Raw genomic sequence first — 253,558 nt, 5'->3', positions numbered from 1 at the left:
GTGTTATTTACTTCACAGCACATGAAGGACTTCTGTAAATGTATTAATAAAACACAAGACAATGGTCACATGTAGCCGAGTCTCTTTCTCTGTCTAGATTCAAAAATTACTGTTGGCCAGTCAAATGTGCACTTTTTCATACAAAAAAAAGGAACACAGAAGCAACACACTGTTTATTACACATTACACTTTGCTCCATAATATATTTACTTGCTTTTTTTTTGTAAGTATTGAGTAAGTGACTTTCAAAAGTAATGTTCCCCAGCACCGACCTTATGCAAGTACAGTGTAAATAAAATTCAAAGTGATTCTACCATTCTTCCACGCTCTATCAGAACTCAAACCCAGGATTAAGCATTCCCTTAAACTTCACTCTTACTGTCATTTGAAATTTCAGCATTAAAAGTACAAACCTTCAGACCTTTCAGTTTTTTACTTTTTACTTCTATGACGTAAAAGCTGACCCAGGCCTTCATCTTACTTTATGCTTATGCATCTTCCCCTTGTCTACATTAAGGTGAATACCTAGCAAAAGACATGCCATTTTTAATAACTTTGCAATTATTGAATTATGACATAAATGTCAACAGTTACAAAGCAGTTAATTTATGTTAAATATAAAGTATGGTTAATGAAAACCTTGCTCTGCTGTACTAAATAATATAAAATGCACAACTGTAATTATGCTTGTCTAAAAGAACAATAAAACTTTTTTTTGGATAATAATTTACTAAAAATGAATATCTTTATCTTCTAAGCTAATTTATAGCTGTCAAAACTAATCTTAGCTACTTACATTTATTGGTGCAATTTTCTCAGTCAAAGCCACCCTGAAATGTTCACAGAGAAATCAGTTCAAAATTAAATACTACGTGTCAAACTCCAAAATACCATGGAGAGTGGAATGCTGGCACAGTGTCTCAAACTTTGAAACAGTTTTGATACTTCAGATAAACAAACAAAGAACCCATAACTAATATTTTAAAATATTTCTAATTTAAAAGCACACTTGTACAGTTTGAAATGGAATTACAGGTTAATACACTGCTGCCGGACTTCTCGGTTGGTGTCCAAATCGTGCTCACTGCTGCCTGAACAGGCACTGGTGACCCGCCACAGTGAAGTGGACAAGCAGGTTAGATGTTAATTGTAATAGTTACACTTAGGAAAAAGATCATGTAACATTTTCAATAACCATTTTGTTAATAGGAAGGTGTCTGCAAAAGTCAAGTTTTGTTAGAACTGCATCTTAATGCACTTGTATGACCGATTCAGGTTTTGCTCCAGGATTTTTTTCCCTTTATTTCGCTGCATTGATTTTTAAACTTGGTTTTGGTCCCATCAGACCACGGAACCTTCTTCTAGCCAACTTCAGCGTCTCCCATGGCCCCTTCTGGCAAACTCTAGCTAAGATGTTGTGTCTTTTTTTTTTAACAAAAAGCTACAACTGATGAGGTGTATGAGCATTTGTTGTGTCCACAGTCTCTACAATCATATCCGCAGATTTACAGCTGTGCCATGATCTTTCCATTTCTTAAGGGTTAATTTAACTGAACTGCAAGGGATACAGTGATCCCTTCTCGATCGCGGGGGTTGTGTTCCTGAACCCCCCACAAAAGGTGAAAATCCGCGAAGTAAAAACCATACATTTATATTGTCACTTTTATATGGTCACGCTTGGGTCACAGATTTGCACAGAAACACAGGAAGTTGTAGAGACAGGGACTTTAAAACACTGCAAACAAACATTTGTCCCTTTTTCAAAAGTTTAAACTGTGCTCCATTACAAGACACAGATGACAGTTCCGTCTCACAATTAAAAGAATGCAAACATATCTTCCTCTTCAAAGGAGTGCGCGTCAGGAGCAGAGAATGTCAGAGAGAGAGAAAGACAGAGAGAGAAAAGCAAACAATCAAAAATCAATAGGTGTTTTTAAGTATGCGAAGCACCGCCCGACAAAGCAGCCTCAAAAAAGGGAGTAATGTGAAGGTAGTCTTTCAGCATTTTTTAGAGGAGTGTCCGTATCCTCTAGGCCAGTGTGTGAACAGCCCCTCTGCTCACACCCCCTCTGTCAGGAGCAGAGAATGTCAGAGAGAGTTAGAGAGAAAAGCAAACAATCAAAAATCAATCGGTGCTTTTAAGTATGTGAAGCACCGCGTGCGAAGCATATCGTATATCACCGAGGAGTTTTATTTAATACATAATATGTGCTCTGATTATGTAGCTTCTCAGCCATCCGCCAATAGCGTCCCTTGTATGAAATCAACTGGTCAAACCAACTGAGGAAGCGTGTACCATAAATTAAAAGACCCCTTGTTCGCAGAAATCCACGAACCAGTGAAAAATCCATGATATATATTTAGACTAGCAAAATAAAGAAAAGGAAACATTTTAAAAATAACGTAACATGATTGTCAAAGTAATTGTTTTGTCACTGTTGTGAGTGATGAGGGTTGCTGTCATATATATATATATATATATATATATATATATATATATATATATATATATATATACTAGCAAAATACCCGCGCTTTGCAGTGGCGAAGTACTGCATTAAAATTTTTATTAAGAAGAAAATTAAACCTTTTTAAACTGAGGGAAAATATACCAATAATTATTTGCTAAGGATCTCTTTGTATACCACATTGTGAGTTCGGCCCTCCGGTTGTAATATGACCAAGCTGTGTGCTGAGCTTACTCTTGAGCATGCAACGTACAGTTGGCCATGTGAACAGTAATCTTGTCTCAAATCTCACAGCTTGGATTGCTGCTGTCATAATCGGTTTGAGTGTCATGGTTTGTTTCAATTACGACAGTATTTGTAGGACTTGTGTTGAAGTGACATTCAGCATCTGTCAAGCGTTGTAAGCACACGACCGGTTACATCGATAAAATCACATCCAGCTTTTGAGAGTTTAAACATGTCCACTACTGAAATCGTCACCTGTGAATCTAAGATGTTTAAGAGGCATTGGCGGATGTCAAAAGGTGTAAAATATTTGGCCATTTCGGTACACTTGAAAGCGACAACCGAACAATTCAGCGGCAGTCATCAACTCACATGCAGAACCATAGGTGAAGGGCTTAACCATTTCACTCTTATAGTGCTCCTGTGTAGTATAATTATCTCCTGTACCGTCATCAGTCCACACCTTGAACCTGTCCCAGTCATTCAATACATAAGACACAATGTTCCTCCGGATATCAAGAGTGAGCCTGATATGGCCGTGCAATATGTAACAAAGAGAATGGAAAAGGTAGGTGCCATCTCCGGGCATGGAAACAACTCGGTAAGTGACAGTTCTTTGTGTATAATGGCTCTCACTGTGGTTCGCTGGAGTCCCAAAGCTTTAGAAATGGCTTTATAACCTTTACCAGACTGATAGATCTCAATTACTTCTGTTCTCATTTGTTCCTGAATTTCTTTGGATCTTGGCATGATGTCTAGTTTTTGAGGTGCTTTTGGTCTACTTCTCTGTGTCAGGCAGCTCCTACTTAAGTAATTTCTTGATTGAAACAGGTGTGGCAGTAATCAGGCCTGGGAGTGGCTACGGAAATTGAACTCAGGTGTGATACACCACAGTTAGGTTATTTTTTAAAAAGGGGGCAATTACTTTTTCACACAGGGCCATGTAGGTTTGGATATTTTTTCTCCCTAAATAATAAAAACCATCATTTAAAAACTGCATTTTGTGTTTACTTGTGTTATATTTGACTAATGGTTAAATGTGTTTGATGATCAGAAACATTTTGTGTGACAAACATGCAAAAGAATAAGAAATCAGGAAGGGGGCAAATAGTTTTTCACACCACTGTATATAGGCAGGCAGCCAGCCAACAACGTGGGAGTCGTTGGGATGGGGGACACAACGCCACCTCACACGGTGACCGAGGTGCAGGCTATGGACGTATATATGTACGTAACTAGGATTCAGTTAGCGTTGGGAATCCGTGTACCAAATTTCTTGAAGATGGGCCCATAAGTAACAAAGACTGTTGGAAAGTTCAATATGGCGGCAGACAGTGGCATCATACCACCGAAATAAGTATGTACATTGGTTTTCGGTTAGTGCAGGGAAGCCGCCTACCAAATTTCGAGAAGATGGGGTCGTAAATAAGAAAGTTCAACATGGCGGACGTTGTTGACCATTATGACCGTTACGCGTAGAATTTCGAAATGAAACCTGCTTAACTGTTGTAAGTAAGCTGTAAGGAATGAGCCTGCCAAATTTCAGCCTTCTACCTACACGGGAAGTTGGAGAATTAGTACGCTTGGAAAGTTCAATATGGCGGCGACAGTGGTGTCATACTAACGAAATAAGTATGTACATTGGTTTTCGGTTAGTGCAGGAAGCCGTGGCCAAACCACGAAATACCAAATTTCAGAAGATGGGGTGCGTTGGAAAGTAAGAAAGTTCAACATGGCGGTTTCGTTGTTGACCATTATGACCGTTACGCGTAGAATTTGAAATGAAACCTGCTTAACTGTTGTAAGTAAGCTGTAAGGAATGAGCCTGCCAAATTTCAGCCTTCTACCTACACGGAAGTTGGAGAATTAGTGACGTTGGAAAGTTCAATATGGCGGCCGACAGTGGTGTCATACTAACGAAATAAGTGCGGACATCGGTTTCCGTTAAAAGTTCAATATGGAGGCCGACAGTGGCTTCAAACCACCTGATAAATACCAAATTTCCAGCCTTCTACCTACACGGGAAGTTGGAGAATTAGTGATGTTGGAAAGTTTAATATGGCGGACGTGGCATCATACTACCAAAATAAGTATGTACATCGGTTTGGTTAGCGCAGGGAAGCCGCCTACCAAATTTCGTGAAGATGGGGCAATGAATAAGAAAGTTCAATATGGCGGGCGTTGTTGACCGTTATGACGCGTGTAGAATTTCGAAATTAAACCTGCTTAACTTTTGTAAGTAAGCTGTAAGGAATGGGCCTGCCAAATTTCAGCCTTCTACCTGCGCGCGATGTTGGAGAATTAGTGATGAGTGAATGACTGAGAGACTGAGTGAGTGAGTGAGGGCTTTGCCTTTTACTATTATTGACTAGCAAAATACTTGCGCTTCGCAGCGGAGAAGTAGTGTGTTAAAGAAGCAATGAAAAAGAAAAGGAAACATTTTGAAAATAACGTAACATGATTGTTAATGTAATTGTTTTGTCACTGTTGTTAATGATGAGTGTTGCTGTCATATATATATATATATATATCTATACTAATAAAAGGCAAAGCCCTCACTCACTCACTCACTCACTCACTCACTCACTCTCATCACTAATTCTCCAACTTCCGTGTAGGTAGAAGGCTGAAATTTGGCAGGCTTATTCCTTACAGCTTACTTACAAAAGTTGGGCAGGTTTCATTTCGAAATTCTACGCATAAGGGTCATAACTGGAAGCTATTTTTCCCCATATAATGTAATGGAGTCTTGAGTTGGAGATGGCGTGGGGGAGTTTAGTGTGACATCATCACGCCTCCTACGTAAGTACGTAGAGAACAAGGAAGAACTCCAAACAGCGATCAGCACAAAACGCCATTTCACAATTGAGAAGGCAGAAAAACATTATGAAGCAAATGATGCATACAAGCATATTCATAAGTACAGCTACTGCGGAAACAAAGCACGGCGTGAACCGTAAGTTTATATTAAATTAATTTCATAGACAGGCTGCCACTAGCGTTTGTAATTTAGTGCCTGCCCATATAAGGCCGTCGATCAGCGGCAATCCAATACAAACACTGCGGTAAATATTCACGGGTGAAGGACTGTGCTTATGCAGAGGAAGATGAGATGGTCAGGGTGGTGTTTGGCACAAACTCATTGAAACTGCGAGAGAAAGTTTTAAGTGCCGGGTCTTTGCTGACATTACGAGATGGCACCAGTACAGCTGGGAACCTTGATGCAAGAACACCAAGCGGCTCCGTGAACTGGCGCAGTGCACAGACAAAAGCAACAGTTCCAAAGAGTGCTGAACAAAACCGAATTACACAATTGAGAAGGCAGCAAAAAATATGGCGTCTTATACATACAATCATATTCATAAGTGCAGCTACTGCGGAAACAAAGCACACGGTGGAAAAAGTGAATGTCCTGCTAAAGGAAGACAGTGTAAAAAAACCCGTGCATGCAGTTTGTCACATCACAGATAAAAGGAAGGCGAGCTGTTTATTGATGCAGTAAGGAACTAATCGATGAATGAAACCTCTTATCTTTACAGCGATTGACAAACACGGAATGTAACTTGAACACATCCTACAAATACGAGCCTGATTGAAAGAAATAATGATAATCAAATCCTTGATGACAGCAACATTCAATAACACTCACAAAACAATTACTGTATATTGACAATCATGTTACGTTATTTTTAAAATGTTCCCTTTTCTTTTCATAACTTCTACTTCTCCACTGCGATACGGGTATATATATATAAATGTATATATATACCCGATCTACAATACATACTTTAGCATAGACAAGCCACACGCTGTGGCTAATTGTAGAGTCTTAAGCCTCTAACGCCGACATTGAGGTTGATTCGAGAGGGATGTACTGACTATGTCAGCGCTACCGATTCATTTTACCTTAGCATCTCCTTGGTTTGGGGCGTATGAAAAATATTAGGTTAGCAGAATCATGTTACGTTATTTTTAAAATTTTCCCTTTCTTAGCACAAGCACAGCTGAGAAGCTTGATGCATGTACTCCATAGCGTTAAAAATAACGCATTTAATCACACTTTCAATTCCAAGCAAGCGGGAACTTTTGTCAATGCATGATTTCCTGGTACATCCATTACACTGATGCACACATCACAGCTACAAAAATGTTAGAGTCGGAATAAAGCGTTCCTCGACTGATCATTTCGACTACCAGCGAAGCCTTGATAAAAGCATGGTTTTGTGCACACTGAAAAGCAAGCAAAATTAGATGCATTACAGAAGCGGACTTTGTGGCTCTTACTGGGGATCATTGGACTTCCGTGACCGTTAGTAATTCTAAATACATCTAATTACAAAATGTTCAATGATCACACTGTTTTAGCCTAATGTACAAAATAATTTTGGCTAATGTTACTCAGAGTTTAAAGAGTAAGCTGGTCAAATTACCTTTTATGTTTCTGACTTATTTTTTAAGAAGAAAAACTGCACTTTATGTTGAAATTTTGGTTATTATTATTTAAAGACAATACTATTCTGAAAATGTACTTAAAGTACTTAAACTACCACTTTATTTTTAAGTCTGCCCAATTTTAACCAGGGATGATATTTTTGTTTCTGTTTTGAATTCAAATGCAGTTTAAAAGCTTTTTTCAGAAATTAAAACAGCTTCAGTTTACAATATTCATGTCCATGTCTATTATTTGATTCTGTAAGCCCACTAAAACCGTTTTAAATTAAAAAAAAACATTTGCGATTTGGGGCAAATTTACGTGTGCGATTACATACGATTAATCAAGATTAATTCTTACACAGCCTCTAATTAATTGGATTAATTTTTTAATCGAGTCCCACCTAATATATATATATATGTAGATATATATATGTAGATTTGTATATATATGTGTATATACAGTATATATGTAGATATGTATATGTTGTATATACAGTATGTATATATGTGTGTGTGTATATATATATATATAGTATGTGTATATATATATATATATGTATATATATATATATGTATATATATATATATATATATATATATATATATATATATATATATATATATATATATATATATAGCAACACTCATGACAATGACAAAACAATTACATTGTCAATCATGTTACGTTATTATTAAAATGTTTCCTTTTCTTTTTACTTCTCCGCTGCCAATCTTGGGTATTTTGCTATATATATATATATATATATATATATATATATATATATATATAAATATATATATATAAATAGATAGATATGACAACAACACTCATATCAATGACAAAACAATTACATTAACAATCATCTTACGTTATTTTTAAAATGTTTGCTTTTCTTTTCATAACTTCTTTAACACACTACTATATATATATATTTACACACACATAAACATATACTGTATATATAGATATCTATACATATACACACATACATACATACACACACACATATATAAACATATATATATACATATACATACATATCTACATATATACACACACAGCTATTTCAGATCAGTGCAATGCTGCTTGTTAAAACGGATAACTCCGCTCTTACGTGCAAGTCTGCGTGGATATTATGAACTATCGTATTTGTTCAAGTTCTATTTAAATTTTAAATAGAAGGAATTTTTATTTAGTCGACAGAAATATCTTTGGTAGGAATGGTAAAACAGACAGGAATATTATTCCTGAATAAATCAACTCAAACCTTAAACAACTTATAATATTTTGCTCTCCATAAAATATATCCTGTCTAAATTATACAAGTTAGAAATAAAGTAAACGTTAAAAGAACAAACATTCAAATTTCTTTACTCTTATGTAATTTTATATAAAAAATAAACTTAGATTTTAAATATCCCAAAAGATTTTGCTCTCCATAAAAATATATCCTGTCAAAATTATACAAATTCAAATATGAACATGCTGCATAACAAAACCTGGAAATATAAATAAAATGTGTTCCTTTCAGCAATAACAAATCAAATCATTCAGTTGTCTTTGCTCATATGTCATTTTAGAGCTGGACGCCTGGCATCTTTTTGGCAACAGGTTCGTTTCTGTTTGGTGTGAGGTTCTGTGTTGTGGAGATTCTCAGGATGGATTGCAGGTGCTCATCAGTGAGGCGACTCCTGTGTGCTGTTTTGTTAGTCTTTATCACTGAGAAGAGCTTCTCACACAGATATGTGCTACCAAACATGCACAAGGTTGAGCCGCATGTAGACGGACTTTTTTTGTTCTTCAAAGTCACCAAAGCGCCGTGCAAACTCAGTGCGCTCAGTTTATCAGCAAAGTGCGTATTTGGGAACACCGTAGTGACGACTTGGTTTAACATTACTTGGCAACAGGGAAAGTGGGGCAAGGTGCACTGGTGCATTTGTGTCTCCCATAAAAGCAGCTTCACTTGAAATCACTTTGTGATTGTGCACGGTTTTAAAACGTCCGCTGAAGTGTCAGATTCTTATTTAATTCTTCTGCTTTCTGTATCTTCTGCATTGCATTCAGGTTACCCTGATGTTTTGTCTCATAGTGCCGTCTTAGATTAAATTCTGTAATTACAGCCACATTAGCTCCACAAATGAGACACACGGGTTCAGTAAACATATACTCAGCCTCCCATCGGTTTTAAAGGCTCTATTTTCAGAATCAACTTTTCTCTTCAGCATCGTGTGAGCTAGCTTCGCAATAACTTGCAGCATCATAAGGTAGACTTGATTAACGCGGTAAGTGTTACAAGGCAGCTGAAGCGCTGCATTATGGGATCTGTAGTTTATTGTGTTACCAGCGCTTCATATACCGGGCCATTAATAACAATAATACAGTATATAAAATGATCTCGGGCGGATATAATTACACGCCGGGCGGATGTGGCCCGCGCCCTTGAGTTTGACACATATGGACTAAATAGAACTTGAAAAGATATATTTTTCAAATGTGATCGCAATTCAGATAGAGTTGGCGCACTACAGCCTGCATGCCTCAATAAGTCATCCTCCCTCGCTCTTACTTTTTACCGTTCATCTAATGAATACACTGAGTATGGCTTTACCAAAACAATCATTGATGGCGAATAAAGTATCCATTATTCGAGTATGTAGATCGGGATATATATATATACATATATATATACCAGCGTATCGCAGCGGAGAAGTAGTGTGTTAAAAAGCTAGAAAAGAAAAGGGAACATTTTAAAAATAACGTAACATGACTGTCAATATACAGTATTTGTTTTGTGAGTGTTACTGAGTGTTGCTGTCATCAAGGATTTGATTATCATTATTTCTTTCAATCAGGTTCGTATTTGTAGGATGTGTTGTGTTCAAGTTACATTCCGTGTTTGTCAATCGTTGTAAAGATGACAGGTTTCATTCATCGATTCGTTTCTTACTGCATCAATAAACAGCTCGTCTTCTTCTTTATCTGAGACCTGACACACTGCATGCACGGTTTTTTACACTGTCTTCCTTTAGCGGGACATTGACTTTTTCCACGTGTGCTTTGTTTCCGCAGTAGCTGGATTTATGAATATGCTTATCAGACGCTTCATATTTTTGCTGCCTTTTCAATTGTGTAATTCGGTTTTGTTCAGCTCTTTGGAACTGTTGCTTTTTATCTGTGCACTGCGTCAGTTCACGTGAGCCACTCGGTGTACATGCATGAAGGTTCCCAGCTGTGCTGGTGCCATCTCGCTATGTCCATGGCTGTATTTAATGTTACCTTAGTCCTGGCACTTAAAACTTTCTCTCGCAGTTTAGCTGAGTTTGTGTCAAACACCACCCTGACCATCTCATCTTCCTCTCCATAAGCACAGTCCTTCACCCGTGAATATTTACCCGTGGCAGTTTGCTATTGGATTGCCGCTGACGGACGGCCTTATATGGGCAGGCACTAAATTACAAACGCCAGCGCAGCCTGTCTATGAACTTAATTTAAAGTGTAGGTTTACATCGTGCTTTGTTTCAAGTAGCAGAACTCATGAATATGGTTGTATATGTCACTTTCGCCGCTTCTTATTGTTTCGCTGCCTTCTCAATTATATAATGCATGTTTTCTTCAGCGCTTTTTTGAGGTCTTCCTGGTTTTCTATGTACTGCGTGATTATGTGGGAGGCGTGATGATGTCACACGAAACTCCGCCCCCACGGCGTTGAAGCTCATCTCCATTACAGTAAATGGAAAAACAGCTTCCAGTTATGACCATTACGTAGAATTTCGATATAAAACCTGCCCAACTTTTGTAAGGAAGCTGTAAGGAATGAACCTGCCAAATTTCAGCCTTCCACCCACACGGGAAGTTGGAGAATTAGTGATGAGTCAGTGAGTTAGTGAGTGAGTGAGGGCTTTGCCTTTTATTAGTATAGATATATGGTGGTGATTATTCTTCTCCAAATAATACAGCACAAAACAAAACAAAGTTTTGGGGACCGTCCCCATATATTGTCGTCCAGATAAATAAAGAATTAAATGATTCAATGTCTTAAATCAAAACAGTGAACAGTTTTCTTAAGTCAAAATGGCGGTTTTATAGAGAAAAGGATTATGGGACAGGAAATGGTTGGCAAAAAGTGACGTTGGAAACAGGAACCGGAAACAACGTCATCATTATGAGACAGTAGTGAGGTGGATTGATGGAGCCGGAAGTGGCGTCATCATGGTTGACGGAAGTGGCGATCATGCCCATTTGGAACCGGAAGTGGAGGAATTATTTTTCTTCAGGTTTTCTGTTGACCAGAGATCTAGGTAAGTACCACGTGACAACCCTCTATCTTGCGATGTTTCACTCACCTTTAGGCTCTTTGACTGCCTCCTAATGCATATGTGTGTATATATATATATATATATATATATATATATATATATATATATATATATATATATATATATATATATATATATATATACACACATACACATATATACAGTCTGGGGTGCGAGCAACTGTTGCTGGGGGTGGCAGAATCCATGAAGGAAGAAAAATGAAAAACATTATTTGTACAAAATCTTAATTTATTTATCCATTCCTAAATAATTAAATGAGCAGGCTATTTTGTATCAGTGCAATATGCTGCTTGTTAAAACGGATAACTCCCGCTCTTACGTGCAAGTCTGCGTGGATATTATGAACTATCGTTTCTGTTCAAGTTCTATTTAAATTTTAAATAGAAGGAAATTTTATTTAGTCGACAGAATATTATTCCGGAATAAATCAACTCAAACCTTAAATAACTTATAATGGTTCAATATTACTTGGCAACAGGGAAAGTGGGGCAAGTTGCACTGGTGCATTTGTGTCTCCCATAAAAGTAGCTTCACTTGAAATCACTTTGTGATTTTGCGGGTAAAAACGTCTGCTGAAGTGTCAGATTCTTCTTTAACTCTTCTGCTTTCTGTATCTTCTGCATTGCATTCAGGTCTTTCAGGTTATCTTGATGTTTTGTCTCATAGTGCCGTTTTAGATTAAATTCTTTAATTACAGCCACATTAGCTGCACAAATGAGACACTGCGGGTTTACCGGCAATGTCAGTAAACATATACTCAGCCTCCCATCGGTTTTTAAAGGCTCTATTTTCAGAATCACCTTTTCTCTTCGGCATCGTGTGAGCTAGCTTTGCAATAACTTGCAGCATCATAAGCTAGACTTGATTAACGCAGTAAGTGTTTGGCAAGGCAGGTGTAGCGCTGCATTATGGGATCTGTAGTTTATTGTGTTACCAGCGTTTCATATCCCCGGGCCATTAATAATAATAATACAGTATATAAAATGATCTCGCGGGCCAGATTTAATTACACTCCGGGCTGGATGTGGCCCGTGGGCCTTGAGTTTGACACATATGGACTAAATAGAACTTGAAAAGAAATAAGTTACCCTCCCCTCGCTATTACTTTTTTACCGTTCATCTAATGAATACACTGAGTATGGCTTTACCAAAACAATCATTGATCGCGAATAAAGTATCCATTATTCATAAAGCTTCAATTGGTGATCTGTCTTTCTGCGTTAACCGCATATTTTTTCATACGTCTCAAACCAAGGGGATGCGAGGCTAAAATGAATCGGGAAGCGCGCGTACATACTCAGTGCATCCCTCTCGGGAATCGAACCTTGGATGTCGGCGCTAGAGGCGAAGCCTCTATTATTAGCCACGCGTGTGGTTTGTCTATTTGAAGCGTAGCAGTGTAATTCGGTTTTTGTTCAGCACTCTTTGGAACTGTTGCTTTTTGTATGCGCACTGCGTCAGTTCACGTGAGCCGCTGAATATGGTTTTATATGTCACTCGCTCGCTTCTAATTGTTTCGCTGCCTTCTTAATTATATAATGCATGTTTTCTTCAGCGGTTTTTGGAGCTCTTCCTGGTTTTCTACGTACTGCGTGATTACGTGGGAGGTGTGATGATGTCACATGAAATTCCGCCCCCCACGGCTTTCGAGCTCAACTCCATTACAGTAAATGGAGAAAAATAGCTTCTAGTTATGACCATTATGCGTAGAATTTCGAAATGAAACCTGCCCAACTTTTGCAAAGAAGCTGTAAGGAATGAGCCTGCCAAATTTCAGCCTTCTACCTACACGGCAAGTTGGAGAATTAGTGATGAGTCAGTGAGTCAGTCAGTCAGTGAGGGCTTTGCCTTTTATTAGTATAGATATGCTTACATATAAAATCCGCAATGGAGTGAAGCTGCGAAAGTTGAAGCGCGATATAGCGAGGGATCACTCTATTCCATAACTTGGATATTCTAGTCTCCCTCCCTGACCCGTACTTTATAATCACCATTTCACAAAGTTTGTCTTCAACGTGTATGTGAGGCACCGATACCAATTCACCACAAGAAGAAGATGCAAGCACAGTTATACTAAATCAATTGATGTGTCTCGACTATAGACTGGTGATCTCCAGTTTAGTAATTCTGCGACTTCTAAAGCAAATGGCTGCCCTACTGATGATTTAAATGGGGTGAATGCCTATATTATGTAATCAATCATTTTTTAAAAAAATATGTTTTCACAGAGTCTTTTTCTGCTGATCGGTGTCAAAAAATACATTAAATCCAATGTGATTCAAAGTGTTATAACAATAAAATGTGAAAACTCCCAAGGGGTGAATATGTTTAACAGCAGGGTTAGTCAACATCGGTCCTGGAGGGCCGCAGTGGCTTCAGGTTTTCATTATAAAACAATTGCCTAATTAGAAAGTAAACCTTGCCTTATTGAACTTTACAGCTTGTTAGTCTGCAATGTTAGGTTCTTAACTCATAGATTTTTTTTCCTTTCCAGGGATATCATCTGAATGATTTGAAGATTTTTCATCTGTCACATTTTTTTGTTTTATTTAACCAAAGAGTGCTTGATGAAGCCACTGAGGTGTAAATGGAAAGAAGTTCGATGGAGAACTGCTGGCTCCTTTGTCATTTGCATCTGATTGCTAATAAGGAGCTATTAAAACAGTGAATGCAGCTCTTTAAGACTGACATAAGCAATTAAGAACCTTAACAAGCGAGACCACTAAAATGAGGCATCAATAAAGTCACTTGAGCAATAATTGACCTCTCATTAAGAAACTGTGTTGGAATAAAAACCCACAGCCCACGAGGGCCGACATTGCCTACCCCTGCTTTATAGGCATTGATTGTATTTAGTGTTTTTAAACCAATTAGTGACTATTTTACATTTCCAAAGTAATGTTTACTTTAGGCTTTTAAAACAAATCACTTCATCAAAACTCTGTTGTGAACAAAATATTTATTAATATTTGGGAAAGATACATAACTTAAAAGCTGTGGCTGCGCGGTCCCGGTGTTTTCTACATCTACTCCCGTTCAGCTGTGATTATTCAACTTGGCCTGCTGCTGTTCAGTTCATGTGCAGGCTTACTCTGCCAGGCTAATCTTTCTGACAGCCTGCTGGTAGCCAGAATAAACAGGAATGTCCAGCTCGGCTGTCGTCACACAGCAGGTGCTGTGACTTTGCTGGGCATACGTTAGGTCGCTGATATAAGAAGAGCTGGATTTTGGCCAAACATCTGAGGACCGTTTCATTCTTCACATGTCTGTACACTTTCAGAAGCTACAGAGTTTTTCTCTTCCTGCACTTCTGGCACCTTCTCTTCTGTGTTAGATGTTTCAGTTGATTCTTGAGTCACTGTGCCACATACTGAGACTTCCTCTGTAAATGAAAGAGTAAACAATGTCGAATTGCTCTGCAGTGGCTCTGTTTGTTTATGAAATTGAACATAATAAGAGGCAAAGCACTCGTCAAGTCATTTACAGAGTTGTCACAATGCTTTTGTACTGTACAGAAAACATTTCTGGGCACATTCTCTAACTTTACAACCATATTAATGAACACTGACCTTTTTTTAGAATATGTTTCTCCTCTTTTTCCTTTAGATTAGCTCCTTCCCTTTCCTGCTTTTCTATTTGTTCTTTTAGTTGTTTGCAAATTTTTTTATGTGTAAACCAGTGCTGCTTCTGACATGATTGGTCACAATAGATAACCTACAAATAAAAAATATGCACATTTAGGAGTCTTTTCCAATTTTTAAAAATATGTATACGGGTAAAATTCCATTACAATGAACACCCAGGGACCTAAAAAATATTTTGTTATAACGAAAATTTTGTTGTAATGAGATTCTGCATTTGTTACTATAGTGCTTTCTTTAACTTGCGCCCAGGCGTTTGCAATCATTTCAATAGCTTATTTTGTGTTAATTTTAATCTCCTCCTGCCTACAAGTTATGCTGACTAGAATTTTTCTCAGCATTTCCTTGCGATAATACACTTTCCCGAAGCGCGACTGCAGCGTCTGTGGAAGATTGCTTGTCTGTTGCCGGGTCAGGGCAAAAACAGGCTCATAGCGCTGCAGTGAAGTGACACAGAAGCAAATCATAAAAAAATCGGGGTTGCGCTATAAGTCCCCAAAACATGAGGCGGAGTCTCAGTACTTTAGGAAAACCAACTTTATTCAGCTTAAAACAGGAACGGCACACTTACTTATTGTAGCGTGATCTGCCACTCTGCTATACACAGACACAGCAGTCAGGCTGCATCACCCATCGGTATCTTTTCTATTTGCTTTGGCGGAGACACGCAGAGTATCTTTGAGCCAGCTGTTGCCCCAGCAACAGATAAACAAGTCTTCCACAGATGCGGTGATTGCACTTCGGGACGCTCTTCGGCGTGTTGTCCAGTTACGGGAGGTCCCAAGAGTTTACAAACCTCACATTTTCTTGTATGAGTGCCGCATTAATAGGAATATTTCTTGAACGAGCATCACTGAACCACATAAAAACTGCTTTTTGATGTCTTCAAATGCAGCAGTTCACATACGTTTGCAACCCGAGATTTTTCTACTTTTTTGGTCTGTCTTTCAAGAAAGTTAACAGTGTCGATGGTGAAATTCTGAATTCACTGGCAACGTCTTTTTTTTTGCTGCAATTGACAGCTTCAAAAATGTAAAGTTTTTTTTCTAATATGAACTGTTATCGTTTTTTCGTGTCTGCCGTTTCTATAGGAGAGTGACAATGAGTTAAATTCCAATGGATGTTTTTTAAATGTTGACGAGCAATAAGCAAAATGTATCACTGAAAACCGCAGGAAACAAAAAGGGGCAAAACAAAAAAAAAAAAACAGTACGCGGAAAGTTCAGATAAAGAAAAAAAAAATTACAATGTTTCTGTTTGGGGATTGTTGTGCACAACTGAGCTGCGGCCACAGAACTAGCTGCTCTGCGGATAATTCATTCAGGCATTTCAAGGCCTTTTGGGCACTTCGTTATAATGAAAGTATCTGCTGAATGTACTTCGTAGTAACAAGGTTTCTATAGACTCGTGTCATATGGGGAAACTGTCGGGACCATAAAAATACTTCGTTGTAATGAAAATTTATTGTAAAGATATTCGTTATAACAGAATTTTACCTGTATTAATGAATTTACTCAACTGAGGAGTCTATGTATAAAATAAATGACTGAAAACAATTTTCTAGTAAAGGAAAATAGAAACATCATTCATGCCTTCAACATCAAATTACAATATCGCACAATATTTCTCTTTAATTATATCATAAATGTATTTTTGATCCTACCGCTTTACAAGATGAACATCGTTTGTCCGCTCCCTTTTCGCCGCAAGTGGTACAGAACTCTGCATCAATGAAGCCAACCTGGCCAGTGATGGCTTGAGTGAGCACAGACAAAGCAGTTGGGTCACTGCCCTGAGGAAGAAACACAATGGGAAGCCATCTTAAAGCACAGGATTTTACATGAAATAGACATTTTCCTTATTATTGGCATACTTCTCTAATTTCTCCTCTGATTATCATGGTGAGAGTTGAGTGATTATGGCCTTATCTGGGCCTTAACTATTCAGGAACAGAAACTCCATTTTAAGGTCCTCTCAGATTGTTGCCCTCTACACCCTTCATGAGTTTTGCAACACTTCATTGGAATCCCTTTTGACTGCTCACTTTCATAATCTTATCACCAACCAAAAGTCACAACCATATGTAAAGAGGCCAAGAATGAAAACTTCACTTGAGAACTTTGATTCTCCTTCAGCATCACTATGCACTGTAGCCAACACTCATCTACAGCTGCTGCATTATGTGGGGCAACAACTCTCCAATCAGGTGCAGAAAGCAAGCTACTGTGTTCTGAGAGGTGATTATGATCGGACATTTAGAAACGTTTAGAGTCATACTGAATGAGTGCAATGGAGAGCTCTATGATTCAACCTGTTCAACATCTGCCAGATCAGGCCATACCTGACGGAGTTGAGTTTAGTTTAGTTATCGGTCTTGTCATGATTTGAATACTGCAACGCCTTACTGGCATGAGTGCCTACAGTACACGTGCTAGCAAGCTACTGCAGATGGTTCAATATCCTGCAGCATGTCTTGTATCCAACCGGCGCATGTCACTTCCCCTTTCAGGTCAATCCACTGACTCCCTCTAGCAACATACATTAAGTAGTCAATGGATCAGCGTATACACACACACATACATATATGCAGACACTCGTGAGGCTCTGTGCTCCTTTTTTGCCCACTCAGGACTGCTAGTGATCTAGTGTCTAATGATACCACCTCTGTGTGGCATCAAATCTCAACCCAGACTCTTCATGTTTAGCTCTGAGCTGCTGTAACAAACCGCCCACCTTTATACAAATTGCTGACTCACTCAATGTGTCCAATATCTTCCTGTCCATGAAAGTCACCAGAAAAAATTGAAACAAGATAGAGCATGGGTGGCATCCTTCATACTCTTGAACACCAAGAATATAAATACATCATTCAGACTGCAAATGCAAGGAACAAATGATAGAACAGTAGCTTACATCTTATTCTGTTGTTGCCTGGGTATTTAAAGAAATAAAAATGCATATGCAAGATTAGCAAGCACCTAAAAACCTTTAAATACCCTGACAAGAACAAAGAGTTGTCTCACAGCCCCATGGTTACAGTATTGTTTCTGTTGAACTTAGGGTCCTTCTGGTGGTCCGTGTGCCTTTCGCAGCACACCAGAATGGGCTTGCCATGGGAGGCCAAGACGTGTGATTTCTTGGTTTAATGGAACAACTCTGGGCCTCCTTCTTGTAGACACAAAGGTACTCTCCACACATCACCAAAAAGTCGTGTCCCTCCCACAACACTGCAAATGGTGACCTTGACTGTGTAAATGGCCTACCGTTGTGTTTTCTGATGCAGGAGAGATCCTTCAAGATTTTTGCCTCCTTGTTTAAGTTGCTGGTGAGTATTAATATGGTCCTAGGGCTTCTGCTACGTCAGGTTGAATCAGCATCATTTAAAACTTTCTAGATTGTATGGTGTGACATTAAAGAGTCTTTTTTGTTGATCAATTAAATTTACTGTGATTCAATGCTTAGTAAAACTATAATGTGAAAACTTCAAAGTCAGTGAATATTTTTTATAGGTATTATATAAGATTGTTCACTAACACATACTCACCGTCTGAAGCCAAGCATTTTTCTTTTGCTGAAACTACTGGACTATACACTTTGATAAAGCATCGGCTAAACAAATACATGTAAAAGCCAATGAGTCTGCACACAGCGGGAGAAGTGGAACACTACCATTAGAAGCAAATTTCACTCATTCCAACAAGGAGGACATTGCTGTTAACAATGTCAAAAGCACCAGTGAGGTTAAAGAGAAAAAGCACATAGTCATCCAGAGTCAGCACATGTGGAGGTTATAAGAATGTAAAGGCGAATCCATTCAAAGCTTTGATAGGGTCAGAAACTAAAAAGAAAAGACTCCCACAGTGACATTACTAATTAATTCTACTCACCGAGCAACACTGCAATGCCTTTCTTTTGTGCAGCAATTTCAAAAGTTCTAAAATTATTCTAATGGATTTTTAATTTGCTTTCTATATTAGCAACTTTAATATGAGAACTCTCTTACAGCTTATTGGATTTCATTAACAAATTTTTCATTTCCATTGTTGAAATCCAAATCTTAGGCGTGCAAAAACTAGAAACCGTCTCTCTTGTTCTTTGAAGATGTTTCTAATTGTAATGGTTTTGACGCTAGCTTCTTAGTAGCTATGAAACGAGTAACTAGTCTTGGGTCATTCTGTGAGATTTAGAGATCTTCACTGGCTTCAAAACAGTCCCCAGACTAGTGTTTCCTCAATTATGCTGATCTCTTTTCTAAGCCGTTTTATATAATAAGCGCTACCTTAGTGTTGCTGTCTTTTATGTTAGAACCACAAGTGGGAAATTCTCTCAGGTGGTGCACCTCTTGGTTGTGAGTCCTTATGTGAGCTTCTGGATTTAGCATCCAGCCAACTTTATGGAGAACATCTCCCTCTCTTGTGACCAATTAACTTTTGACTGCATGGGGGGTCTTTTTGTTCACTGCAGCATAGGAGAAATTGTACATTTGCCTATTCTGCTATACTTTCTAATGGAACAGAAGAGCTATTAAAAGGCAGATTTTTAAAAGGGGGTGCAGAAATCCAGCTTTACTTTCCCCCAACCTCATTCCAAAATAAATGACTGAACCTCAGTTCTTACAACATCAGGACCAGACTGTACTTCATCAGATAGTAAAAGTGTAAATCAGAGTTAAACGGGCATCTCTGAAGAGATCTCTTTAAGACCAGAAGGAGTCAAATGGACACCCAAGTCCAAACAAAGATCTATAATTCAAAGAGTGACAAGGACAAAATAACCTGTCTACGAGCAGGCACTGGTTCTGTAACTGGAAGCTATACTTTCCTTCAAAAAAAACTAACTGCACTCATCTCTCCTGCCTTTCTGAAAGCTGAGGACTTTTCTCTGAAAGAAAAAGGCTGACAAGCCATTCACTTTTCAGGGAATGAGAAGCAGACAATCACTTCTCTTTGTGGACTGAGATCCACTGTGCTAAGCTAAGCCCTGTACCACTAACTGAAGTCATTCTAGAAGCAGCTATTACTTCAAGAAAGGCACTTCCGCATCTAAACTTTTCTGCCAGAAAGTGTAATGCTTTTCCCTATGAAGTTGCAGAGGACACAGGGAAAAGTTTAACTGACAGCATACCATGGAACAAAGGATCACATAACAAACAGAAAGAGTGCACTCCAATGCAAGAAGAATCCTTCACTTGAACCTGAAGCAACAACAACAAACAACTCCACACAACATCAGACTTATTCTTAAAGACCTGATATGGTAAAACTGTTTATCTGTGCCAAGATAAACTAGAACTCTAAATGGACACTAAACAGCCAGCCTCTTCTATGTCACATGTTTGTCTGTCTTGTATGTCAACCAAAATATGTAGTTATCATTATTTCTTTAACCCATGTGTTTATCAATAAATTGTATTCGGTTTCTTAAAATGAGTGTGTTTCAGTCACCATGGTATATAGTAAGTCTAACAGCCGGAGAACGCCTCCTATAGAGAAAGGTAAGGAAAAAAAAGTAGACTTAAATTATTTAATTCATTATTGGCATAGCTGAAAGCAAAACTGATAAATCCTAATCCCATTCATACAGCAGCTGATTCTTTCCATTTCTGACTCACTGCAACTACTGTCACTCTCACTCCCATAACTTTACTCTCCATAAACCCACAGCTTCGACTCCATGCAGCCCATTTCCCACACAATCTGGACAGTCCTGTGCCATCTCATTTGTCACAGAAGTTAAGTCGACTCCTACTGTGTAATATTGAAAATGTTCACCAAAAAAGTCTGTTTCTAGGTATTGACCACACTGTTCACATTGATAACAAATATGACAACTGCCAGGGCCAACTAAGCAAATTCTTTTTTTAATTGCAGCAGATCCCTGTCTCGCAGACCGTGTGACAAAGAGCACCCAATACAATGTGGCAAGGTGCTATAGAAAAATTGCACAGTATTTAAAGAAAAAGCCCAAACCACACATTTAGGGAAGACTACACTATTATTAACATCAATAGCTCTTCACAAACATCCAATTGTTGATAAAGCATTCAATACAAAAAATAAACAGTCTTTGCGTGTAGAAAAGCTATTTGTTTTAGAGTCAGAGAATGCTTTACATTTGTGCAATCTTCTTTCTGCCATTGAGATGCGATATGGTTTTATTCTCAGTAAACATATGGTTGTGATTTAGACTCTGAGGTCTTTCAATAAGCCACAATGCAATTGTGGGTTTAAAGCAGAACACTCTAAAAAGAATGGAAATTAGAACAGAACAGGCTGATTAAGTGTTTCCATGTACAGAGACAAACTCTCTGAGGACATTTCCCTCACAAATTTGTGCAAATAATCTTGGATATTTTTAGGAACGTGTTTAATAATACTTGCTTCCCAAGTTAAACCTGAATTTAAAATCAGATTGGTAATGAACAACCTTTCTAATGGGATTCATTACATGGCACTGCACTACCATTTTAAGGGACGGGGGGATCACACACAGTCAGAAACCATGGCCAAAATCATGAATATGCTGTACATTGACAATTTCACCACTTCAACTTACCTGCATCTGTTAAGGAGTGGCAGAAAACCAGACTTCATAGAGGAAAGAAAAAAGACAGTCATATGATGAATGTACAAAGTTCAGCTGGTAACCCATTATTGTCAGATGCCATGCTTATATATTTATACATTTCTCTTATGAAATTAATTCTCTGCATTGTGAATCATCATGAATGATAATGAAAATATCCTAAATACATATCTTCACAGAGTTCTGGAGATTTCTGCTCACACTCTCTAGAAACCTCCTAAAATGCTACCTTACACACCACAAAGTAAAGGATAAAAAAAGATTGATGTTCAGTATCTAATAAACGTTATCTATTAAAAAGAACTGCTGGCCAAAGAAAGATCATTAATTTTAACACTAGTAGACGTGGCTGTGAAGTTCACAGGAAGCCCATTCCACAGCTTGAAAGTGAGAACTGAGAAGCACCAACTAGCATTAGCACATTTAGTGAGGAGTCACGAGGAGACTTGAAAGGACAGATACCAGAGGAAAGAGGTTCCCAGAAGCAGATGAATGCTGGAGCCTTTATGTAAAGGCAATCATTGCAAGTGAAAGTGTGTGGAAAGAGAGAATCAAAGAACTGTAGTAAAGCAGGGGACACTTACCTTGGCAGCGACATTCATGTCTCAGGTGACTCCTCCTTGATTAATTGGGAGAGTATGAGGGGGTCATGAGGTCACGTTAAACGGGGATGTGGTGCTCCCAATATCTTTACCAAATGACCTGTTGTTTCCTGTTTTGCTATATAGTTGTGAGACATGGATGCAATCCAGTGACCCGAGATGAAGACTGGACTCTTTCGGTACTGTGTCTCTTCAGAGAATCCTTGGGTACCGCTGGTTTGACTTTGTGTCAAATGAGCGGATGGTCACAGATTCCCAAATGAGGCACATTACCTGCATTGTGAGCGAGCGTCAGTTACAGCACTAGAGCCATGTGGCACGATTCTCAGAGGGTGACCCGGTTCACAGGATCCTTATTGTTGAAGACCCAAGCAGCTGGACCAGGCCAAGAGGACGCCCACGTAACACCTGGCTGCAGAAGATAGATGGTCATTTCTGTGGGGTGGGACTAGACCAGGTATCTGCCTGGGGGTTTTTATCAACCAGAATCCCAAGCTGTTTTGTTGTGTGGTGGGTGCAACAATGCTCTATACCAGTGCCATGCTGCCTAAACTGACCTGAACTGAGGGGACAGGAGTATAGGATGTGCAGAAATCAGACAGCATCTTTTGGGTCACCTACCCAGAGACCTGCAGTAGTGCCACCCAGTGGAAAAACAGCTTGTAGAATAGGTTGAGTGGCACAGGTGGTGAGGAATGGTCAAATTTTGTAAATGTTGTGCAAGAAGAAACTATGGGATTAAGTCACTGAGGAAATGAATTAACTGAATGAAAGGAAATCATCTAGGGTCATATTAATATTCCTGATGGTATCATGAGGTGAGAATGCTTTTCATTAAATTGTGAAATCAACTGGTGACTTAACTTAAAGGACATATATGAAAATGCCTTGGGTAAAGGTGCCTGCTAAATAAAGAAGAATGATAAGACCTAATGAACCTTGAAACTACAGAGTGTATGCCAGGAAGGAATCAAGCCAGAATCCAGGAGAATGAAATGGCAATGCTACCTTCTGTACTAGTAAGTTCCCCAAATCTTCCATTTCAGATTCAAAACATGAACCCATGTACATATTTATGTAATACAGTATGTTTCAGTTAGCAGGATAATTCACATTGCCTAGCAGAAAAATGAAATGCTCACCCAGTTACAGACAAAAAGACCAAGGAATTCACTGTACGATGGCCTTTTTGTAAAATACATTGTTAGCTTAATTTTAATTTACTATGTAAAAGTAATGTAATTTACTATTATGTGGATATTTGCTTTGTTTATCCACACAGCTTCCAAACTCCAGTATGCTTTAAATGTGGTGCACCCGAGTGCTATTTGCTGGAAGAGGCAGGTGTTGCCTTTAGTTTTCCTGCCACTTTGATCACAAGTTTCCCATTTCTGAAAGTCAACATAAATAATATCATATGCACTTCTCAGATCATGTACTTCAGGTTGTTTCCACAGTGAAATCATATATATACAGTATATATGGCGGCACAGTGGGTAGCGCTGCTACCTCGCAGTTAGGAGACCCGGGTTTACTTCCTGGGTCATCCCTGCGTGGAGTTTGCATGTTCTCCCCATGTCTGAGTGGGTTTCCTCCGGGTACTCCCGTTTCCTTCCACAGTCCAAATACATGCAGGTTGAGTGCATTGGAGATTCTAAATTGACCCTAGTGTGGTGGGTGTGTGTGTGTGCCCTGCGCCCTGTGTTGGCTGGGATTGGCTCCAGCAGACCCCGTGATCCTGTACTTAGGATATAGCGGGTTGGATAATGGATGGATATATATATATATATATATACTGCTCAAAAGAATTAAAGGAACACTTTTTAATCAGAGTATAGCATAAAGTCAGTGAAACTTATGGGATATGAATCTGGTCAGTTAAGTAGCAGAGGGGGTTGTTAATCAGTTTCAGCTGCTGTGGTGTTAATGAAATTAACAACAGATGCACTAGAGGGGCAACAATGAGATGACCCCTAAAATAGGAATGGTTTAACAGGCACTGACATTTTTCCCTCCTCATCTTTTCTGACTGTTTCTTCACTAGTTTTGCATTTGGCTACAGTCAGTGTCACTACTGGTAGCATGAGGTGATACCTGGACCCTACAGAGGTTGCACAGGTAGTCCAACTTCTCCAGGATGGCACATCAATACGTGTCATTGCCAGAAGGTTTGCTGTGTCTCCCTGCACAGTCTCAAGGGCATGGAGGAGATTCTAGGAGACAAGCAGTTACTCTAGGAGAGCTGGAGAGGGCCATAGAAGGTCCATAACCCATCAGCAGGACCAGTATCTGCTCCTTTGGGCAAGGAGGAACAGGATGAGCACTGCCAGAGCCCTACAAAATGACCTCCAGCAGGCCACTGGTGTGAATGTCTCTGACCAAACAACCAGAAAGACTTCATGAGGGTGACCCAAGGGCCCCATGTCCTCTAATGGGCCCTGAGCTCACTGCCCAGCAGCATGCAGCTCGATTGGCATTCGCCATAGAATACCAGAATTGGCAGATGCACCACTGGTGCCCTGTGCTTTTACAGATGAGAGCAGGTTCACCCTGAGCACGTGACAGAAGTGAAAGGGTCTGGAGAAGCCATGGAGAACATTATGCTGCCTGTAACATCATTCAGCATGAGCAGTTTGGTGGTGGGTTAATGATTGTCTGGGGAGGCATATCCATGGAGGGTCACACAGACCAATACAGGCTTGACAAAGGCACCTTGGCTGCCATTAGGTATCAGGATGAAATCCTTGGACCCATTGTCAGACCCTATGCTGGTACAGTGGCTCCTGGTGCACGACAATTCCTGGCCTCATGTGGTGAGAGTATGCAGGCAGTTCCTGGAGGATGAAGGAATTGATACCATTGACTGGCCACCACACTTTCCTGACCTAAATCCAATAGAACACCTCTGGGACATTATGTTTTGGTCCATCCAATGCCACCAGGTTGCACCTCAGACTGTCCAGGAGCTCAGTGATGCCCTGGTCCAGATCTGGGAGGAGATCCCCACAACACCATCTGTCATCTCATTAGAAGCATGCACCGATGTTGTCAGGCATGTATACAAGAACACAGGGGCCATACAAAGTGCTGCATACAATTTTGAGTTGCTGCAATTAAATTTTGACAAAATGGACTAGCCTGCCACATAATTTTTCACTCTAATTTTGGGCGTCATTGAATTCAGGGCTCTGTAGGTTGATCATTTTCATTTCCATCAAGCGGCGTGGCATCCTTATATATATATATATATATATATATATATATATATATATATATATATATATATATATATTAGTGAAACATGAAGGAGAGTATAAGAAAAACTGGCAGTACAGCTTATCACATTTGTTCATTTAGAGTGAAAATATGAAGTGGGTTAAGAAACCCCAGTGGTGAAAGTTAAGTGAAGCACTGCATTTATCGATATCTGAAAATATGATGAACAGTACAGCAGGCAGCCACAGGAGTATAACTTTTAAATGAAACACATTAAGAAAGTAAGGACACATTAGTTAATCTGAATAAAACTATTAAAGCAAACATAACAATAAAGAATTCAGTCACAAAAATGCACAACATTCTGAAACACGCTTAACTAAATTCAAGGTAACGAGAAGCAGGTTCTTGGTTTGGTCTGTGAGGCAACTGTACTACCCACGATTCCAGAGTACTTCCCCTTTTGAAAATACAGTGACATGCAAAAGTATTTTAATCCCTTCGAAAGTCATCATGATTTTCTGCATGGCAAAAGGTTTGCACACATATTTATCCATTCAGTATTTTTAATTTGAGCTCATGATGTAACAATACATTTCCAAAGTCAAAATAAACCTGTAGATATTTAACTGAAGAAGAAAGCCGTACACATTAATACTTTGATGAGAATCCTTTTGAAATTGTGGATCCATGTAACTTCACTCCTGTTTCAGCTGAAGAGCATTGCAGACTTCCGAGACTGACAACGCCTTTCTTTAACGTTTAGTTTTGAGAAATGGCCTTTTAAGTAAGGGTCAGGGTGCTATCATGAACCTTTCACTTTCTGATGATGGATCGAACAGTGCTTAACAGGACATTCAACTCAACTCAACTTTTATTGCCATTTATCCACATACACAGTATATGGTTGAACACAATTTTGTTCATCACAGTCCTTGGTGCACAGGCGAAACAACCTACATTTAACATGCAACATAAAATTACCAAAACCAGTGCAACAGTACAATGTAACAAAACAAATGATGTAGGACTATACAGCTCGAGTAAAGCTCAATATCCATAGTAAAGTGCCAAGTGTAAAGTGACAGTACATAATTGGGAGAATGTTATAGGGATATAGTACTAGTTGACATGTAACAGTTCAGAAGTCTGCCAGGTTGGGGAAAGAAGATGTTACAGGACCCGGCTGTGCTGGTTCTAATTCTGTGGTATCTTCTACTTTTTTATGAAAAAATAAAATCTGTTTTAGCTATGTGTTCAACAATTCCTGCCTCACAAATCCTGTCATCCTACATGTACACAGATCGTTGTAGACACAGAACACACATGAAATGTATTTCAAATAATGATATATTATTTTTCTACACAATTCCAGACACTTCATTCTCAGATAAACAGACTTCAGCTGTCTCGGTGGGGGATAGGTGAGCAGACCGTCTGCTGCCAATGCTGACTGACACACTTGCAAAACAAAGGCTCCGATGTGGAGGTGCGAGGGAATTTAAGGTGGCCTGGCATTACGAATATTTTCACAGGCTTCACAGATTCTAGTGTTAATAACAGCTAACGGGCAATGTTTCAAAGGAAGATGGTGTAATATTAGCAAAGTAAGGATATAAAATAGCAAGCATCTCAGCCACTCATTGAAGACTTGCCTATGGATGGGTGGAATAAATCCCCTGCTGTCTGTGCCTAGGGCCATGCCTCCAACTCTGCAAAACTGGCACCTGATTGTCCAAGACCCCACTGAAATATTATAAAACAAGTGTGCTGTCCTATAGGCTTCCTCAGTTGTTTGTTTATAGGTCTAAATGCAGCATTTAAAAGCAAGGTAAACACATTCTTCCTTTTGCATCATAATTAACTGGTCTTAATACTTTCATCAGGATTACTGGGAGGGATATACTGTCTCAAGTATGACTACAATTTGAAAAGAATGCATTCCCAGGGAGCATGAGCCCCTTGCTGGACACAATGTTTTCTTCATTTTTTCTTCAGGTTCTCCCATTTCCTCTTACATCATAAAAACACAATGTGTTAAGAGTGGTCTCTAAACTACCCCTATATGAGGAAGTTTTACTACAGAAAGAAAAATTAAATACGGTTACGTCCACTTGCTTGACAGGAGATAAAAGATCTCTCACATAATCTATAGTGGTGACTTTTTTGTAAAATAAAATTCCCCTCACTCTTTTGTATGGATAGCTGCTCTCAACTCCTCTCTTTTCTCTGACGATTTCTTACAGTCCCTATATAATTATTTTAACAACAGTTGTTTTTCTTCTGCTCATATAATTTTATTCTATGAGATAATGATTAGTTATACTAGTCGAAAGTTCACTATTTTTAATGACTATGCTGTACTTTTGATCCTCTACTGTAAATTAAAAGTTTGTGACTTTTAAGCATTTCACAAACACCATTAATTTAAGATACTTTGATATATTTTTAAAAACTTTTTTTCCCTTCTGCTTTCTTCATATTTCTTGAGTGATGTTATTACGCTATCATCGAGTATATTTGCTACAAACAGCACTACTTAGTGTTATATCATTTAGATTTTTTTCTGGTATATAATAAGATTCTGCCCTTAAGAAGACACACTGAATCCCCCAAAACATAATGGCCATGATTTAATTTTTCATTGCTTTATTTCCGTGAGATTAATCTCTTCCCTGGAATTGGTTTTCCTGGAGACTGTGACTGGTTTCATTGTCTGTTTGGATCTGTTCAGTATTTTCATTTATGCAAGGATTTAGGTATCTGCACCTAATATGTTTATGTTTACTGTTTTTAATTTAAATGTATCTGGGTTGCAAAAAAAATGTAACCTTGTTGTTTCATTTATTTTTGAAACACATCGACCTCCCATTTCTGTGTTCTTAGTCCTAAAACCTGTGATGATATTGATTGTTTGTGACAAACATAAGTCACAATCAGACTGCAGCTGCAGCCTCTAGCCGAACTATGGTTTTACGCCAAGCCTCTCATATTATACAGATGGTGAGGTTAATGATTACAGAATAATTTCTCTAGTGTTTCCTTTAGAAAAGATATTTATCCATGTATGCATGACAACACCACATGCTCAGGATTATGGAGTAACTGAGAAGGACAATGACCCTTGGGGAGTGACACACTATATTACATTTAATGAAATGTTCCCCTTTCTCTGTATGTTGAGAAATTTCTTCTGCATTACCAAATAATTAAAAGTCTCTTAACAAGAACAATAAATTAGTCAACCATGGCAGTTGCGAAGTACAATTTATGTCACAATTCACATACTAAAACTGTCACTGTAAAAAAAAAAAAAAAGTATGATGGCTAATCCACATGTAGTGAATGTGCTGAATGTTTAGCAGAAGTGTTGGCACTGTGTCATGCTGAAGCTTTCAAGTAAATCAAATAAATATATTAAGCAGACTGTCTAAACTCACCGCAAATGGATGCTAAAAGCAGGTAGCTATTGTCTTCAAAAGAATGAGTAAAAGTAAAATCATGAGCATACTGCATACATAAAAGTCATTGTTGTAATATTAATACTTTCAGAATAATTGGTACCAAGTAAAAAGAACGGTGGTTCACATTTATGGCCCATAGTTTTCGAAAATACCCTGGATGAGCATTTGCTGTATTCATCTATACTGTGGAATAGTACCCAAGACTTTTAGTACCCAAGAGTTATTAGATTACCATGAAAAGAAAAGTACATGGTGATACTTACTATCTCTACAGGAGCAATAGTTCGCACTAACTGCTGCAGGAGAGTGGCATCACAATATGGAAATTTCTTGATACATTCACGAATGAATTTTTCCTGGTATGCCATAAAGCCATCTGGGTCTCTTCCTTTTAATAAGCTTTTGAAAATACAAAAAAAGTATTTAAATTAATATATCAAGTAAGTACATAAACTAGTATTAAAGCATTCAACAGTGAGGTACGTATACCAGTCCATCCATTAATCTATACCAATTGAACCCCACTCACCAAGTTAAGAAGACTTAAGGATACTTGTCTGTTCATGGGATTTGCCTTGTGGCAGCTGCAAACATTTTCATATTTCATTATTTAATATTTTCAGTGAATACAGAAAAAGCAAACAACTTAAGTTTAAAAACATATACTAAAATGCTATATCAGCTGATGCGCACTCTCAATGTGTCCATTTATACATATTTAAGTTTAACAAATACCTGTCAGGTTGTCCTGCTTTTTCGATAAACAGCTCTCATCTTCTCCTCCTACTTTTGAAACAAGCATAGTGCCTGTATAATGTCTCACTGTGAATGGGACTGCTATGTTAGGCGTTTTGTTTCTTCTTAATTTTCTTTCTTTTCAGTCATTCTGATGTGTAGTCAGACCATTGTGTGTGTGTGTGTTGAATTAAAAAAAAAAACTACTATAAAAGTCCTCAATTCCCACCAGGGGAAAATAGTGTTCTATCTAGCCATGTGGCAGTTACAACAGGACAGCTGGCAGACATTGAGGCAGATCAGCAGCCATTTCAACATGATTGTCATGATAACTACTTGCAAACTTTCCCTGGATAAGCAGGTACAAAAATGGATGAATGGATGGATGATGAGCACAATAGCTGATTATGATGCTTATATATTATTGACATCAGGTACCAGTTTTTCTCCTTTTAAGTTAAGAATATTATAAAATGTTTAAATAAGGGGAGCACATTCCACATGTCCTTTATATTAATGTGACTTGGGCATCTGAAAACAATATGTGACTCTCTAGCTCAAAGCAGAATTAAGCTGTTGATTTGGAGGGGGCACAGATTTTAATAAAATAAAAATGCAAATTTTGCCACTAAAGTCATTCAATATCAGTACATTCCTTAATGGTGATTGCGGACAAAGTGAGTAATATGCAGTGTAATGTAAAGAGATGGGCTGGCAATTTCTTAATTGACATTGATTGCAAAAGATTTTGATCACACGATACACCTTTACACTGGGCATAAGGTAAAGACTGGTAGTATGTATATAGAAAAATAAGGATGCAGCTAAAGATTGACAGACAAGCAAACAAAACAAAAAATAAAATTTGTCAAGCAATGGTTTGTAATGGTTTAAAGGTTGCAAATATTAGTTGTATTACTCAGTTTTGTACCCATTACAAGGAGCATGCCGAGCAAAAAAATAACTACAAAACTTATTTTAGCATATGCTGATATCTTTTCTGATAGCCCCTGCCATGTGCAAATAAATAGGTATTTTGTGAAAAGTCATTTGTATTTTGATTAACCGAAAGTTAATTTTTTAACAAACATCACAATTCTTCATTTCAGATATAAAGTAATAGAACAATGTTTCACCTTTTTATAAGACCATCGAGTTTATCTTCACGTTCCTTGAGGAAAGCAATGCACTTTTGTAGAATGCAACTAATGTAATGCATTTTGACAGCCAGCACCTCATTCATGTCTTTTTGTTTCATGCTCTTCTCGCAAATCAAATCCAAGATTCTGTAGCACTTTTCTAGTGATTCCACATCAGCCAACAAAAGGTTCTCCTTTACCTTCATTACAATCTGTATAAATCAACAGAATTACTGTAAAAGGCAAATCATACACAGATCAAGTTAATCCATCCTCGGAAGTTTACATTTGTATTTGCTCATGTATTTCATATACATATTCCTTGAGTCTGTTAAGTTTCACATTCCAGTGCAGTCACTTATACGCAAAGTGTTTATGTTGTCTGCTTTCTTTCGCATCACAGATCCCACCTACAGTATGTCGAGCCACATACAGTGAAAGGTTCATTACCATTGTAGCTAAGGTTCAGCGCATTTCAATGGTATATAGTTGTTTATGATTGGTCATTCATATTACAGCTGTGCGTAAAAGACACAAAATATATTACATGTACGGCAGGTCATCTTTATGCACCGTTACGCACAAGTTTCTGTCAGAGTGCATATGGATTGCTTGGTTGATTAGCAATGACTTGAAGTTTGCACTCAGGAAACTACTTTTTCTTCAAAAAATAAATACAGTAAATAAATAAACATACCGTTGAGGAAGTCTTAGAAAAGTTACAGAATGGTACTGATGAGAATCTGACTCAGGGTTTTGGCTGGAGGGCTCAATGATGTACTTGATTTGTAAGCACCACTCATACTATAACACTGAAGTGTCTAAGTGTGCAGTTTTACAGTTAAAGCGTCATGGGTTCAATTACCATACTCAGAGGTTGTCAGGTGCCCCTTCCCTCTATGTTAGTTTTTTGTGCAGTGTTCATCCTGTTTCAACTTAAGAGTACCGGCAACGTACCTGCTTATAGTGTGACTTGGGAATAACTCCTACCCCTCACCCAAATTGTTCTCCAATCGATCAAATGTTATTGTTCTACTCGGCTGTTTTGAGTATGCCAGTTTTCGACTTGTTATTAAGTTTAACTGGAAAATGTCTATTGGCCTCAGTTTAAATGGTTTAAGTGTTTGTCTGTCTGTGTGTGAATATCTCCTGGGTCCTGTTCAGGGGTGTTTCCTGCCTTGCACTTAGGGTTGCCCAGGACTGGAAGAAGATAGTATACAAATGTATGTATGCACATAGTTTATTCCTGATGTGAAATGCAAGAAAAAAAAAATCAAAAAAGAAATAATAATAATAATAAATAAAAACACACAAAAATCTGTGAGACAACTGCAACAGAGGACAGGAGAAAATGTGTGAATTGCAGCACAAAAACCTCAATCTATTGTACAAAATGTAAGGTTTCTCTTGGTCTAATGGTAAGCAGAAATTGTTTCAAGGACTGTCTTGAAAAATAATTTTAAAAGTAAAAGATTGGAATAGTACATAGTTATACATGCATAGTTGCAAATTGTTTATTTGTTGTTTAAAAGTGATAAATAGAGTGTGCGTATATATTTATATATACACATACATACAATTTTGTTTTTATTTTTTTTTTGTATTTTATAAATCCCGATGTTTGCCGGGGAAGTTCTTTTTTATTCTTTTTCTAATTTTATATTTTATGTAATCATTCCATACAGATAGATCAATTTTAAATAGGACTGAAAACAAATCAACCCAACCCAACCCCCCCACCCCCGAGAAAGAGCACATGGTCAAAGGAATAAAACTTAAAGCTGGTCAAAATACATAAATTGACGAGTTTAATAGGCAGATAAAAAAAATTTAAAAAAGAAATGCAAAAAGAATTATTTCCTCAGTGCTTTAAGAGCTTATTCTAAAATATTATTGATTAGATCCTGCCAGGTTTTGAAAAAGTTCTGCACAGATCCTCTGAGAATTTAATATTTTCCAATTTCAAATAATATAAAACATCAGTTACCCACTGACTTAAAAGAGGAGAGTTAGGATTCTTCCAGTTTAGCAAAATAAGTCTGCCTGCCAAAAGTGTAGTGAAGGCAATCACAGTTTGTTTGTTGTCTTCCGCTTTAAGCCCATCTGGAAGAACACCAAACACAGCTGTTAATGGGTTAGGAGGGATTGTGACACCAAGGCTGTCTGAAAGGCACTTAAAAGATTTTGGTCCAGAATGATGTTATTTTGGTGCAGGCCCAAAACGTGACACAGTGAGGCTGGGACTTGATTGCAGCGTTTGCAGGTTGGATATTGCCCTGGAAACATTTCGGACAGTTTTAAGTGAGACAGATGTGCTCGATATATAATTTTGAGTTGAATAATTGTATGCTTTGCACATATGGAGCTTGAGTGAATTCTCTGCATTGCTACCTTCCACTCCTTTTCTGATATGTTGAGTGCTAGATCTTTTTCCCATTGTCCTCTTGGATCGTTGAAAGGGAGGGACTGTAAAATAATTTTATATATTACAGAAATACTGTCCGAGTCCTCCAAACTGAACAATATTTTTTCCAGCATAGAGGAAGGTGCCAGATGAGGGAAATCGGGCAGGTTCTGTTTGACAAAGTTTCTAATTTGAAGATAGTGAAAGAAATGTGTTGCTGGAAAGTTAAATTTGGAATGTAATTGTTCATTGGATGCAAAGATGTTGTCTATATAAAGACCTCCAAGTAATTTAATCCCAAATGTTTTCCAGATATTAAAAACTGCATATGTTTGCGAGGGTTGAAAAAGGTGGTTCTCATGTAGAGGTGCCACAGATAAAAAGATTCTCCATCTTAAAATTCTTTCTACATTCGTTCCATATTCTGAGCGAGTGAAGCACAATTGGGTTATTAGTATATTGGCGATAACTTGCATTTATTGGGGCACAAAGCAAGGAATATAAAGAAGTACTGCAGGTTTTTATTTCTATTGCGGACCAAGCCTGTGTAAGTTCATCTATTTGTGTCCAGGTTTTTATAGCTTACTAGCAGAATACCTGCGCTTCGCAGAGGAGAAGTAGTGTGTTAAAGAAGTTATGAAAAAGAAAAGGAAATATTTTAAAAATAACGTAACATGATTGTTAATGTAATTGTTTTGGCCTTGATATGAGTGTTGTTCTCATATATATATATATATCTATATCTCTTTCTATATCTATATATCTATCTATATCTATATATATATATATATATATATATATATATATATATATATATATATATATATATATATATATATATATCTATATATATATATCTATATATATATATATCTATATATATATATCTATATCTATATATATATATATCTATATATATATATATATATATATATATATAAAAATACCAGCAGAGAGTAAAAGGAAAAGGAAACATTTTAATAATAGCGTAACATGACTGACAATGTAATTGTTTTGTCATTGTCATGAGTGTTGCTGGCATATATATTATATATATATACACATATATATATATATATATATATATATATATATATATATATATATATATATATATATATATATATATATATATACACACACACACATATACATACATACATGTGTACATATATACACACACACATATACTATGGGGTGCCAAACAGGCAAATACATTGATTTTGTGAATATATAAAGTCAAAACTTGAATATATAAAGTCAGCGTCGGTATACATAAAGTCAAAACTTTTTTCAGAATATATAAAGTCAAAACTTGAATATATAAAGTCAGCGCTGGAATATATAAAGTGAAAACTTGAATATATAAAGTCATTCCTGAATAAACTATATAAAAGTCAGCGTCGGTATATATAAAGTCAAAAGTTGAATATATAAAGTCATCGCTGGAATATATAAAGTCAAAACCTGAATATATAAAGTCAGCGTCGGAATTTATAAAGTCATTCCTGATTATATAAAGTCAACATCGGAGTATATAAACTCACTCCTGAATATATAAAGTGAAAGTCAAAATCTATTGATTGAAACGACTCTGAACTGAACTAAGTTAACAAAAACGTATTCAGAAAAATAAATAAAAAAAACACTGTTTGGTTAATGTTTTGAAAATGATGCATGTGCCCTGCCCAGGATTGGTTCCTGCCTTGCGCCCAGTGTTGGCTGGGATTGGCTCCAGCAGACCCCCGTGATCCTGTGGTCGGATTCAATGGGTTGGGAAATGGATGGATATTCCAGCGCTAACTTTGTATATTCCGACGCTGACTTTATATATTGAAGTTTTGACTTTATATATTCCAGCGCTGACTTTATATATTCAAGTTTTGACTTTATTCAGAAACAAGTTTTGACTTTATATATACCGACGCTGACTTTATATAATCAAGGTTTGACTTTATATATTCGGGAATGACTTTATATATAAAAGTTTGAACTTTATTTAGTTAAATTTAGTCATCATTACATAACTTTTTCTTTACCATAAAAATTTAAAGACTAAATTCAACTTCCATTCCTAACAAAGATATTTCTGGCGACTAAATAGAAGCTACTTATATCCAAATTCAAGCTATTGAGCTGTCGCCTGCCTGCCTGAATAAGTCACCCTCGCTTCACTCTTAATTTTTTACCGTTCATTTAATCATGGCAATGGCGGAAAAATTATAAAATGGAAGGAGGATTACACTGAGTATGGCTTTACCAAAACAATTATTGATGGCGAATCGATTATTCATAAAGCTTCAATTGGTGATCTGTTTTTCTTTGTTAACCTCATATTTTTTTATACTTCTTCTCAAACCAAGGGGGTGCGAGGGTAAAATGATTCGGGAAGCGCTGATCAATGTAATCGGTGTACCAGGAAATCATGCATTGACAGAAGTTCTCCTTTGCTTGTATTGCAAAGTGTGATTAAATGCGTGATTTTTTAATGCGTTATGGAGCACATGCATCGAAGCTTCTCAGCTGTGCTTGTGCCAAGAAAAGGAAACATTTTAAAAATAACGTAACACGATTGTCAATGTAACCTTTTGTAAGTAGTGCCTGGAGGATTCTGTGTGGAGAAACTGTAGAGACAGCGTGTGTATTAACTTGTGGATTTTTCTGTGAGTATTTGGTGGCAGCATCACAAAGTCGCTTCCATAACACTGCGTTATAGTGATGGGTCGTTCTTGAACGAATCTTTAATGTGACTCGGGAAGAACGATTCGTCTCTTGGGAGTGATTTGTTCAGTCGCGCATGTGCATTTGCACAACTTCCTATAGTTTCTGTATTGGAATTGATTAACCTGTTTCGAGTCTTCGGGTTTTTCGAGTCATTCGTTCATCACGTGACAACCCCATAAGCTTAACCAACTCAGTCTGAGCCGGAAACAGAATTGATTAGTTCATCGCTCGAGTCTTCGGGTTTGAGTCATTCGATCATTACGTGACAGCCCCATAAGCTTAACATATGCAGTCTGAGCCGGAAAGAGAATTGAACTAATTGACTCGAAAAAAGATTTGTTCATTTTGCTGAGCGAGACTCAAAGGTCCGAGTCGGTAAAATGATCTGAACTTCCCATCCCTACTGCGTTAGCTGCGAAGCTCAGCTCAGAGCGAAATGAGGTGAATGGGAGGGGAGATGATGACGTGACTCCCCCACCCGCCTTAACTGTCAATCCCCACAAACACAGTCTCTCGAATTTGCATAAGCACAGCCCTTCACCTGCAATTTTAACTTAGTTACACAGTGATCAAAACTCGTTTATATCCTGCGTCCTCTCATTAAACTTGTATCCCGCATTACCCATGACAAACGCCAGCGGCAGCCTGCCTATGAACTTAATTTAAACTTTAGGTTTACACCGTGCTTTGTTTCCGAAGTAGCAGCACTCATGAATATGGTTGTCGCTCGCTTGTTATTGTTTCGCTGCCTTCTCAATTATATAATACATGTTTTCTTCAGTGCTTTTTGGAGCTCTTCCTGGTTTTCTACGCACTGCATTGACAGTCAGTTCACGTAATTACGTGGGAGGCGTGATGATGTCACACGAAACTCCGCCCCCCACAGCTTTCGAGCTCAACTCCATTACAGTAAATGGAGAAAAATAGCTTCCAGTTATGACCATTATGCGTAGAATTTCAAAATGAAACCTGCCCAACATTTGTAAGGAAGCTGTAAGGAATGAGCCTTTCAGCCTTCTACCCACACGGGAACTTGGCGAATTAGTGATGAGTCAGTGAGTGAGTGAGTCAGTCAGTCAGTGAGGGCTTTGCCTTTTATTAGTATAGATATGTTTGCTGCCCAGTAATAAAACTGAAAGTTGGGTAGACCCCTGCCACCTTCTGCATTTGGTCTTTGTAGGGTCCCTCTTTGGATACATGGATATTTTGAGTTCCAAATAAATGAGGTTATGGTTGAATCTAATTGCTTAAAAAATGATTTATTGATGCATATCGGAATGTTTTGAAATAAAAGGAGAAGCTTAGGAAGGATATTCATCTTAACGTTAATTCTTCCAGTTAGAGTGAGATGAAGGGTTGACCATCTATGCAAGTCTTGCTTAATATTTTCCATACAGACTGCGAAATTTTGTTGATAAAGAGTTTTATGTTTACTTGTGATGTTAACCCCTACGTATTTAAACTGATATGCAATAATAAAAGGGAAGGTGTCCAATCTGATATTGTATTCTTGAGAATTCACTGGAAAGCACACTTTTATTTAAATTAATTCTTAGACCAGAGATCTTCTTTAAGTGTGGTTAAGACTGCAGGCACAGTATTTTGTGGGTCTGATATATATAGTACCATATCATCTGCATATATAGAAATTTTCTGTTCCAGTCCTTCTCTGATAATCCCCTTTATCTGATATGCATTTTGACATTGAACTGCCAGTGGTTCAATGGCGACTGCAAATAGCAGTGGTAACAAGGGGCATCCTTGTCTGGTACCACGTTCTAGTTTAAAGTAGTCTTTACAAATGTTGTTAATACAAACTGAAGCTTCTGGATTGGTATACCGTAGTCTGATACATGCACAAATATTCGGGCCAAACCCAAATTTCTCAAATGTAGTAAAAAGGTAGTTCCATTCAATCATGTCGAATGCTTTTTCTGCATCCAACGATAATAATATCTCTGGGGTGTTTGACTTTGCTGGTGAATATATTACACTAGCAAAATACCCGCGCTTCGCAGCGGAGAAGTAGTGTGTTAAAGAAGTAAAGAAAAAGAAAAGGAAACATTTTAAAAATAACGTAACATGATTGTCAATGTAATTGTTTTGTGTATTTGGCGGCAGCATCACGAAGTTCTTTTTGTCTAGCTGCATCAGAAAATGTACCACAACGTCTGACACGCCTCCTTTTTACTGTTTCTCACAGCTTGGATTGCTGCTGTCGTAATGGGTTTGAGTCTACACACATATATATATATACTAGCAAAATACCCGCGCTTCGCAGCGGAGAAGTAGTGTGTTAAAGAAGCAATGAAAAGAAAAGGAAACATTTTGAAAATAACGTAACCTGATTGTCAATGTAATTGTTTTGTCACTGTTGTGAGTGATGAGTGTTGTTGTCATATATATATATATATATATATATATATATATATATTTACACACACACACATAAACATATATATATATATACATATCTATACATATACACATATATACATACATATATATCTACATATATACACACACATATATACACACATATACATACATACACACACATATATACACACAAATACATATATATATATATATATATACACATACATACACACACACATATATAAACATATATATACATATACATACATATCTACATATATACACACACAGCTATTTCAGTATCAGTGCAATACGCTGTTTGTTAAAACGGTTGACTCCCGCTCTTACGTGCAATAACAAATCAAATCATTCAGTTGTCTTTGCTCATATGTCATTTTAGAGCTGGACGCCTGGCATCTTTTTGGCCACAGGTTCGTTTCTGTTTGCTGTGAGGTTCTGTGTTGTGGAGATTCTCAGGATGGATTGCAGGTGCTCATCAGTGAGGCGACTCCTGTGTGCTGTTTTGTTAGTCTTTATCACTGAGAAGAGCTTCTCACACAGATATGTGCTACCAAACATGCACAAGGTTCGAGCCGCATGTAGACGGACTTTTTTTGTTCATCAAAGTCACCAAAGCGCCGTGCAAACTCAGTGCGCAGTGCGCTCAGTTTATCAGCAAAGTGCGATTTGGGAACACCGTAGTGACGACTTGGTTTAACAGTACTTGGCAACAGGGAAAGTGGGGCAAGGTGAACTGGTGCATTTGTGTCTCCCATAAAAGCAGCTTCACTTGAAATCACTTTGTGATTGTGCACGGGTTAAAACGTCCGCTGAAGTGTCAGATTCTTATTTAATTATGCTGTTTTCTGTATCTTCTGAATTGCATTCAGGTTACCCTGATGCAAGGCAGCTGAAGCGCTGCATTATGGGATCTGTAGTTTATTGTGTTACCAGCGCTTCATATACCGGGCTTTAATAACAATAATACAGTATATAAAATGATCTCGGGGCGGATATAATTACACGCGGGCGGATGTGGCCCATGCCCTTGAGTTTGACACATATGGACTAAATAGAACTTGAAAAGATATTTTTTCAAATGTGATCGCGCAATTCAGATAGAGTTGACGCATACTACAGCCTGCATGCCTCAATGAGTCATCCTCCTCGCTCTTACTTTTTACCGTTCATCTAATGAATACACTGAGTATGGCTTTACCAAAACAATCATTGATGGCGAATAAAGTATCCATTATTCGAGTATGTAGAGCGGGATATATATATATATATACATATATATATATACCTGCGTATCGCAGCGGAGAGTAGTGTGTTAAAAAAAGGTAGAAAAAGAAAAGGGAACATTTTAAAAATAACGTAACATGACTGTCAATATACAGTATTTGTTTTGTGAGTGTTACTGAGTGTTGCTGTCATCAAGGATTTGATTATCATTATTTCTTTCAATCAGGTTCGTATTTGTAGGATGTGTTGTGTTCAAGTTACATTCCGTGTTTGTCAATCGTTGTAAAGATGACAGGTTTCATTCATCGATTCGTTTCTTACTGCATCAATAAACAGCTCGTCTTCTTCTTTATCTGAGACCTGACACACTGCATGCACGGGTTTTTTACACTGTCTTCCTTTAGCGGGACATTGACTTTTTCCACGTGTGCTTTGTTTCCGCAGTAGCTGGATTTATGAATATGCTTATCAGGCGCTTCATATTTTTGCTGCCTTTTCAATTGTGTAATTGGTTTTGTTCAGCGCTCTTTGGAACTGTTGCTTTTATCTGTGCACTGCGTCAGTTCACGTGAGCCACTCGGTGTACATGCATCGAAGGTTCCCAGCTGTGCTGGTGCCATCTCGTGCTATGTCCATGGCTGTATTTAATGTTACCTTAGTCCTGGCACTTAAAACTTTCTCTCGCAGTTTCGCTGAGTTTGTGTCAAACACCACCCTGACCATCTCATCTTCCTCTCCATAAGCACAGTCCTTCACCCGTGAATATTTACCCGTGGCAGTTTGCTATTGGATTGCCGCTGACGGACGGCATTATATGGGCAGGCACTAAATTACAAACGCCAGCGCAGCCTGTCTATGAACTTAATTTAAAGTGTAGGTTTACATCGTGCTTTGTTTCCGAAGTAGCAGAACTCATGAATATGGTTGTATATGTCACTTTCGCTTCGCTTCTTATTGTTTAGCTGCCTTCTCAATTATATAATGCATGTTTTCTTAAGCGCTTTTTTGAGGTCTTCCTGGTTTTCTATGTACTGCGTGATTACGTGGGAGGCGTGATGATGTCACACGAAACTCCGCCCCCACGGCGTTGAAGCTCATCTCCATTACAGTAAATGGAGAAAACTGCTTCCAGTTATGACCATTACGCGTAGAATTTCGATATAAAACCTGCCCAACTTTTGTAAGGAAGCTGTAAGGAATGAACCTGCCAAATTTCAGCCTTCCACCCACACGGGAAGTTGGAGAATTAGTGATGAGTCAGTGAGTGAGTCAGTGAGTGAGTGAGGGCTTTGCCTTTTATTAGTATAGATTAAACAGGCGTCGGAGATTGGAAGCTAAGTGTCAGCCTTTAATAAATCCAGTTTGATCTAGTGATATTACCAAAGGCAGCAATTTCTCCATCCTTCTAGCTAAGACTTTGGAGAATATCATAACATCATTATTCAGAAGTGAATACATTTTTTTTTCTAAAATGTAAAAATATAACTGCAGCTACAACACTTGTTTTGATAGATTCTTTAGGTGCAAGAAGTTAAATTTTCCCAAAAAGAGGAACACCTTGTGCCAAACAGTGTAACTTTGTAATACTATGGGATATGCAATCTAAAGTTAGTACAATGATAGCTGACAGATTGGGACAAAAAAGAATCTTGATTCCAGAGTTATGCTTCATAAATTGTCTTGATAATGTGCTATAAAATCCGATCTAATGTTTTTGTATTTCATTTAGTTGATATTGGTGTGAAACAAAGGTTTTTTTTATTTATATAAAGAATGCTGAAAATCTCCTAAGGGTATAAGGGGTTAAATCTTCTGATACTGTGTTTCCCAATTGAATATAATTGTGGAACCCTGTCACATTTAATAAAAAAGGCTGCAATTTTTAAATTTAAAATTAAAATAAAACTTGAAAAATAAAAGAATTCTAAATTGTCTAAATTATTCAGAAAATGAAAAAAGAAATCAACAAAAATGTTTTAATACATAAAACATCTTGCATAAAATAATTTAAAACATAAATTCAAAATGATACTGCATTTTCTCTCTCTTTCTTCTTTAAGAGTTCTTTTAAAATTTGGTTTACTGCCTGAAAACACAGTTTGCATATCAGGAGTAGCATTTAGTCAATTTCTGTATTTTGTTCTTGTTTATATATGCATGGAAAACCCACTTTTACATAAATATATGTTAGCAAAGGGCAATTAAGCATGAATTGCCATTTTGGATAAATCAGGATATTTATTACTTAAATCTCAAAATTTCTTTACAGAAACATCTGTACATTTTGCCTTATCTTATATTAAATCAATTAGTTGTTCGTATTCTAAAGTTGATAATTCCACTGTTTTTTATTCTTTTAAGCTGAATGTTTGTGAATCTTGCAGTTACTATTGTCCCTCTTTGAAGAAAATTTTTGATAATTGGTGTGTTTAAATTCTAAATGTAACCTGCACTTATTACCAACTTCTTTTTCAAGTACACATTTGGATTCTTGCAAAGATAGATAGCCACATTTCTAGCCCCTAACTGATGTGCATTGCACAGGCTGATCAGATCAATGATCAAAGATCAGCACTGACATTTGCTGACTGTCAACTATGATATATTCACTTCACAACAAAAGAAAGTGGTACAGACTGGCATGTCATGAAAACCTGTGACCACTGTCTGCACTTCAGTGGCGGAAATCGAGAACCCATAACACAACGAGACAATGCTCCACAGGCTAAAGCGAGAGGTAGGCCTGAATATAGAGTCACTGTGCATCGCTCTGGCACTCTGGCCCAAAGACATACCACACTCACCTCACGTTACAGGTTAAAATCATGATCATGAAGAAATGCCAGAATTTCAGGAATAATGTTAAAAACCTGTAGCAACCAATTATCTAGCGAATGAACGAACAAAAGAAAGAATTATATATGTAATAATCCAGCTTTCTCTTCACCATGTGGGTAGTATATAGTGGTGCATACCAAACAAAGTTCTCAGGCCAAAAATGCCTCCAGCTCCCAATTAAAGGTCCTAGTAGCTTCTTATTAAATTTTACTTTAACCTACTGTATTTATAAAACTTGATTAAATATATGTAATAAATCTAAATTACTCCAATGTTTTCAAATAAATGGCTTCATCAACTTCCAAATTATGAATGTATTTCTTGTTTCACTGAAAAAAATAATGTAAAAAAAATCTAACAATGAAAACACAGGACAAAAAATGAAGTGCATCATTAAGTGTGACCTGTTGTAGACTTATTGTGAAACAGAGTAAATGGTGAAGACTTAAAAACCGAACCATGCATTGGCTTTTTTGCTCCCCTTCTCCAGAAGCCCTGTTTTACAGTGGGTGACTTTTGATTAACTCTGATAAGACTGTAATTTCCAGAAAACATATTAACAGATTTAGCAGTATTTGATAGATTATACAATTAAACAAAAAATAATAAAAAAACTTCTATTCCAGCCAAGTCCATTAAAATACTTTCAATATTTTGCCAACACTTTCATCTTTACTGTATTAGTTTTATGGGAAATAATGTATGTGTAGAAGACTGACTCCTCATTGAAATTGCGCTAAGCAAGACATTTAAGAAGTGTGTGACTAATTTTTGCATAAGCAGTATAAGGCCACGCATGAATACTGCAACAATAAAAAATATAAACATCACCTAACAACCACGTGAACCAAGTGGTATTTACATTTTTTTGTCATTGAATAACTCTGCTAATGATACTAACTTAATATAGTCTACTTTCAATAAATGCTCTTTCAAAACTGCAATTTTATTTATGAATGATTAATATTAATTTTTTTCTTTAATGTAATGTAAGAAGGTACGATTATTTTTCATTTAAAATACTGTATAGAAAAAACAACATACCTTAACAGGATGCAAGTTAGTTGTCATCATGATTTTGTGCAAGGGGCCAGCAAGCTTAGTAGGAAGTTTTGGTTCTTTATCAAGTCCTTGTGGTTTTGTGTAATAATCCAGCTTATCTCGTGAAAAGAAGTTATTGATAATTGTTACACAGTCATGCTGGCCTATGCATGTAAAAAAAAAAAAAAAAAAGAGAGAAGCAAAAGAGATAAAGACTTCAGGAAAAAAAATATGTAATCTATTTCTCAGGAAATGAAGGCACAAGTTCAAGTAACTATCATAGAATGGTTTGGGCAAATAAAAAATCATCGCTGTTAGTCATTACAGAGTAAGAAAATCCCCAATGTGAGAAAAAGCAGTTCAGAGCAGCACTTCCAAATTTATGCAATTAATAAATATGTATGCACTTTTTGTGACAGACATATTTAAATTAAGAAAGCAATGACGCAAAAACTACACAGCTATGCTAGGTCCTATATAGATTTTAAACAAAATGAAAACACCACTGGCAAAGGTGATCTAACAAATGAGACATCACCAATTAGAACATAGTCTACCTTTGTGCCTCTTGATCAATGAGTAATTATCAATGAGTGATGATCAATGAGCAAGTCGTTTTTTTAAGGAGCTATTTGTAATAGCAACTCAAATTTAATTACAAAATACAATACTAGTCAAAAGTTTTACAGCATCTCAGTTTTTGTTCAAATTTAATCAGTTGAAATGCCCTAAAATGGTGGAAAGGTAAGCAGCAAACTGACAGAGGTTTAAATGTCAAGTATAGGTTAACAAAAACTGAAAAAGAGCAACTAATAGGTTACAACCTACAGATGGTCTGCAGCAATTAAAGTAAATTAAGCCTTTCAAGTTGAAAGCAAACAATTTGCAGACGTGTCCCAACTTCTGTTCATTACTTAAAAACCCTCTGTCTGTCTTAAAGAACAGTTGGAACCGACTGTGTTACTGCACCCTCTGAAGTACTACTTGGACAACACTCCGGTGATAACGGCAAGAAAAATGCAATTAACAAATGAAACGAGACAGAGCATTGTTACTCTTAGAAGTGTAGGATTTTCATTTAGTGTCAGTGTCCTACACAATCCAAGAGCAACTGGAAGAAACTCTGATAAGAAGAGATATGGCAGACCCAAACTCACAACAGAATCAGAAAACAAGTTCCTCAGGGTCACCAGTTTGTGTGACGGGCACATGACAGCACAACAGCTTCAAGCACAGCTTAACAGTGGTCGAAAAAAGCAAGTCCCAGTTTCATCTGTGAAAAGGTGACTTTGTGCTGCAGGTTTGACAAAGAGAGTGGCAGTAACAAAGACATTGCTTGAAATACCGGCTGTGAACTGCAGTCTGGACAAAGAGTTGATAGTGTTGTTTTGATCTTTGAAGAATTCCTGCCTGCAATTTGGACATTTGTTTTCTTCAAGTTTAGAGACAGTTCCAGTACCATTTCTCAGTAATATGTCATTAATAAAATGTAAACTACACTTTTCACATATGCAGTATACAGTACCTAGATGTTCTGAATAGGAGTCATGTGCTAATACATTCTTTATTCTGATCATTATGTCTGATTTAATTCTGATAAACCCTTTTTAATTTCCTACAGTTTATACAGTGGATGATGTAGTTGTTTAAAGGACAGGGCTAAAATCTCTTATAAATGAACAAAACAAGTGGAGCTCATTCCAACATACCAACAAAGGCAGCCATCTGTGCTGCTGTCCTTCCCACTGAATTTACTGCATCAGTATCTGCTCCAGCTTCCAGCATCATCAGTGTTATCTCCTTGTTACCTATTTTTATTAGAATAATATTACAGAATTATATTTAATGGCACAAGTCTTCATATTTACCAAAAATTGAAAAAGTTATCATTAGTGCATCTTAAAGACATACTTTGGTGTCCAACATTTCTCAGCTGAAGGCAGCATTTTTATATTCAGTATGTGTAGCATATTTAAACTGAAGTTATGAGTATCTCATACTCTTTAAAATCCACCAAATTACAGTAACTTGGATTTTCTGAGTAGAAATACATAACATCATACATTTTTTAATTTTTCAAGTGGGGGAAAAGGGTATGCTTTTATAAGTTGATTTACATAAAAACAAAGGTAACAGACAACAATATAAAATTAGATTTTAGTTTAGAACGCAAAAAAAAAAACATTTTTTTTTACCCATTGGATTTGTTTTCTGATTCAGGAAAAACAGTGACATGAAAACTCAATTTACAAATAAAACTAACATCCACTTTGAGCCATATGCTGAAATCACTGTGCAACTTATTATAAGACAACTCAAAACCATCCGTCCATTTGTGAACACATTGAAAAATATTTCACTGTAATACTTAACACACTTATGTGACTCTTGCTTTGTAACTTCCTAGCAGACAGAATCGGAATAAGAAGGATGACTGGCACCTTCTTGTTCTTACTTTTCCTGCTTCACATGGCCAGCCTTGTGCTTTCAGTATGGAAGCAGGCACAGACAAAACTACATTGAAAATTACATTTGCAACTCACAAATACAATATGATCTAAACATCTGTGAGCTTAGATTAGTGAATGAATTTACTTTATGACAATATTTACCTAAAACAGGCAACTCACTAGCTCATTTAAAATGTTCTAAACGTCTGCAACCTGTATCAGGAAAAATTCACACACACCAAAGAAAGAATTAAATTTGAACTTTACTGCCAAGCAAAGTAGTTGATGGGAGCTTCTCTTCATGTTACATCCATACACATAACAAACGTAAATACAATTAACTTCATAACATACAATATCTGACACATTCCCAACATAATATACAGCTACTGTATAAGCAACAATAATATTTTGCACAAAAAGGCAAACATATAAAACAATTGCATTATGCATAATTGCACTCATTCCCAGTGTATGCCTTTATTCAGTAAAATGTAATTTTGAGATCATGAAGAAATTTAAATGAATCAGACACTGTGTTTAACCAGAGAAACTATAGCAGAAAAAAAACACAAAACTTAGGAGTCTATTAGTTCTTGCTTTTAGAGACCAACAACATTTCAGTGATGGTAATAACCGAAGTAGATGAGCACCCCTGTGTGTGGTCTTTAATTTATATTCCCAGTGCATTTTGTAACCTGCACTGTGTACAGGTCCAGTTTCAAGTCATCAGTTTCAGACAGTTCTTGAGAAAGTAAGGATGGTTTTAATGATAGCTTAATAAAACGGAACTGATTTGGGATAGGTTACACTTTTAAATTTGGTGGTAAAAAACAAATACATTGAACTTTTTTGATAAGTGAACTCTTCATCTCATTTCAGACTGTGATTGATAGAGGTACCAAGAAATGAATTTGAAGAAAGCTCTGAAATAAATTACTAGTCAGAAGAAAGTTTTTTTAATTCATTTTATAGCATGGTATTAACTTTGACCTTATTTACATTTTCTGCCTCTCATTTTATTATAAAGACTGGGGATTTAACATTTAAAATGATAAAATGAATGAAACAACATTAATGTTGCTAGTGGCCTTTTTAATACTCCAATTTTGCTTTTTATTTTTTAAAGCAGAATTAGGTTTCATCTTTTTCTTTTATATGAAAGGTAGAGTGCCATTTTCTGTTTGAATAAATTAATGCTAACTTTTGTTGCCTAGTTTTAAAGGTTAAGCATTATGTTTTTGAAGCTTTTATGAAACTTGATACATTTGCTTTCTCTTGATGGTTCAAAATCTTTACCTTTGCTACAAATTCTTTTTTCAATTAGGCACTGCAGTGTGTTCATTTTTAAAGCTTTAGGTTTTAAACACTGAAAATACAGCAAACTGATGCTCAGTGTGAGGAGATGTGCAGATGTACCACTTCAGCACTTCTATATTGCCTTCATCTTTTATTTTTCTAAAACCACAATGACAACATGGGGTGAGGACACTTAGCTTATTGTAAATGGTACCAAATTTGTCATTGTATGAGTAAGTTTACTGCAGCAATACATTGACAATCTGGTCCAAGCTATGCAGTTTATGTTTATTATATACTTTACAATGTAAACGCACACACACACTCTACTGTTAAGTATCCAGCACTGCTCAGACTTATAACAACAGTGCAATTTACACCATATCGCTTTCTTCAAATTTAAAAGTCAAACTGCTATACTATATACTTATTGTTTATTTTTTATTTCACATAACTTTTAATCTACATAATTTATTACATTATTTCACTTTTCAACATGGTTCTTATTCAAATATCACATTTGTAGTTTTGCAATGAGGTGCAAAAATGAACAAATGGCTTATTGTGCCCATACTGAACCAAGCAGCACATAGCTTCCCTGTGAAAAGCATGGAGCTAGTTACAGTAGCTGAGTATGGAGTAAGTTAATGCCTTCTACTTCAAGTTTTAGCCTTGCTTACAGATACAAAATAAAATTTAAATCCAAATAGGACACTGCAGTCACTTGAAATCAAAATGCCTATTGGTAGGTATCAGAAGAATGTGTGGAAAAACACATATGCTCATCTGGCACAACTTACTAATATTATTACTTATATAATGCTAAGTATGGTGTTATTTATTATGTAGAAAAATTATCAGAGCTTAAATTTTTTAAATTAATTTGTGCAGCTGCATAAAGAGCTGAGAAACTCAAAAGGATAAAATACAGCCAGCTGGCATTAACCACAGTGTCAATGAGCTTGCATATTTCAGCATCTCCAGGCAGCTGATATGGAAATATCATTAATGTTTTTATTTTCAACTGACAGAATTATTCAGTCATAAAGCCATTCATCAGTTCTGATGTTGCTACAAATATTTGTCCTTTCTTTTTTAATTTTTCAAAGTGACTGTGCCACTATCCAAAAATCTAATGAAAGATCTATAGTTGTAAGATCGGATAAGAAACTTCGGTCCATAAAACTACCATACACACCATCTATACATAAAATTAAATCATAAAGAAAACAAACTAATATATGAGGCTTGACTACACACCTACCTTCTAATTTCAGCAAATGACAAATTGGTATGCATTACTGTGTGCTACGTACAAACCAAAGAGCGACATATCACTTTCTCCTGAAATGTAGGACCCGCTATACCATCATGTCTGTCAGCCCAGGATAGTTGCTCAGGTTCCTGGATTACTTATGCTACTCATCACAGGCAGTCACTCTTTAAGGCTTGGTTACTGTAGGCAGCCATGAAGTTCACCTAACTGTAAATGTGCTATTGTGGTTTGCTTTACACTAATAAAAGGTTGCTGCTGGCATCACTGTACTGTACTTTTTTGCCAGGTCTGATTTCGATATACAGTATAAGTAGCTCATGAGACTGTCACATATTTCTGTGGCAATTTAATTGCTCCATGATGTGACATGCCGCAGTGTTGCATAGCACTGTGAAACCCAAATGCAGTGGAGTGCAAAAGTATTAAATCCGATTAAAAGTCGACTCAAAAGTGGTACATATTTACCCCTAAAGAGTTAAAGCTGTTGCTGCCGCAAAAGGGTTCTCAACAAAGTATTAATGTTTGAATCCTTAATGGAAACACTAACGTTTAAGTTTTTCTTCTTCACTTAAATACCCACAGAAAATGGTTCATTTTGACTATCCTGTATTGTTACAGGATAAGAGTTAACATTAAAAATATGGACTGAATAAATATGCGTACAAATCTTTTGTCATGCAGAAAATTATGATGACTTTCAAGGAGATTAAATACTTTTCCATGCTCTGTATTATAAATGTACAGGGTAACTGTGGGGATTCTAATCATTATTCTTTTTTATAGTGTTCCCTGTTCACTGCACTATAGAATCTTATTCTCACTACTCATTTTTTAGTTACTTCTGAGTCATGATTGCATAATTTGGCAAATATATTACTTCATTGAGGCAGATAAGTAAAGTAGATCCAGCCATCATGACTTAGCTTGGCCATTACAGTAAAATAATCTGTACAGTTTCTTAGTAAATATTTTGATGCAGGATTGCAGCTTATCCACAGTGTTTGTGTTTGAGTGAGTTGATTACTATGACTGACTGTGAGTGTGTAGTTGAACTTTGTTTACAGTAACACCGATTACAAACTTTGGGTGCTGTGCCCTTTGGTTGGGAGTACTGTAGCACCCAAAGTACCTGCTTCCCATTTTTATAAATCAAATTCTGCTTACTGACCAGGTGAAATGAAAAGCTGCTATGAAGCATGCAGTATGATGCAAAATATTCTTGCAGAAATATAGTACACCGTAATAAGAAAAAGTAAAAATGTATTCTCAGTAGACACATTGCAAGTTGTCAGTTTAAATGTGTTACCATTCATTTCTGTAGTCTGGTTACAATTTCAGTTGTAATTCTGTTTAAGGTTGATACTGCAATCAAAGTAGGACAAGGGACAATACTTTAATAAAATAAAAATACAATTAATACTTAGATCTCTGGGAAATTCAAGGGGATTTATACTGTTCTCCTGGCAGATCAAGTAGTATATTATACTGGATGGTTAGATAAGTGCTTGTGGATCTACAGTGTCTCTTCCCTGTGCATCTCGAAAGGCCCTTGAGAGTCATGTATACTCTCTCATAAATGAAGGTCTTTCTGAATATACTAGGAACCAAATAGCTTTAATTAATCATGTAATGTGATTTAATCATTTTTGTTATACTGAGTGATTAGATGTACAATATATTTTATAATTATGACATACAGGAAGTTGCTGAATTAAAGTGTTTACAATGTTTACAAAAAACTGAGATTCATAATAGTGAAAGGAAAAAAATCTAAGTCTCCACTGTTGGACAAAAAAATAACAGTATGTGTAATTATTGTTAATGTTTTTTAGGAAAGCACATAAAATACTCACCGGAAAGTCCAGCGAACATAAGAGCCGTATATCCATGTTCATGTTCATTGCAATTTACATCAGCTCCATGCTGAAGTAGCAGTCGGCATATGTCAGCCTTTCCTTTGTATGCCGCATGCATTAGAGGTGTCATGCCATGCTGTACGAAAAGAATTAAAGAAACTGCATTATGAAATTATTCATTTTTACTTCCTCTAACAGCGTACACAAACTCTTTCCAGAGAATCAGTTATGTGAATGGATCCAGATTAAAAATTTCAAGGCAATTTTTTTTTATTGATTCAGCAGACTTCCACTTCACCATCATCGCTAACCATTTACTTTCTCTTTTTTCTGTCGGAGAAGCAACATACTGAGCTAAGCTAAGCCAATAAGGCCTCTCTATAACCTGTAGCTTTTTCTGCAATATGCTCTTGAAAACCCAGATGCCCACAGGACAAGAGAGGGATATAAGCCCTTCCTGCGTGTGCTTGGTCTCCTCCTTGCTCAATTCCTGGTGGTTTGTACCATGCAGACCTTCTATGACAGGCCAACTACACATCTAAATCTTCTCACCCATGGAACAGCACACTCTGAAGCTTTTCCCCAGAAAAAATTATAGAATACACCATCCCAAGCTGTTACCAGGCCTATAAAGCCCATCTAGGCATGACTGGCAAACTCCAATGACCTCTCAAATATTTGTGCAATGCTGGTTAATTTCTCTGCAGCTAAGATGGAACCTGCAGTTTTGCTCCTGTATTTAAGGTTCACCTCGAGCTTGGGTGGTATGGTCAAATATTTATATCCCTCCCTTTCAAAGATCCAAGAGGACACTGGGAAAAAGATCTCTCAATTAATATATCAGAAAAGGAGTGGAAAGTAGCAATGCAGAGAATTCACTCGAGCTCCATATGCGCAAAGCATACAATTATACAACTTAAAATTATATATCGAGCACATCTTTCTCGACTAAAACTCTCCAAAATGTTTCCAGGGCAGGATCAAACCTGCGAACGTTGCAACCAAGTCCCAGCCTCAACAGGTCACATGTTCTGGGCCTGCACCAAATTAACATTATTCAGGACAAAAATTTTTAATTACCTTTCAGATAGCCTTGGACTCACAATCCCTCCTAACCCATTAACAGCTGTGTTTGGGGTTCTTCCAGAGGGTCTTAAAGTGGAGAAAGACAAACAAACTGTGATTGCATTCACTACACTGTTGGCACGCAGACTCATTCTGATAAACTGGAAGAATCCAAACTCTCCTCTTTTAAGTCAGTGGGAAACCGATGTGTTATTTTATTTGAAATTGGAAAAAATTAAATACTCAGTTACAGGATCTGTACAGACTTTTTTCAAAACATGGCAGGATCTAATCAGTAATATTTTAAAATAAGTTCATAAAGCACAGAGAATTTTTTTTAAATTAAGTATGTTTACAAGCCTTAAATTTAACGTTATTTGGCTTGCTCTCTCTCTCATGGGTGGGGATCGATCTGTTCTTAACTCAATTTTTCTTTTTGTAAAATCTTGATTGCTTTGTATGGATTGTAATAAAATTAATAAAAATAAAAAATAAAAAAAATAAAAAAATAAATAATTTATATCATGATATAATAAAAAAAATTATTAAAATTACAGTATAACTGATAGCATAATTTACATCCATATACAGTACTGTTCAGACTAGGAGCAGCATGGTAGCATAATGGTAGGCCAAGGTTACGTCCCAGGGCATCCTGCATGGAATTTGCATTCTCTCCTTGTGTCTGTGTGGGTTTCCTATGGGTGCTCTGGTTTCCTCCCACTTTCCAAAGACATTAATGTTAGGTGAATTGGCAATGCTAAAATGGCCCTAGTATAAGTTTGGTCTGTGAATGTGTGTGTTCACCCTGCAATGGACTGGTGCACAGACCAGGGTTTGTTAATGCCTTGCACCTTGTGCTATCTAGTACAGGCTCCAGCCCCCCAAAAACCAAAAGCACAACCTTGGTTACAAAATGGCATGACATGACTTTTCAGACTAAATCCAGTTTAGTTGCTTCTGTTGGTGCAATTTCATAAGTGAACTGTGGGAAGTTCTATTTTCAGGTTTCTTCTTCTAAGGACCATTTTAGTCAAATGAAGTAACTCTAAAAAATTGTTAATCATGCAACCCTGCAGTGGGCTGGTGCCCTGCCCGGGGTTTGTTTCCTGCTTTGCGCCCTGTATTGGCTGGGATTGGCTCCAGCAGACCCCCGTGACCCTGTAGTTAGGATATAACAGGTTGGAAAATGGATGGATGGATGGATGAATCATGCAAAGTAATAAAATAAGAACTGAACAAGAAATAAATAAACATATCCCTTTTAAGAAACAATCTTTGAAAATGCGTACTGTATAAATTATATCCAAAAAAGGAACAAGATTGACAATAAAAAATAAGTATTTAATGAGCTATTCTTACCAATGCTTTTGATTCCCTATTAAACAAAAACAAGCAAGCCTAAATGAATTTTAATATTGCCTTTCATAGCATACTTGTGAACATGAAACATATATAAAAGACAAACCAAAGAAAATTTACATCTAAATTGACTGAAAACTGCCTCAGTACAGGTCATAAAAATATCCCTACAATCTAGCCTAGTAAAGAAAGCTTTTACACTCCAGAAAGTAAGTGATTTTGAAAGCATACTTTTAAATTTTCAAAATCCTCTTTCTACAGAATTTGATGTTGGTGGACAAATTTTTAAAAAGATATTCTAATGAAGACCCATCATTATTTGTATGAAACAAAAAAAACTTTCATTCCATTACTTCTAAACTTGAGGATATATAGCATTTCAACATACATAAATAAAAACAATGCTTACTCTTATACTTATAACTTTATTTATTCTTCAAGCTTTCTCTTACTTTTATAAACTCTGTTTTGCCCCCTTTTCATTTTCAGAGAGGCTCTTATTGTGACTGGCTACATCTCCAAATGCATAGAGGATGTTACTGTTACCAAGGATGTTACCGCAAGAGCCAACCAAAAGCCCTGGATGACAAGAGATGTGTACAAGCTGCTCAACACAAACCACATCATCAAGTCTGCGGATGCTATGACGGTGTTGGGACTGATAAGTAGGGATGATGAAAGAACATAGAGAGATGAGGTGGAACGGCTATCCACATGGTGTGAAGACAACAATCTATCTCTCGACATTTATCTATTTGTCGACAAGACAAAAGAGATAATTGTGGACTTCAGAAAATCACGTCCTGCCCACATCCCAATCAGCATCAACGGTTTAGATGTGGAGACTGTTAGGAGTACCAAGTTCCTCGGTGTGCACATAACTGAGGAACACGTGGGCACATAATACCTCATCACTAATCAAGAAAGCCCAGCAGAGACTACACTTCCTGAGGCGACTGAAGCGAGCAAGTCTTCCCCCTTTCATCCTCACCATGTTCTACAGAGGCACCATTGAGAGTGTTCTGACCAGCTGCATCACTGTCTGGTATGGCAACTGTAACATATCCGACCGCAAGTGCCTGCAAAGGATAGTGAAGACAACAGAGAACATTATTGGGGTGCCTCTCACTTCACTACAGGACACATTTTACAAACGCTGTGTCCGCAAGGCCTGCAGCATTGTGCAGGACCCCTTACACCTCTCACATGGACTTTTCACACTTCTGCCATCCAAGAGAAGACACTGCAGCATCAAAGCCAAATCTGCCTGGCTGCAGGGGAGTTTTTACCCCCAAGCTGTTAGACTCCTTAACACCAGGCTGCCCCCTGAGACCTTCCACACAGCCTCAACTACCGCTAAAAACAGAACTTTTATACATGAAAAACACTGTCCTGCAAAGATGAGTGTGCATGTAGAAAAGAACTGAAAATCTCATACTGACCTTTAAAGAGTTTGCCACTCTTTATCCTTCTGCTGTGAAACATTCTGACCTGTCATTGTTTACACACGTCTTAAACAACTATTATCATACACTGATAATTTCTGCATTATCTATATCTATTATTTATTATTTATTTATTATATTACATATCTTACACATCAATATTGCTGCTACTTCTTTGTCCTGTCTTTGCACAATGTCTTGTTTGTGTTTTATTTTAAAATTTTAATTCTATTTTTATTTATTATTTGCACGTCATGTTATTACACTGTGGACCCTGAGCTTCGCAATTTTGTCTATCTGTATACTTGTATATGGTTGAGATGACAATAAAGTTCACTTTGATTTTTCTCTTGGTGCCCTAAGCATGTGCTTATTATGCTTAATGTTTAATCCATGGCTACCCTATTAAAATTATTATAGACTGTGGACAATATCTGAATGCATACATTAAATCACATCACAAATATAATGCAGGTGAGTATTCAAGGAACCATGTATGAAGCAGCTTACACAATATACTGGTGAATGCAATTAAAATACAAAAATATTAACCACACTTTGACAAAATGCTTGCACATATAAATAAATTGAATATAAACATATATGCTCCCATTTCTATTTGTTTACTACATTAAAATAACTGGTTGCAGGAAGTAAAACAGGTAGACACTTGGTACCACCTTAACAATATTGTTGTAAGGTGGACAAAATATATATATATATATATATTGTGGCCCCGGCGGGCTGGAGCCTGGCGGGGCGCCAGGAGGGCGTGAGGAGGGCTTGTGCCTCCTCCAGACCCTTGAGGCGTCCGTCCTGGTTCTGTTGGGGCCACGGGTTGAGGGCATGGAAGCCCTTCCCTGTAGGGACCAGCGGTCACCGCCAGGCGGCGCCCGATGCCGGTTTATCCCGTCGCGTTGCGGTCGGGGCTGGAGCCCGCGGGGCGCTTGAGGACGGAGGAGGGCGAGTGCCTCCTCCAGACAGAGTGGGGGCGTCCGTCCTGGTTAGGCAGGGGCCTCGGTACAGGGCTTTGAAGCCCAGCCCTGTAGGGACCCGTGGCCACCGCCAGGCGGCGCCCCGGTGCCTAATTATCCCGGGAGCCCGGCACTTCCGCCACACCAGGAAGTGCCGGGGGGGAGACTTTGTGTGGCACCCGGAGAGCTGCCAGGAAGACAGCCGACACTTCCGCCACGCTTGAGCGTGGCTAAGGCGGAACACCTGGGGCTCATCCGGGAGCCTTATTTAAGGGCCTCCCTCCAGTCATTGGTGGAAGTCGGAGGAAGGAGACGGAACTGGAGAGTGAGGACGGGGAGGCGGCCAGGAAGGCACAAGAGACTGTGGGCCTGGACTTGGGAAATCGGTGCAAGAAGGCACTGGGGTTGTGAGTGCGTGTTTATAACTTTGTATATTTGTAAATAAACGTGTGTGGTTTAAAATATGCTGTCCGTCTGTCTGTGCCGGGGCCAGCGTTCACAGTGGCGTAGCCGGCAGGATGCTCCGCCTGATACAAGGCGGGGACCTGCTTCAAAATCAAAAATGTCTGTGAACGGCCCGGCGCAGCAGCGACCCTACGCTGGCCGCAGGAGCGGCCGCACGGCCGCCAGCTGGAGCGTTTACCCGGAAACCGCCGCCCGCCGAAGAGAGGCCATCCCCGGGTGCGGAGGAGGAGCGGACCTCGCTGGAGCGCAGCGGGCTCCGAGCCGCGTTGTTGAGACGGACAGCCAGGCCGGCGTTGCTTGATGAAGGCCACACCGAGGCAGGGGCCTCGCACGACGGGATTCGGGAGGTGAGTACCCTGCCCTGCGGGTTGGATGTACCTTGTTCTCCGCGAGGGAGGGACGAACGGATCCGCGTCTGTGGCAGGAGCACGGCGGGCCACGGGCTGTCGGCAGCGCGGCGACGGCCGCTGAGGAGGCAGCGAAATCGAAGCCGCAGCTGCGGTGCGGCGAAGAGGCACGCCTCCGCAGCCAGAACAGGGGAGACAAGATGGCAGCGGGCCGGAGGTCCCGCGCGCTGACAGGCACGGGATTGGCGGTGTGTCTTGCGTGCCCGCCGATGACTGGATAGAGGCGGGCCCAAGGAACGCCAGTCTCGTGCCAAACCGAGACCCGATTGGGCCAGAGGGAGTGGCCCAGAGGAGGCAGGCGTCGCGTGGAGCTGATGGACAGGTAAGCCCACCGGCGTCTGTCTCTCTCTCCACCAGCGGCTCGGCGAGTGTCGGAGGAGTCCTTCGCCCGCCAAGCCGTCTTTAGAGGAGCTGCTACGTGTTCTCGCCGCTCAGTGTGAGCAGCTGATGGAGGTGGCGGTCGCGTCGAGAAAGCCACCGAGTGAGACGGAGGATCGGCGCGCGGCGCTGGAACCGGAGGCAGGCAGAACACGGGGAGTGGTGAGTGTTGCCGTTCCGTAGAGCAAGTGGGGGTTCACGAACATGGCGTGACCGATGCGGGACGACCGGCTCCAGTAGGCGACCTCCCAACAGCGGATGGCGGGTGCAGACAGCTAGCAAGGCGAGGAGCTCGAACACGCAAGGGCTGGTAGGATCGGGGCTGCTGAGTGCCCTGGGTCCTAGCGCCCTGCGCTCAAACCTGCAGCTGTCTCCTGTCGCTCTGCCTGGGCGCAGACGGGCTGGATTTGAGCTTTGCTGTGCTCAGACCCAGACCGTCAGCGCGTCCAAGAAAGAAGGAGGAACCGGGGTGAATGCCGGTTCCTCCGATAGGAGAGGACGCGGCGTTGGGTGTGCGTCGGAGAAGGGCCGCCTCTGGATGGACAGAGGAGATCCCTGGGCGGCTGGGCGAGCTGCCTGCGAGCGGTGCCGAGGCGAGCGAACGGACGGGCATGGAACCTGCGGCGGAGGACTTCAGCAGGCAAGTTGGGGGCTGTCGGAGGGGGGCAGGAGCACGGTCGATACGGAGGCCGGCGGGCGCGGGGTGAGTGTCCTGGCTGTGCTTCTGGCCCTCTTTTCCTTTATTTTACAGGCCCGAAGCCCGGCGAGCGCTGAGGCCGGCGTCGACAGGGACCTGCCCTCCTGGAGCGGGCGGCTCAGCGGTGTTCCACGCCGGGAGGACTACGGTGACCCGCTGGGGAACAGCGGGGCGAGCGGCGCAGACCACAGGGGACGTTTGCGGGCGAGGGTGCCGAAGACAGATGTCCCAGGGTGCCGTGTTGGACCCTGGGGACATAGTAGGACCCTCGCTGGGGGCGTGCTGCCCTTTCGGGTTGTGCCGTTCGGACCCACGTGTCCTCGCTAGCGGTGGGGCACTGTGGCCCCCGGCCGGGGCTGGAGCCCGGCGGGGCCAGGAAGGGCGTGAGGAGGGCTTGTGCCTCCTCCAGACCGCGAGGGCGTCCGTCCTGGTTCTGTTGGGGCCACGGGTTGAGGGCATGGAAGCCCTTCCTGTAGGGACCCGCGGTCACCGCCAGGCGGCGCCCGATGCCGGTTTATCCCGTCGGGTTGCGGTCGGGCTGGAGCCCGGCGGGGCGCTTGAGGACGGAGGAGGGCGAGTGCCTCCTCCAGACAGAGTGGGGCGTCCGTCCTGGTTAGGCAGGGGCCTCGGGTACAGGGCTTTGAAGCCCAGCCCTGTAGGGACCCGTGGCCACCGCCAGGCGGCGCCCGGTGCCTAATATCCGGGAGCCCGCACTTCCGCCACACCAGGAAGTGCGGGGAAGACTTTGTGTGGCACCGGAGAGCTGCCAGGAAGACAGCCGACACTTCCGCCACGCTGGCGTGGCTAAGGCGGAACACCTGGGGCTCATCCGGGAGCCTTATTTAAGGGGCCGCCTCCCTCCAGTCATGGTGGAAGTCGGGAGGAAGGAGACGGAACTGGAGAGTGAGGACGGGAGGCGGCCAGGAAGGCACAAGAGACTGTGGGCCTGGACTTGGGGAAATCGGTGCAAGAAGGCACTGGGGTTGTGAGTGCACGTGTTTATAACTTTGTATATTTGTAAATAAGCGTGTGTGGTTTAAAATATGCTGTCCGTCTGTCTGTGCCGGGGCCAGCGTTCACAATATATATATATATATATATAAAAACCGGATTCCAAAAAGTTGGGACACTAAACAAATTGTGAATAAAAACTGAATGCAATGATGTGGAGATGGCAAATGTCAATATTTTATTTGTTATAGAACGTAGATGACAGATCAAACGTTTAATCCGAATAAATGTATCATTTTAAAGGAAAAATATTTTGATTCAAAATTTCATGGTGTCAACAAATCCCAAAAAAGTTGGGACAAGTAGCAATAAGAGGCTGGAAAAAGTAAATTTGAGCATAACGAAGAGCTGGAAGACCAATAAACACTAATTAGGTCAATTGGCAACATGATTGGGTATAAAAAGAGCTTCTCAGAGTGGCAGTGTCTCTCAGAAGCCAAGATGGGTAGAGGATCACCAATTCCCACAATGTTGCGCAGAAAGATAGTGGAGCAACTGTGCATAACATCATCTGAAGATTCAGAGAATCTGGAACAATCTCTGTGCATAAGGGTCAAGGCCGTAAAACCATACTGGATGCCCGTGATCTCCGGGCCCTTAAACGACACTGCACCACAAACAGGAATGCTACTGTAAAGGAAATCACAGAATGGGCTCAGGAATACTTCCAGAAGCCATTGTCAGTGCACACAATCCACCGTGACATCCGCCGTTGCCAGCTGAAACTCTACAGTGCAAAGAAGAAGCCATTTCTAAGCAAGATCCACAAGCTCAGGCGTTGTCACTGGGCCAGGGATCATTTAAAATGGAGTGTGGCAAAATGGAAGACTGTTCTGTGGTCAGATGAGTCAGAATTCGAAGTTCTTTTTGGAAATCTGGGGACGCCATGTCATCCGGACCAAAGAGGACAAGGACAACCCAAGTTGTTATCAACGCTCAGTTCAGAAGCCTGCATCTCTGATGGTATGGGGTTGCATGAGTGCGTGTGGCATGGGCAGATTGTATGTCTGGAAAGGCACCATCAATGCAGAAAAATATATTCAGGTTCTAGAACAACATATGCTCCCATCCAGACGTCATCTCTTTCAGGGAAGACCCTGCATTTTTCAACAAGATAATGCCAGACCACATTCTGCATCAATCACAACATCATGGCTGCGTAGGAGAAGGATCCGGGTACTGAAATGGCCAGTCTGCAGTCCAGATCTTTCACCTATAGAGAACATTTGGCGCATCATAAAGAGGAAGGTGCGACAAAGAAGGCCCAAGACGATTGAACAGTTAGAGGCCTGTATTAGACAAGAATGGGAGAGCATTCCTATTTCTAAACTTGAGAAACTGGTCTCCTCGGTCCCCAGACGTCTGTTGAGTGTTGTAAGAAGAAGGGGAGATGCCACACAGTGGTGATAATGGCCTTGTCCCAACTTTTTTGGGATTTGTTGACACCATGAAATTCTGAATCAACATATTTTTCCCTTAAAATGATACACTTTCTCAGGTTAAACTTTTGTTCCGTGATTTATGTTCTATTCTGAATAAAATATTAGAAGTTGGCACCTCCACATCATTGCATTCAGTTTTTATTCACGATTTGTATAGTGTCCCAACTTTCTTGGAATCCGGTTTGTATATATTAAAATAGCTTTAAGTACCACACTGATTACAGAGTTGAAAATCAAACACATGAAAAGTGATGAATAAGCAACCATTTTTCAAGTAATAAAAATATTAAATTTATTACCCTGAGGTGACACAAAATATATGAAATATCACAAGATCACTAATATCTTTATTTCATTACTTTTTCTAATTATGAAACACTGTTAACAATAGCGAGCAAGGTTTCAGAAGCATCAGTTCTGAATGGCAAGTAGGAAATAATGAAGAATGCCTTGCTGAAAAACAAAAGAACTCCACAATTGCAGAAAGCGTTGAATGCTGAGGTAGAGACAGCAATGAGAAGAAGATGTTACACATAGTAGCAGGAAACAAAGACTGAAGGTGAAATTGTAATCTATAAGGAAGTGAATTCAAATGCTAGAAAAGAAGCCAAGTAACAGAAGTTTGTAAGTAAGCATGAATAAGGAGGATAGAAAGAAATGAAAATGTATTCAGGATTAATGTTAATCGTCGAAATTCACTGTTGTTTTAACTGTTGTTTGTAGCAAATTCAGGATTGTGAAGAAGATGGCAAAATAAAAGCAACATGTAGCAGGTGTGAGTTGCATGAAAAATTCTGAAGGAGACATAATGATTTATAGTAATGAAATTAATGATAATGTACCTGGAAGTAGTACACAGAGAAGATGCTTAATAAGGAAAACAAATGGGATAATAAAGTTCATAGTGAGAAAGTAGAAGCACCGATCTGTAATTTTTTGAAAGACATAACAAAAACACTGAAAAAGATTTAGGATGCCATACATAAATCAATGGGAGGTCAGAAATGCTGAAGGTAGTGGGAGGTCCTGGAGCTGAACAGTTGACAGACTTACTGTATGAAGAGAAAATTCCTGAAGATTGTAAAGGAAAGGTAATGCATTGGAATTTGGCTCATATCAAGAAATCAAAAGAAATTAGCAAACACTAAATTGATGGTACTCATCAGACTTTGAAATTTTATAAAACCAATGAAGCACACACACCATATCTATATTATGTACGTCATTTTCCGTTTGCCTGGCAGTTACATTCTGTTAATCTTATTCAGCATTAATGTTTGCAAAATTATTTTTGCAGTTCAGTTTTCGTTCCAACAGATGGCACATAATGAACATTAGCACTGCAGCTGATAATTCTTAACCGAAATCTATATAACTGTAAGCAACAGACAAACTAATAATATAATGTAATAAAGAAAAATTTAAGCAGAAATAAAAGTCATAGATGCATACTAATGTAATTCAAGTCCATTAAACATTCTGGCAGTCCTCCTTCATTAATGTGGCAAAATGAGAGCAGGAATAGATCATATAAATAAATAAATTCCAATAGCAACTATAAGAGGAAATGCTGGCCTCCTAGGACCCAGGTTGGAGACCCCTGGAGTCATACTACCAGCTAGATCCCTCCATGTGATAATCAGTGGACTCTAATTGGATTAGTACTTACTTTATAACCCTTTTTTTAATTTCATGTAATTTTTTTCTTATTTTAAAACTTCCTTCATTAGGGTATAGAATGAGTTTATCCCATCTTCAGGAAAGAAAAATGCAATGCATTTTATTAGTCCACATGACTAACATCTTGGAATCTGTGTGTCAAGACTGACATCCCAACTTGAACTTGTGGAGAGTGAAGTCGTGAGTATTCTGAAATAATGCATGGATCTTCAGATAAGAAATTAGATTTTAAAATTGCAGAAATCTTAAAGTATGAGCAATTGTACAAACGAAAGGAGAGGTCTAGAAACCTAATTCATCAATACTATGTGATATTTTAAAATTGAATTAATTTGCCTTCACTATTAAATGTTTCTTTTTTAAGTCTTATTAATTAGTTAATGTTTTCAAAATTTGAAGATGCCAGAATTTCACAACAGTAAGTGTCAGAAAGCTAACAAAGTAAGTGTTTGATGTGATTTGTAAAGTTACTGTGCTGTAAGGAGTTTTATGATTTACTATTTCATGTGGAAACAATATTATACTGTTTTGATTCTGTTTATTTTATAGCAGTAAACAATGTTTATTTTGTAGATAATAAAAAAATGCCTGTGAAGTTTTGATTGTGTACATTGCAAGATAAATTGAGTATTACATGATAATCAAAAAGATATACACACTATTATGTTATGCTAAATTTGGCTTCTACCATGCTATTGTAATGCTGGACTGGTTTCATCTGATATGATCAAAAGGAGTGGAAAAGGCAGGAAGAGGCCTAGAGATTTGTGTGAATGAATAATGGTAAAATGTGATCACATGATAATTAAAACTAAAATGTGCTATGCACACTCTGAAATATTGACTGAATTTGTCCACATTACTTTCTAGGGAGATAATAAATATTAATCAGGATGATGTTACATAACTCTGCAAAAGAAATAATTCACTCTGTTACTAACATTCTACTAATGAATCATTCTGACTCTTAAATGTTGGCGACTTCATCTGGGGTAACAGTGCAACACACAAATTTCTATTAGCATGTCCCATCTGTTGACACAAGCTTGACCTACTCTATTCAAATGTGAATACCTTTAAAAGTAAACCTGTAGCACAATTGGGCAGGTCTGACCGACTCACTGCCACCTGCAAACCTGAAAATGACAGCAGCAGCTCTCTTATTATCAAAGCTAGACATTCTTATGTGTGTTTGTTTATAATATTTTGATTTTTCTTGAGCTTCTGTTAACTATGCAATTCACCATTCACTACAGTTTGCACTGTATGTCTAATTATTGGTGACAAAAAAAATTTGATTGATTGAACATTCGGATAAGTACTGGAAATTAAAATGATGTAGTTCTTTTATTTTAATTATTCCAAAGTACTGTATGGTGCTTTTTCTGTACATTATAATCATCTTCACCCAGAAGAAAATAAGAAAAATTATAAATATAAATAACATTAAGTACAATTTAAATGTATAATAAATTAATTAAAACCCAAATACATACATAAGTATTTATAAGTTAACATCTCTTTCCCAATACACTAAAATTTGTAAATGTTAAAATTAATTAAATTTAAAGTTATTTCAGTTTTTTTTTTATTGATTTACTAACTGAAGGCTTTTGTAATTACACTAAACTTATTTGTGTTAAACATTACTTCCTTGTTATAAACATAACTTCCTTCATTTGAAATACAGGCATCGAGTATACATAATGTAAAATAACTAGCTAACTACAATACATACAAAGAAAGAAAGGAGAAACACAATCTTCAGTTTATAATTTTAGCATCTGTCAAAAGCAGGTCAGAAAATAGCAGCAACTTTTTCATCTGGTCTTGACAGATGTAAGCAACTGCTGTTTCCAATATAAATCTTTTCCTGCATAAAGACACATATAATGACCACTTCACATACTCATTCAAGATTTAAGTACATGCACCTGTCATGAGCATATGGCTGCATGTAACTAAATTGTAAGCCTTTCTGAAATATTTTACATTAACTAGGAGTTTCATATGCATGCAAAAATCTCAAGAACAAGGAAGCTATAGTTTATTCTGTAAGCCCCTTTCTATTTCTTCAGAATATTCATTTATACAGCCAGGTTAGTTACATTTGACCTCAGTCCCTGTTCCATAAATGTAAAAATTAAAAAGAAAAATTGTTCTTTTAAGGTTTAGGTCGTGGGTATAATTATTTAATTTCAACATACTGCAAGTCAATAAATTGTATGTTTTGATAACAACATTTCTTCATTTGATTCTAATTTAGCCATTAAAAATTCATTTTTGCAAGATACACAATAATAGCTCTTGTCTAAGTGATTAATCTAGTTAACATACACTGACAGAGTAAAATTACTAATGTTTTTGTTACTCCTTATTTAAACCAAAACAAAACACCTATCCCTGCCCTTTCAAATTAGTAATAAGACAATTATGGTAGGCAGAATGTGTTCCTTTGTTATATCACTTATAAATACATTGTACATTTCTTCTTCTTTCTGCTACTCCCATTAGGGGTTGCCACAGCGGATCATCTGTCCTCTCCATCTTGTTCCGTTTCACCATCACCTGCATGTCCTCTCTCATCACATCCATAAACCTTCTCTTAGGCCTTCCTCTTTTTCTCTTCCCTAGCAGCTCTATCCTTAGCATCCTTCTCCCTACCGGTCAAATTTTAGAACACCTCCGTTTTTTCCAGTTTTTCTTCAAATTTAATGAGCTGAAATGCAATGAATGACCTAAAATGGTGAAAAGGTAACAAGTAAACTTTTATAGGTTTAAATTTTCATAATATAACATATTGACCCTTCTCCAGGGAACAACTAATACATTACAACCTACAGATGTTCTGCAGCAATTAAAGTAAATTATGCCTTATGTGATGTATGGCGGCCATTCATCCCGGCCAATACCACCACGCCGCCAGGTGGAGCCCTCCCTGCAGTATATATGCAGTGATATATATTTATATATGCTTACATTTAAAATCCGCGATAAATTTAAGCCGCGAAAGTTGAAGCGCGATATAGCGAGGGATCACTGTATTGGTTAATGAGTATTGTGGAGAGGAGGGTGCTTTGTGCACTGTTATTTATGAATAAAGTCAACTTTTGGACTTTTATCTGGTGTCTGGCGTCTTGTGTATCTGTCACACTTACAAGTTAAGGCAAACAGTTTGCACAAGTGTCCCAACTGTTGATTACTTAAAAACCCTCTGTCTGTCTTAAAGCAAACTTAGTTGCTGCAGAATAGGTGGTAACCTATTAGTTGTTCCCTGAAGAAGGCCCATTTTGTAATATTCCAAAATTTACTTTTTTTCAGTTTTTGCTAACCTAAACTCTAAGTTTAGGCCTCAATTTACTGCTTACCTTTACATCATGTTAGGTCATTCATTGCATTTTAGCTGATTAAAATTGAAGAAAAACTGAGATGTCCTAAAACGTTTGACCGTAAGTGTATGCATAACGATCACACTGCATTTAGTGTGGAACCCTGATTTAAGATTCTTAAGTTAAAGGGGGCGTAAAATGAAAAAGGCGCATTCGCATTCACTAGGTGCAAAGAACTACAAAGATTAAAAGTTTGCTTCACGAAAAAAACAAGTATAAACTCATGGAGCACCTCCTGTCATGAACTATAGCTTTTTAAATGTATATGCATAGAGTGTTACTTTGTATGTACTCTGCTCCAGAGCAAACAGATAAAAGGACATGGTGGGGGGGGTGGGCTTATTAGTCTAACTTGTGTGCCAAAGATTTGGCTCCTAAAGGATGTTAAACACAGTTAGCCATCTCTCATGGCTACAACAAAGGACACAAAGAAAAGGTGTATTAAAATAAAATATCAGCTATGGATATGCAAAGATATTCACAGTTTTCAAAACAAGACGACAGAACTAGCAACGGACATTTCAACTCATATAACTCACATGCTTGATGTTATCCAAGGAACCAATGTCTCTTTCTCTTCAAATTTTCCTGATTATACATAATGTTGTCAAAAACAAACTAAACTGCCTTTCCAAATTACAATTAAAGATACTATTTCATATTTTAAGGAAAGCATTTACAGTAATTATATTAGATTTCATTGTTTGTGTCTGAAAAGATAAATTTCAAATTTTCAAAAAAACAACACATACGCACACACTAGGATGTCTGCAGCCTCAAAATGAAAACAACAAAGTGTGAAAAACATGCCAACAGGAATCAGACGGCAAGGGCAGTAGCAAGCCTATTGGGACTTGTTCTTTACAAGTGTAAACAAGCAAAACGAAAAAACAGAACAGCAATTGAGCATTTGCTTTTCCTTGTGGATGAAACAATACAGCAAAGACCATCTATTATTAAACTCATGCTAGGTAATAGAACATTTTTAATGATATTGTGACATCCTTTTTATGTCTTAAACACAATCGACATGTTTTAAGCTAATGCAAATATGACTGTCCCAATCTAAATACAAGCTCTAGATGCCACAAAAACCAAGTATTACGTGGGACCTATGATTAACACTAAAAACTTTTGAGCCCCGATATCCCTTTAATATTTATTGTAGCAATTATGCTACACTTATTATACTACCATGAAAACGGGATAGTTCTGTGCCTCACACATCCTTTGTCTGGGTTTAAATAACGTACTCAGTTATTGTCTGTGAGGAATCTGCATTTTTTTTCCCCCAGGTATTCTTCTCACATGCTTACAGACATGCGATGCATCCCAGATACAGGTTACTATATGCACAGAAATAAATACATTTAACAAATGGGATGTAAGAAAAAACACCGTAATCATTATATAATACAAACAAAAATACACTATTAATCACTGAACCAATATAATATTTTTTAGTTGCAAGTTCTTGTTGATGCAATCTTCTTTATTCTACTCTCACTGTAGCTTCCAGTGTTGTAAGATGCCTATTTCTGCAACTAGTCCTGATAGGCAGATACTCTATGTGCATAAAATATCCTCCTTAATTGTTAATTTTGTTTGCCTCATTGTTGCATTTCTTTATATCCTTGGATTTACCACTCTTCTGACATCCACCAAAGATACATTTATTTCTTTGGCCGATATTAATGTAGCTTTATTTAAAAATATCTTCCTAGTGCAGCATAACTACTTGAGACTTAGTAGGTAGAACCCCCACAAATTTACAACAACTGATGATTAGGTGGATTCTTTTGCTATTAATGATTATACCTCATAAATGAGGCAAACAAAAATATAATTTGATGTTTTGCAAACATTTATTTTTGTGTCACATCTCTGGATAAACAAATATCTAAAATTTAGGTGTGACATTCAACCAAAATTACGATACAGTTTTCCCATACGGGTTTCCTTTATTACCAGTACTTGCAGAAATCAACAAGTTTAGAGTAAATATCTTTATAACAGATTATTTTCTTTTTTAACGGTAAGAAACTTCAAGAAAATATAGGTGCTTTGAACTTTTAGGACTTAAACTTCACAATGGGATTGTGAGCATTATATTTATTATTTAAAAATCTCACATGATTTAAAGGAATAAAGAGGGAAAACCCTACTGCCATTTCAGGTTTTTACTCATTTAAGTAAAGTCTCAAATTAATGTCTAAGCTGAATAAACTACAAAAAAAGTTCTACAAGCATATTTATTACACATTTTTGAAAAGTGTCAAGATGTATAAAACCTTAGTTCACATTCTTAGAACACTTGCCTCTTTCAAAGGAAATAAAATGGTTATAAACTGAAAATTAACAGTTAAACCACAATTTACATGAAAAGCATATTCCAGAGTTAAGACATTATCCTATTCATTTTTTGACTATTAGAGATTTACTGACAACCAATCTTAGCTCAAAAAAAAGTCTATACTAGGATTGTGGGGAGTGGCAATAGGAGAAAATTAATGACATCACAACTGACATATTAGGCAAATCACAATTTGTACCTTTTGCCTACTTACCTCATCTAAGCAGTTGACATTAACATTTTTGCAACCCAGCAACCTTGAGGCTTCTTGGACATTTCCTGTTCAACAACATACAAAAAATTACATTCACTAAAGATAACAAACACAATATTTTACTACCTCTACAAAAAGTAAAAAGTTAACACGCATTATCTGAGTTCATATTTGATATTCAGTTACCCATTAAATTACTTTAGTTTAATTATCATGTATAGAATCATCTAACTAACCATTTGAACCTTTTATTTTGTGCTTACTGAGCTGAAACAAACTTTCAAGGCTACAGTACGACTCCCAAAGTACCAAAAGGGGACAGGTGAAAATACATTAAGCCAAAAAATGATACTGGTCCTGTTTTAGGCAACAACGCTAAACCATTGTGGACATTATATTATAATGTGAAACATACTATATTGTCGCAGTAGGGGGCAGTAGTGCTCCCTTGAACCCTCAGGTACCACGCCAAACACCTGGTAAAAGTGCCACAATTATTTGTTTTATTATAATAATAACGTGCACCAAGCACCCTCCACTCCACACTATTCATAAATTAATCACAATACTACAATAACAATAACCAATCCTCTACTCCCAGACGCGCTGCCGTCTGGGAGCTCCCACAGTCCTTTTATAGTCCCTGACCCGGAAGTGTTTCTGCCCAACAGTCCACAAGTCCTTATTCCTTCCGGGTCAGGGTAAATAGTCCTTTTCTTCAACCCGGGAGCACGTCGTTTCTTCCTGTCACGTGACCGTGACATACTCCCGGGTCATAGGGCACATAAGAGCCTACGAGCCCCCCTACAGAGATGCCTGGTGGCCCCCAAGGTATCCAGCAGGGCTGTGTACAAACACTACATAGTCCATAATGCCCTGCTGGAACTCGGGGCATGTTCATGCTGTCGGGAGTGCTCTTCCTGGCGGCCTGGGGGTGAGGGCAGGAGTAAAATGCCGGCAATCCACCACAATATGTAAGTTTCAATATGCAAAAATCAGGCACAGTAATTAGAATAAATGCAAATTCTATGACTAATACAATATTTTTATCCTTGCATCTAAAGGTTTCGCTGGCAGCACAATTCATATATCAGCTTCACAATTCTCCAAAACCACTTCTAATAATTCAATCCTGCAAATTTTATATTCAAAGAATTTCTCATATACAGGTTCAGACATATACAACAATAAATATCCTACTCTGTAAACTTACTATAGAATGTTAAAACTTGAAATTTGGAGGCAACACAATTTATTTAAACCATTCCACTAAAAACAACAGATTTTGTGTCAAATGCTTTCTAAAGCAACAACCAATGGAAAAGCAAATCCTGCAATCATGTTAAAAATGCTGCATTTCTGTTTGAGTATTGAAGTGTCCGTATGAATATCCATAGGGTATCCAAATACTAAAGCAGTTGATATACCCCACAATAAAATGAAATAAAACAAAACCGGTACCATGTCATACTTTTTTTTTTTTATTAGTTGGGTGGGGTCAATTAACTTTTTTTCCAACAAAACCCATTTTTGACAAGTAGGCTGTCAGTGTAAGACACCATGAGCTTCTTGGATTGATTAGATTCACTACACTGTGAAGAGTGCAGATAAACTAATGATATGATACAATGACTGGGACAAAGACACACACACACATTACCTAATGCTTGCACAAACATCAGTTTAAGGACCAGCATCTCTCATTTGTAGTGTTAAAATGTTTTATGTATCAATCTTACAATTTCAGCATCTATGTTGCATTGTTTTCCCTTTAGATGTATTTTAAAAACAAAAACACAATAATTATAATTTTTAATTCTTTTGCATTTATATGGCACTTTTCTCACTACTCAAAGCGCTCTACAAAACCTGAAATGTCCCATGACAATGTTTACAATTGATATTAAACTAATTTAGTACTTCAACAAAATCTTAGCATTTTCCTCTCATTTCTCAAAAGCTAATGATGTCTAGCAACTTACCTACTTGCCTAATGAAGGCATAACAATTACCATATGCATTCTTTTTTGCATTCTGCATAAATACCCTTCTCATGAGATGGAGCTGTAGGGCCTAGAGATCAGTTCACAAGGATCCCTTTAACACTGTTACACATGTGCCTCTGCAACTCTAGCACTACAAAAACATGTGACTGTTGAAAAGGAAAAACAAGTCAAGTTTGGTTATTTTAACTTCAATGTCAAAGTGTATTTTCAACTTCTACAACTGGCTATGTGAAAATGCACAGCTCTGCCATCTAAATACCTACATTTTTGTAGCACTGATCAGTTAACATCTAGCTCATTTCATAATATGGCATATTGTGATTGGGCTTTGGGGTCAATATTGAATGGTCCATGCTACACTGATACATAGAAACATTGATTAAGTATTGCTATTGGTAAACCCAAAATGTAAACAAGAGGTTTGACATAAAACATGATGCTCATGAAATGTAGTATAGTCTAGTAGCACAGCTAACTACTAACAAATAACTTAGAAATACTGCATGACCAATAGGACATTTATTTTGACCAATTTAGGGAAATCTAATGTCTTATTTATGTGTAGATTCAAAAGAGAATAATTAAACTAGAAGTATTTATTCTGAATTTGTTAGCAAAGGTAATGTTAATCCTACTTAAGATTATTTCTGTTTTTCATAAATGTAAATTAAGTATTTTTTCCATATTACGTTAATATGTAGTTTGCAAAAGTCTCAAATCAACTAGCTCACCGGTTAGCATGAGGGTTTAAACCAGAATAATAATTAATAACCTACTCCCTAGTTACTAAGCCCTAGATTCACATCCAGTGTTTGGGACGGTCTGCTTTGAGGACTCACAGTAATTGAGCTGTTATCCCAGCACTCTGAGCCTTTTGTAGCCCTTAATACATTAGGTCTCCCAGGCTGCTTGTGGGCTCCCACCATTAAGTAGGCAATATGATTCCATTCCTTCCAATCAGGCTACATGCAATGCTAGTTTATGATGCCATGCCCTCTATCTGCTAGTAGATATTGTGCTGCTTTCTATAACACCAATGCCTCTCAGACACGCACTGATTCACTCAGACACATCCAAGTAAGTTCATTTGTGATTCACCCATTACAGTTACAGAGCTAACTATACTACTTGGACTCAAGTCTTCCAATGTGAAATGAGTGTGTTTTCTCAACACCATCCAACGATATTTTCATGGGATTCTCCTCTGCCATGTCCCATCGTAGTGTATCCATGCCTCTGGCAGCACTGTGCTAACTGGGCATTCCTTCACATCAATATGCTAGGATGTCTGCCAGTAAGGAGTGTTTTTATTTTGCTTTTAATTAATTATAGCCATTGTTTTGATTGGCCATTATTAAAGGTTTCACATTTTCATGCCTTCATGTGGAACATGGCTCTTCTTTAGGTTCATGTGATGTTACAAAAGATGGGCCTATTTTCAGAATTTTCATATTCAACTAAAGGTTTACTTGTTTGCCAGTGGGGCGATCTATTTCAGAATATAAATTTACCTAGAAGATTGGGGGACACCTTTACATTTTTTATTTAAAAAGGTATGAAATGGAAACACACTTAATAAGAATAAAATGAACCAAATTACTTTCCTAGGTAGTCCAAAGAATTTTTATTTTTTGCCTTTATTACCCCCAATCCATACCTGGAACCAATCTGTAACATTTTGACCTTTACTAGGTTGTTTCTCCATACATGAACTCACAACAATGTAAGCACCCTCAACAAGGAAGTGGTGACACAGTAGTTACTAAGTGGTGTGTGCCTTTGCCATTGATGAGCAGACTGTAGTTAAGTGTTTTTCCCTGTTGGCAGTATTCAAACATTTACTTAAATCTTTTGGATTAGGTTTGGTTTTACCCAGTCTTATGGAGAAATTTAGAACAAACTCTCAAGTTTAAGCTGCTGCTAGTTTCGTGAAGAAACCAGCACCTTAGCAGTGTAAAAATGTGCAGGGAGAAAAAATAATAACTACAACAAGAGTATAAAGAGGCAGCAAAAGTAACAAATACCAATATGTGATTTCCCCAAAATCTTCATGGTGCAAAAAAACTGAAACATCCTTCATTTACAGTTTGTTGAACATATCCAATTTACTGTACCAATGATGCCTCCTTCCTCATTCTGGAATATGACAAGAAAGATCTTAAAACTGGCCATTAATCAGGTTCAGATTCTGGTTCTGGTGCTTGCATAAATCAACATCGCTGTACTAGCTGAGAATGGTGTGTACATTTTTCCCCAGAGGAATTAAACTTACATAAAGAATATGGAAACATACTCATTGATGAGCATTTTAAAGCACACTGTGTAGCAAGACTCATCTTTGAGCTCTTTACTACACTCGCAGTGTCAGATGTAATTATTGTAGGTACTAAACAGGTAAAGAAAACAAATGGCACAACTTTTACCACAAATAATTCAAGCTTCTTTTTTATTTCCTTGTAAGGTTTGCCAACTTTATCACTGTTCGATGTACAGTATAATTTAATTCACAATAGATACATGACTGCTCGGCAGCAAGTAGCTGTTCTAATGAAATATTTGGTACATCTGTGCAACATTTTAACAAATAAAAATTATAAAATACATTCCTATAAATGAAACAAGCAAATCGTTACTTAATCTCTCCAGAAAAGTAGACAGATGCCACAAATGTGACATAATGTAGTAATTCCAGACATTGCCCTACAACACAGGTGAAAACAAGAAAATCACAGCAATTAAAAACCTTAGTCCCGATTAATAAAATGTTTGGAGCCAAAACTCATGACCATGGAGCTACCGTACAACAACCAGTACAACAAAATAGTAGTATAATAGAGGAAAAGCATTTAGTAACTTTAAACTGTGCTACAAGTAATGAGATAAGCACTCGATCTCCCCGAGTATTAAAACTGCTGCAAAACTGACATTAAACATCCAAACGATTGTACTATAAATATTTTCTTTTGGGCCGCAGGTGAATCATGCCTCCTCTTCAAATAGTTTCTAATGGGCATCTCTCGAGGACTGTGGGTTTCAAAATGTACGCCCAAATAATGCAGCCTGCATCCAGACACAAAACTGGCACGATGGATTTGAATGGACATCCCTTCCTATCTCCAACACTGCCCTTGCTTTTATTCCTACCTTCAGAAATAACGTTGAGCAGCTCCTTCTCTTCATCAGTCATTTCGCCTTTTTTGGAATAAGCCATTTTCCTTAAGGAAAGGATAAGAAGCTCCCTATAAAATCAAAAAGGACTGCAAATAAACTGAACTTTTTCTTCATAAAGTAATTCTTCGAAAAAAATCAAATCTCATTCGTTTCCAGTAAGCCTCCAACCACCATTACAATTAAAGCTACAGACGTGGGTCCTTCCTTTGGTTTGTACCATGAGGCAATATAATGTGGGGGGAGTTTATTTAATTTTGCAATATTTATTACATTCATTCAAGAGTGGTTTGAAAATATAATTCTTTTACAATGAGATGATAACTATTAAAATAATATTATTAGCTGATTATTTGTTGCATTTAGTGAATATTACTTAAAATCAGTTGTATATCTCCCCCTATTTCACAGAGACTTAATGAAGGGTCCTTGTATTTCAGTAGGCTGTGCGAAACGTCGCTTCTTCGACTCGCTGGCTGTCATTTGTTTATTTGGTACATTCTCTACGCAGTGTAACAGAAGTGCTCGTTGAGAGGTAAGGTTGTTTGAACATTTATGTGAGATCAGCCGACCATTCGTATCAGTTGTGAAAAAGGTATTTGTATTAATATATCTTTCCGCAGTTTGCATGCCTTTGCTTAGAATTTGGCTGTTTTTTGTACAATATTAGTGAATGGCAAACGTTCTCCTGTTACTTGCATAAAGGGAGAGAGTTTATCCCACCTATAAATTCTGAAGCTCATGAAGGGCATTGCTTGCCCGGGCATCTGTGACAATAAAGATGTTAAGGTGTTATTCATGCCTGTGGTTTTGTTTTATGAACGTTTTTCATTTATGCCTCTTAAGCTCTGAATGCTAAGCAAACATATCATGAGGCGCATTCTATTTGAAGAGCGGAGGTATTCATATACCGCGTACAAGCAGCTAAAGCTTTACTCTGTAATATTTCATTTTCAGTTATGAGCTGCTGTGTAAGTCGAGTGGGCGATGCATGTAAGTGCTGGCTGCAAGGGAAGAGAAAGGTTAATTGTTTACCTTTTCGATCAAACATTAAAGCTGTCACTTTCACACTTCACTGTACTTGGCGAATAGTGATCAGAGACCTTTGTGGCTAGAACTGCAAAACAACGCAGTCATTTTTTTAACCTTTTGTCTCATTTTAATCAGAGTTTTCATTGTCCTGCATTGTTTTCTATGTGTTTGAGTTTAAAGTTTACTCGGGTTGGTTGCCTTTAGTTTTTACTGCGTGTCATGTAAGCAGTCCTTTTCTACGGCTCCTCAATGCAGTGGATAGCTGAGCAATACTGTTCAAAGATTTCAGCTTTAGGGTTGCCTGTTAAAAGTGTGTTCGTGATGAGAGGTCATTATAAAGTTACATCTATCAAAAAGAATTGTATGTAATAAAACATAAGATACATTTTTATATGTTGCCTTGGTTGTAGCGGCATAATCTGTTTAGTTCCTAGATATTACAGCATTTTCCTGCATTCACATTTTAAAGAGTGCACCAGCTCTGCATTCTAACATGAAAGCTGCGTGTTATGTGTGGGTGCGTGCGTGTATTAAACAATTGATGTCTTTGTTTTTTGCATTGTGATTCTAATTAAAATGTGACAATCTGGAATACAGATATGCCGCCCACCTGTTATTTATTGTGGAAGTTCTTGACTACAGTGTTGCGTTTTTAACCATTAGTTTAAAACGTTTATGCCTTTTCCTTCTGCATCTCTCTTTGTGTGTGCTAGCTAAACCGTAATTTAACCGGCATCCTGGTTTCCAAATGGTTTTGCAGGAGACTGACTTGGGTCATAATTTTATGCAGGTTTGCTGAATTCACAAGCCTGCAAGTGCAGGCAGAGGAAAGCGACTCCCCTCTTATCTGATGCAGATACTGAACATAATGTACCATTGCCAGGACATCTGCTTTCACGAGAGTAACATTCTAAAAATAGTAATTGATTACTTCATATTAGTGTTAAAACAATTTATGTTGTAAAGCTTTTGCTCTAAGAGCAACAGATAAAATTAGTTGCAGGCACATGAAACTGAAAGTAATCTGGAGAGAGTTGCTTTTAAAACATTAATAACTATGATATTACCACACAGAGAAACCTTAATTGTCATTTGTGCTAGAGCCACATAGACAGCTACATTAAGTGTGCATTTATAACAATTTATAAAATAAATATTTTTTTATATATACAGTTTCAGAAAGAATTGTTAGAAACTTGTTTTGTTGCTCTTCATTTTGGTTTCTGTCCCTAACAAAGCTTTGAATGGACGGCCCACTCCAAACATGCCTTTAACCTCCATCCATATGCTGATTGTGGATGAATGTATTTTTCTCCTTGACCTCACTAATGCTTTTGATATTCTTCACATCAATATCCTCCAAGTTGGACTAAGTGAATTTTCTTTGTAATGAATTTGTTTCACTTTTCCAGCTGTGCACAGACTCCCACTCCTCTCCCTGTAGCTTTTATATGTTTAGCTGATGTTTTTATCAGAATGTAAAAATCCAGTAGTTTCAGTATTGGCAGAATAAGTGATAGTGTTCATGCAGTGAGTATGTGATTGGCTTTGAAATCTCACATATTATCTCTCTGCTAATGTTATACAATCATCTGTAGTTTAATTCTCAGCTTAATCCTCATCCACCTGCTTAGTTTTATATCCTATGCAGACAACTATAGAGTCTTTGCTAGGTTGCTGTAAATTGTTGGAATTGGTTCTTTAAATTACTGGATTAACAATAATCACATAGAAGTTATTAAAATTTGCCTGTTGATTGAGTTGGAAAGGTTATATCCATGTACTGCTTTAGAAATGATTTTTTTTATAAACATTTAGTACTTTTTAAGTTCCGCAATGGTTGGACAAGCATCCCGACCAGGAATGGGGATGGTTCATTGCCCGGACACGAGGCTTCAGGAGGTCAGTCAGGCATCCCAGTCAAAGAAGGGAAAGAGGCCATACCCAAATAGGATTTCCCAAGGGGAAGTTCCAGTATCTTCACTGAACAGGGGAAAAGAAAAGGACAGGGAGGAACTGTCTTCAAGGTCTTTTTATTTCCCCCAGGAGCTAGATGGCAGCAGCCCTCCATATAGGTGCCCATTGAAGAACCAGCAGGGAATGCTGGGAAATGTAGTCTGGCAGAGCAGCCCTGCTGTACTCCCTATTATATGGGGCTTCTTTGTGACCAGGAAGTACTTCCAAAAAGCAACAACCCTGGCACCGGCAGTACTCCCGGGTCCTCAATAAAGGGACAACACCTCCTTATCCTAGCAAGTCAGGGCTGGAGAAGCGCAGTGCAGTGCAGTGGTAAAGAGGTGAGGAATTGTGAGAGAAATTACTCGTGCTTGTGGTTTGTTACTTTTGGAGGTATTTTTAATTAAGAAACCATGCTTTTTTTAAACCCGGGACTGTGTTTGTGTATCTTCGTTTAGGTTTGGGGCTCACTGGTACCCTAGTTCCATCATAGCTTTTAAAATATGAAGTTAATAAAGCAGTAAAACCCTACTGCTCTTTCTATGTAAAGAAAAAGGTTGCCATTTTCAGATCACTGTGAAATAAATTCACAGGTAAATAGTGCCCTATGGAATCAGTTTTATTTTTTCAAAAATTTGTTGTTTTAATTTTTTATTTTCAGTTTTCACCATTTTATTTTTCCTTGAGTCAGATTTTTAGGGTGTGTATATATATATATATATATATATATATATATATATATATATATAAACTGACTCAATAGGAGACAGCAAAAAGGTTTGGGGTTTTCCGGCCCCTTATATTGTCGACACTCCAGACTCTTTAACACAAAAATTGCAGGGTCAAAACACAAGAAGAAAAAATAGATTCATGCGCGACGCCATACTAGGCGTCGGCGGCCATTTTATATGGGAGGAGCCGGAAGTGCAGGAATGCTGGGAAGGAGTCGTGATGGATGATGGGACTGCTGACGTCAGAGAAGATGGCGGAGGAAGGGCGGAAGTGAACGTACTGCGGGCAAGGTCTTATGGCGGAGCATCTTTAGTCCTGGAAAACAAAGAAACAAGGTTAGTACCCCACCATTCCCCGCCGGCGAACGTCCTTCGATGTGTTTTAAGATCCATCCGCGGTCTCCTAGTCGCGCATGTGTGACATGACCATCCCCTTAGCCCGAAACCGTCAGGATGGGCGGACCGAACCGAGAGGTCGTGGATACAAGAGAGGGCATCGGCAAGTCCAAGAACCACCTGGTGACCCGCGGGTTCGACTCTTTATGGAGGGACATCCACTGCAATGCAGCGTGATCAGTCACCAGAGTGAATTCGCGACCCAACAGGTAGTACCGGAGATAAGTCACGGCCCACTTAATGGCCAGGGCTTCCTCTCCACCGCCGCATACCGGTCTCCCGTCCAGCAGTTTCCGGCTCAAGTACATTACTGGGTGTTCAACACCATCGATACTTTGGCTCAACACGGCACCTAGGCCTGTGTCCGAAGCATCGGTCTGGAGGATAAACAGAGCTCCAAAATCTGGAGTCCGTAACACAGGTTAGAGCCTTTTTTAAGTCACTGAATGCATGTTCCGCCGTATCGTTCCATACCACCTGAAGGGGAGCACCTTTCTTTGTTAAGTTCGTCAAGGGTGCTGCCCTTTCGAGAAACGGGTACGAACGGCGGTAGTACCCGCCAGCCCCAAGAAAGCCTGCACCTGTCTCTTGGTACTCGGACGGGGCCATTCTAAGATGTCTTTGACTTTGGAGCATTGTGGTCTCACCTGTCCTCGCCCCACAAGGTAGCCTAAATACTTGGCCTCCTTCAAGCCAAAGAAACATTTACGGGGGTTAATACGGAGGCCGGCTTTAGCCAGTGTTGCGAGGACAGCTGAGAGCTGCAATACATTCCTCCCAGGTGCCGGAATAGATGACGACGTCATCCAGGTAGGCGGCACTATAGGACTGGTGGGGTTTCAACACTCTGTCCACCAGATGCTGAAAGGTCGCTGGGGCCCCGTGCAGCCCAAATGGGAGGACCTTGTATTGCCAATGACCACTAGGGGTGCTAAAGGCTGTTTTCTTTCGCGGATGCCGTTAAAGGAATTTGCCAATACCCTTTCATCATGTCAAGGGTAGTCAAGTACCTGGCGGCACCCAGCCGCTTGAGAAGGTCGTCAATGCGGGGCATCGGGTAGGCATCGAACTTGGAGACCTGATTCAGACGCCTAAAGTCGCTACAGAACCTCCAGGAGCCGTCCGGCTTGGAAACAAGGACGATAGGACTGGACCAGGGGCTATTACTTTCCTCAATAATGTCCATATCCAACATCCGTTGCACCTCCAGTTCCACTTCGGCGCGTTTTGCCTCCGGGAGTCGGTAGGGCCTCTCCCGGACGATCACTCCAGGTTCCGTGACTATATCATGTGCAATCAGTGTGGTCCGACCGGGTGTCTCGCTCACCACTTCAGGGATGGCGTGGATAGTCTGTGTGATCTCCGCCGCTGTAAGGGGTCAGCTCGCTTCCGAGGTTAAGGGTGGTCGCAGGAATAGGAGAGGGACCTACAAGCATTTGGAGACTCTTCCCGGTCTTTCCAAGGCTTTAATAAGTTGACGTGGTAGATCCTCTTGCTCGGTCGACGATTAGGCTGAAGAACCAAATAGTCGACGAGTCCCTTTCTCTCCTTAACCTCGTATGGCCCCTGCCAATGAGCTAGCAGCTTGGTACTCGTTCCCACCTCCCACTCCATTACTCGGTCCCCCGGGCGGAACTCTCGGAGGACGGAGTTGCGGTTGTAACAACGGGCCTGCGCTGCCTGCGCACGAGTCACGTGGTCTTAAGATAGGCCTGATTTTAGCGAGCCTGTCGCGCAGTTGCGCAACATACTCCAATACATTAGAGGAGGGCAGGGGCTCAGCCTCCCAGCCCTCTTTTAGTATGTCCAATAGTCCCCGGGGTTGTCGCTCATACAATAATTCAAAAGGGGAGAAGCCCGTAGAGGCCTGGGGTACCTCCCGGTAGGCAAAAAGGATGAGCGGTAGGAGCTGGTCCCAATTCCTGCCATCGGCGCTGACTACCTTGCGAAGCATCTGTTTCAGCGCCTGATTAAAGCGCTCTACCAGCCCATCTGTTTGGGGTGGTAGACAGACGTCTTTAGGTGCTTTATCCGGAGTAATTTGGCAACCTCCTTGAAGGTATCCGAGGTGAACGGAGTACCCTGGTCCGTGAGGACTTCTTTGGGAATACCCACTCTTAAAAATAAGTTGACTAATTCCCGTGCAATGTTTTTCGTATTAGCGGAGCGCAGGGGAACCGCCTCTGGGTACCGGGTTGCATAATCAACCACGACTAGTAAATATTTGTAGCCACGGTTTGAGGGTTCCAGGGGCTCTACTAAGTCGACCCCTATTCTTTCAAAAGGAACGTCTATTAAGGGAATAGGGACGAGAGGAGCGCGGTCCCTCCTAGGAATCTGGCGAATCTGACACTCCGGACAGGACTGACAGAAACGTCGGACATCCTCGTTGATCCCGGGCCAGTAAAAACGGAGTTTGACTCTCTCTAATGTCTTTTCGGCCCCGAGGTGGGCGCCTAGGAGGTGAGCATGCGCTAGTTCACACACCTCCCGCCAGAAGGTACGCGGTACTAGCAGCAACTTCCGCACCTCACTCTCGTGAGTTGCCACCCGATACAACAGATCATTTTCTAGAACAAAGAAGGGCTCGCGGGCATGGAGCCGCCAGCGCAGCGCTACCAGGAAGAACAACTGCATTCCGGCAAACCGCAGGGAATCGCTATTCCACTGTTCTCGCTTTGAATGACGCAGGCGTGGACCGGAATTGATGGTCCAGGTTGCTCAGCGGATCTTGAGAGGGGCTTTGCGGAAGTATTCCCCGGCTTGTCCCTTCCCCGGCGGAAGTATCCGGGTCAGAGGACGTTGCTCGGGAAACAACTCCCGATGTGCCTGCGCCATCTTGGCTTGCCCCTGAGCATGGCGTGGAGACCGCGGGAAGGGTGCCTCGTCCCCTCATTGCTAGACCTAGGGAGGCTCCGGGAGCGGTTTTCGTCTTACCACCGATAGTTTGTGACCAGTATTGTCCCAAGATTACCGGATAGGGGGGTTCAGGCAACACCGCGACCATCAAACTGGAAACCTGCCCCTTCCACGTAATGTAACACCGGGCGGAACGGTAAGACCTGGTCTCCCCGTGTACACAGGTGACTCGCAAATGTCGCGTGAGCCACTGTTGCGGTAATACGTAACGGCGAGCAACAATGGTAATGTTACTGCCAGAGTCGAACAAAGCCACCACCGAGTGCCCATTTATCAGCACCACTCCCGTGTTCGGACTTGCCAGCGGGTGTAACGGAGTACAGTACCTTTCTCTGGAAGCCCAAGTGCAGTCCATTGGCTCCGTTGTGCTGTTGAGCGGACAGGTCGGCAGTAGGTGACCGGTCTCCTCGCACTTGTAACAGCGCGGAGAGGCCGGCTTCTCTTTGGGTTTTTGCGGCGCTTCCGCAGCGCGTCGAGAGGGCTCGGGCAGGGCCACCCGTCCCTGTCGGTTCCCACGCGCTTGCCTTTCGGACCCCCCGGCTTGGTAGGCCGCCAGCTGACGCTCCAAGACCTCCAGGAGACCTGACATATCCTTATAGGGACGGCGCCGGACCTGCTGGGCGAGAGAACTAGGTAGGGCATTCACCAAATTCGAAGGCCTGCGCTCGGGCCGGCTTCTCTGGGTCGAACTGCCAGGTTCTCCATTCGGCCGCCTGCTGGCCCGGCGTTATGCCGTTGCGCGGCAGGATCTCCTGCTTTAGGACGTCGTAGTTTGCAGCCTCCTCCTCGGGGAGGTCGTAATAAGCGCGCTGTGCGGGTCCCTTCATGTAGGGCGCCAGGATGGACGCCCACTGACCGCTGCCACTGCGTTCCGGGTGGCCGCCTTTCGAAGATGCCGAGGTACGACTCAACATCGTCGGCCTCGGTCATAGGTACCAGGGGTGGAGGCGTGAGACGAGGCGGATCTGGTCTTGCTCTCCGGGCCTCAGCCAGTTGGGCCTTCGTCTGCTCCAACTCCCTGTTGGTCGCGGCCTGTGCTTGCTGCAGGGCGACGATTTGGGTACTCAACCCTTGGAGTACTGTGTTCAAGTCCTGTCCTTCTGACATCTTCTTCGGACAATAATCCTGCCGACTACGCCACTGTAAAAGACTCAATAGGAGACAGCAAAAAGGTTTGGGGTTTTCCGGCCCCTTATATTGTCGACACTCCAGACTCTTAACACAAAAATTGCAGGGTCAAAACACAAGAAAAAAAATACATTCATGCGTGACGCCATACTAGGCGTCGGCGGCCATTTTATATGGGAGGAGCTGGAAGTGCAGGAATGCTGGGAAGGAGTCGTGAGAGATGATGGGACTGCTGATGTCAGAGAAGATGGCGGAGGAAAGGCGGAAGTGAACGTACTGCGGGCAAGGTCTTATGGCGGAGCGTCTTTAGTCCTGGAAAACAAAGAAACAAGGTTAGTACCCTGCCATTCCCCGCCGGCGAACGTCCTTCGATGTGTTTTAAGATCTATCCGCAGTGTACTAGTCGCGCATGCATGACAATATATATACTGTGTGTATATATATATATATATATATATATATATATATATATATATATATATATATATTTTTTTTTTACAGAAAGAAAGTAATAACAGCTACCACAAAACGCGCAATAATGAAATGGCACTTCAGATTAATTTTAATGAAACAGCACACTAGCACAGTTGAACCTTATTTTGAGTTCTATTCATCAGGTAGGAGCTCAGATCCTCCATGATGCTGTATGCTGAAACTGCAGTAGGAAATTGTAAGAGCTGTTACTAGTTTGATGCATCCTTCTGAGATGAAGGTTAACTTCACTTTTACGGACTAGGAATTTTGTTACAGCCTGGGATGATGTATTCTCAGCCAGAAAGAACTATTTGTAGAGCTGAATATGTTCAGTGTGGTACCCTATTGATTCGAACCAAGGGGGTATGCCTTGTTCAGCGCAATCTTTCAGTGAGAAGAAGGTTGCCCATCTCCTTTTCCTGGCAGGCTTCTTGAAGAAGGCAGACTCTGTCTAAAACACTAGTGATGCAGCCTCACTGAAGAATTTATAGTGCTGCCAGGTCCAATAAACTTATGACATGACACAAGCAGGTCGAATGTGCACTGTTAGGCTTAACCACTTTTAAATCTTCCTGGTATGCTTTCAGACAGTATGATGCATTGTCTGTAACCACTGCTAAAATGTCATTAAGATTCAGCTGGTTGTTATGAAGGGACTGAAGTGCTGCCTGTGAAAAGTTGGAAAAGTTGCAGCTCTCCATAAAGATAACATCTGCCAAAAAGTACTGGTCTTAGTACCTGTAATTGTAATTATGTAAATTATTTCTAATGATTCTTAAACCTTAAATGTTTACAGATTGAAAACGTGCATCATTACATCTGTAACTTCGTCTCCTGGATATCTTAAAATAATTAGTTACAAAGCAAAAGCCACTGATCTGGAAGACATTAAATCTAGGAATTAAACAGAAAAAAAGAAAGAGAGACACGCTTTTAACAGCTTGTTGCATCTGAGGAGAAGCCTGCTCTTCTGCCCAGGTTTGTAGGTGCCAAGTTTATAACAAAAGAGTCAAATGTGGACATTGCATGCCTTGTCACCATGAGGCAAAACATTTATTAAATCCAGAAACGTTGTTGATTTTTAAAAGGGAACCATTAACAACCAGTGCCATTTACTAATAACATTTTTCTACAGGAAAGACTGTTAATACCAGTTAAATATAATTTAATTGGTTAAATGATTCACAATAAATATATAATTTACAATTAGAACTGCCTACATAAAAGAATTACAATACAGCCAGATGTTTACTCACCTGTCACTAGTTTGAGAACTATGTGGTCTTGGCTATCAGTGGTTTCATCAACTACAACATAAATTTTCTTGCCACGAATTTTTCAAAGAACAGCGTCCATATGTTGTTCAAAGACACAGGGCAAATGAGTTAGATGAAGACTGCTGTCATTTTCTGGCAGTGCGCCTCCTTGTTTACAAGGTTTAATAAAGAAAGGGTGCATCTTCGTAATTTTTCCGAGCAGTATGTCTGACTCACATGGGCACAAACTGGCGTCTTGCATCTAACAATTTTGTTGTTTCCTCTGTTGTTACCTGAAGGGGAACACTTTTTGATCTTAATTTCTCCTTTTTTTTGAGATGGGTTTTAGATTTGACATGGTCATTGCAAGTATCTTTTTGTGTCCAGTCTATGGTATGCTGATAAATCTTGCAGAACAGTTGTCCAGATTTGTAAAAAGTATTGTTGTGCCCCCAATTTTGCAGTTAAGCTCATGTTTTAGTTTTTTCAATGTAGTTAGGGTATCTGATACTGCTTTCTTCAACATTTCTGTCTCCTGCAGCTAAGGAATTTGTGTGTCTTTAACAAGAAAAAATACAGGAAACACACGCACATGCAGTTAGAGGCACGTCTGAATGTTTACAAAGAATTGTGTTCGCTTGAAAAAAAAAACAAGAAAATAGTATCTTTATGACAGAACGACAGATTATTCAATCGTTTAATTTATTGGGAAGTTTTATAATAGTCACCCCTTCAGTCTCTAAATTCCGTACATTTCCATTTTTAAATCTAAAATACGTTTCTATGCGTTAATTTTGTTATTCCCTCTGTGTTTTCTGCATTGCGGAAATCATAAGGCCCTAGGTAATATACATAATACATAATGCATGCATACTTTGAGAGCATGATTATGTGATCAATCAGCTATAAGTTCCAATCGTTTCAACTTGTAGTATCACACAATTTAGTGAAGGAGTTGGAACATTATAGCAAATACATTTGTATTGAACCTCTCTGTAATGGACACGGCGAAAGTTCTCTGTCCAACAATCAAATCCATATTTCTAACTGGGCGATTGAGTTCAGGGCTCCAAGGAGTACCTTACCTGCCTATACTAGTCATAAGGCAGCAAGTGAACAAAGTAGAGAGAAAGTGTACTTTAGTGAGACTGAGATACTGCCATGTATACAGTACATCGTATGGGTGTTCACACTAAGAAAAGTGTAAGAACTTTCTTGGGTTCAGAACACAATATGGTGTGAACAATAAGCAGTATTTATCATCATTTATAACAGGTGCTGATATCTGTGAGCTCCTTCTTATTTAACCATCATAAGCAATGATGGTCTTACTTGTAGCTGGACTGCTTATCCTGCTTACTGGACCATGGGTAGGCAGAGGCATATGATGTTCAATAGTTTAGTTTTCTTAAAAACCCAAATCACATGAATTTTTAAAACATTGCCTTTAAAACTGAAGGGTTTGTCCTTTCTCAGTTTTTCTTTCCGTTTGTTGCTACTGGAGCAATGTCACAGTTATGACTTTCCGACAGTAAGCATGGATGCTTTTTGTGTTTTACTTTTTTATTGAGTAATTTGAATTTACACTTTCATATTCTAGTGACTTAGTGACAGTAGTCACCGCTGTTTTAAATACATTGAAGTCAGGTGCACAAGTGTGCCTCCATTTCAGAAAATGTAGAATCCCTCAGCAAAGGAATGATCAATATTTGTAAGTGTAGTCCTTACTTACACATATCAGTAACTTCTCAGCATTTGCTGTATAGGAGATTAGCACTGCATATCTAAGTTAAGAACTGTTGCACTTTGTGTTACACAAGTATCTTCTTATCTAGCTGAATCAAGTTTACCGCCATCCACCATTCACGTTGCTTTTTTACATTATTCCCCTCTTCACATGTTGAGTTAAAGCGGCTAATAAGAAACCGGCAGAATCAACTGCCTGGTGATAAGTTACTTTACAATCCACTTCACATCTGCCATAGCACACATAGCACAAATATAGCGAGAAAGAGAGATAGCAAATAGTGAGTGGGCAGAACAGGAAAAAGAGGAAGACTTCCTGATCCCAAATGGGAGAATGCATGCTATATATCTGAAACCCCAGCTGCCACCATGCATGACTGGTATTTACATATGTGTCATGCTAGCCAACATTTTAGAGGCATAGCTTGATCCACATGACCTTCCATGCCCAGCAGAATTCGCCAAAATAATGTGAACATTAAGTCTGACTATTTGGAGTTGCTGACTTTTTTTTGGAGTTTAACATCATTAGTTTAAATCGTGTCATTTAAATTAAATTAACAAGGTAGATTAGGCTTTGAGTTATTAGAAAATACTGAATATGTTTTCTGGGGTGGCAGTGACATTACATCTATGTATGCAGTATCTGTGGTGTCAAGGTACTTAAACTGGGACAGAGATTCAGTACTATATTTATTATAGATTTCTAAAGGCTATTGCATTTGCAGATTAAGTGACAAACTTCATCTACCTAACCAACCTATATAGCACATAAACCTTGGCATTGGAAAGCGTAGATGAATTTTACTGTATTCTGTATAGTGAAAATAAAAAAAAAAAATATCTGAACATAACTATTAGCATTCACAAATTAATTTGTCATTTCACAGCATACAGAAAAGTACTGCTACTCTTAATCTTCACTTAGTAGGACATCCTGTATTTGCCCCACAGTTTCCTTATACTTGCCTTATGTATTCAATGGGATTCAGTTTACAACTTGCTGCTAGTCATTATATAGAATAAGTATGGTTCTTTGTCAAGTCGCAAAGTTTATTCTTCGCAGTTATGGTATATATTAATTTGCCACATGAAATTTCTGTTCTAAAGTGAAGCAGTTTTATAAATTTTAAAATAATTGAGCCTGTTCTCTTGCACTTTTAAAATGGAGCTTAAGGGGCATCTGTCCAAATGGGACACAAAAACCTTAAATCTTCCTGAATAAATCCATTTAGAAGTGACAACGTTTTTGATTTAGGAAACATGCTTTCTGAATGAGGCTTGCTTATGACAACAATAGTAAACATTTCCTGTGCACTTGTCTCTCCAGTTGGATTTCATCATGGTCATGGCTTAGAACAAAAAATGTCCTGCACGCAAGTGTGCAGAGTGTCTGATATAGTGGCAAAACCTTTGGTATACTGTGAAATCATCTGCTTAGAGTATGCATTTGTGTTTGCAAACATTTTTTTATATTATATGGAGTGCAGGCCCACCTACTGAACCATACAGATGCAGCATCAAGCAAAAAAAAAAAATGTAGTTTTGGGTCTATCGTGCGAGTGTGCTGCCCTCCAATATTATGCTCTAACTTTAGCTTGCTCCATCCACTCTGTGTCATCTTTTTTTTTTTTTTTTTTTATATATAAGTAATGTGGAAACTGGTGCAGGCTGTGTACTAATTACACTTGATGAGTGAAAAACATAATGCCATTCCCATAAACTTCATATACAGTATTACCTTGCTGAAACCATAAACCATGGAACCCACAAGATGGGATGATTGTGGCAGGGACTACTTTTCACCTGTTATGTTCTATGTTATATCTTGCATAGCTTTCATAGCAAGGTTTACACTGAGTGGCTGCATGCTGTATGTTTGTGAATCATGCATATAAGAGTGCCATTACACTTTGTACACCTAACAAAAAATGGTGTTAGAGTTTTAAGAATAAAAACAGTGCGCACTCCGACTTTGTCAGTATAGGTGCATGTATTGGGAAAGCTGAATGGCCCCAGAATAGTTGATGAGGAGATTAGCCAAATTGCATTTGCATATGAGGACTTGATCGATTGAACTAATTTCTTCATTGACACTTTGTGAGGCATGATTAATGTCACCTCTACCTACATTTGGTTGAAAGGAGCTCTAGTTGGTTAGAAGGGCATTTGAAAAGAAAACCAAGTATAAAGAAAGAAGCAGAATCAGATATGCAAGCCATTGTGGTGGTGGGGAGGCAAATGGTCAGTGGCCCTGTGAGGAAGCAATGGGAACTGCACTCCCAAGGTGGATCGTGCCTTTGAGAAAGATGGAGAAGCAGGGAGTGATGTATGTCAAAAACTGAGGTCCAGGACCGAGCATCCCAGCGGACTTCAAAGACTGGTAGCAAGGGTAAGAGCTTGAAAAAGGCCCCATAGCTACTGATGTCTCTGCCGGCTTAGAAGACCCAAAGGGGTGAGTACAGGAGACAAAGGAGAAAGATGCCCTAAACTCACAGTGTAGTATTAGAAAAGGAATCCCGATTCTAGATTATGTGCAATTGTTGGATTTTATCATATTTATTGATTAGTTTTATATTTTTATTGGATTATTTATTGAGTTATTTATTTATTGAGATGGAACTGCAATTTTTTGGAACACTGTTGAATGAATTTAAGCACTATGTATTATGTACACAGTTTACACTAACCTTTTGTATTATGTGTCCTCATTGCCCAGTCCATTTTCTGCTTATGACTATCAATGTCTTGGGTTCAACCTGGGCATCAGTCATGTGTACGCACAATACAAAAATACTGGAGAAATTAAAAAGGCAGATTATGTGATACGGGTAAAAGGTGAAATTGATTCATCAAATTGTATAGCACATATTAAGTCACTGTTATTAAGGATATGGTAATAATTGAAAGGATGACAAAAAAGTTTTGAGTGAGTAAAAGTACTTAGTAAGATTCACTGTTTCTTCTCAATAGACATTTACTCAAATCCATGATACAATGTGGTAGTTGTGAATTGTGATTTGTAGCAATTTTGAATTATTTATATGTTATGTAATGAAATATTTGGAGAGACTTTAAGTGTGGCATTTTTTCAGTGATTATTGTGTACGTCTGCAGAGCAGAGAAAGCTATTCATATATGTCTATCAACTTTCAGTAACTGCAGTAATGGTGGCAGGAGGGGGCTTTTTTCAAGGTGAAGACTATGCAGGAAACCATTGCCTCTGGGGCTGAAAGGCTTCCAGTTACGTGAAGTGTGCAGTCTTCTTTGAAAATGGATAAATTTCATAAAAATGTTTATCTTTTGTTCCCTGTGGTGGGTTGGCTTCCTGCCTTGCGCACCGTGTTGTCTGGGATTGGCTCCAGCAGACCCCTGTGACCCTGTGTTCGGATTCAGCATGTTGGAAAATGGATGGATATTTTGTTCCCTCATAAAAATAAACTACATAGATTTTATAATGTGTGTCCATTCACAAGAAGTTCATCAATACTCAATAACACGTTTGGCTTGAAAAATAGTAGTATTTGGTAAGATTTAAAAACTTTGTTTTCATGTTCATATATATGTATATATATATATATATATATATATATGTATATATATGTATATATATATATATATATATGTATATATATATATATTTATATATATATGTGTATATATGTATATGTGTATATATACATATATATATATATATGTACGTATGTATATATATGTATATATATATATATATATATATATATATATGTATATATGTATATATATGTATTGGTAGAGAGACAGATATAATATTAAATTGTGAACAAATAACTTTGACTTGTAAAATACTAAATGTATACTTTAATGCTTCCTTTGAAGGATTCCTGTGTGCTTTTTGGATTAAGGTTTAGGATATTTGTTTTTACTGGAGGCCCAACATTTTTGACAAATATCTAATCTCAAAATATTGGTTTGAATTATCCTATTTCATGATATCAAATTCAAGGCTTCCAGTAACAGAAGCAGTAAAGTGACACCACAGCAATGTGGAAATTCTTGTGTTTGTGTGTTCTTTCCTTTGAGAGCCTCATTATGTTGTCGGTAAGCAAAAGGCTGATTTGCCTTTACAAACAATTCTGATGTGATTTTTGTCTATCTACAGATCATTACATCATTTTCCTAGAACAACTTTATCTTGTGTTTCTTTTCTCTTTGTAATATTTATTTGTGAAGGTCTGTTTGGATCTTGCATGTCTTGTTGATCAGTGGGGTCCTCTTCATAAATGGTTTAAATGATAAAATATTCATTACTTTACTGTTTTCCATTAGTACGAGCCAGTTCTACATAGATTCTAGTAGCAATAAAAGTAATCCTATTGGGAATGGTGGTCCACAATCAGTCACATGCACCCCCAAATATATAACAAATGAAGAACATTAACTTGAAGCTGGATTCAATATATAGTGGCATGTTACAATCTTTTAAATACTGTACTGGATAAAGTCTCTCTCCATTGATCTTTCAGTACCATTTTGAGAAAGAGAGAGAGAGACATGGATTAAAGCAAGCATGCTCCTGCTGTAATATGACTCCTGTAAAGCCTAATCCTTTCTTGTGTGCCACAGCGGGTTCTGCCATATATAGAATCATTTAGAAGCAGTCTTCATAAACAGTCATTTGCAAGGGATTTGTTTTAATAGATTTAAGTATTTCATCTGGTAAGTTCCATTTCCCTCATTTGGAGTTTTCTCTATTATGTCCAATATGTGCAACTTATGGAAAAGTATGTAGAAATTTAAATTTCATAGCTGACTGTTTTTACTTTTACTAAACCAATATTTAAATCTTTGATGTACCTCAGTGATTTATTAATCAGTTTTATTTTGTATTTATCTAATTTTGATGTCAGTTCTTTTCCTTTCAGGTTTTCTTTTTATTCTTATTTATTAAATCTATTAAACTTCTTTTCATCCCACAGGAAGTTTATGAATAAGCAGCAGAAGCCAGTGCTAACAGGACAAAGGTTCAAAACCAGGAAAAGGGGTAAGTAAAACTTCTTTACACATTTCAATTTGATGTTGTATGTCAAGGGTTGTTTAGTTTATGTTCTTATTGTATTGGATGTTCATTTCTAAGCTAGCATTCTACTTGATTTTCTTTTACACGCTGAAGACAAACTGAGAAAAGCTTTAATAAGATTAGTACGTGACTAATCAAGTCTGCAGATTACTTTTCCATATCTAGTCGTTTTATAGTGGATTACTTTAGGATTTCAGTGCTAGAAAATGAGACACTTTTTGAGCTGGCCATGCAATTTCCATAGTTTTAACAATGCCTCAGGTGAGAAGGAACATCATATGAATCATCACTGAAAATTTAAATGAGCTCACTTCACAATAAATGTTACTAATTTGAGAAGCATAAAAATAGTTACCTGAAAATGTTTTTAGGAAAAAGATTTGTTTCTGTTTAGCAGTTAATCCATTTTGCTTTCGGCAGAAAACTGATAAAAGCTTGCAAGGCATTTTGTGCAATAAGTGTTTGCAATAGCCAAAACCTTTAAAATTCAAAAAGGTTTTGCAAATATTTGTGTAGTATGATCCACTATTTACCTTCTTACACAACTAGGTGCAAATGCAGTAAAGTTAAAATTAAATTTATGAACATGGCTGTCTAACCAAATTATAAAATTTCTATTACTTAATCATATAGATAAAGTACTTAGGTGATAAGGGGGTGTTTCTTACATCACCTCTTCTTTTTGACAAAGGCAGAAATCCTTTCAGTTGTATGTAAGGTTACTTTATGTAGGAATTGTGTGGAACAATGCAAAGATGGACTTTTTTTGTTGCTGAAATTAAACCAAAAAATGTAGTAAAGAAGTTCATTGTGCAGAAAGTATTTTATTTGAGTTGACTAGATAAAAGTTTTTGTGGTAATTAACATGCAGTGTGGCATAGTAGTACAGCACATAAAGTGTCGGTACTTTATTCTTAGCTGTTGTTTCTTATGACATTTATATATGCTGCTTATGCTTGTGACTAATAGGAATTAGAAGCAAACATTATTCCATATTTATTTAGCCGTCCTCTTTTTGTGAGTAAATTTTTGTCATTTGAGCAATACAGAGAATTCAAGGTAAAGGATTCTTGTACTTTGCTGTGTAATTTGATAATCGCTTCAGTGTTACATGCTTTACTAAGTATGTGTCTACATATGCATTGTCTTAAATAAATTACCCATGTGTCTGCACTGTTTATTGCAGTTGTCGATCCATCAAGTATATTTTGTTCATTCACATTGCCAGTACAAGTTTTAAAACATGCTACATTTACATCCAGTCGTATAAATCGACCAAGAGTTAAACTTTGATTAAAACATTCAAATAAAAACATATATTGGAACAGAGTGATCCAATTGGACAAGGTAGTGTACATTTTAATTAACATTACATGAGGGCCTCAAATTAGGCACGGGATTGTGAGTATTTTACATAAATGTATTAATTCCCATAGATTACAATTTTTTCCACTCATTTATTTGATGAGCAATCTTTCTAGCTTTTTGCAAGAATATTCAATGTATTTTTATTTATATCAATATTTTTTAACTTGCATGTATAGGATTCTGCTGTTTTTGATGTCAGTAAAGAGTTGTGGAATTTTGCAATCAGTAATCCAGTGGAGCTGCTCAAAGTACACAACAGCAGCCAAGGATGGGCCTGCAGTGTACTTTGTTTAAAATGCACATACTTTGTTTCAGATGCACTTTAGAAGAAATTTGATTAAAATTTCTTAAACTGAAGGCTAGAAACAGGATGAATTGTATCCTTGCAGTAAAATCAGTACAAACATACAGGAAATTGACTTGGATTGTTTAGTTCATTTGTATTCATGTGTTTTGCTGCTTTATTTTATGTTTTTATTTTTTATGGACCAACAGATCACTGCTAATTAATTAGTAGCTGCATTGTGACTCTTGGAGACACTCATAATTATAATTTATTTAGAATGCCATTGGTGAACATACTGCCTTTAAATCTGAGCTTGAAAAGTAAAATCAGTGACACATAGGGCTGTTCGATATAACGATATATATCGGATGACAATATGAAAACGTCTATCGCTGCACATTACGCTATCGTTTGTTTCGTGGTGTCGCAAAATAAACTGTTTACGGCAATATTTTTTTTTATTGTTTTGATGGCCACCACGTGGATGCAGACACACTAGCATGGCTGATGAAGACGAGGCAACACCAGTTAGCTCCACACAGAAGGACCTTGTTCCTAAACGAGGGGCTACCTCTGTAGTATGGAGATGGTTTGGATTTGAAGAGTCTGACACGGACCAGAAAACGGTACTGTGCAAATTATGCTGCAAACCGATCGCTACCACCACTCCAACACGACAAACCTCTTCTACCACCTTCGCAAAAAGCACGTGAGCGAGCATGCAGAGAGTTTACAACTGAGAGGCAGGCCACGTAGGATATTACAGTTGTAAAGGTACTATTTAAACGAGCATGTTAAAAGCTTGGAAGATTAATTGCTACCAAAACAATTTGCTTAAGGCATAATTTTCCCTGCAGCGTTTGCTGTCAGCGTTAATCTTGTTAAAATTACGCTTACGCCACAACTGCATATCGACGGCAAATCTCCGTTAACGAGTTACGCGATCACCCGTGCAGCTTGGGGCTGGACGGCATCAACACGCTAGCGCCGTCAGTCCCACGCACGGGCGATCAGCTGTAACTCATTAACGGAGATTTGCCACACTACGATGTGCAAATTAACATTTTACTAGAATGTAGCCTAAAAATATTATATTTAATATTATATATTTAATATATTTTTGTCGTAAGCCTTATTGCTGCTACAGTTTGAAGTACAATGTTTTCATTTGGTTTTGACAGTTAATGTTAGACTTGTATTTATTTTGTTTAAAGGGTTTATTGGCCTTATATAGTTTAGTTGTTAGTGCTTTGATCCTTTTATATTTAATATATGTTGTGAGAGTTATTGCTGCTACAGTTCACATTTTGTTTATGTCAGGCATTTTATATAGCAGTATTTTATATTGGGCCTTTAGTAATTTGTTTTTGAAAAGTGTTTTATATTTGATACATTAACATTTTATGTTTACATTCTAAGTCAAACATTTGCTCAAATGTTCTAAATAAAAGAACAGAAATAATTACAAGTTGAGTACTTCTCATTTTTGATTTTTTAATTTAAATGAAAAAAAGGAGTGGTGATTATATAAACTATTCACTGAATACAAAGAAAATGTACTATATCGTGATATCGGGATATGAAATGAAATATCGGGATATAAGATTTTGGTCATATCGCACAGCCCTAGTGACACACACAAAAGGATAAAGTGGTGTTCAAGGTTAACTTTAAAGAAAGTCAGCTTAAGCATGGCTACCACTTAACCAAACCTATAGGGCAGGGGTGTCCACACTTTTTTGTGTATATATATATATATATATATATATATATATATATATATATATATATATATATATATATATATATATATATATATATATATATATATATATATACAGTAAACCCTCGTTTGTCATGGTTAATCCGTTCCAAACTCTACAGCGATAAATGAATTTCTGCAAAGTAGGATTCCTTATTTATAAATCGAATATTTTCGCAGTTAGAGTATAGAAAACCTGTTTATGACCTGCTAAATACGTTTTTAACATTATTAGAGCCCTCTAGACATGAAATAACACCCTTTAGTCAAAAGTTTAAACTGTGCTCCATGACAAGACTGAGATAACAGTTTCGTCTCACAATTAAAAGAATGCAAACATATCTTCCTCTTCAAAGGAGTGCACGTCCGGAGCAGAGAATGTCAGAGAGAGAGAGAGAGACAGAGAGAGAAAAGCAAACAATCAAAAATCAATAGGGCTGTTCGGGCTTTTAAGTATGCGAAACACCACCGGAACAAAGCAGCTGCAAGGAAGGGAGCAATGTGAAGGTAGTCTTTCAACATTTTTTTAGAGGAGCGTCCGTATCCTCTAGGCCAGTGTGCGAACAGCCCCTCTGCTCACACCCCCTCCATCAGGAGCAGAGAATGTCAGAGAGAGTGTGAGAGACAGAGAAAAGCAAACAATCAAAAATCAATACGTGCTGTTCGGGCTTTCACATATGCGAAGCACCGCGCGTGATGCATTTCGTATATCATTGACGAGTTTTATTTAATACGTAATACGTGCTCTGATTGGGTAGCTTCTCAGCCATCCGCCAATAGCGTCCCTTGTATGAAATCAACTGGGCAAGCCAAATGAGGAAGCATGTACCATAAATTAAAAGACCCATTGTCCGCAGAAATGTATACATATACAGTGTATATGTGTGTATGTGTATATATATATATATATACATATATATATGTATATATATATATATGTATGTATGTATGTATGTATGTATGTATGTATGTATGTGTATGTATATGTATGTATGTGTATGTATATATGTATGTATATATATATGTATATATATATATGTATATATGTATGTATATATATATATATATATATATATATATATATATATATATATATATATATATATATATATATATATATATATATGTTGTGAAGGACAGCCGGGTCCCATGCCCGTAGGGACGCTCTGCTGCTTATGTTCGGGGAGCCGCCATGGGAAGTCCAATACCTCCCCGGACGCTTGGTGGCAGCCTCCTGGTCGTGGTGACTCCCCAACCACCCGCAGGGCTCCATGGGAGATGGAGTCCTCCACAGCTTGGTTGGGGCCCGGCGTGGTCGCTAGGGGAGCTGCCTGCTTCCCACAGCCCGCTGGACGAAGCCAGCCCCACCCGAGGTGCAATCGGACCAGGTGGTTACTCACCTGGAATGCTTCCGGTGGGCTATAAAGGCCCAGCCACCACCACTGGCGAGCCAGAGTTGGGAGGAAGAAGGAGACGGCTTGCCTGGGAGGAGTGGTGGAGAATTGTGAGTTTGTGCTTTGGGACTGTGTTTGGGACTGTGTTGGGCCTGTGGGACACGGGAAGGCGTGCCCACGGCTGAAGAAAATAAAACCTGTGTGTTTTGTACACGCTGCCTCTGCGTGGTCTGTGCCGGGTCGGGCGCTATATAGCGCCTTTCACATCTGGCGAGTCAGCAGGATTCCGGCCGCCCATTTGGACCGACCTGCATAAAATTGTGTGTAACGGCCCGCACAACACCTGGGGCACGTAGCTCAGCGCAGGAGCGCACACCGCATCAGCAGTGCCGAGCCGCCCCGGTGACAGAGAGCGTGCTCTATTGTGAGTACAGCGCTGAGAGCGCCTTTGACTGCAGCAGGGCACGCCCCGACGCGAGCGCCACCGAGGCCGAAGAGCGAGGCACGCGCCTGCACGACTTGCCGGGCGGACACGCGCAGCACAGCGCTGAGAGAACGCGCCGCAGCTGCAAGCAAGCCAGAGCAGCACAGCACAGCGCAACTGAGGCCGCCAAAGATCTCCTACAGGCACCGCGCCATGGGGAAAAAGAAAGCCGGGCGGACACAGAAGCCAGCCTCCAGACGCCGGCATGCCAGCCCGCTTCCACGGGTCGCAACCGGAGGTAGGTGACGGGCTCAAGAGGGAAGGGCCACGGAAGGGTTTTCCGCTTGGCCAGCCTACCTCCTGACCCCGAGGGACGAACCACCTGTTGGTGGGCAGATGGCCTCTGTTCGTGGCGGACGGCGCAGAGAGCGACGGGAGAGCGAGGCTGGGCTGTGTCTTCCTTCGGGCGCCAGTCAGCCGGAGGAGGAGAACCCGAGGAGTTTCCCGATGCGGTGATTCAGCTAGAGGAGCAGGAGCTCCTCTCCAAACAGGTAAAGGGGAGTGTGTCAGCCGCCCGCCGAGGACAGTTCGCAGGCGGGGTGACGGACCTTCTCCCCGAGCCTCTCGGACTTAAACGGACCGCGGAGGGTCCGCAGGGTCTTGTTGGCTCGCGGTCGGTGGGAGGAAACAAGGGGACTTCAAGTCCAGCCCGATCAACGCATTAACTTTTCTTGGGCTGTAGAGGAGTTGAAACATGTTCTCCTTCCTCTGCAGTCCTTAGTTAAGGTTTTTCAGGTCCTGCAGGAGACGAAGGAGGACTTGACTGGAAGATCGGCGCCGATGGCGGCCGCTGTTAAATGGCTGGAGAGACGGGGCGCCAGCCTCCTGCCTGCAGGACACAGCGTTCAGGTAGGTGAAGCCTGGGCCGTAGAGGAAAGGGGCGGAGCGCAACGGCTGCGGATATGATCAGTGCTGCTTGCCAGGTCGCCCGCCCACTACACAAGACGCCGGTGGACCGATACTGTGGCAGAGGAATATGTGGAGAGGCAGCTGGTGGATGTCGGCTGCCAAACAACCCCGCCCCTCTGCCTGCACCGTCTCGGTCGCCTAAAGGGGTGCAGGCGGCACAGGGTCTCCCTTCTTCCCATAAGGGGACCCAGACCGCCAGTGCACCCCAGAGGAAGAGGAGGACCCGACAAAGAGGTCGGGACTCCTGACAAGGTGCAGCGTAAGCCCGCTCGGTGGCACTGCAGGAGGGCTACGCTGCGGAGGGGCTTAACACGCCGCCAGCCCTCCCCGAGGGGCGAGGGGCAGGAGTTTCCTGCCTGCTTCCGCTCCCGCAAGGGTCGAGCTGGAGGGGTCGGTTGTGCTTTTCTTGTGGTCACGCTGGTCATGTCTGGAGGGTTTGTCCAAGGAGGACGTCCGAGTGGCAGGGACGCCGGGCAGCACCCCAGACCTGTTCATTATGTTTTTACAGGGCACAGCCGTGGAGCCAAGGATGCCGACTCCCTGTCCTGGAGAGGACCGCCCCGCGGGGCAGGCCGATGATCCCCACAAGCCTCATCTGAGGGAGGGGAACTGTGAAGGACAGCCGGGTCCCATGCCCGGTAGGGACGCCTCTGCTGCTTATGTTCCGGGGGAGCCGCCATGGGAAGTCCAATACCTCCCCCGGGACGCTTGGTGGCAGCCTCCTGGCGCCGGTGACTCCCCAACCACCGCAGGGCTCCATGGGAGATGGAGTCCTCCACAGCTTGGTTGGGGCCCGCGTGGTCGCTAGGGGAGCTGCCTGCTTCCCACAGCCCGCTGGACGAAGCCAGCCCCGCCCGGAGGTGCAATCGGGACCAGGTGGTTACTCACCTGGAATGCTTCCGGGTGGGCTATAAAAGGGCCCAGCCACCACCACTGCAGCCAGAGTTGGGAGGAAGAAGGAGACGGCTTGCCTGGGAGGAGTGGTGGAGAATTGTGAGTTTGTGCTTTGGGACTGTGTTTGGGACTGTGTTGGGCCTGTGGGACACGGGAAGGCGTGCCCACGGCTGAAGAAAATAAAACCTGTGTGTTTTGTACACGCTGCTCTGCGTGGTCTGTGTGGTCGGGCGCTATATAGCTTTCACAATGTGTATATATATATATGTGTATATATATATATATATGTATATATATATATATATATATATATGTATGTATGTATGTGTATATATATAGAGAGAGAGAGAGAGAGAGAGAGAGAGAGAGAGAGAGAGAGAGAGAGAGAGAGAGAGAGAGAGAGAGAGAGAGAGAGAGAGAGAGAGAGAGAGAGAGAGAGAGAGAGAGAGAGAGAGAGAGAGAGAGAGAGAGAGAGAGAGAGAGAGAAAACTAGGGTGTTGTACCGTGTTAGCCATTATGAATGTAGAGAAAAGCCAAGCAAAATGACACCTTTTATTGGCAACTAAAAAGATTACAATATGCAGGCTTTCGAGGCAACTCGGGCCCCTTCTTCAGGCAAGATCTAATACACACTGAGTATACTTTATACGTAAAATATATGTTGTCGTACCTTTTATAACTGAATAACCTTTATGGCACAATAACAATTCAATACATTTATGGTCACTACAGTATTTGGATTTAATAATCTTCATGTGGGGAAAAGGCTGACTCACATAAAAAAGTAGAGCTGAATAATGCAGTCAAGGAGGTAGCTGTTGGAAGGACTTCTTATGCTTAATGATCGAGTGACTCACCCGGAACGATGCTTCGGTGTGTCTGCCTTTGCTTTTAAATTAAGCCGAGTGAAAAATGACAGTTGTCCTATTAACTGTGATTTTAGTTCCCTCTCCTTTCTCTTTCTCACATCGCTTTTCGGAAGGAAGTCAGTTTTGTAGTTTTTATGAACAGTTCGAAAGTGCCTTTCCACATTTTCCTTCTTTGGAATAGCAATGATAGATTGACAAATCAGAAAAACGCACTTCGATTGTGACATTGTAAGAAAAAAAAATCCTCTTCCAATTCCACATCCAGCCCATACCCTGCACAAACATTTTTTTTTTAAATCCCTTCTTTAGTCGATATAAATTGGAAGGCTAACTAGATCACAGCCAGAGTTTTGCAGTAGCTTGCGCGTTTGATCATGTGTGAGGGACTGGCCACCCTCAATCAAGTGGCAAATGCCATAGGGAGGATATATGATAGACTAACGTTTAAAAAAATTTTTTTGAATGCAACACGATCTACCTGCACTACCTTTCCGATCTATCGGTCGATCGCAATTGACGTCTTGAGTACCCCTGCTATAGGGCTTTGAAAATGCAGGAGGAAAACTGGAGTACCGAAAAGAGAAAAGCATAGAGACACAGGGATAACCAGCAAACCCCATATAGACAATCGGGTGATGAATTTCAGTACACTGAATCTGTAAGGTGACAGAGCTAATCAGTGTGTGCTACTGAGCCACATAGGCTATGGATATATTAACTATATTTTAACTAAATAACTCAAATTTCTTAAATTAACAGCATTCACGATTATAGCCTTTTGTTGTTAGCTCAATTTAAAATTATATTCTGGCAGGAAAAACAGTAAAGTATGGATGAAAAAATGTAAAAAAAAATAAATAAATACTTATGCTTCTCAGCATATTTTATTTTACTTTGTTTGGATTTTGTTTTTGGTGCTAAATATGAGTGGAAATCTCTATATGCAAAGTTTAAACTATTTAAATTTTAAAATTGTAGAAATAAAAATGTTTTGAAAGACTGATAACTCAGTCTTAAAGTCATAAAGTTTATGTACTCTATGAATGTCAGCTCTTCAAAAAAAAAAAAAGAATTTCAAGCCCTGTACACAGTAGACTATTAGTCATTTTACAGTGCTATGTATGGTTCAGTTGAAGCCTGTTTGCCTTTACTTGCCATGTGCAAGGCAAAGTAAGTATGTTTAATATTTCGACATTTCAGTTTACCATAAAGAAAACTGAATACATATTGGAGGATTAGGCCTGAAGTGCTTTATTTCTTTATGAAAATATGTAAATCACCGCTGTTTATTTGATTTGTTACATTGGTGATCTTTTAATGTTAACAGTTGTCAGTTGGAGTGTTCTATGTAGGTTTTTGATATTGCATTAATTTTTACTTGCAAACTCCACATAGCTCTTGTAAGATATTTGTGTTATTGTTGTCTATTTATGGGATCTGAAATTTAAAACAACTAAATTAATACATCTCGGAGGGTGGATTTCTTTTTTCTAATATACAACAGTTTATGTTCTCCTTCAGTATAAAATGTGGTGAAATGTTTTCAATGTGTATAATTGTTTTCACTATTCTCACAATGTGAAATTTTGGTATCGTCCCATTCTTAATTCGCTGAAGTGTGTGGTAATATCGAGGCGGGCAAGTCAATGCTTAATCCAACTAAAAAGGAGTACTTGAACAAAATAATGCATCATTTTGACAAAATAGCATGATGTATATATGATATGAAAGTTTTCTTTGCATTTCTTTTAATAACTTTTTTTAATTAAATAAGGATTGAAGAAGATCTTTCCCTCTAATTCACAAAATACTTTTAAGTATATTTAGCTTTACTCTTCATGACATGAATTTTCTTTCTTTGCATGCTTATATAAATAAAAGAAAATTGTTTTTAGGAACAAATGAGTTCCTTAGGCCCTGGGCCACTTGTGGACTTTTGTGTGTTGCGTTCCCATCACAAAACAGGACCTGCAACCTTTATGCAAAATACGTGACATTCATGGCCATAAAACATCATTTGTTGTACAGTTTTCAAAGTATATTATGTGACTGATCAGACTTTTTTATTGCTTGACCTGTGTAATGGTCCAGAAATAGAATATTAACTGGACCTGCTGTTTAACTGAATTTGTGAATTTCCCCTTGGGATTAATAAAGTATCTATCTATCTATCTAACTGGTAGACTGCATAACACTCGCCAATGTACCTTTTAAAATATATGGCATATGTGCTTTCATTGCATTTGTCACATCTCAGAGACTATACAAATGTAAACTGGTTTGGCTTCAAAAACCAAACGAATGACACAAATTTAGCATTTGTATATTTGTGTTTAGCAATGAACAGTGCCATTTTGCCCATCCTGCTAAATGGCATAATTGTAGTGGTTTGTGGTTCGAAGCACTAAATACATTTTATTTTTGGATTAACAAATAGAATATTTCATTTCATTGTCAGTGTAGACAAGCTTAATAGCCACTTTGTCTGAAATTTGCGTTTATTTTTACTTGCTACAGCTGTTAGCACTGCTAGTGTGCATAGTCCTATATACATAGCAGTGCATGGTGCATGCAGCATTTACCCCTGTGACCATCAACTGTGTGAATAACATGAATGAATGAATGATTAAACACACATCTGTGGATGTGTTTGACACAATCAGAGAATGAACAAGAAGCCTCTATTCCTTTTTAAGGACTATGTAGGACACCGTATTTAAAAACTGATTCATCACGCCCTCATTTTCTCTCCTCTTACATCTTTGTGATCCTACAAGTTGAGTGATTACAACTCTCACCTGCTCAGTCATATCATTGTGCTCACAAAGCACACATAAAGCTGTATCAGAGCTAACTCTGTAATGGGATAAAAATGGTAATAATAAAAGCCTGTGTGTGTGTGCTTTGGCTTATTTTTATTTTTATTTTTTGTAATATTGAGCAAGATCCTGCAGTAACACAATGAAATTCTGCTGCCTCTTTTCAACATACATTGATGTGGTGCTGTATTATTAATACCCTAGATCCATTTTTATATAGTCTTTATTTTGTTTATTTGTAGTCTTCTTTTAGTTCTTTGTTTTTCACAACACTGCTTAGCATTGAGAATAATTCCTATTTCAGTCAAATGTGAAAAATTGAAGAAAAAAAAATTATCATTTTGGATGGATGACTCCAGTTCTTGTTGAATCTCATCATCCCCAAACACACTTAATAAAGCCTTAACCTCATTATCTGTCCATTTTGCTGTATTCAGCTAACTGCAAACTACTAACAAATTTCTAAGATAGCGCCAGTGCTTGTGGTCAACAATACATCGCCCAAGCCCCACCCAAGATAGTTCTTAGTTGAATGAATGAAAGAAAAGTGCATACCCTGGAGTATGAGCTAAACTACCACCAGGAACTACAAACGGCCAGAATTCTTGCAGAGGGAATGCTACAGCAGTTCCTGAGATTCAACTCCCCGGTTCCTGATAAAAGTTGCTGTGGTGGGAAAGCACCTCATGCGTTATGATAATAGAAAAAGTGCATAAAAAATGTAAAATATAGAATTGCAGTCTGCCTTATTGTGCTTGTATTTTACACATCAAGGATATGAGAGTTTAAAAAAAGGCCTACTAAAGTGTTCATCAGTAAAATGGGGAAAAAATGAAGGTTATTACCATGCTAATAGAAATAAAGACTGTGTTGGAAATGCATTTAAGTTTTTAAATTGCTTTCAAGATATTGATGTTTCAGTTAAATATCTGTTTTTTTTTCATGCAGATGAAAAAGAGAAGTTTGAGCCAACTGTGTTCAGAGACACCATTATTCAAGGCCTTAATGACGCTGGGAATGACTTGGATGCAGTAGCCAAGTTTCTAGATGTTACAGGATCAAGACTAGATTACCGCCGCTATGCAGACACACTGTTTGATATCCTTATTGCTGGCAGCATGCTTGGTATGTATACAGTTTACAGTAAACTTATTTTTAGCTGATAAATAGAAAAAATGGTGTTGTTACATGGGACAAATTCCTGAAGCAATGTGAAATCTGAGATTAGGAACTAAATGAGCTATGGCAGTAAAATAAGTCATTTTAGTCCAGATCTGTTGCCTGTTGTAGCTTGTTTCCAGTTACACTGAAGATGATTTGAAATATGCTTTACTGTGCTTTACTACTCTGCTGGAAAACTGCGTTATAGAGCTATCTGGTATTGAAAGGGTCAGTATAAATAAAGACTTTGTTTAGTCTAGTACCACATGTTTAATAAGCCCAATTTAGGGAGGGATTTGGAGTATCCCTTAGCATTTTTTGAAGGACTTTATAATGAATGCTAGCATCTAATACTTAATACAACATCCATTAATGAGATTGTTACCTTTGACTTTAAAGTTATCAGTTAGCTCTTGGCATCTTGCAGAATCATTGCTTATGTACAGACACAGACTAGGACTTATATTAGCCTCTGCACTTAAATGGTAATGTAAACTATTACCTGTCAAATAAAAAGTACAATGAGGTCATTTAGGGTTTTTAATTTAATATGAATATTTATGACTTGAATGCAGATAGTTTTATGATTTTGGCATCTTGTGAGAGCTATGATTGTCAAGTGGGTATGGATGTCTGACTGCTGACACTTCTTCATTCTTTAAGCATTTTGAAAACCATGCTTTTTAGTGTTTTGTATGGCTTTATTTGTTGTTCTAAGCTGGTGCACTGCTCTCTTTTTCTGAGCTTTGGGAAGTATTATTAGGTGGTTCTTCTTAATTTTTTTCAGGGGTTCCCTTGAATGTATATAGACAATTGATATGTCTCTCATTTGGGGGGTTTGGGGTCAATTATTCCAAAAATATAATTTCCCATTTTAGTGTGAATTGAACAATTTGATTTATTTTACCTTTTCCACAACACCATTATGTTTATCCCATGCACCGACATTTTGTGGGCTGTTTTGTTGACATGCTGCTAGGCTACCAACCCAGTTGTAAATGGCTGTGACATTATGGGGTCTTGGGTATAAAGGTCACAATGAGCACTTTCTCAGTGTCCAAGATTGACAGATTAAAAAATGTGTGTGTTAGAAACCTTTGCCTATTGTTTTTCTGGTGTTCATCTTCTAGCATCTGTTTTAGATTTTTGAGTTCTGGTTTGTGATTTCAGGTTTGACTTTCTGATGAGTTTGGCTTCTGGTTTTGACCTGATCTTTTTCTGGCTATGTTTATCTCCTGGAACTTTTCATTAAAACTATGCAGTCTCACCCTGAGACAGAAAGTAAAGGTTCTGGCCCATTTCCCCATCTGCACACATTTTAACTGAGCATAATCTTCAGGTATAAGGAATTTCTTTGACATCAGTACTACTGCTTTGAAGCTTTCCCGTTACCATCTTTTTTTGTTATTTTCACCGTTCAGTGACATTTGATAAAATAAAAATGGGTAGCACATAGACACAACTAAGCAGATTATGTTGATTGAACCTATTTCAGAAGCGCTAGGTGCAAGGCAAGATCTAGCCCTGGATTGAGCACCAGTCCATCACTGTTACATATTTTAGCCATTTTTATGTAAATATTTTTATATGTTCATGTCCTAAATATAGCACTGCTTATAATTTTAACAAGCATTAACAAATTCCTGAATTTGGACCTGGTTTAGCAATTTTAAACATTGGCCAGCTATTTGCATTATACAGTATACTGTTTTTAGCTTGTTACTTTAAATACATTTACACTGTTAAAATCACAGAGGGGTTACTTATCTTATCATAGTGAGTGTCAAACTGGGTGTACTGATGTCATGGGAGTATATTTGTCTCAATGAGAAGATGCGTATTGGAAAAAATCAAGTAAATGTAAACAGCTGTATGAATATTTTATATGTGATTTCTTGGTAAATTTAATGTGGAAGTCTGAAACTAGTAGAAAAGGAGGAAGGAAAGTTGTTTTATAATTAAAAACCAGATCAGGAAAGATTATAGTATATTGTGTAAAGCCAAGCAGTATTTGATTAAGGTTCTCAAGTTTATGAACTAGTAAATGTTAAAGAAAAATGGATGAGCTTATGATGTATTTGAACTGGTGGAGCTTGCATTCCTTTTTTAATATGTAATATACAACATATTTCCCCCAAATTTTTCAAAACAACTTGAAATGGACTTAAATGAGAATACAAACATGAGCTTCATGTTTAATGCAAACTAAGAAAACCATTTTGATAGGGAATGATGTAGAGAATAGTTCCATTAATGTGCCATGTGTTTTTCGTGTGTAGAAAACATGACATGTGCTGACAAGTATTAACTAATATAGCTAATACTATGTGATAGAAGCATGGTTTTTATACATGGTCCTAGACATTTAATTTTTTTATAAGTTAGCTTGCTTTACATTTTCCTTCCCCATAGACATTTTGTAAAGAGTTGTGAGGTGGTTTTATTGTTTTTTCCAATTTGTGACAATTACCACAATGCTTAGAAGACACTGCTCTTTCAGTGTCAGCTCTACCTTTATGCTCATAATAAAAATATATAGAATAGAAGCAAATGGAAACTTATTTGTCCCTGTGCAAATCAAAGGCTGAAACACAAAAATACCTTGTTTTATTTTTATTAAGATAGGCGTCTTGAGAAAATGTGGAACTGTTTGGAAACCTGAACCTGCAGAATAGTGTTCAAGATGGAGTTTAAGAACCACTGTGCTAATTTTGTGAACAGAGCAACTCCCAAGTAAACATTTGTTTTGTGTGGTTGTCATTATGTTATACAGAGTCACAAACGTGATGAGGAAGGAAAGTAAGACCTCCAAAAGACCACAAATCAGAGCAGGCTCCCCTCTGACCTGCAAAGAAGAGATTTACATGAATTCTGCCCACCACCAACTGCATCCAACAGTCTGGGGCCTGATAGGGAGGGAATGCTTTTTAAAATTCAAAAACACACAGTGAGTCCAAATTATATCCAGAAATGCCCAGCAACGAAGAGAGTGACTGTAAATTTCTGGATTGTGAACAATAGGCAGTGCGGAATCTTTATAGAAAAGATTTATTACAAAAAGTAGAAAAATGCAAGTAAATTATCTGAAGAACCAAAAAGAATTTGCCTAAAATGCAACCAAAAGTGAATAAGTCCTAGTACACAATCCAAAACTAAAATAAAAAAAGCAATACGTACTAGACTATAAAGGTGGAGAGTGGTCTGTCAGGTGTGTCATTATGGTGGCACAGCCTCTTGTGGTTGCTTTGTTATTAACTGTGGTCAAAAATACTACTATTGTAAGAGCCACTTTTTAGATAGCAGTATTTTTTTAGTTATGTTAAAATGTTTGCCTATGTATTGGTGCATAACCAGTGGAAAGCTCTATTATAACCACTATAAGTTAAATTGTTGATGGAAAATTCTAATTATTTCTTGTCATTCTGACATGTTCAGCTTTATGATATGCCTTTCAGTTGGTTAAGCCATGAAGGGTAAACCATTTCAAACCTATTGGACATACGTGCAGAACGTAATGAATGTACTAAGTGAAGCCTATGTAAGTTTGCCATAGAGAAATAACACAAGTTTTAATTATATAAAGTAACTGCAGTTTAACATGAGAAGCTAAGATTTTAATGAAACAAAGAAGAAAGCTATTTGTTTCCCTTGGCCTTTGATTCTGCATGTGTAATAACCTTTTTTTTTTTTTGTTTGTTTTTTGAATTTTATTGATTTGTTCCTTTACTTTATTGGACTGAGAAATTTCTTTTGTAGCTGTTTGACTCATGCTGAATCCTACCTTTGCCAACTCAGTAGCTGCTTGATTTTTGGGAATCTGGAAAAGACACAGCTACAACTATATAGTAATAAACCAATGCAACATTGTCATTTACAATGCATTTGTCTTTGGCTGGTATGTGGTTTGAACTGGCTGAACCCTATTCATCATGTGGATTGCACTCTTTTTCCATAAACAAGGAACTAGGTCTAAAAGTAAGTGCTACAAAACAAACCTTGTTGCTGTCTCCTCTTTGTCTGAATCTATAGTGCTGGCCTATAAAATAAAAATTACAATAGTTATATATTTCCTAAACCTAAATCCTCTTCATTATGTTGTTTCTAAAGCTTTTGATCAGACATGCAATGAAGAATATCACTGTACACTGCCTTTAATTGTTGCATCCTACATTCCAATGTGATTAACAACAAAGAGTTACAGTATACTTGAAATGACTTGAAATGATCAAGGCTTTGACCTTATTACACATTATTACAGTACTAGCATTTTAAAGGACGAATAGAGATTTCATCTCACTCCCTTTGAATTGTTTCCATTTTTTATATTAACTAAATAGACCAACTTCACTGACTAAAGGAAAGACAAGAGGATACAAAATGATTCTGCATTTGCCAGTCCATTATAAATGTGTGCGCTGTTGTGTTGCAACCTGCCAGCTTTGAGATACAGGATTTTGTGTAACACTTGCAAATCTAATCAGAATATTACTAGGATTTTGTGTTGATATTTAACTTGTAGAGTGTCCTATTTAAAACAAGTGACACTTTTGGATAGCTTTTATTGAGGTATGTTTTTGCATTATCTTATTATGAGAAAATGTTATAAATTATTTGTTTCAGGAGTGAATAACTTTTTTTAAAAAATGTTCTTGATATAACTAGCAGTGCCAATGTGTTTTTCAGTCAAGTCATTGCCAAGGATAACAGGACTGCTTTATGTTTGTTAAACTTTATAAAATCTGTTACCTTGAATCAGAACACTTGGATTTGTGTTTGTTTGTGTGTGTTTGTGTATAGGTCTTCAATCAAAATTTAATATTGGATATACAGTGGGATGCAAATGTTTGGACAACCTTCCTGTATAAATCGTTGGTTGTTACAATAAAAAATGTCAGTTAAATATATCATATAGGAGACACACACAGTGATATTTGAGAAGTGAAATGAAGTTTATTGGATTTACAGAAATTGTGTAATAATTGTTCAAACAAAATCAGGCAGGTGCATAAATTTGGGCACCACAAAAAAGAAATGAAATCAATATTTAGTAGATCCGCCTTTTGCTGAAATTACAGCCTCTAAACGCTTCCTGTAGGTTCCAATGAGAGTCTGGATTGTGGTTGAAGGTATTTTGGACCATTCCTCTTTACAAAACATCTCTAGTTCATTCAGGTTTGATGGCTTCCGAGCATGGACAGCTCTCTTTAACTCACACCACAGATTTCCAATTATATTCAGGTCTGGGGACTGAGATGGCCATTCCAGAACGTTGTACTTGTTCCTCTGCATGAATGCCTTAGTGGATTTTGAGCAGTGTTTCGGGTTGTTGTCCAGCCCCGGCGCAGCTTCAGCTTTGTCACTGATTCCTGGAAATTGGTCTCCAGAATCTGCTGACACTGAGTGGAATCCATGCGTCCCTCAACTTTGACAAGATTCCCAGTCCCTGCACTGGCCACACAGCCCCACAGCATGATGGAACCACCACCATATTTTACTGTAGGTAGCAGGTGTTTTTCTTGGAATGGTGTGTTCTTTTTCCTCCATGCATAACGCCCCTTGTTATGCCCAAATAACTCAATTTTAGTTTCATCAGTCCACAGCACCTTATTCCAAAATGAAGCTGGCTTGTCCAAATGTGCTTGAGCATACCTCAAGCAGCTCTGTTTGTGCTGTGAGCAGAGAAAAGGCTTCCTCTGCATCACTCTCGCATACAGCATCTCCTTGTGTAAACTGTGCCGAATTCTTGAACGATGCACAGTGACTCCATCTGCTGCAAGATGATGTTGTAGGTCTTTGGTGCTGGTCTGTGGGTTGACTCTGACTGTTCTCACCATTCGTCACTTCTGTCTGTCCGAAATCTTTCTTGGTCTGCAACTGAGCCTTAACTTGAACTGAGCCTGTGGTCTTCCATTTCCTCAATATGTTCCTAACTGTGGAAACAGACAGCTTAAACCTCTGGGACAGCTTTCTGTATATTTTTCCCCTAAACCATGATGGTGAACAATCTTTGTCTTCAGGTCATTTGAGAGTTGTTTTGTGACCCCCATGTTGCTACTCTTCAGAGGAAATTAAAGGAGGAGGGAAACGTACAATTGACCCCCTTAAATACTCTTTCTCATTATAGGATTCACCTGTGTATGTAGGTCAGGGGTCACTGAGCTTACCAAGCCAATTTGAGTTCCAATAATTAGTTCTAAAAGTTTTGGAATCAATAAAATGAGAAGGGTGCCCAAATTTATGCACCTGCCTGATTTTGTTTGAACAATTATGGCACAGTTTCTGTAAATCCAATAAACTTCATTTCACTTCTCAAATATCACTGTGTGTGTCTCCTATATGATACATTTAACTGACATTTTTTATCGTAACAACCAACGATTTATACAGGAAAATAATGACTATTAACAAGGTTGCCCAAACTTTTGCATCCCACTGTAGCACACCTGAGGGGAAAGTACCACAGTGAGCAATTATCCAAAACCAACTAGCTCTGTGAAGTGGTGGGAAAGTACTTTTTCCTCACTGTGGGATACTGTTTGCTTTACACTGGACACAATAGGACCCATGTCATCCAATAAACTCCAATTTTGTCTCACCCATCTATATAGCATTCTACCCAAAAGGCTTGAAGAACACTGAGGGGCTTCCTGGCAAATTAAACACATTTATGTTCATCTTAGTTTGCAATACTTTATAATTTGTTACTCTATAAATACACCCAACTGACATTTGAGGCAAGAGACAACTGCAGGTGTTTGGATGTTTTAGTAGAGTCTTTTTTAATTTCCTTGATGTTTTTATGATGCACCCTGGGAGATATTTTGGCATGCCTGTCACTTCCAGGAAGACTCCTAATTGTTCCAAGTGATTTCCATTTGATGAAAATGTATCAGACTGTGGTTAAGTGGAATGCCAGAGCTTTAGAAATGGCCTTGAAGTTTAGACTTACAGATATTGACTCATAAGTGATCACCTCAGGAAGTTCCTTATATTTGTAGCATTATGTCCTTCTTAAAAGTTTGAGATGACAACTTAACTATAGTAAGGGTTAAAATAAGGGAAGACGAGTCTGTCAGTTTTAAGTCAACCAAACAAGGGAGCAGTTACTTTTTCACACACAGTGTCAGTTGGTGTTGGATAACTTTGTCTTCATTAGATAAATATTTTAAAAAGTGTTATTTGTTGTTACTCCAGTGCTCATCAGTGTCAAATTTGCAACAGAGACAATTAAGATGAGGACAAATATCATGGTACTGCATATACTATACCTATATACTGTACAAAGGTATATTTGTATACAGAAAATGGTTATTTGGAAGTATACTTTTTCCAAGAGTAGTTGACAGTGCTATTTATGCTGAAGTATTCAAACAGCAAACTGAATACAGATTATTCATCTGACTCCATAGGTGGCAGTAATCAATGTTATGATATGTTAAATCTGCCAGTACTCTCCAAAACAGCAGTTGTTTGAAGAGGGTCTGCTATCGACACACTTATTTACTTTTACCGCAGCTACATGAGGCAAACCTCTGCCATAGACTTTATGAAACATAGACTCTTGCTTAAAGTTTTAAAGATGGTGTCTAACATCAATATGATATAAAGATTTTTTTTCCCTTTCTAAATTAAAATGTCTTTGATGTGTCTGTATGCTGCCTAAGTTTAAAAAATTCTATGCAAACTGATAAAACTGAAGCCATGTAAAAATGTTTAATACAAAGTTTTGATGAAGTTTTGTTTACAGTGTAATTAAAATAAATTGTCAAGTAATGTTCTACTGAAAATGAGTAAGTTTATTTATAAATAAGCATTTAATTGGGTACTGATGCAGTCTTTAATATTTAGTAGTTGTCCTGTACTTATCCTAATGTTAGCTCTCATACTGAAGGATACAGTTTTGAAGAGTCAACATTTTTAAGTGTGTTTCCCTCATTTTCTAGCCCCTGGAGGGACACGCATTGATGATCATGACAAAACCAAGGTGACCGATTACTGTGTATTTGCTGCCACTGAGGATCACAGTACAATTCGCAATTATGCTCAGGTAAGAAAGTAAAAACAAATGAGTGTTGTGACTCAGTGGTTCTATTTAATAACCCACTTAGCTGTTAATACTACTAAATCCTCAGCAAAGTCACCTTGTAACTGCTTATAAGTCTTAATTAGTTTTGTGAACCTCTTAAGACACTTTTGGAAGTTGATATATTGAATAAAGGAATAAAATGCTGGCCACTGAAAGATGAATTGCTCCAACACCATTTAATACATAAATAAGCATATTTTCTCTTTGTCATTTTTTGTTAAGGATGTCAGTTGTCTGGTTCTTGATCCGCTTAACAATTGCATAATGAAATATGATTATCTATGGATTAATTGTAGAGTAGGTCCACTAATTAAGCACAATTTTATTTACACTGTTAATTAACTTTTAACTCTTTATTGTGGTTCCATTTTCTGTGAGTGTAAGGTGAGTATTAGTCTCAGTCAGAAATTGCACGTACAAAAAACATATTATGCTCTTTCATCCACAACTTACATTAGTATGTGCTAGAAGGAAAATTGTAAAGGAAATATTAGGCAGGTAGGTTCACCTAAATTATTTTAACATTAATTGCCCCTGTTACAAGGGTACCATTTCTATTTTATTAACAGCTTTTTAAAAAATATGTTTCTAATTTGTATCTTCTACCCTTCTCCATGAATGTCCCTGTGGTGGTTTGAGGGTGTTTTATATGTATGTGCTGACTTAGCATTGTTTTTTAATATGTCCATATGCATGCCTTGTAGTTTCTTTTCTATCCGTCCATTGAAATCCTTTTTCACCATTTCTTTGGCCCCCTATACACCTGGCATTAAAATACATTTATATCAGCACTGAATCCAGATGCAGATTAACCTAGTTTATGTTTACACGGGGCATGAACATGCATCTCCAGTGCCTTGATGGAGATCCAATTCCTAAAAAAATCACATCAGCTTGGCCTTATGTGGTGGTTGTTTGTGGATAGGAAACAAGTCTGCATTTAAAGGTCAGTTAAATACAGTTCCTATCATTCACGATAAGTACTTTAACGTGGTCTGTATCCTTTAGTCAGAATCCAGTCACAAGTGCATTTATACCTGTGCCTTTTAAATGTGTTTAACTGCTATCTGATAATATTTTTTTTTCTCAGGTGTTCAGTAAACTAATCAGGAGATACAAATATTTAGAAAAGGCTTTTGAAGAAGAAATAAAAAAGGTAAGAAGTTTGGTTGTTGAGGGGTGGGTTAATTCCATCCATCCATCCATTTTCCAACCTGCTGAATCCGAACACAGGATCATGGGGGTCTGCTGTAGCCAATCCCAGCCAACACAGGGCACAAGACAGGAACCAATCCTGGGCAGGGTGCCAACTGGGTGGTGTAATTTGTATGACTGAAATATTTTTTCCAAATGTAAACCTAAGCAAAAGCAAACAGAAAGCTTGTTCCATTAAACTTAGTTTTCACCATGTCTTAAACCTAGGTTCAATTACTGCAAATGTTAAAATGACCATGGAAAGTAGTAAAAGTTTATTTGGTTATTTTTAGTTTGTATGAAAACAGTACTTTAGAAGGACTGGAAAATTACAAACAATATGAAAATGTCCAGGAAAGATAATACTGTGCTCATGCAACAAATTAAAAACTTGACCAGGACCACTAAGAATTTTTTTTTTTTTACTTGTCAATACAAATTTCTTAGGTGTAATTCCTGTAAAACCAATACAAAATCAGACCAGAAACAACATATTTTTTAAATTTATAGACTGCATTTATTCAGTCTTTGTACAAAATCAATACAAATTTTGCATTTCATTCACATTTTCTCCTCATTATTTAGCGCATGAGTTTGTAACACTGTCAAAACTTCTGCATGTTATTTCAGTTTCTCCAAAGGCTCTTGGCATTAATTCTGCTTTGTTGACTTTATATTTTGTATCAGTTTTTTCACCATACAAATTTATTTTTAACTTTATGCAGCAGCTACAACATAACCTTGTTATCATACCTTCTTTCTTGCAGTTTAGCAGCTGTGGTAAATCTTTTAGATTAACATGTTAAGCACATTCATTAGTTTAGCTTAGCTTTTTCTTAACTACATGTTTGTACATTTTGCAAAATGTATACTAATTTAAAATGATACTTGCAATTTGCCATATAAGGCTTTTTTTAAGATTGGTTAAAATAAACAATAGAATATTCAGCAATCAGGAAATGGTGACTCTGTAATATCCGGCAATGTTTATTAATGTGCACAATATAGTGTTCACAGTTAACATTGCTTCCCCATACCTATCTTTGCCTCATGTAATCCATTTTTATCAATGATGTAAGAGTGCTACTAATTTTGAAATTTCAATATATAGTATTATACTAATTTAGGGACATATTTATTGACTTTATTTATGACAGCTTTGGTTTTTTATAAAGTTTACAAACAATAAAAGTATCTTGGTGTGTTCGCTGTAACCACACTGAAACAGGTTATACTTTCAGGTACAGCTACAAAAGAGATGTCCATAATCATTTCAAATATTTGACAATCAGTTCTCAAACATCCCATTTTCAGATATAGGGACACTGAATGAAAGTAGTTATAAATAGTCCCACTGAACACTTGTGAATTTACTTTCATCAAAAATAATGTTTTATGAATGTTGTCTGCTGTGTTTGTGAATGTTGAGATGAAGTGGTAGGGAATACAAGACGGTCTCCTTTAACCATGATGGTTGGCTAAAACCTCAGAATGGTGAAATAGGAGATGAGAATACTTTCATTTTTGGCATAAAAAATACTTGAAGTGAAACTGAAATTGTTTTGTGTCCAGAGATTCTGGCCTGAGTAAGGAAATGTCTATAAGGATTTGGAGTGTATTTCCTGGTTGGACCTGGTAGAGTGTCCCCATTCACCCTGAGGATCACTAACTGGAAGAACACCTTTACACAAACCTCTGTATTACAGACCTAAAAACTAAAGGAAATAAAGTACTCCTTGTATTCACTGAAACTTCATTCTTAGCATCCTCTTAATTGCCTGAAATACCAAAATTGACTTTTTTTGTATTGGAAATTGGTATTTAGGAGTTTTGCAAAGGTTCACATGTTTATAAGCAGTGTATTTTGTATAGCTACTGTCAGAATTCTTTAGCATTACTTGCAAGAAGTAGTTCTTGTTGAATTGCTGCTTTTTAAGGTAATTATCATGTGTTTTGTGTTCAATAGAATTACTGGAAATTGCATATGAAATTGCTAACATTTCACCAGTGCTCTCCTAGATATTTCATTCGTGTTTGTGTTTTTGTTTTTTTGTTTTTTTCAGCTTCTCCTATTCCTCAAAGCCTTCACAGAACCAGAACAGATGAAACTTGCAATGCTCACTGGAATTCTTTTAGCTAATGGAACACTTCCTGCCAGTATTTTAACAAGCCTGTTCAGTGATGCCCTTGTCAAGGAAGGTAACTAGTAATTTTGTCAATTAAGTCCACATGTTACTTTGGCTGTGAATTACTCAAGACTTTGTATTTGCAATAACATGATCTGAATTAGCAGTAGAGGTTATTTGGAAACAAATTAGAATATAAATGCTAGAAGCCTTGAGATTTATTTACATATTAATCACAGTTGTATATATTAAATGCATAATGTTTAACTGTATAGTCAAGCCCATAAGTATTTGGACAGTGACACAATTTTCATAATTTTGACTCTGAATGACACCGCAATGGATTTGAAATAAAGCAGTCATTATGTGATTGAAGTGTAGACTTTCAGCTTTAATTTAAGGTGTTTACCAAAACACTTTAACTGTCACTGTGAGCTCTCAACCTGAGGTCCAAAGAGCTATCCATGCAAGTAAAAACAGTCCACCATTAAGATGGGAAAACAAAACAAACCATTCAGAGAGATAGCAGAAACATGAGGAGTGGCCAAATCAATCATTTGGTACATTTTTAAAAAGAAGGAATACACTGGTGAACTCAACAACACTAGAAGGTCTGGAAAACCACAGAAGACAACTGTGCTGGCTGAATGCACAATTCTGTCCTTGGTGAACAAGAACCCCTTCACAACATTTAGCCAAACCAAGCACACTCTTCAGGAGTTAGACCTATCATGGCCAAAGTCTACAATCAAGAGAAGACTTCATGAAAGTAAAGACAGGGTGTTTACCACAAGATACAAACCACTGGTAAACCTCAAGCATAGGAACGACAGATTAGACTTTGGCAGAAAACATTTTTTAAAAGCCTGTCTAGTTCTGGAACAATTTCCTTTGGCAAATGAAACTAAAATCAATATACAACAGAATGATGGAAAAAGAAGAGTACGGAGAAGAGAAGAAATTTGAAACATGGCAGAGGCAGTTTTATGGTATGATCATGCATGGTCGCAAATGGAAGTCCATCACTAGTGTGTATTGATTATATGACTGCTGGCAGATGTAAATGCTGCAAAACTGACTGCTTCACAGTACACATGGACAATGAGCCAAAACATACTGTGAAAGCAATCCAAGTGCTTTTCAATGCAAAGTGTTGGAATATTCTTCAAAGGCCAAGTCAATCAACTGACATCAACCCAGATGGACATGAATTTCATTTGCTGAAGACAAAACTGGCAGAAAGTCCAATGAACAAGTAGCAACTGATGACCACTGTAGTTAAGTCCTGGCAAAGTATCACTAGGGTGGAAACCTAGATCATGGAGATGGGCATGGGTTCCAGACTTCAGGTTGTCATTGGCTGTAAAGGATTTTCAACCAAATATTGAAAATGATCATTATATTTATGATTATGTGAGTCTGTCCATATACGTTTGAATGCCTGAATATAGGGGGACCATGTATAAAAATATCTCTGTTCTCTAAATAGCTCATGCAATATTTTTGTTACACCCTTTGATTTAAAGCTGAAAGTCTATACTTCAATCACATACTGATTGCTTTGTTTCAAATTCATTATGGTGGTGTACAGAGCCAAATTAGTGAAAATTGTGTCACTGTCCTAATACTTATGGACCTGTTTGTATATAAGAAAGGTTGATAAATGAAGAAAGGAAATGGGCAAAGCAAAGACACTGCTGCTCTTGGGAGTTAAAGAGCATTTGTATCCAGACTGGTATACTGTGAACTTGAATCAGCCCTGTTCACTGTAACCTGTCTACAGTGGTTTACAATTTTATGCATGTTACTGGATATGCTGAGGAATGGTGCTTAGTATTTTCATCGTGTGCAGAATATTTCTAATATTTAGACATGATGAAATCAGTTCTGAAAAAATGATTTACTATGCAGAATCTGGGATAATGTATAGAATGTGTCATCAGCAGGTGTAGATCACTTGCAGAGAGGGTTTAATCAACATTTGTATAGTATTTGGTCTAAATAAACAGTTGAATTTGATTGTGGTGATAGCTGCTAGCTATAACATTAGTCAGAAAGTAAGATTTCAATATCTATTTTAAAAAGATAAATAGTGTACTTTCAAATGTATTTAAATGAAGCATAAATTCTGGGTACCCCATGTACATATGTGATGTGATTTATATGTTTATTTTGCTCATGGTGCATCAGTAAAGCTTAAAGCCTCCCAGACTAGTGTACAGTTGGTTAAGACACATGTGAAAACTGCAGTGTAAATAAATGTAACACATGAAGACATCACCCTTTGAAAAACAAGTATTGACCAATGTAGTAACATGGTCAAAGAGGAAGTGGAATAGAGTACCCTTCAAACTGCCACTTTACCAGAAATGAACATAAGAAACCCAGACTTTCTATAAATGAAACAACTGAATGTGCTAAACCCTTCCTTATAGTTAAAGCAGGTGGTTTTATTCAAAAACAACTTTAAAAAAAAAAAATTGTGAGTTCATTCGTTAATCCAGATACTACTAAGTAGTGATGAGCGAACCCCACAGAGTTTGCATTGCTGTGGGTTGAAAACAGTGGAGAATGAGGAACTGAACTAGTTTTTAATTGATTCTAATGGTGCAGTGGTCTTTTAAGTGTCCTGGAGAGCTAGGAAACCATCTGCCAACTATGCTGGTCTAATTATTACAACTAAAAATGTGTGCTAACCACTGTGTCACCATGCCTCAGAGAAAAAAATGTTGCAGATGGAACGAATACCACAAACAAAATAAAGCAAACAGCCACAAACTAGCAATAAATAGCGTTTAGATCATAGCTCGCACGTAGTTCCAGTCTCAAGCATATATTAACTGTGCAATTAAGCTTTAGCATGGGATGTCTTCATTCCGTTGTTTGAAGTTTCAGCTCCAGGTGCAGCTGAAATGTCTTTTTTGTTTTCACTATATTTGTGCAGATGTGTCACACTTTTTTCTTCCATGAAGAAGAAAGAAACACATTTTAAATGGTGATAAATCTTTCATTATTTTTATTTTACAGGGTCGATGGTGGTTTTGATGAGAAGAGGGCTTATGTAAGGCTTGTTTTGAGTTGGGCACATAGCTAATTACACTTGCAAATTAGCCATGCGGTGCTAGATGCACAGAGATCAGTATTAAATATCCAGTGGCAGTACTCATAATGTTCTCGTTATTGTCATCTAATGTAGCCTTCAAATAAAAATACTGTACGTTTTTTGTGTTTGTGTAAAGCAGATCAACAACAATCTTATAGTAGGCATGTGTGAAAGTTCTGAGCATGGCTGCTACAGCTCTGTGATGTCATGTTAGCCTCACAAAGCATCATGAGGTGCTGGGAGAAAAGAAAAAGCTGGCCATATGATAAATTTCAATGAAAATATTCAGCGAACAAGGTCACTGGCGAACACCACATATTCGCTCTAAAAAATACTTTGGTGTATTACTCATTCAACACTATTACAGAGTTTTAAAAAAATTACTAATTTAAACATAGAAAACCATTTTAAAGTAAAGCACAAGAGGTGTAAGCTATAGTTACTTTTATAGCTAAATGAAGAACAACTATAGATTCAAGAGCAATGCAGAGGGGTACAAGAATTTACCCTAAATGCTTTTTCAGAAGCAAAAGACTAGTAATTTTTACTAGTGATGGCAAAAGTAGATACAGCTGCAAAATATAGTGCATAACATCATGTGGTAGGGCTATCAAATTATGTAAAAATTAAGGTTAAAATATTCATCTTAAGTATATACTTGAACATAGGTTAGAAATTCTAGGCACCTTTTATGTGTTTTTTTTTTTTTTGTTTTGTTTAATATATTTATACTAGCTTATACTACCCAGTGTTGCTAAGGCTTCTTATATATACAACATCAGCATTTGTGGTAATGTGAAAAGGAAACAATAGCATATTCAGTTTAATTCAGTGCTATTTAGTTTGCAAATTCAATGTATAGTATATTTTTATACCAAGTACATACATGTATTTCATTATGGCAAGTTAATTAATGTAATGCTTTGTGCTATAAAATATTTATGGCTTTACCATTCGGTGCATAAATGTATAAATGTTTTGGCATGCCCACTCTGGAGCAAGCAACTTATAACTCACCATGGGAAAGGCATGGATTTTATAAGTTAATACATGCTACTCTGAGTAACTGTCCTTGAACTTTATTTATAGTCGTGGCAAATGCATATTGCACTAGATATAGCAGTTGATTTTAAAATTTAAAGGCATGTCAGTGGGTATCATAGGAATGTGAGGAATAAACACATCATCTCCTTTAGCATTGCTGGTTAAAATTATCAACTTCTATCAAAAAGTAAGTGATGACCCCCGATACAGAACATATATTTTTTCATGTGGAAAAATTTTGGTTCACCGTATTGAATTCTTACATTTTGAATTTTGAAAAAACAATTTCAAAGTTGTAAACTGTGACCCAGGAAACCCCCATGTACAAATTTTGTTTGAAGTTGATTAATAAAGAAACTGTACCTATATTTTTCATGTGTCAAGGGGATGAAATCAGGGGAGGAGGATGGGTGTCCAGGTTTCATGTTAGTTTCATGGTGTATATATACCTGTGTGTGTGGTGTGCGTGTGTGTGTGTGTGTATATATATGTATAATATAATTAATTATCTTTAAGTATTTCTTCCACGTTATCTATTGTAGATAATGTTTTATTCACAGCAACTTAGAATTCTACAAAAATCATATACAAACTACCATGTTATCAAAATATACAGAGTGACATTTTAAAGCAAAGCACAGATAGGGTGTGCAGGACCCATCTGGATACTCAGCAGCATGGAATTCTATTTGAGTGCTGTGGCCTGAAAATGAAAGTCAAGGAATAACAAACAAAATTAAACTGTTTTGTTTTATATATATATTACATCTAATTACTTAAAATGATGTGTGTCAAGTCGGAGAACTAATATGTAGACTGTGTGAAACTGCTTAAACAAAGCATTGCTGACACAACAAAGATTTGTTAAAATGGTGTGTTTAAATCTTCTGTAATAATAAAAGGAAAGTCGATTAGGTTACATTTTCATTAATGAGGAAGAAAATAATTTTTGCAACAGTTGTAAAACAGCAGTAAGTCTGAAATCTCAAGGTCAAGAGTGAACAGAAATGGGGGATCAGCAGCAGAACAATAGCTTTTAGGCTGCAGAAGTGTTTAAAAATCTGTTCTTGCATCTGTAGGTCCAAATGCAGAGCAGTAAGAATGGTCCAAAAATGCATTTTGGAGAGGTACAGTATGTTTAAAAAAGCAGAAGGCTGCCAATTTTATACAATTCCTATCAAAATTATGAAATCGCTACTCTTAGAGGATGTTCATTCAGCCATTTTACTTTATTGCAAAAAAAACAAATCACAGATATGATAACAAGCTATTTTATTTAACATCTTAACATTCTGGCATTGTAAAACATACCTCAAAAAAAATAAAATTGACATAATTGATGGCACAATTTATGTTCAGACCAAGAAGGGGAAAAATTATGGTAATTTGCATTTCTAGAACAAATACCTGCACAAGTCTAGATAGGTCAAATAGTCTGCAGTAAAGAGAGTGAGAGCAGACCTTAATGAGTCGTTGTACCTGGCTGATTGACAGAAAACATGGCACCAATAAGAGACATGTCAGTTGAAACAATGAAAAGGATTATAAAACTCCTTCAAGTAGGTAATTCAACAAGGAGTATAGCAAATATGTTGGTTTTTCACAGTCAACCGTGTCTAAAATTGGAGCAAGTACAAACAAAATGGGGAAAATTGGAAAAGGGAAACATACAGGTACACCAAAAAAGTTTTCAGTGTCAGGACAGAAAACTCTAAGCAATATGCCTGGAAAAATAGAAAATGCACAACAAAAGCATAAAAAACAAATATGCAGAAACAGGAGTCGATGTTTGTAGCTGAAATCGGCTGAAGGAAATGGGATTTACATACAGGAAATCCAAACATAAACAATCATTAACACAAAAGAACAAGGTTACATTGGGCAAAAGAGACACAGTCCTGGACTGGGGGTGATTGGATGAAAGTAATATTCGCTGATGAATCGCAAATCTGCATTGGCCAAGAAAATGACGCTGGAACATTTGTTTGGTGCCATTACCATGAAACGTATAAAGATGACTGCCTGAAGAAAACAAGCAAATTTACACACTAATTGGTGATATGGGGTTGCATGTCAGGTAAACGACCAGGAGAGATGGTAATCATTACCTCTACAGTAAATGCACAAGTGTACATTGAAATTTTGGACACTTTTCTCATTCCATCAATCAAAAGTAGGTTTGGTGATGGTCATTTTTCAGGATGATAACACATCTTGCCACAGAGCAAGGAGCATTACAACTTTCTTCAGGAAAGGCATATCAGCTTAATGACATGCCTAGCAAACGGTCCGGAACTCAATCCGATTGAAAATTTATGGTGGGAATTGGGTGTGCAATGGTTGAGAAATAAGATTTTTGGAGTGAGTTGGATGAAGTGATGAACAGTGTACCCAAGGGACAGAAAGTGGTGATTGCAGCGGATTTAAATGGGCATGCTGGTGAAGAAAACAGTGGAGACGAGGAGGTGATGGGTAGGTATGGTGTCAAGGAGAGGAATGAAGGTCAGAGGATAGTGGATTTTGCCAAAAGGATGGACATGGTTGTGGTGAATACGTATTTTATGAAGAGGGAGGAACATAGGGTTACGTACAAGAGTGGAGGAATATGCACACAGGTAGATTACATCCTATGCAGAAGAGTCAATCTGAAGGAGATTGAAGACTGCAAAGTGGTGGCAGGGGAAAGTGTAGTTAAGCAGCATAGGATGGTGGTCTGTAGGATGACGTTGGAGATCAAGAAGAGGAAGAGAGTGAGGGCAGAGCCAAGGATCAAATGGTGGAAGTTGAAAAAGGAAGACTGCAAGGCTGAGTTTAGGGAGGAGATGAGACAGGCACTGGGTGGCAGTGAAGAGTTACCAGACAGCTGGGAAACTACAGCAGATGTAGTAAGGGTGACAGCAAGAAGGGTGCTTTGCGTGACATCTGGACAGAGAAAGGAGGAAAAAGAAACCTGGTGGTGGAATGGGGAAGTACAGGAGAGTATACAGAGGAAGAGATTGGCAAAGAAGAAGTGGGATAGTCAGAAAGATGCAGAAAGTAGACAAGAGTACAAGGAGATAAGGAGCAAGGTGAAGAGAGAGGTGGCGAAGGCTAAAGAAAAGGCGTATGATGAGTTGTATGAGAGGTTGGACACTAAGGAGGGAGAAAAGGACCTGTACCAATTGGCTAGACAGAGGGACTGAGCTGGGAAAGATGTGCAGCAGGTTAGGGTGATAAAGGATAAAGATGGAAACGTACTCACAAGTGAGGATAGTGTGTTGAGCAGATGGAAAGAGTACTTTGGGAGGCTAATGAATTAAGAGAACGAGAGAGAGAAGAGTTTAGATGATGTGGAGATAGTGAATCGGGAAGTGCAGCGGATTAGTAAGGAGGAAGTAATGACAACTATGAAGAGGATGAAAAATGGAAAGGCCGTTGGTCCAGATGACATACCTATGGAAGCATGGAGGTGTCTAGAAGAGATGGCAGTGGAGTTTTTACCCAGATTGTTTAATGGAATCTTGGAAAGTGAGAGGATGCCTGAGGAGTGGAGAAGTGTACTGGTGCCAATATTTAAGAATAAGAGAGATGTGCAGGAATGCAGTAACTACAGGGGAATAAAATTGATGGGCCACATCAAGAAGTTATGGGAAAGAGTAGTGGAAGCTAGGTTAAGAAGTGAGGTGATGATTAGTGAGCAGCAGTATGGTTTCATGCCAAGAAAGAGCACCACAGATGCAATGTTTGCTCTGAGGATGTTGATAGAGAAGGCCAGAAGGAGTTGCATTGCGTCTTTGTGGACCTGGAGAAGGCATTTGGCAGGGTGCCTCGAGAGGAGCTGTATTATTGTATGAGGAAGTCAGGAATGGCAGAGAAGTATGTCAGAGTTGTACAGGATATGTACGAGGGAAGTGTGACAGTGGTGAGGTCTGCGGTAGGAGTGACAGATGCATTCAAGTTGGAGGTGGGATTACATCAGGGATCGGCTCTGAGCCCTTTCTTATTTGCAATGGTGATGGACAGGTTGACAGACGAGATTAGACAGGAGTCCCCGTGTACTATTATGTTTGCTGATGACATTGTGATCTTTAGCAAGAGTAGGGAGCAGCTTGAGGAGACCCAGGAGAGGTGAAGATATGCTCTAGAGAGGAGAGGAATTAAGGTCAGTAGGAACAAGACAATACATGTGTGTAAATGAGAGGGAGGTCAGTGGAATGGTGAGGATGCTAAGATTTGCACTGGGTGTGATGAGGATAGATAGGATTAGAAATGAGTACATTAGAGGGTCATTAACCGCTCAAGTTGGACAGTTGGGAGACAAAGTCAGAGAGGCGAGATTGCGCTTGTTTTGACATGTGCAGGGGAGAGGTGCTGGGTATATTGGGAGAAGGATGCTAAGGATAGAGCTGCCAGGGAAGAGGAAAAGAGGAAGGCCTAAGTGAAGGTTCATGGATGTGGTGAGAAAGGACATGCAGGTGATGGGTGTAACAGAACAAGATGCAGAGGACAGAAATATGTGGAAGAAGATGATTTGCTGTGGCAACCCCTAACGGGATCAGCTGAAAGAAGAAGTTTAGTGAAGTCCATGCCTCAAAGAATTTAAGCTATCATAAATGCCAGAAGAGGTGCAACAAAGAACTAATTGCAATTTTTGGGGTTGTAACTTTCTCCCCATTACATTTTCAAAAATGGTGATTACTTAAGAGGTGTCATGCAAAAACTGACTTGTAAAATACAGTAATATTGAGTGCCTGGAGTAGTATGATGCCAAAATTAGTGTGAGGTAAAACAAAAAAAAAATATCCAGATTTGTGTGTTTTTTATATTTTATTTTTATTTTTTATATAGTATACTCTGATTATAGTAAAATAATGACATTTGATTTGACAGCCCTAATAGTTGCATGGGATAATGTCTTCCTCTTGCTAGTGGTTGCTGCTCCCTTTGGATGGTGACAAGATATATGAAATATTTTCCTGGCAGAGGTTTCTTGCTTGGAAATGTTGAAGCATACCGAAAATTGTTTTGACCAGATATAATCCTAAATATTCTTTTTTATATGTGTATGTACAGTATGTATATGTGTGTAAGCCCATGCTGTAAAAAGCTTGGTGTCCTAGAAACTATTGAAATCATCAGAAAAAAACTGAAATGTAGAGATATCAGGTAATTTAAAATTAACTACAGTGGAACCTCGGTTCACGGCCATAATTCGCTCCAGAACTTTGGTCGTAAACTGAGTTGGTCGTGAACCGAAGCAGTTTCCCCCATAGGATTGTATGTAAATACAATTAATCCGTTCCAGACCGTATGAACTGTATGTAAATATATGTAAAGATTAAGCACAAATATAGTTAATTACACCATAGAAGGCACAGTGTAATAGTAAACTAATGTAAAAAAATTGAATAACACTGACACAAAACACCCAGGCTTCTGCTCAGCTACACGAGCTGGCTCTCTCTCTCTCTCTCTCTCTCTCTCTCTCTCTCTCTCTCTGTAGCACACACACACACACCCGCCCCCTATCCTCCCCCCTCCCTTCCCTGTCAGCTGCCTGTGCTTGCTCGCTCTCGCTCTCTAATCTCTCTGTAGCACACTCCCCATGTCAGCACCATGTGCAGCATTTTTTTTAAAATGAGTTTTAAGCACAGCCGAAAAAAAGGAACATTAGAACAAATCCAATGTGCATGTAAAAACCAACCACAAGCAACCAAAAAAGTAAGACTGCAGGAGATCACGCTATTAACCTTAAAGCCTGATCGCTGTAAACACTTTTTTTAAAATGAGTTTTAAGCACAGCGGAAAAAAAGGAACATTAGAACAAATCTGAACTTTAAAAACCAACCACAAGCAACCAAAAAACATTGCAGGAGTTCATGCTAATAGCCTTACAGCCAGATCGCTGTAAACACTTTCATGAGTTTTAAGCACAGGGAAAAAAGCGAACATTTGAAAAAAGAGAAAAGTAACATTGCAACAATTCATGCTACGAACTGAAAAATTAACTTTTGAAAAATCCGTAATACAAAAACCACCAAGAAAACTAACCTTGCATGAGTCGAGTTCTGGCATGAAGTGTTTTCCTTCAGGTGTTTTATCTCTTGTGATTTCTTGGGTTTCTGGTGCTTTTAGCTGTTTAGCTGGTGGGAGTGAAAGCCTCATGCAGCCATTCCAAAAACAAAGTTCTTGTGACCCAACCCTTCATGTTTGACCTCCACATTACTGGCAGTCTGGCTTTGTTTACATTGTGCTGCTTGAAAGCACGAAGGTTCTCAGATAGGTAAATGAGTAAACTGGTAAACAGTTTTTCCACCTCTTGTAATTTCTTTCTTTACTTCGATTTCAATTTTCTTCAAAACTTTCTTCTCACCACTCTTCACTTGCTTAGAAGCCATAGTTAACTGCAATAGCACACGAAATACTGTAGAGCACAAAGAGCCTGCAGGTAACGCATGCACGTCTGCCTGAGATCAATGAACAAAGCTCTTGCAGGCACGTGGCTCGCTCGCTCGCTTTCTCTCTCTCTTTCTCTCTCAGCCTGCCTGTGGTGGGAGGATGGTGCGCTTGCACGTACAGCCTGCAGATAGGCAGGCAAACACGTGCAGCAATCTCCTCCTCCCCCTCCCCAGCAGGCACGTGCTCGCTTGCTCTTGTTCTCTCTCTCTCTCGCTCGCTCAGCTCAGGCAGGCAAGGGAAACTGGCTTGTTCGTATACTGAGTATGTGGTTGTGAACCAAGGCAAAAGTTTCGCGAGCTTTTTGGTCGTGAACCGAGTTGTACGTGAACCGAGACATTCGTGAACCGAGGTTCCACTGTACTTTGGGCATCTCTCTACTAGGAGGATTCGTTTTGCTTACGTACTTGCATCGCTTGTGCATTAGCGGCAGGAGGAAAGAAAAAAGGATACCGTTTTTGCCGATTTTGGCAGCTAAGCGACTTTTTCTTCCGAGGTTTCGTTTTGCTGACGTGTTGGCCTTGCTTGTGTTATTAGTGGCTAAGCGAGTTTTCTGTTTCCTCGGAGGTGGAGCCCTTACTCCAACTCCACCTCTCACTTCCAGGTTGAATTAAAGAAATTAGAGTGTTTGCATCATCACAAAGTTTGCAAAAATAGAGAAACTTTGTTACATCTTAATAGGCTAGCATCCCTAGCATTTTCATTGTTTTATCTATGAAAGACCAGCTGTTTCAGGACCCAAAAAAGCCACTTTCTATTGGCTAGTATTTCAAACAGACCTTTCTGTGTTTCTGTGCTATATGTTGGTGTAGTAATTCCTCAGTTTCACATTGCTTTAAGATTCAGCATTTAAATAATTGCACATTTTACTTCTTTAGGAATTTCAGCATCCTTTGCTGTCAAACTTTTCAAAGCCTGGATATCAGAAAAAGATGCTGGTGCAGTCACATCATCTTTAAGAAAGGCCAATTTGGACAAAAAGCTACTTGTAAGTAATTTCTTCCCTTTCAAGCATAAAACAGCCAGCCTCAATATCTCCTATGACCAGTCCTTACACCCCCCTTAGTAAAATGTGGTATGTAATAACTAAATTGGGATTTGTTAAAAAAAAAATCAGTATCTGTCAAAGGCATAGATGTCTCCTCTGGTTATTTCTTGGTTATGTGCCTCTGAGCCTGTCTGAACACAACAGGCCTGCCTGATTTTTATTTTAAACTTTCAAATGGCAGGTTAAAGTAGAAAGTCTCTGAGAATCTTGTAAAGTTCAAAGAACAACCATTTACCCTGAAATCAAGCAGTGATCTGTATGAATGTTTTACAAGATCTTAGGAATGTGGGCTGTGATTTAATTTTCTGAACTCTCTTAAGCACTTCAGAAAGGTAAATAAAAATGTAAACAAACTTTATTGGATAAAAAATATTCTGTGAATGTTTGGAACATACTTTTTACTAACTTTAAGGAATTTTCTGCATTGCTATTTCAACACTTTTTAGGAACTATTCCCTGCTAATAAGCAGAATGTGGAGCACTTTGCAAAGTACTTTAATGATGCTGGTTTAACCGAGCTCTCAGACTTTTTACGAGTGCAGAAGTCTCTGGGAACTAGGAAGGAGCTTCAGAAAGATCTTCAAACACGTCTTTCTCAGGAATGCCCTATTAAGGAGGTAAATTTACACTCTTGAAAAAAAATATAATTTTATTTCAGACTGATGGTATTTTTAACTTTTTTATCCCCACTGCTATTATTTTCTTAATCATAAATGCAGCAGATTTAGGAAATAATTCAGACTGTGAAGCCCGAGTTTTATGAAATTAAACCAAAATGATCTACACTTAAACAAAAATAATCTACACTTGCTTTCACACTGCTTGTCACTGTTACCTCCTCAGGTTAACATATGTAGCCACTGTATCCTCTGCAACATTGTGCAACAGCTACTGGGGAATTCCCAGATATTCCCAGGTCATGTACAGTATAATTTCTCCAGCATGCCATGGATCAACACCTGGTGTTTCTCCTATTGGGCCATGGCTTGTACATCTCCATGGAAAACACAAAGGGAGCATTCTATCTGTTTGCCCAAGTTACTTGGAAGGCTTCTCTTAGTCTGCAGAAGCAGAAGACTTACTCAGGGGTCCCCAAATATGATTTAGCTGTTTACTCCACCATAGAGAACTGAGCAACCCAGCACATGATAGAAGACTTCACTGCTTATACTTGAGATCTTTGTCTTTCTGTCACCACCTAGACCTCAGGATTTTAAGTTAGGATGAAAATGCAGAGTGCCACAGTTGATTGCAGTTTTGCAGTTGCAGAGGCTCCATTTATAAAGTATACATATTGTCAGACTATTTTGTTACAAGTTCATTCCAATTTTTGCATCACTCATCTCTTGTGCACTATATGAAATAGAGAACCTCTTCAATTTCTTGGACAATATACAAAGTAGTAGTGATACTTCATTGACGAATGTGAAAATTTGGCATGACATGTAAAACCTCTGCTTTTCAGATTATCCTTTATGTTAAAGAAGAAATGAAGAGAAATGATTTACAAGAACATGCTATAATCGGTTTACTGTGGACTTGCATAATGAATGCTGTTGAGTGGAATAAGAAGGAAGAACTGGTTACAGAACAGGCTCTGAAACACCTAAAGGTAATGGTTGAAGTTCTAGATAGCAGCTTACAAATCAGTCTAAAATAGTCAAACTTAATGTGTGATTTACCAATTTAAGCAGTGTGAAATTGGTCTAATTTTTAACTAGACTTATGGTTTAGGTAGTGTGACTTTGTTGCCAAGGTGTTGGACTAAAAATCTTAAGGCTGCCAGTTTAATCACAACCTTTGAAAATCTTAAGGCTGCCAGTTCAATCACCATCATTGAATCTCAGGGAGTTTCCTTACTAATAAAGTTATACTAGAAAGTATGCGTATATAACATTTACAGTCTAACAGTGAGTATAAACATAAAAAGTCTAAACAGCGAGGCCCTGTAAAACTAAGTAATCAAGTAAAAATGATTTGTATATTGCTTTGAATACAAATGGTAAATATAAATTTTTAGAAATTTTTTTAGAAGATAATTCAGCTTTTAATAACACTTTGCTGGTAGTTGTAGCATATTTGGGTCTTCTAAATTGGTTCAGGTAAAGGCATCTTCCAGATGTAAAAATTGTTAGGCTACACAATACTATAGAACATTGTCTATAATTTATTTTAATTACTTCTGTCCTGCTACTGTATATGCCAGAATGAGTACCATATATCAGCTTGTCACTTTAGTTAGTTATTTATAAATTCTAACAATGTATTCCTTGTCAAAATGTTTTTTTAAATGTAGTATTAGTAAAATTAAAATTTCTAAGTTAAAGTATGACTGAAACTGCTAAAAGGGTTCCCTGAAAGTTTGAACCATTATATTGCTACCAAAAACTGTATTTCGGCTGAGTTGGCTGAATGTTCAAGGTTTCTTTCTTTAGTCATGTCTACACAAGAAAACCTGAAATTTGCCTTTTCAGTATTATCTAATAATAAGACAGAAAAAAATTTAAACAAAACAAATAGAGACAAGACAGGTTAAGGTAAGGCAGTTTGATGATGCATTTTTACACAAAAATTGTCACAGTATACATATCAAACCTACTAATTTTCTCTGATATTTCTTATTAAAAAGTCATATGGCACTAGGAAGAAAGGAATTTCTGGAGCGACTTATGTGGGTTTACTGAAGTTAAGTTCTACATGTAAAGGATGTCTGTCATCAACTGAGATTATTTCTAGTTTCTTTAGCATTGCCCTCTGACACACACACACCTGCCAGATCATCTACATCAGTCCCAATAACTTTAGCTGCATACATAGTAATCTGCTGGAGCTTTTTACATTTTTTGGTTTGTTTGACCACTAAACCAGGCAATGAAACTGAAAGTGATAACAGTCTGAATCATACTGAGATAAAAGGATAACATGAGGTCCTTTTCTACTTTAAATAGTTTGAGTTTGCAGAGGAGAAATAAACGCTGATTGCATTTAGAGAATACAGTACTTCTTTTTTTTTGGATTTGTATTTCAGTTAAGATTGTTATCTAAGTTACTTCCGAAGTATTTACTGTATATTCATTTACTATTTCTACCTTCTCCCACAAAACAACAATGGGTAAACATACAGTTTTCTGGTCTTTTTTACATTCAGAGTGGGAGTTTTTATTACACCAGTTGATTTAGATAGTGGCTTTCATCCTCCCCTGATATGCGTCCTATGACCATGGTGTCATTTGCATATTTACAGCAGTTGTCACTTTTCTGTCTCAGGTCACTTGTGTACAGAGTAAATAGTAATGGTGATAAGACACCCCCTGCGGACTTACTGTGTTTGAATGAATGACTTTTTGAAAAGTGTCTTGTACCTTGACTGTCTGTGAACGATTTAAAAGAAAGTCCTGAATCCACAATGTTATAAATGGGTTTACATTCATACTATTCAGTTTTCCATAATAAAAGGATAATATGAGGTCCCTGTCCACTTTAAATAATCTTAAGTGTATGTAGGAGAAATAAGCACTGATTGCATTTAGGGAACATTTTTTATATATGTTGTGGCCTGCAGGGGGCTCACCAGCTCCCTAAACTAGACACAGACAGGCACAGGACACAAGTTCAGCACAACCATGTTTTTGTATTTTGGCTGTTTCCCACCTTCTTGACTCAGTTACAAGCACAACAAACAGCACACAGCAATGTTTTTACTTCTTCCTCCTTCTCTCGCTCTCTTCCACCTCCACTCCAGCAAGCTGTGTCCTCCACCTCCCAACTCTGGCTCCTGGAGCAGTGGCAGTGGGCAACCTTTATCCTGAACCCAGGAGAACTCCCAATGGTCTGTTAGCATGGTCCAGAAGCACTTCCAGGTCAGGCTGTAGCCCAACAAAGAAGATCTCCACAGTCCGGGCAGCAACCCTTGGCAGTGCCTACAGAGCCCAACAGAGCTGTGCCAAACTCCAACTCTCATGTTGCCCTGTGGGAGTCTGAGGCACTGCTGCAACCCAGTGGGCTGCCATCTAGTGCTCTCAGGGGGATAATGCCCTGTGCATGTGCTCTCCCCTAGTACTTCCATTACATAGGTGTCCCACCACAGTGTATTCTAATTAAGATTGTTATCTAGGTTAGTTCCTAAGTATTTACATTTATTCACAATTTCTACCTCCTGAATGGTACTGAACGTTGAAGAAAAATCCAGAAATAGTGCTCTGACATATTAACCATTCTTAACAAGTGTAGACGTCATGTAAGATAACCAGCCATCATAAAAGCAAATTTGTGGTTATCTTGAAATTACTTTATCCCTGTCAGTAGATTTTATCTCTGGAATAGAGCCAAGTGGTACAGGTTTTTTCTTATTCAGACTTTTTGGCCTAGAGTCCTTAGGAACTGGGGTAATGACTGTTTCTACAACTCCGGTGTAATACTACAGGTCAGGGTCCAGTTAAAAAGAATGGTATTTCTTTACTATTTCCAGGAATCTTTACAAAAAATTTCAGCTTCCAAGACAAAGTGTTGCATTGTTGCCACATTTCTTGGCTAGTTTTAAACTGATTTTTGTAGTACTACGTTATGTCTGAAGTATAAATGTGTTTTGGCAGAATCAATCTTCCAAAAAATCCTTTTGAGTTGATTCTTTTGTTTAAACATTTATTTTCCAGCAATATGCTCCACTGCTTGCTGTGTTTACTACACAAGGCCAGTCAGAGCTCATCCTTCTTCAGAAAGTTCAGGAATACTGTTATGACAACATTCACTTCATGAAATCTTTTCACAAGATTGTTGTTCTTTTTTATAAAGGTAAGCATTGCACCACTATTTGTAAGGGAACAAAAGTATCTGAAGCACTGAATTGAAACAGGCCATAGTATTGTGTGTTGAATTTAAAGATATAACATACAAACTGCTTGATTTATATGAATATACTTATGCCAGTAATATAATACAAACCAGTAACGGTACACTGCAAAATAACGTACAGTGAATACACTTGACTTGAGCATTAATAGTTTTCCTACTCTTTCTCTGTACGTTTAGCATTTGTTTGCTCAGAGGTTGATGCGCTTGCTGCTTCTTGAGCAGCTCTTCTTTTCTCCACCCTAATGGCCTACTTCTGTTCTTGCGTTGGCATCTTTTTGCGTTAAAACTGATTAAGTCAGTGTTTGTGTTGCAATTACTTAGTACATTTTCTTTAATTTTTCAGTTAAGCTGGCACTTAAGTCTTCAATCTACCTCAAGAATGATTTAAGATATGAAGAGGTAGGGGAAGTGACGGCGAAGGTGGTAGGGAATGAGAACGGCGCCTGTACACGTGCCACATGGCCGCCCTGCTGGCTGCTGCCGAGAGTTGATTCTACATTAAAATAAAATAAAAATAAAAAGAGAAATAACCTTGGAGGTCAATCATCACCCTGAAAGTGGATAGTAGAAGTCACGTAGTATATGTGAACCAAATTTCAGGTCAATAGTTCAAACAGTTTGTGAGCTACAGGTGATTTAAAATCCTGGACAGACAAATGAACAGCCACGGTAGCGTATTATATATAAAGATTACATTATATAAAGATTTTTTTTGATTAACATATGTGATCATACAGTGTATACTTAAAATGTGGAAGGTAGAATAATTATTGCTTACTTATTCCAACACTGTTTGCAGACATAAGGAAGTGGGTAAGGGTATTACCTCCATTTGTTTGCTTGTTTGTTTTTTAAATATGCCCATCCATTACCCTTTTGGTAGAGTCGATTTGGCTCATCTTGCTAGCTGAGGTGTTCACCTTGTGTTTCGTTAAGCATTGTCCAGAAAATGAGTGCATTATAACTATGGATGGAGGATATAGGCAAGATATTTATCACAGTGTTTTAAAGAGTGACAATTACCATAAAATACAGTTAGTGATTTATGTGCACTAGAAAGATTTTTAACCAAAATACAAGGCAAATTCCTGTGTTTGGCAAGCCCACTGATCAGTGTTTTACTATACTGTATATTAGTATGCATAATCATCACATGCCAAAAAGTGTTTAATAAATGTTTTAGCTTCTTAAAATGTTTATTTTGAACTTAATTTTTTCTGCTTAATACAACTAAAGGTTTAAATAGAATACAGGGTAATGAAATAAACCAAATGTCTGCCACAAAGGCTTTTTACCACAAAGTTAATTTTACCTCTTAATGATATAATGTTTAGCAAGATTCTTTTGTTTACAGCGGGTTGGATAATGGATGAATGGACGAATTCAGATTTATGTTTTTGTTTCTGTATTTTTTATATTTTAACTTTGCTTCTGCCTTTACCTGTGTTCTAGCTGATGTCCTAAGTGAGGAGGTTATCTTGAAATGGTACAAAGAAGCACATGTAGCGAAAGGAAAAAGTGTGTTTTTGGAACAAATGAAGACATTTGTGGAATGGCTTCAAAATGCAGAAGAAGGTTTGAGGGTGTTTTTTTTAATAAAAAAAATGCAGTAAGGGATAGTTGTGTATTTTACAAACATATACAGTGTTTTTTTTTTTTTTACTATATCTGACATATGCATGCACTTTTAAATTAATCCATTCATCCTTTTTTCTGAACCTGTATTTTCTACTTTAGGGTGATAGGGAGTTAAAACATATACGTAAGATTCACATTACATAGCCTTATTCACGTTGAATGGATTTTACCATCATCAGTCAATCTGGTATGCATGTTGTTGGTAAGAAGAAGGAAACTGTACCTGAGAGAACCCCATAAATACAGGGACTTCAGACTGACATGGCTAGGATTCAAGTCTGTATCTCATAAACTAAGAGGCACTGCTTTAACATTGCTACCTAATATTAAATATAGTATATATTTTAATTTTACATTATTAAAAAATGTATTTAATATCCTACACCGTACATTTAGTTGGAGTTGTTAACTACTTCAGAAATGCACAATAATTTTTGAATTCTCAGTTACAATAGTAATAGGAAAACACAAATAAAGGTATATATACCTGTATTTAGTATATGTAAGATTATGTTGCATAATGTAGGAAAAACAAGATGTAGTGTGTTAGTATGAGAGTGAAATCTATTCTATGGTTGTTATGAAACACTCTGTATAAAGATGATTTCATAAGTTAACTTTTAATAATAATATATATTTACTATTAGTATAACACATAATGAACATACAGTATTGTAATATTATTCCAGGTACTACATCAAAAGGTTGTGAATAATAGTTCCTATATCCTAGACCTGATGAAACATCACTAGTGTTGCTGAAAAAGAGAGATGCCACTTAACTCTTGTTAGTCCTCCCATGTGATGTCATGACTGGAAGATTAAAAATCTGCTGGAATCTCAAACATGGAGATGACATGGGTCGTAGCACTTTTACAGCAGTACAACATATTAGTTTCAAGTCAGTGGTGTGTTCAGTTGCTTGCAAATGATCTTTGAAACAGAAACAAGAAAGCTATCCTTGACATTTATACCTATGTGTCTGCCCTCTTTTAACTGACACTATTTTAAAAAATACTGCTGCTTCCAATTAAACTGCTCACATACAGTAATTAATTGGTCTTTACCTACTCTTATTCTGTAGTCACAATGACAATTCAATGTGAAATATGTATTTTTAGTCAAACATTTCAACAAACAGGAGTAGATTTTTCTTTATTTTGCTTTTATTAGAACTTGAAGTCTAAATTGTATAGAGATAATTGCAATTTAAATGCTAAAGAGAAGCAGCAATTGCAATGACATTTCCACCTGTGACATTAATTGCTTAAATAACAATAGCATTTCAAAATAATGAACACAGCAAAATCTCAACAGTAGTGAAGTCAAGGTTAGCAAGCTTTGTAGAGACCAGTCTCAATTCTAGAGCTGCAGCAACTCAAAATATCTTCTTGTGTAGTTACGTATAAGGCTCTCGATTTAAAATGAGTGGTGAATTGATCACTGCATTGTACACTACCATTGGAAAAAAGTATTGCATATAAAATAAAGTGCTGCTTATAACTAAAATGTATTATAATTATTATTACGTAAGGTGTGTTAAAAATGTAAACAAGCAAGTCCATAGCAGAACCTCTTACCTCTTAAAACTTGTTTCACCTTTTTACTACAGAACCGGATACAGTGTATTTTGTGTTGTGGTAGACTGCAATGTATTTTGGAGCACTTTGGAATTCCTGTAAGCTATCACAATAATGACAACTGAGTGGCGAATACACAAGTGCATCATCCAAAAATATATCAATTGAGTAGCATATACTGGTGTTTAATAATAAGTTAACACAAACATCCAGTCATCTGCGATGACATCATCAACAACAACAACAACAACACCAACATTTATTTCTGTAACTCATTTTCATACATAGGATGTAGCTCAAAGTGCTTTATAGCAAGTCAAAGAAATAGTGACAAAAAAAGCAAATTAAAAGAACATAATAATAATAATGAATAAATATTGTACAAGAAAATAATACACACATAAGATATAATTAAAACAGAAGTGCAGACTTTATATGTAGAATTGATTTTTAAGTGATGAGGTCAGATGGCTGGGCAGATAGAAAAAACAAAGCACTTCAGTTAAGTTGAAGAAAAAAAAAAAAACAATCTGCAGGGGTGCCAAGGGCAAAAATGTTCAGATGTTCAGATTTTTGTATTTTTATGGTGCATTCTGAACTAAATGCAACCTATTGATGTCTGTCTTAGGCACTACTGTTAGGAGTGCATTAGTTATCTAGTCGACTAATAATAAAAACGTGTAATAACACTGCAAGATGCTGCAAAATTATATGAGGTCTGAATTTTGAAACTTTACTTAAATGTGTGGAAGCTCAGCCCCCGAACACAGACAGACCCAACACCAAATGTCCAAAAACACACATGTTTATTTCCTTCTCTTGCCTTTATACCACCACACAATGCATTAACAGCCACAATTGCTCACAGTCCCTTCTTTGCTTTCAAATTTTCTCAACTCTTTTGCTGCCTATACTCCTCTCCTCGCAAGCTCCATCGTCTTCCTCCTGACTCTGGCTCTCCAACTGGAGTGTGGCGACCCCTTTTATAATGCCCCGGATGTGCTCCAGGTGCTTCCTGGTGTGGTGGAAGTGGTGCATGAGCACCCAGAACCACTCCGGGTGTATCTGGATTCTCTTCCGGCAGCACTTCCGGGTGTTTTGGAAATGCTGCAGTCCAGGGCTCTGTCCTCATCCTCTGGGCGCCCCCTGGCGGTGGCCATGGGCTCCAACAGGGTTCACCTTCTAAGCTATGATCCCATGGCCTCAATGCAGACCAGGGTGGCTGACCTCTCGTGGCCTGGGGGAGGTATTGTCCCTCTCCCAGTTCTTCCTCCTTCCAGGCATCCCAGCAGAGCAGGATCCCCAGCCATCCACAACACTGGGAAAATGCAATCCTAGTAATATGGTTAATATGCCATTTAAACGTTAGATCAGAGTCCATGATTACATCTAAATTCTTTACTTCCACTTTGACTTTTAATGTTAGGAGATCAAGTTTATTTCTAATACTGTAATTTCAATTTTTACCAATAACTACTTTTTCATTATTTAGCTTGAGGAAATTACTACTAATTACTATAAAGAAGTGACATAATGTCTCCATCTGGAATTTTGGTAGCACTTTTTTAGCACAGATTGAATCTGTGGAATTTGAGAAAGTTATAGCAGTAGATTTGAGGCCCTATGCAATAATCGAGAATGTAGGATTCAAAAATATGTGTAAAGCCATCCATGAAAATGTATTTTAAACTTCTTATCCAGGCAGTGTTTTTATTTGCCTATGAAAATTCTAAATTTGAATAAAAACAAGTTTACTCTGTCTGGGGTTGGTTCCTTCCTTGTGCTGCCAGAAAATATTCTAGCCCCCTACTTCTCTATATAATTAGATTTAGCAAGTTTGATAGTGGATGGATAGGTTTAGACAATGGATGGATATTGTGCATATGTTCTTAGTATGATATCTATATTACAGAAGTAACCTATCATTTCTTTTTCCTTTCTCTGCAGAATCTGAATCAGAAGGTGAAGACTAGGATAAAAAGAACTTGTCACAAAGGCAAATTCCACCCTAAAATATTTTTTAGAACTAAAACAAGGTTCCATTGTAAGAAGAAATGAAATGTGGACTGAGGCATCAAAAGTTTTCTCTGGTCCACTGCAGTCTTTTTACAATAATCTTTTTTTGAAAAGCCATTCATGAAAGAGCCATATGAAGAAATATTTCAATGTATATGGACACTTGGTACTTTAGTACTTAGCACCGTAAAGTTTAGTGTTTTTTTAATTAGTAGCACATTTTGTTTCTATTTACAAGCCAGTGCTTTTTGTTCTTATTTATAAATATTTTGACCAGTATTTTTGTTCTCCCAGATTGCATTTTTTTATTTCCAATAAACTGATTTTTATATAATGTATTCAGTAAAGAGTTTCCTTAACATTTCATATTCATAATATTCTTAAAACAGCAAAAAATGTATTATGATTTGAAGTTGTTACCAACAAAACTTTTTATAAGGGTTTCTGGTAACTTTATAGAGGTTAGAATGTAAACCAGGGACAAGCAGTCTGGCACTTGATTCAATCACATAATTCAGGGCAAAAGTAGCCAAATGGAGACTTTAAGTTCCCATTTTTAAAGTTCTAAACATGCCAATATGGGACTTGTTTAATTCTGCACATATGATGAGCTTGTGGAACTAGACTTTCCTGCTGACATGCCGTATTATAAGAAGTTTTATCAAATTAATTTCCTTTGTATAGGAGGTGCATTTAGAAAGGTGACTGATGTGGAGTGAAATGATGTCTGTCACTGTTGTCTTTAAACAAATGCAGCAACTAGATGGTAGTAACTGTCAAGAATTCCAGGTAAATTAAACTATATTCCAGTAGGCACATCAAAATTTCACTTTTTGTGTTAAGGTGAATGTAAAACTTGCATTTTAGCTTCAGTGAAAACTCAATTCCTGTACAGTTTTTATAGTTTAAATCTTCTGGTTAGCCTGAAGGTACAAATGGTTTTAGTTTTATTCAATTTTATATACTGTAGTACTTGAACATGTTTGAATGTATGTATTCTGTAATGAAACCCATGTTTTCTCAGTACTGGTGGGTGTTTGTAATTTACAAAATGTGTATATGTAGAAATACACTTAAAGCACTAATGTAAACCTGTAACCATTGACCAGTCTGAAACAATACAGCAGAACAAATTACTATACAGAGAGATATAGGGATCCTTAAAGTTTATTTCTGAATGAAACATACAATTCAATATGGTTGTTTTTAAAACCAACAATTCAGGTAAACCTTGAATAAATACTGTAAACTAAAGGAGCGAAGCTAGTCTCTTAATTATGGAGGTGAGGAAATAATGCTGTGTGTGCACAATGGTTAATACTGTATCTAAATATGGTTTCAGATGTAAAAACCAGCCTATAATATGATGAATGTAAAACAAGGCGGGTGGGCGTCTGTGCATGGCTAGGTTTTAAAATAAAGTTCTGAATTTGAGATCATTCTGTGCTCATGGAATTCTTAAATTTGGTTTGAATGATGTCTGCTTGGAAATTTTAAAAGTACACATCTATATACTTTTAAAGGGGAGAGGTGAGTTAATTTTGCTTACAGGAAAACATCAGGAACATAATCTTTTAGCAGTTGACTCTTTCTATAGTATATTTATACTCTGTCTGTTTGAATCAGTGAGTAGTTCCTAAAAAAACTTTTGTGGCTTTTCAGAAACACAATTCTGTACTTCATGTCATGTGTGATATATGTATGTATGAATGTATGTATATTATGTGTGTATGTATATATATATATATATATATATATATATATATATATATATGTGTGTGTGTGTGTGTGTGTGTGTGTGTGTGTGTGTGTGTATATATATATATATATATATATATATATATATATATATATATATATATATATATATATATATATATATATATATATATATATAGGTCTATAAATATTTGGACAGAGACAACATTTTTCTAATTTTGGTTCTGTACATTACCATAATGAATTTTAAATGAAACAACTCAGATGCAGTTAAGTTCAGACTTTCAGCTTTAATTCAGTGGGTTGAACAAAAAGATTGCATAAAAATGTGAGGGAACTAAAGTATTTTTTAACACAATCCCTTTATTTCAGGGGCTTAAAAGTAATTGGACAAATTAAATAACTGCCAATTAAATGCTCATTTCTAATACTTGGTTGAAAACCCTTTGCTGGCAATGACAGCCTGAAGTCTTGAACTCATGCACATCACCAGATGCTGGGTTTCTTCCTTTTTAATGCTCTGCCAGGCCTTTACTGCAGCGGCTTTCAGTTGCTGTTTGTTTGTGGTCCTTTCTGTCCGAAGTTTAGTCTTCAACAAGTGAAATGCATGCTCAATTGGGTTAAGATCAGGTGACTGACTTGGCCATTCAAGAATGTTCCACTTCTTTGCTTTAATAAACTCCAGGGTTGCTATGGCTGTATGTTTTGTGTCATTGTCCATCTGTATCATGAAACGCCGCCCAATCAATTTTACTGCATTTAGCTGGCGGACGTTGTTGAACTTTCTTATTCATGGCCCCATTTTCACGAAATTTGGTAGGCGGCTTCCCTGCGCTAACCGAAACCAATGTACGTACTTTTTCACTGGTATGACGCCACTGTCAGCCGCCATATTGAATTTTCCAACGTCACTAATTCTCCAACTTCCCATGTAGATAGAAGGCTGAAATTTGGTACTTATTTCGGTGGTATGATGCCACTGTGGGCCACCATATTGAACTTTTCAACAGTCTTTGTTACTTATGGGCCCATCTTCAAGAAATTTGGTACGCGGGTTCCCAACGCTAACTGAATACTACTTACGTACATATATATCGTCCATAGCCTGCAGCTCGGTCACCGTGTGAGGCGCTGTTGGGTCCCCCATCCCAACGCCTCCCACGTTGTTGGCTGCCTCCTTTATATAGCCGTCCGTCCCTCCAGTCTCTACATTCCCTTCCTTGCTTCGCCACGGGATTCACGTCTCCCTGCTGATAACTACAGCCTTTTTATTTATTCCACGGCTTCTCCGCTGTTTTATTGTTCATTTATTATGATTATAGTTATAGTGTAGGTATTTTAGACTTACTTTACATTGTTCAGGTACCCATTTCCTTTATCATTCCAACCTTACCCCCATTAACATGTCTATCGAGGTGATCACCATCGATCAAACAACTGTCACTTACCGAGTGGTTTCCATGCCCGGAGATGGCACCTACCTTTTCCATTCTCTGTGTTACATATTGCACGGCCATATCAGGCTCACTGTTGATATCCGGAGGAACATTGCGTCTTATGTATTGAATGACTGGGACAGGTTCAAGGTGTGGACTGACGGTACAGGCGATAATTATTCTACACAGGAGCACTAGAAGAGTGAAATGCTTAAGCCCTTCACCTATGCATCTGCATGTGAGTTGATGGCTGCCGCTGAATTGTTCAGTTATCACTTTCAAGTGTACCGAAATGGGCAAATATTTTACACCTTTGGACAACCGCCAATGCCTCTTAAACATCTTAGATTCACAGGTGACGATTTCAGTAGTGGACACTTTGATGTTTATGAATGTTTAAACTCTGAAAAGCTGGATGTGATTTTATCGATGAAACTGGTTGTATACTTACAACGCTTGACAGATGCTGAATGTCACTTCAACACAAGTCCTACAAATACTGTCGTAATTGAAACAAACCATGAAACTCAAACCGATTATGACAGCAGCAATCCAAGCTGTGAGTTTTGAAACAAGATTACTGTTCACATGGCCAACTGTACATTGCATGCTTAAGAGTAAGCTCAGCACACAGCTTGGTCATATTACAACCGGAGGGCCGAACTCTAAATGTGGTATACAAAGAGATCCTTAACAAATAATTATTGGTATATTTTCCCTCAGTTTAAAAAGGTTTAATTTTCTTCTTAATAAAACTTTTAGGGCAGTACTTCGCCGCTGCGAAGCACAGGTATTTTGCTAGTTATATATAATCTTCATTTACATCTTGATCTTTGTTTATCCGCGAATCCCACGCATGCGTAGACCACCTTCCAGTTTAGTATGTTGTTGTTACTCACGGATGTCAACAATGTGCCGGAATAACGAAAGGGGTGGAAGACAGTGTTACGCTGGTTAGCTCCTGAGGCCTGGTTAGAGAATGAGATTGCCGAAGATAAAAGGTACATGCCTACGTAACATATGAATGAAAGAAAGACAGTGGGTAAAATGAATGACAGTAACAGCACGTTCCGGAAATTATTATTGTTACGTTGTAGCCGGCGACTGCTGTGCGTCTCACAGTTGTACCATGGCTTATTCCCTTGTCAGTGAAGTGATCCCTATTTATGCTTTAAAGAGCCTGGATACCTATGTGTCTCCCTTTTATAACCATTGCTCGGTGTATATTGCCTTACTCTTTGGATTGCCACAAAGCAACCTGCGAGATTGGAGAAAGGTTGAGAAGAGATCGTGAGAGGAAACGACAGCGTCATGAAAACGAGACGGACTGTGAACAGACAGAAGCAGAAATGCTCCTACACCACCACATAATTACTATTCGGACAGTAATTCCGAGTAGGCCGTTCCTATTAAATCAATGTCCAACGGTTTTCTTTTGTAATTTTGTTTCCCTTATAAAAAATCATAATGCTGTGTGACGAAGGGCCCAGTTCACGACTGGCAGCCGCGTTTAAACAGGGAGCCCTTCACAGACAACTTTATCACGCACAACGTAGATGGGCGCACATGGCTAGTGTATATATATATATATATATACAGTAGTACCTCAGTATACGTCTGCTTTGAAATAAGTCCAACTTGGTATACGTCCTGGCGAAATATTTTGCTTGGTATACGACCTTTGTTTGGAATATGACTCGTGTGCTAGAACAACACTTGTGGTATACCGGGCGCGTGCCTTCAAAAAAAAAAAGTTTTAACCTGTACAGTAATCCCTCACTATATCGCGCTTCAACTTTTGCAGCTTCACTCTATCGTGGATTTTATTTGAAAGCATAACTAAATATATAACGCAGATTTTTTGCTGCTTCGCGGGTTCTGTGGACAATGTGTCTTTTAACCCCCTGTACATGCTTCCTCAGTCGGTTTGCCCAGTTGATTTCATACAAGGGACGCTATCTGCGGATGACTGAGAAGCTAACCAATCAGAGCACGCAGTTAAGTTCCTGCGTGCTGAATGCAGTGTTAACCAGGAAGTCTCGTCTCGCTCATTCAGCATCAACGTGTTTCGCTGTGTAAAGAGTTAACTTTTGTGCTCTTTTGTGTTTATCTTTGTGCATAGTCAAGCCCTTCATTATGGCTCCAAAACGATCTGCTACTGCTTCAGGGGCCGTGCCCAAGTGCAAACGGAAGATGTTAATGATTGCCGAAAAGGTAAACGTTTTGGATTTGTTGAAGGCTACGATTCTTTTTATTTAAAAAGTAGGAAAGAAATATAAGATCTACGGCCGCAGTGTCCTTTTAACCAGGGTGCAAAACAAGTTGTAAGTGAATGTAATAAGGCAGTAGTCTGGATGGAATCTGCTTTAGGGATTTGGATTGAAGACTGCCAGAAGAAGAAGAACGGCAGTGCTTCACATTTGCCTGAAGAGGCTCCTTTGGAAGAGCTGTAACGCTCTCCTTTGTTGTGCAGTAAAATTAAACTCATTGTTATCGGACAAGTCATTTTCATTTATCTCATCTAATTCATTTATTTTCCTCAATAATGTCCATATCCAACATCCGTTGCACCTCCAGTTCCACTTCAGCGCGTTTTGCCTCCGGGAGTCTATAGGGCCTCTCCCAGACGATTACTCCTACTATATCGTGCACAATCAGCGAGGTCCGGCCCGGTGACTCGCTCACTACTTCGGGAACGGCCCGGATTGCCTGGGTTATCTCCTGCCGCTGTAGGGGTGTCAGCTCGTCACCAAGGTTAAGGGCAGACATGCTAGCGAATAGGGAGAGGGATCTACGAGTGTCGGGAGACTCCTCCCTGTCCTTCCAAGGTTTTAACAAATTGACGTGGTAGACAATTAGGTTGTTTAACTAAATAGTCGACGAGCCCCTTTCTTTCCTTAACCTCGTATGGCCCCTGCCAGTGAGCTAGCAACTTGGAATGGGAGGTAGGAACGAGCACCATCACTCGATCCCCCGGGTGGAACTCCCGGAGGACGGAGTTGCGGCTGTAACACCGGGCCTGCGCTGCCTGCGCATGAGTCACGTGGTCCTTTAGGAGTGGCCTGATTTTAGCGAGTCTGTCGCGCAGTTGCACCACATACTCCAATATATTGGAGGAGGGAAGGGCCTCAGCCTCCCAGCCCTCTTTTAGTCTGTCCAAAAGTCCTCGGGGTTGTCGCCCGTACAATAACTCAAAAGGGGAGAAGCCCGTAGAGGCCTGGGGCACTTCCCGGTAAGCAAAAAGCACGAGCGGTAGGAGCTGGTCCCAATTCCTGCCATCGGCATTGACTACCTTGCGGAGCATCTGTTTAAGCGTCTGATTAAAACGCTCTACCAGCCCGTCTATTTGAGGGTGATAGACAGATGTCTGCGGGTGCTTTATTCGCAGTAATCTGGCAACCTCCCTGAACGTATCTGAGGTGAAGGGTGTACCCTGGTTCCGTGAGGACTTCTTTGGGGATACCCACTCTAGAAAATAGGTTGACTAATTCCTGTGCGATATTTTTTGTGTTAGCGGAGCGCAGGAGAACCGCCTCTGGGTATCGGGTAGCGTAATCCACCATGACCAATATATATTTATAGCCACGGTTTGAGGGTTCCAGGGGTCCTACTAAGTCCACCCCTATTGTGTCAAAGGGAATATCTATCAGGGGTATTGGGACGAGAGGAGTGCGGTCCCTCCTAGGAATCTGGCGAATCTGACATTCCGGACAGGATTGGCAGAAGCGCCGGACCTCCTCGTTGATCCCGGGCCAATAAAAACGGAGTTTTATCCTTTCTAGTGTTTTTTCGGCCCCGAGGTGGGCGCCTAGGAGGTGAGCGTGAGCTAGTTCACATACCTGCCACCGGAAGGTACGTGGGACTAGCAACAACTTCCGCATCTCGCCCTCGTGGGATGCCACCCGATACAACAGAACAAATTTCCAGGTTTGCTTACTGAATATGCTTATGTTAGAAAGACTGTTGTTCATATAGGAACAAACGACACTGTTCATCAACAATAAAGAGATTTTGAAAGATGATTTTACCTCACAGGTTGAATTTCTGAAAATGACTGATAAGGATGTTTTCATTTCAGGTCCCATTCCCACACTGCATCGTGGGTATGGTCATTTTCGTAGGCTACTTATTTTCCATGAATTGCTTTTGAGACAAAGTTAAGTGATATATTTTGGTTTTATTGACAATTTTAATCTTTTTTGGAAATGCAACTTGTTTTTTTTTTTATAAATGACGGAATTCACCCCAGCAGATTAGGCTTGTATATTCTGTTAAGTAACATTTTACACTCTGTCGTTAACTATCCACATGCATGGCAGACAATTATTAACAGTTCTGTTCCACTACATTATTTAATTTCTGTTTAAATCAGTACTAGACCTCTAAAATTACTTTGTACTCATTCTGTGAGCCCAAAGTTTCTTATTCCTATTGCTCCTGTTTTTTTAATTGCAGTTTTGTTTGACAACAGAAAAAATAGAATTTACTCTGTTCACACAGCTAACTTATCCAGTTTGTTATATGTTCCACAACAACCTGTTTTAGAATTTACTCCTGTAGGATATTCTATAAAGTTTAATTGTCTTTAATGTTAGATCACTTGCAAATAAATAATTTTAGTAAATGATCTTATCACACAGTTTATCAGCTTGATTTCATGTTTTTAATTGAAACATGATTAGATGACAATTGTAGTACAGACGTTCTAGCGGAAACTGGACCACCCAATTTTAATTTCTTAAATGTTTCTCAGTCTAACAGGAGAGGTAGTGGTGTAGAAGTTTTATTATGGGACACTTCTCAATGTAAACAGGTGTAATTTGGTGATTTTAATTCCTTTGAGTATTTGTGTGCAGTAATGAAGTGCTCTCCACTGATTTTACTGCTGTGTATAGGTCTCCAAAGGTTTCTGCTGATTTTATTCATTATTTCTTAGATAAATACACTACATCAGGGTTGACATTACCTGGTGTTACGAAGTGTACTCCAGTGTTGCTCACATCCACATCAGAAACATCGTCCTTGAGCCTTACAAACTGCAGTCTACTGGACAGATAGTCCATTATACAGGAAGCCACAACCTTATCCATCTATATTTCCCTAAAGATAATTGCATCTTCTACTCCAATCTTTGTTCAATAGATAAACTGCAATGGGTCCAAGAGGGCTCATACAGTCTAGGAACAGCCCTTCAAAGATCCTTATGATATGGGACGTTAGGACTACTGCTCAGTAGTCGTTAAGTGAAGAGTTGCCTGCATGATTTGGAAATGGAACAAAGTTGGATGTTTTTCATAGCAATGGCACTTACTGACAGACTTGAACAGGTAGCAGAAGATACCACAAAATTGGTCAACACAGCCCTTAAGAACTCACGGACAAAAAAAAAATGCTAATTGCATATTACTCATGTGTAAATCATTTTGAAATGTATAGATAGCAATTCATTTTGATTGTAAAGTGTATTTATAAGCATTTTGTAGTTTTTGTGGTTCTAAGATTGAACTGACTGTAATGGAAATTTCAGCCAGCAGAGGTCAGAGTAGATCTACTTTTGATGCCTTAAAGCAGCTTATTGAGTACTGAATACTAAAACATTAATAAATTAACTTAAGATGTTCGGGTTGAGAGTAATACTGATAAGAAAATATTTCAGTCCTTTAAATCAGGGGTCCACAGTCATGGTCCTTGAGGGCAACAGTGGCTACAGGTTTTCATTCCGGCCAGATTCCTAATTAGAACTCAGTCAATACTGATAATAAATATTGATATTTAACTACATGCCTTGTTACTGTTTTCATTCATCAAAGACAAATTTTAGTTACATTGTAGATCAGCGCTCCTCAGTTACAGTCCCAGAGGTCAGCAATGGCTGCAGGTTTTCATCCATCCACCCATCCATTATCCAACCCACTATATCCTAACACAGGGTCACGGGGGTCTGCTGGACCCAATCCCAGTCAACACAGGGCGTAAGGCAGAAACAAACCCTGGGCAGGGTGCCAGCCCACCGCAGGGCACATGCACACACACACCCACACACCAAACACACACTAGGGACAATTTAGGATCACCAATGCACCTAACCTGCATGTCTTTGCACTGTGGGAGGAAAACGGAGCACCCAGAGGAAACCCACGCAGACACGGGGAGAACATGCAAACTTCACGCAGGGAGGACCCAGGAAGCAAACCCAGGTGCAGGTTTTCACTTCAAGCAATTTCTTAATTAGAACCCATTTATGTACTACTAAAGCAATATGTTTTTGGGCTTAATTTTAGCTATCTTGTCTGTTACAGCTCAGAACTAATTGCATATTTTAGTTTTTAGCAGCTGCATTTAAGATTTAATTGTTGCCTGTTTTCTTAACCAGACATTAATTATTATTGAAATGCACGTAACCAACACACCAGCAGCTAACATGCTTCCTTTTAAACCTATGCATATGCACCATGAAATATCTGTGTTAAAAATGTTTAGAAGTAAATGAGAGGGGAAATGGAAGAACCATAAACTTTAAATCTGTTCTGGTCCACAGAACACATGGATAATGTTTTCAGAGAAGGAAACTCTACAGTGCAATTAAAATTTCTCTTGGATGGACGAAAGCACTAACAAGCCAAACAGTTAAATACCAACTTTCATTATTATGAAGGACTGTTTTCTAATTAGGAAACTAGTTGGAAGGAAAATCTGCAGCCACTGTGGCCCTCAAGGACTGTGATTAAAGACCCCTGCTTTAAACTGCATGTCAGCGTTTCCCAACCTTTAAGTATTTATGACCCAAGTTTTCATAACAGTTTTAACTGCGCTCCCCCCAACATTTTTTTGAAATGTAGATGCATATTTTATTACTCCTACTTAACTTTTATCAACATTTATCTAACTCTATATTTATTGTTCTAGTATCAGAATGTAGTTTAAGTTAATTTGTTTTGGTTTCAACAGATGTTTTTTTCATATTTTTGATTCTTGTTTTCTTTTTTTCACATCTTCACGCCCCCCTTTTTGATACTTTGTGCCCCCCTAGGGGGGGCCTGCCCCACAGGTTGAGAACCACTGCTGTATGTATTGCTCATGTATTGCAAACAACCTTGATGATTAATTCTTTGTCATTTTTTATATTACTGCTAATCTAGGTACTGCAAAACTCTGTATTCTAGATTCCTTGCAAGACCAATAGGCTAGTGATTGCATTACTATATTTTACTGCTCCTCCTGGATAATTTAAGGTATGAAGATATGCAAAAAGTGCTAAGTTGTTGACCTCCTCAAACTATAACATCAACTGTACATCAATACTTTAAGCTTGAAGATCATATTGAGCTAAGTGATTAGCTTCAGAACATTCTCTCTGTAAAGTCGGGTTCTTGTCCACAGACTACCATTGATTACTGTGGCACTACCAATCCCTAACAGCTCTGGCATGAATAGCATTGCTACTTAATTAAATTAATTAAATAAAACACATAATATTTAATTTGTTTTTTATTTTAGATAAGATGTAGTTTTTAAGTGAATAAACTGTGTGACCAAGACTATAGATATAATTATAGGGTTTATAAGGGGAAAGTAGCTTTTCTTTTAATTATGTAGATTTAATCAAGAGTTTAGGAAAGTAAATCCAGGCAAAGGACAGAAGGTTCTGACAAGCAGGTGATTTAGCCCAATGCTTACATCATACTATCGGGGACAGCCAGGGGGAAGGAAAGTGGGAGCTGAATGAAGACTAGTTGTTTTAGAGAATATAACCATCAAGTCACGGTATAAAAGATACATCATTGCCATAAAATAACTGTTCATAAGAAATTGTTCATGTTTTTAAGGACACTGCTTATTTATCAGATGAGTTACAGTGCGGCTGACTTAACTTTAAAGGAACCACAAGTAAAACGAGTTTGCATGTTGTTACAGAGCTTGATCAATTCTTTTCAAAATAACTTGACATTAATTTTCTCCTCTTTCTGAATAAAAAATAACTTTTCTGGACCATCCTTGTGACAGATGCAGTTTTAAAGAAACTCATGAAATCATTTTTATATCTTTATTTAACTCATATGTTCCCATATGTAGACAAATCAAAATGCTATGACTAGCTGTTCTGAATATGGTGCAAGTCACCTGCCACCAGCAATTTAAATCCTACATTATGGAATGTCAGTGATGGGCTAGCGTCCCACCCATGCTTATTCTTTGGTAAATGCCTGATGTCACTAGGATAGGTTTTCTCAATAGTGTAATGTAAAAAGTAGGTTCAGTTCATCAGTTTATTTTTCCTATGTAATGGCTGGTGTCTTGGTGTCCTTATCACTTTTTCAAATAATTACACTATTAAATGCTTGTAATACTTTGGTCAGTGACTTTGTACAATTGATTCATTGCTACACCATTTATTTGTGATTTATACTGGACTTATTTTATACACTCCCTTTTTCTGAAAGATATAATATTGATTTGTAGAAGCCAATTAAAAATAATGCAGCCTGACCACCTTCTTTGTTTGAACACCTTTCAAAATTACTTAAAACATCAATAATTTAACTCAAACAATAAAGGTTTACCTAAGGACATTTGTAGCAGCTACTGCCCATGTGATAACCATTTTCAACTGAATCAACTACATGGCTTCCTTTGTATAAATGTGAAAGAGGAGCCACATAGGAACAAAAAGTATGATTAGTGTAAGCCACCTTAATTTAGTGAGTTCATAAGAAATGCAATAGTTAAATAACATAATAACAAAAATAATTACATCAAATTTTGAAATGTTAAAATGTGTGCATCAGTTTAAATGTTTAAAGTCTAAATACACTCAGTTATAATAGAAAGTTGTAATTTTTCACCCTCTGATAGGGTCCACAGAGGGCTAAATCCACAGTAAAGGATTAAAAATCAAAAATAACATTATTTGTAATCACTGATCTTGAAATAGTGTAAAATAATATCCCACATGCTTATGTCTGAAATATTTCATTTTTAATCTTCAGGGAGTGGCTCTTAGAGGGCTAGGACCACCAGTAGAGAATTAAATATTAAAAATAGTATCATATTCATGATCAGCAAATTGAGAATAACATAAAAGACACTCCACATGCCTATATTACCGATCCCCATTTATTCAAAGTTTTGTGGAAATGAGTAACTTTGGGACAAAAGCCTTTAAAAGTTTTTGGGAAAAAAAACTTTCTAATTCTGGAACAAATTCACCAAAGTGTAAATGGCAGTTTTATATTGTTTGATGAAGGAGAAGAGTGTATTGAAAACTTGGTTGCTATTTGAATTAGCCTGAAATCAATATTTTCTAGCTATACGAAAGATGATCTGTTAAAGAAGGACAAGCTCAAAAAAATGGAATAGACAAAAGCTGAATCACAATGCGTATTGTGATTCTGAAGATGTGGGAAATCTGAAAGCTATTAAAAGAATCAGCCAAAATACTAGACTAGGATTAGCCATTGCATCCACACAAGGACAATTACCAAGTGAGGAAATGTCCAGATATGGCCCGGGGAATACCATCAATGAATATTCATTTTATAAAATGCATTTTCACAGTGAGCACTTTACAAGAAAAAGGTGAAGGATTAATAAAAGAGCCAGCATTCTTACACTGAATAAACAGTAACTCCCTGCCATTATAAAATTTTCTTTCTTTTTTTTTTTTTTTTTAAGTAAATTGTGTTTTTGTGTGCCTTCCTTAATTTTGAAGGTTTATGTCCAATTTCAGCTAGATTAAATTAGAGGAAATAAATTCATAGACCATTTCTCTTAAGTGTAGCCTGTGGTTTAATACAAATGAAAATATAAATTATAGCAACCAATGCAAAATAAAAACACAATTGCAAAGTCTTTTAGCATTTGGTGCTTTTTTGCAAGGACATATGATTTTCTATATTTTCTTTTTTTTTTCTGTTCTTAATCAGTGAGACAGTTTCATTAGTCTTATTTTAAAGTTGGCAAATAGACAAAAGATTATAGTTTATAAGTCAAATTCAGACAAGCCAAAGCTTGCTTGTATAGCAGGTTTAGCCTTCGTTGAATTCACAGCCAAAGGGACCACAGATTAGGCCTATCTTTGCAAGTTCATCTCAAACTGACGTCATGACTTGTTGGCTCCCATGTGAAGGTGTGCCAACTGTTAAACACTCCATAACCTTATTTTATCTCTTTTGCAAAAAATGAGGAACTAGTTTTGAGACTGATATTTACATATTTAAAATTTACTAACACATTTACCTATTATTTCTACAGCTGTTAAGCATCTCTTGTGACACAAGATTCAGACACAGTACTAATTTGTTGTATTTTTATGTCACTTTCTGATTCCATAAATAAAATAAAATGTGCACTTATGATTTGAATAAATGTTAGATGTCCTTTTTTTCTCAGTGTTCTCTGACTCTCTTTTTGCTAGCTTAAAGTAGTGCTCACTTGCTGAAAAGCAGTGATCAGTAAATCTTTTGTTTAGCTTCAAACAGATGGGTTATGCATTGTTTGTCACATTGCTTATCTATCAGGCCTTTCAGCCCTGTTTCATGTCACACCCTTCTTCCTTTCAGCACAGAAATGTTGAGCAGAGCCAAGAATATTGTGCCACGAGGAGTAACTTGACCTTTAAGCCCAGTTGAATTGTGGACAGTACAGCCTTTACTGGTTATGCGCATAGTTTTAAGGCATGTTGGTGGCTTTTGCAATCTATTTAGCACAGGATGTTAACCTGCTAATGCAATAATTGGTAGAAAGGTGAATGCAACACATGGTAGTGAGTCATTATTTTCGTTTATCCAAATGCAGGAGAGAGGCAAATTACTCCTAAAGGCTATTATACTGAACTTTGCCACTGTGAAAACTCAAATGTAGACTGATCACACCCTTTTTATTTGAAATCATCTCCTTCTCCTGTTAGAACTGCTTTTATTACAGATGGAACTTGTTTCTTTTTCTTATTCTGATAGAACAACTATCAGAATATGTGGACAATTGTATTGTCCAAAATTTTCATTATTCATGAATAATGATGCTCCTTTGTTCATATATATACATTAGCTTTCACTTATGTCAACTTGTAAAACAAAAACAAGTGTATTTAAAGTTTATCATATATCATGTGCATGGCAGTTAACTGTTCCTCAATTTCTGCCATTTAGTATTTTTTTTTCTGTTTAAAAAAATCTAGAAAACAAATCTGCATTACTGATTCTACTGTATATATAGTTATTAAATATACCATCATTCCAAGGGTACTTTAGTTAGTGTTAAACATATTATGATTTATTTTGGAGTTCACAAAAACACATTAGGTAAAGCAACAATTTTTACATACTTTTTCAGTAGTTTAGTAGTACTGAGCTAACAATTCCTTATAGTAATTTTCTAAAGTTGATCTAAATGAACATTTCTCCCCTCCAAATTTTGTTAAACTGTACATTTCCTATTCCTTCTGTATCCCTCAAATTTCAAAAGCATAAGTCCTGAACAGTTTCAAATTCCATGGCAACAGAAGCTCTCTCTAAGCTACTGTAAATGCTAGATTATTTTAGAATCATACTGTGAACTAAGCAACTCCTCCTAAAAACAGTGCACTAAAACACCCATAGTACACGTCTTTACATCTAGGGGTGTGTGCATTGTATTATTTTATGCTGTATATGATTAGGTAATGATAAGCAAGTGAAAAATCTAAAATTCCATCAAAATAAACAATTATAATAGCATCTATCCTAATCAAGTCATGAATCACATATACTTCTAAACTTATAAATATATTTAAAAATCATACTGTAGTTAAAAGTGCATACATCCAAATCAACATGCTGCTTGTTACTGTCAGTTGTATATCATGAAAAATAATATGTATGACAATCTCAGACAAGGAAGTATTATCCAATTAGTATTATGAATAAACTAAAAAAAAATAATACATTAACTGATTACCTACACAAACTACCAATGCAGTCATGAGAATGAAGAGTTCATTAAATCTCATTTTTTAATTTTTACTTTAAGAAGTTAATGTCAATGTTACAATTTCAAGTGAAACATTCAGACATAAGTATGGTATTCCCTTCTTATAATGTGCAACAATTTACAGTCAGCATAAAAAGCTGTTTAGGTTGATTGCAGCTGTTACCAAAGCAGTTTGAGCAAAGAAAAGAAACCTCACTGAAAACTCTAAGTAGGTCAGAAGGAAAACTCAGGAAAAGTTAATGCACAGGAGGAGGTCAAAGTGCAATTGTGTCATGAGCAGCTACAGTACATCCTAATATAACTACATTCATCCTGATTTCCCTCTTTGCAAAAAGAAAAACAAAGTATTACATCTAAGTCATGTCTTTCTGCACTCCCACATTTTCTATAGACACATGCACAGTTCTAAAGTGACTCTGCCTCTAACCCATATCTGCATGCATTACCTCTTAATTTTTTTGATGGTCATTCAAATATTCAAATGTCATTGTATATAAAGTAACACTTTTCAAAACGCATATGGTCTGTACTAGGTTAACCCTCCAACAAAGCCAGTATCAATTTACAATAGAATAGGGATGGTTCATCAGTATGAATTTGAATCTCATATCAATGATAACACCATGGAGCCCAATCTTATACAGCATTCAAATTTTTACATTTATTTTACTTCTCTGTCTCATCCATCACCCAGTTATAGCCCTGTACATATTTTATTATGTTATAACTGTAATACTGTTAACTCCTTTGTAAAGCATTTCACAGTCATATCCTGAAAAATGTGTAAAGTGTATAAAAGAATCACTGACCTTTTTTAAAAACTTTAAAAAAATCCTTGAAACCGTAACAATATGTAATTTGAACTATAACTATAACAGCTGAATGATTATGTTAAAACATCTAGCAGTGACAAATAGCTGCAATCAAAAGTAGCAGTTTAACTTGCATGAAGAACAGCAAACAGAACAGGTGACATGTCTGCAGAGATTAACTTCAAAGAAGGAACAACTTGTTCGAAAGTGGCATTCTCATTAGGTAATTAGTACTGTGCAATCATAGTTTCTACACAGAAAGCTCTAACATCATGGTATTGAGCTTACAAGTAGAAAATACTGACTCTGTGTATGTGTGTGCACCAGGTGCCCAACAAGCTTCTTCTGGCCACATAATAAGGCCCTGGAAAGGTCCATGCGCCCCCTGGGGGTGGTCACGGGTTGCAACACATTTGAGCTCCCATGCTCATGATCTGTGGCCCTGCTGGAATCCAAGGTTTGCAAACCTTTCTTATGACCCAGACTGATATGAATTAAATTAACAAATACAAACTATCAAAAAATATTTTTGTAATTTGTAATGATAATAAAATAATCAAAACATTTGCTTATGCTTTCCTAAATTATAAAAAATCAATTGAAAATATGTCTAAACTAGCATAATGAAACTCCCATTTATTAAAACAGGCTTAATGGTACAATGGTTAAGTCCATCTGTCATGATCGTATCCTACATTTACAAAATTGTGTTCACCAGATATGCTTTACATTTCTCTTTCTTTGCAAATCTTGTTGCCTTATTTAATTTTTTTAATTTGACTTTCTAACCCTTACAATTCCATTTGTGCTTCTTTTTGCCTTTCTTCATTGGACATTCTAGTCCTGTTGTGGATGCCAGATAATATAATGCATGCGCATACAATACATTGCACAGTTTACTGTCTTATGCCAGCCACTTGCTTTTGTTCACATTCCTACCCTCTTAAGGATGCCGAACAACATTACATTTGGGCACAGACATGAACACCAGACATACAGACGTCTTATCGAATTATTTATAGAGAGATATTCTTTTCTATCTTTAGGTCCTCTTACATGTACCTGTTCTTGTACAACTGCCTTAGCTTTTATCTTGCTTGTTATTCTGCTGTCAAATAAATGCTGATCTCTATCATCTAAAGAGCCCAAATATAATATGTATTTAAATTATACTAATATTAACATATAAAAATGTTAATAGAATTTTTAATAGAACATTATTTTGCATTATTATAGAAAATAGCAAAAATAATTATAAGCAATTTTATAAGCATTTGTAAATTAAAGAATGCAGGGGGATTATGACCGGGGGAAAAAATTGACAAGTATTTTTCAAAAACAATCAATAACATTATAATTGGTTACATCTGATGTTCTGTATATTTTAAATATCTGATTACAAAAAGTCGATTGTTTAAAATAAGGCAACATTATAATAATCCAGCTCTTGTAACTTGTATTAATAACAACAAAATTATAGTGGTGGAAATTTCTGAGGTACTGGATACAACAAATAGCTAACAGTACAGAAGAAATGATACTGCTGATGCTTTGTTTGGTGAAAGGCAGAACACCACCTGACTTTGCTGCTCAGCTCATTTTACATTAGATGTTCATACAAAATTTAGTGCTATATTTAAAGCTGAAGAACACTACTCAATTATTTATTTGGTTAGTAAATTAATCAGTTCTGGAAGAAGCTATGTTGAAACATCTAGTACCTTCTATTTGTGTGAATTGAACCAGTACATTGCACTATTGCATTCTAAAACATAAAGCTGTGTTAAAATCATTGAAGAAATGCTATCTTGGAATTACTTGGCATAGGATGATAAAGGCTTCTGGTGAGCAGAATGATAGGTTATATGTCAGATTTAAATGATCCATTAACAAAATAATTTAATTGTTTTTAAATACCCAAGAGAATAGAAAAAAAACATTTTTAAGCATGCAAGTCTCATATATTGTGTCAATTACCAAAGGATGGATTCCATTTTCTTTGAAAACATTTTAGCATAATCTGCAAAACTGTATATAAAAAAGATTTAAAAAGTCCTTGCAATTTAAAATATTTGTAACTGTTTTACTGTTACATTTGGCACAGTTATTACCACTGTCACCTCATGCCTAGAGTTCTGGACATTATCCAGGCTGAGTCTGAAAGATCTTCCACTGTGTGGCTTTTCTCCAAGTCTTCTAACCTTTTCCCATATCCTTAAGATGTACATGTTAGATGAAGTTCCCCAGTGTGATTGTGAGTGTGCAAATAAATACATCCTTAGATGCCCTTGTGGTCCATCCATCCTGCCTGGTTCCTGTGACACTGTACTAAAATAAACAAGTTTGGAAGATGAATGAATAAATGGTTAATGATATTTGGGGCCTCATGTATAAATGTAGTGTATGCCCATTTCCATGCACACTAAACTTGCCATAAAGCCACGCACATTTTCACAGCAGCCTCAGACCATGTGTACGCACTTTTCTGCTTGGCTTTTCAAACTGGCTGCACCCAGCGTCAAAGCAGTACTGTTTCTGTGTTGTGTCCCTTTCTTTTCCATTCGTATCCATGATGTGGGATTTATCAAATACAACCAAAATTAAATGATTATTGTTTATAAATGTAATTCACTTGATTGCAATTATTCTGTAACCATGCAATGGTGCACAGAATGGCCAAACTGTTCCAACTATCATGGCTGCTTTAGAGTTGTTAGAATGCAAATGAAAGAATTAGAAGAGAGTGTGTACTTATAGATGATGATTGGCTTTCAAATCAATTTTGATTTCCAAGAGCTATCCTCTTGGAGCACTTAACTGGGTCTAGCTTTACAAAGGCAAGCTTTGAAGAATTGTGCTCTACCTGCTCCTTTGCAAGTTCTGTCCACCCTTGGGTTTTCAGACACAGGAGCTTTTCAATGTGAACTTATTGTCTGATCGGGAATCTAAAAGTCATCACTGAATCAAGTCATGCCAGTTGTATGGGGTGATATTATCCGCTTGTCATCCATATATATGAGATGTCCTTATACTGTGGTTGAACTGGCAAACATAAAAGCACAGTTTGCAGCAATGTCCATTTTTGCAGATGTAATCGGAGCAATCAACTGCATGCACATTGCTATTGCTATGGTGCTGGACAAGTTAGAACAGTCAAGGATAAATCACCAAAAGAATGAGCTGGCATTGCATCATCTATAGCATTTTCCAACTAGTGTGGCAAAAGTCAAGTAGTCCTTTCAAGGATAGCGAGTCACCTCAAAGAGCCATGCAAAGAGCAGAGAATCTATCTGTTATAGCACTCTGCACTGATGCTACACTATAAAGATGCCTTCAGAGAATGAATTTGCCTATGTAAATAGAAAGCATTTCCACTCTATTAATGTGCTGCTCTATAGACCACAGGAAGTGTGTTGCATTGTGCAAGCATGTAGCATGCTGCATAATGTGGCACACAATAGTGGCTTGCCCGTACCTAAAGAGATGCGGTATGATGAACCTGAACCTGACCCGCAAAATGATCAGCCAAATCAGACAGCATTACAACTTAGTATGAATGTAATTAGTAGAATATAAAATTATATTATTTTTAATCATTTCATTTAATTTGTGGTCAATATCACATGCAGCCCTCATTGGCCACATATCTTACAGTATCCACTATTGCATTTTAACAGCCCCAGTAATCCAGTATCTTGGCACCAGCTAAAATCATGGGACAAAAATCATGCTTTAGCAAACTAGAATTTGCTATGATATCAGGATTTTCTAATCTCTCTTTCTAGAGCAGACCCCAAGTGACCTGACATTCTGTCAGGAGGAGTTAAGTAGCTGGGAGTAAAAAGTAATACTTGTAAACATATTACAGGTGTCTGAACTAGAATTTTATTTCTTGCATTACAAATAATTTTTCTGAGCAAACAATATGTAAATGTCATAAATTCTTGAAGGGCATGCATTCTATTTCACATAAGGTGGTTGGTGTGGCTAACTGATCTGCATCCCCTGAACGATTTGCACCTCATACATGCACTATTTTCAAGTAAGCATAAAGTTCATTGAATTTTACAACACAGTCATATTTGTACTCGAGAGGTGTGTTATATTATGACATTACCCGATACTGTGTTTTAATTCAGGATTCAAGAGACTCCTTTTAACTTTATTAAGAAATGAAGATTTTGAATGAATATGATTTAACAGAATTTAATTCTGGTTTAATGAAGGCAGAGCAACGTGAACCATGATGTGCACCCAAGACCTTTTAATAATTAAACATATATATATAGAATTATTTTTAAGAACTAAAGGGCTATAGTTGCTGATCCATATGTTTGAAATGGCATAGTGTTGAATTCATGTTCGCTATTGTTGATTATTTCTTCCTTATTTAACACTAAAATAACACTTGGGTGTCATCCTTAGACTTTTCAATTGCTATATACAGTATTTGCAAGGGTTAAGAGAGTAAGTTAAAAGTAAAGTAATTATGAATGTGTTTACTTTTGTCAGGAAGTAATGAGTAATGTAAACCAATTACAATTTGAGAGAAGCCTTGAATCTACCAGGCAGACCAGATTTATCCATCTTTGTAAGCCAGTTCTCATATTCCTTATTGGTCGTCTGGATAGTAGCATAATCTTTCGGGATAGAATCAAAGATCTTCCCCAGACTCTTGTCTAGTTGCTCCATGACAGATGGTATGGTGACTCCTACTAGTAAGAATCCACTATTTTATCTTTCTTTAGCATTATGGATCTCGACTTTGAGGGTCTAAAACTCACCTTAGCCCTAGATGAGATTCTACAATAACCATCTGCTTCCAGGGAATGATGATGTTATGACAGTGAGGTTATCCATGATTGGGGATTGCTGTTTGATTGATGATTGGTGGTTGCTGTGTGCCTGACTTGAACAGCAGCCTCTGCACTCTGCCTCTGAATCAGCTGGCTTTGCTAACCATGTTTATAGCAAGAACAAAAGAATAACTGGCAGAGTTTATCCTGCAGAAATTTCCTTCTTTCGTCAATGCCAATCTGATGTAACCAACTAGCAATAACTCTCAGCATTAAATCTTAATAATAGTTGTAAATAAGGCCATTGATTTTACTGGCAACATAGTGGCAATGTAGTGTAAGATCAATCAATTTATGAGATCTTGAGCCATAAGTGCTAGCCAGGTCCAACCATAAGATAACCAGATATCCTATATTTTTGTTGGTTTCTCTAATTAGCTAACTATGCCTTTGTGTTCCAGGCAGCGAAGCACTCCATGAATCCCACACTTCTACACTCAGATGTTAATATAGCTGATCTTCAAAATTAACTAATTTGAAACTGGCTAATATTCTAAAATTTATCTTGTTTAGGAATCTAAACACACTCAGCACATCGCCACTGGTTGGCAACTCTTCTTCTATACCATATAATCTTCAAGAGTTTCCATTGGTGCCATAGAACTTGCAGCCACTCCTTGTAGATAATGTAGGGTACTTCACTGGATCCTTGGGAAGGTCTGACCTGGGCACATCTGATTACCTCCAGGACCTTCTTTCAGGTGGGCTCCTTGAGATTAAATTCAACTGTGTGTATGGGGGAGATGAAATCATAAGAGCTGCATGGGGTTCAAGCATATGCTTTCTTGCTGTAACACTCAAGAGTCATGAAGAAAGACATTCATCTCTTCTCTTCTGCATTGGAGATTCCCAGACTGCTTATTTCACAAGAGTTGTTTGGTAAAGCTAAAGGTATTAGCTATGAAGACAGATGATTTCCGTACACTTTCTCTTCTCCATCTCCACTGCCACATTAGCTTCTTACTAGTGGCTAGTTTTTCTTCTAGTGGCAGTTTTTCTTTTTAGTGTTTATTTCTTTTTCTAGTGGCTATCTAGTGGCTGTTTTTCTTCTTTGCTATAGCCTTCTTTGCTTTAACCTCCTTAGTGGAGGCTCATAACCTGTGTCGTAAATGGTGTATTATGGTGGCGCCACTTTTCATGGAGTAGGTGGGCATGGTGCCCCCATTCTGGCTGTTGCCAAACCTCTCTGATGCATAGCTGACAATTATGATTGTCATTGCTTAAATGAATTTATTTACCTTTCCATTTGCTGTGGCTTCTAAGATCTTACACACACATCCCTGTCAAACTAGTTCTGTTCTTTCAGGAGGTTCCCTAGGGCCCATTTGATCCACTGACAATGTAGTCAGGTCATCAGAATCACTTCCAGTTGCGCAATATTTTTCAAATATCATGTCTTTGTTTCTCATTGTAACTAATTGATAATATCAATACACAACCATTTATCTCTATTTATAATCAAACTTTTATGTTAAAATTATATTTTTGCACATAGGGAGGTCAAAAATAGTGGTGGAATTTTTTCATGATTACATATGCATTACATACATTACATGCAAAGTAAAAAGAGTTACGGTCACTTATCAACATAGAAAGAGTGTTAGTATTATATAATATTTGTTACAATAAATTGCTATGGTTAAAGCTGCATTTAATTATGATAATGATGGTGTGATGATGTGGGTTCTACTCCCATGCTCCCATAGCTGTTCGGGAGCCCTTTAACCCAACAGCATTGATAATGTCACCGAGATGAGCTAGACAGTGAAGGCAACAACATAGCAAAGGGATGGTTCAAAAAGTGCAAAAGTGCTTTTATTAAGATAGTCAAACAAAGTGTTCACAAAGTGCAGTGCTTTCAAAAGATCTTCATTAAATAAATTATATAATAAAAGAGTTGTGGAGGTTTAAAAATACACACAAAAAAAATCCTTTAAAACAAGGTTAAAATGTTCTTTAGGAAGCAGTCTTTAAAAACAAATGACAAGCCCGGTGCTGCTTTTCTGTTAGCGTCTCACTTGCTTCTCCCATACAGGCCCTGCAACAGGCGAGACGCTCTCAATGAAGCTGACCTTCTGCCTACTCCTCCTGCTACTGTTAGTCGCCTTTCCGATCCTTGGCTCCGGTCGGCTCCCCCTGACAGTGACTTGGGAATCCCCTTCCGGCCAAGGCTCTCACGTTGGGGACACCACGTTCCAAGTCCTGACTCCTGCTACCTTCCGCGGAGAGTACTGCACCATCCGGTCACTCCCGCCCTGCAAAACAAACTCTGCGGGAATGACCACAACCACTACTTCTCCCAGGTGTTGGCCAAACACCCAGGCAGCCTTCAGCTGCCAGCGAGCGCTAGCTCACCCGCTTCCTGCTGCACCGACTTGCTCTCTCTCCTCACTGCTTCCTGCTTCCTGCTTCCACCTCCGTTTCCTTCTCTCTCTTTCCTTTTGTTCTTCTTCCTTTAAACCGACTCGTGCTTCTTTTTATATACACTGAGAGGACAAAGCAGCTGCAGCACATTAGCCACAGGAACAATCACGGATGTGGGCAGTCCCTCACCTGTGCACTAGGTGAGAAATGCCCACACCGCAGATTGCCCTGCGACTTGTTACGGCCACCACACCCCCTTGTTAAACCGCCACGAGCACGGTGATTATTTATTAAAACTGCTGGCCCTTGCTGAGAGGGCTGTGGACCCGTTATACCACAGATGGCAGAAATAAAAAAAATTATAAAATTAAATTAAAATTAAAAGTTTTACCAGGAACATGATGGGGATGTAGCAACTAATTGTTTTCATTACATCTTTATATTTACATGATATGTTCAATGTTTACATCAGTTATTGTTAAACTGATGATGTATAAATTAAAATAAAATTAATAACAGTCATTGAAAGAATATGAATTATATTGAATAGTTTTTAATATCATATACACCTTTATATTTCCATGATACAAAAAATATGCATTGTTGTTTAAATAAAATACTACTTCCAGTTGAGTATTTTTTCTCAAATGTCATATCTGTTTGCTTTTTATCAATATAAATATCAATACACAATTTGAATCATCTATCTGTAATTATGACCATAGTTTACTTGAAAATTTGCAAAAGTATTCAGTGAAAGTACCACTTCCAGTTGCTGGAACTGGCCCAAAAGTTGATATGATTCCTTATTTTTGATATAAAGCAGGTGTAAAATCTTATTGGCCTAGGTCAAAGCGTTTTCAAGGTATCATGTTTATACACAGACAAACAGACAGACATAAAATTGTATTTTCAGACTCAGGAAGGTCTAAAACATCAAGATTCATCAAAATCTTCAGGTCGAATTTTTTTCATGATTCCTATACTTTCTCTATACTATGTAAATGAGAAAGTAAAGATAGTAAATACAACTACAGTACAAAAATAATAAATACAAAAGAGTAAATATAATTTTGACAGAAAATATTAATAATTATCATGTATATTTAGATTTACCAATGAACTACAAAAATGTAAAAAGTAAGAGTAAATGTGGCATTGGCAAAAGTTTGGGAACCCATGTTTTGAAGCAAGCTATGAGTCATTGAATTCTTCTTTTAGAATTTTTTCCTCCATTGTTGTGTGCAGATTGCTTCCAGCTGTGAAATTTTCTTCGGCTGTCTTGTGTGCCCAGCATATTAAGATTTACCCACAAATTTTCAGTTAAATTCAGGTATTGGACATGCAAAGTCCATTCTAAAACTTTCACTTTGTGTTTCTTGAAGTACTTCATAAGTAGAATGTGAAGCGGGTTTTTGATTCTTGTTCTAACTCCCATTTATGAATAAAATTTCAGACTGTGGAAACTGCATCTGGCAAGCAGTTTGATATGTTTTTATAGCTTTCCCCTAATTTGTAAGCATTATTTGCATGACTTTTCTGGTTCTGAGGCAGTTCCTAAGAAAAGCCCTTGGTCGTTGAGTGCTGCACAATGTTTGAAGAATCAAATAATATACATGTATTAGGTTATGGGATTGTTGTGAGTTAATAACTCCTGCCTGCAATTCTTGACCAGACTAATTGCCTAACAAGCCAAGCCACACCAGACTGACAGGTTCTGACACCTTACAGAAACGTTTGCAAATGCTACATTTACTCTTTCTTTCTTTTTACATGTTTTAAGTTCATCGAATAAATCATAACTATACATTAAAATTTTAATAAAATGCAATTTTTTTTAGTTTATTTGCTGTCCATCCTATTACTGTCAACAAAAAATCTAATTTGGCAAAGGTATTAAAACATTTGCATGAAAATGTATACTCACTCAATTTTATTTACTGTTATTGAGTCCAGGGGCTGTTCCTGCCTGTGCTTGCTTGCTATGAGATTGAATACTTTATTCATGTAATTAGATTAACTAATATAACAAAACGTCACTGTACACAAACCTTGATACAAATCTTCATCATGGTAATTTATTTGTCATAAAAAATAAACAAAAATAAAATGGAATATTGTGTTGACCTTTTATGAAATCTGTAGAAACGAAACATTCCGATGCAAACTTTATTATTTTTATTTAAAGCAATTAACAATCCATTCAATCAAATCAAATTTAACAAAACCAAAATTCAACACTTATAGCTCATCAAAACATCCGACTGCAAACTTTGTTTTTTTAAGTGGCAAATATTTATCGTCGTTGTGGCTTTCAGGAGGATCTACAAGGATGTTTCATTATTATTACTATCATTAATATTCATATGGATACTTTCACCTAGAGGTTCCATCCATTGTTTGACTCACCTGTTGCTCCTCCACGTCACACACGGATGTTTGCCCAATCGCGGGCCTCGGGATTGCGGGCGTTAACCTCCTGCGTCTCCGTGTTAATTTGCATGTTTGAAGGGACACACTGAAAAGCACCAATCAGAATGCCGTATATGGTTCTTGGTTTCACCGCCACCGTCACCTGTCGTGGCTCCTCTTCATTGTAAGCGTCCTCTGCTCTAGTATCTTGAATAACTAGAAGCAGTAAAACCATTTAAATGCATATTGATATTGCTTAACTCTTTGACTGTGAACAACAGTTTTACAATACACACAATTTTCATTTCCGTTTACTGTCGTCTAATTTTTGAATAGGCACCTTGAGCTTTTATTTTGACATGGTGCACTTGACTCTCAGCAGGAAGTAGTTTAGCGTTGCTGATTCTTGCCAGCATCACGCTGTACCAGTTGAGAGTGCACTTGCTTCTCTGGAAGTGGGATAGGCTTACTTGTCTTCGAAGGGCGATTTGAACGAGTTCAGACTGCACGTTGGTAGTGATTAACCGGCATGTGGAACAGCGCATAGAAAAGAAGATTTATTACAAAGCCGGGTTTAGTTGCTTTTTGTCCTTATTTAGTAAGAGACGTAATTTTACTTTATCTACTCGGGGATCTACTGGTGATTTCAAGATGGTCTGCGGTGGCTTCACCTGCTCCAAGAACTCCCTCTGCGTCCTCAACATACTCTATATAGTAAGTATCCCAACCCAACCCAGCCCAGCGTGTGAACGTGATGGATAAAAGGGCAGGGGAGACCGCCTTTTTGGGGTGAGAGTGTGCTCGCATATTTACAGAGGTTTTTCAGATTTTGCCTGAACGTGTAACAGCCAGTACCCTACAAGAATGACGAGCAACGGAGGCAGGAGTGACATACAAGCGCACCTGTGCAATGTGTTTGGACTATGATCGCTGTGCTGGAAGCGAGTGGTGCTTCTGAGGAGAATAATAGCGAAACCTAGTAGTAGTTGTGATGTGTATGCTTATGTACTGTATGGATTAACTGCAATGTTCACTTTTGTAAAGACGTCAGGTTAGGAATTTCAAAAGTACAGTTATAGAGCAAAGGAGTGACAAAGCAAAAGGGTACTCGCTGACCGCTTACTCGAAAATAGGAAGGCTGGGAATTGTTTTACTTTGGACTTTCGCTGTCGTTCGTGGTTCATCAATCTGTGGCCCAGCTCTCCACCTTTCATAAACATTCGTTCATCCATTCATTCCGTTTCCAAGTATAGGTTTTCCGTGGGGTATTAATGGTTATCGTGAATTATACGTATCATCACAAAGTCGAAAAAGGCAACATACAAGCATTTAGTTCTTACCTGATACAACAACTTACTTTTACGTTAAACGTTATGATCTGCATGTTTGTTTTATATCTTAAATAATATTATGTATTATTTAGTGTCTTTTAAAATTTTTATCTTAGTTTCACACTGTATATGTTTATCTTTAAGAAAATCTAAAATGTAAATCATAAACTTTGGATATATTACAAAATATGAAAATAAATGCTAAGTGTATGGAAATATGTAGAATGGCAGCATATTCTATAATGACAGCTTGGGATAAACCACCTAGAAAAGTAGCGCGATATATATTTTGAACCAAAACAACATTTTCAAGTTTATGGTTGTAAATATCCTAATTAAAAATATAATAATAATTGTTGTTAATGAAACTGAATGACATGCTGGATGAATCAGAAACCGCAGAAAAGCTTTGCATCACAGCAAGGAAAATAAGGTTAATTTAAAACATGTTAGGGTACTAAATACGTACTCCATGTATCTTATGATTAATTTGAAATGACCTAGATTTCTTGTTGCAAAGTGTTTGCCAGGATTGTTTGCTCCAGAAGGTTTTCATAAATCATATTTCATTTTAACATGCTTATGAGTTAGAAACCTGATCTCATGATGTTTACCTTGTATCAGGATTCAGGAATGTAAGCCGGCAAGGCGATGCCCGTTGGGGAAGAAATAAACAAGTCAAACGTATAATAATTTAGAATTGGAGATAGATTAAAATTTTGTTTAGACATTATGCTGATGTTTCTAAGTGATTCATTTTCACAGTGGTGTTTTATAAATGAGATCAACAAGTCAAATCACTCAGAAGAGATTCAGAAAGAATAAAAGGAACTATTTTGCATGCTCTTATTTGTTAACAAATACGGGCTGTTGATATAAGGCTCTGCTTTTCATGAAATACTTTGTTATAATGACAGGCAACTGTAAATAAGTTTTTTTAAAGGACCGTTTTTTTAACAAATTGTCAATTTGTGCAGGCTCCTCACCCCCCATCGCTACCCATACTTCTAAAGAAAAGTAGGACCTTTGTCCAGTTATGAATGCTCATACTTCCACTTAAGGGAATTTTTTGAAAAATCCTTATTGTTTCTGTCCAGGTTTTAATAAATGAACTCAAGATATTTGCATTTTAAATATCTGCTACACATATAATTGTGAATTAGGAAGTTGTTTAGAGTATTTATTTTTCAACAACAGATTGCATACATAGTTAAATGTCTTGTTTTTGAACAGTCACTTTTCTTGCTAGCCAGGTTCAATCCAGCAGCTTCCTTTTTATTATAAATTAGTGTGCTATATATCCTCATCCAGCACTCACATACTTTTTTCCTGCTGATATTTAAATCATGATTTTGAAAATAATTATACATTTCTATATATTTTAACCCATGCAATTAACTGTATGTGATTTTTATTTCTTCCAGCCACATGTCTGTTTCTTTATTTCTTTATTATTTTTATTTATTTATTTTTTTTGCTTTTTTCAATGTTGGGAGTATTCAGATATAATATTATATGTAGATACACTGTGTTTTCCTGTGTACTGGTGATTGTGGTGTTTTACTATATTGCAAAATGTTTATATTTCAAAATCAGTGCATTTACATTGAACCAGTCATCTAGAAAGAGTGCAAAATAAGAATTAAACTGAAAAACATCTTACAATGACATGAGTTAAAACTAGGTTCATTTTAAAAAGTTTCTATGTGTTAGATTTGAAAAATACAAGAGTACCCTTGGATTTAGAAGAAAAAAAAGAAGATTCTCATGGATGTAAAATTTAGCGTACATTTAGATTTTGTTATTGTGATTTTAACGGGACGTTCTGAATAAATGAGTGTTTACAATTTCTATTTTTTACAGGAAATATTTAAAGGATACAACTGAGATAGAGTTTCCTTCCTCTCATTGTTTGCATAGATTGTATTCACATGGAATAACTAAAGGAATGTGAGGAATGTATTTTTCATTAACTTTACATTCTGTGCATACAAACTGGAGGCTTTTCTTAGTCCAGCATCAGATAATGTACTAGAATTGTTGCTAGCAAGATAGTGGTGATAGTTTATCTGTTATATATTTAAAGTATACACTGATCATATATTTAAGTGGTTGGACAAGTACAGTATATATAGTGGATGAATAGATGGTACATAGTTAACAAGAATTAGAGAAAGACACTTTATAACAGAGCACAAAAAGTGTGGTCCACAGTTCATCTCAAGGGCAGATGGAAACTACATCTTGGACTAAAATTAAGTTGTTTGGTGGGTCAGTTCAGATGTAGATATACAGAGAATAGTAAATGGGTCGAAAGTTTTACGCATCCAGATGTTCTTTTTGAAGAGGTTTAAATATTGGTAGATGAACAAGAAAAGTTTCTTCTTTGTTTGTAGTAAGACCTAAAAGGCACTGATCAACCTTAGCATACTGTATATAGGGCGATGAGTGACAGCCACCAGACAGGCAGATTCAGAATATAGACTCTTGGAACGATCAGCAGTAATGTGACCTGGGCCTATAAATGAAGATAAAGTTTTAGCTGCCTTCTAGTAGCTTTTAGAATCCAGGTAACAAACGACACAGAAGAGTAGCTTGGGCGAAATGAGGCATTGAATACCCCACTGTGACAGTTGCATTCTGATGAAGTTCAAGGGACCAAATAACCATTGCCACGAGTTCCGTCAGGACAGACACAAGTTGTAGTACAGTTAAGAACAGCAGGTTCACCTAATATCCTTTTGTTTTGAATGGGAACGAAAGCGTAGTACTTCTTATATAAAATTTGAATAGTAATGTGGAAATTTACAAACATAAGATTTAAACCCAGGTTTGTGGGGATGTGAATTAACTAACTTTTGCTCTACAGTCATGTGAGTCACAGTAAATGCAGGTTTTACATTTCCTTTTTCTTGTTGGTAAATTTGCATGTGTCTTACAAGTCTAGTCACATCTAATTTCAGATTTCCAAATGTATTCATTTAAAAAAAAAATAAAGGCTACACTGTCATTTAATCACTGTTGTTAGTGTTGTAATTGACTTTGGCATTTTGCTATACATGAATCATGTTTACAAAAACTCGAGAATGTGCATAGTATGGTGTTAAACAGGATGTGGCTTTAGAAAAAAGAAATAAATTTCAGTTTTTGGGAGACCGCTATAATACCCAAAGTGAATTTTTAATTGGCCATTGGTTTCTTCAGTCTCCTTTTTGTTGGTTGACCGATGCACTTGTCCATTACAGTTCCATATTTCTAAGCAGAGTTTACAAATGGACAAAATGTGGAACCTGTATAAGATGTTGACTGTGTGAACCACCCAGGATCATACAGTTCAAAAAACCCCAGACTCAACAGACACAGAGTCCAGTCTTGCCACACAGCACACGTTTATTCAGCTGTGGGAAATGCTTTTCTCTCGCTCCCCACAACAGCACAGCACAAAGCACCAAATAGCACAAATACACTGTCCCTTTCTGCTTTTTCCCTCTTTCTCTCTGCCTCCTCTCCTCCTCCAGCAAGCTTTGTTCACCTCCTCCCGACTCTGACTCCTCAGGTTGTGGCAGCTGACCCCTTTTGTAGAGCACTCAGAAGTGCTCCAGGTTTTCCACCACTTCCTTCCAGGTGTGGCAGCAACCCTGCCAAGGAGTGCTCAGCTGCTTTCCAATCACCTCCTGGTGGTAGCCTCAGGCCAGAGCAGGGTTGAGCTTTCATGCTTTAAACCCATGGCACTGCAGCATGTTATGGAGGAATTCCAGCCAGGTATAAATCCCGGCTGTCCATTACAACAGTGAAACGCAATTTAATTTAGGGTCACAGAGAACCAATAGATTACCTCAGCAGTGCAGAACAGGAATCGGCCCCATATTGTGTGCCAGTCCACTGCATATGTCTTTGGAACCTAGGAAGAATACCCATAAAGGGACAGAGAAAGTCTGAAAACTTCAAAGAGGCAAAAACAAATAGATGCATTGTCTTAAAGTGTATAAACTATTACTTTTATATATAATTTGGTATATTTAGGTGACAAGTAAAATTAGAAATATTAACTGCATTAAAGCCATAGAAACTGAAGAATGGTTATTATCGTAGCACATTTTCTAGTCATGGTTTTTTAAAAATCTGTAATTGAAGAAATTATGACACTCTTAATTTGGAAATTCACCTCATGATTATTAGGAATTAAACCTCACAAATTGCTTGAACAGGTTTAAAAATAGTTTTATTTTTGTTCAATTTTATTCTTAATAGGTTGCATTTATGATGCCTTAAACATTAGTTTATTACATAATTTTAAAAAATGTAAGTGCCTATCCCTTTGATGCATTTGATTGGGATTTTTATTTCTGAGTCATGCATTCTTCTTTACTGAGCACCTCCCTAAAAGAAAGTCAATAGTAAAGAATTTAATGGTAAAAATTTTAAAGCTAGTTTCTTTTTGAGTATTTCCCTCCTAATGGCAAGCAGTTTTCTTTTCTTTTTTATGTCTTTGAACTTTACATAACATCATAGGGGAATGTTTGCCCTCCATACCTTCCAGTATTGCTGTAGCTATGTTATGTTATTTGGGGAACAGTGATGAGCAGTTCTGAACAGAGATTTTCTGTTGGATCAATGTCTGGACTCTGATTTTGTTTTGATGTTTAAAATGGATTGATTAATTAAAACAGTTAATGTAACATGAAGATAAGCATAAGGATGGCTCAGAATTGCAATTTGCCTATCTGAAGTTAGTTTGTATATCTGAATTGGAAAAATACAGGTTTTACTATATAAAAAAACTTTGCATAATCCTAGTTTTTGATAAATAGTAACATTATTAATTTGTAAAAGTTACTGAATTTAGCGTAATGAATGAGGAATTTACAAAAGCAGTCCAAGTAATTTTATTTATTACATTTATAAATTTGCTTTTAAGTGTTTGCAAAGATGTATAATATTGCAGTGGTTAGAATTATAGACTCTGGCACGTGTTTAAGACTGCCCGATCTCTCGCTTACTGAAGCTTGTGTGTTCTCCATGTGTGGGTGTATTTTGCAGGGATACTTTCATCAAATATGTGCCTGGTTAACTGGATGATTGAAGTTGCCACTGTCTGGTTGGTGTGGGCATAACTTTGACAAGCGATAGACCCATATCTCCTACGGAGGAGGTGTCTGTCATCTGCTGGTTACTGATGAAATACTCTGGCTCTTACTATCCTGTAATGAGAAAAACAATTATTGAAAATGAATGGGTGCATATATTCTGTTTTCTATACACTGAAAGGTACACTAGTCTGAACTTGCTAGTTAGTGTGCTTAGACATTGACTGAAAATCATATTCCTTGCATCCAAATTTCTGTTAATGGGATTCTTGTATCTTGAGCCAAAGTTCTGGTTTCTAGAAGCTTACACATTTCAGCTGTCACTCAATAATATCAAGAGTGTCACAGTTCTGCATACAGGCTTTTCTGCTCTTACCCATTGCCCTTTGTGAGTATTGCAGATAAAAATGACTTTAAATGTGGTTATGTAACATTAATCATGATGATCTAATTTGGCTATAGAGGCTCTTGCTTTAATAATAACGTCCTGTTATCAATGGTTAAGTTGTTTTTTTCTTTTCTTCCACATAATACTGTATATGCATTCTACAACGTTGTAAAGAAATTGCTGTTTGCATGTGAATAGTATTGCTCATTTACTCATTCACTTGTCATTTTTTTATGACCACATGGTGAAATATTTCTCATATACAGTGGTGTGAAAAACTATTTGCCCCCTTCCTGATTTCTTATTCTTTTGCATGTTTGTCACACAAAATGTTTCTGATCATCAAACACATTTAACCATTAGTCAAATATAACACAAGTAAACACAAAATGCAGTTTTTAAATGATGGTTTTTATTATTTAGGAGAAAAAATCCAAACCTACATGGTCCTGTGTGAAAAAGTAATTGCCCCCTGAACCTAATAACTGGTTGGGCCACCCTTAGCAGCAATAACTGCAATCAAGCGTTTGCGATAACTTGCAATGAGTCTTTTACAGCGCTCTGGAGGAATTTTGGCCTACTCATCTTTGCAGAATTGTTGTAATTCAGCTTTATTTGAGGGTTTTCTAGCATGAACCGCCTTTTTAAGGTCATGCCATAGCATCTCAATTGGATTCAGGTCAGGACTTTGACTAGGCCACTCCAAAGTCTTCATTTTGTTTTTCTTCAGCCATTCAGAGGTGGATTTGCTGGTGTGTTTTGGGTCATTGTCCTGTTGCAGCACCCAAGATCGCTTCAGCTTGAGTTGATGAACAGATGGCCGGACATTCTCCTTCAGGATTTTTTGGTAGACAGTAGAATTCATGGTTCCATCTATCACAGCAAGCCTTCCAGGTCCTGAAGCAGCAAAACAACCCCAGACCATCACACTACCACCACCATATTTTACTGTTGGTATGATGTTCTTTTTCTGTAATGCTGTGTTCCTTTTACGCCAGATGTAACGGGATGTTTGCCTTCCAAAAAGTTCAACTTTTGTCTCATCAGTCCAGGTATTTTCCCAAAAGTCTTGGCAATCATTGAGATGTTTCTTAGCAAAATTGAGACGAGCCCTAATGTTCTTTTTGCTTAACAGTGGTTTGCGTCTTGGAAATCTGCCATGCAGGCCGTTTTGCCCAGTCTCTTTCTTATGGTGGAGTCGTGAACACTGACCTTAATTGAGGCAAGTGAGGCCTGCAGTTCTTTAGACGTTGTCCTGGGGTCTTTTGTGATCTCTCGGATGAGTCGTCTCTGCGCTCTTGGGGTAATTTTGGTCGGCCAGCCACTCCTGGGAAGGTTCACCACTGTTCCATGTTTTTGCCATTTGTGGATAATGGCTCTCACTGTGGTTCGCTGGAGTCCCAAAGCTTTAGAAATGGCTTTATAACCTTTACCAGACTGATAGATCTCAATTACTTCTGTTCTCATTTGTTCCTGAATTTCTTTGGATCTTGGCATGTCTAGCTTTTGAGGTGCTTTTGGTCTACTTCTCTGTGTCAGGCAGCTCCTATTTAAGTGATTTCTTGATTGAAACAGGTGTGGCAGTAATCAGGCCTGGGGTGGCTACGGAAATTGAACTCAGGTGTGATACACCACAGTTAGGTTATTTTTTAAGAAGGGGGCAATTACTTTTTCACGTGTATGTTTGGATTTTTTTTCTCCCTAAATAATAAAAACCATCATTTAAAAACTGCATTTTGTGTTTACTTGTGTTATATTTGACTAATGGTTAAATGTGTTTGATGATCACAAACATTTTGTGTGACAAACATGCAAAAGAATAAGAAATCAGGAAGGGGGCAAATAGTTTTTCACACCACTGTAGATGGGTGAGATAAAATTGGAGTTTACTGGATGACATGGGTCCTATTGTGTCCAGTGTAAAGCAAACAGTAACCCACAGTGAGGAAAAAGTACTTTCCCACCACTTCACAGAGCTAGTTGGTTTTGGATAATTGCTTACTGTGGTACTTTTCCCTCAGGTGTGCTACAGTGGGATGCAAAAGTTTGGGCAACCTTGTTAATAGTCATTATTTTCCTGTATAAATCGTTGGTTGTTACGATAGAAAATGTCAGTTAAATGTATCATATAGGAGACACACACATTGATATTTGTGAAGTTAAATGAAGTTTATTGGATTTGCAGAAAGTGTGCAATAATTGTTCAAACAAAATCAGGCAGGTGCATAAATTTGGGCACCGTTGTCATTTTATTGATTTGAAAACTTTTAGAACTAATTATTGGAACTCAAATTGGCTTGGTAAGCTCAGTGACCCCTGACCTACATACACAGGTGAATCCTATAATGAGAAAGAGTATTTAAGGGGGTCAATTGTACGTTTCCCTCCTCCTTTAATTTTCTCTGAAGAGTAGCAACATGGGGGTCACAAAACAACTCTCAAATGACCTAGAGACAAAGATTGTTCACCATCTTGGTTTAGGGGAGGGATACAGAAAGCTGCCCCAGAGATTTAAGTTGTCTGTTTCCACAGTTAGGAACATATTGAGGAAATGGAAGACCACAGGGTCAGTTCAAGTTAAGGCTCGAAGTGGCAGACCAAGAAAGATTTCGGATAGACAGAAGTGACGAATGGTGAGAACAGTCAGAGTCCACCCACAGACCAACACCAAAGACCTACAACATCATCTTGCAGCAGATGGAGTCACTGTGCATCGTTCAACCATTCGGCGCACTTTACACAAGGAGATGCTGTATGCGAGAGTGATGCAGAGGAAGACCTTTCTCCGCCAACAGCACAAACAGAGCCGCTTGAGGTATGCTCAAGCACATTTGGACAAGCCAGCTTCATTTTGGAATAAGGTGCTGTGGACTGATGAAACTAAAATTGAGTTATTTGGGCATAACAAGGGGTGTTATGCATGGAGGAAAAAGAACACAGCATTCCAAGAAAAACCTGCTACCTACAGTAAAATATGGTGGTGGTTCCATCATGCTGTGGGGCTGTGTGGCCAGTGCAGGGACTGGGAATCTTGTCAAAGTTGAGGGACGCATGGATTCCACTCAGTATCAGCAGATTCTGGAGACCAATGTCCAGGAATCGGTGACAAAGCTGAAGCTGCGCCGGGGCTGGATCTTTCAACAAGACAACGACCCGAAACACTGCTCAAAATCCACTAAGGCATTCATGCAAAGGAACAAGTACAACGTTCTGGAATGGCCATCTCAGTCCCCAGACCTGAATATAATTGAAAATCTGTGGTGTGAGTTAAAGAGAGCTGTCCATGCTCGGAAGCCATCAAACCTGAATGAACTAGAGATGTTTTGTAAAGAGGAATGGTCCAAAATACCTTCAAACACAATCCAGACTCTTATTGGAACCTACAGGAAGCGTTTAGAGGCTGTAATTTCTGCAAAAGGCGGATCTACTAAATATTGATTTCATTTCTTTTTTGTGGTGCCCAAATGTATGCACCTGCCTGATTTTGTTTGAACAATTATTGCACACTTTCTGTGAATCCAATAAAGCGGTTCATGCTAGAAAACCCTCAAATAAAGCTGAATTACAACAATTCTGCAAAGATGAGTGGGCCAAAATTCCTCCAGAGCGCTGTAAAAGACTCATTGCAAGTTATCGCAAACGCTTGATTGCAGTTATTGCTGCTAAGGGTGGCCCAACCAGTTATTAGGTTCAGGGGGCAATTACTTTTTCACTCCGGGCCATGTAGGTTTGGATTTTTTTTCTCCCTAAATAATAAAAACCATCATTTTAAAAACTGCATTTTGTGTTTACTTGTGTTATATTTGACTAATGGTTAAATGTGTTTGATGATCAGAAACATTTTGTGTGACAGACATCCATCCATCCATCCATTTTCTAACCCGCTGAATCCGAATACAGGGTCACGGGGGTCTGCTGGAGCCAATCCCAGCCAACACAGGGCACAAGGCAGGAACCAATCCTGGGCAGGGTGCCAACCCACCGCAGGACACACACAAACACATCCACACACCAAGCACACACTAGGGCCAATTTAGAATCGCCAATCCACCTAACCTGCATGTCTTTGGATTGTGGGAGGAAACCGAGCGCCGGAGGAAACCCACGCAGACACGGGGAGAACATGCAAACTCCACGCAGGGAGGACCCAGGAAGCAAACCCGGGTCGTGACAGACATGCAAAAGAATAAGAAATCAGGAAGGGGGCAAATAGTTTTTTACACCACTGTATAGTATGTGCATGTATATCTTTGTTAAATTGTTCAGACTTTAGTATCTTATTGTCTGCATTAATTGACAATAAATGCTTTTTTCTATTCTGGTAATTAAAATCATTGAACCATTTGGTAAATATGTCATTACTTGCATGTAATTTGCTATGTGACTAAACTTAGCATTTTTATATATTTAATTTTGCATATGGGATGTGGTGGGTGGCTGGGGGCTATGCCCACCCGGGACACCGAGAAGGACCGGTAGAGGTCCGGAGCAACCGCCCTGGTTTGTGTGAGGGCCACGGAAATTGAGCATGGAAGCTCAACCCTATAGGGGTCTATGGCCACCGCCAGGGGGTTCCCTGAAGACTCTGAAGCCCTGGATGTCAGCACTTCTGCCACACCCGGAGGTGCTGGTGGAAGTATTGCCAGGGACACCCGTAGTGCTTCTGGATGCTCATGCCTGGTGTGGCGGAAGTGCCGCAGGAAGCTCATCAGGGAGCACCTAGAGCACATCCGGGTGGGCATAAAAGGAGCCGGTTCCCTCCAGCCATCAGCTGGAGTTGGGTGGAAGAGGACGAGGTGAGGAGTGGAGTAGGCGAAGAGAGGACAGAATTGTTGAGAGGCCTGGACTGAGAGTGCTTGGTGCAGGGGCACTGGGTCGTGCGTTGTATATAATTGTAAATAAACATGTGGCGAGTTGAACATTAGTCTCTGCCTGTCTGTGTCGAGGCTGATTTTCCACAGGGACTAAACTAAGCATTTCTGAATATTTAATTTTCCAGATTTTTCTTTATTTTCATTTAATGATAAGATGATGAACTTTAAAGATAAAATAAAACTTTAATCTGTAATAAGGAAATCCATTATAGCTTTTAATTACTTAAATTACTGCCTTGTCTTTTATCATGCAGCCTAATGCCCACCATAGGATTTTGTATAGAGTGAGGATTTTATAGGTCAGTAGAGAAAGCAGTGCCACGGTGCTTTAAGTTGCTGCCTTATAACTTTAGGAGATGAACTTGAAATCCTGGAAGACTCTGCCCTGTCACTCTTTTTGTTGAGATGTTCATTTTTTGCTATGTCTGCATAGAATTCTCTGTAGGTATTCCCAGTTTCCTTCTAAATCGCAGTCATGTTGGTTCTAGGTCAGTTAGCAACTACTATATATACTGAGCCATTGTTTAGTTAATCTGGGCATGGGCATGTGTGTCTTGTCAATGTTTGACTTCTGCCTTGAGCCAGATGCTGCTGCAAATTTGCTCCAGACACCTGAGATCTAATTGGCATTAGTGGGTTTGAAAATGTAAGAGGAAATAGTATAAAACTGACACACATTGCAGTAGGGTAGGAAAGGAAATTACCCAAGAGCCGAACAAGCAGTAGCCATCACCTTATAGTGTAGTAATCAACCATTAAATGGCCAAAGCATACTTTTAAGAAGGTATGTTTTTAATATGCTAGTTGCAGAAGTCAAAATTGTGGTAGGCATACATAATTGTTTTATGTCAAAGTAATAGCTTTAAAGAAATCTTGACATTTACAAATATTATAATATTGCCTAGTAGCATATATTATTTACTTCTAATGTTAGAATATTTTGACAGGGTGTGGAAGTAGTACAAGAAGTCATGGTTTGCTTACTGAATATAAGATTAGACTAAGTCAGTAAGATGTTCCATAGGATTGGCCAATGATAAATTAACCTCTTTCTAAATTTAGATCAACTGAATGGTTTGAATGGCCGATACATTTTGTTAATCCACAAAGGAAATTAAATTTAAGCCAGGTTCAGTGCACATCGGGGAAATTATAGCATTTTATCTTTTTGTATGTACACAAGTGGGTAAAATGTCAATTGTTTAACATTATGGCTCCCATTTGTAATTGAAACATAATACATTGCTTGGCTACAATAAGTGAACTCCATTTAAAAACAGTGAAGAGTGTCAGCCCTTTAACATGCAGGATCACTTAAACTGGTGTAGTCCTGTCAATCGTGCCTTCTAAATCCTTCGCTTGAAAGTAATTTTACCTTTTAATGCAACATATTTTAACCACATAAGTCTTGATCACTAAAGAGTTTGCCTGATTAGAACAACGTGGATTAAAAAATTTTAAGTCGGATCTGTAACATTTGTTGAGATGGTTTGATTGGGCCAATAGGAGGCAAAAGGCACACTGTGGCTGGTTGAGGTGTTGCCTTAATACTGAAACTCCCGCCTTAAATCTCTGAAGCCTGGAGGTATCTAGGGCCATTGCTTTGGGTTGTTTGAGCTGTAGATGTTGTCCATGTTTGTAAACAGGTCTCCACTGTATTGGAATGCACAGAATGAGTGGACCAGTCTGGTTCAGTTCCAGAAAATGAAAAGTTCAATAATTTAATTAAAGACATGGATGTACGATTTATACACTGAAGACCAAATTATTCTTTTAAGCTGTAGCATTTATTAATTCTTTAAACTTGCTTTTTGTTTTTTCAGATGGTGAGTTTGATGCTGATTGGAATTGCAGCTTGGGGAAAATTCTTTGGCCTAGTCTCCAGTCTTCATGTCGTTGGTGGAGTAATAGGAGTTGGAATCTTCCTATTTATTGTAGCACTTGTTGGACTAATTGGTGCCATGAAACATCACCAAGTGTTGCTGTTCTTTGTATCCTTTTTTTCAGACTAACATAATTAAAGATGTGATTGCATTCTAGTAAAATGTAGTGAAATAACCTAGTACAAAAGAAAGCCTGATCAATAGTTTGCAGTTGCACTTAAGGATTTAAAGATACTCTGTATTATGTTCAGTGCCCTTGAGAATGTGTAGACTTGTAACCTGAAAGGAAAATTTTGAAACATATACAGTGCATCCGGAAAGTATTCACAGCGCATCACTTTTTCCACATTTTGTTATGTTACAGCCTTATTCCAAAATGGATTAAATTCATTTTTTTCCTCAGAATTCTTCACACAACACCTCATAATGACAACGTGAAAAAGTTTACTTGAGATTTTTGCAAACTTATTAAAAATAAAAAAACTGAGAAATCACATGTACATAAGTATTCACAGTCTTTGCTCAATACTTTGTCGATGCACCTTTGGCAGCAATTACAGCCTCAAGTCTTTTTGAATATGATGCCACAAGCTTGGCACACCTATCCTTGGCCAGTTTCGCCCATTCCTCTTTGCAGCACCTCTCAAGCTCCATCAGGTTTTAAGATCTCTCCAGAGATGCTCAATCGGATTCAAGTCTGGGCTCTGGCTGGGCCACTCAAGGACATTCACAGAGTTGTCCTGAAGCCATTCCTTTGATATCTTGGCTATATGCTTAGGGTCGTTGTCCTGCTAAAAGATGAACCGTCGCCCCACTCGATCGCTATGGAGCAGGTTTTCATCCAGGATGTCTCTGTACATTGCTGCAGTCATCTTTCTCTTTATCCTGACTAGTCTCCCAGTTCCTGCCGCTGAAAAAAATCCCTACAGCATGATGCTGCCACCACCATGCTTCACTGTAGGGATGGTATTGGCCTGGTGATAAGCGGTGCCTGGTTTCCCCCAAATGTGACGCCTGGCATTCACACCAGAGAGTTCAAGCTTTGTCTCATCAGACCAGAGAATTTTGTTTCTCATGGTCTGAGAGTCTTTCAGGTGCCTTTTGGCAAACTCCAGGCGGGCTGCCATGTGCCTTTTACTAAGGAGTGGCTTCCGTCTGGCCACTCTACCATACAGGCCTGATTGGTGGATTGCTGCAGAGATGGTTGTCCTTCTGGAAGGTTCTCCTCTCTCCACAGAGGACCTCTGGAGCTCTGACAGAGTGACCATCGGGTTCTTGGTCACCTCCCTGACTAAGGCCCTTCTCCCCCGATCGCTCAGTTTAGATGGCTGGCCAGCTCTAGGAAGAGTCCTGGTGGTTTCGAACTTCTTCCACTTGCGGATGATGGAGGCCACTGTGCTCATTGGGACCTTCAAAGCAGCAGAAATTTTTCTGTAACCCTCCCCAGATTTGTGCCTCGAGACAATCCTGTCTCGGAGGTCTACAGACAATTCCTTTGACTTCATGCTTGGTTTATGCTCTGACATGAACTGTCAACTGTGGGACCTTATATAGACAGGAGTGTGCCTTTTCAAATCATGTCCAATCAGCTGAATTTACCACATGTGGACTCCAATTAAGCTGCAGAAACATCTCAAGGATGATCAGGGGAAACAGGATGCACCTGAGCTCAGTTTGGAGCTTCATGGCAAAGGCTGTGAATACATCTGTACATGTGCTTTCTCAGTTTTTTTATTTTTAATAAATTTGCAAAAATGTCAAGTAAACTTTTTTCACGTTGTCATTATGGGATGTTGTGTGTAGAATTCTGAGGAAAAAAATGGTTTTAATCCATTTTGGAATAAGGCTGTAACATAACAAAATATGGAAAAAGTGATGCGCTGTGAATACTTTCCGGATGCACTGTATGGATTTTTAATGTGCATTGCTTTTCAACGTAAATGTAATAAGTAAATTTTCTAATGTATGCTAAAGATGGATATTAGTCCCTATGAGTAACTAAATGCTTCTTTATGAAATAAAAAAAAAAATGTTTTTGGGAGCTAAATAACCATATGAGTGTATTGCAACTGAAAAATGAAATTTTAAATACTGGAATTAATCTGTGGGTGCTTTTGTGTTAACACAGCTGCTTTTCTGACAATTGTCACAGTTAAGTTCCAAAGTGTCTAGCAGAAGGGTGCCACAGTTATTCCACCTAAAAAAATCCACCCTAAAACTTAAACACAAAGAGTTGTTTGTTGGTTTATTCTTATCACATTATAAAATATTCTACAGAAAAGATCTATTAAAATATCAAAGTTCATTAAAACTGGGTTTGAATCATTAGAACGTTAGAAAAATGTTTGAGAACAGGCATCCAGCCCAACAAAGCTTGCCAATCCTTTCGACCTAATGTCTCAAAAATGAAAATCAAGTTTTAAATGACCCTAAAGCCCCGCTCATTACCACACTACATGGTAATTTACTCCATGTGTCTATGTTTCTCTGTTCTCTTTGGAACTTTCTAATGTTTAAGGAAAATTTACCCTTATCAAGTTCCTAACCTTAACAAGTTTCAAATTTTTTAAATGAATTGTAAAGTAACAAACCAGATCCTGTGTACTAATTCATTTAATAATTTTAAAATCTTCAATCATGTCACTTGTTAACCTCAGTTTATTCAAAAGGATCCTGGCCCGGTCACTTTTCATGCCCTTGTCTTCATTGATCTCTGTTTTCTTCTTGCAAGTTAGGTTATGTGGTGACTCTTTGCTTTCTTTTGAAATATAATTGGATCTTAGTCATAATTCCTATCTCTTAGATGGCAGCAATTATCTGTGTATTGCTTTTGTTATTTTAGATTATAATTGTACTTTTGTAATGAAGTGACCATTTTTTTCCTTTACAGTATATTAGTACATGATCATTCTTTTTATGGTGTTTGTGGTTCAGTTTTCAGTGTCTTGTGCTTGCCTGGCACTCAACAAAGATCAGATGGTAAGTAGTCTTGCAGGTTTTTACATTATGCAGGAATTCTTGCAGCTTTTAATTACACAGCTTAACTCAAGGTTACTTTTATCAAAATTGTTAATCATTTATAAAGTCTATTCATAAGATAGTTATGTTTAACTAGAAATACAGTATAAGAGGACATACATATATTTATTAGAATTAAGATTCATGCATATGCAAGGTTAATGAAGGGATGGCTTGTACGTGGTCATTCCTCAAACGTTCAAAGTAAAAATTCTTAGTAGTGAAAAAACTGTGATATTAATAAATAATTTTTAAACTGAAAAAAGTCAATGTCCATTTTTGTTTACTTTAGGAAACACCATGTCATTTTGAACTAAAGTAATAAAAATAGCCTTAAAAGTTTTGATTCATTCTTTGACATGGCATCTTCAGGGCTGCAGGGCACAACTTTTAAAAGTGGTTGGCAGTCTTGGCAACCATGCATCAGCTTTTGGTCACTAAAACTGAACACATGATTGCCAGCCTATATCTGGAGTAATTAAGATGCCATGCAATTATACGTCCGCTTCATTAAACCATGACATAAAAGAATTTTTAAAACCTTTATTGCTCAAACACAGTAAAAGTAAAGTTAAGCATGTAAGCATAAATAGATTAATAATAAATGAAGCCACACATAAATTAAGTCACAGTGACGATTGCAGTCAATGTAATGGTCATTTTTCCACATGGCTCATGTGTAAGTATGTGACTATGTGTGATTAATGCAGATGTTCGGTTCAATCAGTGGTGGTTTCTCTTATAGGAAGGGGCAGTGATTGCCATGATTTTAATTGGGTGATTGCTTTGGGGTAAAAGCTGTTCTTCTCTGAGCCATTTTGATGATAAACTGGAGGGTCTTCCTTTTCTGAGAGGTGCAGCTAGAGTTACCACACTGTATTGCTGTACGTGATGACAGATTCTGTGGTGCACCCATAGAAGCTAAACAGCAGCTGTTATGGGAGTTGTGCTTACTTCAGGCTCCTCAGAAAGTGAAGCCTCTGAAGACCTTTCTTGGCCATTGCTATTGTGCTTGTTGTCCATGACGGGTCCTGGCTCATGTGGACTCCCAAGAATCTGAAACTCTGGATTGTCGCCACCTTCTCACTGCTAATGCTTATAGGATGGTGACCAGTGTAGTTCAGTCTCCTGAATTCCAGAATCTGTTCTTTTGTTTTTTTGGAATTGAGTGCTAGGTGGTTGTTCTGGTTCTGACTCTCCAGATTCTCAACCTCTTCTCTACAGGTTGCTTTGTCATTATTGCAGAACAGACCTGTCACTATTATGTTGCCTGCAAACTTTATTACTATGTTACTGTCAAGGATAGGTTTGCTTAAGCATTGCTTAAATGTAAATATACATGCACTTATATGTTTTAAATATTTTAAATCATTAATTGCACTACAGCATTTTGCTGTTAAAAAATACATTTACTATTTTTGTACAGGTGTGTTTTTTGACACACAGCAACAAATAATAAACACAGTACAAATCTTTAAAAAAGCCGATTGTTTACCAGGCAGCAATTTCAAATTTGTCTATCTTTTTCCATTTAAAAGTATAAGCTGCTGAATTTTAAAGAAGCTCGCTGTCCAAACTCAAGTGGTGTCCATTTTAATTTAAAGGACAAAATAAATGTCTGAATTTCTTAAAGTAGCTTTTCTTGCTGTTTGTCTCGTTGCACAGGGCAGCTTCTTATGTATTAAAAAAACATGCTTCCGCTTGCTGCTGTTTGTTTACACTGCCTCTACAAACTACTAAATTAAGGGTCTGAATATTTATATGAATTAAAGATTTCAGTTTTTGATTTTTCATAAGTTTGCCAACCTTTCTGAAAACATGTTTTCACTTTGTCATTATGGGTTATTGAGTGTAGGTTATTCCTGTTTAATTAGCCAAAAAACAAGTATTTTTCCTTTTCTTTGGATTAAAAATAAGTAAATACTGCAGTATATTTGAACTTAGGTTAATGGTTCTGGGCTTTGCATGTATGCTACTTTGTTATTAAGGTAATGGTTGTAGTGGCTGCCACAGTAGGAACAAACATTAACAGCCAAAAAAAAAATCTTGCAGTCACTTAAATATAAAACCTATCAAAATCCTGAGCAAGTGGAAAAGTGCTTTTCCCTGGGCTCCGCCCCAGCCCTGCTTTCTATTCCTCAAAAGTATCCATGCAACAGCAAGACATGTCACAATTCGTTTATAGCACAGGATGCCAGCAGAGTTCTGCAATTGGGATCTATGCAACATTGCCATAAGCACTAAGAATTAATTAAAAAATAATAATAAATAAATAAATAAATTAAAAATGTTAATAATGTAGTCAAGTGCTGTGTCAGCATGTGTAACTTGTAAAGATTTAACCTTTTCGTGATTGCTTTTATGGCTCACTGGCTCAACAAGGATCAGGAAGAATAAGAGTCATTTAGTAATACTGCAACAGGATAAGAATAGCAAGCAAAGTAAAAGAGCTGACAGGTCAAAAGTGGACTTTTTTTTATTATTTTAAAGGTGCCCAATGGGCAGTGACAGGGTACTGCATATCATGTATATCATGTTATTCAGAGCAGCAACAATTAGAACTGAGTCTTGAGGTTCATGTTGAAATGCATATGTTCCTTGCCATCTTGCTGTGATCTGTTCTACCAGATGAGCCTGGTATGACCTTACTGGTACAGTCTCAAAAGCTCTTAAGGCTTTAAACTAGCTATGAAAGTGAAGAGAGGGTAACATATTGTTGCCCACTCAGAAACACTATTGCTTCTTCAAATGGCTCAAGGGCCTGACTCCGCTGCTCAACCAGGTTCCACTGTTCAGGCTTGAGATCAAGGTAGATGTGTTTTCCTCTTGGAGTCCCTGCTCTATCACAGAGTTCAGCAGTCACTGGCCATCTTTGTTCCAGCAGCCTGGATAGCATGTGATAAGTACTGCTCCAGCGAGTACTTGCATCTTGCACCAGCAAGTTGCAGCATGCTTATTTGCTGCTGTTTTTCCTTTAAACGGATGCATGCCAGTTCACTCCTTTTAAAACATTCAACAAGGCATATTGCAGCAGCCGCATACTTGGAGATAGCTTGGTGGCTGTTCAGAGCAATTTGCACAACTAAGTTCGGGGTGAGACCTGCATATCACACTGATGCCCATCCATGCTGACAAAATTTTCACTACCGCTACAACATTAGCACCATTCTCATAGACTACAGCTTTGATTTTTTTCTGTTAGAATGTTGAATTTGGCAATAAACTCTTCAAGCCATTCTGCATCATTTGCAGCTGTGTGACTCTCTTCATGGGGCATCGTTGTCTGGCTCTGGGACTCCATTTCCCAATTCTCCCCTAGAAAGTGACACAACACCCACAGATATGCCTCTGTAGCATCGCTCATCCAAATATCATTTGTGAGTGCAGTGTTGCCAGTCTCTTTAAGGGTGTTCTTCATCTTAGCTTTTATTACTTCCTACTTTTTCTCCATCATTTTCATGAAGTAGGTTCTTCAAGGCATCATGCACCTGGCATTGAAAGTGGAAATCCTCTTCTGAAAGCCGCCTTCCTCCATCATGGCCAGAGAGCACACGTCTGTGATAATCATGTTCAAAATGCTTTCTGTGAACTCCGCTGCTTGCTTAACTGAACATGGTGCAGCTATCTGCACAAAACTTTCCATACAATGATGTGATTTGCTAAGAAAAAAAGAGGTGAAATAAATATTGATGCTTATTCCTAAGCCTAAATATCAATATATACTGGCTAATGTATATTTATTTACTATGTTGAAGGATTGCCGTACACCCGCTGACTCCATTCACAGAAAACAAACAGAACTGAATATATACACATGTTGTATTGGATTGGTGCATTATATGCTCAAGTTGCTATTTATGCCACCTGATATTTTGCTTTCTGTACTACGCACTTGTTATGAATTACTGTGAGGTAGGGGTGTGTGTGACTGTATGACTAACATGAAAGAAGCTCAGGCTTTCTCAGATTGACTTAGATAACTGACTATCCCATTGATTTATGTTCTTAACTAGCTAATACATATATCTATAGTTACCATACATTCTTACTAGCCTGTGTGTTTTTTTTATGTTTTTTTTTTTTTAAACTACCCTTTATCTCAACAAGTAATCACATTGTTTTATGTTAAATACTAATGTTAACGTTACCTTATGCCAGGTCCACTCTGTGGACTGTATGCTTCCTGTTGAGATTCTGAAGCATTGACGTCGTGCTATTGTGGTAGGCTAGTTCGGTTTTACAACAGACACACTGTACGGAATTTTTGACTTGTTTTTCAGCATTTTCTCTGGCCTGTCTCTTCACTTTGCCCCCCACAATCTTTTGTCTGTCTTTCTCCATTTTGCAATCCGTGCTGTTAAATCACGTCTTCATGTAACGAATCAATAGCGTAAGCACGTTGTGTGACACTCATAATCATCTGTGCAAAACATGCTGAGCTCACTGAGGTGGAGTTATACAGGGTAAATTAAACTTTAAAAGAATTTGCTTCGATGAATTTTAAAAATTGAATTACTCAAGTTACTCATGGAATCGTTTCAGCACTAATGTGTATATTTACAGTTTAATGTTGTCTAATGGTTAATTTCATGAGAAAAATGATTTGTGGATCAAATAAATATATTTACATTGTTAAGATAAGTACATAATTCCATCCAAATATAATAATTAGTCACAACTACTGAGAGGATTTTTAGCACAATCTTTCTTGGCGAAAACCTCAGATGTGTTAAGTTTGTTGTCTGTTTTGCATGAACAGCCTATTTTAGGGCTTAATATAGTTTTTCTTTTGTGTTGAGGACTTCACTTTGAATATGTCAGTGCTCAAAATGACTGTTTTTGGGTTAACTTTTTTGACAGGCTTGCTTTTGAATATTTTGTTAGGATTCTGAATTCATACCTTTGTCAATAAAGACAAGATTCATGTATGTCAAAACTATACATTTTTCTTGTTAGGGTAATTTTGGTCATTTTATTTATCTTTTGTCTGCCAGAACCACCTATTAGACGCTGGATGGGAAAATTCTAAAACAACTCAACAAGATATAGAGAAATCTTTAGATTGCTGTGGCTATAGCACCTTTAATTCAACCCTGCTTTGCCCTGCTGTAAGTGAAAAGTGCCTTGGATGAAAAATATTAATTTACCTTGCATTGTGAAACTACATAGTGTGTTCTTCCAGCCTCATATTTAAAACTGTTATTGTTTTAAAATTTTTAGCCTTGCTATGAGACTGGGCAATGCCAATCCTGTTCCTCAAAAATTCAGAAACATGCAGAGGTAACTTTGAGATATGCAGGAGGTGTTGGATTGTTCTTCAGTTTCACTGAGGTTAGTACCTTTGTAAGGGTTACGCATTATGTATAAAGGACACAGTTTTTAGTTTTTGTTACTTTTGTGATATGTTCGAGCACATGACTTTTGATGCGCTGGTATTGACACGTGTTACAATTACTAGCATTTGTTCCTTGATGTTAATGCAATGTGAAGGGAAACTTCATGTACAAAATTGGTTGGGTACAATTAAAACATAAACAACAAGGTTCTTCTGTTTTTTTGTTTTTTTTCCAGATTTTAGGAGTGTGGCTTACATACAGATACAGAAATCAGAAGGATCCACGGTCAAACCCGAGTGCATTTCTGTGATTCAAATTATTAAAAATCATGAATGTGATACTGCACTATACAAACAGTCATGGGGAGATTTTTCTTTCAGTTTACAGCATTCACTGTTATTAACTAGGATGGTACTTTCCATTGCATTTAAGTTGCAATTAAGTAAGCAAAGTATTTCTCATTGGAGAATCTTGGTACCATAACCTGTAGAAGTGCAGTTATTGTGAATATACTCACTTTAACTAATATTCTCATTCACTATGTTCTCTTGTTTTTTAAGTTCTGTTATTCACTAGCATTGGTGTTGTGAACACTAAAGAAATCACTTCCAATTTCCATATTAAGTGTATTATTGAACCTTTTTTAATGCAGCTTCCTCCTAGCATACTTCACAAAGTGTAATACACTATAGGTGAAGGTATAGTGATTTATTTGATTGGTTTTCTAAGAACTCATTTAGTTGAATATTTGATGTATTTAAGGTATGAGTAGAATTTTTTTCTGTTTAGAAAAGCCGCAAAAAAATATGATACTTAATAATGGTAAAAAAAAACTACAAGAATGGCAATAGGGCTGTAAAGGCCTGCAAGCTGATGTATGTGTTACACTTTTTTTTTTCTCAACATTTAATGCAAATGCGAACAATACGTCAGGAATCATTACCTTAAAATATTTTGTAATTCCTTGAAGAAGCTATCAAGTCATTTGATAAGGATTGTTAGATAATTTTGTTTTTGAATTTATGCATTAATAAAATTGTAAAATTAAAATAGTTTAACTTTGTATTATAAATCCTACTTGATAAATGCCTGTATTCAGAGTTTTTGAATGTTACTAGTCCAGTGACCTGGTTAAATTGGATGAATGTGTTTGTATAAATTTAAGAAATGCAATGATTTAATGTGTAAAATAATGTAAAATATTAAATAATTGGTTCTGTTTTACACTTGATGTTTTTTGTTCTGCCTACTCAGTATTCTGTGAATATTTTTGATCTGTGACTAATGTTGCACCATTTTAAAATTTTTGTTATTATAGTGTGCTTTACATTTGTTGCTTGAATAATTGCAAATGTTAGGATTAGTGGACTCGTAATTTTCAACTCACTCTGTAAGTGATTAAAACAAATCTCAAATTTCAATAAATAATTCCAGTAGAATATTTTTGCCTCCTTTTTATATTAGTTTTATTATCAGTTTAAAGAAAAAAAGGTGTTACTGGGAAATGCATCATATGTATGTATTCTATTAAGTGCTGCCAATCCGTAAAATGGTTTAATCTTGGTTTTGAAATTCACTCCCAAGACATTCAGTTCAAAAATATTCCACTGCTTCTTCAAGTAATGAGATCAATGAATAGATTAACTGAAAAGCAAAACAATAGAAAAAAAAATATTAAAAATAAAAACTTTCTGAAAGGTAATGAAAAAATACATTGAATGTCAAATAAGGTGAAAGTTAATCCCAAATAAACAGGCCTGAGCACAAGTTTTCCTGCGGCCACTGCTCTCAGACCCCAGCAGTACTAAAGGAGAGGTTCACTTCTCTGTGAAGGAGCACTGATTTGTACTGCAGTTACAGATTTAAAAATGTATGAACATTCAGTATTTTTATTTCAGTCTGATTTGTCATTTTTGGTTCACTTACACAAGTCAGTTTCCACTTATAATGGTTGATATTTTTGTTTCCTGAAGAAAAATGAACTGTAAATGTCCAGCAGTGGGGTGGCTAAGCTATGAGTGCGATTTCATTACAGAGTTGTTAATGGGTTCATGTTTAACCACAGACTCTACCTTTCATTTTCTTGTTGGATAGTTCTGAAATGTATTTTCCTGTTTTTGCCTTGTACTGATATTTGCCTTCAGATGATTCACTTGGTTAACATGGTGCCTAAATGTTTTAGCTATTGATTGTATCAATGACTTAATTTACACATTTTGTTAATTCTGTGTTCCTTTTTCTAACAATATACAGTTATAAAATATATAATGTGTGGTTATTAACTTTTCTTTTAGGAAAGTAAAGACCAGTATTACTAGAATAATAATTTCATATTAAAAATATAGACATTTAGAAATTCACAACTGTTTTATCATGGAAGGGTTTTGGGGTGACTGTATCCTTGATCAGATTGTTTACTTCACATTCTCCGATTATTTTTTTAATGTAGACTCGCACATATGTCCTCCATCTCACCTCTTGTTCTTGTACCCTTGCACGCATCAGTTTGAAACGTATACATAGTATGGGTCCGAAGGATACAAGTTGTTCAGATTGTTTTATTTTGAACAACAGTAACAATGTATTCTTGTGACTCGGTTCATAGATGTTAAGACTTGGTCAAACTGTATTGTTTCATTCCCATCACCCCTTCTCTGCCACATCAGGAAACTCATAACAGTTTAGATAAAAATGCTGCATTTACCAATATTTACAACTACATATACTTATTTAAATAAAAATGGTCATTTACATTACAGCTCTTGCACACAGCATGCAGATTCAGTGCACTTGTAACTATAACTATGGTCCAGCTTTACCCAGAGCTACCTGCTAATGTGCATCACTATCATTCCTGAAGGATGCTGCCTTCAATTTACTAAATTCCAAGATTACAGTACAGGGTAAACGTAGCAAGTAGGGTAGCTGGGATGCACTTTTATTCATCCATCCATCCATTTTCCAACCCGCTGAATCCGAACACAGGGTCACGGGGGGTCTGTTGGAGCCAATCCCAACCAACACAGGGCACAAGGCAGAAACCAATCCCAGGCAGGGTGCGAACCCACCGCAGGACACACACAAACACACCCACACACCAAGCACACACTAGGACCAATTTAGAATCGCCAATCCACCTAACTTGCATGTCTTTGGACTGTGGGAGGAAACCAGAGCACCCGGGGGAAACCCACGCAGACCCGGGGAGAACGTGCAAACTCCACGCAGGGAGGACCTGTGAAGCGAACCCGGGTCTCCTAACTGCGAGGCAGCAGCACTACCACTGCGCCACCGTGCCACCCCACTTTTATTCACTTATTACCAATTTTTTTAATATGCCTAAAGCAAAAGCAGAAGAAAAAGCAAATGTGGCAAAATCACACAAAACAACCTGGATGCTTTAGCGGCTGTCATGTGACACTGCTGGCATGGCAGCGTTCATTTTCTTCAGGCTACATTGCTGCCTGTTTGTAAGCTGGCTTTCTTTGCTGCTTAAAGAAGCAATACCACAGATGCACAAGAGTTAAAATTAAAGAAAAAAATGAGTGGTCTCTCGTATACTCAGATAGGGGAATGGATATTTTGAGGAGTAAACCGCAAGACAGTGATTATATTTTTATATTATGTGCATCAAAGAACCATCAACAACAAATCAAATTAATAATATACTGAGCAATTATAATAAAAGTAAAGTTGAACAAATCGGACTCTGCAGCTGCCTGAATAAAAAAGTACCACTTCCAGTTAGCAGAAATAGCTCAGAAGTTGTTAGAAATCTATTTTTTGTACCTAATACATGTATGCAAAATGTGGTTGACCTAAGTGAAAGTCTACACAAGTTATTGTGTTTACATACACACACACACACACACACAATTCCAAAAATGGGGAGGTCTAAAACGTTGAGATTCATCAAAATCTCTAAATCAGATTTTTAGGACAATTACAATACTTTCCCTATACTTTGCCTGAGCATATCTGTGTTAGCAGTGCCAGAAAGAAAGCTTCTGGAACAATGAAATTACCAACAACCTCCACAGCATCGGAGCAAAGGGAACTCGGTCTGAAGCAGAACGCCAAAAACTGCAACCATTTATTTGCAAGAAACTACAAAGATAAGGTTAACATTGGCTAAACAAATACAGAGAAAAACTTTACAACAAAGTTTGAAATGTGTTAAAGTATGGAGAAAAAAAATATGAACTGCACATAACTGAAAGTAGGCCAAGTGTTGTAAGTAATGCCATGGCTGGGATCAACATGGCCACGGCTGGAACGGGCTGAGTCATCTTCAACTGGTAACTACAATAAGGGACTGAAAGGACTGACTTCAGAAATGACCACTGTGCCTGTGCTCGAGGAAATGCCTTCCGACACGTTCCAGGTGTCTTATTACTGAAAGACAATGACAGGAACTCTGGGAAATTCATCAAATGGGGAAGGATATTCAATGGCACAGCCTGAACAAGTCAAGCAGGCTGAATACAATCGATGCATTTAAAGGATTTGAAACGAGGCACTAAGCGGCTTTATATTATTTACTTGAAGTTCATTTGACCTAGTATTCTGTGACCCTGAAATGGGAATAGCATAGAAACTGGTTTAACTTGTCTCCAGTACAGTATATGCCACCATTATTATGCTTTTAGACCTAAGTGCTCCATTTTCTTCTTTCTCTTCATCATTTCCCAGTTCTATGTGGGGTCAATGTGCTTGATCAATTTTCTCCAAACAACTCGGTCCTGCACCTCCTCTCCATTCAGACCCTTTTCCTTCAGATCTTCTTTTACTTGATCTATCCTTCTCCACTTTGGCCTCACTCGCTTTCTCTTCCCTTGCACTTCTATTCCCATCACTCTTTTGGCCACATATTCATTGTCTCTCTTCATCACATGTCCATACCACTTCAAACTACTTTCCTGATATCTCTCCCATTTTTGTTGTACCTCATTTCTTAAATTCTGTCTTTTTTGCGGCTCCACACATCCATCTCGACATTCTCCTTTCTGCCACATCTAGTTTCTTCTCCTGCACCCCTTTACTGCCCATGGCTCAGCTCCATACATCATTGCTGGTCTTAGATAAAAATCTTACCTTTAACCTTCACCATAATTCTTTGATCACACAATACTCCCGGTTGCTTCTTCCAGTTGTTCCATGCACACTGCACTGTATGAGTTATCACTGCATTTATTTTTCCATCGTTGGCCAGCACTGATCCTAAATATTTAAATTTGTTCACTAACATTCCCTGCATGCTAACTTCTGAATCCTGAATCCTCATATATTTAGTCTTCTTCCTATTTATTTTCAATCCTCTGTCTTCCAAAGCCCTTCTGCATTGTTCCTACTTAATGTTTTCAGGGACTACACAACACAATGTCATCAGGAAAAAGCACACACAAGGGTATTGGTCTTCTATCCCTTAACTCAACACATCCATAAGGACTTAAAGAAGATCCCTGGTGCAGACCTACTCTAACTGGGCTCTTGTCTGTTACTCATGGATGGCTTTTAACCTCTTGTCCTCACTCCCTCATACATATCCAGGAAAAGGTTGGGGCCATTCATGAACTGAATTGAGAATGCATGGGAAATTCTCTGGAATATTGAATTAGAAGTGCATGCAGCTGAAAGCAAACTGAATTGGAACAGAACTGGCATGTCAGGAAACAGAATTGAATTCAAATGAATTCCATGAAATTACATTTTCTAGGATACTTTGATTTGATTAGCGAAATAGAGTACAGTACATTAAATATGATAAATCAAAAACCTACGAAAGAAATACAAGGATAATGTAGGTTATATATATTGCACATGTTAATTTCACGAATTAGTTATAAATAAAACGTAAAATATGAAATGTGATTGTCTCATTTGCATGTGTCACAATGCACATTAATGTCCCTAACAACAGTTTCTTAAATTTGAGTAAAACGATGTTTCCCAGAATTCCATGCAAGGTGAAGGTCCACAAACTATGAGTATAAATGAAAGCCAATTAGGGCCCGTGTTGATTTTCTGTGTTTTTGATTGGAAAGATTTTGATTGAGTTTGGTTTGTTTTTTGTGTGTGATCTTGGACTGTTTTGAGGATTTGATTTGTGTTTGAACTCAGGATTGCAATATTGGCACATTTAGGGTGGTCCAGATCTGATTATGCAATTTTCATTACGCTATAACTTAAGTTTCTTACTGAGAATTCACAAAATATTCTTTTTGTTGCCGATAGATGGCAGCACCTGCCCTGTATTCCAAAATGGGGGGAAGACGGTTGTCAGTCGAGCAGCGGGTGCGATGTGTTCGCCTTTTCATAATTGCATAATTAGATCTGGACCACCCTGTAGATTTGGAATCCCTGTTAAACTGGGAATGGCTGGGAAGACCTTTATGAAGGATCATTTTGTTGGACCAGCTCCTACAACTTCAGGTAACCACAAATCAGACTGTAAGTATTGTGGTTTACCTGTTCTTGGATCCAACTGATCAACATCAAAGTTTAAACTGCATCCTCAGATGAGTGCTGGTACTGGTTGTGGACCAAGCACTTTCAAAACATTTTTACACAAAATACATTCACATAGGATTTTATCCATTGCTAATAAATGTTCAGTTATTTACCAATGCAAAACAAAAATTGCTTTTGTTTAAGTTGTAGCATGTATAAAAAATTGTGCATTGGACAAGAAGAAGACTCAATACAATCAATAAGTAATATCCGTGAATGTGTCTAGCACTTGTCCCATCCACACCTACAGAGTTACCACCATCGCAGGTGGTATAAAGTAACCTTAGCCAACCGTGCCATACTGAGGAGTCTGATCCCCTCCTGTACTGGAAGGACACCCAGAACTAGTTTCCTATTTGACTAAAATGGCACGTCAGTACCAAGCTATTCCTGTCTCATCTGCTCCTGTAGAGCATGTTTTAAAACTTTTTAGGCCTGAGAGATGCAATTTTATTGATGCCAAATTTCAGGAAATGGTGATTATTCCATGCAATTAAAAGTCAATGGAGATGAAGGTCTGTGATACGGTTTGCATATTTGTATCTGGAAATGCACACTTATCATCACGGGGTATCAGAAGGTACAGCACCTATCCTTCCCAGATCAGGCATCAAAATAGTGCACAAGCCGACAAATACTTTGTGCCCAGTCCTTTTTAACACTAAAAGCAGGAGTCAGCAGCAGAGACATGGAACGTGGTTTACATCATACCATGTGGTTCACGTCCAGATGCATACATGGGACAAACATCAAAAACACTCGCAACACGTATCCCACCATACTATCAGAAGGAAGCACCCACAGTCTCTGATTTATGCACATGCAAGTTAAACAGGACACACATTTAAATAAAATTAAATGCTAATATTAAAAGTGCCACAGAACTGGCTGAATCACGGCTATCCAATGAAAACCCCATTAACAGACATTTAGACATGAACACAGAATATGCAATTTTGAAAAGAGGAACAGGCACATAATAAATAAGACTTTATGACCAACACTCTCCGAACCTCATCTCATTAATAATCCACCTACCCTCCCCTCTTTATTTGCTATATATTGTCTTGGGTTCCTGTAAGTCTGATCAATTTCCAATATTGATGATTCCTGGTAGGAGTCAAGAGCTTAGGAATAAAATAATTGTTTAAGATATGTGATTCACTTTCTCCCTTTGTGGATTCCCTGCTATAAATAAAAAAAATATATGTGAATGAAATACATGAATTGACATAACTCATTATTTTGTGGTTTGAGACATATGTGGTAACATTTATTGCATTGACCTGATAATCATATAACTGGTATTAACAGTATATTCAGCCAGTGTCACTCATCATTTATCAATTGTTAATGTACAGTTCTCAGTTTTATTTATTTAAACTTCATCAACTATTTTTCATATATTATTTATTATTTGTAAGGCATCATAAATAAAGTTCACATGGAATGTGGCAGAATTTTATTGAATTGATATCCACTTCCTGAAACTCCAGTTCGGTTCCAATTCAGTTTCCTCTAGTTGTTGCTGAATTCCATTTCCAATTCCATTTCCTTGTTTGAGTTGGAATTGTTGAGTTCATTCCTGAATTGACCCCAACCCTGATCCAGGACAGTCCTCACATACTTCTCTTTCCCCTTGGGATTAATAAAGTATCTTATCTATCTACTCCTTTCTTTCTCATACACCTCCAGACCTCTTGACTTGGCACTGTAACATAAGTGCTAACATCACTGTGCTGTATTTCAAACTAAAAATGACACCTTTCTTCTTTAAAACCTTACACAAGACAAGGAATTTAGTTGGCCTAACAGGTACCATTCTTAGTTAATTTACTTCGTAATTATCACATTAATTTTATTATTTATATAAGTTTGAAGATACAGTAGTTCTCCCGATTTGTCTGTTGACAGTTTGACATGATGTCCTTCAGAATTCAGTGTGAGGAGCAGTTCTGCCTTGAGTGTATATGTTGCCACTAAGAGACATCATTCTGAAATGCAAAGTTTCATTCATAATGACCTTCAGCTGTATCAATCATGTAAACCAAATAATAAATACTTCTTTGGTTAAATCATTAGCTGATTTATAGATATCAAACAATGGGAAGTTATCATTCCGTGTCTTTAAGTTCACAATAAACTGAAGTCCCTTTAGGGGATGGTAATTCTGTTAATAATTTAGACAATGCTAAACATTCAGCTTGAAAGGCTTGGGTTGTAGTTTGGCCGAATCCATCAGGAATTTATATATAATTTTTGACATCGATTTAACTTGTAGTCAGCAGGATCTTGAAAAGTTATCTTGTTCATTTGTTTCTGACAGAATTGACTTTTGCAGTCATTTGTTGTCAGGCTATTCGGACTGTCACTTACTGCCCTACAGTTCATTTAAAACACGGCAGCAAGGATCATAAGAACTAAGAATTATTACCATACAACGTCAGTTTTAAAATCACTCCATCAGCTTCCAGTTAGTTTTACAGTCAATTTTAAAATCCTCCTCTTTTATTGGTTTATAGGTTTTCTTTATTGTGATGTACATAGAGCAGAGTAAATTTCTTACTTGCACGTGCTCATTTCTGGTACCATGAGCAGTGAGTATAATGACCTAACCACAAAACTCCTAAAACTCTCCTAAAATGAAAAATCTCAGAACACATTTATCCTAATCTAGCAGCAACAAATTATATGTAATCTCTGACGCCACCACGAGTGACAGCCTTTCCAGCAGTTGTGAATTTTCCCTTGGGATTAATAAAGTATCTATCTATCTATCTATCTATCTATCTATCTATCTATCTATCTATCTATCTATCTATCTATCTATCTATCTATCTGTCTATCTACCAAATGTCAGTGTTTTGTAGCAAAGGAGTAGTAATACTTTGTTAATGTACTTGAGTATCGTTTGGAAATATTTCTTCTTTACTTAAGTGTACAATCTTCTCTCTATTTTACTTTATAATATTTTTAAAGGTCTTGTCAATTAACTAAAATGTAGCTTTCCCCTCTTTAGAAATATCAGTGTATACAAAGAATCTGAGATGACTTTTAAATGTGTGCTGCTGGCACTAACGCCCAGTCATCTACACAGTCAATCCAAGGACACCTCACCACCACATCCTGCCGATTAATGCGGAGCTTGCTGTTTGGCACGAGGCTGGCTGTTTGAGACTCTCAGTTCCAGTCTCAGTTATTTCACCAGGCTAATGCACCGCATTAAGTCGTTGTCCTCTTGGCAGTATACCAGATGGGGCCGGGCTGGTCCACAGGCTGCGATCAGGTGTACTTGCATTTTCGTTGCTGTAGTTCACTCACCTTCTCATTTGTGTTGCTCACATGTCTCCTCACTTTTTCCTGGGCATCATAACTCTAAAACATATTTGGAAATGCCCACAACAAACCAAAAGCATGAAACTGAAAATGTTAAACTGCTTTAAAGAGCTTTATTAAACATTATTTATTTTAAGGCAATGTCCTATTGGGGTTTGTTTTGATGACTATTATTATTATTATTAAACTAATTCTGTCAATTTTAATGCAATTTGGTGTTATTTGCAAAAATATGGGGGGTCATTTTGCTGTTAGGGAACACTTAAGTTTTTTTCAGTTTAAGATTAATTGTAATTTGGTGTTCACATTACAAAAATTAACTTGTACAAAGGGATTTTACCAACCGATTGCCTCCTTCTTAAAGATGGGGATGCTTGCACGCCTCTGTTAGAGCCTGACATATTGAATTACTATGCAATCGTTCAGATGTCCATTCACGTTTGATGTCACCAAATTCAAGTTGCACCTATTTGGCTCATACTATAGTGATCATAAAATAACTCCCTTTCATACAATAAAGTTTGTACGAACTTTTTTGACGATACAGTAATCCCTCCTCGATCGCGGGGGATGCGTTCCAGACCCCCCCGCGATAGGTGAAAATCCGCCAAGTAGAAACCATATATTTGTGTGGTTATTTTTATATATTTTAAGCCCTTATAAACTCTTCCACCCTGTTAACATTATTAGAGCCCTCTAGACATGAAATAACACCCTTTAGTCAAACGTTTAAACTGTGCTCCATGACAAGACAGAGATGACAGTTCTTTCTCACAATTAAAAGAATGCAAACATATCTTATCTTCAAAGGAGCGCCATCATAAAGGAGCGCGTCAGGATCAGAGAATGTCAGAGAGAGCGCTCGCAAAGAAAAGCAAACAATCAAAAAATCAATACATGCTTTTAAGTATACAGAAGCACCGCGATAAAGCAGCATTTTGTAGAGGAGCGTTTGTGTCCTCTGTGCAAACAGCCCCTCTGCTCACACCCCCTCCGTCAGGCAGAGAGAGCGAGAAAGACAGAGAGAAGCAAACAAGCACTGCGCGGGAAGCATATTTTATAGCATTGAGGAGTTTTAGTTAATATGCAATACATGCTCTGATTGGGTAGCTTCTAAGCCATCCGCCAATAGCGTCCCTTGTATGAAATCAACTGGGCAATCAAACAGAGGAAGCATGTAACCTAAATTAAAAGACCATTGTCCGCAGAAAGCGGCGAACCAGTGAAAAATCTGTGATATATGTTTAGATGTGCTTACATTTAAAATCCGCGATAGAGTGAAACCGCGAAAGTCAAAGCGCGATATAGCGAGGGATTACTGTATATGAAACATAAAGAGGTCCTTCAGTTACTTTACTTGTACATTTAATACTTGAGTACAATTAATATCAGATGCATCTACTTGAGTAGTTTGCTAATAGGCAACTTTTACTTTTATTGAGTCGTTTTTCAGAAAGGTATCTCTGCTTTTACTCACGTATGGGGTACTTTATACAAAACTACATAGCAAGCCAAATTAACATTTAGAGATGTCTCAAAATGAATGTCAATGTCTTAAAATGCAATTTATTTGTTTAAGATATCTGAACCTCATTTCAAGATATCTCCAGATATGTTCCTTTACATTTTAAGATATCTCAAATACATTTTGAGATATCTGAAATTGACCTTGCATACATTTCAAGATGTCTCAAATGCATTTAAATGTATCTCAAAGTCACTTACGTTAAAATTCCTTTTTCTTTGAATGGGACTTCATGTTCATTTTAAGATGTTTTGGAACGTATTTGAGATTTGTCGAAATGGACAAGAAGCTATTTTGAGATATCTGAAAATGTATTTGAGGTTATTTAAATTCTATTACAGATACCTGAAAATGCTAATCCAATATCTTTAAATAATTTCACATCTTTTCCAAGATATCTTAAAAATACATTTTCAGACATCTGAAACAGAGCAGGGATCTGTTTTAAGATATCATGAAATCATTCTGAGATATCTAAAACTGAATTTTAGATACTGCACCTCAAACAACAGTAACTGGCTTAATAAGGGATCCTAAGTACATTTCAAGATATCTTAAAATAACTTACTTCTCATTTTAGGATATCACAGATTCATTATCAGACTAGGCTGACCCACCTTTTAAGGCGACCGACTTTTAAGTTGACCAGTTCTTAAGGCAATTCAATATGTAGATCAATTTGATATTTTATACATTATACTTTAATACTCGTAGTTTCTGTTATTTTTGTGATGAAATTTAAACTTTTTTTCTGTATTGAGGTCGCCCTTTTGAACCCCTCAGATATTTACTACACGGTGAGGCATTTGTACTCCATCAACATTAATTATTTCCAGATACATAATTTTGTCTATTTTTCTAGCGCATCACGCACAAAAGCAAGGGAACGATGGGAGCACCAGAACTCTGCTCACATCATGTCGCTTCGTACTGCAAGCTGCAAGTAGTAAGTCTGTGATAAGCGGAATACCGCTACGCTTTCCACTCACGGGACGGAAGGACAATCCCGACCGCTTTTATATAGTAAGAAAGAAGAAGAAGATATCACACAGTCTGGAGTAGAAAATCATCTTTTACCTGGAAAAACGAAACTACAAATCCCATCGTGCATTGCAAAACTCCGCGCCTGTGTAGCACTCATGGAACGGAAGGACAATCCCGACCGCTTTTATATAGAAGGATATTTGAAATGCATTTTCAGGTATCTTAAACTAAGACATCTCTAAGTGTTATTTCAGCTTGCCATAAAACTGCCAAATGTGGTAACGCATTCAATCCGTTCTGCCTCTTCAATAATGGCGCTAACTGCAAATAAAGTCGTAAATAGTTTAGCTCCCTAACCTTATGTAATTTATTAGTGCCTACATACTGCAGGGTTGAGTTTAGATCTTGGGATCTTCTTGCTATAGTCTGTTTTGTTTTTTTTAATTTTGTTAATTTGTCCCATGCTTATCAATCTTCTAAAGCTGAACTCTAAATGTTCAGCATGCACTTGCACATCAATCTAAGTTATGGCTGTCCAAGAACCCTAATTACATTGTTCCTTATCAAGTGAAAGCAGGTGGATAGAAATGATTACATCTAGAAAATAAGTCTAGCCTTTATAATGTATGAAACAGAAAAAATGAAGCAGTAGTGGTTAAAAATCATTTGGCGATACACATACACTGTGTGGTCTTGTATTGACTTTGATAATCGCTCAGGCCTCCACTAGAGATTCTTCAGGAGCAGCCTGACATTTCTCCAACTCACGCTATCTTGCCCTGAGTGGAAGTCACTCATTCATTTCATCCTTCAAAGAGCAGTGGCCCCTCAGTCCTTCCACATAGCTGCACGTTGCTTCAGCTTCAGTGAAGGTCGCTGCCTGGGCCCACATCACGTTTTCTGTCTGAAATGCACAAACTGTGGTTCGTTCGAGATGGATGATATTATTTTACTTATTGTTTGCTACCCCCAGAGACACAGGAATAACACTCACAGTTAAATCATCAGCAGCTTTTATTTTCAATGTCTTATCATTGGCACCGGTTAGCCTCCTTAATGTTAATTAGGACATAATAAATACTGAGTTGACGAGTGTCTTACGTAGAGAGAGGCCTTATGGCTGTGCCTAGCAGGTGTGCCAATACATCAAGCCCTATGTTACAAGTATGTTAGTAATACTGTGTCTCTTGTTCCAGCGTCCTTGACAGTAGGTTACCTTCTACATTTTTCCATAATGCCATCTATAGTTATAAATATCATTTTCAACCTAATTTCCTCTTTACATTGTTTATATATTATTTCATTATTCTGTTCAATGCCTTTTTCACACTTGGTTTCATATAAATATTGTTATTAAAAGTAAAATATTGCATGCCCAGACCTTGGACCATGACTTTGTTGTCTTGAAAGAATAGGACACACTTCATTCATGATGCAACATCATACATAGTCCATGACATTTAAGATTCTTTTTTACAAACACTGGTTGTAGAAAAGCAGCAGTCAACAAGTTGTCAGAATCTTCCAAGTGTTTCATCTTTAATTGTTCTTATAAATCAAGCCTGAGGAGCTTCAAAGCTTTTTTCATGTTTTCATGCACTGAATGGAAGAAAGAAAAAAAAGAAGACCCTGATTATACACGTGGACAGAATGGAGTCACAGTGGTCAATGCTTCAGAGTCATGGATTTAAAGCACAGCCCAGTCATGGCGCATGTTCATGATGACTTTTCTCTGTGTGCTCCAGTTTCCTTCCCAGACCCAGAGGATATTGATATTGGATTAACTGGTGAGTGAAAATGTGTCCTGTGTGTGTGTGTGCGCAACCCTTCAAGGGTTCGTTTTGTGCCCAGTGTCAGTGGGATAGACTTTGGCTTCTGGAAGCCTGTTGTGAATTTCCAAATGGATGGATGATCTCTTATACATTTTACTTTTGACCACCTTATTTTCAAGAGGAGATGAGAGTTTAATTTAGTAACATCTGGGAGGAGCCAACCATGGACAAGCTTGGCTGTTTATTGGAGGACACTCATTGATAGTTACATTAATACAGCAGTCCTCTAGACACTTTACATAGACAGTAGGGGAGACACTTCAAGCACCAGCGATGTGTAACATCAACTTGGATGGTCTGACAACAGCCATTCCTGCACCAGTGCATTCACTACACATTAGCTATTAGGTGGTGAAGGAGTGCGATAGATAGCCAACTAGAGACTGGAGATGATAAGGGGACCAGAATGGACAAGTCATGATCAACAATTTAGCCAGGATATTAGGGTACAGCCTATTCTTTTTGAAAGATACCCAATGATCTTTGATGACCATAGAGTGCCAGGCCCTCATTTTTCTACCTCATCCACCATTTTTACAATGCATCACTGCACTGGGTCATTGGGATCCACACACAAACCACAAGCTGAGGGCCCCCTGCTGGCTTCACTAACACTTCTTCCAGCAGCTACCCAAGATTTCCCTAACTGTTCTCCCATCAAACTACTGGTTGGGCTTGAACACGCTTAGCTTCAGTTGGAAGACCAATTCTGAAGTGCAGTTGGTGTGTCTACTTGGCCAGTTCAGAGAACCTAAGAAAACTAAACTTGGATATGACAAGCAACTGGAGTACATTGAGCAAACCCACACTATGACTAAGAAAAGGCAAACGCTACGCTGAGGGTGATTAGTCCAGCAATGAAACCAGGTTCTTGATGTTGTAGGCCAGCTCCACTAACTCAGCACCGCTTACTTCACTTCATAACTCACAGCTATGAAGGCTATTAAATCTCTGCAATATATGATAGGTAATGCATGGATCTTTTTTTTTAGCAAATCTCACTTAGTTAGGTAGTGTCATGGCCTAAGAAATCACAGGCAGCAAGTTTACTGGGGTGTATTATATGCTCCTCCTGTCTGTGTTATGTTGAGTTGTTACATCAGCACTCCTAAGATATAACGTTAAGTTGTCTAGAAGCTCTGTGTGCTTACATGGTGTTTGTGCATGAAATCTAGCGATCCATTTCATATTTGGTGAATAATTTCAATTTTAGTTAAAATTGATCACATTGTTTAATTTGTTTTTATTTTGTTCTATTCTCCATTCAGAAAAGTACACTACTGCAAAATGTATTTATTGGATATGAATTTAGAATATATATTTTTTTGCCATAGCTTTAAGGGTTAGCTCTTTTTTATCATTTTCCTGTTAAATTTACTTTTTCTGTGCAATTTGCTCCCTTAGTTATGTTCAAATAAAGACAACTAATGATGAGCAGCACAAATCCCAGGGTAAAAGACACTGAATGCTGATGGAGTGCAGCCAACTCAGTGTCATACCCACTGGTGTGCTCATTAGTAAATAAGAATATAAATAAGCAGAATGCCTGAAAAAGAACAATAAAATGATGATGATGATGAGAATCTTAAAAAGCAAGACATTAAATATTAAATAAAACATTAAATTATCAGCATGTGACATACATAAACGCTTGCAATATCCCAATAAAAATGTTGCAATTCCAGTTTTGTAATTTCTGGATTGTCACCAAAACACAGAAACTGGAAAACAAGAGCCTCCTTAATTAGGTTAAGTCGATATGACATCATGCCACTTGTAGTTGTAGGGTTTGGCTGACTTGCTGACAGCAGTTGCTCTTCTTGTTGCTGGACTGTGCCAATTTAAACGACTGAGTATCATTTGGCATGTCACCCTTGCCCCTTTTTGTGATAGCCAACAGCGTGCCACCTGACGAAACCAGTGCTGTACAAAGGGTCAACAGGTACAATCTCCACATCTTTTTTTCTTTTTTTCATTCTATTGTGATATGTAGAATACGAGACATCAGTTAGATGAGCTTCTCTTCGGTTTGTGGGGTCATTATTCTTCATTGCTGCATTATATACATTGTACTTCTAGATTAGCATTCATTAGTTGTCAGCTCTTATGCACACACAGTCCACACCGTATGACTGTTGGGGTGAGTCGCGGGCTAGCTGGAGTGAGTTACACTAACCAATTGGACTTGATGGGACTGTGCCCTCAACTACCTCTGACTCATTAAGATCATGTAAAATGAAGACTATGACTGAAAGTCATTGGAAAAGCTGTCTAATATGACATGACCTTTAGGACTCCAATTAAAAGCAGAATTGGTCTGGAGAAAAGCCTGCAGCCACATGGTTATCCTCAGCTTTGAGTCTGAGCACCATTGCTGTGGATGAAGTTTTGACCGTGTGCCCGGAAATTTACACTACATACTTACATATCTCAATGTCTTTGTCTTCATATTTGTATTTCTGATCTGCATGACTTCCAGTAATTTCAGTTCTTACTGTCAGCGATGGATCTAATGATAAAACACACATTACCAGATTAATAGTCTTCTCCAAAGCAACAGAGAAGAAAACACTAACGTCATTCAGTAACGAGGTGACAAATGGATAAACAAATATGACTACTAAAATTAGTATGTCGCCTAAATTCAGTGTGTCATTTCACTTAGTACCACTGAGTTCTTACCATCTACCCTAGTGTCACTTGTTAACATGTGCAGGACAGTAAATGAAAGTTTGGAAAAGTAACCATCGTTACTAATCCCTACGTGAATTAGAGGGACATGAGAATCTGGAGGATATAGCAGGAGCCAACCCTGTCTCTTGCACCAACTTACATGGGGCCCATTCAGAACTGCCGGTTCATCTTTAGCCTGTTGGTCGAAAGCCAGAACACGTTAATAACATCCAATACAGAACCAGCGTAAACATATCAACTCCCCAAATGCAGTACCTACACTCCTAAAAATAAAGAGGCCAAAGTGGTTCTTCAGAGTGATGCCAAGGGTTAATCATTTATGGATCCCAAATGAACTGTCCTCATGAAGGTTCCAGAAAGAACCCATAATTTACTTACTCAATAAATAGCCATTGATATGATAACAAATTCCTGGTTTTAAAAGAACTCTTACGGCCCACAATCAAACGGGATAAATTTAGATTTTTATAATCTATCAGGATCCTGCTACCTTGTTAAAAATCAAGATGCCAGAGAGCTTCTTCAGAGCGATGCCATAGGGGAACCATTTTTGGTTCCCAAAAGACCCATCCACATGAAGGTTACAGAAAGAACCCATTATTTATTTAGATCCATAACGTGCTCCATACAATAAGTAACCATAAATAGATGGAAACTGATCAGTGACATATCAATGGGTCGTGTTTTTAAAAAGACTCTTGCTGCATGCGTAGAGTAGCTGAGGCTAAGCCCAGGTTTTCTTCATCTGTTAGTGTCCTGCTAGGTAGCCTACCATACATTGAAGATTTCAGGTTTCTTCTACATATTAGGAAGTTTTTCAAAGCACAAAGAACCAACTTGATATACAAAGAAGCCATCCCAAAATGAAATGGCGCTTTGTCAAGCAATAGTTTTGGAAGGAACCACACAACTCAGTAACGAAGCATATAGCGCCATTAAAGGACAATTGTTTTTAAGAGTGTTGGTAGCACACTATACATTAAAAATTTCTGTTTTGTCCACCTAAGAATCATTTCAATTATCAAAGAACCAATTTTAAATGCAAAAAAACCCTTCTTTGTCAAGCAACAACTCTACTACACTGTTAAAAATACTCATTCCTTAATGGCACTTTATGGTTCATTACTGAATCTTGTGGTTCTTTCTAAAACTATTGTTTGACAAAGCACCATTTCATTCTGGGATGGGTTCTTTGCATATGAAGTTGGCTCTTTGTGCTCTGAAAAGCTTCCTAATATGTAGAAAAAAAAACAACAAAACCTTAAATGTATGGTGGGTGCAGGACACTATCAGATGAAGAAAACCTGGACTTAGCCTGTGTTACTGGACGTACGCAACTCTGCTACCATTTATTCATGGCTATTTACTCTATGGAGCCTGTTACAGATCTAAACAAATAAAAGTTCTTTCCGGAGCCTTCATGTGGGTGGGTCAATAAAGAAGAACCCTTTTGGCACATTCATTTTTTAAGAGTGTAGAATCCACACAATCCAGTAAAGTGCTATTAAAGAACTGGCATTTTTAAGAGTGTAGCCTTGGACTTGAACTCTTCTCCTGCAAGTGTGAGGTAGCAGCAGCACTAGTCACTTGCACAACCACATCAAACATCTATCATTTATTGTTTTTTAAATATTTTAGAAACGCTTGCCATATATTTAAGGTGAAGTGGTTAGAGCCGCTACATCCAGTATCCTGGGTTCAAATACTTTGCCCAGTAGCCTTGAGTTGGCATATTCTATCCATGTCTCTATAGGTTTTTCAGATGGTACCCCAAAATACATTTTTTAAATGGTTGACTGGCTTTTTAAAAACTGTTCCATGGCTTTGATGTCCTGTCACGGGGTCTTGCCTTGTACTCAGTGCTGCCAGATAAACAGTGGCTCTCTGTGACCACTCCATTGCCCTAACTGGGTTTCACAGTGTGGTACTCACCTTAGAGAGTCACCAATAATAAACTTGTTAATGCAAGACTTTACTGATAGGCAACCAATGGACACAAGAGCAGCAAAAGTGCAGCAATTATTAAAGTTACTTTGCATTAAACACCCCCACAACCCCAGTCTGGAATAAGTGTGTTAGAAAATGACTTGACATCACAAATTCTTACCAACGATAAGGATCCTTGGCACATATTGACCATCAGGAAAAATATTGTGATCATTAGTTTCAAACTAAAATGAAAAAAGCAAAGAATGCAAAATACTGAAAAGAAACAATGAGTCAAAAACTTCAAACAAAATGTACAAACATGCAGACATTATTTAGTTCATAACATTACTTTTTTGACTACTGTTAGGGCATATTAAAATACTTATCTGCAGTATATGTTTAAACATATAGATGTGTGTGAATGAGAGGAGGTCAGTGAAATGGTGAGGATGCATGGAGTAGAGTTGGTGAAGGTGGATGAGTTGAAATACTTGGGATCAACAGTACAGAGAAACAGGGAGTGTGAAAAAGAGGTGAAAAAGATAGAACAGGGAGGGTGAAGTCGGTGGAGAAGAGTGTAAGGAGTGATTTGTGACAGACAGATATCAGCAAGAGTGAAAGGAAAGTCGACAGGACAGCAGTGAGACCAGCTATGTTATATGGGTTGGAGACGGTGGCACTGACCAGAAAGCAGGAGACAGAGATGGAGGTGGCAGAATTAAAGATGCTAAGATTTGGGTTTGACGAGGATGGACAGGATTAGAAATGAGAACATTAGAGGATCAGTTCAAGTTAGACGGTTGGGAGACAAAGTCAGAGAGGCGAGATTGCGTTGGTTTGGACATGTGCAGAGGAGAGATGTTGGGTATATTGGGAGAAGGATGCTAAGGATAGAGCTGCTAGGGAAGAGGAAAAGAGGAAGGCCTAAGAGAAGGTTTATGGAAGTGGTGAGAGAGGACATGCAGGTGATGGGTGTAACACAACAAGATACAGAGGACAGAAAGATATGGAAGAAGATCATCCGCTGTGGCGACATCCTAATGGGAGCAGCCAAAAGAAGAAGAAGAAGAAGTTTAAGCTAATGTATATGTTTTAAGCAAATCATTAACACCTATTACTACAGTTGTTTCAGCATCTCAAACATTGAAATTTAATTACTGTATTTTTAAGTAAATCTCAACTTACAACAAGGTTCAACATATTAAAGTGTTCTTGAGCCATATTTTGAATTTCAGCATGGCTGGCAAAAGCTTCCTTCAGAGCTGTTCAAAATAATTCAGTAATTAGCAGTGTTTGCATTTAGCAGAAGGATCAACATTAGAACAACATACATACAGTTCAGTACTGGCACACCAGCAATATGCACAACGTTCAGAAGTGATTTAAAAAAACACACACATATCTGGTTTTTATTTTGATAGTGGACATATTAGAATAACATTTTTTGTTTTTTCACTTTCTTGTGTTACAGTGTATTAGTTGTGATATATTTGCTGTATTCCCTTATCGCATGCTTTCAGTATTCCAGTGTATACTTAACACATATTATTGTTCAAACCTAAGTTTTCTAAAACAATGTATGACTGTTTATGGTTCTACCAGGGCTCTGCTCCTATTCTCTCATTTGTTTTGTTATTCTTTGTTGATTATTTATATTTATTTTGCAATATTAATGTTTTTATCTTGTTATTTTATAATGTGTTATAGCTTTAAAGTTATACTATCTCAGTGTGTGTCAGTTCTGGACGTTATATTCTTTGCTCTCTGTATGTTAAACCAAGGAGGGTGGGGCCCCCTGATGCTGCAACTGAAAAGCTGCCTCTGTGTTATTTAAGAGCCAGCAGTCCATGAAATGGTTGCTTCTGCATTGTAGTTTCCCTTTCACCTGTTGTCCCTCCTTGGATTCCTGATTGTGTGGTTTTCTTTAGTTTTCTTGTTTGTGGACATTGACTTAGATTAGGATTAAGCTTTGGAGTTGAGGACTAGTTTTGACTTTGCCTTTCCAGCATGCATTTTTAGATTGTACTCTTTGCCTTTGTCTTTGTGTCTCTTCTTTAACTATATAAGAACATTGCTTTTGTTATTTGGGCCAGAGGTTCTCTCTCTCAGTTCTGAAAACTTTATGTTTAAATCCTTTTACACCTATTGATTGGCCTATACAGGGTGAAAACCTACTTCTCACTGGAACTTTGAAACCTCTTTTGTTTTAATAGAATCACAATAACAATTTTGTCAACGCCTGGAGGGATGATGATGAGCAGACTACAAACCCCAAATGAAGCCAAAGAGGCGCTACTAAACAATAGGTTCCCCTGTCTCTCTGTGATGGGGTGGATGACCAACTTTCTTACCATAATTGTTCTTCCTTTTTTACAAACTCTTTTTTTCTGGCCTCTCTTCTCTTGTCAACACCAATTTTGTGATTTCAAAGCTTACCTGACTTGAACCTGGACCAAGTAAGTCCTCCCGCAAACCTCTATAACTAACCTTGTGTCTCAGGGAACCTCTAGCACAGTGGTTCTCAAACTGTGGGGCGGTGGGGTGCGAAGTAACAAAAAGGGCGGTGCGAAGATGTGAATAAAAGAAAACAGGAATCAAAAATATGAAAAATACATCTATTGAAACCAAAACAAATTAACTTAAACTACGTTCTGATGCTAGAAAAATAAATATAGAGCTAGATAAATGTCGATAAAAGTTAAGTAGGTATAATAAAATATGCGTCTATGATACTGTATATCATTCATTGAAAAAGAACAAATTGGTATTAGTGGGCTCTTTTGAAAAAAACGTTAGCGGAGCGCGATTAAAACTGTTATGAAAACTCGGGTCACAAATACTTAAACGTTGAGAAACGCTGCTCTAGCAGATCCAGATGTCTGAAATTCTGAACCCCAATTCCCTCTTAAAGGGTCAGATCAATCCCCAGGATTTTCTACCTTGTCCATCACACAAGGTAGAAGCTAATTAGCCTTCCTGCTCTAACCTATGTGCTTGGAAGGCTCTTAGTATCTCCATCTCACCCCCTGCTGTTCTCTGCATATTTTATCTTTCTCCTGCCCCTTTGTAAACGTGACTTAATCCCACCAGGATATCTTACAGCCCAACTACTGTCAGGCATCACTTCATTTGTGTCCCAGATTGTGCTCCCATCGACCTCTCCTTAACAACTTCATCTCTCCACTTCTCCACTTACACACAAGGACAGTGCATAACATGCACTCGTGTCAAATGAGTACACTTGTCTTTGTTCAAGTGCTTTTCTTCATCTTTCACTTTCAATTTATATTCAACATTTACAATTAAATTTACCCCCCCCCCAATAATGTTATCTGCTTTTAACATTGTGCAAAATGTTTAACATGCTAGCTAGTTAGTTTAGATATGAATTCCTTATTGTACTTAAATTGAATATTTATCAATTGAAAAAATAAACTGAATGTTTATCTCAGTGCTTAATAATTTTTATATGAAGTATGTAAGCATATTAATGAATTATCAAGCATCCCTTGAACATTGGTGACATTAATAGAATTTTTTGCCAACTTTTTACTTTATGTAGTTAGGCACATAATGGAGAAATGTGAACGCAAAGAGCCACATCTGAGACGTTTGGCCCAGGAAATGCTGAGTTTTTTAACACGGTGTAGTTGCAGTGTTTTGATAGCTGACCGGGTAGAAAAATGGGCTTTCAACAGGTTGGGATTTTTGGTTTACTTTGTTTTAAAACAACGCAAAATTTTGGGCTATTGGGCTATTTTTCATTCTTCTGGCACCCCTTACCCTGCTGTTTGCACTTGTACGTGTTCTTCACCATTGTAAATTCTCCAAGGGGGACTCCTCTTACCCCGTTGTGTGATGGTAAATACCAATTCTATCATTCTGAAATATCTCTGAAGGGACATGCCACCCACCCACTCTTGTAACACCACATATTGTGCTTTTGGTTGCCATCTTATTTAAGGGTGATCCACATCCGCTTTATTTCACAAGAAAATCCTTTTGTGCAGCTTAAGAAATCTATTTTCTCTGGAAATTTCTTTTCATGACTGTTTTTGACTTTTGGTTTGGACTGTTTTGTTCACATCTTTGAGTTGGCCTAATCCCTTTGTTTTGGGCGCTGATTTGAAGATCTTTGTGAATTTAACTCAGCTCTGGCAAGACTGTTCAGTTTAATGATTTATTTATTTTTGTATAGTGCAGAGGTCCTCAATCACAGTCCTGGAGGGCTGCAGTGGCTGCAGGTTTTTGTTCTAACTCAGTTGCTTAATTAGAAAGCAATTCTTTTTAATGCTTTAACTCTGCTATGTCAGCTCATTCTTATATCCTAGATTTTCTTCCCCTTTCTAATAATATCATCTAAATGATTTGAAAGCTAAACGATGAATAGATAGATAGATAGATAGATAGATAGATAGATAGATAGATAGATAGATAGATAGATAGATAGATAGATAGATAGATAGATAGATAGATAGATACTTTATTAATCCCAAGGGGAAATTCACATAATCCAGCAGCAGTATACTGATACAAAAAACAATATTAAATTAAAGAGTAATAAAAATGCAGATGAAAACAGACAATAACTTTGAATAATGTTAGTGTTTACCCCCCCGGATGGAATTGAAGAGTCGCATAGTGTGGGGGAGGAACGATCTCCTCAGTCTGTCACTGAAGCTGCTCCTCTGTCTGGAGATGACACTGTTCAGTGGATGTAGTGGATTCTTCATGATTGACAGGAGTTTGCTTAATGCCCGTCGCTCTGCCACAGATGTCAAACTGTCCATCTTTACTCCTACAATAGAGCCTGCCTTCTTAACAAGTTTGTCCAGGCGTGAGGCGTCTTTCATCTTTATGCTGCCTCCCCAACACACCACCGCGTAGAAGAGGGCACTCGCCACAACCGTCTGGTAGAACATCTGCAGCATCTTATTGCAGATGTTGAAGGACACCAACCTTCAACCTGTACTCCTCCTCCTACCCACTCCTGATGCAGCCCACAATAGCAGTGTCATCAGTTTTGCACGTGGCAGGACTCCGAGTCGTATTGGAAGTCTAAAGTAGTTCTCAGTCCTTCACTTTTTTCTCTTCACTTTCCTTTTAAATATTTAATTAAACCCAATAGTTCACGATAAATACACACAGAGGTGTAAATGGTAACAAGCTAAATGCAGAAATGCTTGGTTCTTTTGTCATTTGCAAGTTATTGCTAATTAGGAGCCATTAAAAACCAAGACTACAGCTGTTTAAGACTAAAATATGCAGTAAGGGTTCAAATTCTTAACGAGCGAAACAACGAAAGTGAAGCAGAAGTGTTAGTTGAGCAATAAGTGCTTCTTATTCAGCAATTGGGTTGGAGCAAAAACCTGTAGCCACTGCAGCCCTCCAGGACTGTGATTGAGGACCCCCTGGTATAGTGCTAATAATACCGACCTATATGGTACATTTTTTGTATAAAGATTGCCCTAAAGGGTATGCTCTTGATCATATGTGTTAAACCTTCTTCTGTTTAAGCATCTTGTTTCTAATAGTAAAGGCTTTCTCCTTTGATCCCAAAACAGATTTAGTGGATAGGCTACATAAGATTTTATACCCAAAAAATACATTAACCAGTCTAGTTTTAAGGAAAATCTGGCCATGTAAAGGAGCTGCCAGCTGCTTGGACAAGATGACGCTGGCATTAGCATTTATCTAAGTTGTGTGTGTGTTTCTGTTATTTTTTCCAAACATGTTGCTATTTAAAATGAATTGTCCGATGTACAGTATTAATGATTGTCAGTATGTTTACCTTTACTTTTTGGGCAGCTTTCTGAATGATGAATGATCATCAGAGGCTTGTTACTGTGAAAAAAGAACACTGATTTTAGAGAATGGTCATAAAATCAGTAATGGATTAACATCAAAGGTACAGAAACCTCACTTGGTTCTGGCTCGGTGCAAGGCTTCTTCATATGTTTGAATCCAGTCAAGTGAATCGCCCCATCCTGTAAATTAAAATCGAAGAATGTTTCAAATGTTGTTTTGTAATGAATGTAAAAAAGCAGAGACTTAATACAATTTCAAGTATATCTGAAAATGGCGACATTGTTCACATTGGTAGTTTGACAGTTTATACAGCATTCACATTTGTAGCTGATAGCCTTGCACTTTCACTTGGACTTGTGGTCTCACTTTTCAACTCATGGGTTTGAGGACACAAATAAGAAAATTGGTAGCATTCTGGGTCTCAAGTAGAAGATTATTACCTTAATGACATTGGAGCCATAAATAGACAAATAAAAATTACCATACAATAAAAAAGTCAATGTTTTTGTTTCCTTTAAAGCATATTTCACATATTAAAATTAATAAAAGAGAAAAGTGTTAATAAAACAAAAAAGATCATTCAAAACTGTGAGTAGTTTCCAGAGGTACGTATGGCACTGCCAGTATAAACGCTTAGTGTAAGCTTTAGAAAAACTGGAGTCCAGCGTGAGGATGTGATCATTTTTTGAAAGGCTGCTATGAATGGTCACTTAGTCACTTGATTCATGGAGCAAAGTAATCAAAAAAGAATTCATTAATGGAGTTTATGTATCTTTTCTTAATAATGTTATTTTTTTTAAATGATGTCTTTAAAATTAGCTCAACCTTTAACAATACATTTTTCTAAATAAGTCTGCTAATAGTTTAATATCCTGCTTTTCATTTAACAATTCAATAAACTGAGTAAAAGAAGTAACTCAATTATACCTAAAAAATGTATATACTTTTTGGATTTTATACAGTGATAGAATCAATCTTGATGAATGATGTGATGAACTGTTAAGAGTGAAATGTTTAATGGAACTGACTGACGCTGTGCTGAATGTTTACAGCCTGCCTCATGATTGAGAAGACAGAGAAATAGATGGGCAGACAAACAAGAAGGCAAAGAAGGCAGCGGCAAAAGTCAAGGCACAAGCTTTGGAGGAGGTGTATGAAAAATTGGAGACAAAAGAGGGAGAGTTTAGGAAAACAGGGAGTACGTGTACTGCAGAAGATTTATGAACAGGAGAGAATTCCAAAGGAGTGGAGGAAGAGTGTGACTGTACCAGTTTATAAGGAGAAGGGTAACATTCATCACAGTGGAAACTATAGAGGGATAAAGCTGATGACAATGAACATTTGAATTGAATTGAACTGTGAATATGTGAATTTCCCCTTGAGATTAATAAAGTATCTATCTATAGAGAGAAGGCTTAGGGAAGAGACCACCACACAGGAGGAAAAGGTTGGTTTTAATGCCAGGAACACCTAATGCAGTCGTTACATTGAGACAGCTAATAGAGAAGAATTGAGAAAACCAGACAGGTTTGCATATGGCCTTTACTGATTTGGAGAAAGTTTATGATCGAGTGTCACATCAAGAGGTCTGGAGGTGCATGAGTACCAGAGAAGTATGTGAGGATCATCCAGGATATGCATGAGGGAGTGACTCATTCATCATAGTTAATATGTTTACAGAGATGTCACACTGGTTATATCTCAATATACACCAAGCACACACTAGGGACAAGTTAGGATCACCAGTTCACCTAACCTGCACGTCTTTGGACTGTGGGAGGAAACTGGAGCTCCCGGAGGAAACCCACACAGACACGGAGAGAACATGCAAACTCCACACAGGGAGGACCCAGGAAGCAAACCCAAGTCTTCTTACTGCGAGGCAGCAGCGCTACCCACTGTGCCACCGTGCCACCCGTAATAGGATGTGTTACACGTTTAAATGAGTTTGCAAGTTTTTCACCAATTTTTAGCATACCATTACATTTATTTTATTTAATTCAAAATGTGAGAAAAAATTCCTCCTGAATAACTAATCAGCCAGTTTATTGTCCATTCCTAACTGGACACCTTTAGCTCTGGAGGGATAGTTTTTACCAGTTCTTTAAAAGGAGCTAGTATGCCATCGCAAAACACATAAAATGTAAGGCTCAGTATATTTAATGTGCAAGACACTCTTCTGGAGTTTTTTTAAATGTCCACTAAATTTAATTCCTACACTTTTCTCCAAAGCAACTGTCTAAGATGTAAAGAGCCACCCACTACCTGAACACATTTGTCACTACACACTTTTTGGGGTTCACCGACAAAAGCACGAGTGACATATGAGCGCCGACAAAACCATGACGGACAAACTCGCGCCGACAAACTCGCTAACTGGTTTTCGACAAATGCGCGCCGACAAAATCGTGAAAGAGGCCAAGAGAGTGGGACGCGTACGTGCGCATTATGTACACATTATGTGCTAGGTTATAACTGTTATAACTGCTGATGGCATGCCGCGAACAAATAATTCAGTGGAGTGTTGGCATAACGCATTGTATACAAAGCGGAATTACCAGCAGTCAGGCATCAACTATCAAGACGTCTTGCTGCAATTCTTCCTACATATGCAGGGTGTGATCTTAAGGACTATCTGCGTGTCGTGTCTCATAATATTGACTTCTAAAATAAACATTATTATACAGTATATGCTTTAAACTAGTAATTCATATTTAATGAAACTTTCGCGATTTTGTCGGCGCGATTTTGACACCGCGTTTTAATCGGCGCTATTTATGTCTATCGCGCAAATGTCAGGTCACTCTTTTTTGGTACAGTATACTGTTTTCCTTCCAAATCCCAAAAGATGTTCATGCTAGTTTATCTGTTGGTGTGACGTTGGTCCTGTTTGGTTGGGATCCTGTCTTACAGCCAATATAAGTGGGTAGGCTGTATCCCAATGTAACCCTAATTTAGAATATGTTGTTTTGAAAAAGTTAGGTCATCTAATATATTAAGCCAAATTTGTGTTTATTTGTGTTTGTACACAAATCTACACCATTGAGATTACCTCTGCCAAATTTTGGACAGATTACACATTTCTGCAGAGGAAGACCGTAGCATATTTTTCAATTCAAAATGTAACTGCTGCCCCCACCTGGGTCAGCATGGAGTAGCCCTGTTTGCAACTTTTGGGTATGCAAATCTTCACCATTGAACTTTTCTCCTTCAGATTTTTCACAGAATTCTTAGTCGTGCAAGGGAAGACCATAGGCTATATGAGTGATAGCTCTGAGGCTAAGGATCTGTGCTGGTATCCCGAAGGTTGCTGGTTCGAATCCCCGCCACTGCCAAAAGAGATCCTACTCTGCTGGGCCCTTGAGCAAGACCCTTAACCTTCAATTGCTCCAGGGACGCTGTACAATGACTGACCCTGCGTTCTGACTGCAAGGAGTATGTGAAAACTAACAAACTCCTAATACGAAAAATTGTATAAGGTGAAATAAAGAACAGAAAAAAAAATGTAATTCCAAAAGTTAGTTAAGTCACCAAAATTAAACTGAATATAGAATTACTAATGCTCTTTGCAGATCTAATAAAGTACAATATTGTATTAAACTAACAGTCACATGTGCAACTGATTTTCTGCTGTACTGTCATATCATTTTGCTAATCTGCTCCCAAACATTACCATTCATCTCTAGCTATATGGCCCCATTAAGTTTGTTTCTAGGTAATTTATCATTTATTCACTAATGCTCTAATTTATGTTATTGTTTCTTTGAAATGAACTCTTATTTATTGTGATAATATGGTCTGTAAAATATGGTCAATAAAATAAACATTGATTGATTCCATAGGCTAGGGCCTCAAGGGGAAACACATAAGTGTTTCCATTTACCTATTTTTTAATACATTGTGGTGGGTGGCGGTTTTTGTCCTTCTTGGTGTTTCGATGACAAACATACATTAAATCAAAGCATTTGGGGAAGGGGATCATTTGATTGTCATTATATTTGTACATTTGATTGGTCTAGTGGGAGATGCTGGTGTGTAACTATGTACTGATGGTACACCACAGTGAAAAATGGAATACTGCTGGTACGCCATTGCCAGTGCATAAAGGCCCATTTCAAGCCCTACTTTAGGCAGAGACAATAATATAGTTTTGAGAGACACTATGAACAGATTGGACTTTGGCATCCTTGCTACTTATACTCTACATTATATATTCTGTGAGGGATGCCACATGAAGACTGGCATCCCAGCCAGAGATGTGCGTGGATCTTTACGTGACCAGGATGCCAATGGCATGGAAGAATGGGAGAAGGCAACTTGCTCAGGGCATTGTCTCTCTAGATGGCTGCCCCACCAGATTATGGTACCACCACAGATTCCGACAGGGCACTTTGGGAATTGTAGTTCACTGCTTCAGCCCTGTTGGGTTCTGTGGGTACCACCAGGGCAACAGAAGGAACTGGTGATCCCTACTTTGTTGGGCTCTACCTTCATCCAGAAGTGGTCCTGGGCCACAGTTTTGAGACCCTGGAAGTACTCCTGGATTTTATATAAAAGAGCTGCCTGACTTAACTCTGGGAGCCAGAGTTGGGAGGAGGCAGATAAAGCTTGTGAGAAGATCATAGGAGAAGAAGACACAGTTCAGTATGGTGGAATTGTAATTGTAACTGTGGCAGTGGTATGGGAAACTCTTCCTTTTAAGAATTTCACACAGTAATGCTTACTGAAGAACTTGTGTCCAAGTCTGTTTGTTTTGGAAGTTTGGGGAGCTGCAGCGTCCTCTGGTGGCCATCGTTTGTTAAGACTAAATCAATTAAGGAATGGAAAAATGTCATCACTGCGGTGGGCTGGTGCCCTGCCCGGGGTTTGTTTCCTGCCTTGCGCCCTGTGTTGGCTGGGATTGGCTCCAGCAGACCTCTGTGACCCTGTAGTTAGGATATAGCGGGTTGGATAATGTATTTATGGAAAATGTCATTAAATAAGAGAATTAAAATGAAGATGAAGATAGGCAAACTTAATCATGTATGCTAAATCTTCTAACAAACAGTCACATTATTGTTAGAGCCAACCATCCATATTTAATAATGAAAATTAAAATAAATTTTATTTATACTGCACTTTATATAAACTATCTCAAAGTGCTACAGAGTAAAATAAAGTAATAAAAAAAAAACTAAAAAAAATACTTCAATAATAAAATGTCTTTCTAAAAAGATACGTTTTTAAATCTCGTTTAAAAACATCAATCGACTGTGGTGTTCTCAGGTAATCCAGGAGGGCATTTCACAGTCTCAGCGCCACAGAAGAAAAGGCCCTGTCACCCATGCTGCTGAGCTTAGTTCTGGGAACTTGAAGAGTGTTAATGTGTACAGTGCGGAGGGTACGTGAAGAAGTATGACGGGTAAGGAGTTCCTGTAAATAATGGAGGGCATGCCCATAAATACACTGATGAGTAAGGAGGGAAACCTTATACTCTATTCTAAGTGAAACAGGGAGCCAATGAAGGGTTTTCAAAAGAGGAGTGATGTGGTCATACTTTCGCACCCTCATCAGAATTCTGGCAGCACAGTTGTAAAGATATACCGGAGTCTCTGGATACTCTCACCAGGAATCCTGATAAAAAACACATTGCAATAGTCCAACCTGGAGGAGACACAGGCATGAATAAGCCTCTCTGCATCCGTCAGGGTAAGTATATAGTGGAGTTTAGCAATGTTCTTGAGATGATAAAAAGAAGATTTACAAAGATATTTAATATGGGTGTCAAAAGTGAGTTGTGAATCCATCTTAACACCTAAATTAGTGACAGATATAGAAAGAGGAATGTTTTGACCAGAGATCGTAATACCAGTAATGACAGAAGAACGAAGATGATGTGGTGTGCCAACTAAGATGGCTTCTGTTTTGGATCTAGTTTTTCCTGGTATGACTGTTGCAAAATTTCTTTCATTCTGTATATTTACTGTGATATTGCTATCAACAGAAGAATAAGGAGAGAAATGTGAGGCAAGAATTGGTCTTATTAGAAATTTGATTAAAAGACAAAAACTAACAACTACTGTAGCCCCCTGGGGTTGAGTCTGACAACGGCTGTGTTAGTCCAAGATGGGGCAGATTTCAGTCAGTTAAGCTGACGGCCCCTAGGAGGCAGGTGTTTTGCAGCTTGGTTGGATGCTCCCTCCGGTTGAATTGTTGACAAGCCGGTTCGACCAGATCATTGGATCTGAGCATTAACTTCTGTCTAAGCTGATTTCTCAAAAACTACAAACAGTGATTTATACAAAAGAACAAAGTGAAACAAAATAGCTTTCCAGAAGGGTATGTTCCTAGTCTTTTCTGTGCTATTATTGCTGAATACAATAGAGTCCTTCTGTTGAAGTTTAAAGTGAAGGTAAACACTAATAAATGTAATAAAAGAAAAAGTACCTCTGGACAGAGATGGTGGACATGTTTCACTTTTTGTGGAACTACTTTGTTGGAAGACACTCCGTGATAGTACCATCTGGAGCCAAGTTATTAGTATCAGCTTGCCGATCATGACTGTAATTCATAAACACAGGGTGTTAGAACTTGCTTTCAGTACAAGACATAAAAGACTTCTATTTGAAATGGCACATTTTGTGTAAACATCCCTAGACACAAAACTGAAACTCGACATTAAATATGAAGCAAGAGTAAATAGAAAGGTTTAGAGCAGTGATTTATATTTCATTCATTAGTAGTTGTCATTTTTAGAATAAAATTATGGAAGGAAACTCCACCGAAAAAGGTAAATTAATAGGAAACATGACAAAAGAAACTTGAGAATTTTAAACTGTGACAAAAATATTTCTAAATTTTATATGAATGTAAATTTCACACTTCTGTATTTTTTGTCTAAAGGCAGAAAAATAGAAGAAAGAAAACAGCTAATTAGCCAATGAGATCAATTAGAAAGAAAATGACTCAAGGATCGTGAACCTGGTTGGAACAAAAACCAGCAGCCATGAAGATCCCCCAAGAGTGAATTTGCTAATATTGCATATTATTATATACTGATTAAAAGTACTCTTTACTTTGACATAAATAGACTGCAATTTTTAAACATTTGAATCTTAATTTGAACCTTGGTTCATATTTTTCCTCAATGATTCTACTGATTCAAATAAACTTTTTTGAACAGAAGTGTGAATTTTGCCAAAGCTTTTTTAACACCCGTAAGTCTCCTATGCACCTGCAGTCTGCCGGCAGTTCTCTTTTACTGCGTTTGCACATTTTCCTTATGTGTAAACCACAGAAATTGGCATTCTTTTTTTATTTATTTATTTTTTTAATCAGTTTACTTTATTCCACTTCATCACACATGGAAACATTAAAGATATACTCCTAAAAACTGGAGAGTTCAATAAGCAAGAAATTATATCATAAAGAAAACAGATATTTCTTTATAAAGTTAATATGTCACTGTATTGGAATTCTTGAATCCAACAAGTGTCTTTACTGCTCGGTAGATTTTAAGAATATAAAGGCCCAATGAAAAACGCCATTTCCACCCGCGAATCTTACCTGTGCTAATGAGGATGGTCTGTGCCTCCCTCAGTCTGACAGATAGAAGGTCTTTTTCTCTTTAAGGCGCACCTCCGCAGTCACTCGCCCAGCCCTTGTGCTCATTTCAAGTATGCATTAGGAACTGAGGACACTGAGATTTGAAGTGAAGCAACTTGTAAGTCGCTCGACAGGATTCACTACTAGTGTGTGTGTGTGTGTGTGTGAGAGACGCTTACCCCTTAGGGCCTGATACACCTTCCTGCTGAGTTTACGTTAGGTTATACTATTACTGCTGCAACAGCATCAAGTCCAAGAGTTTCTGCAAATTTGCCTAATGCTTTTTGGAAGTGTTTTGTACCATATCATTGTGGGAGAGATTTTATAATATGACGATCAAGTGTAAATTTTAGTTAAACAAAATTACAAGATTTAAAGGGTCTGTTCAATACATCCATCCATCCGTTATCCAACTCGCTATATCCTAACTACAGGATCATGGGGGTCTGCTGAGGCCAATCCTAGCCAACACAGGGCGCAAGGCAGAAAACAAATATGGGGCAGGGCACCAGCCCACCGCAGGACACACGCACACACACACCAAGGACAATGTAGGATCGGCAATGCACCTAACCTGCATGTCTTTGGACTGTGGGAGGAAACCCACGCAGACACGGGGAGAACATGCAAACTTCACACACGGAGAACCCAGGAAGTGAACCCGGGTCTCCTAAATGCAACAGCGCTATCCACTGTGCCACCATGCCGCCCCGTCTGCCTGATACAATGGACCCCATATATCACAGATTTATTATGAAATCCTCACCCTTACTCTCCCACAGAATAGCACATTAATTAGTAATAAAAAGAGGCCCACTGTGTTACACAGCCGCCAGTTTAGCAGAGACACTGGAAGGAGCTCACAAGCCTATATAGAAGTCTTGCCAAATTATAAAGAAGCTCTGCAGAGTACCATGCAAGGGAAATGAGATTTTTGCAAATTTTAGGTAATATAAAATATACATTTCCCATTGTGTTATGGAGGGTGCATTAGGATTCTTCCAATTAACAGAATTGGTTGTCACATCAACAACAACAACACCAATTTATTTCTTGTAAAGCCCAAACATCACACAAGGATTGTCTCAATAGGCTTTAACAGGTCCTGTTATTGACATCCCCAAAGCTTTGATCCCTACAAGAAGAAACCTCTCAAACAAAAAAAAAAATGAAAGAAATCTTGGGAAAGGCAATTCAGAGAGAGACCCCCTTCCACGTAGGTTGTGCATGGAATGGTTGTCAGAAAATGGGGTAAATGCCACATACCACATACACCACATACGTACTCCTCTTCACGGAGCTCGATGGCCAAACTGTTATCACCACCTCACAGCATTATAGGCCCCCTGGCAAAGCCGTGCACTGGGGCCCCTACCTACACAACCACTCAGCAAGTCACAACATACATAGATTAGCATGGGACCCTTATGCTCATGGGGCACCCGGGCAAGTGCCCAGCGTGCTAATGCATTGAGATGGCCATGCCACCTCAGAAATACAATACAATAGTATAAACTACAAGGCAAAATGCAAGAATAGATTATACCTTTCACTAAATGCAAAACTATCCCATATGAGGTAACATATTTCAAATAAATCAAAAGCAAAGTAGAAACTAATTAGCATCGATGAAAAACAACAGCATCTGTCCATCAGCTGATTGTAGAACTGCAGCCAGATTACAGAAAAGAAGTCCGACATACCAGACACAGTCAGAGTCCTGGAGACCTCGGCTGACAAGCTGCCTCCCCCCTATTGGTCAATCCACTGCTGAGTCAGTGCTGGGCCAGCCAATCGGATTAAAGGACCCTTCTGTATGATGATTTCACTGCTCCTTTGTCTGAGACGACTTTCTCATTGGTAGTAGAGCAGTGGCACCAAGTGCTATATGAGGATACAGAGAAGACAAGCAGAATAGGGCAAAAACGTATAAATATTGTACTACTTACTGTATATGCTAACGTATAAATCGGGTCTTGAAACCCGAAAAATCGATCATAAAATCAGACCCCGACTTGTATGTTTGTTCAAAAATGCGACACTTAAATTTTATTTTTAACATATTCTTGCTTCCTCCAATCTCACATCAGTTTCTCATACACTTTGAATTTTGTTGCAGCAGCGCAGTTACCAATTTCTTTCGTTACTTCAATGACTTTTAATTTAAAACCAGCTTCATATTTCCTTCTGGTCGAGTGCTCCATCGTAGATAAGGGACGCTGTTACGATAAAGGTGTATGAGGGTGTGAGATATAAAACACACAAAACAGTGCAAACGTCGCTTCGGAATAGTTTGGGTATTACCATGTGGTCACATAGGCACAATACATAGAAAAAAAAAGGCAGTGTGCTCCGTGGTTACTGTCTCAGGTGGGCGTTAGTATATCATAACCTCTTGGACCAATAGTGTGAGTTTTCCGCATTCAACTAATACAACCGACATAATAAAATACCAGAAATTATACAGTAAAATCAAGTCCCGACCTATCCGTGGGAGAACTTATCTGCGAGTACATACGGTATATTTTAGTACTGATGACTAACAATTTAATGTAGGAAATAACAGTCCAAAGACATGCTGGTTAGGTGGATTGGCGATTCTAAATTGGCCCTAGTGTGTGCTTGGTGTGTGGGTGTGTTTGTGTGTGTGTCCTGCGGTGGGTTGGCACCCTACCCAGGATTGGTTCCTGCCTGGTGCCCTGTGTTGGCTGGGATTGGCTCCAGCAGACCCCCGTGACCCTGTGTTCGGATTCAGCGGGTTAGACAATGGATGGAAATAACAGTTTATGACCATATAGTCTAAGCTTGTCTGAAATGATTCCCAAGACTGATGCCAGAGTATTTGCAATTTTACAGTGCCAAACATTTTCCCAAATAGTCTTTTATTATGGACAGTCACATAGCATATGCCCAAGTGAGGTTGGAGCTATTAGGTATCATTAGGGTCCAATCCCTAATATATTCTCAAGTAACTTCCATTCAAAACATACGTTTTTCTGATTATTTGCTGCCTACATTTTAGCAAAGCATTTTTAAAGTAGCGCAAAATTAATTTAGTTCAAAGTCATGGAGATCCACAGGCATCAGGAGCATTGCAGGAAACAACTGTAGAAGGGGGTCTGTCGCACATCACACATGTACCTCGGCTCTCATGAGCCAGCTTGGGGTCAACATTTAACCTAATAAACAAATGCTTAGGGTTTGCAGATGAAGATCAAAGAGGTGAAATAAAGTCTTTCATTTACAGAAGTGAAACAAAACATTTTATGTTGCCCCATTTATTAAGATGTGAATATATTATGGATTGTGGGGTTTGTCTAAAATGTTTCTTGTAAAATTCCATTTGACAAAGAAAAATACAACTGAAAAGTGCAAAACTTTACTTTATCGCCATAACAATATCATACATGCATACATTTTCAGCCTGCTTAATCCAACTCTGTGGCAACAGCCTAATCTTGACAAAACATGGCAGACAAAATGCAGGAAACAGCCCTGGGCAAAGTGCTACTCCAAAACAAGGAACAAACACTTGCACGTATACACACACACACTAGACTCAGTCTGCAATCTCCAATTAATCAAACTGCATGTCTTTGGGGACTCTTATAAGTTTATATGGTGTTTATGGTCACATGGTACCTTAAGTACCACCTGCACAGATACATGGAGAACATACAAACTCCACACTCTTTCAAGGCACTACTAGGACGCTGGATCTGCTAAGACAGTGATGCTAAGCGCTGCCGCTGCATTTCATCCCAACTGAATGGTAAAACTTGCACCTTAATAAGAGGCTTAATAAGTGTCTGTGTGTCTGTCCAGTTGCTATGTCTCTGCCTCACAAACACAATCACTGACACTGCGTTTACGAAGCCCATGCCAAATGGCATATAATAGAGATATATATTTTCCATTTGTCATTCCAACAGATGGTGCATCGTAAACATTTGTAGTAATCTGTATTACTACAAATGTTTGTTATAGATAGATAGATAGATAGATAGATAGATAGATAGATAGATAGATAGATAGATAGATACTTTATTAATCCCAACGTATGGGATTAATAGGGGAAATATGCCATCTGTTGGAATGTCAAATGCACTTTATTACTAAAGGGGGGCCCAGATCTAATTATGCAACTTTTAATGCAATGCAGGAAAACAATACGAGACAAATGAATTGCTGTTCAACTGACAACCGCCTCCCCTCCATTTTGGAATGCAGGGCAGGTATTGCCATCTACCGGCAATAAAAATAATTTTTTGCGAATTCTCTATGTATAAACTTAACAAGTTATAGCGTAATAAAAATTGCATAATTAGATCTGGACCACCCTGTACATGTATTGAAAAGTGCATTCCAATAGGGAGAGCGCTGCAAATGTTAACACTGAGGTCTGCATTGATTTCTTAGATTTCAACCCATCTTAGACAGGCAGCAAGCACTCAAATAAAACTTCAGTTAAAACATCACTCCAGGACAAAAAAAAAACTGTTTAACAAAAACAGCCAACATATTATACTGTAAATGTAAATCTAAAAGGGAAGGCAATTTGAAAATGATATGGTAACCACAACAGATTGAAGCTGATGCAATACAACATGTTTGCAATGGCTTATGGGTAGTCTGAACACACACAGCGCAGCGCTCTGTCATTAGTCTGCTTGAAGTCAATGCTGCAGGATTGCACAATTGTTGAATGTTGCACCATAATGACCTTTCTTTGGGCACAGGGAGTGAATACTAAATGACAGGTAGTCACATGAGGAACTAAAGTGTTTAAATGTTTCTAGATTGGAGCTAAACACCATGTTTTATTTGAAGCAAAATGCAGTTTATATAGCTGATATTTTTGCAAAGCAAATTCAGTTTTGCACAGATTATTTTGCTCACCACTGCAGAGCACTCTCTCTTTCACACACACACACACACACACTCCCTCAGGTTGCACTCGCCAGTTCACCTGACCTCCACACATTTCATCTGTAGAATGAACACTGGAGTACCCGGAGAAAGACACATGCAGCAGAGCTCAGTTGGAATGGGCGCACTGTAAAGAAGAGGTCAGATGCTCAGTTGGAGTTCTCAGATGATTTCTGTATTCAGAGGTTTGGACCTGAGATTGACTCCTGGGAGGCTGGTGGTGGTCCGTTGCCCAGGTGAAGAGACCTCGGTTGGGCCAGCGTCACATTGAATGACAGCGAGTTGGAGAGCTTGTCACTCTTAATGACTGGTTGTTGGATCTCGTTGCTTTGGTGAGGTCAGATGGCATGACCAGGAATTGCAGGGGATGACGGATTACGTAACCTTAAACACAACTTCTCAACACAGCTTCAGATTTCCTGTTATGTCATTCATGTATCGTGAGGTTGACGCATTGTGGTAGCCAGTCAACATGGAGCATTGTTTGTCTTTCTCTTCTCTGACCTGGTAAGACAAAGATGAGATCTCAAATAAACTTTTGTGCTGTGTCCTCAATTCCAGAAGTGTAACCTGTACTCACCTGGTCCAGAACTTCCATTTTTCCTTCATTTCTCGATTGCCTGTTTTTCTTTTTCTTGTATATCACATTTGGACTCTTCTCTTTTTCTTAGCAGTACATACATATTGAAGTGAGCATTCACTGTTTGTCATAGGTCACCTACGTGGAAGCCCACCCCACAGCTCAAATCTGATTTTCTTTTTCCTAGTCACCAATTGTCATGACTGACTTGTTGGGGACGTCACACACTACATTACTAGCGGTCATGGGTGTGCTATGATTCTCTGTGATGCTCTAAGATTACGTAAATGAATGCTATGCCTGAAAAAAGCTGAAAAACCTGTGTAATATGATGGCAGTTTTACACACCCCATGTAAACTCCACGCAGGCAGTGAGTGACCTCACATGGGGTTTGAGCGGTGCAGCAGCACAAGTGACTACGCTTGATCTCTTTTCAGCCTGATGTCTCAGTTTAGGTGCCGTAATCTAATGGCTAAGGGGTTACACTTTAAACCCAGAGGCTGTTGACTCCATCCATCCATCCATCCATCCATCTTCTTCCGCTTATCTGAGGTCAGGTGGCGGGGGCAGCATCTTGAGCAGCTCCCTGGCCACTTCCTCTAGCTCTTCCGGGAGAATCCCAAGGCGTTCTCAGGCCAGCCGGGAGACATAGTCCCTCCAGCATGTCCTGGTCTTCCCCGGGGCCTCCTCCCGGTTGGATGTGTCCGGAACACCTCGCCAGAGAGGCGTCGAGGAGGCATCCTGATCAGATGCCTGAGCCACCTCATCTGACTCCTCTCTGACTTATGTCATTGTTATTTAATTGTCATTGTCATTTAATGGTGATTGTCATTTAATCCCGGCAAACCCCTGTGCACTGGTGGTGAACAATATGCAGTATGTGTTATACAATTGTATGTATAAAGATTCACGAGATAGTGTTCACTGTTTTACTAAAAAAGTAAAAATTACACAGAATGTATATTCACGTGCTTTGTGGTATTATTAATTGTTTAATTAAGCTATTTCTAGTAGTGCTAAAAAAAATGACATTACAGACACAGTCTGATTTTTTTGATAGGCACTATATCCTGTCATATTTTATCAGCTACCTTTTAGACAATCTCCACACTGACGTTTGATCAGTTTAAGGACTCTGGGATATTTTCCAGAGAAGTCACACCTGCTACGTTGGTTAAACGAGTTTAGAATTGCTTAACTCCGCAGTCCACACCCCTGCCCACGAGGAAGGGCAGTGTAGGAGGACAGGTTCTGATTACTGCTCAGTGCTCCTCAGGCCTCGCTGCTGCTGTGTACGTCTGTAACAGTGCAGCTTGATGATCTGGTAGCCCTTTGTGTTCAGTCACCATGACGTAAATAGTTGGAATCTAAAACAAATGACATGTTGTGCAGTTAGTAGGTTTTCCAAGAGAACAAATACCTTAGAGACTGAATTATTTGCTTGTTCAATCTCTTAATGCTCTTTTTCTTTCTTTTTCACATCCTGCTCTTCTTTACTTTCTTCAGCTTACAGAATGACTCAGCTCACCTCACCCACACTCATTCATTGTTAGGTGGTTCACTTTTAGGTTTTCGGAGATCTCGCTTGTGTTCTTTATTTCATGTGCTCATTTATCAAAGCCAAGTCATGTCATTTTCTAACCCAGTGTGAGGGACGGATTGGCATCTCGGTCAGGATTGACCCTGCTCTGTTGCTCAGCCAGGAGGCCTTAATAATGGAAGGGAAGTGAGGGAACTGCGATACTCCTCTTCTGTGCCAGGGTGGGATTACAGAGTAGCTATACCGGGGCTGACCTCCCAGCAGCCACGGAGGAACACGTTGGATGGGCCAGGGAGCCTGGAATTACAGGACAATGGCTGACTGCCTACTATGGGCAGAGTGCCCACCTTCCCATACTCTGAGGGGCACCATCCTCTCTGGCAAACCCCAGTATGGACGCCTTCAGGGCAGCATGGAAGTTGTGGTCACATGGGGCTGCCCTGTCAGGTTCTGTGGAGGCTGCCAGGGCGAGCTATGAGCTGAATGTGCTTCCCAGGGGGCAACTGATTGTGCACCAGAAACATTATCAGGTCAGGCTTTAAAAGAGAGCCCTCCACTTGACCTGTCAAGTCAGAATTGGGAGAGAGGAGTGGAGAAGGAAAGAAAAGGATTGGAAGGAATCGAACTGTGTACTACTGAGGTACTGTTTGCCAATAACCTTTGGTTGGACTGTCCTTGCTTACCTGGGACGCCCCCTAGAGGCCACACTGCTTTAAGCAGTCTTTGGCCACAGGTAGGCTGGAGCCTATCCCAGCTATCATAGGGTATAAGGTAGGAGCAAACCATGGACAGGACACCAGTCCTTCACAGCTCAGCCAAGATTAAAGTAGAAGTAAGAATGCATCAGATTTGTAGAAACTTTGTACAGGCACATGAAATCCATTAAGTGCATAAGTTTAATATGTCACTGTGCTCTGTGCTAATATATTTTATAAATTTGCCTTTTTCTACTCACATGCACAATTGACACAGAGCCAGATTTAGCACAGGGTTCACCATATAAGAACTGCTAGGCAAGCGTTATAAGACACGACATTTAAGGACAACTGCGAAATGGGCAGTCAGACTGAGGCCCATTATATACTATTATTGTATGTCAAAGTCAGCATGGAACTGCATACTCTTTTGCCTTGTTTGGAATGGCACGATTCACCTAAGTGGGGGCCTGCACATGAAGAAAGAGTATAAAGCCTTGAAACATTGCCTGGTACAACTTTGAAGCCAACGGAGAGATGGAAGATAACAATCACCCGATCCTGAAAATCCTTCCAACACAGCGGCGAAAATGGCAGACTCTACACAAAGGGGTGCAAACTCCCAAACTGGGTTCTTGCCATTGGCTTTCTTCATCTGTTATGCAGCGTAAGCCATCATTAAAGAAAGCTAAGTTATTTCTCCTACTTCTTCCTTACTGCCGTATCACTAAAATTATATTTAAATTATATCTATAAAGATTCAGGTTATGTAACACATCGTAATTACAAAAGAATACATTCCAACAAGGGAGATAACGTCCCCTGCTGGATACAACCTCCTTCTGACTGCTTGAGGTTACAACAGACGTCAAGCATGAAGTCATAAGAGGTACTTATAATTATCCACTCCATACCCTTCCATCCCCAACAACTTTGAATCTACACATTTAAAACATTAAAAGAGTTTTCACTGTGAGCTACAGCAACGTTTTTTCCGCCGTTTTCATTTTGCTTCACGCCTGAGTTGGCCAGCACGAAGCCCATAGCATTGAATCGGGAATATGGACCTGCGAAACGTCTGGAATGTGATCCTGTCACAATAAGAACTAAGATTTAAGAAATGAGGTACACAAGCACAAACAATGGATTGTTAGTAGAACAAGGTGTGTCATGGGTAGGTGGTTAAGTCAACACAAAATTGTGATTTAAGTACAATTGAGATAAACAAGATTGGTTTACGATTCTGCTTATTTGTTTATTCACAGATAAGGCCATGAGCTCAACGTGGTGGCGTCTGATGTACTTGGAGCTGAGAGGCAGCAGCTTATTTCACTGCCCTAGCAGTACTGCTAATTGTTTTGCCTACATGTGTGTTTGTCTTCGTTTCTGTCCTCTCTGAAGCACGTTGAATTGCTAGGTAGATCAGAACAATCTGCCCCTTGTGCATTAGAGAAGTTCCATTGTGTTGTATTGTACTGAATTGCTAAAAAGATTAAATATAAACCAAAAGCATATTTCTCAGGATTATACAAAAAGTATCTTCCATGTATGACTTTTACTACATCGTCCATTTTTCGAAAAGAAAACCTTGTAAACTCTGACAATCCCAAATGAACACCTCCGAAAATGATAAACCAAATAATTATATTAAAAATATAAAAAAGAGAAAATCTGAATAGATCAGCTTTATATTCAGTGCTTACGGGATGGAGTCTGGCTCTGTAACTTTGAACTTAATTAAGCAGGTTTGAAAATGGATGGATGTAGGAATAGATTAGAGAAATAAAGACATGAGGTCCAGTTTAGGAGGTACAGTGCCTGTAAAACGTACTCACCACCTCGGACGCTTTCACATGTTATTGTTATGCACCAACTGTTAATCCTGGCTAGAATTTGCCAGAACCTTCATGAAAGTCAGCTGGAATGTATGGTGCAATTAGATCAAAATGAAGCTTTTTGGTCATGAGACTATAGGCCATGTTTGGCATTAGTAAACACTGTATATTATCAAAAAGACATGGTGGTGGAAATGTCATGCTGCGGGAATGCAGAAGACTTGTGAGGTTACAAGATAAAATGAATACAGAAAAGTCATGGAGGAAAAACCTGTAAAAAAACTGCACCATGGGAGAAGACTTGTCTTCCAGTAAGACAACAACTCCAAGCATAAAATCAAAGCTGCATGAGATTGGCTTAAAAACAACGATGTTCATGTCCAGTATTGGCTGGGTCAGAGTCCAGTTAACGTCTGTTCACTTGCAATCACCATGCAGCCTGACAGAGCTTGAGCAGCTTTGTGAAGAAGAAGGTTGAAAAATGGCCTTGTCCAAATGTGCAGAGCTGACAGAGAGTGACTTTTCCACGCACACCCAAGGCTGTTATGGCTTTCAGAGGCGAATCTACTAAATACTGACTGGAAGAGGGTGAATACTTACTGTATATGATCAAGTATTTTGTGGTTTACATTTGTAATTAATTTAAAACACTTCTTTCACTTTGACATTGAAGAGTCTTTATCTGCAGGGGCGACTCTAGGCTCGTGGCGGCCCTGGGCAGAGAAAGAATCGGTGGCCCCTTCACCTGCCAATGTCAATATAGTATCTTATGCACGGTGGATGGCCACGTCCATTGCGGACACTGCATAGCCGCCTCGTGCTCATGACACAAGCGTTTAACTTTTGATAAAGTTCAGGATTGCTCCTTCCTGTGACGCAATGAAAGCCTCTTGAGCCACCTTTCTCTTTCGTTTTGAATAACCAGATTCGTGTACTCGAAATCTCTTCATTTTGCTTAGAATGGGTATGCAAATGTCTTGTGTCCCCTATCCGACCAGATATTCACTATGACTATTGCGCTAACACTAATACTTTATTAAAACTAGGTGAAACATTAACTTGTAAGACGACTCGTCCACTTGCACTAGCTTCGCTTTAGCTGTCAGCTGTGTCGTTATTTTCTCTTTCTGTTTTATATTTAATATACTGTATATTGGTGTGGTGGCCCCTGGGATTTGGCGGCCCTGTACAGGTGCACAGTTTGCACATGTCTAAGGCCGCCTCGTTTTCTGTTATTCACTGTCAAAAAAGCCAAATTAAATCCCCTGGGATTCAATGTTGTATAAACAATAAAAATGTGCAAACATCTAAGGGGGTGAATAGTTTTTATAGGCAATGTCATTCATTCTTTAAATTTTTTGCAGTATATAGTGTAAACGAAAGCACAGATATCAATAAATTGCCAATACCTGCAAACTTAATTCTTACGTTTCAGCCAAGCTGACATAGTATTTCAGTCTGGAGTGTATGAGACATTTCTGTAGATGGCATGTAAGTATTGTTAGGCATGATTCATCTCCCCTCCTTAGACATGGACCACTTCAAACTGGCCAGTAACTCTACCAAGAAGACCAGAGGTGTTGAGATGTGTGACCCGTCATTTGCGCGATAGACATATGCACGGCAACAAAATTGTGCCAATTAAAACGTGCTGTCAAAATCGCCCCAACAAAATTGCGAAAGTTTCATTAAATATGAATTACTAGTTTAAAGCATATATAATAATGTTTATATTAGAAGTCAATGTTATTAAACGCGGCCTTCCATCAGCACGGCACACAGATAGTCCTTAAGATCACGCCCTGCATATGTAGGAAGGATTGCAGCAAGGGCGTCCCACTCTCTTGGCCTCTCTCGCGATTTTGTCGTGGCATGCATTTGTCGAAAACCAGTTAGCGGCTTTGTCGGCGCTCATTTGTCAGTCGTGGTTTTGTCAGGGCGCATATGTCTATCGCGCTTTTGTCAGTGAACCATTGAGATGAGTGCTGAAGCCTGGCTGTTACTACCAACACAGTTTTTTCGATAGCACATTGCATATTTCCAAAGTGAACACCATGCAATGAACTGTATGCTGTTGCTCAAATGTTTATACGTGCTATGGAGGATGGATGGGCATCTCAGCTGGGATGGAGACTGATTTCTTGCCTGGCCGGGAGGCCATAATGGAAGGACTGTAGAAATGGAGACACAACCTGGCCGGAATGCCCTGTAATCTTCATCCCAGCTGAGATCAAAGTATAATGAATGGACTGAGTGCACGTGGCTGTTGGGAGCAGTTCATACCCCGACACAGAAGGTGGCAGTGTTCCTTTAGGCTGATCCCAATCAGGACACTTGTAGGGTTGTAGACAACACAAGTTTCCACATGTGGTGAAGTGACACCAGAAGCATTAACAGGTGTTCCTTCAAAAAGAGCCCACCGCCTCACATCAGGGAGTCAAAGTCGGGACATGAAACTGACCTGCAGGAGTGGAAGGAAAGGAAGACATTTATATTGTGGTATTTTTTTATCCGGGAGCTTTTTTAGTTTTATAATTTTTAATTCTTCCACGTGAAGCCTGAAAACCATGAGGACTGATTGAGATCATTGATGTTAGGTAGAATGCCCAGTAGAGATGTGTGGTCTTGTGGACTCAGAACCCCTGTAGATTTCGTTTTTTTTTTTTTCCTCCAGCCCTCTGGATTTTTTTGTTCTTTTTCTGTCCTTCTGATCATCGGACCTTACTTTATTCTCTGTTACTTGGTATTGCCTAATCTTATTTTTATATTTTTCTTTTTACTTTCTTCATCTTGTAAAGCACTTTGAGCTACATCATTTGTATGAAAACGTGCTATATAAATAAATGTTGTTGTTGCTCTGGAAAAGGAGGTTGGTATGTAATAATGCAAATCTGTTAAGTTAAACCCAGAGTATTGTTCGGTGATATTGTGTCTGAGGTTTGCGGCTAGGTTGCGCCCCATTGTGGTTACAATGTGTATCATTTACAATTGGAGCACAAGCACATATAATGACATACCGAATCAAATTAAAAAGTACTTATATGGTACGATGAAATTCTTACTTGCACATCTTTCACACACTAGCATTAGTAATACAATCCTGTCAAAGAATACAATACCATACATTGAATGAATGCATTATCAAGTGACGTTTAGAAGAAGCAGTCATGCCATTGGCATGTGTGAGAGGCTGTCGAGTAGCCATTTGATTTGTGGCTAATCCTAGGTGTGGACTCAATCAGCAGGTTTCTGGCATACAGTCCACACCTTAACAATTAGGCAACTGCCAGTGCACACTACAATGAAAAAGTAAAGAATTAAGGGCATTACTTACATTCATATTTACAGCTAGGTAATATGTGATCTGAATAGAACATTTTTAAAAACTACTGCACAGCTGGTTCAGTTTTATTGCCGTTCCTGGAGTACAGTAAAAGTAATAAAACTCTTCTTAAAAGCGAAGTGCTTGCACCCTCTTGTGGTTATGTGCTGTAAGCAATTAAAATAAAAAGGAAGAGTCAAGTCTTCTATTGGCTTCCTCACTTCACATTTCATTTCTGTTTGGGTGCCATTTAAGGAAAGAAATGAAGCAATTCAGAGGAATGATGAAGAAATTCAGGGGAGCAAATCTTTAAAAACAAGTCAATTAAAATGAAAAGAAAAGGAGTTAATTAGCAGCACAAACACAACGCTCAAAAAAAGGGTTAGGATGAAAACCTGCAGCCACGGTGGTCCTCCAGGACCGGACTTGGCGACCCCAGATTTAAATCATGCTTGAAGGAATACTCTACACAAAATTACATTTTTATACCTTTTTGAACTGTGGGAGGAAACCCACGCAGACACAGGAAAAACATGCAAACTTCACACAGGAAGGACGGGAAATGCAAACCCTGGTCTCCTTACTGAGAGGCAGCAGCGTTACCACTGAGCCACCTTGCCGCCTCATGTTTACTTCTATTTTTGCTGAATTGTGGGTAATGTTACAGAGTTATGCTCCTGTAAACTATCAATCTTCTGTTCAATAATGGAAAGTCAGGACCTTCATAGACATCAGGTATTCACTCATACTCTTTTTTGATTTTTCAGACTTCTTCATTTTATTTGCCCATTTTCTCTATGCGTCCATGCCACCTTCCTAAAATATCAGGCCGACATATAAAAAAAAATAAACAGATTGTTGCTTTTTTAGACTGAATCCAACCCATTCATAATGAACGTCTCTTGCAACTGGAGGAGAGGAAATTATTTCTACTGTTCTAGATTTATGTGATTATGAATTGTTTTCAGATGACATCAGTTTTTTGTCTCAGCTATGTTGAGTTTTGTTTTTAATCACATTTCTTCAGGATCATCTCTATATATATAAAATCCAACGACTGTCTGTATGTATGTCTGTACACTTTTCACAAGAGAACTACTTAACGGATTTAGATCAGATTTTTTTCTATAATTTGCTTGAAAATTCCGGTTGATTATCGACTTCTCTCATCGTGTATCATAGTTGGCAGTAGCAAATTATTTGTGCTAATCTGAGATAGAGGCTGCAGGCCAAGGGGAGGGGAAATTGTGTCATCAGGAGTGGGGTGCTGGGCAGGGCCATTTTCACTAAGGCGCCAGCCTCCGTTTGAGTCACTCTACCTTTCACGAGAACTACTTAACGGATTTAGATCGGTTTTTTTTTCTATGATTTGTTTGAACATTTTGGTTAATTTTGCGACTTCTGTCATTGCGCTAAGTATCATAGTTCAGTTGTGGCGCCAATTTATTCGCACAAATCCTAGAGACAGGCTGCGGGCCGAGGGGAGGATGGACCTCAGGATTAGGGAGCCAGGCAGGGCCGTCCTCACTCATGCGCCAGCCTCCCTTCAAGTTGGTCTACCTCACACCATGTTTTGGAGCGTACCTTGCCTCCGCTTAGCTGGCGATACCAGTTTGTTTATTGATTTTTAAAATTTGTCCTGTTTCACTACTACATGGGCAAAGCCGCGGGGGACAGCTCGTATAAAATAATTGACTCATTTACAGTACAATGTTTACTGCTTCTTCTTGTTTGTGCTCTCTTGAATCTCTATAGCATGGGATGCACTTCTGGTTTGAGCTTTTCCCAGACAAGACTATGCAGTGCCAGTGGGCATGGGATTAAATTTTGTAAGATCGAATTTCGAGATACAAAAAAATGCTGTTGATATAAAATATGGCCTACTAACACAAAGGCAAATGAGAACATCTTTTGAAAAGCTGAGGTTTTCAAAATCAGATTGAAAAACAAGAAGTAAGGTATAATATGTCAATGGACTGCACTTCGTCAGAATTGTTATTCACCGTCTGTATAATGATGTGAAGGAGAAAGCTGTCAACATAGACATCACTGTATGTGAAAGTGGTCTGGGACCGTAGGTTAAATGTTTCACACACACGCCTAATTTAGTGAGTCACATCATCGGAAGAGTACAGAGAATCGCAACATTATTTAATAAATGCACCACTGCTTCCATTGTATTAATACAGTTATCCCATGAGGCACTCAAATGCTACTGGGAGCAGCAAGCTGCAGATACTACAGCTGTCATGAGCCGTGGATGTGAGTTTGAGTAATTGAGACATCGATACACCATTCACTGATACTGATTCAGAAGTAGAGGTAGATTAGAGAAAGGACGAATTGCTCAACAGTGGCTCTCACATTGCTCTCAACATGAGTCTTCTAGCATGGTGGACAGAGGAAGCAGACAATTTCCAGGTACCTGCTCTTCTGCTCAAATCATATGTGTGTACCCAGCGAGTGAGAGTTTTAAACTGCCTGGATATCGTCGCAGCGGGGAAGTCCCAGCTTCATGCGGAGTGTCGATATTCTCCTTTTTCTTAAAAGGATATGTAACATTATCAGTACTTCAACATGCAACACGCCTTATATTATTACCTCAGTGTACGTATTTTATATTATTATGTTAGGTTACATTATTTTGATAATAATTGTGCATTAAAACTTGCATATTTGTGCACTGATTTGAATTTAGTTTGTAGTGTCTTGATTTACGAAAGTCTGGAAATATGTCTCACTAAGCCATACGATGCATTTTTTTAATAAAAACTTTAGAATTTCAGAATATTTCATCATGAAGCCTGAATTACATTATGAATTTTTAACATGGGCTAAGTGTATTGTTTCATGTCTAAATAACCAAAGTAATTTGAAAAATAAAAACAGATCATCATTAGGAATGTATCAAAGGGCATTCGCTTAAATTGAATTAGAGAGAAAGAGAAAATCAGAGTTTAGGTCTTAATTGAAAGCACATCCAGATTTTGAGGATGACAAAAAATGACTTGTGAATTATACCTTTGCTAGCTAGGTGGTGTCACACGTGCGCACATGGAAGGCAGCTCATGGACTCGAGTGAATGTAGTCACCCTCTGAGTCAGGGTCTGCCACTGCTTTTTTATCCTTGCTCTCTTTCTCCCTGTGCAGACCGGGTGATAGACCAGCCTTCCATCGCCGACGTCATCTCTGGTGTTCATCTTCCTGGACCTTCCCCTTCCTGCCATTTATCTTCATAACCCGGGAAACCAGCTTCCTTCTTCAGTTCTGGTCTGGACAAGACACCTCTGCAACTAATTGTATGTTATTTTTCCCCCAAACCTTTGAAATTACCAAGGTGGTACTCCAACTCTTTACAATTATATTTTCTCTAGTTAAATTGAAACCAGCACAGACTAGTGCCCATCTGGGTTTGGCTTCTTAGAATGGATTAAATGGAGTAGATGAAGTCACCATAACAACTCATGGCAGACTTTAGTCCAACAAAGAATAATAGTACAGTCCCTAAAATCCCACCTTTCTCTCAGTTGATAGTTAAAGCTACACTTCTGTATTCTCTCAGGAGACAGTCATTTATTTAATACAAAACAAACATGTATTTGAGCAGTGCTAGCGCACCCAGTTCTTAGAGCAAATGCAGATTCGATGGCGTGTCCTTCTTATCCTTATCACACGGAGACAGGAAACCGAAGAGAAAAAAATGAATCGAGCCTGTGCACACAGAAAAGCAGTGAAGTGGGAGCCGCCCTTCTCTTAGCTCAAATGTCTTGACTTAGTCATTACATCCAGTTATCTTGGCAGTTACGTTTTCTATATTAGGGGCTAATGTGGTGCAGCCCATTGTACAAAGTAAGTAGAGTAATAAGCGTCCCTCAGTTTCTTTTTTAAACATTTTTCCAATATTCCAATCATGTACTCAATGCAATTATCAATCTAGAAATATACTGCTTTTTGAATTATGTGAAATTGTCTTTGTTTCGGGTGCTTATGATGGTGCAGGTCCTATTCCATGCTCTCACTTCCAGATTTGGGAGCCCTCGAACCCAACTCCGTCTGTAATGTAACTGGATGAGCTGCTCTGATTGGGACGAATCAACCTGGAAAAGGTGCAGGTGCTTTCATTACAACAACAAACAGTGTCCAGATAAATAGTGTTCAAATGTTTAAAACAAGGCTAAAACACGAGAATAACCTGCAGTAGTCATTGGGGCCACACCAGCGAAGCACAGCTCCTTCCAGTCTCTCCGGCTCACCCAAGGCTTGTTCAGCTGGAAAGGCTTCAGCCGCCATGGTCCTCACACTACCGCCCCCCGTCTTGGCTGCCTCCGCCAGCAACTACCAGACTGCTTGGGGTTAGTTGTCCTCCTTCCTTTTCACACACGCAGTTGTCCCTCAGATCACTAGGGAGGACTCCACCTTGATCGGACCCACTCTTCCACATCATCGGTGGGTGCGATGTGTCCCTCAAGTGCCGATCCTTCAGTCTGACTGGGGCTGCTGACTGTGATGACCTCTCTCTTTCAGCTAGCTGGCTGGTACTCACTCACTCATATTTTTTTTTTTTTTTTGTTCTCACTCTTTTCTGTTTTTCCTCACGATCTCCTGTGCCGGCCTGTACTTATGTGGCTCCATGGGCACAGCAGCTCAATCACGCACCGCAGGAAGCCGATTAAGCAATTATGAACAATCGTACCCTCATGTGCAGGTGTGACTCACCCCAATTACCTCATTTATTCCCCGCGGCTGCACGATCGCGTCTTCAGAGACTGACACAGTTAATAGATTATTTAAAAAAATGGCCTTCCATTCAGAACTGTGGACCTGCTACACCACAGTGCTCCAAGCTTGCTTCTGGCTGAAAACCCATTACTTTAACATGGCTTTCTCGTGGCTTCATTTTAGTGTAACCCTGATATTCTGTATATGCATTTAATTATCATTTTCTTTCAAGGCTCCACAATTTGTACTAACCCCTACTTTCTCTGCTGTTCTTTTTCTGGTTTTCTGTGATGGCGATCTGCACCAACACCACCTGATCAAAGCACCATGATGTCCCAGTATTGATGGATTGAAGGCCAGACGTCCACATGCTCATCATCGTCTAATTCTTCCACATGAAGCCTGGAAGCTGGGTGGTCTTGGAACCCTTGCAGATTGAATTTTTTTCTTCAGTCCTCTGAAGTTGTTTTTATTTTTTCTGTCCTCCCTGGCCATCAGGCCTTACTTTCCTGAACTTTCCATTTTAGGCTTGAAGACATAAGTCCCTTATTCTCAACTTAAAATGAAGCTTTTTTTTCCTGTACTTTCCACTAAATTTCCACTACTAATTCTACTTCATATGGGTACTCACAGTAAAAAGGAAGTAGATCAATTTTAGGAATATGTCCCACAAAAGACATTACGCAGAAGGAGCTGAGACACATCTTGAAGTTCATCGTGCCCGTTGAGGACATTGTTGGCACTAAATTTAAAAAATGCCACCACGGAAGTCTTATTTACAGCAGGGTGATGTGCATGTTTCAAAGAAGCCCAGAGTCCTGGTAGAAAAGGAACAGGCGCCTAAACTTATAAAATAGTTTTTTTTTAATTGTTTACCAGTGTAACAAATAGCCGATCTCTATCAGCTCCCTCCCTGCACTCTCCTCTGCCGCGCTGTCCGTCATCGCGCTTGCGTCTCTTGTAGAAGGTGGGGCTGACTGGCAAGCAGCACTAACCAATACTGCTGCCATTGCGCTTTGCCGTCCCCTTTCATATATGGCACAGGCTTCACTTACCTGTGTCGCCGCATTCTGCAGGCTGGAGGAACTCGCGCTGCGGCACTTCAGCCACTCAGTGATGGCTCTTAACGGTGCATCGAGCTTCTTTTCTAGTCCCTCCTTCATCTCCTGCAGGACCTGAAAAACTTTAGCAAGGGACTGTAGCGGTTGGTTGCCCACAGGCCCCTTCAGGTATTCTTTGAGGTTGGGGTGAAGGTTCGTCATCCCCACCTCTGATCTCAGTGGGGAGCCGACACACACCCTCCACCCTCTTACCTGCCATGGGGAGGAACTCCTGCTCCTTCAGCGGGAACACCGTGCCGGGAAGCTGTTCCAGGCTCTCGTCCTTCAGCTGATGTACAGGGCCGAAGGAAAGACACAGGTCAGCCTCGCTCTCTCCAGAGCTCGCTCCACTGTCACACCACGGACACATGTCCTCGGGCCACCAACGGGTACTTCGCCCCTCTAGGAGGTAGGGAGGCACAAATGTGGAAAAACACTCCCATGGCCCTTTACCCCTGGGCCCATCACCAACCTCCTGCTGCAACCGTGGTGTTGGCCAGCGTGGCAGTGTCTGGCAGCTGACCTCTGAGTCCTCCCTGGCTTTTTTCTTTCCCATTGATGCGGCTTCCTTAGGAGCTCCTTGGTGGTCCTCCTGCGGCTCCTGGCCGCATGTGCGCGATTTGGTGCGCAGCTGTGCTGGTCGCGTGCCTCGCGCTGCTGTGCCAGGTCGTTACTCAAATTTTGGTACAGTTCCCGGCCCCAAAAGTCAGACCGGAATCCTGCTGACTACGCCAGTGTAACAAAGGTGCTATATTGCACCCGACCCGACACAGATTGGACACAGAGGCACGTGTAAAATAAACGCACTCTTTATTTTCTTCACTTGTGGGGCATGTATTCGTTTTGTTCTGTCTGTGTTGTTGTTTGTCCTTTTTCTCCTCAGAGCTGCTCAGTTCTAAATCTGTGGCGTTGCTCTTTAAAGTTATGCATTTCATAGCTAGGAGAATTTGCAGGCTTTTCAGTTTACTTAATATGTAAATCTATAAGGCTGCTTTTGTAAGTTGAGGATGATGTCAGAGGGTATCACGCTGGTCTGATGCCAGCTGAGATAGACCAGGAACCAGCACACCTTTCTTTGATTTCTTTCTTTGATTATGTGAACTTGCATGTCTTACTAGTCATTACAGGGACAGATGTTATTAGTTAGATGAATGGGTGAATTAGGTTAATTCAATTTAAATTTTGGAGCCGGTCCCAAGTCTTGATAAATGGGGAGGGTTAGCATCAGGAAAAATAACCAGTCATAAAAATCGTGATGAAACCAATAAAACATTGACCCCACATAGGAGTGGGAAAACATGAAGAGGAAGAAGAACAACAACAGCAACATTTATTTTCATACAAAAGATGTAGCTCAAAGTGTTTTACAAAATGAAGAAAGAAAAATATAAAAATAAGATTAGGCAATACTAAGTAACAAGTAAATAAAGTAAGGTCCAATGGCCAGGAGGACAGAAAAAAACACTCCTGGACTGGAGAAAAAAAGCAAAATCTGCAGGGGTTCTGAGGCCACGAGACCACTAAGACCCCACTAGGCATTCTACCTAACATAAACAATCTCAATCGGTCCTCATGGTTTTCAGGCTTCACATGGAAGAATTAGATGATGATGGTCACGTGGACCTCTGAACTTCAAACCATCAATGTAAGGACTGCATGGTTCCCTGATCAAGTGATGGTGGCACAGAAGTGGATGCTTTATAGGATTATTACTGTCACATGTACAGAGGGCAGTAATGTTAACATTACAAAAATATGCACACATAAAGGATAATTCTGGTTCTGTTCCACTAGAATTCTCATGCTAGAAAGCCAGCATATCTTACATACGCACCATAAAGGCAGGCAGTACACTGGCACCGTGGTTCAGTCTGTTGCCATGCAGCTCTAGGGACCTGAGTTAGCCCGATTGGAGGTCCCAATTGTTGTTTTTATTTGGGGGTTTTCTCCTCACATTCTAAATCTGCCCCTTGCGTGTGAGAGTGTGTGGGTCTGACATGCATTGGACTGGCATCTCTGTTGTTGTATCTGATGCCAGCAGCATTGGTTTTGGCTCTTTTTAATCCTCTTATGCAAACAGTGGGTTCAGAATTGGTGAATGTGTCATAAATATATATGCCATAATATATCATGTCACTGAAGCTTTGAAAAAATCTATATTTATCATGAAAATGTATATCATGATGGGCGACACAGTAGTTAACATAGCTCATATTTCACAGCTCCTGAGTCCTGGGTTTAATCCTACTTTGCCTGTGCCGAGATTCCATGATCTTGTTGTGTTTGTACTAAGGCTTTAATCCAAAAATATTCTTGTCAGGCTATTTGGCAACTATAAAATCACATCACTTCCCTGAAAGCCTGAAGGACATCAGAAGATGGATGAGAAGGATTAAAGATACAAGTGCCATGAAGAGATAACATAAGCAGTATCCTTATATATAATTTGATACTATCCATATGTATGGTGTTCGCAGCAATACCTTGAGCAGCCACACAAGCAGTGGTCGTGGGAAGGATGCGTAGGAAACGAAGTCACATGACTGACGGAGAACATAGACTTGCTAATGCGACCACACATACACAACAAGCACACCAAACAGATGAGCAGTGTACGGTTACAAATGCTACTAACGCTGAAAGAAATCATGCAAATCGGACACAAAGGACAGATGAAGAACATGTGCTACAGAATGCTACTAACGCTGACAGACATCATGCCAGCCGTGCACAAGGGACTGAAGAAGCTCAAGCAGCCGCAAATTCAGCACAGGATGAAAGAAATCGAGCAGCCCGTGCCTTGCGGCAGCCGAAAAGGTCTATTTTAACCACAAATCAGTGCCATGATAACAAAGTCATTTCAAGGAATTATTTGGTGTTTTTTTTTTAAGTTTTATTAATTTTATTGCAATCCATACAAATCAATCAATTTTTTACAAAAAGTAAAATTGAGTTAAGAACAAATCAATCCCCACCCCTGAGAGAGAGAGCAATACAAACGGCGTGAAATTTAAGGCTTGTAAACATACCTAAATTAATAAATTTGATGAGATGGATGCATAAGACAGAGAAATATGGAAATAATTGCTTCCTCTGTGCTTTAAGAGCTTATTTTAAAATATTACTGATTAGATCCTGCCATGTTTTGAAAAAAGTCTGTACGGATCCTCTAACTGAGTATTTGATTTTTCCAATTTCAAATAATATAACACATCGGTTTCCCACTGACTTAAAAGAGGAGAGTTTGGGTTCTTCCAGTTTAGCAGAATAAGTTTGCGTGCCAAAAGTGTAGTGAATGCAATCACAATTTGTTTGTCTTTCTCCACTTTAAACCCCTCTGGAAGAACCCCAAACACAGCTGTTAATGGGTTAGGAGGGATTGTGAGTCCAAGGCTGTCTGAAGGTAATTGAAAATTTTGGTCCAGAAAAATGTTAATTTGGTGCAAGCCCAGAACATGTGACCCAGTGAGGCTGGGACTTGGTTGCAGCGTTCGCAGGTTGGATCATGCCCTGGAAACATTTTGGAGCGTTTTAGACGAGACAATATATAATTTTGAGTTGTATAATTGTATGCTTTGCGCATATGGAGCTCAAGTGAATTCTCTGCATTGCTACTTTCCACTCCTTTTCTGATATATTAATTGAGAGATCTTTTTCCCAGTGTACTCTTGGATCTTTGAAAGGGAGGGATTGTAAAATTTTATATATTGCAGTCCTTGAGATTGAGCAATATTTTTTCCAGCATTGATGAGGGTGCAAGATGAGGAAAATCGGGAAGGTTCTGTTTAACAAAGTTCCTGATTTGAAGATAGTGAAAGAAATGTGTAGCTGGAATGTTAAATTTGGAATGTAATTGTTCATAGGATGCAAAGACGTTGTCTATATAAAGATCTCTAAGCAAGTTAATTCCAAATTTTTTCCAGATATTAAAACTGCATATGTTTGTGAAGGTTGAAAGAGGTGGTTCTCTTGCAGGTGCCACAGATAGAAGCTTCTCCGTCTTAAAATGCTTTCTACATTGGTTCCAGATTCTAAGTGAGTGGAGCACAATTGGGTTATTAGTATATTGCCGATAACTTGTGTTTATTGGAGCACAGAGCAAGGAATACAAAGAAGTACTGCAGGATTTTACTTCTATTGCGGTCCAAGCCTGTGTATGTTCTTCTATTTGTGTCCAGGTTCTTATCGCCTGTATATTTGCTGCCCAGTAATAAAACTGGAAGAGCCATGCCGCCTTCTGCCTTTTGTCTTTGTAGGGTCGCTCTTTGATGCGTGGATGTTTTGAATTCCAAATAAATGAGGTTATTGTTGAATCTAATTGCTTAAAGAATGATTTATTAATGTATATTGGGATGTTTTGAAATAAAAAGGAGCTTAGGAAGAATATTCATCTTAACAGTGTTAATTCTTCCAGCTAGTGTGAGATGAAGGGTTGACCATCTATGCAAGTCTTGTTTAATTTTTTCCATGCAGACGGCAAAATTTTGTTGATAAAGAGCTTTATGTTTACTTGTGATGTTTACCCCTAGGTATTTAAACTGTTCTGCAATGATAAAAGGTAGGGTGTCTAATCTAATATTATATGCTTGAGAATTCACTGGAAAGAGTACACTTTTATTCAGATTAATTCTGAGACCAGAGATCTTTTGAAATTCTGTGAGTGCTGCTAAGACTGCAGGCACAGAATTTTCTGGGTCGATATATACAGTACCATATCATCTGCATATAATGAGATTTTCTGTTCCCGTCCTTCTCTGCTAATCCCCTTTATCTGATCAGTATTTCGACAATGTATTGCCAGTGGTTCAATGGCAATTGCAAACAGCAGCGGTGACAAGGGGCATCCTTGTCTAGTGCCACGTTCTAGTTTAAAGTAGTCTGAGCAAATGTTGTTGATGCAAACTGAAGCTTCTGGGTTAGTATACAGTAATTTAATCCATGCACAAATGTTCGGGCCAAACCCAAACTTCTCCAATGTAGTAAAAGGTATTTCCATTCAATCATGTCAATGCTTTTCTGCATCCAATGATAATAATATTTCTGGGGTGTTTGATTTAGTTGGTGAGTATATTACATTAAACAGGCGTCAAAGATTTGAAGATAAGTGTCGGCCCCTAATAAATTCAGTTTGGTCTTGTGATATTACGAGGGAGCACTTTCTCCATCCTTCTAGCTATGATTTTAGAGAGTATTTTAACGTCATTATTCAGAAGTGAAATTGGTCTGTATGATGCACATTGTAATAAGTCCTTATTTTGTTTTGGAAAACAGTGATTAGTGCTTGGCGAAAGGTTTGAGGAAGAGATTGGTTATCTCTGGCTTCTGTAAATGTTGCTAATAGGAGAGGAGCTAGGCTGAGCGGAGAATTTCTTGTAAAATTCTGCAGGGTAGCCATCAGGGCCTGCTGCTTTCCCCTTGGAGTGACTTTATAGCATCTAGTAATTCTGATAACGGCAGAGGATTATCAAGTTCCTCCGCACTAAAAGTGTCTATTTGTAATGTATCCAGAAATGCATTAGATTGTGTATTGTCTTCTTTAAACTCAGTAGTATATAAGGATTTATAGTAGTCTCTGAAAGTGTGCATTATATTTTATGGTCGATGATTTTATCTCCGTTTGTGTTGGTGATTACTGAGATTGCGTTGTGCACTTCTTGCTTGTGAATTTGTTGAGCTAAAAGCTTATTAACTTTCTCTCCATGTTCATAGTAATGATGTCTGGATTTATATATTAGTTGTTCAGTTTCTTTAGTTGTCAAGAGGTTTAGTTCTGAATATAGACCCTGCCTTTTCCTATGTAGAGTCTCACTTGGTAGTCTGGCATCTTCTTCATCTATTCTAGTAATTTCGCTTTTTATCTCTGCTACTTTAGAAGAAGGAAAATTTTTTATTAGCATCAGAGAATAGCAAATTAACATATAGAGCCATAAAAAGTAATTAAAAGCTTCTAAAACATTAGATTAAGCATAAATTAGAATATTAAAGCATATATGATAGGTCTAGCAAATAGTTAACTAAAAAATCAGTTATATTGCATTATTTTTTAGGCTTACATTAAAATTTCCAAAGTAAAGAAAAGAACAGCTAATTGATACACCGAGACCAGTTTTGGACAGGATAAGAGTTTGAGAACACCTGTGATTTAAGGCTAGGAAATGATAACATAGAGAAGAGGCCTCTGAAACCAGCTGGGTTGCTGAATCAGCAGAAAGGCTTTTGCTATAAGCACGGTCATGCTGACCTAATGCATGAAGAGAAAATCTTAGTAAATGCAGGCATTAGCAAAAATATTATAAGAATATGTTAGCAATTAACTTTAGTGTAGAAATTAAGACAAATCAAGCATGCCAAGCAATGATCAAATGAAAGCACATACTATACTTCTTTTTAATTAAAGCTTAAGCTTCAGGTCACTATTGTAAAAAGTTTGGAAGGCTTAAGAGAAGAAACGATGAGAGGAAAACACATATATGGAATTGAAGCCTTGGCCAGAGAGAAAATGGGAACAGCATTACAAATTCCATAAGGGGGCCAGTAATAGGAAAAGTAAGGAGATAATAAGGGTTCACATGGAAACTCAAAGTCTGGTTAGACAGGAATAAAAGGGAGTCAGAGGAGGTAGGCAAACAAGCTCATTAGAGCAAGGTCAGAAAAGATAGGAAATTACATAGTAAAGCCCAAAAATGGTGAAGAGGAAGCCATCCACCCAGTCTTAGACCAATCAAAATAAGCCAAACAGACACCAAGAGGAACAATGGACAGTAAAACCAGGTGCAGAATGAGCTAATTGAATGAGCCAAAATGATAAGAAATTGTTATAAAAACTTCAATGGCTGTAATGATCGGGGCTCAATCTCATTCGGCCGAAATGGGTTGAGTCCGTGTGCTTGATTTATTGCAATAAAGCCTTAAAACTCTGTCTGTCTATCTCGAGTCCTAATAGCCTTTATTTTTAGGTAAAAAGCCTTCTGATGATGAATTTTTCGCCACGACACTTTCTTGGTTTCTAATTTATTTCTGTGGGAAAGATATGAGATAATCTGTCGTCTTAAGAAGGCCTTAAGAGTTTCCCAGAGTATTCCTGCTGAAATCTCTGAGGATGTATTTGTCTCTAGGAAGAAACTGATTTGTTTGGATATGAATTTTGTACTACAGTCAACCCTCGTTTATCGCGGTTAATCCGTTCCAGACTCTGCCGCGATAAATGAATTTCCGCGAAGTAGGATTCTTTATTTATAAATTGAATATTTTCGCAGTTAGAGCAAAGAAAACCTGTTTACGACCTTCTAAATACAGTAATCCCTTCTCCTATCTAAAAGTGGATTTAGAACACAATTAAAGTCCCCAGCCATTATAACTTTATGAGTGTTCACATAGGGAATGGATGCAAATAAATTTTGTATAAATTCCTTATCATCAACATTAGGTGCATAAACATTTATCAAAATCATTTTACAGTTAGATAAGTCTCCCATGACCATTACATATCTCCCTTCAGGATCCAATACTACATCTGATGCTACAAATGAGACTGTTCTATGTATGAGAATTCCCACACCTTTAGTTTTCTTTGTAAAACTAGAATGGAACATTTGGCCAGTCCAGTCTTTTTGCAGCCGGAACTGATCCTTGCTTGGTAGATGGGTCTCCTGTAAAAATACTATTTTAGCGTTTAGACCTGTTTGGTGAGAGAGTACTTTCTTTCTCTTTAATCCGTGATTCAGGCCTTTAACATTCCAGCTCAAGAAGTTAACTGTCCCATCATGGAGACACTGATTCTGAGTTTTTGATGTTATTTTATAGTCTTAACTGGAAGTGAGACAGCTTCGGCCTTAGTTTCCTATTTTCCCAAGAGTTATTGCCATGCAGCCTATTATTACGTTGGTAGTTATAATTATAAAGATTAAATGGATAGATTAGATATAGATCAAGCCTGCTCTCTTTCTCTCCCCCCTTTAACCCCCCACCCTCTCTTTTTGCCTCCCCACGTGAGGCTAGAACCCACTTCACACAGTCCCGGTCCTCTGACATACCCAGAGACAGAGCACATCCAAAGCAAAACAAGCCCCCACGCAGCAGCGTTTTAGGTTTAAAAGATAGAGATATCTATTACCAATATAGTCTAAAAAAACTGTGCACTTAGAATAAATATAATCTTCAGCAATCTTAGTGTATTAAGATAATACACCCGGATAATAAACCCGGGGAATGGTGTTAGAAAGTGGTCCAGAATAAGCATAATAAGTCTTAATGCAATAATAGCAATAACAATAAACCAAGGGTATGATGTTGAACAGTCTCGTTTAGGGTAGAGAGAAAATAATTAGATAATAAAAAAAAAAAAGACAAAGTAATTAAGCACAATAAAACATAAACAGATAGCGCCCTAGTAATAATGTCTGATAATGAGAATATATAATAATAAAAACCCGTATTTTAAACAATTAGATCAGACAGTAGATTATTAATCCTTGCCATATCATTAACGGCCATGACTCACTATTATGTATCAGAGTAGCCCCGGGATCAGCTTTCTTAATTCCTTTTCTGCTTCTTCCTTGCTAGTGAAGACATAGAATTGACCTTGCAATTCCACTTTCAGTTTGGCCGGATACAAGAGGCTGTATTTGATATTGGTTTGCCGTAACCGCTGTTTAATGTTGTAGAAGGCTGCGTGTTTAGTAGCTGTTGCTGGAGAGAAGTCAGGGAAGATACGAATGTGGTTATTTTCATATATAATCTCTTGCTTGTGTCTGAGGAGTGCCATCACCTCTAGCTTAAATGATAATCTTTCAAAGCAAATAATAAAAGATCTAGGTTTAACAGTATTTGATCCGTGTACGCGATAAGCCGCTGCTATCTCAGAATCTGCTTTAAAGTCCTCCCCAATTATTTTAGAAAAAAAATTCAGCTGCGAATTTCACTGGGTTTGGACTTTCTCGATTCTCAGGCAGACCTTCAATTCTGACATTATACCTTCTGCTTCCATCTTCCAAAGCAGCCAGTCTGTCTCCGAGTTTTTTGCATTCGGAGCTGACATTTGCTGCTTTTTCTTCAGCACTGGCAGCTAAATTTTCAGCTGTTTCAATCCGAGTTGTGAATGTCTCCTTGACATCCTCCAGTTGATCAGCAAACATGCTCAGTTTAACCGAGTTTTCCTGAATGTGCTCTTCAATTTTTCCCAGCATATCTTTAAAGACTTTATTATCCTGCTGTCGCATCTGTTGCAGCTCCTGTTGTAGCTCCTGTCGCAGCCTTTCATTTGCCTGTTGCAGCTCCTGTCTCAGCCTTTCATTTGCCTTTACTCTTGCCTTCTCATTTGCCTTCTCGCTTTTCTTTATCTCTTGCATGAGCTCAGCGAACATCACCTTCAGTTCAGACAGTTCAATTGTGCTTTCTTGCACCGTAGGTGAAGCGGCAGGCTCTATTGTAGCCGGTGTCCCCGCTGTTCCTGGCTCGCGTGGAGTAATTGAAACCGCGGACTGCAAGGCCTTTTCCAGTTTCAGGTGATCTTCTCCAATTGGCGAGCTATCAAGGCCTGCTTCACTCACGATCATACATTCGCTCCCCTTTTTGCTCTAAGCCAGTAACGATGTAGCGGACTGTGGTCCTGAGGAGTCTGTACTTTTGCTTGTCTGATCCATGTCTGTCTCTGAAAGGCCGTGTCTTGAACTAGGGCTTGCTGATCTTAGCTTGGATGCAGCTTTAGTTTTCGGTTCTTTCGGACCCCCTTTCTTGTTGGCCATGTTTATATATGCTTACATATACTGTAGCAGTGCCCTCGGGTTGAATAAATACAGGATATCTCAAGATAATAAGCAGATAATCTGAAAAATAACACTGCTGCTAGCTGAGCTCCACTTCAGACATCCATCTCTCGCAACGGATGAGACCAAACTCATGGAATTAACAAAACAAATAATTCTTTGCTAGAAAGTATGGATTTCACAAATGTTGAATTTGTAGCCCGATTCAATCGGCTCCCAGTCGCTATGTGTTATAAAAATCTATAAAGATTACTATGCCACATTTTGAAGGTGCATTATGAAGTATTTCTAAAGCAGTTTTCATTACAGCATTACCTGTGGCAGCCTTGAGTATATTCCAACATACGACAGTACAAATCAAGCGTTATCATTGTCTTTAAAATGAACCTGAAAAGGATTACAACCCAGCTGAATGAAGAACTCTCCTCCTGTCACATAGGGGGGGCTACATGGTACTATAGTAACATGTACAGTATGCAGGAGCAGGTCTATTTAGCAGGTATTTACACACTTGTCAGGGCGATTAAAAATTTAATGGAAAAGTTGCCTTTTATACATAAAGGAAGTTGAGAAGCTCTTAGAGGGTCTGAACCACATGTAGTTAGACACTGGAGTTCACAAAGTGTTCTGAAAGCAAGCCACATGAGCACTCAAAGGTCATAGAGACCTGACATAGAAAAACCACCTAAACCCAGAATGTCAAAAGCCAAGGAGGCGTTAGTTGTACGTGGTATGACAGCATAGTGCCGTGAGACAGATCTCATGTTAAAGTGAGGCAGTAATTTCATTCTTTGTTTCCCAAAGCTCCACCACACCCTTAATTGTTGTATTTTTTATAATTATTTGAAGTGTTGCACAGGAGAAAAAAAAAAAAATGTTCTTTGGACAAATAGAACAAAGAAATGTACAATTTTTATGTACAACATTCTGGGCGATGCCTGGCCGCGGTGGGCAGACATTCAAAAATAGCTTTGGGGCTGCGAAAATTCACAAGGTTTCCCTACTAAAACTTTGGTAAAGGCTCTGCTGACATTTGATCTGAGGAAAGCAAACTGCTGATTCAGCATGAATAAAAAGAATAAAGAAACACAGGACATGTATGTGGCTGCAGTTGTCTAAAGCTGTGCGTATTATTATCTCTATTTTAATAACAATATTCCACTGATAGACAAGATGTGAGACTGACACTGGACTTTAAACTGACTTAGTGTGTTGTGGCTGTGCGCTGGATGTGTCCCCTCAGTGTCAAGATCTTGTCCTGCATTTGTCACTGCTGGAACAGGTTCTGACTTCCTAAGAGGGACTACGTTGAATTAAACAGATTTACTCTGTAGCGATTGTAACCGCTACGCTTCACTAAGATTATTGTGAAAATTTAACTAATGTTTGCAAGTCATTTGCTGCTCTGTTGGGCCCTTGAGCAAGGCCTTTAACCTGCAACTGCTAAGTGCTTTGAGGAGTGAGAAAAGCACTATATAAATGCAAAGAATTATTATTATTAACCCCAAACTGTATTCAGACCCCTTCCCATGTTGCAGAAAATTACATCCACTAATAAAAGGGATTTTTACAAAAAATGATCCAGAGAAAACGTGCAGCAAAAAATGTAATTAATACTTTATCTACAATCCCACAAATTCCCTGTTGTGATGGGCAGCAGGGTCCCATGCCCAACCAGGACGCCCCTGCTGCATATGTTCCGGGGTATGAACCATGGGCAGCTCAATACCTCCCTCGGGATACTTGGTGGTATCCTCCCTGACCGAAGGTGATTCCCCAACCTCCCGCATGGGTCCGTGGGAGATGGAGTCCTCCACAGCCTGGTTGGGAGTTGGGGTGGCCACTAGGGGGTGCTGCCTGGATTCACCATCCCAGCTGGACGAGTCCTCAGCCCCTCCCGGAAGTGCAATTGGGACCAGGTGGCCAAGCACCTGGAACACTTCTGGGTGGGCTATAAAAGGGGCCAGCCACCTCCACTCGAGAGCCAGAGTTGGGAGGAGGAGGACTAAGCTTGGTGGTAAAAGGAAGAAAGAACTGTGTTGTGGGTCTTTTGTGGTTTTTGGGACTGTGTTGGGCTGTGGGACACAGGGAAGATGTGCCCCATGTCTGAAGAGAAAATAAAAATCTTTGTTCATTTTATACGTGCCTCCGTGTCCATCTGTGTCAGGTCAGGCGCCTATATAGCGCCTTTTGTTACACCGTATATAAACTGATTTTGAAAACCGCCCACACTCTCCCAATATATACCGTAAACAAATATCATAAAATAATGTACCCCAAAAAATATCCCACAACGTCCACTCAATTTAGTCTTTTTATCAGATTATCATATCTCCCAATATTTCAGGTCAGATTTATGGCTCACACTGATTCCGATCCCATCCACTGTCTAGAACACTTCCCTCAGTGTGTCAGGAATCTTCGAGGTGGCCACCCCAAACTGCATCGGACTTGCGGTGCTCCACAAGAATCAATTTTTTTCCTGGCCTCAGATTGGACACATCTTTCGCCATAAAGCTCAGGTTGTTTTTTTCCTTCTTTATCTCTTCCTGCCTTTTTGCGCTCCTTTTCAAAAGTGCGTCCAATTCCATGGCACTCCCGGAAATCGTAACAGCCGCCCCATACCTCACAAAGGTCCTCCCTATCCAACCTGCCCATCTTATGCTACAGAGCACTCAGACGGAAACAGGATTCACATAGAGAGACAAATAGACAAACCAGAAACAAATTTATGTGGCAGTGCTACAACGCTGTAAGTTTTTAAGCAGTAATTCCCTTCTTTTCGTTTGTTAGCATGTCGATGACATCCCTGCTAGTATTTTTAAAGAAATGTATACATTTGCAAATAAAATGCTTTTTTATACGTTACAAGGAGCAGCCGAAAGAAGAAGAAGAAGACAGGGGAAGTCTATAAAATGCTTTGTTACACTAGACTTAAATAAGGATATCCTCAAGGTCTGAATCTGAAATTAGGTGGAAAGAAGTTGGAATCAACTTGTAAAGACAAGCAGTGTAACGACATTTTAATGCAACATATCGTATAAAAGTGGAAATGAACAAATTGTCAAATTTAGATGTGAAGGTTTCGCCTCTTTGGAAGGAGAATGGTGTATTCATTTTTTTATCCTTTCCAGATATGTCAGCATGCAGGTGTGGTTCAGCTTGGCTTCATCTGTTCAGCATTTGAAAAATGTCAACATGCGTCGAAATCCAAGAGGGGATCAAAAACAGTCTGTGAAGACACAGGCCATGCCACATTCCTTGGTTACAGACGTGCATGTAGAGACACCCAAGGTTAAAGCTGCATTTCACCACAGGCCGAGCAGGAACCCACCCATTTGTCTTGAGTAACCTCGAGCCTCTGCAGTGGGCAGGCGTCCTGCCCGGGTTTGTTCCTGCCTTGTGCACTGTGCTAGCTGGGATTGGCTCCAGCAGACCCCCCATGACCCTGTGTTAGGATATAGCAAGTTGGAAAATGACTGACTGACTGATGACCTTGAGCCTTGTGGAAATGCACGTCTTTGACACAATCAGCACTCAACTTAGTATTGTTAAAGCAGTAAAAGGCTGCATTTATATTCTGGTTTAACTAAGACATCTTATGGCTGAGTTTGTAAAATGTTTAAACTTTTTAATCAAATAACTCCTCTGGATATTTGGGGTGCTTTTGAACACTATGTAACAGGGCATTTTAGACTTCACGTTTGTAGTCTATTATCTGATATTGTTCAGTTATAAGAATTTGTTATTTTTTATATGCCTATTTTCAAACATACCATTGTAGTGAGTGTTTTATGCAGGCTAAATTAACACATTGATTGCTGGACCATTTATTACCAGGATGCTGCAGTATAGGACTGTGCATAAATGATAAATAATGAACACCAGCAAAACTTGTAAATAAATGTATTAGAAAGTAACTGTTTTATTAACAGTTAGTCTGTCAACACTCTAAAAATGTAAATAAATGTAAAGGACTGTTAATTACTTTGTTTTCACCAGCAACATAATGAAACATCTAAATTTGAATGACAGTCCTTAAAGGATGGCACCACTCAGAGTGAAGGCTTAGAAGCACATGTGCCACAAATATAACACGTAAATGTGCTGTAAACATAACACGTTTCTTTACGCTTTACACTCTCGTTGTACAGAACACATTTGGTATTTGGTGACTGTTTGTGCTCAGTGGGTGGCAGAATGTCCACTTAGTGCTGTCCTGACAGTTGTGACAAGTGGAGCGTCTTGTGATGAAGAAACACCTTTAGATGGCAGCTCTGTAGTAGGTAAAAGAAACACGGTAGCACAGATCGGCAGCACGCTGGCTGCATCTATAGTGGCTGTTCACTGAAGTACGAGTTATCTCATACGTCAAGACATGACAGGCTCAATGACCTACAAGTTAACTCATACCTCACGTTCAAAGTGTTAAGAGTGCACAGTGTGGAGATGAAGATTGTAGATATTATGATTTGTGGAAGAGACATTGTAAACAGTAAATGAATAAATGAAAAATGGAAACTCAAGAAAAGAGACAGAATAGTCATTTAGCAGGCAGGATCAAATATAACATGTTTCTTTACGCTTTGCATGCTTGTTGCACAGAACACATTTGGAACTTGGTGACTGTTTATGCTCCATGGACGGCAGAATGTCCAGGTAGTGCCGTCCTGACAGTTATGACAAGTGGGGCATCTTGTGATGATGAAACACCTCTAGATGGCAACACTACAGTAGATACCTGAGACACGGTAGCACAGATTGGCTGGCTGTGTCTATAGTGGCTGGATATACAGTTTAAGGAACCCTAACATATTGTTTTGTGATTCCAGCTGCTACGCATTTTTGTTGGAAAATAAAGTGTTTAAGATTTTCGTTGAAGGAGATACAGTAGGTGAAAACACCTAAGTGAAGCCCCAGCATGAGAAATAGACGGAAGAAAGCTGAGCGGTGATTTCAGGATTGTATGGGTGGTAAGTGCAAGGATCTAAATAAGCGCAGTGAGGGTGCTTGTCGTGGGGGACTCCTTAGAATTCTGCTCAGTTCATTTTTCTGTCACTTCCTCCTTATAGGGCACTCTGCCTCATGGTATCTATTTAGTTAATGGTGTCTTAAACCAGCAAAAAGGGCCACATAGCTGGATTTGCATCCCAGCTGAGCTGATATTTACGTCTGACAATTTTTCTCAAGTTTTCTACATTAATTCACTGAGTGTATTTGAGAGTAGGACTGGAGCTCTGTCCAGCACTGATCCCTCGCTTGTGTCTGATGTTGTTAGGATAGATTCTTGCTCCCATCCTATTATCTTATACTGCCTTAACTGGATTCATTAGTTGAGTCTATGGATGAATAAAGCATGGATGAATAAGGAATGGAAGGACACTAAGGTAAAAAAATATCATCCAAAAATTTCTGTCATGTGTTTTTTCTTTTCACACTGAACATGTAACTTATTTCTGAAAAGATAAATGACCTCTGTCAAAATTGCTTGCAACTTTTTAGCTAGAATTGTTGTTTTCTTGACAGCATAGTTAAGCTGAAGGCTGCAAAAATCTCTGATTAATTGTCTATTTAAGATCTAATGGTCAATAGACACAATTATTTTTTGTAAATATCCTTTTCATGTAACTCATTTTAAATATTACCTTTGGAACTCTAAAATATTTGCTTTAGAATGGCAGGTAATCTAGTTGAAAAAACTTACATTTACTAGAGGCCAAGTAAGGTAGAGGGCAGACACAAAGCCATCCACGGTCCTGATAATACACAAAGTGGCAGCAGCAATGTTAGGTGCCATGTCCTTACAACATTGGTTTGATAGACTGCAGGCTCTTGTATGGTCCCTGATATGTGTTATGGTGGTCTGTCTAGCTCTTGAAGAGTTTGCTGGGGCTTCACGATCCATGGGTATGTGGGACTCATTGAAGTGATTGCTATGAGAAAGGTCAATGTATTTCTACAGAGCCATCCTGACTCCTGGATCAACTGGAACATTTCAAATGGATGTTTTTCCTGGCCGGGGTTTAAAAGTCCCAAATGGTCTTCACCGTATGGATTTCATGGACAGCATAACAGGATTCAGGAAGAGAGTCTAGAGGCGTATTGAGAGTATTAGGTGAGCTGTTAGTAAGTATTGGAGGAGGTGCAGAGGTTAGAACTGGTTCAGCCAGCCCATCTGAGAGACAGGATGGCCTGTTTAGTTTAGGATGGTCTTGAGTGACCTGAGCATGTGCTATTTGGTCTTTGTGCTCCCCTTGTTTAACATAACTCTAACATATGTTTATTTTTTAACCTTTGTTTTTCAATAATTTTAGTCTCTGTGAACTTAATCTGGGTTTAGGGATAACTCAAGTGTGCTATCTATCTTCCACAGTGATCAGTTGGTTGACATTATTTTTCACCAAGACACATTCAACTTGCATTGAACATGCTATCAGCTGTAGATTGTGAAGGGCCAGTGCTCTGCTCAGAACCGTCTGGTACACATTGGTGTGGGGTTAGGCCTCAGCTTTCCCATGACCCTGGAGAATGCCATTTTATATTATTTTTAGTACTGTATTTAATGCCATTTGTGAAAAAAGGCGTCAAATGCTGTTGAAAATTCACTTTAAAAGTATGCATGTTAATGCATCTAGAAGCCAGAAAAATAAGCTTAGCAGAATGGCTGGAAACAGCTTGCTTTATTAAAAAGGTAAACAACATATTTTTATTGCAACAACCACACCCTAATGAAAACCAAATTACGTCACTAATTCATCTGAAACTGAAACATCAGTGCTCAACTGGTAAACAGCTTGTCCAGTGTTCATTCACGGCCTTGAAATCCTGGGAAGTTGTGTGACCTCTTAGAGGTTAGCCAGGTATCATCTCTCTTATAACTCTGACTTCAGCAGCTTCTTTGCCTTCTCCATATTGCTGATCACTGGTCAAAAAAGAAACACAATTAGTTCATTAATGTTGTTAAATGTTTCTTTTCGGGTTAGTAATCCTTCACAGTTTGTTCTCATTCTCAGTGTTCAGTGTTTCTGATGAGTGATAGATTTTCATCTGCTGGTCTATTGTGGTTTACTGGGGTGCCGATGTTGCTACACCACCTTAGGTTAACTGGCTTGAGCCTTGGTAAATTTTCCACCTTAGAGAAGGCAGCCTTCCTTCTCACCCCCATTTACACAGGCGAGTAACCAGAGAGAAACGAGGGTCATACTTACGCAGGTCAATATCTGCTGGCTCATAAGCGTAGAGACGGTTTCCGTAGCGCCCAGTAATGTCAGCTCTCACAGTAAGAGTTGGATCTGAAAGTCAAAGAATGATTTATAGTTGGGATGCACTCTGTCTAACCTTAATGGAGGACAAACTATTCACAGACATAGTCTCCTGGAAGTTCTAACCATCAGGGTGCACATTGGACTGAAAACCCATGGAGGGACAACAACCCTGATGCCTTCAATTCCTAGAAACACACCTGTGCACGACCCCCTGGTCCATTTAGTACAAGCATGCCTCTCACACAAACCTCCCTAAAACCAGTTCTGGAAGGGTGGATGTCGGTATTCGTATTGTTAGAAATAATAAAGGGCATCTTTGAAATGTTATTAGAATTGTCATTCACAGCCAGTGCGTCTGTTCAAAGGAGCTTTTTTGTAATTACATAAAAGAAATTAACTCAGTACATGATCACATCCATGATTCAAGGCATACTGAAAAAAAATAATAAACAAGAATTAAAAATGGAAAGGTGAATTTTTTTTAAAAAACCTACTTAAAATTGAAATGTTTAATAAATGAACCTGCAGCCAGGAACATGAAAGATTGGTGTGGGCAGAGAAGGACAGTAACATGAACATGTGTGGCCGAGGAATCGTTCATTAATTACATTACATTAATTAGTTTAATTTCATTAATTATCAGGTAATTTCAATGAATTTAATATTAAGCTTCAAACTTATGATGAAGCACTGATAAATTTGGAGCAATTGATGGAAGGAGGCCACATACAGGGATGAGCAGAGAGCCATGGCCCTCAATTCAAAAAAGACATGCCATTATAATGAGTATTTAGTCTTCTTGGATATAATATAATATAATATAATATAATATAGTATAATATAATATAATATAATATTAGGTGTGTCTGTGACATCTTTATAAGTTAGTAACTGAATCCATGAGCACAGTTTTCCTATTGGTATTTGCATTATTTGAATGATTTACTTTGGAAATAACTTTAACCAGAGCATACAGTTGCATAAACATGTAAACAAAATAATTAAAATATATTGCACTTCCCTTTGGAGGTGTTTTAATTTTATACTTATTTTTGAGTGTTTAAGCTTAATTTCACACCAAAAAATCCTTAAATATGTTAAAGAGCAAAAATTCATGAAATTATATTCATACACACCGTTTATTTGTACAAGGTGTAGATTAAAGAGCACAGTCGTGTAGTGGTTAGCACTGATGACCCCCAGATTCAGTGTGAAGGATACAGACTGGCGCCTGGGCATCAGCCTTATAGCCCCCTGCGTCTGTATTGGTTTTCTCATCACATTCCCAAAGACATGCATTGAAGGTGCAATGACAACTCTAAATATTGTCTCGTGTGTGTGTGTGTGTGTTTTTCCTGTACCGGGCTAGTATACTGTCTAGGATTGTACCCTACTTACTTTCTACTGTCAGTAGAGCATTGGGCTCCTCACACTCTCAAACTGAATTAAGTGGGTTTGAGAATGGAATATTAATTTATGTGTAAGAATGTGCAGTACAGTATGTAAGAAACATGAATTCACACTGTACCTCTATGAACTGACATAAATAATAAACATCGCTTGTGATTTAAATGTTCAGTACCAAGGATTCTTGGCATGACCCTGTTAAAACACTGGAAATTGATAGATAGATAGATAGATAGATAGATAGATAGATAGATAGATAGATAGATAGATAGATAGATAGATAGATAGATAGATAGATTTATTTATTTGTTCCCAAAAAGTAATTAATACTTAAAAAATGTTAACAAAAATATAAAAAGTATACCAAAAAGTAGTAACTAGTTTTCTTCTTGAGTAAATTTCATCCATCAATTATCCAACCCGGTATATATCCTAACTACAGGGTCACGGGGGTCTGCTGGAGCCAATCCCAGCCAACACAGGGTGCAAGGCAGGAAACAAACCCTGGGCAGGGCGCCAGCCCACCACAGTCTTGAGTGAATTTTTTTATAAAACATTTGCTACATTCTCGCACAACACATCCATCTATGCACTTCATGAAAAAAATATGGAAAATTAATTGATTCAACGCACTGCTTAATTGATCACCAGGTTATGATGTAGGTAAGAAGAGGCCGATAGGAACCATATGATCAAAAACATTGTGAAAAACAGGGCCTTGCTCCACATCGAGTGCACTACTGAAAACCAGTTCACAAGCTTGCAACCCCTAATTCATAATCCCAGCAGTCATACCCTAATGTGCTTCAGAAGAAGTCATCCACCTGATGTTCAGGCCCTGCCAGTACTTGGATGGGAGACCATCTAGAACAGCTTGGGTTACTGCTGGAAGAGGTGTTGGTGAGACCAGCAGAAGGTTCTTACGCTGTGGTCAGTGTGTGAATCCCATTGCCCCAAAGCAGTGATGAAGAAGCTGTGCTGTGAATACATGTGGTATAAATCACCTGATAGCTAATGTGTGGTGAGTGTACTGGGATAATCATGGCTGCTGTTGCATCATCCAGGAGGATGATGAACATTGGTGGTGATTGAAGTGTTTCCCATCTGTCTCAGTTCTTTGAGTAGCAAGAAAAGTGCTATATAATTGAAATTTCACAATAATAATATCATCATTATTATTAACTCAACTGGATAAGATGATATTCTGGCATGTACCACAAGTCCTGATTTTTAAGAACACAAGAAAAGATTTGCAACAAGAGGGCATTCAGCATAGATGAATCCCCCTTCACCTTTGTTTTATAGTATATTAATCAAATGAAGATTGGACTTCAGGAGGGGACAGGTGAACCACTCACAAGTCTCCATTGATGGGGCAGTCACCGAGAGGTTGGATGGTTTCAACTTTCTCAGTCTTCACGTCTCAAAGAAACTAAACTGGTCACAAAACCCCACTGGCATCATTTAAAAAGAACAGCAGCTTTTCAAGTAAACAAATTGCATTGTTAAGCTTGGCAACACCACGTCAAAACAAAATCGACTCAAGTCATAAAAAGAAACAATCATTTCAATCTTTTGAATTTTTACAAAAAATTCCAAGCAGCGATTAAGAAGGTCAAGAGGAGCGCGAGGAGGAATAAAGACTAAAAGAGCTGAGCCTTTTGAGTTTAAGCAAATGGAGATTAGAAAGTGACAGGATTGAATTGTTTAAAATTATAAAGGGAATTAGTACAGTGGCTCGAGACTGTTAATTTAAAATGAGTTCAAAATGAACACGGGGACACAGTTGGAACGCAAGGGCAGATTTCGCACAAATGTTAGAAAGTTTTCAATAAGGGGTCAAGTAGTGTGGTAGAGAGGAGTTTGTGGACCTGCAAATCTTGACATGATCTTGTTTTGGAAATCAATATGAACATGACGGACGAGCTTGTTGGGCTGAATGGCCTGTTTTTATCACAACTGTTCTGATTTCAGTTAACTATGTGAAACCAGAAGGAAGCAGAGAAACCCTTGTGCGTCGCAGCATTCCTGAATTTTATGGTCAACTAGTAACTCAGTTTTACCTTTCTTTTATAAAAGAATATAATTTAATTGGCTTGTCTTTTGAGTTGCCCACTGATTAATGCTGCTGCCTCATAGATCCGTAAACCTGGTTCAATGTCTTGCACGGTCACTATGTGTGAGAAGTGTGTGTTTTCTCCCTGTTTTCAGGTGGGCTTCTCCAGTTTTCCCCTCACATTGTAAAGAGATATAGGAAGAGGCTGCTTGGCAACCTTAGCTTGGCCCTGTGTAAGTTAGTGTGCCCTGTGATGTGCTCAGAAAATGCTCAGTTTGATGCCAAAATCAAGAAGCATGTATGCTACCCTCTACTCATCCCTTCCTTTTCTACATATCTGTCATTTATAAAGCAATTTCAGTTTAATGCTTTGTGAAATGTACCATGTAATTATGAATTCTGTGATATTAAATTGGCAGTTGGGGAGTCAGTCAGCCTTCCTGGACTGTGGCTGTATTAAAGCTATTACTCTTCTAAAG

General features: G+C 38.4%; 5 protein-coding genes across 8 annotated transcripts in view; 2 read left to right on the top strand and 3 right to left on the bottom strand.

Annotated features, from left to right (window-relative positions):
• Positions 1 to 14,407: 14,407 nt before the first annotated feature.
• On the bottom strand, positions 14,408 to 72,616 carry ankmy2a (ankyrin repeat and MYND domain containing 2a). Its single transcript, XM_039737082.1, has 10 exons — positions 72,392 to 72,616; positions 67,242 to 67,306; positions 50,357 to 50,495; positions 45,188 to 45,286; positions 43,482 to 43,642; positions 30,845 to 31,059; positions 29,237 to 29,372; positions 16,770 to 16,898; positions 15,035 to 15,179; positions 14,408 to 14,847 (listed from the first exon to the last, which is right to left on the bottom strand). Exons 1-10 carry the CDS (start codon positions 72,456 to 72,458, stop codon positions 14,717 to 14,719), a joined length of 1,287 nt encoding a protein of 428 aa, XP_039593016.1. The 5' UTR covers positions 72,459 to 72,616; the 3' UTR covers positions 14,408 to 14,716.
• Positions 72,617 to 72,869: 253 nt separating this feature from the next.
• Positions 72,870 to 135,617, top strand: bzw2 (basic leucine zipper and W2 domains 2). 3 transcript variants are annotated; one of them, XM_039736648.1, is made up of 12 exons: positions 72,870 to 72,950; positions 89,012 to 89,076; positions 100,846 to 101,022; positions 109,002 to 109,105; positions 110,235 to 110,300; positions 112,402 to 112,537; positions 123,925 to 124,034; positions 124,541 to 124,711; positions 125,560 to 125,706; positions 128,747 to 128,885; positions 130,398 to 130,520; positions 134,110 to 135,617. In XM_039736648.1, the coding sequence occupies exons 2-12, from the start codon at positions 89,019 to 89,021 to the stop codon at positions 134,133 to 134,135; spliced, it is 1,257 nt and encodes a 418-aa protein (XP_039592582.1). In that variant the 5' UTR covers positions 72,870 to 72,950; positions 89,012 to 89,018; the 3' UTR covers positions 134,136 to 135,617. The 3 variants fall into 3 exon arrangements, with proteins under 3 accessions (XP_039592582.1, XP_039592584.1, XP_039592583.1); XM_039736650.1 differs by having other exon boundaries at positions 72,918 to 73,010; XM_039736649.1 differs by lacking the exon at positions 72,870 to 72,950 and adding an exon at positions 88,647 to 88,751.
• Positions 135,618 to 160,061: 24,444 nt separating this feature from the next.
• On the top strand, positions 160,062 to 183,102 carry tspan13a (tetraspanin 13a). Its single transcript, XM_039736949.1, has 6 exons — positions 160,062 to 160,458; positions 173,248 to 173,415; positions 176,206 to 176,286; positions 181,320 to 181,433; positions 181,546 to 181,656; positions 181,897 to 183,102. The coding sequence occupies exons 1-6, from the start codon at positions 160,396 to 160,398 to the stop codon at positions 181,969 to 181,971; spliced, it is 612 nt and encodes a 203-aa protein (XP_039592883.1). The 5' UTR covers positions 160,062 to 160,395; the 3' UTR covers positions 181,972 to 183,102.
• An 11,910-nt stretch (positions 183,103 to 195,012) lies between these two features.
• On the bottom strand, positions 195,013 to 213,965 carry LOC120515730 (anterior gradient protein 2 homolog). Its single transcript, XM_039736989.1, has 8 exons — positions 213,825 to 213,965; positions 212,706 to 212,819; positions 206,395 to 206,458; positions 206,263 to 206,315; positions 201,657 to 201,733; positions 200,650 to 200,713; positions 198,274 to 198,357; positions 195,013 to 195,615 (listed from the first exon to the last, which is right to left on the bottom strand). Exons 2-8 carry the CDS (start codon positions 212,815 to 212,817, stop codon positions 195,566 to 195,568), a joined length of 504 nt encoding a protein of 167 aa, XP_039592923.1. The 5' UTR covers positions 212,818 to 212,819; positions 213,825 to 213,965; the 3' UTR covers positions 195,013 to 195,565.
• Positions 213,966 to 249,012: 35,047 nt separating this feature from the next.
• Positions 249,013 to 253,558, bottom strand: part of LOC120515698 (anterior gradient protein 2 homolog) — a 9,527-nt gene continuing 4,981 nt past the window's right edge. For both annotated transcript variants that reach the window (XM_039736945.1, XM_039736946.1), the window contains exons 7-8: positions 249,560 to 249,643; positions 249,013 to 249,273 (exon numbers count right to left, since the gene is read on the bottom strand). In XM_039736945.1, the coding sequence (XP_039592879.1) occupies positions 249,224 to 249,273; positions 249,560 to 249,643 (134 nt within the window). In that variant the 3' untranslated portion in view covers positions 249,013 to 249,223. The remainder of the gene's footprint in view (positions 249,274 to 249,559; positions 249,644 to 253,558) is intronic.

Source organism: Polypterus senegalus, chromosome 15, assembly GCF_016835505.1.
Source record: "Polypterus senegalus isolate Bchr_013 chromosome 15, ASM1683550v1, whole genome shotgun sequence".
NCBI lineage: Eukaryota > Metazoa > Chordata > Cladistia > Polypteriformes > Polypteridae > Polypterus > Polypterus senegalus.
Note: the sequence above shows the minus strand (reverse complement) of the source record. Positions and strands in the feature narration are given on the sequence as shown.

Excerpts from the sequence above, each read along its gene's own strand:
- LOC120515730 (XM_039736989.1), bottom strand. The coding sequence starts at position 212,817 with ATGATCGGCAAGCTGATACTAATAACTTGGCTCCAGATGGTACTATCA. Across the intron at positions 198,358-200,649 it reads GCCAAGGATCCTTATCGTTG|ATCCATCGCTGACAGTAAGA; the intron begins GTAAGAATTTGT and ends TTTTATCATTAG. Across the intron at positions 195,616-198,273 it reads AGACAAAGACATTGAGATAT|TGCATGAAAACATGAAAAAA; the intron begins GTAAGTATGTAG and ends TCTTCCATTCAG.
- tspan13a (XM_039736949.1), top strand. The coding sequence starts at position 160,396 with ATGGTCTGCGGTGGCTTCACCTGCTCCAAGAACTCCCTCTGCGTCCTC. Across the intron at positions 173,416-176,205 it reads ACCAAGTGTTGCTGTTCTTT|TACATGATCATTCTTTTTAT; the intron begins GTATCCTTTTTT and ends ACAGTATATTAG. Across the intron at positions 181,434-181,545 it reads CAACCCTGCTTTGCCCTGCT|CCTTGCTATGAGACTGGGCA; the intron begins GTAAGTGAAAAG and ends TAAAATTTTTAG.
- ankmy2a (XM_039737082.1), bottom strand. The coding sequence starts at position 72,458 with ATGGCTTATTCCAAAAAAGGCGAAATGACTGATGAAGAGAAGGAGCTG. Across the intron at positions 43,643-45,187 it reads ACAGATGGCTGCCTTTGTTG|GCCAGCATGACTGTGTAACA; the intron begins GTATGTTGGAAT and ends TTACATGCATAG. Across the intron at positions 14,848-15,034 it reads GAAACATATTCTAAAAAAAG|AGGAAGTCTCAGTATGTGGC; the intron begins GTCAGTGTTCAT and ends TTTCATTTACAG.
- bzw2 (XM_039736648.1), top strand. The coding sequence starts at position 89,019 with ATGAATAAGCAGCAGAAGCCAGTGCTAACAGGACAAAGGTTCAAAACC. Across the intron at positions 112,538-123,924 it reads TGATGCCCTTGTCAAGGAAG|GAATTTCAGCATCCTTTGCT; the intron begins GTAACTAGTAAT and ends TTACTTCTTTAG. Across the intron at positions 130,521-134,109 it reads GCTTCAAAATGCAGAAGAAG|AATCTGAATCAGAAGGTGAA; the intron begins GTTTGAGGGTGT and ends CTTTCTCTGCAG.